The sequence below is a fragment of the Melospiza georgiana genome, chromosome 16 (genome assembly GCF_028018845.1).
Source record: "Melospiza georgiana isolate bMelGeo1 chromosome 16, bMelGeo1.pri, whole genome shotgun sequence".
Classification (NCBI taxonomy): Eukaryota; Metazoa; Chordata; class Aves; order Passeriformes; family Passerellidae; genus Melospiza; species Melospiza georgiana.
Window position 1 is genome coordinate 7,135,465 of NC_080445.1, and position 223,376 is coordinate 7,358,840.

Sequence of the window (223,376 nt, forward strand, 5' to 3'; positions counted from 1 at the left end):
AATTCCTTTTTTTGGCCCTGCAGCATGACACAGAACAATCCTTGTCCTTGAGGTCAGGTCTCCAAGAACTAAAAATGACACAGATAAACTGTGAGCAGTGAGTGTGCAAATGAGACAGAGTTTAGGGTTATTCATGCTTACAGTTCTTTCTTTCTGGTGCCTTTTATATCCACTGCTATGTCAGCAAAAATTGCATTAACTGATTGCAAAAGCCTGAGTTCAAACAGGCACTTGGAAGAGGGGAAAAGACAAATATTTTAGATTGAATAGAATGAAAGTTCAGTTAAAAAAAAAAAAAAAAAAAAAAAAAAAAACACCAAAAAAACCAGAGAATTCCAACAAACTCCTTGTGAGTGGGGATTTCAGGAAAGGAAGTTTGTCATCAGGTGGTGTCCTGTCTGCTGCCACCCTGCCTTCCTTCCCAGCAGTGACTGCCAGGACACTCCCAGGCACCCTCAGAGATTTATTGTCCCTGCTGACAAAAGCACTGAGTTTGTGATGCTATTTGAGAGCCCTCCCTCTCCAAAACCTCTCAGAAAATGCCACAACCCACTGGGCTGGCACAAGAGGACATGTGCAAGTGACAGTGACACACAGGAGAGGGCACTGGCAGCAGGGACAGCTCCCACACCAGCTGCTGGGTTATAGCAGTGTTACACACAGAAACACAGGGACAGGTATTTTTAATCAGTTTATTACAGGGTCTCACAAGAATTCAAAATACCCAAGTGCCAGCAGTAAGCAGAAATATCCAGAAATACCCCAAAATACCCAGCTGGATCTCTGGGTAAAACAGAAGGTGGTTGATGTATGTCACTGTTAGCCTAGAGTGTTTTACAAACAGAACAATTCTGTAATTTTTGTATTTAGGAAGTGGGGAGTAAATCAAATACCTTATTTTGAGAAGTTTTCCTCTTCACCAAAATTGTAACTTTGCAGCTTATCAGTATCAAATCACTGGGGGAAAAACACTGTAGGTTTTCATACAATTTGTATATTCTATTTATGCCAAAATAAGCTATTTTGTATTTATTTATTATATCTATCACTCTTAAAAGTTCTTCAGGATTTCCACAAATGGTGCCAGTGAGTAATAGACTAGAATATATAATCACTTTTTAATAATTGTCTTATTTCTGTAATAAATGTGCATTTCTGTTTCAAGTGTTGACCATGCTATGTGATGAACCCCTGATTTTAATTTCTGGCTTTGATCTCATGTGCTATTTGTCTGGTTTTTGTCTTGCTCTGCACAGCCAGAGAAGCTGTTCAGCTGGGATGTGAGTCACAGCTGTGACAGGAGGCAGTGGGCTTCTTCCCATTCCATCTGTTCTCACACAAACCAACCACACGAGCTTTGGTCCTTTTTTAGGTCCCAGCTCTGCTGAAGTCCATAAGCTTGTCTGCAAGTCTGGAGCAAAACAAACACTAAATCTTTCTAAGGAAATCAGGGGCCACATCACAGATTGTAGCTTTGGGTTTTATTCATGTGAAAAATGACTGGACAATGGAAGGCAGCAAAACTAGTAATAGCAAATGGGCTTATGTCATGGTTAAACCTTTATAGCCTTTTTCTTGCTATTTTAAGGCTCCTTCCTGTGAAATGCTTGATGTCAACCTGGAAGTTGAGGGGCACTTGCAGCTTCCATGTCTGTGTGTTTCAGCAATGCCTCACCTCAGGGCACGATGTGATGCCTAGAAAAGGCTCATTCCCATATTTCTGCTGAGGGAGTTAAAGGGGATAAAAAACTGAAGAGAAAAACACAGAGAGAGGTCTCAGGTCCTTGTTTATAAATATATAATGATGCTTCTATTCCAAATGCTCCCAGGCACATACAGGGATCACTGTGTGTAGTCCCATGGCCTTCCACAACAGTGGAAGCACTGTCTGTTCCTGCTTGCTGAACCTGAGGGCAGACATCACTGAATGCAGAGCCTGATGTGGTTTTTGTAACTGAAATTCTTGACAGAAGAGAGATTGATCAGAACTACCTAAAGAAAATTTCTGTTTTATTCATGTATCAGAGAAATCATCTATGCTAGAATCATATGAATGGGATGCATTTCTTTTACAATGCTTTATTAATAATGTAAAGATTTACATACTAACTTTTGATTTTTATGCTCCTTTAATCTGTTCTCTCTGATGCAGCAAATGCTGACATTTAAAAGCTGTGGTTCCTTTTTTATTGCTGGCTTTGGTTCCTCTAGAGCAGACTGACTGCTATATTTGAACAGTGTACATATCACATGCAAGTACAGGATTTTTTCAACACTCAGGAAGTTAATAATGCCAGAACTGTTTGCTTGGAATATCTATCCATTACTTGTGGATTAGAATATTTTCTAACATTCATTTTCTGTCACGGTACTTCCCCAAGTTCAGTGAAGATCTCTGAATTTCCTCTACAGCAATAGTGTCACTTTCCCCAATTAAAAATATGTGGTCCATTACCTTGCAAAGAGATGTCAACTAAAGAATTCAAAGATCATTAAGCAAAAAACTTGGAATCTCAGGCAACTGTTAGGTGAGAAGTGATAGCTACTGTCCAAACAGCTGGAATAAAATCCACTATCTGGATTTAAAAACAGGAGGGCAGAGGGGCTCAGAGAGTGACAGGCCAGAAAGGTGAAAAACACCACAGGTGGAACTTGAGTCCAGAAAGGAATTTTGGATGCTCACTGCTGTTTAACATTGACTTCTTTCTGACAATTACTCTGTACCTAATACCACATCATTAAATACCTGACTTTTGCCACCAACTCAAATTAGGGTCAAGCCTTAATTACAATTCTTACAGACAATTATGTCAGCTATTTTAAGATGTAAAAGCATCTGGAAACCCCATTTTCTCCAGTAAGTTTTCTCTGTTTTTGTGAGGTTTGGGGGGGTTTGCTTCTGGTTTTAATAGAAATTATCAAAAGAAAGAAGAGTGCAATATGCTGAAAACTTTATTCCACCCTCTGACCCTTCACACCTTTGCTTCACATAAAATTGGCTTTTGCACTTTAGTCCAACCCCTGGTTTTCCAGTGACTGTGAATTCCAGTTACAGCTTTTCACCCTGAACCAGTTTTTCCATGATTGTTAAGAACAGAAGGTTACTTTTGCCCTCAGAATTGTACATGTTGTGTCCTGCAGGCAGCTGAACAGAACTCCTGTCAGCTGGAGGTGTCATGTGTGAGTAAGGGAGCACACCTATGAATCACTGCCAGGTGTTCTGCTTGTTTCCCTGTACAGAGTGTACACTGGCTCTTCCCTGCTTCTCTGTGGCTTCATTCATGAGCTGTCAGTGGCAGAGCACAGTAATAATTGGGGATGAAAGATCCTACAAAAGGGGCAATAATTATTGTCTCTGTAATGTTGATAGTCTGTGTCATGGTGAGTAGAACTTTCTGGTATTGCATCAGCGTGATTACCCTGCCACTCCCCATCCACAAAGGAGAATAATCCTCCCTCAGTGCAGCACACACACAATACACACATTCAGGCAGTTTCCCAAACAATCTTAAATAATGATATCTTCTTGTTGTCTAAGAAAAAGGCTTTCAACAGCAATTGTAATGATGAGAGAAGACAAGGTGATAGAGCATGGAATAATATTAAGACTGATCTAAGCCTCAGCTGTATGATTCATGATTTTATCAGAGGTATGGAAAGATTTATAATGGGTTATTTTCACTGCCATTTATTATTTTCTTCCATCCTGCTCTGTGAGGTGCATTTGTAACTATTCTGTATACAACTCAGCACTGCAGTACTATGTATCAAACTGAGAATTGTTCTAATAAGTTGTCTGTTATTAACTTCATTCCTTTGCCCTGTGTTTCACCATAAGTTTGTTTTGTTGAACTAATGTTTCAGAATATTCCGTGTTGCTCTCTTCTCCCTCTCAGGGGAGAATCCATACCTGCAAAGTGTTGAGTATTTGTAGCATGATGTAAGTTATCTTTTTCTCTTTAAAAACAAACATACTGCATACTAGGTAAACCAAAAAAGATGCAAGAATGAAATAAAATGTAGCTGGAATATAGTAATGTTTCACAATAGAATAATATTCATGTATTTTAAGGAGCATATACACAATTGTCTGCCAGGACAAATAAAGCTACTGTAAGAGAGATATCAGCTATGATTTCAAATGCAAAATTTTCAAAAATTCCAAAGGCTTTTTTAATAACATTTGAGGAAATAAATATTTACAAATGTGTGGAGGAAAATTGTCTAAATATGTTGCCATTATCATCATCTACTCAAACCGTAATATTATTTTTAATGACTAACAGTAAGTATTTCTGTTGGTATTTTCTAATGTTGTCAATTATACACCAAATTCAGTATAAAATTCTCAATTTAAAACCTATTTAAACCATGCCCTATGTTTTAATTTAAGTAATTTTTGACAGTGCAAAACAATTGATCCCAAAACAATAGGGTGGATGAGCACTGAGAAGAACATATGTAAAAAGATAAGTCTTGTCTCATGTCAGGATCATAAAACAATTAGTGCTGAAGTGTTTTGTCTGCTACAGCCTTCATCCTTGTCTTTGTTGCTATTTTGTAATTATATTGTAAATGCTGCTGTGCCTCTTTTTCATAAAAAAAGGTCTAATCGTCCCTGTGTTATACACTGGATAAAAAAAGAACCGGTGAAGGAAGAGATAGGTGGTGGAAAATCAGAAGCAGTTTCACGTATCCCTGGAATCTTGCCATGTCCTGGGTGTGACATCAGTCAGACACTGGTGGTGCTGCCCTGTTCCTGTGCGGGATCTCGGAGGTCCCGGAGGCTCCAGCAGCAGCAGCAGCAGCCGGGAGCGCCGTGACCCTGCCCGCACCTTCCGTGGTGACCCTGCCCGCATCTCCCGGGGCTGATCCTGCTCCTGCCCGCACCTCCGCAATCCTGCCCGCACCTCCTCAATCCTGCCCGCACCTCCCGCAATCCAGCTCCTGCCCGCACCTCCGCAATCCTGCCCGCACCTCCGCAATCCTGCTCCTGCCCGCACCTCCGCAATCCTGCTCCTGCCCGCACCTCCGCAATCCTGCCCGCACCTCCGCAATCCAGCTCCTGCCCGCACCTCCCGCAATCCAGCTCCTGCCCGCACCTCCCGCAATCCTGCTCCTGCCCGCACCTCCGCAATCCTGCCCGCACCTCCCGCAATCCTGCCCGCACCTCCCGCAATCCTGCCCGCACCTCCCCTCGCAGCTCCCTCCTGCGGGCACACAGCGGTGCCATTGGCAGCGGCACAGCCTTGGCTTTAACGATACTGAACTTACGTGACAACTCATTTCAGGTTCCGTCTGTGTGAGGGAACACACACATACAAGTGTTGCAAAAATAGCCTTTAGGTTCATAGTGGTAGTTAGGATTTCCTCTCTGATGGGAAATATCTGAGAATTATTTCTGCTCAATGAAAGAAAAATTAAAGGGAGTAACGGTCTTGGAATGCTCTGTCCACTGATGAAGTTGCATTGTGTGGTATCAAAATAACTTAGAAATGTTCTGAAATTAAGAGGTGATCAAATCACTGGAAAACCACCCCTGCTGGTGGTTTCATTCCTCCTCACGTTGCAGGAGCAGTGTGCATGGGTCCTCTCCCCACACTTCCTACCAGGAACAGATGGCAACGCAAACAGAGGGAACAGTGCTCCTGTGCATCAGCCCAACCAGGACATGCTCTGGCAAGTGGAGCTATGGCAAGAACTAAGTGTAGAAATTAAGACTCTTGGGATCATCAGACCTGCTCTGCTTGACTTCTGCTTCACTATTTCGTGGAAATAACTGGTTTGCTTGAGTGAAAAAGGAAACCCAAAGCTCTGTAAGACCTGGCAGTCCCTGAGTTCTCCCATCTTGAGAAGGCTGGATGTGCACTGATCTGATCCAAAACTTGCCAGTACAATTAACGTCACACACAGGATAACGAGAGGAGGCAGGATGGCGCGAAGATCCAAGGATGAAGGAAAACAATCTGGCTCTGCAGTGGTGGCACAGTGAGAGATGGTCCCATGGCAGGTGCCTGGCAGGGGAAAGTGGGCACCTGCCACAGGAGCAGAGGGGGAACGTTGGGGTGAGCTGAGCTACACGTGCTCAGTACGTCTGCAAACACATTACCGTGCTTCAAGAGACGCCGAGAATTAGGGTGCTGCATGATGGGTGCCAGGCGGGACAGACGGGATACATGGTGGTGTGAAAGGCAGCTCTGTGTTCGAGAGCGACTTGTTACACGCCACGGGGCTCCTGTGGGACGATGCCCAGCCCGCTGTCCCTGACCGGGTTGCGGGCTTGTGCCACCAGTGCCAGCGCTGACATTCCCGCTCAGAACGGCTCCGCCTGAACGCACCACGCACGGATCAAGAGCCGGGCCGTGCTACTGACCCAGTCCAGGAGCGGGGCTCCGGCGCTCCGGCCGCTCCCGCCCCAGCCCAGGCACCGCCCGTGAGGCGGCCCCGGCGCGGCCCGGCCGGATGTGAGCGCGGCGCCGCTTCCTGCGCCCGCAGTCCGCCCTCCCCCTCCCCGCCTTGGGTGGTGCCGCTGCCTCGTCCCTGCTCCAGGCTCAGGGCGGAGGCGGCCGCCGCTCCCTGCTCCGCTCAGCAGCAGCCCCGATGCAGGCCATCAAGTGTGTGGTGGTGGGCGACGGGTAAGTCCGAGGGGCCCTCAGCCGGGCCCGGCCCTCAGCCGCTCCGCCGGCCCTGGGGGTGTCGGGCCGCGGGGCCCCGCGCCCGGGCCCCGCCGCGGGGTGTGGGCGATCCCGGCGCGGGGCGCGGGCGCGGCCCGGCCCGGCTGTTCTGAGGGAGCGGGGCTGGCTGGGGCCGGAGCCGAGCCGGGGCCGGTGCCGAGCCGGGGCCGGGGCCGGGGCCGTGGCGGGCGGGCTGGCGGCCGGGGGCGGGTGGGTGGCGGCCGCGGCTTCCTGCTGCTGCTGCTGCTGCTGCTGCTGCCGGGTGGGGAGGGGAGCGCGGCGCGGCGGGGCCGGGGTGTGCGGGGTCCGCGGGCCGGGCGCGTCTCCGGGCCGAGCCCGCATCGCCCTGGGGCCGGTGCTCCGGGCCGGGCCGTGCTGGTGGCCGAGGGTTTCGCCTTGGGGCGGGCAGGAGCGGCCGCCGTGGATGAACAGGGTGTGCTGGGCAGGCCGGGCCGCGTCCCTGCACTGCCACTGCTTGCTGGGCTTCTTTCATCACCGAAGTAGTCCAAGTGTATTAAAATAATTACTGTGGTTTTAATTATATGCGAAAATGAATATTGATTTGAAATACTTTTTTGTGAAAGTAACAAACTTTCTGCCTTTTAAGATCTTGATTTTTGACGTCTGACTTTTGCAGTAAAACTGAGTGAAATGGGCTCAACTCTGTGCAGATCATAAATGCTTTTGGGCAGACACTGATTTTTTGCCTGCAGACATCTGGTCTTGTAAGGCTCCTGTCTAAAGGAGAATGATAGGCCCTTGAAATACAAATAGTTAATGATATACTTGTCTGTAAAGAGTGGTTACACCTTCAGTATCTTAATATGGTGTTACTTATATGTGAAACAAGTTGGGGATGCTTTTTAGAATTAACTCATAAGTTTAGCAATTGGATTTCACTGTGAGGAGTGCTGGAATTGAGAAAAGAGTTTGTATTTGGTATTTTTGAATATTCTCCACAATTCTGTTCTGCTCAGCTCAGAGGGATTCTCTCTCTTCCTGCATGTCAGAGCTCAGGGGAACATCCCAGTCCAGCTGGAAAACAAGACTTGTCTTATGCAGTTTGAGTTGGTTTTTTTTCTTTTAGGAGAAACAAAAATCCTAGTGTAGACTGAGCATAATTGGTATCACAGCAAACTTCTGTAGATTACAGAGGAGTGAAGTGTAGCTAAATGGACTCAGTACAGTGGTCTGTAATTTCACGTGGTGCCTTATTGTTGAAGTTGTCTGTGTTTTGGGGGGTTGTTGATTTGTTTTTAAGGATGTAGAATCCCTAAAAAGGCAGCAGAGTATGGCTGAAAGATAAACCTTACAGTGTGCCCAATTTGTTCTGTGTCACTCTGTATGATTTGGAGCTATATGAACATGAAAGTGGCATCTCAATAAATCATTGTCATAGTAGTGTAATTCTTTGATGCCAGATAGGATAACTGTGGACTGCTCTTTTGCTGATATTGAATTTAAACCCAACAAAATTGCTTTTCTAATATACATATATATATATACATATATGTGTTTGGTTTTTTAAAAATTCATCTGAACTCTGTATTCACAATGCTGTAAATAAATAAATAAATGTGATGCATCATGTTTGGGTGGGGATAAGGTTCAGTCTACTTCCTCCTCTAGAAGTGAGAACTCAGCACAAACCAGCTGTAGAATGTTCAGTAATTCATTCAACAGAACAGTTCTTTGGGTCATTTCCTTTATAAACCATCCTTCTTCCCAGCACTTCTGTTTTCTCTGTCTTGGAAATGTGGGTGGTGTGGTTCTACCTGACTTTTGTACTTATGTGTGAACAAAATACAGTAGTTTAATTTATTGTCCTTCCTCTTTAGTTAGAAACAAATCTTTCTTAAGGTTCTTTTCAGGTACTGTAGCTCATTTTTGGTCATTCCCTGTTCACTGTTTTTAAAACACATTTAACTATTTGTCTTTCTGTGGTGTTGCTGCTTAAGAGCTCCAGCATTGCAGGTATTCTAGGAAACGTCTTGTTTGGCTTAGATAAGGCCAAAGTTTTAGTGTTCCTGTAAAACAATGCAGGTTAAAGATTTGCTTATGTCATGTAAAACTTGGGTATTGTTTTACCTACCCTCCACAAAAATCTGCTAGGAACAAAAATAAACAAAGCTTTGGAAGTACCTGTAGTTATTTTTCTAATTTGTTAATGGGTAGGCTGTTTCTCATATGTAAGTCACTTTTTGTTCTTAGAGATTTGACTCGTGCATGTTTGGACAACTAACTTGACTAGGAAAGTGTGGCATGTGTGCTAGTTTGGGCTATCACATTTCCCCCTGTTTCTTTTCATTTTGCTGTGGGGATTGTTTGGGGGAAATCAATGCCAACTGTTGCTTTGAGCTGTCGTGTAGAGGGCAGGAGGAATGTGCAGGACAGATGAGGAGCAGCCCCTGGAGGAACTGCAGGAGTTGCAGTTGATTGACACTGGAGAAAAAGCATTGGTGGAAGTTATTTTTAGCAGCTTTTGTTTTCACTCCAGAGAGGCAGCTGTTCAGTGGTACAGAACCTCCAGTGATGTTGTGTAACGTTGGGAGAAGTTCTGTGTTTGGAGAAATTACCAATTGCTCAGTGCCACAGAAGTTGTCACACTTCGTGCTCTTTGGTTGCAGGCATTTTTTAATTGTGGAAATGCTGTAAGAGCAGTAATTTAGGAGTTCTTGTTTGGAGTTCTGCTTGATCTGAGGCCTTTGTCTGTGTCAAGGGAGATGCAAGTTAGAATTAAGAAGGAAGTATTTTACAGAAGGAGTGGTCAGATACTGGAATCATCTACTCAGTGAAGTGGTGGAGTCATCATCCCTCGAAGAGTTCAGAAAAAGACTGGATGCTGCACTTGCTGCCATGATCTAGTTGAATTGTTAGAACATTCTAACAATGGGTTAGACTTGATGATGGGTTGGACTTGATGATCTTACAGGTCTCTTCCAGCCTTGAATTTCTGTGATTCTGTGATTCTGTAAAGCTGTGCTTTTTTGGTGTGTATTTGTTTTGATGGCTGGAGAGAAGGGGAGGGACGTGTACAGTAGTTGGCTTCTCACTGAGTTCAGTGCAGTGTTTGTGTGAGACACTGAGCACCTCAGATCCCTCCCGTGCCATCTGGAGAAAGTGCAGTGACTTGAAATTTGGTAACTTGTGTTACTGAAAAAGTTCTTTCAAAAGCAGTTTTCTGAGTACTGAAGAGCGTATTTGGGAGAGGGTGTGGCACGTTGAGTAATGGAGCTTATCTGGGAGCCGTGTGGAGCTGAACCTCCGGCAGCAGAGCCCTGAACTCTTGATCCCGGGGTGGTACTCGGGAAATCTCAGCTGCTCCTCGGCGTCTGAGCACAGACTGGGCATCCTGTCTGCCGCAGGGGCAGGTCACGTCTTCAGAGACAGAAATGGCACAAGCAAAGCCTTTCATGAAGGTTACCCCCTGTGTGCAGGTAAAACATGGCTCCAGGGAGCTCTGCTGCAGCGGGGGAATTTCGTAAAACTTGTTAGCTTAAATAAAGAGAAGATATGTATTAATTCCCAAGAACAAAACATATGTGGTTATATGGGGTTAAACATATGTGCTAATGCATTGATTCCTGGGTGCTACTCAGAATCAGAAAGGGACTCAGTGCTGTCTTTTGTTAAGATAGTTTTGTTAAGCATTTAAAGCTGGATTTCTGCAGGCCATGTTTTTAATGACAGTCAAGTTTTGCTAGTTTCATTTATGTAATAGTGGGTGGACAGAGCTGTGATTAAGTAGTTGCTAGAAATCTTATGACTAATCTTGGTGTTATTTTAGATTCTTAGTCTCAGCCTTTATGTGTAAGGATTTAAACTTTGCCAAACAGTTGGAATTCTCTTTAGGGGAGTGCTTTATTACAGAAATTAGTAGTCTAAAAAAGTTGATAAAGCACTTAGAGGATGTACTTTATAAAGGTAGGCATTAGTGTTTATTTTTAAGACTGGTGACCATAATGATGTGATTCGTGTGGCAGTGAGCCAGAAGGCAAGGAAGGCAGGAAACCTGGTTGGAGTACATCTGAAATGGGGCTGTTGAACGTGTTTTTTCTTGTTTCAATGGCTCTGGCTGATTGGTGCTGCAGAAACACACTACAGGCACCTCTGAACTTGGAATGAAATCTCTCTCCACCTTCCTGTGCTGTTCTGATTAGCCAGGGCAGACCGGGGAGTTCCAGTGCAAGGCAGGCACAGGAGCCTGGATGCACAGAACAGTTCTTGATCTGCTGCTGAACACGTTGAGTTCACCATTAATTTGTTGGAAGCTCAAATTACCTGTGATGACCTTACTGGGAGCTGCAGTGTCAGCCCAGACAGGTTCCAGAGGCGTGAGGAGGTGTTGTCTCTGTGCCCTGAGAGGTTTCCCAGAGCATTGGCTGCTCTCAGCTCGGGATCCCGAGGCTTTTCCCACCTGTCCTTGTGAGCTGGCCCAGCACAGCCGCCTGTGGTGTGAGAGCAGCTCAGCAGCACATCCCAACTGATCAGCTCATCAGCAGGCAGCTAAAATAGCAAGTTGTCCTTATGGGGGAGGAATAACTTTGCTTAACTCCCTGTTCTGGCTTGTTAGAGTTGGTTCAGGAGCTAAGATGGGATCTCCTCTCTGACAGCTGTTAAACAGGTATCTGTGTGGTGAACTCTCCTTCATGGTTTCCCACACAACTTTTTTTTAATGGCAAATCCATCTACTTTTGAGCACAAGTGTATCTCAGACCTTTTACAATGAGAGAATGTTCAGAGATTGTACTTAATGAGAGCAGAATTAAATGCCTCCCTTCATGATGCCATTATAGCTTGGTAAAGAGAGTGTGTGTTGAAAGGAAAAAACCCTCAGACTGTGGGAGCTGGTGTCTTAGAAGCAGATGAGAAAACCAAGGTGGAAAGCTGCCTGGAATGATCAGAGTTGCAGCAGATGGGGTGTTAGGGCAGGTATTAACTAAGAAACATACGGCAAATTACAATTAAAAATGAGTGTGTGGAACAAAATCCCAAATAATTTTGCATGCTGAAGTCTCTTCAGTAGCTCAGGCATTTCAGGTGATGTCAGAGGCTGCTGTCAAATACCTTCTTGGGCTGGTGCTGTGAGGAGCTGCTTCAAGCTGAATGGAGAGACTTTAGAGGTTGAGCCGTGACTTATGGATATGACAAACTCAAATTGACTGGTGAAGGATTTAGTTCAGGAGGCTCATGAGTCAAACCTCATCCCAATGACACAATTACGTGTAGGTGCAGCAAGGTTTCAGAGTTGCTGCTGAGTGGCTTTGAGCAGATCGCTGTGGTGATAAAACATCTACAAGACAATGCAGTTTTCCCTGGCCAGAGCAGGAAGGGGGATCGGGATGTCTGGCAGCATCCCTGGAATCCCTCACAGGGTCAAAGGATTGTGCACTGCAAGGGAACCAGTCTGCAGAGTCACACTCTTTGCAGATACTATTTTAAAAAGAGAAATAAGGCCCAGTTTGAAGTTTTCCAACAATAATTGAAACTGTAACAAAAATTGAATGCTGTCATTAATCAAATGTTTGACTCCAGATAAGATGTGGGGGGAGGGTAGAGAGGGCAGGAGCTGGCTGCCAGAGTTTTGAAGGAATCCTGGAACAGAGCCTTGTCCTGCCCCCATTTGAGGCTCTGGTGAATTAGATCAGTAGGAAGAGGTTTGCTGTTCCAAGTTTTCCAATCCTGGAATGTAATTTATCTATAAATCAGTTTATGAAATGTTTGAGTAGTGGGTGAAAACATGTGGGGAGTCACTTTGTAATAGTAGTAAATAATATGAGAGTTATCATTTGTATTCATTCCTTAAATATTCCAAAGTAATGATGTGTTGAGAAATAATACTTTTCAAGCTTTCTTTAACTTCACTTATGCAAGTATACAATTTTCTGGAAAAGATAAGAGTTTTGGAATTGTATAAGAGTATCTGGAAGTACTTCTCAGTTTCTTTATAATTTCAGAGGGTTGGAAGAAGGCCATTTTTCTGAGTATTCAGTCAGATGACTAGGAGATATTAGTGGTCTAATTAATTCATGTGGGTTTTTTGGGGGTTTTTGTGATTAAAAATAAACAAAATTTGATAATTTATCACTTCACAAAATGGATGTTTATACTAGGTGTGTTTTCATTGCCAGTAATTTTAAAGCTGCAGTCTGTCAGCTGTTTTCCTGCACAGTAGTGACTGGAGATGTTCAGTTGTCCTTGGGTGTCTGGATGTAATTAGTCTTCTTCCCCCTCCAGGAATATTATTTCTTGTTATTCAAGATGAATATGTTTTACATGTGAACTTTCTTTCTTTGCAGTGCTGTAGGTAAAACATGCCTACTCATCAGTTACACAACCAATGCATTTCCTGGAGAGTACATACCCACGGTGTAAGTACTTGTGAAATCCAAAGAACTCATTCCTGTCAGCTTCTCAGTGCCTGCTGCATTCCAGATTCCTTAAGTGAATTGTTTGGTTTGGCTGCCAGCACCCCTCAGGTGTGTGAGGAGCCCTCTGAGCTGTTTCTGTGGCACAGTCACACCCGTGCCTGCTGATGGTCCCTCAGCCTTGGCTCTCTGTGCCCTCTGGGCCTGGCTGATTCAGGATTAACATTTGCTAACGTTTTACCAGAGGTTGTTCTCTTCCAAAATAATGTGTTTCTGTCTCTAATGTCATTCGTAATAAGCAGTCCCAAGGCTGAACAGCTTGTAAAACATTCTATCATAGTCAGAAATAGTTGTCTTACATGGCTGGTGATTTTTTGTTTAATTGTTCCTTCCACTTTTTGTGCTACTGCCAATCCTGTGCCAAGGCAGCCACGGCTTTTTGGCTCCTCAGGCCAGACTGTGGAGACTCATTTATTCTGGTGCTTCCCTTTTTCATTCACATAAGGATTTGTCAGTATCAGTATTAGTGCAGTTCTCTTTTCCAGGGCCTGTTGAGTGTGCTTTATACACGTACAGCTTCTTTGCCCTTTTCAGATGTCTCTGTGTTTTGGCTGTGCTGCTCTCTGAAGTATTGATGAGTTTTTTCAGACAACACAATACATTCTAATGAGGTTTATAAATTACTTTTGTTACCTGTCCAAGGCCTTGTTGCCTTAGTTACTGCTGTTTCCTCTTTTTTGGTCTTAAATTCGAGTTTTTGCATTACAGTGTCTTGTGTTCTCAGTGAATTGAAAACCTTTGCACCCATAGCAGTGATGAGATAAAAATGATGCCTCCACTGGCCCCTGGTTATGAGCTTTGATATTTCACTGGAAGGGGTTTTGATTAGCAGGATTAATTAGCTTTTTTCTTACCTACTGTTGTCATGAAGGATTTCTTGGTTGTTGCTCCTGTATCTTCTGTTCTGAATCTCCCACCATGAGACAGATTAACTTGCTGAATGTCCCACTAAGACTGGAAAGTGCTTGCTAAGTACATCACCTGCTTTCTGTACTCACTGGGATTAACACTTCTTTGGAAGAACCATGACAGATCACTTCTGCTCAGACTGGACCAAGTCTGTTGTGTGGAACTTTTTATTCCATTACTCAATGTCACGCTGGTTATTTAAAGAACAACTTTACAGTCTCTGGGGAGCTGATGGATGCAATGAAAATGTTCCCCAGTTTTCCCTCTGTGAGGGAAAAATCCTTGGGTGCCTTATTTTCCTGCAAGCTAATGCAGCTAACTCTCTCTTTGTTTTTATTTTTAGTTTTGACAACTACTCTGCCAATGTAATGGTTGATGGAAAACCAGTCAACCTGGGTTTGTGGGACACAGCTGGACAGGAGGACTATGACAGACTACGTCCACTCTCCTACCCGCAAACAGTAAGAGCTGCAGGCTGACACCAGAGCACTCAGCCTGGTCGAACATAAAAGCATTTTTCTGTTTGAACAAGGCCAACATTGTCACACCTGGAGTTGTGTTTATTAGTAAGGTTGACCCTCTTTCATTTCTTGTGCTGAAGGTGTCATTTATAATCTCTGGGGTGTGTGCAGTTGTAAAAAAGTTAAAATTTGCATGCCCTGTGTATTTGTGTGCACTGGTACTTGCTGGGTTTTGTGTAGTTGCAGCCACAGAATTGTCTAGAAGGCTTGATTTAAAATAAAAAAAAACCACAATGAAACCAGCTCAAAAACCTCGGTGTATAGTCCCCTCAGCTAGTCCGTTGATTTTCAGGTTAGCATGCCTGCCAGAGGCAGGGTTTGTTTTTGGTTTTAGGCCATGTTTGGCTGCAACCTGACACTGTCACTGCTAAGCACTTGATATTGTTTAGTCTGTGTGAAGATGTTCTACATGTGAAAGAGGCAGCACTGAATGAAGAGATTATTGCTATTGACAGAGGCTGTGGTGTCCCAGCTTTGCAGTGTACTCGAGCCCGTGGTTGTTTCACTGCTCGCTGTAGCTGTGCCGTGACATCGATACAAATGTGCCTCTGTCCTCCCTGTGTCAAACTGGGAAAGTCCTGCCTGCATCCTGCATCTCTCCCTGGGCAAGGAAAACACTGAAGTGATCTGCTTTCTCTTTCCAGTGTGACTTCAGCTACAGCTAATCTTTGTAAAGGTGGTTTTGTAATCTCTTTACAGCAGTGCCTTTTACCTGGTGGAGCTGTGCTAGAACTAAAGAAAGGGTAATTTGCAGGGTTTTTTGGGCACTGATTACTCTTGGTGTTGACTGTCAAATATATGTGAAATGCTAGTAATGTAAAATGCAAAATTGTTTCACTCCACAGCATAACTGCTCTTGAATAATGTGAATCTTATTTAAGGAACTCTGGTGCTATTTTCAGTAATCTTTCCTTAATTCACTGCTCACTAACTTAGTCATTAGGCTTCCCCATCAGTTATGATACACAAAATTGATATGAATTTGCCAGTGGTGGGCAACTATAATAGAAATGTCAGAAATATCTGTCTGTTTTAGGAGAGACAATGGAAAACTGGTTTTCTCTAATACTTAGATATTGATAGGACACTTAAAACTTCAGTTTTGCTTAACATAATAAAAATATTTTCTAAAAATTAGAAGAAGGTATATTGAAAGATCTTTAGTAGGAACAGAATGTCTGTGACAAAGGGACAGAATGCACATAAATGTCTTCAGCCTGCCAAGGTAACTGTGGCTTTCTGTAGACTGCAAAATAATTCCTTGTCTAAGCATCCTAGGGAGAAGGTGTTGTCTGGGCAAGGATGTATAACTGCTCACTACAGTTATATTTGGATTACTTTCAGTTATTTGGATGGGTTTTTTGCAGCAGAAAATGAAATGAGGCTGTAAGTCTTCAAGTTCTTGTGAAGATTCAGATTTCAGACTTGTGCAGTATCAAAGATTCATCACCCCCACACAACTAAGAAAAAGCACAGAGGAAGAGAACAGTGGTGCTGACGAAACCTGGCTTTTTTTAGGATCTGTGTTCAGCCTCTCTTTTCCTTCAGTGTGCTATTTAAAACTCAGCCCTTGCATGTTCTCATGGCCCTCCTTTCCCTGTTTGTGCCCCTGAAGGATGTTTTGGGCAAGGTGAGAGCAGCAGGTGTTGGTTCCTTGGGCAGTGTGTGCTGAGATCAGTGACCCAGCTGGTAACTTCACAGTGAGGCATTAATTTTATCTTTTTCTCCTTATTAATATTTTTATTTTATTCGTTAAAATATACAGGAATTTAATATCTTCTCCTTAATGCACGTGAAATCTACTACTATTTCCAAATATTTGGGGAAAGAAAAAGTTGGGACAGAAAATGTGGTCATGTCTGTTTCCTCAGGAGACCAAAGCAAAGAGAAATTGTTAGTTGGGTGCTTTTTGGGAGAGGTTGGATCTTGCAGGTTTCCCCTGACAGTGCAGAACTGGTTTCTGGGGAAGGCTGGTGTCTGCTCTGGGTGCAGCTGGTTGTGCTGAATTACAGGGCAGCGTCTCTCTTAAGAAGAAAATCCTCCTTGAGAATATCTGTGAGCAGAAATTGCTGACTGAAAACATTTTCCCTTAAGTCCATTTGAGGAGTAACTTTATCTCCTGCTGTTATTAGGTTGGAGGAAGCAATGGTAAGAATATATCTTCCAGTCTGACAGATCAACCTATTGCCGTATGTAAAACTTTAAATAAACTTCAGTTCCAAGTTCTGTCATCTTGTCTTGCCTATGATAGTGATAAATTGGCCCCTATTTTTTGAACAAATACTTTCTTGGAACTATCAAATTGCTAGATCTGAGAACTCTGTTACCAAATTTGTATGAGTTGCTAAGATTAAATATTTTCTTGAAAACAAATAGCGTTTCCTACTAGTGTGCAAGACACCTGAGATCTTCCAGTAATTCCTTGTGGTTACCCCAAATCTCTTTGGAGCTCTCTGGAGCTTGTGGAGGAGAAAATCTCCTCAAGTGCAGCCCTTGAGTCCCCACAAAGCAGCAGAATTGGAAAACAGAAGTAGTGGCCATAGTATCACATGATTTGATGTTGTTTCTTTCTTCTTCTGGGACGCTGCTACGGAAACTTGGGGTGATGCATGAACAACTGGGTTGCAAGTGCTTAGCAGTGAGATGTCAGCTGCTGACCTAACAAATGCCTTGAAATGCAGCACAATCAACTAACACTGCACTGCCTGATTCTGTAGCACGTTTGGTACTGCAATAAGTACGGATGCAGAGGTAGGTTGGGGAGAATTGGCCTTGTTTGGGAGACACCTGCTGAGTTTTGGGTCATACAGCAAGTTTACATCAACACAGATGGAGGAAATTGGGGTTATTCTGAATGCCTGCAGACCTGGAAGGTGTCATCTGTGAAACCTGAATTGTCTCCTGTGGTTACTATCAACACGTGCTCTGAAATGGTTTTACCTGCTCTTACTTAGAATCCTTTTGCCTTCAGTTGAAAAGCAAGATCCCTAAAAATACCCTTTTTTTTTCCTGCTTTCTCATTATATAGAAAGGGAAGAACTTGGAGATTTTTAATGCCCTTTTCAATCCTAATTTGGTTATAGAAAAGTTCTAAATCTTTTTTTTCACTGGCATTCAGTAGGAGTGAGGTTCTATAAGAAGTTCAACAAGTTGCTTTAGATTTGGGTATGGAAGCAGTAATTGTGGAAATTCTTGTGTAAATTTTTTTTTTTAGTTTCACACCGTTGAAATTGGCCTTTGCAATTTAAGACTGCTTTAGAGTTGTGTATTTGCAACATCCTATGCTGATGAGGTCTATAGAGAAGAAATGACATTTAGAGGGAAAACCCTAGAAAGGCATTATTAGTGTCCTAGTTGCTGGCTACTGCAATAGCTGATTATAAATTTGACTGCAATCTATTTGTTATTTTCCCCCTTTCTCTCTGGCTGCTTGTAGCTGCCTGGGAATGGATTTCCCACTGGGAAAGCTGCCTCTGATTATTGTGTGCAACTGTATTGCTGACCTTGCCTTTTGCAAGTGTGGTAGAGCTGGCACATCATGGAGATAGTGATGATATTGGCCTGTTCATGGCACTCTACAGTGGCTTCTCTGTTGGGCTGACTCTATCACCTTGTTTTGTAGGATGTCTTCTTAATCTGCTTTTCCCTCGTGAGCCCAGCTTCCTTTGAAAATGTCCGTGCTAAGGTAAGGACGAGCTGGTACTGTTCCATCTCTGAATGTTCTTCAGACTGTTCACATTACAGCAGAGCTTGGAAAATATTAGGTGCTTCTTTTTAATTGTTTTTCCCACAGGCCCCATGAAATGCAGTTTGGAAAAGCAGAAATCCATTTGTCTAACTTGTGAGTCATGGAAGTTGAGGCACATGAACACTTCAGTACGAATTGTTCCTTGATGCATTGATAACAGTAATTTAAGTGTTCAGCCAGCAAGGTGCTGAGATCACAAACAGGATCTCAGTTCCTTTTAGTACAGTTTGAAAAAAAAGAGTTTTAAAACAAATGTATGTAAAAATTAGGTTGATAGCACTTGTTCCTTGCATCAGCCATCCTTCTGCACGTGCTCTGTGACTGGGACTGTTCCATGTCCTCAGACAACTCAGCTGCACAAGGAGGTGTCTCCGTGGGCAAGGGCAGGTCAGGGCATTTCTGGTGTGTGAGGGAAACACAGCCCTTAATGGGCAACACTTTAGAGTACATGGGAATAGCTGTTGGCTTCACTAACAGGGCTGTGCCCTTTTCTGATCCTGCCCTGATGGCATCTGGTGCTCCCTCTGCTCTGACCCACAGTGAAGGCCTGGGAGCTCTCAGCCATGATGTTCCAGGGCCTCCGGGGAACTCAGCCCCCACACGAGACCCCATTGTTGGTTTTGTTTTTCAGTGGTACCCTGAGGTGCGGCACCACTGTCCCAACACCCCCATCATCCTCGTGGGCACCAAGCTGGACCTGCGGGATGACAAGGACACCATTGAGAAGCTGAAGGAGAAGAAGCTGACGCCCATCACGTACCCACAGGGCCTTGCCATGGCAAAAGAGATCGGTATGGCACCGGGGGGGATTGGTGGCTGACCTGGGCTGTGTTTGTGAAGAGCTTGTACCTCAGTTAAATGGCATGCCTGGCTTTGGTTGTGCAGCCAGCTGGGAGCAGTGCAGGGCTGCTCTGTAACTGCGTGTGCTTCCCCCAGGCGCAGTGAAATATCTCGAGTGCTCGGCGCTTACGCAGCGAGGCCTCAAGACAGTGTTTGATGAAGCCATCCGAGCAGTGCTGTGCCCCCCTCCTGTAAAGAAGAGGAAGAGAAAATGTCTGCTGCTGTAAACTCACCCTCCCCCAGCCCATCGACCCTGTGCTTTGCTCGAACAATGGAGCATTCACATGCCAATTTTTTCTGTTATAAATTAGTTCTCTTCCATCAATTCTTCAACCAATTGACAATTTCATGGTTTCATTTGTTTAAAGTATGACCCTTACCTTGCATCCTTCTAAGAGCAAACTCTTGAAAAGATACACCTATGTAAAGCCTTATTTTTAAAATCCTCTTCTTGCTCAATTAAATGTTGCCAAATTATCTGCTGAACTAAATTGCGTTGTTGTGCTACAAACACTAAGGACTAAACTGTTTTTTAAAGATTCTTCTTGAAAATGACTCTAATTTCTGGTAGGAAATGCAAAATCTCTTTCTAGTTTTTCACAGTAAGTAACAGTTCCGGGGAATTAGCAGAACATTGTGCTCTAATGTGTTTTATTCTGAACTGTTTTCCCAGCACAGCCGTTGCCTGTGGTGCATCCAGCACCCATCTCTGGCAATGACTGCCACGCCTGAGTCACAGTGTAAATGCTTTACCATTGGTAAGGGCTTGGTTGCAATCTAGTTCTTGCTGCTGTGATTGGAAAATTAACTATTCTTACTGAAGTGTATCTAGTCCTTTTGACAGCATTGTATTGTGATGAATGAATGGAGTATTGGGTTGGATCAGGAGCTAGTGCCAGACAGTATTTTGACACTGTACAGCTGACTTACACTACACTGCCAGAGTAGCTCAGCAACCATTTTCCCAGAGGTGCAGTAGTGGAGAGAGGTTGATGTTCCTGGGTAAATTCCTTTGAATTTCAAGTAGGGCATTCATGGTAGGTACAATTCTGAATCAGTCATTCCCACTTTTATGTAGTAAATGCTTTTCTTGTAGAATCTCTTCTTATTGAGCAATATAACTTGTATTTTAAAACCTTCTGATAGAAATTTGCTTTTTTTTTCTCTTTTTTTTTTAGAGTAGAATGTTCAAGCATATCCTCATTTTCCTCTTATTTCTGACCGAGTAAGTTATGCTTTCTGAGGAGCTTTTAGTCTATTAACTAGGTGTAAAAATCATGTGAAGCAGCTTTACACATTTTAGTAATTTTTATATTTGAAACCTCTGTAACTGACAAACCTTTCAGCCATCACTGTTTGCAAGGCCCCCAGTGTAACATGACTAATGCAGCCAAGTGTTCTTTCTGTCACTCCGTGTGCAGCAGCGATCGCGTACCGGTAACAGTGAGGTTCTGTACTTAGTGCTCATGTTCTGTACCTTCCAAAGTGGCAGGAATAGGATGTTGACCTACACCCTTTCAACCACTAAAGCAAAATTTAAAAATTAAAGTTGCAAAATTGTGAAGTTTTTACATTGATCTTTTGCTAATGCAATTGGCAGTATGTTTTGCATGTATTACTTAATAAATCCTTGAATCATAAGTGTGGTGCTGTTTGAGTTTCTGGGCCAGGGTCTCATTCTGTGCCACTCTGAGCACACATTGCTGTTCCGTGCCAGCAGCCCTGTGTGCACGTGTCTGCTCAGGGCCAGTGTGCAAAGCCCAGGCTGGCAGAGCTCCCCTGGGAACCCAAACTGAACCCAGCACTTGGCAGCAGCTCTGCAGAGCCCTTGCCCCTCTCAGTGCAGTTGTTTCAGCTCCTGCTGCTGCTCCAGCAGTGCCCTAAAGCTGCTGGCAGTGGGGGGCAGGGTCTGTTCCACTGCCCTCTATGCAAACAGAAATCCTTTTCCTCTGAACCAGTCACAGTTTGTGCTTCAATGGCCCAGATTCCAGGCTTTCATTGACAGCCCGGCTCTGTGTGTTGCCTCCCTTCCTCCAGAGTGGCTGCACCCAAGGCTGGGGCTCTGGGACCCCACAGGCCCCAAAAGCAGCTGGGTCCCTCCTGGTGCTGCCTGCCCTCACTGCTCTGACAGCCAGCACTGTACCTGTCATTGCACAGGAGCCAAGGTTTTATTTAATTTTGTCTCCATATCAAGTATCACAGCAGGAACATCCACACAGTTAATTCTCAACCACATCATAATTTACTGACATCAATTTCTTTTAAATAAATGCTGCTGAGCCTTAAAAAGGAAAAAAAAAACTAAAATAGTTACACACTAGAAACAAGGAATCCACTTTTTAAAAATCATTACAACTGGTTACACGTTCTTGGCAGAATCAGAGTGGTGCTCAGTAGCTGGAGCTAGAGCAGGTGACCAAAATGATGCCAGGGCCTCAATGTTGTTGTTTTTTTTTTTCCTTCTAATTAAGTAGTTTTAGTTTAAAATCAATAAAAGCAATGATGTAGATCAACACATACAAAAGACAGGTAAAGAATATTGCACATGTATATCCAAGCAGCATTTAACCACAACAAGCCCTCCCCTGCAACCCTGGGATCCCAACACAATCTGTAAGAAAAAAATAGTGCAATCACTGAGCCTGCCTGGCTGGGCTCACTCACCCTGCAGCCGAGCTGCAGCCCCTGGCAGGGACAGGGAGCAGCAGTGGAGCTGCAGGTGCTGGAGGAGCTCTGGCAAGGCTCTGCTCTGCCCCATGGTTCTCACACATTCACCTTGGTCAGCGTTCAGCTGCTGTGCCCACACAGGCTGGGCTGGAGCTCCTCATCCTGATCCCTTCTGGGCAAGCCCAGCCTTCAGCACAGAGCCACAGTCTGTGCTTTCACCAGCACAACATTCCCCGAGTGCTGCAGAGGCAAGGGCACTAAGACCCTTGTTCATTTTATGCAATGTGAGAAAAGTACTGAAATCCACTTAAGCATGAAAGTGGAATGTGTCCTGAATACCTGAAACCTGCAAAGAAGCCCCCAGGTCCTGCTGGAGCTGTGCTTACACTGCACTGGGGTTGTATTCTCGTGTTTGACAAGACAGACACGATCCATGTTCCTGAGACAAACTGTTCAGAGCTTTGAGCACAACATCTGGCATGTGGTCTGTGATCATCTTGGGACTTATTAAAATGCTGCTGAAGACGGTTTCGTTTGACCATCGTGCCGTGTATTTAATATCTGAAGAACACAACCTGGGGAAAAAACACATCAGAAATAAAATGGCTCTGTCAGAACTGGAACAGACAACCTGGAGGCTCTGGACAGGGCTGAGGGAGGAACTGGAACTCTCTCAGAGCAGCAGGTGGGATCCCAGAGAGCTCCAGCTCTGCCCTTCAGCAAACAGCAAAACTGCTGCCATCAAGTGTCCCTGAGGGCAGAACTGCAGCACATTCCCTGTGCTTTAACAGGGAAAGAAGCCACCATAAATCAAGTAATTCTGCTCCCAAAAACACAGAATGGAGCCTGAGCAAAGAGGGGGAGGGCATTGAACACTGCACATTCACGTGGTTAATGTCAAATTCAGGGATTAAATCCCAGTGGTATCAATAGGATACCAGGCAATACATTTAATGCTGCACACAGGATGCACCAGTCCGTAAAATTAAATCCCAAATTCATGATGGGGGCTCTGGTGTGCTAGGCCTACTTAGAAAAACTCCCATTAGTAACTGCTGTGCTGTGGAGTAAAAGAAATGAAAATAAATTAGCTCAATAAAGAAGAAGAGCAGCCAGTGGAAAACCTGCCCAGATCAGAGGTGTTCAAGTATCTAACTTGTACAACCAGTATTAAAATTGTTAGAAATTAAAGATGTGAAGCTTAAACAAAACATTGATTTACTGAATGGGAGGAAAGAAGTGAATTTCTTCTCCAATCCTTTTTTTTCCTCTCTGTAAGGGGCAATTTCTCTTTTCTTCTGTAAGATAGTCCTTGTGCAAGTTAAAAATGCTCTGATTTCTGTTTCAGAACATGAGGGCCTGCCTGGCTTATGGGCTGTTTCAGGCTGCTTTGTCTAAAAAAACCCAACATCAACAAAAACCACAAAAAAAACCCTGAACACAACACTGCCCCAACAAAGCCACAGTCCTCACCCTTCCAGCAGTTTCAGCTTTCTGCTGTCTTTGTCTCAGTTTCCTGCATCCACAGAAAAGCAGCAAGTGACAGGAAAATCTACAGACAGTGTGGGCACACACTGGGCACCACTGCACCTCCTTCTCATCCCCAGCACTCAGGACTGCTCAGGAATGAGGAATTGTCACCACTCCACCCCTACCAGGACACTGCAGATCTGCAGTCTCGGGCAGAAACTGCCACCTGGCAAAGCTGAACTTGCCAAGTTTGGGTTTAAAGTCCTCACTTCAGCAGCTGCAATAAATGGGCAGGATAAGGCATAAAGAGAACAGGGTCCAGGGCTTGAAGTGAAACAGACAGAAGTTGTGAGACAGAATAGAAACTGAAAACTGGGTAATGTGCAATAACCAAACTGGGTACTGGAGATGCACAGAGCTGGAAATGTGCACTTTGAAAGGAGCTTTAGGGAGACAGGAGAGTGGTATTCATCATTCCACTTACCTTTTAGAGCTGCATTCTTCAACAACATGGATAATCTTTCCAGGCAGATACAGATGAGGGTACTGAGGGGGTGAATTCAAGCGTGGCTCCTCCTCGAGGGCGTTGTAGGAAGGTGATCGATGAACCATCAAACTCTCCTCGGCCAGGAGGGGCTGGGTCAGGGCATCCTGGTTCCTCCCATCCAGCTCTGTGGGGAAATCATCAGGGTCTCCTCCAAACACCTCGTACCAACACCCCCGCAGCAAAATCTGGTACTGAAATCAGAGACAACAGCCCAGGTCAGCTTTGGGATTTCTTCAAGTTACTTATTCTAGTTGTGTGCTTGCACACACTTCCTCTGGAAATACAATTAAAAGATTAAAAATTACTTTATGCACATGCTCCCCAAATTTTGTTTGGTAACAAGCTCCTTCCCAGATTTTCCCCCCAGTAACATTAATTTCAGCAGTATGGATCCTTAGCCTCCAGTACCACTACAGAAAACATGACCAACTTCAGCAGTTGAATTACTCCATGTGGATTCTTGCTCTGCAGGTTTAACTTTTCTTGCACCTGTAACTTCTACCTGTCCATTATCTTATTCTGGATTTATGAGGTCACACAGACCTCTGCTCATCCCAAGGACTACATGGAAATCTTGGGCCATGGCAGACTCAAGTTCAGATGCTCAAAAATGGCAGTTCTGAATCTTTGAGCCACACCTCTGCTCCTCCAGTACCACCCTGCCTGACAGCACCTGATCCAGCACATCCAAAACTGTTTCCCACCAACAGTAAAAAGAGGAAAAGATTTAACAGTGTAACAGACAAATATTTGCTTTCCAAATGAATTCTGACAGTAAAATATAAGTAAAATCAACAATTTGCTTACCTACTGGTACTAGTTATTACACTATTAAAGTAAGTAATCTTACTAACTTTTTGTCATTTTAGCTGTTTGGGGTTTTTTTTCCCATTTTTGTTTTTTAACAGTTTCCTTTTATCAGCCAAACTAGCAAAGAGATAATTTCAGGCCTTTGATGTTGTAAGCCAGTACACTGGGAGTCTTACTGAATCCTATTGTCCAACAACACAATGTTACAGGATAGGAGAGAAACACAAATGTCACTGAATTAAATGCAAACAATTTTGTTCTGAAACACAACTGTAACTCTCAGTTTTGAGATCAAAAATACACACACCAGCAGTCACTGCATTAAATTTGGGGCTTAACCCAGGTAACAATTCCACAATTTTAACCAGAAACTGCATTTGGTTACCTTGGGCCTGTTGCAGTTTGCCACAATTCTCACTATTCTTCTCTTTAAATCCTCCATGTTGGGCATACTTAACCTGTTTAAACACACAGAACAAAGTAAAGCAAAGCCTCCTATTGTCTACTATCAAACACATCTCCAAATACCAATTCAAAAGTATTTTCATCTCACCTTGCAACAAGGTCTTTTCCAACAATGACTGAAATAATGAAATTCTTAGTGTAATCTGCAAGTGATTTGCTTAAAAAAAAAGAAAAAAAAAAAAAAAAAAGCAGTTTAGATACACTAAGGAGATAAGCACACTTTAGTTTTAGGATGATCATAATAATTCAGTAGAAATACAAACATGTGGCAGCACCATTTGCAGTCAGGGGCTCAGTGGGTGTTCAGAACTTCCTGCTGAAGGTGACAGAGAAACTTCAGAGCTGACTCTAAGGGTGTGTGCATGTCCAACAGGCCAAGGCAGACAAGTCAGGGGAGTATTCTTCTGGAACAGTTACTTTAAATTCTAATCGTACTGCCTGGCAGAATTCCCCAGATGTGTTTCATTCTGTAACACTCCACCAAGAACTCAACTCCAGATGGAGCAAATGAATTTGAGTGGAGAGTGGAGAAGATACAAACTCTTCCCACAGTCAGCCCAGCTAACACAGCTGGCAGCTGCCTTGACTTTCACAGCTTAGACACAGAACCAGCAGCAGAGCCTCTCACCTTAGGAGCCCTCCTGGGGGAGAGAAGGCAAAACACCTCAGGGTGGGGAAGGAGTTCCTGAGCATGATGGCCAAGATGGATGCTGTCCCACCACCCAAACTGTGACCAACTATCACCAGTCTATATTCCTGCAGATAAAAAGACAATCTTAGATGGACACAGAAAAAGCTATGAGTAATTTTTAAATCAAATTATTTGGAAGGTAACTTACTGGGGCAATTGTGAAAGCCTGGTTTAAAATTCCATCATTTATCAGCTTTCCATAGATGTAATTTGCAGCCTGAGTTATTCCCTGCAAGAGAGCAGTGCAGGTTAGAAGGGAGTCTCTACTCTGAGCTGTGATACAGGTGTAGCTCAAACACAACACCATCACAGAAAAACAACTTTGTGCAAAGCTGGTCTTGTCTCTGACATCCTCCTGACAGAGGTCTGGTTAGAACCAAGAGGTCTCTATGTATTGTATGTGTGGGTTAAAAGGTTTGGGGATATTTCATAAGGACATTAAGTCTGACAAGAGTCAGACTTAAAATTCTACCCTGCAGTGCCAGAGGCAGCATTTGATGCACCAAACACTGAAATAATTCATGCAATCCATCTGACAAGAACATTCTTCTGTTGAACTAAGGATCCCAGGTGTTTCTAGCTTGCTACTGCTGAGCTGGCCTACAGAGAGCCACAGGCTGCACACAAGACAGACAGACAGACAGACAGACACAGACACAGACACAGACACACACACACACACACACCCCCACCTTGTGCACAAACCCATTCTCCAGGACCTCCTCCAGTGTCAGGTCTTCACAGTCTGCTGACAGATCAGTGAGAATGTCCTGTGAACAAAGCCTTGGTCAGAGTCCCAGCAGGGCTGGGAGGCTCCTGGTGCTGTGCTGCTCACCCTGTCACAGCTGGCTGCAGCTGTGTGAGCAGCACAGCACATCCCACCACACACCCCAACCCCAGCAAGCACAGCTCCAAGCCTGGCAACTACTTCCAGCTGCAGAGACCCCATTATGGATGCACCTCCACTCACAGTCACTTGGAATTACCCCTGCCTGTCCCTCTCTCTCCAGTAGCACAGGGAATATCACCCATCCAAGGGCAGGGGTTTACAACTGAAACCTGGGAGATTCATACCTGTGAGTGAGTTATTTTAACATGTGCCAGCCTAACACAATTTCCTCTGGGTACTGGGAGTTCCCTCATTTCCATAAAGCAAATTATTGATAGCAGATGGATGATACCTCAAAGGACAAGGTTCCTCTCACAGCGACCACAATAGCTTCTTTTTTGTGATCCAAAGCAACAAAAAATGGAATCTCATAGATCTGGAAGAGAAAAATGTAATCAGTAAAGATACCAAAATCTTGCAAGGGTAAGCATTTAAAAGGGCAAGCTCTTATTGAGCTCCATACTGTACTATGGAAAGAAGCTGAATTGGTCTCTGATTTGGTTACTCTAAGTGCTTTTTTTCAGTACTGAGACAGATTTATATCAATGGTTTGGTGGCTGTTCTGTTAAATTAGAAAAAAAATCCACACTGAATGTTTTCATTTGGGTTTGCATTTTACACTTCATAAATGCTGAAGGCAAACTAGACCCTTCAGGCCTTGCTTTCCCTGAATTCACCACTACAGCTTGCCCAAAGCCTGTCCAGATTGTTTACCTTGTTATGAAAGCTGATATGAATGAAGTCTCTGTACTGCAGCCCTGTTATTTTTAGGATGGATCCAAAGTGAAAGTTGTGACGATCACTGCCCATTATTTCAGAATCTGTCGGTCTGTTTCTGCAACTAACAGACACAGAGGAGAAAAACTTTCATGTTCCAATTTGTCAGGTTTCCTTTCAAGGAATCAAACTCAGTTAAATTTGCAGAGGGCCTTCTGCCAGGAATCAGAAGTGCTTTCTGTTTGCAACAGCACCAGTAAACATTCTGATGCAAGATGTTACCTCTGCCTTGAAACAGGAGCATTGGCAAACAGTGCAGTAAGAAAAGAATTCTTAACATTACAAACCACTGAGAGAAAATACAAACAAGGAAAAAGGAAATTCAAACAAAAATTTGCACAGCAATCTGATCTCATGTTATATCCACAGTATTCTCCAAGTGACTTATATTATTTCAGTAATATAAGTCACTTGGAGAAAATAATTCTCCATATTTCATAATAGTAATTACAAAAAATCATTCTTCCAGTCACAAATACCAGTGGTCATATACAGTAATCCTATCTGGCAATATGCAAAATTACTTACTGACCATAAACATGTCTGAGTAGGGGTCAAAAGGAACTAAGAGGAGGCTGGAGGGACAGGGAACTTCTGCTAATTCCTTAGGACAGAGAAAACTACTGATACATTTTTGTTTCTGTATGTAAATCCGTGCCCAAAAGAAACCTCTAAAAAGCCTCATTTTAAAACATATTTAATTTAATTTTAACTCTTCCGTTGTCATTTTGCTAAATGAATTTTTTATCACAATCACAAACCCATGGAAAAAACTCAATCTGTCTGAGGGTGGAAAGGCACTGGAATTTTGTTTCTCTGAATTTCTGAAAGATAACTCCAGCAATCAAGCTAAGGTACACCCAAGAGTGATATAATTTAATGCAACAAAAACACTGCTATTGTAACTATTTTATTTCTGCTAAGACTAGTTAAACAGAAGGCAGCTGTGTGTTTTTAAGCTCTGAGGTCAAACCTACCAGTCACCATTGAGCTTACAGAGTGCAGTATATGGGTTGGTGTACACATAGTAGGGCCAGCCATAGGCAGCTGCAGCAAAGAGCATGTAGTGAGCAGCATTCTCCAGCTCAACATCCAAATCATCAGTCTGGAGGCACACAGGGAAAGAAAAGGGAACAGAAAGGGAGGAAGTTGTGTTAGGCAGCCTCAGAACAAAACTGAAAACAGGCTAGTGAAAATCAAAGCATTATGAAATACACACTAGCCAAAAGGAAAACCTCAAGACCTAAGAGGAACTAAAAATAGCCACTTGTATTTCAGGAAAAAGTCTGTGTTTATTTATGTAGCTACACAGCTCAAGGATCTTGAAAAGCTCTCACTGAATCAGTTTCTTCCAATGCTGATACATTGACAAGCTCAATGCTGACAACACTCACTGCAATTATGCCACCTAAGGATGTCCAAGGGAAGGCTGCAGAGTCTGCAGCAGAGCTCTCTGGTCCAGACTCTTAAAGCACAGCCCCATCCCACTGGCTGCACTCCACAGGAACTTGACAGAGTTCCTTTTAAAGTAAAGGAACCAGGAACTCCAGAGCTCCTGGTTACAGTAAAACTACATACACCTATGAAACACAGACTAAAAGGAGGGGGAAAATTTACAAAGGCACTTTTTCACTAACAACCAGCAAAAATCAGTTAGGAAACTAACCCATCACCTGCAAGCATTTAAAAGATGCTATTTTTGCTCCTTAGCTTGTCTGGGTATTTGCAGCAGACAAACAGCCCACAATACAGACTAGATTACCTTCTCAGTTGTATGCAAACAGTATCAAATATTCATTCTCCCTCTGTTCCCCTTCTCTCCCAACTGCTCCTCAATGATCAAATGTCCTAACTTGTTCCTGTTTTTGCACTTTATTCCCCATTCAAAGTTCTACTCATGCAAAAGCAGAAAAATGTTTTTGACAACAAAAACATTTCACCACATGATTTCATTTCACACAGAATGTTTTCGCTACATTTATTAATAATGAGGAATGAATTATAATAATTGTTATTAATTTTATTGCAATGTTTAATTTTATTAAAAGAATAAATAAAATAAAACCAAAAACCCCTCTCCAGAAAGAAGTGCATTTCAATTTGACCTGGCACCATTTCCCAGAACAACGACACCAGAGGCTGCACCAAGCTCATCTTACCACGAGAGATGATGGAGAATGACACAGGACTTCTTCAGGCTCTTTGGGGCAACTTTCCATTTTATCTTGCTCTTGATGGAGCAGAATCAGACCAGCAGCTATGTCACTTGGCACCAGGTCAGTGTCCTGCACAAGACACAGAAGGCTCTGTAAAACCCCCCCCAGCTCCAGGGCCAAGAGCAGCACGAGCGAGGCCCTTACGGAGAAGTAGGAGCGGAAGAGCTCGGCGATGCTGGTGAAGGCCACGCGGTGATCGTCGTCCTGCACGATGCAGCAGCACAGCAGCCGGATCCGCTTCTCCCACACCCTGGTGGCAGAGCTCTTCACGTTGTACAGCAGCTGCCCCGAGTGGCTGCTCTCCAGGTTGCGGCTCACGCCCTCGGGCAGGTAGAACGTCTTCTTCCCCCCGAGGGGGTCAAAGACAATGACCACTCCAATGATGGTGAAGATGATGATAATCCAGCTGGGGACAGGAGGGAGTGGGACAGCAGACTGTGACACCACACGCTTCTGACAATGCGCGAGAAATCCCAACTACGCTTCTTGGCGGCCCGAAACCGAGGCTGGGGATGGAATTCTGTATGGAGACCTGCTGCTGTGCTTGCAATACTCTGGGAACCAGAACAAGGCACCAAAGCAGGAACCACAGCCCAGAGCTTTGCAAGCAGCAGCACAGAGGAGCAGCAGCTCCATTTTTCAGTACCAGCTAAGTGATCAGGTTACTGCACTTCATACTTATCCACTTTTCTACACACCCATTGCCCCTCTTATCCTTTCTGACCTTCACCTCCTTTCCTTCACTGCAGCACACACTTTCTCTCCCAAGGCAAAAAGCCCTTTAGGGAAGGATACCAACCCATTTTCCCTTTCCCATACACAGTCAAGCTTAGATTTGTGGGGAGGCACCTTTACCTTGCAATAACTGTCCCAATGACACCATTCACCACAGTCTTCTCACACTGCACGCTGTTGTCTGACACCCACACAGCTCCTACAACTGCCCAGATGAACTCAGGGAAATAGAGAAGCAGGCGAGTGTAAAGGATTTTGGGAAGTGATTTTCTTGGGCCTGGATTGGAAATTGTTCCTGAAATTAGAGAGAGAATTTAAAACAAGAATTGTTCACAATGCACCTGAAGTACATAAAATCCTACCTGGAAATATGAACTTTCTGGGCTTCACAGAAAGTAGGAAGCTTACGTGAAACTATCAAGTTCTTTCATAGTAATGGAAATCTATCATTGAAGCTGAGAAAAACAATGGATGTAGAGCTGTGATTCTTACAATCTACTCCACTAAAACCCAAAACAACTCTAGCCAGAGATAGTTCTGCACTGAACTTGAGGCAGCAGTGCTGTGCCCCACATAAGTTAAAGCTGCATCCAGGAGCACTGGCTCACCTACAGTTCCTTGTGACTCCTGGGGCCTGCTTTTATTATTCTATTTAGCTTTTAGCTGGTTAGTATTTCCTTTTCTGATCCTATTTTGCTGGGCTACAATGAACTTTTTTTACTGGAGTTACCAAATAATAATAGGAGAACAAAAGTAGGACCATTACCAGGACAAATACTTCTCAGGCTCTTTTCTCCATTGTTAATTTACTAATAACCTCTTAGTTTCAGCACTCTAAGGCAATAAAAAAGGGAGTAACTTTCTGGCCAGCTCATCTCTTAAAGCAGTCTGCTGATCCCAGGGTAATGGGTAGTGGGGTGGGAGTGCTCAGGTGTAGACAAGTGATTTGTCAAGGCTGCAGAACAAAAACAGCTTTGGGAACTGTTCCAATAACAAAGCTGTGGTTCACACCCACTGATGAAGCTGTTTCAAAAGCCCTTTTCCCACTCCAGGCTGCAGCCTGTCCTGCAGCACTGTGGGTGCTTGCACAGACACAATCACATGGAACTGTGCTTCCTCTAAACCACTTTCCTTTCTCACTCCAGCCCAGGGTGTGAGGGCTGCAGGCAGGTTCCCTGCTGGCATCACTGACCCCCAGGACAGCACAAGGGCTGGGGCAAGACAGAGCACACCCAAACCCACACATTCCAACACACCTCACCCTTTGTTTTCCTGGAAATTCAGCCTCAGAATTGCTCCATTTCTCAGCTACAATGGCCTCACAGCTGTACTTTCACACTGAACAAGGTTCTTTCATCACTGCTATTTACAGTAACATCCCTCACCTCTGCAGCTTTGGTTAGAGCCTGGTGCTGGCAACACCAAGGATGGGGGTTTGACCCCTCTGTGGTCATTCCCTTAAGAGCTGGACTCAGTGATGCTCGTGGGTCCCTTCCAACCCAGGATATTCTGTGACACTTGGATATAAACATCACAGTCTGGCTGGTCTTACTTGCCCTCCTCTGGAAACTCTAGGAAAACCAGTGGTCAGATTCAAGGCCAGGATTATCATCCACACCTCTGCTCTGCCATTTCTCCTCATGCACTCTTAAAATTGCTTAAATGGAAAGAAGTATAAATGCTTATTTACAGAAGCATAAATACTTATTTTCACTGAGTCATGAGAACCAAGATATTGGAATCTGTGGAGTCTCATCTGTTACTCCAGAGACCACACACATATTTCAAATTAATCTTCTTAACATTACTTCTATGATCAGGTGCCTCACCAGAAAAAAAAGCTTTCCTAGCAATTTTAACCCAAAATGAACCATTTCTACAAATAATTAGAAGTTGCACTGTGGTCCTTGCTTCTGTTCAGCCATTCATTTCAAGTTGTGGCCCTGCTCTATTTAATAGTACTCAATGTCAGTTTTATTAAGACATTTATACAATTCACTTTTCTGTGTTTTTCCCCAGGCAGCCCACTGCAGCTGAGGGACTTTCACAAGATATGACTAAACCTGCCTATGTAGGGCAGAACTAACAGGATAATGATTCTAAATGATTCTGGACACACTTCCCTAAATCCCTGTCAGAGAGGTGGAGCAGTGTTACATCAGAGGTCACACACAGAGAGTTTTCAGGCTGCTCTGACAGCAATGAACCATTAGCTGAACTAAGCTGTTGTATCTATTCATTATGTTAGATTACAGACTAACAAAGATAATACTATTAAAGCAAATATGCTAATGCTGTTGGAGTTTTTCAAGTCTGACTACCATTAAAACATTTCAATTTTTTACAGGTTTTATGTCAGCTCCGGATTAAAAACAGACATCTATTACAATCCTACTCGATAAAGACAAAACATCATTATTATTTACCTTGCATACTGACGTACACAAGAGCACATAACGCACATATTATGGAAGCCAGGAGAATGATGAGGCCGAGCAGGTAGCTGTGCAGCAATCCTCCCCCGGGACAGTTAAACTGCCCCTTGTGAACGGTGTAAAGGACAAAAATCCCAATCCACCTGCGGGCAGGGAGATAACAACAGTTACAGCAGGAAGGGAGAAGCGCCTGCTGCGAAGCGATCGCTGATCGATAGTGGTCGCCTCAATGAAAGCACTGCACAGAGATAAACAAGGGACCTGTTACATAAGGGAAGTGTCGGGATGAAACCACTACACGAGCACTCAGCAGGAATTACAATTCCGCCGAGAGCACACGGAGCCAAGGCTCCAGCCCGGTGCTATCGCTGCCCCCCTCGGCTCCCGGAGCAGCGCGGACACAAAGCAGCCACCGCGTTCATTACGAAACACCCGAGCGCTCCTCGCGGATTAAACCCGGCGGGGGAGGGCGGCCCGGAGCGCAGCGGCAGCGCGGGCACCGCACCGTGAACCGGGCACCGAACCCGAGCTGTGCCGGGGACCCACAGCACCCGGGCCGGGGCACCGCACCGTGCACTGAACCCGAGCTGTGCCGGGGACCCACAGCACCCGGGCCGGGGGCACCGCACTGTGCACCGACCCCGAGCTGCGCCAGGGGCCCACAGCGCCCGGGCCGCGGGTACCGCTCCTCCCGCCGGTGAGCGGCCGGGCCGGCGGGCAGCGGCCCCGGGGCGCGCCTTACCACACCAGCCGGACGAACAGCTCGAAAGCCCCCGGGAGCACGAAGTCGTCGCTGCCGATGGCCCAGCGGCGGCCGAACAGCACGAGCCCCGGCATCCTGCGGGTCCCGCCGCCGCCGCTCCCTCAGGGCCCGGTCCCTCACGCCCCCCCCCCGCCTCAGGCCTCACCGCCCGCCGGGGCGGGCACGACCTCGCGGGGCAGTGACGTCACGCGCGCCCACTCCGCCCTGCGGACATCGCCCCGCCCCGGTCGGGCGGTGCCGCGCACGCGCCTGGCGGGAGCCCCGCCCCGTCCCGGGGCGCGCGCGCAGAGGCGGCGGAAAGGGCGGTGGCGCCCAGGGCGCGTGCGCAGTGCGGCCCCCAGTGGGCGGGGCATGCCGGAGCAGTGACGTCACTGTGCCGTGAAGTCACACATCCGGAACAAGGATCCAATAGGGCCGCTGAATGACGTCACAGCGCGCGGCTGGGCCCAGCAATGAGAGCCAGCGCTCACTGTGCAGAGAACGATGGCAAATTAACCTGCAGATAAAACCAAACACACACAAGCACAGAACCCTCCTCTGCGCCAGGCTGAAGACTTGAGCTCTCACTAAACAAACCAGAACTCAGCCTTCACTGCTTATCAGTGATAATGCCCCTCAGAGCCTTAAAAACTTCTTATTTCAGTACAGCAATGATATTAGGCAGCTTATCCTCACCACAACTTTTCATCCAGTGCCAGGCAAACAGAAAACTTTCACATTCAAGAACGAAAAAAATGAAAAAACCCCAAAATGTTTTCACCATTTCATAAAGTGTTTATTGAGGATGGTAACACAGGATAAATCATGCAACAGCTCAGTAAAAAAAGGGAATCATTTAAAGGATGAAGAATGGTAACTGGTGCTGCTGATTCTGAAAAGTTTATAAAAAAAATATTAATTGTCCAAAAGTGACATCGAAAACCACTTGAAGCTGAACATGGAAGTTGCTTATAAAGCATTCATTAATAAGAAAATGTAGATATTGTTTAAAATGATCACCCACAGATTTCTGTAATCAACAACTTACATGTCTCCCTTTCCCACAGCTGTGATGGTGGAGCAGGGCTGGACATCCAAGATATTTAACCTTCTCTTCCTGAACAAACAGTCACAAACACTTCCCATTAATTAACACAATCTCATCTCTTACCCCTCACAACCTGGGCTGCCAAGTGCTTTCATTTTTGGGATTACCTTCCCAGACATCATGGCAGAACAGAAAGAGCCCATCCTTGTGGCCTCAAGTGATTTCCTCATTGCCCTCTTGCCATCAGTCTGTTTTAGAAGGGGAACAACTTCAAAATGTGACTGTTCCCCTTCTAGCACCAGCATTTATTTTTGAATAAGGAACTCCATGTCAGCAGATGGCACAAAGACTGGGCACCAGCACATCACATCAAACATCGGTGGCTTCAGATTTAGAGTTGACATATATTCGCCTTTTGGAAAAAAATAAATATAGTGGAATGAAAACTGAATCAAAGGGAAAGAACAGATGACTACCATCCATCAAGGATGCACATATTTGTGCACTGAAAAAAACAAAAGAAAAAAAATCAGTCATTTCAAAGAAAATCTTGAAAATTAAAAAAAACGTTTGCACTTGTTCCTGGTCATAAACAATCTCACAAAAATCTCACTTTTGGAACTATTCCAATTGAAACCATACACTGAATTTATTAATACAGTATAAGTTTCTTCATGTAAAAAATCTTTATACATAGTAATAAAAAAGATAAAGGCAAGATGCATCAAACAGAAATCTGCTGGTTGTTTTTCCTCCGTTCTTACAGAGCCGCTGATGACTACCTGCACTATAAAGAGCTGTGTTTCTGACTTTCTGTCTCAAGCATCTTCACCTTTGCTTGTGATAAGGATTGTTCTGTCCAAGCATCCAACAGGACAGATGCTGGTGATGTTTTGGCACTTACGCTGGCAAACTGAGCTTCTTTCCCTTGAGAACTGCAAGGAGGAGTGGGAAAGAAAACAGTCAGCAAAACAAAGTTGTGATGCAGGAGAAGCACACACTGCTAAAATGTCCCAGGGACCAAAACCTTCCACACCAAACTTTCCACTGCAGACAGCTCTCCTAGGCTGCCTCTCTTCAATACACACTGGTAAAATAAGAATTAACAATTCTAACCTTGCCCTCTTGTGGCACCCTGGAGTTCCCCCTTTTCATTCTCAAAGGACATACTAACTCCCCACCACAGCCTCTTAAGAATTATGACTAAAATAACACAGCTTTGTGGTTACATAATGGAAACTTTCAACTCTTGGTGGTATTTAAACCACTGAGAAAGGTGTCTGTAAGCACAGGATCTGTATGTAACAGTGTGCATGATCAGGGGAAGCAGGAGGATCATGCTTATCCATGGAAGGCAACAGCAATATGTATTTAGCCATACTTAAGTTTTTCCAAAAGTTCATCAGATCGTTTATATATTTATATTCTACCCACACTCCAAAAAAATCCTCAGAAATGCCTCACACTAGCAGAAAGTGTACTCAATAAATTAAGGCTACTTCAGAACTAATTTGCACACAGAATTAACGAGCTCATAACGCTGATGTAGCAGACCCCATGAACCTGTTAACTGTGCTACATTCCACAACCTGAAGCTGGAAGTTCTGTATTCCTTACCTTTTGTAACATACAAATAGAAGAAGTCACAGTACAGAACGGTCTGGACCACACCAGCAACAACAGCGATGAGGTCAAAAAATCCCTCAAAGTAGTAGCGCCAAATCCAGTTGACTAAGTACAAGGCACGGTACAGACCCAGGAAGAAAAGATAGTGAGTAGTGATGGTCTCTGCTTCCCCAGTTTTGCTGATCATAAAAAGTTGAGGGAGAATAGCAACCGATTCAAGATAGATGGAGAAGGTCCACAGTATCTGAAAGGAGAAAACCACAGGTAAATCACTGATAACAGCAGGACAGAAAATATTTGACTTGGCTCGACTTTTCACTCTCTAACAATGTTATGGATGGATGAATACCTATTCATACAAGTCCAGTATTTTGGCAAATTTTCCCTGGTACAGGAAAAACTAAGTGAAAGCTTCATAATCAGCCAGAGGATGGGAGGAGGAACTCTCCTGGCAGACAGCAGACTCTCCAATCCAAACCAGCTCTCTGCTGAGCTGCCACACACAGGTTTACTTGTGAGTCAATTTGTGTGCATCCAGTTCACATTATCATGAACTGCAGCTTACAGATTCCATGCTGAGAAAGCTGCAGGGAAGATGAAGTCCCTTCCCCTGCTTAATGTTCTTCCATTTTTTATCTATTTGTTTAAAGAACGAGTTAACATAGAACAAAATTTAAAATATGTCTCAAAGCGTTGCAATTCAAATTCCCTTACTCTGTAATAAATTCATTTAACCCCAATATAAAAATGCAGCTCAGTCCATGGAAAACAAGCATGTAAAATTACTCTCTATTTTGTAGGAAAAAATTACCTGCTTGAACTCTCTGTAATGACATTTAAAATATAATTTTTCTGCAATTAAACACATAGCTGCATTTTAAATATAATGCAGATCTTTTTTATAGTCTAGATCATTTGCAATTCTATAGAATTTAAGTAGTAGTATAATTCCTTTTGTTTTCACCAGGTGGCACCAACTATTCACAAACTGCATTCCTGGGGATTTCTTTAACAAACAGAACAAAAGGAATTCTGAATTAATACAGCCATCATAGTGTACTGGGAAAAACACAGTCTTCTGCTGAATAAAATAATCTATGCTGATAACAGTGCTGCTCTCCTGAGGTGCCTTAAATTTGCACAGATATCTGCACCACACAGATTCACTGAGGAAAGGATTAGCCTGAACCTACTAAACAGAGACACCCTACAACCATTCACTTGTCAGGCCAAAAATGCTCATCCTCACGTTCTAAATATCATCTCCTGCCCACAATCAACTCACCTCCAGTGGAGAGAAGTCATGATTGACAAGGAAAGAGAGCCCACCAACAGGAACTATCAGGAACTCCACTCGGAAGGTGTCGTGGTTCCCATCATAGGTGGCCTTGAACTTCATGTAGATCAGGTACACGGTGGCGTACGAGCAAGCGATGTAGATGAGCTGAGGGCAAGGACAGAAACAACCCCAAAACAATCCACACAGGTTCCAGGATTAAATCACACTCCCTGAATAGGCACTGAGTAAGAGTGGTCTTTTTTAATTCTTTGCGTTGTTTATGCGGTTTTGCAGGCTGTTTGTAGTGTTTAACTTTTGTCAGCAGAGTTATAAATCAAAATGAGCCATTCTGGGCCCTGCTGGTTTTGTTGCTTTAAAGGCATCACATGGGCATGGTTGAAGTGATTGCCCAAAGGTGAAGACACTTTCCAGAACTAAGGAAGTGACTGGAGAAGGAATACATGTTCTGCAACTGCACTGCCCCAAACATTTAGGTTAAAATGTGCAGGTGCATACACACAATAATAATGGAAGGGGTCTTTCTACATTCAAAAAACTCAGCATGGTGTGGCTGATGTGGCAATAAATAAATATTCAATAATCCCCATTGAGACAACCATTTAACAGATCACGAGTTAGCTGATTTGCTTTGGACCTTTGAACATCTCTAAAATCTGAAGAGTGGCAACTGGGCACTGTTCTTCACCAACCAAGAGGCCAAAACCTATGAGACTGAGAGCAGCAATGAACCAGAATTCAATCTGAGCTGATGCCTAACCATTTTGAAGGGTTATGGCACAGTAGACTTTATATCTATTCCCTGTGGAATAAGCAAAAAGCTTCATTTTACAGGTGAGAATACAGAACTAGAGAGACTCTAAGACTTTCTAAAGGTCAATCTGCCATCATCAGGACAGAGCTCATTGTCCTGGAGTCAACACAGTACAGCAGACTAGACAAATATTTTAGCTTCTGCCACTTTCAGCACAAAGACTGAATGTTCCAAACCATTTATTACATTAAAAAAGGATTCTTTGCAACACAGAAGTAACAGATTAAAAATCCCACTGTTTGCAGATGCTATTAATCACTAAATGCTCTGCTCACAGACAAAATCCTACAAATACTGTATTAAGGAGCTCAAAATCCAAAGGCTCTGCTACACGAGCAGCCCAGCTGAGTGGAGATAAAGAACCACAAGACAGGATCCAGGGAACCTTCACTATGGGTGTAAACAAATCACAGCAGGTATGGTCACAGAAGACACTGAGAAAGTGTGAATGAATCCAAATTTCTTACATTACAAACTTCATCTCAAGAATCTCAACTCTCGACTTCTCAGCTAAACTTCTCTCAAGTTCTCAATAACTGTGTAACATTATATCCTCCTGCACATAAATAAATATAACACAAAATTGTGTTGGGACACTCAAGCAGCTTCATCTTGACACTACAATAATGGGCTGAAAAGACAATTATATCCATCAGTTTCTAAGCAGTAACATTTGAAACTGAAATAGAGGCTACCATTTTGAAAGTTGATATTTCCACATTCCTTCCTTTTCTGGTTGGGAGGGCTGCAGAACAAAGATGTGCTCATGGCCCTGAATCACACCCAATAAACAAATAAATGGCAAAAAACCCCTACCTTCTCCTTTAGTGCACCTATGGCAACTTCCAATCAGAAATTACATATGGAAAAATCTTCTGTTTCAAGAATATTTTATTTAATCCACAGCTCTTCATCTATACTGTTAATATTAAAACTTAAGCATCCACATTTCACTTGTTGAGTGAAATGTGTGAGTTTAAGACACATTATTTTATTTTACAGTATTAGTTCCCTAATTTATCCATCCATTTTGTGTTATTGATTATTTTAGTCCTTCCTCTTGGCAAAGTTATACTACCCTCTAAATTAAAGCTGAAAAGCATCTAGAAAAATCCAAAAATAAAGGAATTGGATAAAAAAAAAGAAACATACTGCTCTTTCCCAGATCACTGCTTTATTTTCTTGTGCTCAGCACCAGAAACTGCAGGAATGAGCAAGTAAAAAATTCAAATTTAGGCTCACTGGCATTCAGTGGGCAAGTGACAGGGGTATAACTCACAGAAGCTACATTCCTTACAGCTTACTCATGTCAACTTTTCATCAGCCTCTGACCAGACAGTAGCTGCAATTCTGGCAGTGCACTCTGAATACTAATTTACCTTGTAGTGAATAAAAGGAGATTTACTTGAGCTTTAATGTCTCAAATGAGAAATACAGTTTATTTGAACCGTTTTTTCCAAAAGCTTGTACTTTCAATAACCAAAATGTCATTTGTTCTAAATGTCACAGTCCTGATATAAACAGTTTTTTTAAAATTGCATGTAGAGTGCAGAAAAGAAGGAGGATTTTGAGTCCATCTTCCACATTCTTTATCCAAAACCCATTGAGAGCTTTGGTGCAGTGAGCCATTAAAAATGGCTTTTACTAATGGCATTATGCACTCTGCATGCAACCTCACTAGCTTTTCTAACTCTTCAGCATACTCTACCTTCATAGATGTGTTATACAATGAAATGAATGAAGTGAAGAGGTCCAGGTAACGGGTAGTGAAGACCAGTGCAAACAGAAGCTGGCTTTTCCCAGAAATACCTAAAGTGATAAAGGAAATAATTAATCATTCAGAAAGTGATGAAGTGCTTTGAAACATTTCATGACGAGGATGAGAAAGGATATATCCTTTATTTTTAAGCAAGTTGATCACAAAATTAGGACAAAATCCAAGTAGCCAAGCTGTACAAACAGAATTCTAAGCCCATGTAGCTCAGTAGTGTGAACAGAAGTTACCCTGTACTGGAAGAGGTGCTGGCACTACACAAGGTTTAGAAGTTACTCACAGCAGGTAGTCATCTCCAAAAATATCACCTGCAAGCTATCTGTTCTGTATTATCACTGGGCAAGGCTGCATTAGCTTTCAGTTCTCAGGGTGCTGTCACATGCCTCAGCACAATCTTTAGATGCTGAATAGCTGGAAAAGTACAAGGGCAATACAGAACAGACCCAGCGACAAGCAGAAGGTGAGATGGCACCAATAATGGGATTTTAGAGGAATACATAGATTTTAAAACATAAGGCAATTCAATTCACAGACTCAATTGGCCACATGGTGAGAAAAACATCAAACAATCAAACCCACATGTTATTAGGTACTAAAACAAAATTTTAAAAAGGAAGAGAAGTGAGATAAAATGTCAGACATCTACACTGCATCTTCAAAGCAACTTTCGATTCTAGGTCAAAGCCCCAATGTCAAAATGTTTGTTTGTACTTAACTTCAGGCACTAGAGCACAGTTAGAAGCATAAAAGCTTTGCACAGTCAGTCACTAAAAGCTTCTGAAAGCTGAGGTGCAGCATTGCTCCATAATACTGATGTGGTGGTGTGTCACAGCAGGGGGACAAAACAACCTACTCTGTGCCTCTGTCTTGTTATTCCAATTATTCTTGTTTTCAGTCATCCAGGGCGAAAATAATTGAATCTGTTCAGCTAAGCATGCAAGTCTTCTTCAAAAAACAAGAGGGAAAAATACTCTGTAGGAGAGGCTGAAAATCCTTGTCCCTTTATACAGAGATATTTCTAGAAAGGCTTTTATTAACAGCACCATAAAGCAATTAGGAGAAGGCAATCTGCTATGGCTATTGAAGTCCTTTCTCACTCCAGCTTAAGGAACAGGAAATAAACTGCTCCAGATGAAGGAATTTAACCTATGAAGTACAAGAATGGCTGAAAAAATTAGAAAGGGGTTTACAGATTTCATATGTGAAATGTCTGCAAGGTGAGCCTGACTGGCCACCTACAGAACAGCCCAGGTACAGTGCAGGGAACATAAACCATCCCAAAACCTGCAGGCTGTAGAGCTGTAAAAAACAAGCTGCAAGTATCACACACAAAACACACCACCTCTCCAAAAAAAAACCCAAAACAAAAATAAAACCAATCCCCCCCAAACAACCTCCCTCCAAAAGTTAAGGAAAAAAAATACATTTGACATTTCTTGAACTACAACCACATTGCACAGACAGCTGCAGCAGCGCTCTGGGCTCATCCCAGGTGTGCCTGTGGGCATCACAACTTGCCAATAAAACCTCCCAGCAAGCAAAGCTGTCCTAAGGTCAGAACCCACAGGACAAAGAAACCCACCTGGACAAATTACAGAATAGAGTGATACTACACTATATAATTAGCCTAAATTATTTAGGATGCTATTTACTTTGAGCAAATAACTGGGAACAGAAAAAAAAAAATAACAAAACCAAAAACCAACCAGCATATAAGAGACATTAATTATTGATAATAGCTATAAATTTGGATCTGGATATACTGTCATAAATACATATAATATACTTGACAAATTCTTACAAGCCATTGCCAATCTTATCTCCTCAACCCCAAAGCTGCAATTTTTATTGAGGCTTTCAATACTCTCACTGATTTTTGAATCTTTAGAATAGTTGTGAAATCCTGAAACCCACCCTAGAGCCAAGATTAAACTAATTTTCAAGTAAAGTAGGCTAGACTAGACTAGGCAAGGTTTAAATTGTAAACCAAAGGCCTATGAAGGGATGGGAGAAACATCTAAACAACAAACAGAAACAGGGCAAGGGGACAGGTAAACACAACAGCTGTACCACTTTGTGCATTTTGAGACTTTAGGAAATGTATCAATGCATGTGTCACAGCACTGACCCGGGCTCACCGCTGGCACCTGCAATGCACTGAGGCTACAATGATGCTATTCTCATCCTTCTCCCTTTCCTTTTCCTCCCACACACGTTACTTAGTTCCTGAACTAAATAAAAAATGGTTTTATTTCTTCTTCCAAAGCTTTGGGCTCAAATTTGGAAGAACCAAACCTCTCCGTTTTGTTTCCTGCTCACACATGGAAAAACTCCTTCAAGTTCTGCAATCCAGCTTGGCTGAAAGCCATAGCATGAAACTTTAATTCAGGTGATTTTCAGAGCCAGGCAGGAGGGCAGAGCTGAAATTGTAGTACTTTCTTATCAACTTCATTTTGCTGAGGTGAGTCAGGTAAGGAATAACAGGCAGGAGCAGAGGCACTGAGCTGGGCAGTGTGTACAGCACCTACCAACTATGAACTGCACATCACAGCCATAAAACCTACCAACAAAAATTATTCTAAGGAAGGTCAGCCCATACTTTGCCATGGAAACTTCACAGACTTTTAAAAATAAAGTAGTTCAGCTCTGTACCAAGTGCACATCACCCACAGAAACACAACTCCTTTGGTTCTGCTAATAGGTACCAGCATTGACTCCTGTGCTTCCTATTTAAAAATCCAACCTAATTTTAAAGACAAATTTTCTAACTGAGAAAGAGAATACTTTCCTTCAAAGAGAGAGAGAAAAAATTCAAAGCTACCTAAAGCAGCAGTTTTTGTGAAAATACAGACAAATTAGCAGCAGCCTATGGCAAAGTACTGTCAGAAGTCTTCATCTTAGCATATTATCTGGTCCACAATAGACACATAAAATTGAGATACAGCTACATTACCTAGCAAAAGTACTACACATTTACTATCTATACTACTTTTTTGGAGTATACAGCTTATAATTGGACAGCACTGCAACCGCAGGTCACCTTTAACACTTGATAAACGGCACAGAGAAAGGCAAATCAATTTTCAGGCAGTAATTTGCACGGCAAACAACCTAATTTGACTTGAAATGGGTTAGAAAATACAGTCTGAACAGGACAATGTTTGAAAGCACAGGATTCCTCAAGTCTCATGAATTTCCTAATTATGACATGATGTCAATAATGGAGTTACCTATTACATTCTCCATGGCTCTTCCTAATGATTTTTGAACTGTTATTTTGAGTGGCAAACATTCTTCCAAATTCTAAATTTGGAAACACAACCAGACATACAAAAAATTGTTTCCTTGCCAGCTCTAAAATTCTGAAGTCAAGATGTGATTTGCTTTCCCCTTTTTATCTTTTCAACCTATTGACTAAATAAGAAAAAAAAATAAGTTTCTCAAACACAGAAAAGACAGACTGGTTCAAAGTGCAGATGAGCCTAGCCTTACCCATCTTCTTCAATTAGAGGAGTCACTTCTTAAGAAAGAAAATGGGGACTACAAGTCTTCAAAAGCAGCAGGTTGCAGCAGAGGTGCACAGGCTGTCTCCCTCATTTCCAGCTGCTTTTACAGGGCTCTCCTGGAACAAAGGGCTCAGACACACACAGATGCAACCAGAAGAGAGGAGTCGGCACCATGTGGTTTGCCAGCTCTCCATGGATCACAGCCTGCAGTTCAGCCAGCAGCCAGAAACCCTCCTTTATTTTCAAAGCCTGCTCCAAAAGTGCCTGGTTAAAGTAGCAGCTGGTTTGCCCGTGTTTCCTTAGTCACCAATAACCACGAGGTATAAGTTTATTTGATTTATTAATGGTTCAAATAACCATACAATGTAAAGAAATGGCAGAAGGCCCTCTAATAAGTGGCTCTCTGTAGCTGCTTAACATTAATTGGTAACTACTTAGGGGTTATTGTCATGCATGACTTTACAAACATATGCAAATGCATATTTACATCAGTTTCATCAACAGAAACCTCAACTGACAACAATGAACCACTAGGAGGAACAGAATAGAGCCCCAAAAATAAAACTCTTTGCTCGTGGTCCTTTGAGGTATTTATGTTCTTCTCATTCTAGACAAACTTGCTAGGCCTCAGACATCAATCTCACAGCAGCAACACAAACCTGGATTTACTCCTGAGGACTACTCAGGCAGAACTAGAAGACACCAAAGAAGCAACCCTGACAAACACATTTCTGCTTTCTTTTTTTTTCTTTTTTCCCTCAGGAAAATGAATTAAGCAAATATTTTTACTGAAAGAGCTCATGCATGTGTGCTTGTGTGCAGGGACACTGGCTAATTTGGGAAAGGGGAGAGCTGTATCCTCTATGTGATACAGGCCCATTCACTTTTCTGTCCTGGAGAAAGCTGGAGAAAGCTGTACCAATGATTGGTGTGAGGCTGCTTTCTTATCAATAAACCCCTACTAGGAGAGATTCTCAATCAAAATTGGCTTAAGGAAAGCAACATCAGACCACTCTTTAAGCAGAAAGATGGGACCAGGTCACATCGTACTATACTGTGTAAATAACCTCACATCCAAAGGTCACTCAAGAATCTCTTGGCTCAAACCCTATCTGAATTTCAGTCTTGCAACAGAATTTCACATTTTCTTTCTTCAGTCATTAAATGACATTCAGCTTTTAGATCATTAACCCTCCTGCTGTTCGTAATCTCAACTGCATTTCTCCAACACAGGACAAAGCTCTGCTCAAGAGCTGGAGGAGGCAAGGCCCTGTCCTGCCAGAGCCAGGCAGGATTCCTGTGATGCACTAGAGCCTGAGCCAGGTAAGTTCAGCAGGAAGGTGCTCTTGTGCTCCATGACCTCAGGAACAATAGTTCTGCAATATCGCTGCATGTGGGCCGTGGGGTCACTTGCTTGACCTCTTTTGTAAAGTTAAGAACAGTTTTTACTTTAAGTCTGTTTAAAGCCAAAGCTATTAGTTTACTTTTTAAAAAACAAAACTATTCATTTACTCTTTTTTTTTTTTTGTGCTACCAAGTGATTAGCTGGTGATTTGACATGACAACACACAGAACCTGTACTTCCTCCTACCTGTAGCGTAAATCTCTTTCATTTCCCCAAAATGAATTATTTCAAGTTACAACTTAAACTAATTCTTCATGCTTTTAACTGAAAACTTTACAGATACATCTGTTCAACAGTGCTAACCCAGTATTTGAATAGTGTCATCAAAACGTGGCAAACTGATTTCAAGAACAACCGCCCCCACTAAAGAAGGAGAAGCTCACTGGAGAGAAGGCAAAGCCAAGCTCACAGTCAAACTCCCGTGCACAACAAAACCCATCCACGTAACACACATCGCAAGGAAATGCCCATTTTGAATGACAACAGCTCCCAGCTTTCTGAAAGAAATCAGCTACGCTGCAGTTATGGGAACTGCCTGCAATTCCCTGCAACCACCACACCGTACAGCGAAGGGGGAGAGCGAAGCACGGCCCAAGGAATTGGAGCACGCCCGCTGCGGACGGGGGGAAGCGGCAGCGGGGGGCGGCGGAGCGGGGCTCGCCCGGGTCCCGGCGCGGCTCCCGCTGCCACGTCACACACACAGCCCGCGGCTCCCGCCGGGAATCTCCTCCTGGCGCTTCCCACTGCGGGCCGACAGCGAGCCCGCCACCGGCCCCGACAGCGGCACCAAGCACGGCTCAATGCCTGCACAAAAGCCGAGGAGAGGGGGAGCGTGAGGCCGCCGCGGAGGGAAGGGGAGAGCGGGGAAACTTCAGAGGCTGCGAACCGCGAGTCAGCGGCGGCCGGCGCTGCACCAAACCGCGGACACCGGCCGCCCGGGGCCGGGCGCGGCCAGGGCAAGCGAGGGAAGGGATGGAGGGACGGAGGGATGAAGGCAGGGCGGCTGCTCGCCCCGCGGGGAACGAGGCGCTCCCCCCCGCCTGTCCTCCAAACCGGCCTCCCCATTCATTCGCCTGCCGCCGGGCAGTTACGTAAGGAAGGAGCGACCCTCCCGGACACAGCCGGAGCGCCGGGGCACAGGGATTAAAGTACAAATAATAGCAACCACAACACCTTACAGGGAAATGCAGCTGCCGCCGGCGCACCCCCACCCCGGAGCGGGGATGCGCCTCCTCCTTCCCCCTCTCCCGGCCGCTCACCCGCTCCGCCAGCGCTGCATTTGGAGGGGGCCGAGTCGCGGGGAGGTCAGAAGGAGGGCAGAGCCCCCTCCCCTGCGCGAACGGGAGCGACCGTCGCTTTTCACCTGCCCGGGCCGTGTTCTGCCCACCCGCCCCGGGGCCCTCGGGGGCGCCCCAGCGGGGTCAATGCCCTCCCCGCCTTTCCCCGCTTCACCGGGGCCGCCTCCCGGGCCAGTGAGACAGGCGGGTCCCCCCCGCCGCTCCGGCTCGCTGGGCTCTCCCCGGGGCGCGGCCCTTCGGGGGCGATCGCAGCAGCCCGCGGGGAGTCCGGGGCTACGCCGCCCGGCCCCGGCGGGGCTCCCGCGGGCTCTGCGGCCCGGAGCCACCCGGCCGGTCCCGCCCCGCGGCCTCCGCACGCACCCGCGCAGGAGCGGCTCTTCCAGATCTTGAGCAGCAGGATGATGATGGCCGCCAGGTGGGACAGGTCCCCGGTGAGGCGGAAGATGTTCATGGCGGCGGCAGAGGCGGCGGCGCAGCCGGAGCCGGGGAGCGAAGATGGCGCAAGCTCAGCGGGCACCGAGCGACGTGGCCCGGGGACGTGGCCAGGCAGCCCCGCGCCGGTGCACGCCGGGAAGCGGGGGGAGCGCCCGCCCCGCCCCGCGCCGCCCTCACGGCGGGGCCGCCCCGGCAGCCGCGGGCCGGGCCAGCGGAGGGGAGCGGCCGCGGGACACAGCCCTTGGGGCGGCCGAGAAGCTGATCTGTAAATATATACAACAGCGAATATAATATATATTATAGTATATATATATATATATATATTATTATGTTTTGGAGGCCAACAGTGTGAAAAGCTACACCAGCCACTAGAGAGAGTCCAGCGGAGGCCATAAAGGTGATGAGTGTCTCTCTTAGGAGGGACTGCGAGGGCTGGGCCTTGTTAGTCTGGAGAAAAGAAGACTGAGAGGAGATTTCCTCGATACATATAAATACCTCAAAGGTGGGTGCCCAGAGGGTCACAGAACCTGGAATCACAGAATGGTTTGGGTGAGGAGGGTACTCGGGGATCATCTCGTTCTGTCCCCTGCCATGGGCACGGATGCCACTCACTGGAGCAGGGTACTCAGGACCCCATCCAGCCTGGCCTGGAACACTTCAGGGATGGAGCAGCCACAGCTTCTCTGAGCAGCCTGTGCCAGGATGGTGCCAAATGCTTTTCTGTGGTGCCCAGTGACAGGACAAGGAACAATGGCCATTAACTGGAACAGAAGAAGTTTCACCTCAATGCAAGGAAGAATTTTTTTACATTGAGGGCTGCAGAACACTGGGACAGGACTGGGCAGTCAGGGATTCTCCCTCCCTGGAGACATTCCAAACCCACCTGGACATGTTCCTGTGTCACTGCTCCAGGTGACTCTGCCTTGGCAGCAGGGTTGGACTGGGTGATCTCCAGATGTCCCTTCCAACACTAACAATTCCATGATTCTGTGTAAACTTCCAAGAAAAAGAAAAAAAAAGCAATTATTTCTTCAATAACCATGCCTTGAGAGGCAGCACACTGCCTCTTCAGAGTCCTCAATCCCTAAAACAGGACATGACCAGCAAAGTTCAGTGGGCAGCTCAAAAGAGGCATCTCCTCTTAATAACTCTCCAATGTTCTCTGTAAAAAAAACAAAACCCCATCAATCCAAACAAGAGCAAAGAAAAATAGGAATAGCTGCCCAGGAACAGGATTTCCAATGGTTGCAGAAAATGGGTAACAGCTTATTCCAGGTAAACAGTGGTGCTTTGCTCATTTCTTTAAAAATCTCTTGGTTTACATTGTTTCACAGCCTGTTTGAGGAAATAGCATAAGGACTTTATGTTACAGAATTATACACTGAAAAGTTCCCACAGCAGAAGGTTATCGACTCTTTGAAATTTAAGAAAAGGATCCTAACTACAATCTTTTGATTTTTCTGTTTAAAATGTGGCTCAAACATTGAAATCTTTAGAGAGTTTACATAATCCAGAGAAGGGAGAACTGATTAGTACCTGCTATTGAGTTTATCTTTTTTTAGGAAGTACCCACTGTGTGACAAAAGAAAATTTACTTATTTTCAGAGATTAGGAATCAAAGCCTGTCCTCTTACAACACTGTGTTTACAAGTACAGCAGTACAACTACTTGACAAACTCCTTAGTGTCTCTTACTACTTCCTAAGAAAAGAGGTTGGATGTAAGGGTGAATACTGAAGTAAAAGTAGCTAATAAAACCACTGACAGATGCATATCTGGAGTCTATTTAATAGATACATTAAAGGCAGAGAGCTGACATCCATCCTCTCAACCCCTGCTCAGTTCATGCAGTTCATATTCAGAACTTGCTTGTGATCTAAGTTGTTTTCTGACATCTGATTAAATGTTGAAACGTGTCAGGCCCCAATTAAACATGACCTAGGGCAGTTTCAGCTTGTGCATCAAACCAATGTGATTTTAACTATAGCAATGGCTATTCTTTGATAAATCAATACAGTTCACTTCCACATACAATAGTTAAAAATTATCAAGAAAGCAGAACCAAAAAGTATCTGTTGTATCTGTGACAGATTAGTGTTTTCCACTGTTTTCATATTTCTCCTACAGGAATTTACTTTTGTCTTCTCTCCTTTTCTCTTTGTCCCTCAAAGAGAAGTTTACAGATATTGAGATGTTAAATATTTGTAAGGCTAATTATACCAGCTAAAACATTAGAAAATAAATGTTATACTGTTGCCAGCAAAGAAGAAATCCATCAATCACAATTCCTCCAGTTAATATTTCAAGGTTCAGTCACTTGGACTCTGAGCTCTGAACATGCCTGGGTTCCTGCATCATCAGGGCAAGAAAATCCTCTCATTAATCCGGATTGGAGAAGCAGAATGATGCTGAACAGGAAGGGGCAGATGGACATTGGTTGTTTTCTACTCATTGCAGAAAAAATGTAATACATTTTATGGCTATTTTTGGGTACAAATAAAGAACCAGCTGTGAACTTTGATAAAAATATCCTATGGTGCAAAACTCCTGCATGTCCTGATGCCAGGCAAGGTCTGGTGGGGTCTCTGAGGCAGTCCCATCATTTCTGTCTAAGGACTAGGTAGAAAGATATGGAAAGAGGGTTTGATAATGGATCACAGTCTTAACTAAAATATGAAATTATGGATACCTGGATAGCACACAGATCTGTTTTACTTTATGAGAGGTTTGTTATTTATCTGCACTTTCCAACAGTATTGTGTGTAACAATACATAAAATGCTCTTTCTGAGGACCAATTCCAAATGTTCTGGGGTACCAATAAAAGAAATTTAACTTACAGTGGAGTTTTGTTTATTCTTTGCAGACCTGTCTTTTCTATCCAGTTTCCCTCCTGCCTTACTAGAAAAGGAAGTCAGATCCCTCCCTTGCAACAGCACTGGAGTAAACAGTCCTTAAAGCTGCCCCACATCATATGGCAGGGATGAGAATATTTTCCTAATCAGGACTATAAGGTTCTTAGCTCTCCTCATCACATGCCTACAGATCCTGTTAAAAAAAAAAAAAAAAAAAAACCAACAAAACAACAACCCAAAACACACACCAAAAAACCCCACAAACTTACCAAATCATGTAAACATGTTCACTGAAATAAAGAGACACCATTGCTTAAATTTGTGTACCAGCCTGGATATCAACATTTTTAGAGAAAAGAAAAAAAAAAAAAAAGGAAGAGATTATTTGAAATTTGATTTTTACTTCTAAGGAGAACAGAGTTTGACAGGGGAATGAGGTACTGCAGTTTGCTGGCTGTTCCTAGACTGCCCTGGGGGAACTGGCAGTGTCCCACTGGGCAGCAGAGTGTGGTGTCTGTAACCACAACACAGCAGGAGCCAGAACACAACGGTGCCCCATGGCCAGGTACCTGCTCCAGTGACACATTCCAGGGGACTGCTGAGTCCTTGCTGCTTTCTGGTGTCACTGGAGTGAGTCAGGGCTCTCCTTTAGCCCCAGATGTGTGTGGCTGGCACACCCTGAGCAATGTCTCACATCTGCTCCAAGGGGGGGCAGCCAGTGGGGCTCTGACAAGGTCCCAGCCCAACATGATGGGGCTGCAATTTGTGTTACTGGAAAGTAAAGGAGGGGGTGATGATCCCCAGGCACAGCAGTGAGGTGAGAAGCTAAACCTGCCATAATGCAGTATGTAATTACCTCTGGAATATTTGAGCAGATTATACAGAGGCATAAAGGGCTTCTTCAAATTAAGGAAGGAAGGAAGGAAGGATGCCTTTTTTTTAAACAGTATCTTTAGAGCCTCAGACTGAGGAGCTGGTGAGCTCTGATGTGACAGATTGAGATCACTGGGAGTCAAACATTCCATGCACTGTACAAAACCTGACAACAGCCAGAATGCCAGCTTTAACAGGGACACTTCTCAGACACTGTGGATGGGCAGTTGTTTTCTTCCTTTTGGGGATTTACAGATACCACAGATGTGCCACTTACCTCAGTACCAGGTCACAGGGATATTTTCTCTCCAGCTGATCCAGAATCAGTGGCCCTTTTCTCATTTCTAAATACAATTCTGAACATAAAGGTAGCAGGCACTGAAATAATAAACCAACAATAGTATTTCTTCCCATTTGTTAACTCCTGGAGGATGCTACATTTAATCACAGGAATGAAATGGCTCCTCTCACATTCTGCTGGACAGGGCTCAAAGCACTCAGAGGAGCCAGGCCTACACCAGAGTTGTGACTGTCAGCAGCTGGATGGTTGGATGTGCATCCCACAGGATGTGTGGCACTGCCCAGCAACCATCAGAAGGGTCACAAGTGGAGAGGAGAGCTGCAGTTCTCACAATAAGCAGATACAATTATTATCATGGTCTATATTCAACAGCAGATTTATGCACAAATCTGATTTTTTTTCTCCTCAAAGATCTACAAGAACTAAAAAGGATGTAGGAGAAATTAAGCTTGGTTTAAACAAATGTTACCCACATCTACAAAGAGCAAAATTTCTTTAAGAATCAAATCTTTGTACCTCATTTCTCTGTAGTATATTCTTCCCTAAAATCCTGATCAGGCAAAAAGAGAGGGGGTGTGAGACATTTTTCCCATGAATGCATTCCAGTGAAAGTGCTCACGTGCATGCTGTTTGCAATACACATCTGCAGAGGGGACAGATGCCTGCACTGAGGGGCTCTGTGCTTTGTTCCATGGAAGTAAAGTGTACACATTTCAGTTTCCCCTGGCAGTGTGCAGGGTTGTGAATGGATGGCAGGTCACACACAGATTACATACCATGCATATTTGTGCTCTCTATGCCTTTCTCCCCTTTCCATCTATTCTTCCCACAGAAATTCAGTTTCAACAGTTTTGATGGAAGTGTCTAATGAATCCCAGATTTTGTAGAAGGGCTTTTCCATCAGTGACCTTTACAAGAGGGACATTGGCAGGAGTAAAATTGCTTTTCTACAATACTTGCCATCCAAAATGATCACACCATCTCATGAACCAAACAGGATTTGCAATCTCACAGTGAAATCAGTAGAACATTAAGTCAGGGCTCCACATTTACCCCTCCTACACTACTCTTGTAAGAAATAGATAAGCCCTTGACCAAACATAAATGCAATGCCAAAGTTCTTAATGTAATTATTAATTTAATAAAATATATAAATAATCATGCAGTTCAGCTATTTAAAAGAATTTGTGCTTGAAAGAAATTACAGCACAGATGGCACAAAACAAAGAACTCACTCCTGCTCCAATTAAAAGCTAAACTCTGACTCACATAATTGCAAACAGAATCACTCCCAGGTATATTGACAGAAGAAGATCACTTTCAGCTCTCATAGATTTTTGAAGGGCTTGGTAGAGCTAAGTCACATATCTGACCTAAGCAGCTGAACTGGAAATGCTGACTGTCTTCTTGACATGAAAACACTCTCCTGCATCTTTGGAAGTGCACACACAATTGAAGTCAGGCAATTTCTAGAAATCAAAAAACCTTTTAGTACTTTCACATCTGAGTGAGGCAGAACTTTCTAACGTGAAAACACAGATAAATCTTTATAATGCATTTTGGTTTTAGTGGACATTTGCATGTATTTGCTAGAATTAATAAAACAAACTTCTTTCTATTTAAATATATGTCTCAGTCTCCTGTTCCCATGCAGAAAAGGAAACACAGCTGGAGAAGCTAGAATCTTACCATGAGGATTAGAGAAAAAAGTGCCAGTTTGCAGCAATAATTCTTTGCTTATAAAATGCAGAACTAAAGCATGTAGTATTATCTATAACATCATGTCACACTTGCCAGGGTTAGTGATAGGCAAAGGCAGTTCCCAAAGCAGCAGATTGCTGAAGGGGGAAGAGGGAAAGGAGGGGTGAGAAATGGCTCTCACTGCCTACTTTGCCAATAACAATGCCCTGAGAATCAAGTGAGCCCCTGCTAACATTACAGAATACATGGGGCTGTTACTCCCAACTGCAGCAGGAGCTCACATTCACCTGCCCCAGCAGCAGCTGGGCTCTTCCCTCCAGCTCTCCCTCCCTCACAATCTATTGCTTCCCCACCTGAGAAAAATTTCAATTCTACTGTCAGGGCTGAGAAGCCAGATGTAATGTTTGCCATAAAGAAATACAATTTACAGTATGAAGGGCATTTGCTACAGTACAGCCCTGAAAGAAAAAGCTAAACTTTTTGGTCCATGCATTGCCTTTTTTAGTCTAGAAAACATAAGACTTTTGCAATGGCAAAATGGAAAAATGTGCCATGTGTTTGTGGTCTAAAATCATGTTGAACAACATCAAAATGTATGTTCACATGAAGAGGGTTTTAATATATCTTTTTTCCCCCCGTTGTTTAAAATATTGAGAAGCTAATTATTGAGAAATATTGAGGCATAAGAAGCTAATATTAGACACTTAAATCATATGCTGATAAAACACAGGAAAATATCTATGGTTTATAATTATGAGAAATTCCTTTTTCTAGATCTTGTGGAAAATATTGGATTGACAGTCCTAGTAGTACATAGGCCCAGTGAACAGTTTCCCCTCACTATTCCCACTTCAACCCCACCTGGAGTGAAAGCACTGTCTCTTGATGAACATAAGCAGGTTTCCATGGTCATTTTGTCACATGAAATACTCAGAGTATTGCCAATGCCCCCAGTGTCAACAGTTCTGTATTGAATACAAACAGCCATGGGGAAACTACCTTTTGTAGAGGTGCTTAAATTCTAAGAGCCTGTTATCACTTCTTGTCTGAGCAGGATTTAAACCAGCAGCTCTGAGATGAAGCTATTTTATTGCAACAGCAGTAACTTTTAGTGCAGCTTCTACTACACCACACAGAAGGACAGCCCCTCTCCAGGGAATGTACACTTGAAGTAAAAGAAAACCCAACAAAAGGACAGAAGAGTGTGACCAAATTGCCCATGTAAAAAGCACTGGGTATCAGACATCAGCCTCCAAATAACAGTCCTCTGCTACTTCTCCTCCCGATAATTTAATTCCTACCTACACACAATCCTGTATTTCAGTGATCTTCTCATGAGACAAATAAGCCATTTCCAGTTTTTAAACTCCAAGAATTTGCAGGGATACTGTGATACTTGTTAATGGCAAAGCTATGGAAAGGAGATAGTTCTCATAATGATGGCAGAAGAGAGGGTCTTGCTTGTAAGAATTTAACCACTCTGCACTCAGAATTCTCAGAGCCTCTTGATTCTACTGTTCAAGCTGAGCTGACACTCTTTCATCTCTAGCATCTCTGTTGTAAGCTCCAGGACACTGAAAATCAAAGCAAAGAAAAACACTAAGTCTTTTGACAGGCCTTGTTTTGCAATCTTAAAGACTAAGTAGAATACTTAAGCATTTACTTTGCCTAACTGGAGTCTAAACTTCAAGTCCACCAGTGCTCTTATTAAATATTAGCCTGTCAAAATGTTAAAATCCAGTGAACGTTAATGGCAGTACTCTACCAAATAGAATTGTTTGTGGATAAAATCTTATAAATAGCCTGGAACAGGCAAAACACAGAGTAAAACCAAGAACATGTTCCAAGTAACAATGCAGTAATTGATTGGTGTTACACGGAGTTTTAAATATACCTTTGTTATGTTTGGCTTTACAATGAAGATAAGATAAAGTGTTTTCCCCTTGATTAGATTCAGAGATAGTCTAGCCAAGGTACAAGACACCTTTTAATACAGAAAAATTATTCAAGAATTGTTATCTTTGTATTCAAAGCAGGAAGGGGATCCCACAGTCCTTCTTCCCTGCTACAGGTGATCTGTGCTTCTGTTATAAAGTTACCTCTAACTGAAAATATAACTTACCTCTGAGGGTTCAGAAAGGCAGGTGCAGTGTAAACACAGCACACAGCCAGATGCCAAAGCCTCTCAAACAGGGAGCACCTGGAAAGCAGAAGGTTTTATTGCTCAGTGTCACGCTACAGCTCAGGACTAGAAGTCTTATCTACACCACCCCAAAGAGGTGCAGAAAATTGCAACAATTGAATCCTAATTACATTCAGCTCTCCAGAGATGTCACTTCCAATTTAACACACAGAGCTCCAAAGAGAAGCATTTCATAGGGAGACAGGAACAATGGACAAGAAGCTCAACTACTCAGGTGATCTTTACCCGGAAACCTCCTCCCTTTGGCAGATCTCCAGAAGGAACAGGTCATATGTGAGAGGGAGCTGGGCTAAGAGCACTCCCCAGGTGCTTCTGGGAAGGCCTACTCTAATTCCAGCAAGGGCATCATAGCAATTTAGCTCCCTTTACTCCTATTTCAGCACTTCAGATTCCCTCTCTCTCCTCCAACAGCTTGTGTCTTGCTGATGTCACTGCAAACAACAATATTTGCTACTGATAGGGATAAACTCTCAACATTGTCTTGACTGTGTGCAAACTCTCTCACTGTAACACATCCACTGACACTGCCCAGTATAAACTGAAATGTGAAGAAGTAAAAGATTAAAACACTAAAGCAGAGGTACTAATAGGCTTTATTTCCAAATAGGATGGGAATGGCAGGAAAAACTATTCAATGGCCCTAAAGTCTGGATAAAGATACTAATCCACCTCAGTACTACCTCCTTTCCCACTTGCAGCTCTGCAAACAACATTCTGCTGCACATAAAGGCTCTGACCTGAAGGTCCAGAGATGGAGACCCTTGCCTTACATTCAGGCAAAGAATATGGGAAAGAAGGAGAGGGAAAAGCTCACTGTTTCACACTACCTTTTACACAAGCTAGTGCTTAGCACAGTACAATGCTACTAGACAGCTGCTAATGCCATCTGACAGTCTTCCTCCATTACCTCTTGCTGTGGGTAAATCCAACATCCTCCTGGCTGTTTGTCTTGGGCAGGGATGTGATTTGAGGCATGATTTTAGAAGCTGATTAGTAAATTCACTGTAACCCACCTCAGAATAGAGGCCTGACCCTGGTGTGTGCTGTGAGACCTCACACCCAGCTGGTGTGTGTCCCTCCCTAGGCAGGAGCAGGGAGGACCCCACTGGTGTGTGTCCCTTCCTAGGCAGGAGCAGGGAGGACTCCACTGGTGTGTGTCCCTTCCTAGGCAGGAGCAGGGAGGAGCCCACTGGTGTGTGTCCCTGCTAGGCAGGAGCAGGGAGGACTCCACTGGTGTGTGTCCCTTCCTAGGCAGGAGCAGGGAGGAGCCCACTGGTGTGTGTCCCTGCTAGGAAGGAGCAGGGAGGACTCCACTGGTGTGTGTCTCTCCCTAGGCAGGAGCAGGGAGGACCCCACTGGTGTGTGTCCCTTCCTAGGCAGGAGCAGGGAGGACTCCATTGGTGTGTGTCCCTGCTAGGCAGGAGCAGGGAGGACTCCACTGGTGTGTGTCCCTGCTAGGCAGGAGCAGGGAGGACCCCACTGGTGTGTGTCCCTGCTAGGCAGGAGCAGGGAGGACCCCACTCACCGCTGGGAGCTGGGCTTTGTCCCTCCTGGGGAGCTCCTGCCGTGCTCTGTGTCCCTGGGCTGCTGCTCCTGGCTCCCTCCAGTGCCAGCCCCAGGCTCTGGAGCTGTGCTGCATCCAGGTGCTCCCGCTGCCATCCTGTCACCACGGCGGCGTTCTCGGGGCCCAGGTTTGCTATTTGCTCTGGGGACAATGCCTGAGAGGAACAAAAGACAGAAAAATTGCTTTAGGCTGTCAATTATAGAAGGCAGGTAAGGAATCAGAAGTCAGCACTGCCTTGCATTTGGAATGAGGGACATTAGCCTTCAACATTGTGTTGCTATAAAAGAGCTCAATAGAGCTTAAAAGAATCCTCTGTATTCATTTGCTTCCCTGACCACTCATCTATCTGTCACCTTTCTCTTTGATGTTGGAAGCTGACAGCTTGAGAAGCTTTCTATGCCAGCACTGTATTGTACACTTCTTCAATACATTGTTGGAGTTTAATTTTCCAGCCATTTCTTTTCTGATTTGTTCAACCTCTTGTGTTTTCATTTATTTCCTCTTATTTCTGCTCCCAAGAAACCTCACTTGAACTTACATTTGACCTTTGATTATAGTTAGCAGTAGAGCAATGAGATGAAAAGACCCCATGCTTTAATCTTATTATTCAATTTTCTCTTTTAGATTGAAAATCTTCCCAGTTTGTTCATATTAAATTTAAAAATTAAACATGGCAATCATAATCTTACAGTAATTATCTTATATCATACAGCAATTAAGCAGTTTGTAAAGCCTGCATTATTGAGCAGGCTGGTTTGCTTTAGTTCTAGTTAACATTCTGCAGTCACAAGCATTTTAACCCTCCTACACAACAAGCCTTTTTTCTTGCAACAATTCTGCATCCAGGTTCTACTTTGGAAAGACAAAATTCCCTTTGCAAGTAGGTCAGATGATGGAGCAAACCCTTGCCCATTTTTCATTATCTACCAAATGGTGTGCTGGTTTAAACTCAGCAAACTCATGGAAATGCCTACAGGTTCAGACATTCTGAACTGAACATCTTCTTAACTCACTTGAAGTACATAATACAATGTAATTTTTCATAAATCAAAATCTGAATAATTTATACAGCTGCAAAATGAGGCCATAAAAAACCTGTGTAAAACCAAAGTCTTCTTTGAATCTTTCAAATACAGAAAACTCTTCCAAAGAGGTACCCTGCTTTTTGTTAATCACTTTTTGTAGTATCATTACTACTCTTGCTAACAAAAATGTTGTTTGTTAGGAATTCTACAAGATGATATAGAGCTGTTTTGCAAACAAATAGTTTCTGTAATGAGATTTTAGGCTTATCTGAACTCTCAGTGGTACTGTGCACAGTTAGTGCTCAAGGAATTTTTCCTTTTTATGGGAGCTGACACAGTTAACTCTGTTTAGCTCAATGTCCATAAGTACATTGCTTGCCTGAGCATCTGAAAGAGACCAGCCCAGGCAGAGTTTTAACCTTGTCACTAAGTCAAAGAAAGTCAGGGGCAATGATCTCAGGATCCCTGTTCTAATTTCTGGTCCACATTGAGTGCTGCTGTAATTAGATGTAATTCCTTTCTGATCTGTATCTGCCTGCACAATCTGTTTTTCAGCGCTAACTTGGGAGAATGGTGCCAGATTTTAGGTTAATAAAACAGCTCTTGCACACTCAACAGAGAAATCTGTAGCTATTACAGCATCCTCTCAAATGTTAATAAACAGAGACAAAAATCCAGATCTGAATCAAATGTTGAAAGATACAGTGTCTATTCCCTGTTTTGTGATACTTGCTATTTCTTTGGGATGCATTCTGAAGGATGAATAAAGCTTGTCTAACATGTTTCATGGGCATCACAAATACAGATGACACAGCTGAGAGTTAATGTTCCAGATCCTTGATGGTCTCTCACTTGACAGACCACAGAAATTTTTTTCCAAAATCTATAAATCAGTGCTGCAGTTTATTTATACCAGAGTAAAAACAATAGAAATTTAGTAACTTCTTCAATAATCAAGCTCTTACTTGGAAAATTTCAGGAGGTATATGTCTTACTGCTGCTGGCTGGATATATGGCATCAAGCTTTTATCAATGGCTTTTAATTCATCCTCATTCAAACCACCTAAAAACCCACAGAATAGAAAAAAAACTCAATTAATGTTATTTTTATTAAATTTATTTTTAAGGTAATATAAACTTAAAGCACTTGTCTAATAAATGGTTTATTCCAGGTTGTTATATAGAGAGATGCTGGTTCTTTCTGTTTTGATTCTTTCATTATATTTCAGCATTACAAATTCTCTAACCTTAGCCATTGACATGGAATGTACTCTACCTGAATTACTTTATCTTGGAAAAGTAAATTATAAAAGCCTATAAAATCATAAGCAATGTTATCAAGGAATGCTCATTCACAGTCTCTTCTGATCCATGTTAGGGAAAATAATCATGCAGTAGGAGTGACTTCCTCAGGTGGGGAATCATTGCCACAGGCATTGGGGATGCTAAAAATTCTGAGAGCTCAATGTGCAGTTAAATGGTAAGAGGGAAACAAATCCAGGAACAAAACTGGGAGTGACCTCTGGCTCAGGAGGTCTCAGAGGCTGCAAGAGCCCTCTGGAGAAGTATCTGGAGAAGCATCACTCCAGGCCAGCCCTGCCCTTGAGCTCCTTCCTGGGCAGCCCATTCTTTCCAGGCAGGATCTCTGGGCAGCCAGAGCCAGCTCCTCCCAGGACAGCCTGGCTCACAAAGAGTGACTGGGGCTGGAATCCTGAGAGGTTTTGCCCTCCTTGATTTACCCTTTCCAAATTACAGGACCCAAGTAACTTCAGGCTGTGCTTCCCAAGGTCAGTTTGAGCAGCTTTACAGAACCTTACAGAGAATCCCATGACTTCTCCTCAGTGCTTTTGAAATTGCTGGATGCCTGTCCCTGCAGGTGATTCCCCTCTGGAAGGAATGTCTTTTGCCAGTCTGCAAAAATCCCCAGTTAGGTGAACCCATCTCTTAATAGCAATGCTTCACAAACATCACCATCTGGAGCTGTAGCTTTGTTACCTGCTATAGTACCAATTTCCTGTAAAACAGAGCCATTCCAGCTGGGAGCAGCCCCAAACACAGATTCTGTCATCTTCTTAAACTGCCTCAGAACAGGGGTGCTACAGAACAACAGCCCAATTCTTGCAATTGCAGCACTGCAAAAGGCAACAAGGGCATCATTACAAGCTGCATTTACATGGGGTACTAAATAGGCCTGGAATATACTTAAGCCTGCTGTAAGAAGACTGCAAAACCCATTTTCAATTTAAAATATATGTGCACAAATTGCATACAAATATTTCAGGTTTTAAGCAAAAACCCGTATTTCTTGATGCAATACTTAAATGGTGGGATACAAATGGTAGAGGAAAACTATAAAAGAACACACTTTAAACAACTGCTGCATGCCTTCTGCTTTTCTAAAAGCATTTAAAATGTAAAAAGGTGTCCTTTAGGCTCTGAAAATCTTGATTGAACAAAAATGGCACAACATATTTTATCAATAGAGCTACTGATAAATATTTCATTAGATATAAAATGCAGTACCTGAATTCAGCAGTCCTTATGGATGTGATTTCTGTGGAGTTCAAAGTACAGAGAACAGCTCCTAATCCAACTAAATCAAAACTTTTTAATGTGCTGATGGTCTGGCCAGAGTCATCTAGAAAACCTTGCAAAATAGCTCTTGCCTACAAAAGCAGTAAGATATTATGCATGAACACGGTAAATATAATTGAAAGGTTTGTTACTAGATGATTAAAATCTTACCAAAAGTGATGGAGCATAAATAAATATCCTGAGCCTCCCCAGTGTATGGTCATGGCCTTCAGGAGGAGCACTGTCACCACCTACATGTGACACTAAACCAGGGCACTGTTACCCAACCACCTGCTAAATGCAAATGGTGTGAAAAACACTCTGTACTTCTGGCAGGTCACAGGGAAAGTCTTCACCACAAGAAATGGTGCTGGATTGCCTCACAGGATCACTTACATTGCTACAAGAAAACATTAAATACCTAAGGGGATCAATATGTAATTTTGTTATTTTAATACTCAGGAAGACTTGCCTTATTTAAGTGCCATAGATGAGTGGTGACCTCTGTCAAGGATTAATTTTCAGATATGAATGGGATATTGGTACCAAAGTGCCTTTGCAAACCAAAGTAATTTAGGATGGTGCTTATTTCAAACTAATCCTTTAAAAACTGAGCCCATCTCAAGCATGTCACCAAGGCATCCTCCAAAGCCAGTGAAAGAAATAATCATCTTCCAAGATTTCCTAATGTATCCACAATGCTGAGCTTCAAATAACTAGCTTAACTAGCTGCCACAGTTTTAAGACAACTGAAATTCAGCAGGATGAATCCCTATTAACTAACTACTCTTACTGACAGCAGGAAACCTCAAAAGCAAACTGGTTCTGTATAAAATCCTCCCAAGTGCCTCCTTCTTATGGTGCCCTTCAGAACATGAATTTATTAAACAGATCTGTGATATTCTGCCAGAACTGCCACCATGCCAGCAGCTGTGCAGTCACAGAGCCCTGAAAGGCCACAGAGTCAGAAATATGCTGCTAATTCCATATATAAATAAAAGTTTTAAACTCTTATTATGAAAGTCCCATTGACATAACTAGAAGTTATTCAAGGAAAGGAACATGAGAGGAGTGTATCTGCTAATAAAGGGCTTCTATGGAAGCTGGGGTTGGGGACACTGCCTAGTCTGTGATTGTCCTTAGGAAGGACCAGTACCCCCACCAGTAGTGTCTATTCCAGTGTCTATTCCAGTGTGAGAGGAGCTGCTCACCTGCTTCCACTGCTTAGTGGACAAGTGCTAAAGAACACACTCATCCCCACCCCAATTAATGATTGATGCTGCCTTGGCCACGTCCCCAGGGAAGCCCCAGCCAGGCACACACCAGTGCTGACCTTGTGGCCACTTTCACTGGGGTCAGAGTGCAGAAAAGCAGCAGAGACTAGTGTGGGTCTCTGGATCTATTTTCTAGGCAGTTCCAGGACCTGAGTCCCAAAGGGCATGAGTGCAGAGCCTTTCACCAGGAGTACATTCAGGAGCTCCCTCTCACTCACCTGGGTAAGAGTCCACCCTGTTTGCTGGGTAAGAGCAGACACGGTGTCGATGGAGCTCAGGTCCAGCTCTGGGATCTCCTGGGCACTGAGTGCCAGAGCAATGCGGCCCAGGGAGATGATCTGGTAACTCCTCCAGTCTGGCAGCAACCCCCAAACCTTTAGATGAGAGCCATTAATATCTGTCAGGTCATTATGACTCCCTCTCTATACATCATTCTCAAATCCTTTGGTTCAAGTGTCCTAAAGTCTGAATATTCCTCTTTGCACACAAAAAGCAGAGCTTAGGTATTGTGAAAGTGTTTGAGGTTCTACACCAATAATGATTAGTTCATCTAAAATACTGCAATTTTTACAGCTTGGACTTGTTGATGAGTCAGAATATGAACTGCTGGAAGTGTGGCTGTAGGAGCAAAATCACTAAGAACAATAAAAATGGGAATCTGTGCCTAGATCCACACTGTTATACTGCCAAGAAAGCAGCACCTGCACAACCCAGGCTTCTTCCCAGCTGCAATTGCTCCAGGGGACTGACTTTAAGTTGCTTTTGTGACAAGTCACCCTGGTTCAGTCACTGACAAGGAAAGACAAAGTAGAGAATCAAGTAATACAGACAAAGAACCAGTTCCAAAAGTCCTGATTTCTAGATTGTGTTCATACAATGTTAAAATAAAAAATAAATTCAAAGCATTTGTACAGATACAGTTAAATTTGTAAAGCTTTGTAAAAAACCCAAGGAAATAAGCAGGGGCTCTTCTAAACCAGTACCAATGTATTTAAACTGACAACTTCCCCTGCTTTTAACTTTATTTGTTGCAGTGATTGAAAAGCTGTCACTGAACAGCCTGAAGGAAATTTTGATATAAGGAAAAGTTCTGCCTGAGTAAAGAATAATAAAAGTCCATCAAGAGCTGAATTTTCAGAGACCAGAACTATCAATTACATTTCCTTGACAACAGCAGAAGACTGTAGACAGTGGTCAGTACTTCCCCAGACGTGGCCAATTGCCTTTACAGAAAAAGACACTGGGTTTTGGCTGGAGGAAGAGACTTGAACAAGCCAGGCACACATTTTAAAAAAATGCTCACTTTAAAGCTCTCATGTACTTCAGCAACTCTGCTTTGTGTCAGTGAATACATGACAGGTTTCTAGTATAACATCATGCTGCTAACAGCACCTGGAAAATTAAAACTAAAAGCTCAGGGCTGGACTACCATCTGAGTCAGGAAAATATTTACTCCATTTTTGAGATAGCTACAATTTCAGTTTTGTTCAAAAAGTTAGAAAGGACAAAACTATTAGGGACTTGCTGAAGAGCATCTCTGCAGTTGCCTACTAAATAGTGTTTGCACCATCAGATAGACATGGAGCTGCACAACCTCCAGAAAATATCAAAGTAGAGCTCAGGAATCTGGATGTGTGAAATTAGGTACTCCTTACACAGAGCTGCAGGCTCTCTGCTGTGCACATCCAGCACAGAGCAGCCTCAGCTGCCAGGATGCTTTTCCCACCTATGACCCTCAGGTTAAGGATTTGTTTAAGAGATGCATTGCTGGATTTGTACCTCCCAACTGAGTTTCCACCAGATCTTTTATGTTGGTTTTACAATGTCATAAAGGGTCTAAGTCTGGGAAATGTCAATCTTTTCCAAAGCAAATAGATAGTAAAAAGTCTTAGCCCAATTTTAAAGCTTTTAATTCTCTAGCTTAAGAGATCCATGAAACACATGCAGGCAAAAATGCCAAGTGTCTGTTTCCTGATCTAGGCCATAAAGTACAGAATTTGAAGTACTTCATAAATAGTATTATCTGACAGGGGTGGGTGAAATCTCAGGCAGAAGGATATAAATAACACAACACATGAAACTGAAACACTCCTTTGTCCTCATTCACCTAGAACTACAGATCCATACAGCTGTCACTGCTGCAGAGCTGGGAGACCTTCCACTTACAAGTGAGCTAAGCTTCTTATTTTCATTAAGATACAATCTGATAACTAGACTTTTTGAATTAGTTTGGAACAATGAGTAGTTGAGGCTTAATGAAACCTTTAATCAAAGATGTTAATAACATAACAGCATCTATGCATAACATTAGAAAGAGCTTTGCCTGTCCTGTCTCATTTCTCGTGCTTCATGCTCAGTGTAACACCACAATGCATTTTGAAATTAATATATAGGAAGTCTGTCTAGGAGAAATCTGCACAAACACTCACAGACAATATACTGCCATTCAGTGCACTACAGACCTGTGAGTCTTCGAATATAGCCAGAGATGTGAGTGTACCAACCTTGTTTGCAATTTCCTACAACTGATATCACTCTGTAAGTACACCAATATATTGCACTGCTGTAAAGAATAGCAGTTTTCACTATGGCAGGGGAGCACTGTTTTTATTTTCTTCTAGGATTACATTTTCCCCCCTTTTCCTACCCACCTGTGTCCATGCTGACAGAGGGAAGCTGACTTGGGAAGAATACATTTACTGCAGTTGTCCTGCTGCAACAAGGCAGCAGAGACACAACTGCAGAGGCACCATCTGCTTTCAGAAATCTGTGCAGAGCCACTTCTCTTCAAGCACCTGCAGTTCCACTGCTTTGAAAGCTGAGCTTCACTGCTAAAAATTAAACAGTTGGCCTTATTTACCCCAAATCCATGGTCAGCTCCACTACAGCTGCAGCTGCTGGTTTCAGGAGATGCTGCCCAGCCCATGTGGCCCCTGCTCCTGCTTTCCTCCAGAGGTCACAGCCCTCATGTCTCCAAGCCTCCTGCACTCTCTCCTGCTTGCTGCCAACTGCAACTTGTAGATGCTTTCCAACCTCATTCTGTCAGAATGATCTGATGGAACCTAAAAAGGACTTTTACATGTTGGATCATTTTGACAGAAGGGGATTACAGAGTGGCCATGCAGAGATGGAAGCAGAGAACAGATAACCTCCAGCAGATGCTGCTGACAGGAAGCTGAAGCCAGGCTGGGGCAGCACCCTCTTCACCTCTGAGTTTTCTGCAACCAGAACAATTTGTCTTGCTGCACCCTAAGGCCTTTTCTTGCTGAACTAAAAGTATGTTTGGGAATTTGCCCATTCTCTGGCAGTGCAGGCAACCACAAAGCAGCAAGAGGAGGTCACCCCAGGGAAAAGAGCAATAGCAACAACAGGCATGGAGCACTGTCTGATTTCTCTGCCAGCCCACTGTGTCTCAGGCAGGGCTGCCCAGAGCTCTGTTGGTGCCCCAGACCCAGGCACAGCACAGCCCTCTGTCCAACTGTGCTCCTGGTAAAGACAAAATGTAGGTGGGATTTTTCCTCCCTCAAATTTCCCACTGATGGGTCTGTCCCTGCCTGTGAGAAGGTGGAAAAAGCAGCTTTATTCAGCCAATAGCTGCCTTTCAGTCAGTTTGGGTTTACCCCACTGGAAGCTATATTTAGCATCCACGTAGACAGTTTAACATGCCAAGCTTAATTCTCAGCAGGGCAATCAACAGCCCCTAGCACTGCTTGCTGATTTTTCATTTGTGAAAGGAAAGTGAGAAGCAAGCAGAAAAGTAATTCAAAAGTAAAACCACTTCACTTTTCCAGCTGCCAATAGCTCAGAACTACTTGCCTGTTGACTCTAAAGCAAGGGCAGTAGTCTTCTATCACCACCTCACATTATTTTTCCAATAAACCATAGATATTCTTGTGGCAGTAGTGACATTGACATAGCACAGTTATTTTAGAACTGCATAGTTCAATAACACCTAATCAAATTACAGATTTAATTTTCCTTCACAGACAGGATAGTTACCTGCTTGGCTTTTTCCTTCAAGACAGTCAGCTGGGAGCTGTTAAAACCTGTGACACCTCCAAGAAGTTCCACATTTTTGTCAAAAGTCTCTGGATCCATGCATTTCAGTTCCTGAACTGACCAAAAGACATTTGCTTCTCCTAATTTAATGATTTCATTTGAAGAAGGAGCTCTGGTTCTCAGGCAATCTGAAAAAGGTCAAATAGTAAGAGTTTTCATCAAAGAGACAACAAAATAAATCAAAGCAATATTGATATTTAAGAGAGCAACCGACTATGAAAATTTACTGCTGCTGATGTGATATTGATAAATTAATTATTTTGTAATTGAAGAATTTAAAAAATAGTTCTATTATTAATGTTCTGGATATAAACTACCAGTATCTTGCAAGTTTCTTTGAAGTCTAATTCTCTAAAGGCACCAAAACCCAGGCAAGGGCTTGTTCTGAGTTTAAGCCACCATTTTCTGGGAGCCTTCATTCAACAGGAGTGAAATGCAAACGTTTGGGATGACCCTGGTGGAAATTCACCAAAAAGAGCTTCAGCTGAATAAACATCACATTCAAACATGGATCCAACTCAACAAGAATGTAACAGACAAGAGAGGTCCTTGCACTCTGCAATGCCTGATAGAGATACATGTCTTGTAAGACCTGCCTGACATTTAAACAAGGGGAAGACAAGCTGGATGTGTCAGAGAAGCACAGTGCTTGTTGGTTATGTCAAGTCTGTTGTTAAAATGTCAGGATCTAGAGAGGGCTGTACACTCATCACAGCACTGTTTGGACAGACAAACTGCCTTTAAAAATCTAATTTACAGTCAGGTTCCAGGCCTATGCATTATCAAACCAGACAGTTTCCATTGTGTGTTTTAACAAATCCTAGTCTTTGTTGACATAATCTACCTCTAATGTTGATGGAAAGCAGAAATCAGAATCCTAATGTGGTTGTTTACTGCTCCCTCTCCTGTCACTAATTTAGGAAAACCTTATTAAATAATTATCTAACCAAATAATCCCTACATGTCTTCGGACACAGTCATTACCAGTAAAAAGCATGAATTTCACAGATGCTGAGCCTCAGCTAAGCTCCCCCAGATAAATAAATTAAAGAGAGGATGTACAAAGTAGATTTGTACTTTGAAAGGAGGCAGAGGAGGGATTTATTTGCATCAAAGGAAGCTGCAGTAGTGGGTAGAACACTGAAAAGATTGAATCTGTTGAGCAAATGAAAATGCTGCTCAGCTTCCACCGTACCAGCTGATCTTCTGCTCTCCCTTTACCTCCCTCTTGTGAAGCTGCATTGTTTCCCTTTCCCCTGCTGCACAAGGTCAGCTTTTCTCATGTAAATACTGCCCATGCAGACAGGCACAGCTCCCTTCCCCAAGTCATGCAAACCTAAGACTAGGTGCCCTTGAAAGAAACCCATTGATTTTATAATTTTTAACACACCAGATACACTGATGCAATTAAAGAGGGAAACACTAATTAGATTTTTGACCTGATGCCACTTTGCTGTTCCTTTTGCTACAGATTTAATTTGATGAAAAACACACACACACATACATACATATATATATATATATATACACACATGTTATAACATTTCAGTGCTTGTGGTCACCTGAATTCTTTCTCCAGCACTGCCACTGCCCTCTGGTAGCATTTAGACACACAGCTCCCTAGTTTTTCTTTTCATGTTCCATCTTACCTTAAGCACCTTAAAACCTGTGCTTTTAATGTTGATATAGAGATAGATGCAAGAACTCTGTCACTGGTAATTGCTATTGTTACTTACATTAGCTCACAACAGGTCTGTGAGAAATGCAAATTATTATTGGTGGCATGAAAAGCTTCAATGCTATTCTGGAGTAATTTTCATAACATCCAATTTTTTAGTGATTTACAAATCAGTAATTAAACTTCATTCCTTACTGAAACCACTGTGTGAGTTGTGTGGAGCTGATTAGATTGTTTGGTAATGGAAGTTCAATACCATGTTTGGGCTGCAGAAGCATTTATGGAGTAGCACAAACAATCCTTCAACTTCTCATCTCCCAGATTCCCCCCAGCTGAGCTCATGCACCCCAAGGGAAGACTGAGGAGCCTCCTTGGCCTTGGAACCAAGTTATCCTCTGACAAAGACCCTCAGCTTTGCTGGCACTGCTCCTGCAATGCAGATGAGAGATCTCTGGACATGAGCTGGGCTGATTAGAGAAGTCTTTGGGATTCATGTAGATCCAGAGGCTTAAAAAAAGAACACTTAAGGACACAGGCATATTGAAATACCTGCTGCTGAACCTTCAGTCCTGTGGCCCATGTCTAAAGAAATATGGCTTGTGATCTGCTGATTTACTTGTTGAAGGAAGGGTGAATTTCATGCATACAGGTGAACTAACCCCCTGCTATTTCACCAGCTCAGTCCTGCTTTTTTTAGAGCCTGTGATGACTCCTCTGATCAACTGAGGTCATGTTTTGTTTCAGACTATGAAAAAACACAACCCTCAGAACTCCCTTCACTTCTCTCTGCCTATGAATACAGCACTGCAAGAGGAAAATTCATTTCCAGAGACACACAGTCATCATTCAGAGTTCCTGCCATACAAGCAGATGGATTTCCAGGGTGGCTCAGGGCTTGCTGAGAGCTTGAACCTCTATTCTGCTAGGCAGAGAACCAAGGGGGAGATTTTCAAAGACAAAGGCAGACAAGATCAAACTCCTGGAATATCTTTGGGTCTAAATTCCCATTGGTGTTTTTCAAAAGCTTCCCCCACAGCAGGATTATTTTCCATGGCACAGCTTACAAATTTTGCCTGGATAAATTTCAGATAAGAGAAGAATAGTTGTTATTATGATAATAGAATATAGTCAGAGTGTCTATCTGATATAAAGAAAATGATCTATTTGTCACCAGAGATTCTAATAGATTAGTTTGGTTGCTAATTAAAATACCTTTTAGGTGATTACAAACTTGTCCATTTGGACAGAAAAAAACAGTGCCACCATTGTGAGATTTAAGAACAGATCAGTCACCATATGCTCATGTCTGGCAAAGGATTAACTATGTGCAATCTTTTGGCACAATGGTAACTTGTCACCTTCACAGGTTTTTAATTCGAGGGGTTTCAATTAGATTATGAAGTAAAAATAAAATAATTAAAAATAAACAAATCCATCTAATTCAAATCATTCATCTTTTTCATTTGTGTACTTAGAAAGATTCCAGGAAATGCTTAATTATGCAATCCTGTAATGAAGGTTTCAGCAATTAGTGCATTATACAACTCTGATGAGCAGCAGAATGAAGACTCTCACTGTTTTATCCTGAAAATCTATAAGTGACTCAATACTTCCCTTTCATCATTGGGCCTCTCAGAATCATTTGATGACAAAGTGAGACAAAGTCTGTTTGAATTGCACCATCTCAGCCCCAAATGGCAGCAAAGGCCCCCAGTGCAATACTGACCAGCTCTGCTGAGGGACAGGAGAACTCTGCCAGTGCCATTGGAGACTGACTCAAACACAGCTGACAGGAGCTCTTCAGCTGAAGAAACTGGTCCAATTGTCTTTGCTATTTGTAAAATGATCTCTGGGAACTTCAAAAGGAAAGAAAGAATAAATAAGGCTTCTCTCCCTTTTAAAACAAATCAATTTGTAGAGAAAGTCTTGTGCAGACCTTAGCAAAGCAAAGGGGTTAGTGACAGTTCAGTCTTGTCCCATTGTGCAGATGTTTCAGAAAAGAGTAATTGGCTGCTACTGAAAGGTCATTGGAACACATTTGAGGGGGAAAAAATTAGGAACAAAGGAAATTCTGAGTGATTCTCCATCCTGTGTGCCCTCCCAGCTTCTGGCAACACCTGAGCACTGGCTGATTGGTGTCTGTGTCCAGCCCCTCCTGGAGCAGTGACTGCCACCATTTTAATTCAGGTTTCATTTCACTTGTCTTAAATTTGCCAGATAAGTACATGAATTGAGGATAGGGACCCAATTAAATGATGAGAAATAACTTTGACCTGTTTGCCTTCTTTAGGCTTTTCTGACCTTTCTCCTCCACCCTGCTAGACACCTTCCTCTCCTTTGAAGAGTTCTATTCTATCTTGTCAATTATAAGCATTATCTCCAGTGGAAAAGCTGCTGACTGTGCTCACATATTCTACTGAAGAATGAATCCCTCATTCCAGTATAGTTTACTCCTATGCATAAAAAATATAAGATTATATGAACTAAAGAGGGCAAGGAAATGACAAAGTGCAATGCTGAGGCCATCAGATATTGTTACTTGTGCTATGCTGACCCCAGGGCAAAGGGCACCATGAGTAAATGCTAATTTGATCAGTATGATCCCATTAATAACAGGATAAGAAACACAACTTTTATGGTTGGGAGGCAGAAGGATGGAGTAAAGAGCACTGCAAGGTGTAAAGTACTAAAAATGAGTCTGCATCACTCTAAATGCCCCTTTTTTCCCCTATGTGACAATGTACAATTGTCATTGTACACATGCAAGTAATTGTTTATAGCAACATTACTCTCAAGAAATCTCTTTGATGGAGCCAAGAATATGTGAAACATTAACACAGGGTTCCTTGACAAAAGAATTATTCACCTAGTTCAGCATTCAGGTGACATAATTTAGACTGTATTATGACATTCATAATTCCAAGTTCTAAAATTTATGTTAAAAATTAAATTTTTTTAATAAAAGCATACCTTTTCAACAAGGACATTTAATTCCTCTTTTGACAGCAGAACTATGAATGGTCCAACATCCAATGTTGCTTCTGCTGTCCAGTTGTTTGAGGGGCTGAAAAATATTTTGAAAAATTCTACTAATAAAGAACATTACAATAAAAATAATACTAAAACTTCAGTGGGTTTATGATACTTTATCATACAAGAAACAATTCTATGCCAATGTGATGATTCATTGTTACAAGCATCAGATTGCATTTTCTCATCTCTCTGGGCATAGGGCATTAGTGCAACTCACAATATAATCAGAAAAACCCTTCAAACATGGTGGTGATGGAGCTCTCCCTCAATAGTCAAGTGTTCTTAGCATTACAGTGTTTGAACAAGGGGAAATAATTCTTTCTTTGAAAGAAAATTTATCATTTTCTGTCAGTTCATATTGCAATAGTAGCCTGCAAAATGGTTATCAAAAGAGAAATAGAAACATCATCCAAATCTGACAAATGTCAGTCAACCCATTTGGTGGGTGACTTAATAAAGCACTTAGATAAGTTATTTTCAGCCTGACAGAGCCTACAGAAGAGTGTAGTGACAAATATGTTACTAGCTCATGTTTCCCACAAAGTATTTTAATTGCTTTGTTGCTCCACTATGAGGATGTTTAAATATCTTCAAAATTAAATAATATAAAATAACATAAAATCTTATTTAGCACAGTGTGCCACGATTCAATAAAACTGATTTGTATCAAGATCAATGCAGGGATGGGATCTGCTGGAAAATACAGCTATCAGCTATCCTAGCACAGAAAAATGCTGACTAGCAGGAAGCTGAACAGCATCTGATGTGATCAGGTGGGTCAAGTGACCCATTTTGGGTGAAGGGGTGGTTAGAAACTGTGCCACCAGTCTCCCTCTCCAAATGCATGACATTTCCAAGGGACAATGCAAGACAGAAACAGTATATTCTTGCCAGATAGAGGATGGCTTTGTTCTTGGCATGGTTGATACCAGTGAGGTTCCATTCACCCTCCTAATCTGAGTCCTTAGTGACATCCAACACTGCCCACTCTGCTGCTGCAGATGCTTGAACTTCACATCCCTCTGCTGCTTCTCTGCTCTCTCCTATTGCCACAGGTGCTTGCAGTCTTCTTTACTTGGCTTCTCTCACCAGCACAGCAAGCACCCCACTTCCATTTTCCCATTCTTTGTGTTTCTGCACCATTCTCTGCTTGTAACCCCTTTCTCCTGCCAGGCCAGTGAGTCTATTTGCCTGCCCCCATAAACATTACACTTTCTCTCCTTTTCCTCTGGGACTTAAGTCATGCAGGGTGTCCCCGGGGTTGTATTTTGTTCCACAGTTATCACATTACACACAAGAACAGAAATGTCATTCTAGTGGACAAGACTCTGAACTTGGGCAGTGACAGAAGCTGCTTTGTGCTGGTTTCACTGCAGTTCATCTGGGCAAAGCAAATGTTTGGTGTTTGCATGGCCTAAGCATCAGCATGACCACAGTGGTGTATCCAATACCTTACCCATATAACTGGAGGAGTTTGTATTTAATTTCAATCTTCTGCTCGTGGCTGAGCTGTTGGCAAAGTTTGAATTGATGCAGGGCTGCTGCCATTGCCTTCAGGGACATTCTGCCATGTAGAAAGGCTGGAGGTAAGTGGCAGATTAGATTTCCAAGGAGGTCAACATCATATTCATCAGCAATGGAGCTGTTCTGAAACAAGAAGCATTTGCCCTGTTGGCAGACCTGACTGGGCTCTTGCCCTGTACCACTCAGCTGCATCAAAACTCACTTGAGATGTAAGGAACAAAGACACAACAGTGTGCACTGGCAACTTAATCCACATTTTCTGCTGAGACTGCCTTGCATTTTTTGTTTTACCAACCCAACTGGTGATATTTCATAAGCACTTCTCAGAGCTTTCAGAATTCTTTATTCCATCCTGAATCACACATTAAGAATGTGACCACCCAGCACCTGCAGAGCTGGTGCAGCTCTGTCTGGCAGCACAGCCCTCATGTGGCCCCTTGCAGCAGAGGGGCCCCAAGCTCTTGCTGTTAGAGCTGAGCTCTAAGGGGTTTCTCAAGCAGCTGCCAAAACACTGGGGATTATTCAGCTGGTACTGTGTGCAAGGACAAAAATAGCCACAGCTACATCAAAGAACTAGTTTCCCCTAAAAACTGGTGAGTGCTGCAGCTCCCAGACAGCAGAAGTCACAAAATCCTCCTGGTACCAGCACCTCTCCCATGGAGCTCCCTGTGCCACAACAGCTCTGCTTGGGCTGGCACTGCTTGGAGCCAGGGGAACACTCCAGGTGCAAACTGGTCAGCTTCAGGCTGTCCTGGCCAGCAGTGACATTTCATGAGAACACTTTGGAACATCCATGCAGTCAAGGAAAATTGCTAAGCAAGCTATAAAAAGGTTTGCTTAAGGAGCAAACAATAAAATTAAAACAGTACATAAATCCCCCCAAAAATACAGATGGATGGGTGAAGAACTCATGTAGGTGGTGACTCTCTCCTCCTCCATGGTGTCTCCTCCTCTGCTGACCCCTCTCAGCCATACCCACCAGGCACTCCTGTACTTTTTGCAGGACAGCATCCCTCTTGTGAAGGCTTGGGTTCAGAAGGTCCATTCCAGTCTTGCCCACACGTTCAAGGAAAGGGACACACAAGGGGCCTGTAACGTACTCCAGGTACTCAGAACTGCAGAAAGAATTCAGGTGTCAGAATGCAAACCTGACCTTCATACACCCACAGCCACAGCCATGAAATCTGTGATGACAGAGATACTTAGAGACAAGGCTGGACTTCAAAATCATAAACCAGACAGGCCAAAAAAATAGTAATTAACCCTCAGCTTACTTCAATATCTGTCTTCTTCCAGTCCATCAGGACATGAAAAATGGCTAAGAATTATAAATAGCTGCAAGTGCATGAAAGTGCTCTGAGATGCTTTAACACCATATGAAACAACAGTTTACAGGTCAGAAGCTTTTCCCCTTTGCCCATTTTATTAGGAATTCTCTGATGAATGAAGATGGGGTGGGTGGCCAGAGTACCACAAATAGTTTTAGAGTAGGTTTTCTTTTTATCAAAATCCAAAAATCCTGCCAAATTAAAAAAAATAATGCTCTTCTCCACACAGAGTGCCAGACAACCTTTGCAAATAAAGCCACAGCCCACATCTGCCCAGGCCCAGTCTTGCCAGGGTCTGAAGGCAACAGCACCAGTGACTTCTGAGGGCCCTGAACAGCCAACATGCAATTGCTGCCAAATAACTGAGTGCTGCACTTTATGGGAAGCCTTGCATTGAAGTCTATTATTACTTTACAGTTGTTAAATAGAACAGGGCCTTTTGAAACTGAATACTTTTCTTATTTTTCAATTAAAAAATATTCCACCAAAAGAAGTGTTCTCAGTCCCTTTTATCCCCTTAGGCACATAGAAAGAAAGAGAGAAAGGGTAGAAGAGACAGAAAGAGAAAGTGAGAAAGGCACAAAGAAAGAAAGGAAGGAAGCAATTAACAAATTTTACAATTCAGGAGTTCTCATACATACACAAGTTTTTTTGGTTTTTTTTTTTTCAAAGGAAAAAAGCTGTCACTGAGAAGTTTTGCTAACTTACACAAATGTCTTGAAACACACTGGAATGTTTCCAACCATACAGAGCAATATGCTTCAGCAGTATCCAGTGGTTTTGTCTTATATATCCACTCTCAAAAAGACCCCAAAACAAATAAGCAAACCTAAACCAAATAAGCCTACCTAGGGAAAAAAGAATCCACCAAAACATACCATACTACAAGACACAAAGTATTACCAACTTTAACTTGAGACAGATTTTGCCTACAGTCAGTGACCATTTTTGATAAATCACCATTTATTTGAATCATCAGTTTCTTAGGACTGAAGGGATTCTTTGAAAAGTGCTCAGAAGTTAAGAAGGACTAAGATGTAACTCACGGAAGCGCCAGTAAGAGGAAGGGAGGAATGGATGCATTGGAGACTCTCCAAAATTTCCAAGCCAAACAATTAACCTAAAGGCAACAAAAATTTAGGCTCTTAAACCTCTAGCAGTTTTGAAGAAGAATAAAAAATATGGCTTGTTTATTGCAGCATATATAAAAATTAGCATATATAAGACTGTGCATATCATCTTCAGAGAGCATTTTTATCTGGCTTGTTTTAGTTTTCTTTCTGTAGACATCAGAGATGAAACATTATATATTTGGGAAAGTGAGAACATTTGTATGTTTCTGAAACTTCTATGTATTTCCAAACAGATTACTCATGAATTAACAAGTCAGAAGGGCTGTAGGAATTTCTTGCAATTTGTAAGTGGCAAATGAAATTGTCAAAATGAAGTATGATAACAGACAAATTCACACATAAGAGATTTAAATAAAATATGCTAACAGACAAGTTGAGACATGCAGGATCTTGAAAAAAATCCCAAAAAATCCAAAGACAAAATAGAATAAACCAAATTTTAATCTACCTAATTTGGATATTGGGTAGCATGTTTACGTACATAAAGTCTTTATTGTTTCTTTACCTGATATGGAGAAAGCAGATGAAGATTCATTTCAAAGAATTTAAAATTGTCTAAAAATATGTCTGTGTCCATACTTTCAAAGAGTTGACAAGTTACTCCTTTCACAAGCTGTCCTGTGCTGATAGGAAAGGAAAATTTCAATCTTATGAATATTTAAGGAGGATCTACTCCTTACTCCCCACAATCCCATCCTAAGACACAGTTTCTTCACCTCTCCCATTTCCTGTAATTAAAAGTAAAAATTCAAACAAATTGAAAAATATCAACAAAGCCTTAAAACACCCAAACCTCTGCAATGCTTTGAGCCTCATTTTGGTTTTGAAGACTCCTTTTGATAAGGAAGGTGAATTATCCTGTGGTATCCAGGAATGACTAAGCATAAGTTGCTCTCATCACAAAACTAGTCTTAAACCCCATTTCAAAAGAGATACAGTCCATACCTTAGAAGGTCAATAGGATGGTTTTCCTTGGACAGTAATTCATACAGATACAAAGCCTGAAAATAAAACCACCATAATTAAAGGTAACTTTAGTTAATCCAGTTGTAAGAGACAACAACTACTGCAAGGTTTTTGTACTCTGAGCTCTCTTATGTACGCTAAAGATACTTCTGTGGTCCACCTTGAGCAAACAAAAGGTTTGGCATCCAGTTTAGACGAATTTTTTCTTCACAAGACAAGCCATCACTGACTGGCATTATGGGATGATGCTAAACCTGCACATGGCCCACAGCTACTGAAAAACTTAGGGCTGAAGGGAGCTCTGGAGATCATCTGATCCAACCTTTCATCTCTCTGGACATTACATGCAAATGTATAATATGCAGTAGTGGAAAGAGACAATTTACATGGCAGAAACCTGGGGGCTTAAACTCAGCATATCAATGCTTCTTTTTCCATAGCAATGTCTCATTGTGCTGCCTGGGCTCTAAATGCCCTTTGGTGTTTATGTTGAGATAAAATTGGGGCAGTTCCTTCCTTTTACCTGTGTTCCTCGAACACAAATATATTACACCACTTTTCCAATTCTCCCATCACACTACATTGCAGTGGAATGGGAACTGCATAACAATTTTTACCTGGCTGCTTCTCAGTTCTTTTTCATTCAGCATTGCAGAATTATATCCAGTTTGCTTCCATAAACCAGAAAGAGAGACTTCTTTAAAGAAAGCTCCTTGTATATCTTTGACTGATGAAGAAAAATCTCCAGATGAAGCAATCTAAAAAGAGGAACATAAAAATACATGGCATTTCTGAACTGATGCTTAGATTTACAGGATTTGCCCTTCTTTCTATTCTGTGTAATATTTCTCTAAGAGGATAAAGGAAAAACAAGACAGTATTAAAACCACAATGAAATAAGCAAGAGAGAGCCTTCAAAATACACTTGGTGTTCAGAAAAATGGCAGTAGAACCATTAACCATTGAGTTAAAGGACATATCTTGGTTTAATTCATGCTGTACAGTTCTGGTCATGGTGCTCTTGGGCAGAGAGAACCTGGAGTTAATAATCAATCACCTTCCTGAGGATGCCCTGTTGCTGAGCAGGAGATAAGTCAGACAGGTACTGGGACGTTGTGCCTCGGATCATCTGAGCCAGCTCCCTGGGGCTCATGCTGTGCAGGGACCAGGTGCCAATCCCTGTCACCAAGGCACCCATTTGGCTCACGTTGTAAAAGGATAAAACCTGCAGGGAGAACAGCACAAGCAAACTGGAAGTTTTATTGAGACCAGCAGATGTATTTAAAAGCAAAAGTCAATGAAGTAAAACTGCTTAATAAATACTTAATATATTTATTTCCTGGGATACATTTTCTGTGTCTGTCCCATTGAACAAATGCCTGAAGTTTCTCAAAAGTTTTTTTTTTTTTCTGAAACTTCAACCAGGACCTGATTCCTTGCATTGCAGTATATTTCAATATACAGCCTGGGATTTCTGATCATACAAATTCTGCTTAGGGCAGTGACACAGACAAAATACAAATCTGCCAAATCCAAATATTCATTCTTTCTGTTACTAGAGAGCTACTTTGGGATGTACAATCTTGGATGCTTTTATTTGATTTAAACACATTTTTCAGGCCACCAACTAAATAGAATTCTTGCACTAAACTTTTCAAAATCTACAGTTATTGTTGAGAAGAAGCCATTTCACTTTTAAAAACAGAAGGTAGGAAAGCTGTTATCAGAGATACCTTTTCATAAGAGAGATATTTACTGGATAAAATCATAACTTGGCTCTTTGCCCACCCAGAGACTTGGTTTAATGTTGCAACAGCATTATGCACTGCTTCAGGTGACAGAGATTCCAGCTGACTTGAAGTTAGTCCAACCACAGCATCTGACAGAGTTCCAACGGTATCATTCAATGTCTGGTTTTGCATGGCAATGTTCAGGAGTTGAGATTTGAGCTAAATCAAACAAAAAGAGCAGATCAGAAATAAAAATCTGCCAAGAACCAATTTCCATTACTACCCAAAACATTAACTGGAATCTCTGGAATACGCATTGGCAAATATTACACACTTCATAAAATTTCAAAAATAGAAGCACAGTTGTGAAAGGTATATGAACAGGAATATGAAACAGAATGAGAAAAGGATAAGCACCCAAAATGGGTTTCTATTCTTTGCATTCTCAATAATTATTTTCCCTTATTTCTTAAGCCCCAGTAATTTTTCTCTCATTTCTTTCCTTATTTAAGAAGAACATCTTTCCTCCTCTGTTTACAGGGTTATGTTAGGCAAGAAGAACAAGTGTTGTACACACCTCATGAACCTTGGCCTGGAAACCTCTCAGCTGATTGCATTTAATCATTTGATGAAGTAGAGCCCGGGCCACAGCTGCATCCATCTGTTCCAGGTCATCATAAAAACAAACCAACAAACCCAGCCTATAGAGCAGAAACACATTAGCTCCCTTCTGACATAAAAGGTGTCACTGTTGGGCAATGGAAACACAGCTTGGTACCCTCTCCTGGTGATCACAGCTTGAGCCATTTCTGTTTGTCATGAGTGCCTCAACCTGCACTGGCCTTTGTACTCAGCTGAATCCTGCCTGGATTGTTTGTGCTTGAGGATTTACCTGTCCTGCTTCCATTTGTTCATGGCTGGATTGTCCCACTTCTGACTCCACTTCCCTCAACAGGATAATTTTGAAAATGATAGAGGGCTATGAATAAGTCTCTAGAAGGGGCTTGCTGAGTTCTTGTCTGGTTTGGTTGGATGTTTTGAACTCTAACTAATGCTTGGATTCCACATGCAACACAACCCATTTGTGTTTCAGAGCAGCAGCTGGGGCATGACATGGCCTCTTTATCATTTCAGGATTAAACAAAATCTGCTGTAATTCACATTAAACACAGGGCTGGCTGATGGATGGAGACCTGTCCAGTTCACCACTGCTCAGGAGAAAGCACACTGAGGCTCACTACCCACTGGTGCCAGCACAGCAGTCTGCAAGGCAGGGCTTTGAGCTGAGCTCATTTTCCTTCACGGTTCCCATGCCATAATATTTAAGTCAACATTTCCATTAACCTCTGTAAAGTGCAACCACAGCCATAGTTTTTGGAGAGGAGGAGTCACACCACCATGGGGAAGTGCCTGTTGCAGGTGTCCTTCTAGCTTAGACCTTGTGCTTATTTACTGCCTTTACCTGCAGCCCTGCCAAGAAAGAGCTCTGAATTGTGCATCACTATGTCTGGATTTTGAACTTGACAGTGATGAGGATGAACTGGTTTGTAGGAAGCCTGAGTCAATTCCTTTTCCCTGTAAAATCTCAGCCTTTGTTTTTATAATTTACAAAGAACAAGAACCTCAAAGATATGGCCAAAGCCCAGCTTTCCTGCTGCAGTCCCTGGTTTTTCACAGTTCAGTGAGACAGGCACAGGCAAAGTCTGGGCAGTAATGTCCAGATGTGAATCAAATCATCAGTGGACAATGCTGCAGCATGACCAGAAACTCAGTCAAATTCTGCAGCACAGAAAGGCTTTTAGTTCCTCCAGTCCCTCAACAACAACGTGCCAGCAATATAACAAAACACTGCTTCAGCAGCACATCTGAATTCATGGGAGATCATCAAACCAACACACAAATCAAAGAAACATCTATAAGAGCATTTTTATAACAAATAATTACATTCTGATGCATTATTGCATAGCCACCAAAAGCTCTTCATCTCCTTTGGGATTAGCAGAAATGAATAACACTACTACTTAAAAGTAAAAGTGCATTTAAATCAACAGTATGGTTAAAATGAGTAACATAAACTAAGTGTGTCGTAAAAATGGAATATATTAAGGATTATGGAGCATGACATTTCTCTCATCCATGAGAATGTGGCAGCTCTTGTGAGTGACAAAATAATTTTTAAGATTTCTGACATTGAAATTTAGAGCGTGGGCATAACTCTTCTCTCGCTTACTCCTCCGACAAGAGCAATGCTTCACGGAAGTCAGCGAGCTGCACTGCAGTAATGACAGCAGCTCTGAAGCCATAAAGCATATTCTCCATTAGTTTAAAACTCCAAGGTATCCCCCAAGGAGGCTACAAATAATTTCAGACAGCATTGTCTTGGGACTAAATACATCCATTGATATGACAATGTAAATGTAAATGTGGAGCACAGAGCTCTCTCGTGCTCGCTGCGTATTTATGAGTAACAGCAGTTTATTTTGGTTTTTTATTAGTGGTAAAGTTAGTTCAGTGCAGATTTGACAGCCCTGAAAATTCAGTTTCCTGCTTACACACCTAAAATCCAAACATATTTAAGCATGGCTCATCTCCACCCTGCAGGACAAAGAGGACAGCAGGGCAGGCTTTACACTGCTTCACTTTGTGGCTTCTCTGGTGACACCCACGTCAGCTTAAACCCACTTGCAGTCCTGATGGCAGGAGTTGAGATTTCCTCCTTCAATCCTAACTGTAAAATGATTTCCCCCAAACACCTCCATGTTCTGTGATTCCAGCAGCAAGGCAACTCATGTCCTGCTGTCCCAGTTTATTTTATTGCTCTGTGATGTGGTGGAGCTCTGCCTAGGTCCCCCAGATACTGCTGCAGCCTTCCTACAAATGCTACAGGCACCTCCTCACTGTGGAGCAGGAGACAAAGCATTAGCTAATTAGGCACACCTCCAAAAATTCATAAAGTAGCAATTCTTCACTGTTGCTAAACAGAGCTGGACTTCAGCCTAGATTTTTCCTCTGGAATGAAAAAGCTGTGCCACGCTATCAATTTCCATTTTCTCCTTAGTTAGTTGTTCCATCCACACACAGCCATAAAAGAAAAAGCAAAGCAGCCTTGCCTGTAGATAGTTGAAGTGTTCCTCATATCAAACCCTGAGGAGTTTATCCTTTCCAGGAGGGCCTGTGCAAGCCCTGGTGTGATATCATACACCGTGTCCAGCTGCTTTGTTGCGTTGTCGTAGCTGATGAACAGCCTGATCTGAGCAGCACAAACAAAATCATGCATCAGCACTGGGAGACAATGAACCCTGAAAAGTTTCTGTCTGACACCCAAAATTAATTGAGCCTGTTCATGTTATAGAGAAAGCAAGAAGATTTGGATAAACCAGTATTTCTGAAGGCAAAGTTGAGTGAGTGATTTGAGTGATTCTTTGCCAAAATGTCACAAAATTTGAGGGTCTTTTATCATTGGTCTCTTTCAATGGAAGTCATGGAAGTCTGATACAGATAAATAATTACATATTAATGACAAGCACTTTAAAATTAAAAAGATAAAAGAATTTTGTAAAGAATACATTTATATTTCCCCTCTGTAGTTTCTCTTTATAATTAATTAATAAGATATATTAAGTTATTTTTCATGTTTAAGTTTGCTTTTGTGTTCATATTGTTTATAGCAATAATAAACCCAACCACACTTTGTTACTTACTTCATTGAGACTAATTTTCAGAATTTCTTCTAATGGGAGATGGACCATGTATCTTCCCAAAATCCATAAGCTTTCTGCACCGACCCAAGAAGTTGATTCATTGAACTCTGTTTTGTACAAATAAATACTCACTACAATGTTCAGAAAGTAATTACTTTTCAAATATATTTTACCCAGTATATTGTTATTGTTAAATAATAAAAAAATCCACAAATCAGAAAAATCCTTAGCAGAGAGAGTCAGATTCCCTCCATTTGCTACATTTTAGCACCACGCTTTTATGAGTCCATACATTTTTAAATGAAAATGAAATAGTGTTTCAAGTGTCTCAGATTTTCTCATACAAAAACAATTAATGTTTTATGTTGTCAGAAAAGAGAATGGATTAAGTGTGGGACAGGAAAAAAAATTACCCAAAAGTATTAAACATGGAGTTGTGCTTTTAAATTTCACTTTTCCTAATCAATTGCATTATTTAAGAACATCAGGAAGGCCTGATACGTTATATATCTTATATATTATTATTGATGATGCTACTTATTTCAGCAATATGCAGTAGCAATAATGGAGAAAATGAAAAACTGTTCAAATACCTACATGGAAATAGGCTGACAAAACCACAAAACACTGCATAGCAGTTAAAAAATGGCATTCATTTAGTAACATTCTCCCAAGGATTGAAAATGAAATCAAGATCCAAATATCCCTGAGAAAAAACATATTTATGGACTCCATGGGTACCCTGAGCCACAAAGACTGTTTCCTCCAGGGTGCTGTCATTTGGATGGCTCTGTGTGGGACACCTCTGAACACATTCCTCAGCAGTGCTGATACTCACAACTCTGCTAAAATAAAATCATCCATGCACTTTGAAGAGTTTGCAGTGCTGGGAAAAAAAAAACAGCCTGCATCTATCAGAAGCTGAAGGACTCCATTAAGTGATTTTTTTGAAAACACAGATCTAAGCTCCTTAACTGAGACAAGATGATGATCCCAGCAGACCTGTCAGGCCTGCGTTTTTTAAAGTGATATTACCTCCCATTACCCAGAATATTATGAGAGTTGAAAGACATGACAAGAGAACTAAAGAAAAACCAGCAGCATTTAAGGATGTTGACTGTGGCCTTTAGCAGAACATATTTGCAATTACCAGCCATGGCAGCTGTGATCCCCAAAATCTGATCCCTATCCCAGGTGGTCCCAGTGCTACCCACACACAAAGTGAATAAATCACCCCCTGCAGGAGTGTTCCTGCACTCTGCTGTAGCCTGGGAGTGCAGATAAACAGGAGGGAGCTTTAGATTTCCAGTCCAAGTGTGCCTGCCCAGGGCTGATGGTTCACACTGCCACAACCAGCTGGGAATCAGCCCACATTTGATGCCCTGGGTGTGGATTCACCACATCTGTGCAGCCTTTGGCAGGTGAAGCAGCAACCAGGGAGGAAAAAGAGGCACAGCAACTCCCAGTCCCTCCTAAGCTGTGTGATCTTCCAAAAATTGAGGGTTCACCAATGCTTCAGACAAAACCCAAGATGATGCTGAAGGATTTTCCCAGGACTGCTGAGGAGCACTAGGCAAATTCTGTATCTCTGCTTCCCCAGCAATACACTGCCTCTAACATCACCTCACAGCAGCAGCATGAGCCTCCTCTTCACTCTCACTGGTTTACTCTGATATTTTGAAATGGCAGGAGACCCAAGAGCTAAATTTAGCTCCACTGAAGCAAGTGGGCATTTAACATTTGATTTCTAGGGAAGGAGGAAGAACACACACACCTGTAAGTCTAAAATGCTCCCAGGACAGCTGTGCTGGGATGCTCAGTGAAAGCCAGGCTCTGATGTTCAGTGCCCTGCACAGCCCCCTTGTGGAGCCCATCCTGCCTGTCCCAGCTATGGAACAGCTGTTTCAGGCATGCTAACCATGCAAACAGGTGTGGAAAAATGCATTCAATCAGGATTAATTAACTTTGGTTTTATCATGTCCCTTTGCTGATCGAGTTGGTGCCATGTGTTTTCACAACATCCTGCATTTCTTTTGTGTTTTTAAACAGGGCAGTGGATAAGGTATCCTGAGCCAGAGCTGTTTTTCTCATCTGCACAGGAGTTCAGAAGAGAACAAGTCTTGGCAGAGCACCTGGCCACTGTATCTTATTTCAGACTTAGTACAGAGAGAAAAGACTGGAGTACAAGAAAAAGACTTTGTGTATAGCTCTGTGCAGAGCAGAAGAAGAGTCCATTGGTTGCACTTGATCCTGGAAGTCTTTTCCAGCCTTAACAATAGCATGATTCTACTCTATAAGTTCAAGCATCTTTGGAGAACTATTTGTTCATGAGTAACAAACACATTATATTTACTGTGTTCTGCAGAAAAGGTGTTCCAGACAGCTCTCTAACCTGTGCTAACTGGGAAAACAATTCAGTACAATGGGCAGGCCTTTTGCTGAGTGCTTTTCTCTTATCATGAACAAGAATAAAACACTTTGTAACATACCACTCATGTTGTAAGATTTCTGTAGAATCTGCTTCATCCAGCCATAGAGAGCTCTCTGAGTGCTTGCTGAGGTTCTGTCATAGAGGTCCTTGAACAATGATGATCTAAGTGATAAACAGGTTTGTTAGCTCACTAATGACTTAACTATTCATTTTTTTTTAATGACACATGGACAAATGATTTTAGAAACAGCATTCTTTACACATAAGCAGAAAGCTGTATCTGGAAAACAGACTGAGAGCATATAGCAACCTCATTTTCAATAGCCAGCAAATCCAATATAGTATAAATTGTGTCTGAAAAATAAATGGCTTACAAGTTTCTGAAAGCATCCTCCAGCAGAAGGTTTGGGAGACTCCCAACGACATCAGGCTGGAGATAGTTCACTGCTGACACCCTCAGAACCTGACTCAGGATATCCACACAGTCCAGGGCACTCAGGGCCAGGAAGCATTTATCCAGTGTTACAAGGAACAAGGTCCTGTTTACTCCTGGGCTTTGGAAAATTCTCTCTCTAATCTTGCCCCAGTCAAGAATAATATTTCCTATTTCCTGCAAGCAACAAAGTGTTAAATCAACATCTCTGATTAATTCAATATATGGTTCATTTTGAGGCCTGACAGAGAGCACTGTACAAAGAATATCATCCTGTTCTCATGAAAAACAGCTGCAAACTACTGGTTGTTGGCTTTACTTCAGATAATTTCTTTCTGGCATTGGGTAGGGACCAGCTTGAATTTTTTTACAAAACCAAAATGAAAGCCAGAAAGATATTTCAAATGGCTGATTAACAAAATGACTAATTTCACCTTCTTTAGCCATCTTGGCTTTCTTTCCAGCCACCAAAAAGATGCTCCCTGAGAGTAACTGGCCCTACCTACCTTAGGTGTTACTGCAGGAGGGAGAACTCTACTGCAGGAGGGAGAACTCAACAGAGTTTCTCTCTATTGATTACAGTGAAAATCCAAATGACTGACTTGGACTTGCAGCAACTTTTTTAGACAATAAGAGTTAAATAAACTGAGTCTAACCTAAGAGGAGAGGAATCCAATCCAAGCCAGGTAAGTAACAGCAAAGCCTGCACTGTGAGCCCCCCAGTCTGTCCCTCTCCATTTATCTAAACACTGACAGCAGCTTTTCCTTTTCACATGTGGAAATTCACTTACAAGATGCTCCTTTTTGCTGTTGAAGAGGTACTTCATTGCAGTTTGGAACTGCTGCTGATCAAGCTGCTGCAATTCTGACAGTAGCTGCCTGGGCTGGTATAAAAGGTTCTTCAGGTAACTTTCTATGGACATCTGAAGTGTAGAAAAATATGTGTAATATACATAAAACTCATACTATTGTACTTTTACTCCCTTAAAATCTGTGCTCAAGGAGAACTAAGTGCTTAGCTCTGTATTGTCTGTGCTGCCAATGATCAAAATAACTATTCCCCACACAAACTGAAAACAAAAAATAATCTAAATGCATTCTGAAAGACAGCAATTTTCAAATCCTATTCTTGGCTTCATGAACCAGTCCTCTCAAGGGAGCTTTTTAACAAAGATGCCTCAGTTTCTCACTTCATAAAACAAGAGTAATAAAGCTTTTCTGCTTCACACAGCAGAGCTGTGAAAATGAAACTTCTGAAGAGCTAAAAAAAAGCCTAAAAATATCAGGTATCATGTGCATATTACTTAAAAAAGGGAAGGAAATGTGCAATTAGATGGGAGGAAAAGTCTCTACCAGGTCATAAGCCAAAAATATTCTCTCTTGCATCAAGCTGCATTACCAGTTAACAACCTCATGCCTGTTTTGAAAAATTGAAGGGGAATCTTAACACTGGAACAGAAATAAATTTTAGGCTCGTTAGCAGCAGACTGGAGTAAAACCCCTTCTATTTCCTGACAGAATTATTTCAGAATTGGTTTGGAATTTGAATTGCAATTGTTCTTTGCTGCCTTTGCTTAACTTGCACTGCCACCACCAAATATTAACAGGGCTCTTTATGCCTCGGGGTTCAGTCTGCTGAGAACATCAGGCTGCCAATAAACCTGACAAAGGGAAGGGACAGTGGCAGCAAAATGTAGGTGAGGATGAGCTGTGGGAGTGACAGAGCCTGGGACAGGTTTCAAGCACTGTGGAGCTCCTGGGAATGCCTGAGGCTCAGGGATGGCACAGCTGACACTTTCCTGTCCCTGTGTGTGCAGGGACCAGGGAGGGGCTCAGGTGGAGGCATTTTGTAGGATGCTCTGGACATAAGGAGCAGTGTGAACTACAGCCAGCCAAAATCTGGGAGGAACCTGTCATTTTCTGGGGAAACAGCATTTATATATGGTCAATTCAGAAACAATTAGCATGAAAAATCCTAATTCCTACTTTCCATCAGAGGAAAAGCAAAAAAAAAGTCGTTATTATTTCTGCCTTGCATACTCCTGCAATCTTTGGGGAAAAAGACAACCTATTCCTATTTCTTATTTTCCTCTATCATTGACCACTAGCTTTGGCTACAGAGATAGATTAAGTTTTTAAATTCCTTTTCAAATAAAAATGTTCATGCACCTTAAATGTCACAAACCTGTAGGCTGCTAAGAGTAAACATAACTTCCTGGGCATGAAAATATGCCATGACTTTTGTAAGCAGATCTGCTGTCCAGACATTAGAGCTGTAACAGAAAACAGGATCAAAAATGCCAGTAGAATAATGTAATAAGTAAAATAATGTAACAGGTTAAATAGCAGATTACAAGAGTAAAACAGAAAAAGGGAAACAAAGAGTGATGCTAACACCATAATGACAAAAGTATTCAGTTTTTTGCCTAGCCAGAGTAATAGCTGATCTGTTTACTGCAATGAAAATACATGGTTCAATGGGGAATGGAATTAATTAGGTTTTTTTCCATCTAATTCCACAACCACCCACAATAAACTCAATTTTCCAAGGTGCTGCCATTAGCACCATCTCCAAGGCATGTGCTTCCTGGCACCCCATTATGCCTGCTCTGATCTGCTTGCAGAAAGCACAGGGAGGAACTGCTGCCTTTCCCTCAGCAGTCATTAATTTCACTGAGCTTTCCTTACACAGACACTGATTTTCTCAAAATATGTAGGAGTGGAATGGCCTTTGAGGCTTATCCTGCTCTTTCAGATTTGGGCAAAATTAGCAAACAATTCAAAAGCCACCAGGAGCTGGAGGATGGGGATGGAGTGAGAATGAAAGGAGGAGGACAGACAGCTGGAACTGCACTTAATTCCTTAAGAAGTCATTTGGACACATGTGAGCAAAGTTAATTATCAAAACTTCTGAAAACTGTAGCAAGTATTTATTTTCAGCCTCATTCTCTAATTTTTTTTCTTTTTCATGACAAACAGGTTTTTCCCTGTTAACAGGAAATACTCCTCCCAGGAGACCTAAATCCAAGTAATCATATGTGCCAACTTCATTCTATCCATAATGTTCCAGTTTCTGTGGATATGAAACAGATCATATCTGAAGTGCAAGATAATATTGAAAAATCAAGATGGGGAGAGTAATACATTACCTTTGAAAATAAAGCATATCTAGGAGGGCTGCACATGAAAAATGGAACACAAAAAGTTATGGTGAGATACTGAGTCTGAATTCATTTTAGAAGCATAAGTGGGAACAACTGTGAACATTACCATTCAGATATTTCCCAGCTATTACTTCCTCCTAAGGAAAAAATACAAATATATGTAATAAATTACTATTTTTAGATTATAATATAAAATGTTGTAATGTTAAAATGTAGAGAGATCAAATAAAAATACTAACCACAGCTTTGTGTAACAATGGAGGCAAATCTGTAAAAGATTATCCAATTATTAGAAGTTAATTTAATGTTTTATCAGTCAATTGTGTTACACAAAAATACATTTATTGTATGCAGTGATTATATACACATATATAATTTATTTGCAAAGATTTAATGCAGTTTTAATTACATTTATTTACAGAAAAAGAGTGGAGGGGGGGGAAGGCTATTCAATAATAAATTGGTGAAATTCTTTGCTGGCATAGCTCCATGAAGCCAAGAGAACAGAGACCATGGTCCCAGTCACTAAAGAGCACCTAATTTATTAACCACAGCTTTTTCTGTGCCTCAAACACACCCCTCAGACAGGAGTTCTGCTCTTACCTTCAGAGTTCTGACTGTGAGTAATCTTGGCATGATTCATTGATATCAACAAGAAACACATCTTCAAAAGTCTGGACATTTCTTCTGGTGTTTTTAGAATAAAAAGATATTTGGATTGAAGAGGAAAATAGGAAGAACAGAGTCAAAATGCAATATTCACCCCAAATTTCATAGCTATAAATCAGAGACAGCCTACACTATGGAGTACAGATAGAGATCAGAACAATCCAAAGCTGCTTGCTCCCAAGTTTTTAATTTAGATCTTTTTCTAGGATAGAGATACACTTCATGCAAACACAAGTCCATGAAGAGTGTGTGTGCAGTCAGATTTATCTCCCTATGGCAAGTGGCTCATTTAATTCTCTTCCTTGTAGCACCATTTATTTACCAAGTTACACTGCACCTAAGTATGACTTCAATGCAGTTTTGTTAAAACAGGCAAACAAATCCTTTTAAAATCAGATAAAACAGAAGAAGAACTGAATGAAAAGGAAATTATAAAGAAGCTTTGAACAAACCCAAAGCTCTTCCCAGCTGGTTAAGCTGCAGTGTCACTGCAGACCTGCTCTGGGACCCTCCATTTGCAGATCTCTGAACTCAGGGCTGGGACAGCCTGGCCCTGGTCCCCTGTCCCTGCAGGGTGCTCCAGGCAGGGAGGGGATGGAGCACTCCCCTTCCCTGCTGCCACTTTTGGCAAATAGGGACTAAACATCCTTATGCTCTTCTGAAGCAAAGCCCCACATTTGGGAAAGTGACCGTGTCACTTCACCTGGATGGATCAAAGCTGTGGTCTGTGTACTCACAAGAAGTGTCTCATCAAACTCTCACCACCACCACAGCCACAGTTTGTGTGGAAAGAGATGTTTTGGTAGCTCTTGCTGTCCCTGCTGCCCTGTGCTATGCAGCATAAAAATCACTGAAATATAAATTCTCTGGAAGGGCAGGAACAGGGTACCCAGAGTTTTTCACTGGGTTGTCACTGATTGTCACCAGAAAAATTTGAGTTTCACAGTTGACCAAAACAAAATGAACATGTTGCTTTTGGTCTGTATCTTGAAGGACAAGGATACACCAGCACTAATGCAATGGGGTGGGAAGGAAGGAAAGACTGGGCAGGGTTCACTCTCACAGGAGTTTCTGCAGCCACATCCCCTCCTCAGCTCTGAGGGCCATCAGCTGCTTCAATCCCACTGCAGAGGGGATTTTCTGCCTGGCCCTCTGCTCAGCCTGAGAGCCACCACCCCCACAGGTAAAACAACAAATTAATCTGAGATATTAGATCATGCCTTGACCCACAGATGGCAACTCCTTACACTGGGATTTGTCCCTGATTTAACAAATGACACACAGGGTCCCATTGGCCCACTTGGCTCTGACCATAAGGACACTTTGTTAGGTTTTGTCTCCCTTTCCCTCATTTCAAAGGTTTATTTGCAAGACACTGAATTTCTGCATTTCTTTTTGTTGCTGAATTCTGTGCTCTCTCTTCTTTCCCCCTAAAGTTCTCTGCCACAGCTCGAGTTACAGATCTGAATATTTGATAAATGACACCTTTTTTGGACTGTTTAATCTCATGTACCAAGGTACTCTTTTATAAAAATATCTTTCAACAAGCCTCCAGCAATACCTCAGTCTATTGCAAATACTTAACTCCAGTCTTGTAACAGGAGTGATTCAAACTGACAGATGATGAAAAATTTAAACTTTAGACTTCAAGAAGCTATCACCTCTGTCCTGTTCTTACACACCTGAAACCCCTTTCAGCCACTCTTTTGGGAGCACCACAGTAAATGTCTCTCATTCAGATGTATCTGGTTTCCTAGACAATGAACTTACTTGTGTTTGTTTCTGCCTGTGCCCTAATAATTTTCCAGTAAAGTTTGATTACTCTGCATAGGTTAAATCATGCTTCCAATGTCACTCCCGATTTGTTTATTCCAATTCAGTCACTTTGATCAGGGAGTGTATTTTAATTAAAGCATTTAATTAAGGAGATTAAATGCTAAGGAAAGTGCTTTTTTATCCTGACTACCTCAAGGGGACAATCAGCAGGGCACAAAAAGGGCTGTGGAAAGCCCTGCCTGGCAAGACAACCTGTAGGATGAAATAGTTCATTTTTTGAGTGAAATAGGACAGTTTGCAGCTCACAGCAACCTCCAGAGAGTCCCAAATCCCGCTCTGGGGATCTCCTGCAGATCCCACCCAGCATTTCCCCAGAGATCATCCCTTGCACTTGCTGTGATTTCTGAGCCTGCAAGACTCCCCGCTAAAGAGAAACTCCCAGATTGCCTTCTCCTCTCACTTCAGAACAGCCACCCTTCCATGGACAGAAATCCTAGACATTTTATCACTCACCCCATGCAGTCGCTGCCTTATCTGAAGCTCGATAACCAGAAACTGACCTTACAATCACAACTCGCGCTGATAAGCCCTTACACTGCCCATGCCCACCTTCCCCTGGCACCCGGGCTCTGAGGGAAAGCACCACATTCAAAGGCTGCGGGCAGGAAAGGGAGAGCGGGCAGGAGAAGAGAAGGAGGGCCAGGACCCCAGAGAGCTTTACCTGCCTCCGCCGTGGGCGCCTCCTCCCCGGCTCTGCAGGAGCTGGGCGGCTCCAGCGGGACCCTGAGAGCGGGGCCGGGCCCAGCACCGCCCTGCGGCCTCAGGCGCCGGCCCAGCGCCCCGGCCCTCAGGGCGGGCGGGAGCGGCACCTCCGCAGGGGCTCGGCACTCCCGGGGCCGGCAGGAGGGGACGCTTCTGTCCCCAGGTGAAGAGAGCTCACCAAGCTGTGCAGGGAAACACAGTGCTGGTGATGCCCTGCTGTCCCATCTACCCAGCCAAAGCAGGGGAAGGTGGCCCTGGGTCCCTCAGAGCGTGAACTGATTGTACCTGGGATCACCCGGCAAAAGGGGGCTGTGGTTTTGAGGGATGAAGCTGTTCCAACTTCGAAAGCTTCTGGCTAAATCATGTGGCACAGCATCGTTTTCCTGCAGTGCAACACATCCAGCCCACCGTGAGAGAATAGAACAGAATAGTTCAGCCACTTTCCAGAGCAAAACCCTGCACATTGAGAGCACTGCAGTGCAGCTTGGATGGACACTGGCACCCACAGCAGGACGCGGCAGGATTCCCAAACCCAGGAGTAATGAATTTGGACATTGGAACTGCAACATTTGTTCCTTCAAATTTGGGGCAATTTAATGAACTATTGGACTCACGAGTTTCTTTCTGTGGGCTGTGAGCAGCATTGACTGCACACAAATGCTCTCAGTGCCTGTAGGAAGGAAGAAGTCCCTTCCCTCCCAAGGAACTCTGGCTGTAGAAATGCAGGTGTAGGCACAGAAATACTGTACCTGCAGGTGTAGGTACAGTCCTGGGGGTTATTCTGTTTATTCAACAGGTCTAAGCAGGTGTTCGACCCTGATGAATTTAGGCTTTGTGGAAAGATTTTCTTCATCATTGGTCATCTTTTAATTCCTCATCTCAAGTGTAAGAATACTTGGTTAAATAGAGTGAACAAAGTAGAAAATCATAAAAAAGGATAAAAAACCCCTATTGTTTACATTGCACCTTCTGTTCCCAAACTTCTCAAAGCCATTACAAACTGAAATCCTCAGTGACAGGACTAAAAGATGAGAGACATGAAATACAGTCTCTTATGTGATTTAGTGGGATTAAAGCACTTAAGTACCTTTGAAGAAGTTTGTCTTACTTCCTATTTGCTACCTTAACCTAAATTAATGACACATTAAAAAACATCTTCCCACTACTAGATGAGTATAAAATGAAGGTAGCAGAAGATAAATTAATGGATTCAGTCCAGAGCATACCCAGCTCATTTTCCCAACAGACAAATCTGATTGCACTATGTGCCAAAATGCAACAGCACATCCTGAAATGAGAATAACACTGAGTCTAAATTACTGTTGAGAAGTAATTTGAAATTTCAGCATCCCTTGCCCTATACTACAGAATACTATTCCACAAAGATGACTGACAACAAAAAGCTAATAAATTGGCAGGAGAAATCATTAACCATCAGCTTGAGGTAAACCTAAAATGACATTGTTAAGCATCCTACCTGGCATAAAATCACCATTAATTACAAAAATCACAAAAAACCCACAACAGACAACTTTTTTAGACTTCAAAAGCAACAGAAGTCAGTTCTTACTTTACTTACCTGAGGCTTCTCTGCTCTCTCACACTTGCAATCCAAGCACTACATGACATACACCTGCCAGGTCTACTTATGGTGTCTCTTGTTTTAAAGAGAAGTTATATCCCAACTGCCAGAAATTATCCACTTAAACAGTTTTTAAAAGAAGACATGATAAAATAAATAGCATTAATTTAGTGCTTTTGAAGAAAGGAAAATGTCTCAAGCTAGCTAAAATGAAAATGATCAAGCCCCTACAGCCTGATCCTCAGAGACAGTTTGACTCAGAAAATTTAAAAGAAACCACCTGCAACTTTTTAAAGCTGAAAACATTTGGCAACAACTTGCTTAGAGGGTTTGTTTTTAAAGCCATCAGCTTAAAATGCAGTTTTGACAAGTTCTACCATAACCCCTTGGTTATGGAAAATGGCAAATGCAAAAGCAATGAGGATTTATGAGGCTTTAACAGGGAAGAACATGAAGGAAACCCAACTAAAAGTGATACATTTTTTGTGCACTGTTATCCCATTAAACAATAATTAAATGCTGTTGAAATAAATGCAAGGTCGTGTTGCTACTGAAAGCTTGATTCTCAACAAACAGCAGTTGCTGCAGGCAAGCATGGCTATGGTTACAAAAATGAACACAGAAGTTAATGCAAAAGTCATCTCAAAAAAGTTTATTAGCATGATTAAAAACGTGAAGAATGACAGTAAGAGAGAAAGTAACTTAGCATGGAAGATTATCCATTTCAACAGTTTTATTCAACAAGGCTTGAAGTGAATGGATAACTTTATTGCCAGATTTTGCTTGATTTCTTTCACAACAGTTCACACTGTCAGTTTCACCATTATAAAGACTATTGCTTTTGTTTGGATATGATCCCTGTTGCAGGTAATTATAAAAAAATATTCCCCATTGCTGCTGGATTGCAGATTGCAATGTTGGTTTAAGAGCTGGTAAAAAAGAAATACTCAGCTGAAGAGTCCATTTAAAAAACAACCTTTTCTTCCCCCCCACCCCTAATCACACTACAAAGAAATACATTATTATTTTGGCCTTTAAATTTCTTACATGGTATTTATTTAGCATGGCAATCCCAAAATTCCCTCCCTTTAAGTAACCATAAATCAAAATCCTCTTTCAGAGGCTGCTTCTTGGGTTAGATTGTGGAGCTTTACTTCACCCAGGCTTACACTGGCTTGAGGACAAAGACAGCATCATCCAGCACGTAGTAGTCATTGTACATGTCACCTTCACAGAGGTAGGGCAGTCTGGTGAAAGCCTCGATGGCAAAACCAGCTTTACTGAAAACTTCTGGCAGGCTGTTCACCTGCTCTTCCCAAGTGTGCCCTTTGATTTCCAAAACTTCTGAGGGCTTTTCCCACTTGCCACCTACTGAGAAAACAGAACAGCTTTGTTTCAATTATAAAGAAAACTTTATTGTGTGCTGCATTTTCCTACAGAAAGCATAATTACACTAATTATGTTTCATTCCACTCCACACAGGAGGTTGCCACACCACTCAGACCTGTTGCAAGATCAGTTCCAGTTTATCCCTGCTGTTCAAAAGCAGCTTCTTCAAGGTTATCTTTTGTTACATATTTAAACTAGAAGTGCCAGGAGTGGCTAAAAGGTAACTGCCCTTAGTGAGTTTGGTGTCCAGCAGACAGGCACAGAGGTAATTACAGTAATTAGAGCCAGCAAGTTGAAAACTATGATTTGCTGTGAAGCTTTCACCAGCAGATCACCCCCATTACAGTGGATGGCTACTTTGTGCCTTCAGGGGCCACCTACCAGCTGATCTGCTAAAGGCTGCTCAGGGTCATACACAATTAAGAAGCTGATTAAGTAGCATGCTGGAAAATGTCTTGTTATTTGTAATATCCAATGAAATAATCTGAAGGATTATAGGTACAACTCTCAGGAATTCAAAATTTAAAGTTCTTCACTCATTTTCCAAGTAATGTCATCCACAATAAACAAAAGCTTTCTGTTTGGGCTGTACCTTTAACCAGTTTGCTAGACGCAGTAGTAAACACCCTTATAAACAGGAAGTTCTACATCTTGTGATTAAGACAGTTCTGCAAATCCAAACATTTCCTAAGTTCCTCTTCCTTCAAGAAGATTCATTTCCACAGAGATACAAGAAATGGCATCTTTCAACAAATTTAAAAACGTGCTAATGCTGGCGTTTGACTGGATCCTGTATGGTGCTGGTAAGACTTTCCAAAAATTTCTTACATTTTCTCACTTAACAGCAGTTAAACAAGACTGAGAATTTTGTGGTTATGGTTTGCAGCACAGCTACAAAAGAAAAGCAGTGAAAAGTTTTGCTGAAAATCAGGGTAATTTCTGCTATTGTCATATAACTTCCAAAGTACACAACTGCTAGCAAATGCTTTTTTCTTCCCTGAAAAAGAGAAGAAAAAGTCTGAAACGCTGCTGTAGCCTGTAATTTCTGGGTCAAATCCTGCTGCACTTCCCTGCTTGGAACACTCCAGCAGCAGCCTGGTTTCAGAGCACTGTGTTTGTTTGGGTGGAGGGTTTGGGAAGTCCAGCAGGCAGCACCTGTGACCTGAGGCCATGGAGTTCTGCTCTGCAAGGACACCAGAGCCCCTGGATAAGGTGGAAATGAGAAGGGATCAGCTGCAGAAGCACAGGCTACTGCCTTTCATCACACAGGGTACAAGTACACCCACAACTCACAATCTTCAGCTTGCTGTAGGCTGCTGTGGAATGGCTCTGCTAGGGACCTGACACAGAATCAGTTTCACTTTATTCCTGTAGAAGTCACAGCCACTGAATCTGATTTGATTTAGTGAGAAAAATGATAAAGGGACAATGCTAATTGTTCATCATGGACAGGTTTACAAATTGTGTCTCAGCAGTACACTAAGAGATGTCAGTTTATTTATCTTCCAGTCTGTTATTTTCTGGCAAGCAGAAAAGGATGCTACTTAGATACTACCTTTATTCTCACTGCAATAAGCTCAATACCATAGTTTAAATAACTACACTATTTATTTGAATAAAATTAAATATATTAACACAGAATTCACATGGATGTCAATAAAAAATTTTTAAAAAATCTTCCAGACTAGACATACTAAACCACACATTTTAGTTCCTTAATTAGAATGCTCTTCTCCGATTAACCTTCTTGTTTTCTCTGCACACATTTTTAAATGTCAGGACTAACAAGCACTATTATTCTTAGAAACCTAGAGTCAATATATGTGATGAAGTGGAAGAATATCTAGGAACTATTGTGAATTCTAATCAATGTTATGAAGTTGCTAAATTATAAATATCTTGATTTATGACATTTCCACTGCCTGCCCTCAGCTTGTCTGGTTTGACTCAGACCAGGAACAGTGGAGGAGAGAGGGAAAGCCCTGCAGAACTGCTCCCCTGAGCAATTGCACGTATGTCCCACAACACCCACCCCCACTGGCCAGTACCCCCACAAACAGGCTGCACTACATCTCAGGATAGAAACTGCACAAAGTATTCTTCTGGTCTTCTCAGTGCCAAAGGAAACATTCACATTGCTTTAGATCTATCAATCTTCCCTATTTTGTCAAAAAATAGAAAGCCAAGCATATCACCCTGTAGATAAAAGTGTTAAATGAGCACATGTGCACGCTATAGGAACTATTAAAAACAAACAACCTTAATCATGTCAAGTTTAAACACAGTTGTTTTCTTCCTTCCCTCCCACCTTTCCTTGAATGAACCAAAAGCAATTGTTTTTTCTTTCCAGACTGTACCTGGTTTTCTAGCTGTCCCTCCCATCACCAACTGTTCCTTCCCAGCAGGTGTTGCAGGTCACTGCCAAGTCACTGTGGCCCAGCCCAGGTTTCAGCAGGCTGACTCCTCCAAGAACGTGTCCCTACCCTGCTCCTTCTCTGCCTCTGGATGCTCCTCACCCCAACCTGAAGTTCTGTGGTTTCGCTTTTTAACTAGTACACATCAGGGTTTGTGTACTCCTGGCTGCACAGATCATCAGAAGTACAAAGTACATTCAGCAGGAAATAGCATCTCACTTCAGATAAAAGATCTGACTGAAGATGACAGCGCTGTTTATATCTGTGGAATAGCATTTTCAGACTCGTCACCCCTTTCTAAACAAACAGGAGATGGAACAGTACTAACAGTAACAGGTCAGTTGATTATTCCTTCTTAATGAAGCATCTTAGAAGAAATAAATGATCTCTTCTAAATACTCTCTTTATACTTTCAAGAATGACATTTAAGATGGAAATACCAACAAACCCATTAGGAATAGTATGGCTATATAAAGATGTTATTAGTAAAACCAGAGGGATTCCACAAATAAGCATCTCAACCTCGTTTGCTAATTAGGCTGTTCTGTCATATGATAAAGATGACTCTAGAGTTCTACAAAAGAAAGAAGTTTTGCACTTATTGCTGTCTAACCACACTCTGCATCCTCTTACAGAAAGACTTTTGTGGCTGTCAGAAAGAAGTATCTACTAGAAAATGGGAAGTAGAGAAACCAACATTTAGTAGAAGTTGCCAAGAGAGTGCAGGGCCTCAGACCTGGGGATTCACACTGGCAGCCTGAGAAAAATGCTCCAAACCTTTGTATCACTTGCCTCTAGTTAAGAAAGTGATGAAACTTTAGTAACATTTCAGTTTTACATGCCTATAACAGAAAAAGAAAAAAAATCCAGAAACAGTTGGATTATTGCTTTCTTTATATTTCTTCCTTTCTCTAATTCCATTTCTGAACAGAAGTCTATGAGCTTTATTCAGATATACCTTTACAGGAACAGAACACTGGATGCCATTCTCTTTCTACCCCTATAGGAAAGGTTTGTAATCAAAACTAACAGGTCTCCATTGCCCTTGCAAACATATGAATGAACAAAAGGAAAATGATCTCATTTAGGAATTTAGACTGAAAATTACCCAGAAAAATATTGCTGGTAGATGGTTTTTTAATTCCTCAGAGAAAGGGGGTTGCAATGCAGAGTCTTAAAAAAATTAAGTGAATCAGAACTGCCCTTTATTCTAACACTCTTTTTTAATAAAGGATCAGGAAAGCAGCTCAGCCATGGAAAACTCATCTCCATGATCATTGCTTCAACCTTACTGTTCCTGTACAGCTCTGCTGTGCTCATTTCCTTTGTGGTCTACAAGGTAGGCTCAGAGTGATTTTCTGGTTTTGTTCATTTGTAAATCAATACAGTTTTAACATCTCCATAAGGGGAATAAAAACACATTTCTAGTTTTCTTAACTATTATGGTCAAGTTTTAAAGAGGAGGTTGGTTGAAGTCCATGTGCTGCACACACACATCTGTGAACTCCTGTGTGGCACATACCTGGACTCTCAACAGGAACCACATTTACTTTCTTCAGTAAAGTGTCTAAAATAAAAGGTATTCTGAAATTATAATTATCCTGAGAGTATAAACTTCCAGTAAAAGTATAATAATTTAAATTCATGTAAAAGTATTTATGAGCTTCAGTAAAGTTACTGCAGACTGACCTCGCTTGTCTACTGATTCTCTTCATAGATGTACAGAAAGGAAACCTTAGTAAAATTTAAAAATATCAGAGACTTGGAAAAATTTTTATGCTTACAGAAACAAACCCATTAAAATGCACATGGTTGACAGTTATGTAATTGTCGGGGTTTTTTTAAATCTAGAACAAACTTTGTGTTTAGATAAAAACAGAGCTACAACAGGAATCTTTACAAGATAATGAGACTTTGACAGGAGAATCAGGACTTCACAGTCCTTACTGGTATGATATGGTAAAATGATTCTTTCCTGTAGTGATTACTGTCTCAGCATGAAGACAGGAATGGCTTTTTCATTTTTGTTTTTCTTTAGAAGTGAAGGTACAGAGTGAAAAATACAGTGGGAAAAATTAAACAAGCCTTCTTCAGGGGAAAAACTGGATCTGTGATGCCATTGGTTTATTTTTGAGAATTAAGTAGTGTTTCAAGCAGGTCCCACCGTGCTCAAAGCAAAAACACTTGCAGTATCTACTACCAGAAACTGAAAAAGGCTTCACACGTGAAAATCTGATTTTTCCAATGGTATAAGCTGACCTAGTGAACACTTACCTACAAACTGGCACTGCAAAAGGGCAACAATTTTAACTACTCTGCTAACTTCTCATCTTGTATTTTAATTGTTTTTTCGTTTATTTTCCCTCCCTCCAGCTAAAACCAAAGCTGCAAAAGAAAAGTGGGAAAGACCAAACAACAGAGAACTGTGTATGTTATCATGTTATTTGCTTTGTCTGTGAGTCACAGCTTCTTGTCTTTTTGAAGTATATTTGGCATCAAATTTGTGATTAATTGATTACTCAATTAAAGAGACATCTGAGCTGCTAAGGCTTCGCTTTATATTTGTACAAAATTAGTTATCAATTTATATTTAACTAATTTTAACAAATCAGGTAATTTATTTTTAACACATTGGATGCATGGTAAGGTAATCTCTGTAAAGGCCATCTCTAACACACTGTTTCCTTCAGGTTTTAAGTAAATTTTGTTCAAACCTATGACAATAACAGGTTTTGCTATCAATCAACAACCTCCACCACTACATATCCTTGTATGAAAATCAGAATCCATACATTTAAAGAGCCATTAAAGAAGGTGTATATGTTAAGTAATGCAATAATAATGTAATTTAATAACCTTCTGCTTGCCAAACTGCATGTTTTTAAAATGCTACTAAGTAACAATCCCAAAGACATATCCAGGTAAAAAACCTAATTTAGAAAAGGTAGAAAAAGATGTTTGCTCCAACTCAAAATGTTGCACTGAATCAAAATACTTTAAATTATTTGCAGAAAATAAATAGCGGCCGAAAAATTTTTCAAGCAATTGCTCAAGAGCTTCAAAAGCAGAGATATGCTCAACACCAACAACAGCCTGTGAGTATCCACCCACCAATACCTAAATTTATGGGGGAAAAGGGAAACCAGAAGGATTTAGGAGTTTACTGTATCTCTTTCCTTTAAAGTTGATAGAGATGTAAAAAAGGTATTCTGAGTGACAGTCAAGGACATTATAAAGCATTCTAAATGGCCAGATGCATACAATTACATATATTTATACATGTATGTGTGTGTGTACACACACACACCCCTTTTTAAATGTATGCTTGTACATTTAAAATTAGAACTGCCATAAATTTGCATTTTGCCAAGAAGAGGTCTGGTTCTGTGCTGTTTGGTAAAATGCCTGGAGCTGTCAGGAGGTTATGTTGGCAAAGCACTGAAGCTTTTTCAGCTCCTCTTGCTCCACTAACCCAGAGCAGGGGACAGAAACATAACAAAACTATTACAAAAGCTCTGTGATATATTTAAAGGTATTTCCCTTCCTCCAACACACAGAGCCTAAACTAAGTATTCAATATCACTGGGTAAAGCCACACAACTTATTACAGCATTCTAAATTTAGGCCATTAAGTCTTATATGACAATAATTTTACATGTCATGTAAATTATTAAAAAAAACCCCAACAAACAAAACCAAACTACACAACTTTAGAAATGACACATATTTGCATGCAAAGAAAATTGCTTCTCTTGAGAAACAATGTTAATTCTTTCCTATTCTGAGCACAGAGATCATTCAGAGATGCAAGGAGGAGCCAAATGACACACAGACCAAAGTCAAGCACTTCTCCTATGTACATTTCACTTCATTTATTTCCATACAGCTCCAATCACTTTCCTGTGTAATTACCCCTTTAAAGCCTTCCAGTCCTTGCTGACATGACCTGGTCCTTGGTTTGACCATCAGATATGGAAATATGGGCTGTGTTTTACTGCCCCTGTGCCCCCTGGAGATTAGGAAAAGGCAACAGGATAGGAAACATGTTCTGAAGACTGTAGATACCACATGGACAAAAACAACTGCATAAGAGGGGAGAAAGGATTTTACTGAAACACTAAAGGGATGGAATTTGCCTCAAAAAAGAAATTCTGCCTTTACTTAAAAAAAAAAAAATCACCTCAATAACAAAACACTTCTGTCCCTAGGAGGATTTGGAAGATGACACTGTTTATCAGAACAGATGAGCACATGCAGCACTTGAGATTTTTTCAACAGTTCTCCTGCATGCAAAGGAGCAGGTGAGGAAGTTAAGCTTCTTCACAGACTTCTTTGCTTTGAAGGAAGAGGAGAAAACCTTGCAGGGCAGTGTTCTTCAGGAGTATTTCTAAACAGATCACCAGAACCAAGGGCATTGTACCTTACATCTGTGTTACAAATTCAATTTTCCATTTCCAAGAACCCTGGGAAAAGACTTCATCTTTGTAAGATAACTGCTGATGCTTTATTTTTAGTTTAGATTTAATTCTCTTTTTTCTTCTCTTTACATAAACTTTTATGTATTCCTGTTACATAAAATAGGATGTGAAAGATGTTTGACAATTGACAGCAACAGAAAATAAACTCATTTCATGGGTGAAATTCTGGATCTGCTCATGTTAATGGGGTAGTTATTGATGTAACATTTATAGATCAACAATAAATGAGCCTTAGAAGAGTTTAAACAAAGCAAAACCTGTGTGTTAGGCAAGCAGAAAGCACTGACAATCTAAACACACACACTATCCTGGAAAAGCTCATTTGGGATGGGAGCATCTTCCAAACCTATTTAGGAAAGCAACTGTCATTGTGAAAACATTTGTCCTCCAAGACTAAAATTCACCTGCTAGGCTGACAACCCCCATCTCCCAGTCCCAGCATCCCAAGTCAGGAACACCTGGAGCACCACGTTTTGCCTTTACAGACCTGTTCAACATGGACACAAGCACAAAAAAGAACCACACTATCCAGTATACTTTTTAAGTACCTTTTTCAGCAGTTACTACCCTAGCCAATCTGCAAAGTCAGCACTTTTATAGGGTACCTGCTGGTATCAGGCATTTTCCCTTCTAAAGAACAGCTGCAGCTTTTATCATAATTTAAATAAAGCAAGGCTTTGTTAAACAAATGAAGTGACATTTCTCATTTCTGCAAGATGAGAATGGACAACTGAGACAAAGCAAGGGTCCATCTCACACACTACTGTGTTTCCAGCTCAATTAATGGTATTTCAGGAGGACAGAATACACACCTGTGCCTTCTCATCCCTGTCACTCCATTACAAGGACATTAACATGTTCAACAAGGAAATGTCACACTCCCAGGCTCCCAGTGTTCACAACTTCTGAAGTATGGCATGACATTTTTATTTTAGAGAAACTTACACCAGTCCACTCATGTATTACCCAACAATGACTTTTTCTGTCTATATTAGGAAATACAGAGGATTCTTATATGACTCTGGGAGACACCTATTAAAAATGAAGTTGTGGTAGTACTTGTTCTTAGTGACTGGTCTAATACCTGATGATTCATCAGGCTCTCTTGCCAGATTTAGACACCTGCAGTAACTGCATTTCTGGTTGTCCTGCATGTTGAAATAAAACTGGAAAGCCCCAGAGAGAATTTATGACTGAGCTCCTCTGGACTCTAGGTGTCACTGTCATTCCACAAACAGTGAGCACAGATCTGTATTTTAATTTCTTCTCCACCTTGCTTTGTTCTCTTAGAGCAGGATTTATGTTATTCACATAGCTTCCACCACTACCATCCCACTATACTGCATGTAATAACCCATATATCTCATTTTGATTAGAATAATTTCTCCACTTCAATCTATGGAATTATCACTGGATCAAACACCTTACCTGCCCCAACACTTTTCCATTTGTTCTCCCTCTACAAAATTAAAAAGTTTCACTACATGGGTCCAAGCTGGTTTTAATGAGCTGCTACAAGAAGTTACTTGAGCTGAGGAATGTTCTCCTCTTTGAATGTTCCAAGTATAATTTTGTTATATATAAAACATATGTACATATCTATTTTTAAAGTGCATCATGTAGAACAGCTGAATGAAAATACTGAAATTCTAAAATGGTTTTTGCATCATGAAGACAGTCTGGCAACTAACTGTCTGTTTCTTTAGCCCACAGTTAAACTAATCTTTAGTGGGAAAGGTGTAACTTTTGTGTGTGCTAACCTGCACTGTTAACAGTTTATATGGGCCCATATCCATAATTGTGGCAAATAGTGGCAAAGGATTTCTACAAGGAGAAGCCATATTGTTCAATATTATAGGAACAATAAGTTGTAACCAAATATGCTTGAAATACTTTAGAGATGCCTAAGTAAAACACCAAATCTAATTTAGGTCACATTACTTTTCAAAACAGTTACAAAATTACAAGCTCAAATACTATATTACAAGCAATTCTTCACCTAATGGCATTACTTCTTATGCTTATTTTTTTCCTTTTTCCCATCAAAATACCCCTAGCATGCAAAAAGAGAAAACCAGATTCAGTTTGATGCATCGTGATTGCCAGAACATGATTAGTTCTGTATTTTGTGGGCATCCATGCCTCCCCACAGACAAGTCTTAACACCCAAGGAGAACCAGAACAATGACTGATGAACATCAGCCTCCTGGAATTCAAGCCACCTTCAGGGTGCTTCAACCTGAATCCACAATCACAGGCATGTAAAGAGGTTCCTAGTCTCTTTAAAAGTTTAGTCATAAGGACAGATTCATCTGAAAATCTCATATATTTCTTTAAATTCCAAGTAGGGTAAATAATTTTGGCACTGAATTTTACTTTTTTATTCCTGTTACTAGTACAATGTAAATTCATACAATATTAATAGTGGTTAATACTTTGGATTTGTAGGAGTCCATATTCTACTTTGAGACCTCATGCTGGAAAGTGAAAGTTATCTTTCTATGGATTTTTAGGTGGGATTCATCTGGAACACTTGCAACAGCTTGACCTGAATGGCTCTACTCAGCATTAGACAGTTCTGGGGGTTTTGCTCAACTGGTCACTAGAGACAACTGGGGTAAAGGGCCCTAATCAGAGACCAGTTTTCCCAAGTTGCTCCAACAAACTGAAATGTGGTAAACTTGCAAAACAGGATCTGTGACTTCAATATCTGAGCTTTTTGTTGGTGTCAACAATGTATTCTGTGAAGTTTGAAGTTAACAAAACAGCTTACATCATGTGGCCTATTTACCTATGATTTCATACTTCTGAACATGCCCTCTACTCGTTATTAGTAAAAAATCAAATACAAACATGTCTTTTATGAAACACTTAATTTGGGAAACTAGATCCTACAAATGTTTTCTTTACCTGCCTAAAGAGCTGTTAATCTGTGCACTTACCATTTTCCACATAGGGGTGAAAAGGCAGAACCAGTGCTAGGATGACTCTGCCTCTGGTTGGCTCCAGTACACTCCTAATGTCCTTTAATACAGTCAGTGGTTGATCACAGCGATCCAGCAAATTCAAGCAGCTGATAACATCATACTGAAATCCTGTGTTCTGCCATTCATTCACACCAAGCACCCTGTGAAAGGAAAAAGAGATACAATCTGTTAAATAAAAACAAGCTGATTTCAGACACAACTACTGAAGAGAAAAATTCCCTGTGGATGTGTTGATAGTGCAGGTAAGGTCAACCATTTAGAGAAGAGACAGACCTGATCCCTTCTGGTCTTTTGGAAAAGGAAACTAAATCAATGATCAGCATGGCTGCATGTCCAGCCCTATGAACCTTTACACTGTCTGATAAACATCAGGTAATAAAGGAGACAAAAACCAACACTGGTAAGAGGGATCATCATATGTGTTTGGTTTTCTGCTTTTGTACAGGCTAACCTTTTCCACAACAATCAAACAATAAAGGAATTGACTGAAAATACTGAACATTCATTAAATTACAAATAGATTGCTTGTTGTAATTTCTGATATAAAGGATGTAGGAATTATTCAGTCAATACCTGTATTTCTTCTTCTGAAGCTGCCATATCATTGTTTCAGACAATTCAGTGGCATAGATTTCTTCAAAGTGAGGACTCATAACTTTAGTGACTTCTCCATCTCCAGCCCCTAAATCAAGAAGTCTGTGGGATTTCCATTCAGGATTTATTTTAAGCAGTCTTTGAAATTGTTCTGGGGAAAACACAAACATCGAGCCTCTTCCCAGCAGCCTAAAATGTAAAACAAGAAATGATCAATTTTGTACAAACTTAAATGGACAGGCAGTGAAAAAATTTAGAATGTGCTTTGGCAGGAACCAGTCATACATAATAGTAGACAAGGTCACTGCTCAGATAAATTTTAAATCCAGTTCAACTTGCCTTGCATTTGTAAGAGATCAAACACAGAGCCACATGCAGTTCCAGTGGTTAAGACTCCAGAAGGAATTTGATTAGGTAAGGAAGAGCTCATGGGGTGCAGCTCAAGAAAATGATTGCATTAAAAAAAAAAAGGGAGAAGAGAAAGAGTAGGGAAAGATAAAGACTGAACCTTATTTGTCACATTTGCAGATTTGAATCTCTGCTACCTGCCTTGAAACAAACCAACAGGATGAAATAACAGAGGAAATAAAATGGCTGCAGACACAGAAGTATGCACAATGAATGAGGAATAGGATGTGGAATGAGGAGGGAAGACAGAAAACAGATTTAAAGAAAGCATGGGGGTAACGCTGCTGGAGGGGCAAAAGAGATTTTTAAAATTCTGTGTTACAATGGCTTTTGCTGCTGTCTGCAGATCCTGCATTCAACATGAAAAGCTGTGGAACAGAAAATAGACAACTCATTAAGGAATTGGGTAGAGGTGACAGTTGGATTCCTTATGGATCAAGTCAATGCCATACCCGCCCATAACTGTTTGAAGACTACACAGTGACACGTTCCAGCTGTCACAGCAGAATTCAATGATGAAACAGTTAGAAGAACAGGCAGAGGAAGAAGAACTGGTCACTAATAGACTGCAGGTAGATAAATACTATTCTTTAAACTCCTGTTGGATAGCAGGTTAAACTTAAAGACAATGAACAGGGAAAAAAAAGCAAACAGGAAAAAAGGTAAACAGAGACAAAAAGACTCAAAGAATAAAAAATGTGAAAAGGAGCTGGCCTAGGAAAGGCTGACTGCTAAAACCCAAAGAAACAAAAAGGACAGAGTATACAAAGTCATAGAGAAGAAACTAAGCAGGATATCAAATGTATAAAAATAAACACACTACATCCAATTTAAGTAGAGCCCCCTTGCAGCACACATGTGTCAGTCCACCCTGTATAATTGGCTCATAGCTATTATTCCTAACAGCATTATGAGGTGTTATTCAAAGCCCTGAAGAGCCTTTGAAAAAAAATGGAAGAGAAAGGAAGAAGAGACCAAAGGAACCTTTATATAAAGCTAGACATAACTAAGAACACCACAGGGAAGCTCATAAAGTCATCTGAGTAGAAAATAAGGAAAAAGACTATTTTTCTACCCCCACTAGACAGCTCCTATCTTGTATCAGACTGTGCAGAAGTATGTAGCAGGTGCAGAGGTGGGGATACTGGAGAAATTGGTTAAATGTAACAAAATGCATTTTTCATAAGGTCAAAGCTGATAAGCTGTTAAATGTGTCTGAATGGGGTGAGGTGAGCAAAAAAGAGCCCTGCCTTGTTTGAAAAAAAAACACTAAAGCATCCATGAACAGCCAAACTCTCCTGGAACCAGTGCAATAAGAACAGAAGAATACTGTTTTATCAGCTTATGTTTTCCTGCTTTGCTGATGGTTCATGAGCCAAACATGCTCCATCAGAAGTCATCTGTTCCAGGGCAGCTTACACACAAATTGGGGTGGAATTGTTTCAGGGAATAAGAGAAAGGACAATATTCCACATTTGTGTTACCAGGCACAGCACTTGGCCAGCTTTGCAGTGTTTAGATTTGATTTGCCATGGACAGGCAAACACTCTCCAGCAGGAAGAGTTTCAGGTACAATAATACAGAACAGTCTGGATACAGCCACCAGCACAATCACAACAGCAACTGATAAAAATGTGGCAGCAGGGAAAGGGCAAGCTGGGAGGGGGAAGAAAGCTGAGGGAAGAGACACAAAGAACACTCTCTTAGGAGAAAATTAACACAAGTAATTGTTATAAAATGCAATTAGAATCCTCTGACTGCCTTGTATTAATTGCAATTACCTCCTATGTCCCCCCATACTGGAAATGGTGTTCACCACTAAGAGGGCTGGGAATGATGAACACAGGAGGGTGTTTCACATCTGACAGAGCAGCAAAGGGAAATTTCACATTTTGAAAAGCTGGCCAATCAAGAGGTAGGGCTGAACACTTGAAAACTCTAAATCCAAACTGTATTTAGCTTACCCAAGATTGACTTTTCACTTACCCATTGATAGATGTTCTAGACATAAAAAGGCTAAAAATAGAGGACACAAAAGAGTGGTAGAGCTGGATAAACAGCCAGCCTGACTTCTCAATGCTGTTGTTTAAGAAGATCTGTGTTCCTTGGTCAAGGTAACTCTGGACAAAAATAGGCTGAAGGGATTCAGACAACTGTTCAGTGTTGCAGACATACCACTAGAGAAAGAGATAAAGGATCATTTTAAAAGTTCAGCAATGTAAGCCCAGAAGTAGTCAAAATTAATACATACAAAATTATTGCCAATTTTCATAAATGCAAAAATTCAGCTTTTCCTACAGTCTTTCCAACAAACTTCAGGGTTAAATTAACTTAGAATTGTAACAAATTGAGGACTGATTACTTGCTAAGAAACAGTGGTTTTAATTTTGTCTTAATTATTACCCTGTACTTGGAAGAGATCTACAAGGTAAATTCCCTAGAAAGCCAACACAGCCAAAAGTTGTATTAAAAAAATTCAAATTTCTTTCTAATGAAGAATATCACTATTATTTTTCACTCTCCTATTTTTACATGGAGTTGGTGCCAGTCCTTCTCATAAAAAGCCATTGTGTCTACATTCTACCATTAAGAATTATTCTCTACAGCCAACACCCTCTCATCTCTCTCTTAAATCTTCCTTAATGTTCATTAATCTGGCTGCATGCGCTCATTGTGCAGATAGGAAGCTTTAAGTATCCTAAAGTGAGATGCAGAGTTTTAGCAGAACCTTGTAAAAAATGCACATGGAAGGACAGAAACTGTCAGCTGGGGTAACTCCCCAAAGATTTAACACACATGTGCTCAAACCCTGACCCCATCACATTTGTTTGCCTTGTTGGGAGTGGAACATTCACTCAAGGCAGGTTTACACAGCATTGACACAGTGGAACTTGGAATCATCACTGGAATGGGACAGGATTGTCACTGCAGAGGGGAGCACACAGTGCCCCAGGGCCCCCGTGCCACATTCATGACAGGGGCTCCATCAAACACTGGCCCAAAGCAGAGAGGGGAGACCCCAAGACCCCTCAGCTGAGCAGCAAACGTGCCTGCTGAGGTTTGCAAATCTCCTGCACAATGATGCATTTCTGGCAGAATCAGGCTCTGGACTGCACTTTCAAACACACTGCTGGGTGGAACGAGTGAGTGATCCTTTCCCCTGAAACCCAGACTCTGAGCCAGGCACAGGGATCCCCACAACAGCTGATTCACCAGTTCAGGTCTCTTCTCACTGAGCTCAGCACTTGCTAAATAAACCAGCACAGGCCAGTGATTCCCAAAAGGAATCCTAAGTGGTTCCTGAAAAACCACCAAAGCAGCAGCTTGTGCACTTTGTCCATTCCTTCAGAAGCCAATTCCAAGAGTGTGGCAGAGGCAAATGATCCCAAGGAGCTGAGGAGCAGGCTGGGATGGGTCAGCTCCATTCTCAAGGCTGCTGCCTCACTCCACTGAACAGGTTTGGAGTGGCTCAGGTGATTTGCCTTTTGCAATGTGTTGCCAGGTTCAACCCAGAAGAAAACCTTCACAAAGCCTTGGGAAACAGAGGCTTTGTTCCATAAGCAGCATGACCACACCTGAGCTCATCCACCTCAGGGCTCTGCACTGAACTCTCACCTGCAGTTCCACTGAAAAACAACAGTCCTACAATTCTTGTCTTTCAGACTTCTAAATATTGACACAACCACTGGCAGAAGGATGATGGTGACAACTAACAGAAGCTTGTTTCCAAAAACTGGGTGTTGTTCACAGATCTCCAATTTCTTTTTCCCAATATGGTTTAGTGGGTATGGTGGTATTTGGTCAAAGGTTGGACTTGATGATCTTAGAACTCTTTTTCAACCGTAATGATTCAATAATTCCATAATCTCTCATGGTTAATCTTGCCAATAAGGTTATTGACAACTACCTATATAACACTGGTGAATAACAGAAATTCTGACACATTATAAGAGAGAAAAAAAAAACTCCCAAAAACCCCTATCTAAATTTCAAATTAAAAAAAAAAGGTGAAAAGCAGCTTAATTCCAGAACTTTTTCCTCAGAACAGAAACTGCTTTTGTTTTTCTACACATACAATCTAAGAAAGGCCACTAGTTACGTGACAAAGTGTGTGTCAATCTCTTACACATTTTCAGATTGTTGTACTAAGACCTTTGTTATAGCAAAAATTACAAACATTGCAATTCTTGCCTAATATTACTAAAAGGATGAAAAAGTCTTTTAAATAATTTACATAAACTAGTTAAGTCAGTAAAACCACAAAGTACCAGCAGTCTGAACATCCAACCCTTGCTTACCCCACAAACTCAGTAACCATAAATCTTACTGAATGTACTAAATAATCAATACCTATATTTAAAATCTAGATCAAATAAAACAGAGATGAAGATTATCCACTGAAGACCATCCACCTGTGAATGACACAGGCACCTCCACAATTTCCCTGACTTGTCTTTTAACAACACAAAAGACTTTCAGATTTTCTTTGTTCACCAGAAGGAAGTTCTTCCTGTAAACCTGAATTCTGCTTCTCTTTGTACTTATGTCCTGAACAATCCCAAGAGCAGACCACAAGCACTAAACTGCAGGGATGCATCCACCCAACAAGGTTCTGGATGTCAGAGCCCACCCAAAGCAGTAAGAAAGCTGCAGAAATGGATCAGCAGGAAGAATTATGGTCTCCCTTTGTACAGCAGTCCTCAAGCGTTTATACTACATCTTCGTTAGCTTGGTTCTGCATATTTAACCTAGATTAAGCTGCCAGCTTCCTTCTGCACTAAGACTTTTTATTAGCCCTTCTAACTCCTGTCAGATTTTCAGCAGCATTTCGCCAGAACACAGTGCGGATCTGAAGGTATTCCAAATGAAATCTATCACATAAACATTGCGCCGCAAGGGCACGGCCCCTAACTTCTCCACAAGGTACCGACCCATGAGGCCACACCGCCCAAACACGGCACTAACCTTTTATCGCAGTCGGATCACATTGCAACAACTCATTCCCAGTCTGCCACCCCCTACTGCTCCAAGGCCTCTGTGGGAGTCTCAGCTTCCCACTTTTTTTTGTTTTCCTCTAGATGCACCGGTACTAATTACAAACACCTCTGTGATTACAAACCCACCCCCGTCACCAGCACCTGCAAACTTCCCTGGAGCGCTCTCACAAGGCTCACCGGACAAAGATCTGTGTGTGCATTGAGAAAACCGGGGTGCACATCCAGAACCCGGGGTGCCCATCCAGAACCCGGGGTGCCCATCCAGAACCAGGGGCGCAGGTCAAGAACCCGCGGTGCCGCTCTCCCGGGAGCAGCTCCGGCCCCGACCCGCCCGCTCCGGGTGCCGGGACAGGCGCCGCTCCCCCGCCGGGCTCTCCGCGCCTCCCCCGCGGCGCCCCCCGAGCCCGCAGCGCCGGGAGCGCTCGGCGGCGCGTTCCGCAGGGAGGGCGCACGGCAACTTTCTCACCGCAGGACAGAGCAGTTCCCTCTCTTTGTCTGCGCTGCCCGGCCCGCTGCCCCCTCAGCCCGCAGCGGGCTCCCCGCTCCTCCCGCCGATCCCCCCCGCCGGACCCCCCGCCCCTGCCCGGCGGAGCTCCCCGGGGATCGGGGGTCCCTGAGCCGCCCCCGCCGCCCAGCCCGGCACGATGAGGGAAGGGAAGGGAGGGGCGGGCAGCGCGGCTGTACCTGGTGGTTCTCCCTGGCGTCCGGGGCTGGCTGGCGGTGGCTGCCCATCATATTCACGTAGAGGGACCTGGATAAAGGGCTCCGCAGGTACCGGGCCGGGCCAGCCCACATCGTCCTCCTGAGCACCCACAGGAGCAGGGTGTAGCAGCCCAGCCAGCACAGCCACAGTCTCATGGGGAAGGGGCGCGATCAGCCCCGCGCGCCGCCGCCGCCCCCCCGCTCCATGGCAGCGGCGGCTCCGTTCGGGGCCCGCGCTCACGCTCCGGGCGGAACGCGCCGCCGCGGCAGCGGGGCCCGCCCGGACGCCTTGGCTGCGACACGCCGGGGCCTGGCGCGCACTCCCTCCCTCTCCCTCGCCAATGGCCGGGCGGGGCCGCGCTGCGTTCGAACCGGAGCGGGCCCAGACAGGGCGGGCTGGCGGCAGCTCGGTCGGGCCCCTCAGCCGGGCTCCTCCTTCGTCCCCGCCCCGAGCCGGCGGGAGGGCGGAGCCCGCCTCGGCGGCCTTGGCGCACGTGCTCGGCACCGCCCTGTCAGCCGCGCATGCGCAGAGCGGCGCAGAGCCTCGCTCGTGAGGGGCCCTCAGAGAGCGGGGCCGGGCCCTGAGAGCGGGTTTGATGGCTGAGCCCCAACATTGCTGCTGAGGAGCCCTCAGAGAGCGGGGCCCAGCCCTCAGAGCGGGTTTGATGGCGGGTCCAGCCCCTTCGTGTCATGAGCAGGGTGGCACTGGCAGCCAGACCCCTCTGGGATCCTGGGTTTTACCTGGAACCTCGTCTGATCAAGCTCTGATCACATCCAACCTTGCCTGTCCTGGGAAATCAGCAAAACCAGAGCAACGACAGAACATTGCCAGAGGATGTTTGTGTGCAGTTCATTTTCACTGATGTTTAACCCCCTTGAGGAAGGTTTTTGTCTTGAGAGCTTTAGACAGTTTTCCACTGAAGACTGTTTGGTTTTTTTGATTTTTTTTTTTTTCTCTCTCCAATAGCTAGATGGGCTAGAATGCCTTTTTGGTCTATTTTTATTTGGCTTGGGATTAAGACTCTCCTTTCCATGCCTGTTCTTATTTGTATAGACAGACTAGTTTATTTTTTCCCTCCAGGAATAAAACAACTTTGTAATCAAAATCCAAATCGACAAAAGATAAATTTGCTGCTTTTTAAACAGATATCTGCTCACAATATTATAAACCAGTAAACAAAACTACTTCAGCTTAGTTACGTGTTGTTCACAGGGAAACTTATCTTCACATTAAAAATACCGATAATTGATTGCATACCAAATAAATCAAGAAATTTGCTAGTTTTGTCTTTGCATCATTAGCATACAACCTGGGTGTGTTTTAATGGAATTTTTCAAAATTCCTACCCCGTGTTACATTTGTCATTAATATTCTGATGCAGTAGTTGTATACTCAGCATATTTTTCTCTTGACAAGCCATAAAGAACTCACTATTCATGCATATTTAGGTAATAATTTTGATCTATAGTCATTTGCATATAAGCTGCTGGAGTTGTAACCAACTGCTGGACAACCTCAGCAAACCCTTTGTGGGGTAAGCCAGCTTTGTCATTCAGTTAGTGTGCTGGGAAAATATAAACAATGGAATCACTTTTTCTGCTTTCTGCAACACTATTTGGAGAGCGTTTTTTCTTTGTCTTGGTGGAAAATTTCCATAATCAATTGAATCCCTGGAGTAGAAAAGGTCCCAGTCCCAAAGGCTGAGCCCAGCCGTTGTTGCTGTGTGCTGCCCCTCAGGGGCAGGGCTGGCTGCACAGCCTCGTGTAGTCTTTGATGTGAATCCTCAATTTTCCCAATAAAATGTGATGCCTCAGGTTTTAGCTTTTATATTTTTAAGATTCTGTACTGCTTTAGTGGGTGGGTCTGGGCTTCATATTAGGGGATGGTGAGCTCTCTTCACAGAGTGGGTAAACAAACAATTCCTTCTCTAGCTGGAGACCAAGGACAAATTATCCAAATCTCAGGCCCAGGAGCACAAACAACGTGGACTGAAGAGAGAAAAACAAGAAGGATGGGACTTCATAAGCTAAAGCTGTAACTGGACAATTAGCTCCAATATGCAAATGAACCAGAACTTATAAAATAGAGAGACCCCATGACTGGTTGTGCACTTTGTGACCATTTTGGGTTCACCTGGGGTGAACCAGAGCTCTCCCTGGCTGAGCTCTTGTGCTGCCCAAGGTGGATTTACTGAGGCCTCCTAATAAATCCCTACTTTATTCTTTAACTCCATCTAGTCTCTGTTCTGGGTCAGCCTTCACAAGGCATCAAATGCAGTGATAAAACAACTTTCCCTTCTATTATTGAAACATTAGCAAGAAAGGGATTACCAGAAGAGGTCTTTAAGGTAAACACAGATATGTGAAATCCTCTCCCCCACAGGTAACCCAGGAATCCCAGCTGTGGGGTCTCCCCAGACCTTCAGGACGACTCCCCCAGTCTCAGTTTTATGTTCCTTTACCAAACCAGCTGAATGTTTTGCCTGCCTGTACTACTGAGCCTTTCCCCCCCCAGGCTGGCTCAGTTATGGCAGGAAGTGCCTGGAAGTACTTGTGGAGATGTGCCTTATCTGAAGTGTTCCTTCCCCTTCCTGCTTGTCTTCCTGACAGCACCCATTAGGCTGTGAGCTGGATCCAAATGTAAACATTCCTACCAGCCATGTCAACACAGAACATCCATGAATTACTGAGCAGTTCCAAATTCAGGGCAGCAGGAGACTGGGAATGTCTTTTGGTACAACACCAAACCAGAAGTGAGCATGCAAGCTCCACCAAACATCATTTTTCCTCACTTAAAATTAAATATGCTTTGCTGTCATTTATTCAATGTTTTCACTCTATCACTGAGCATATATTATATTACCACTATATTAGACTAACATCCTTTAGTGTCTATTGGACAACATCCTTTTAGTCTAGCAGACATTTCTGCTTATTGATTTTCAATAAATAAAATTCATTCAGTGTATTAAGTTCCATATTCTCAGAATTTATAGAGAAACTCTAAGAATGGGATTCAAGCATCACATTTCTCCTCCTCTGAGCTTACCACAGCATTTCATATTTTATACTATACACACACTTTTAGCCTCTTTATCAGTTATGAGACTATTTTAGACACTCTTAAATTATCCAGATTAAATTGAGACATTTTTCCAGCAGTGGGAGTTCAAGCTCAGATACTGCTGGCTAATAAGGAGAGAAAGCAGGGAAACCAGCTGTTGTAAGACACTGAACTTTTGCCTTTGATCATCCTTTCCTTGATTCACAGCCCAATCATGTAGGTTTAGCAGAAGATAACAAAGTTTAGTGGGTGCCAGAGAAATGGAGAATAAGCAATGTCACTCACAGCACAGTGCCAACCTTCTATTCCCAGAGGGAGACCACCACCCAAATTTAAAGCACCCTTCCAGTCCTCTTTGGGATTGACTGTTGATGCTCTAGAAGACATTTCTCCAGCCCTTATAGCAAGGGAAATAGGACAGACAAATAGGAGAATAGTGCATAATAAATATGGGAAATTATTAATATTTCACATATTAAATAATTTGAATTGTATTTCTCAGATTTTTTTCTAAACTGGTTTGTTCTACAGTTAATGTCTTCTGTCTTTAGGCTGTCTTGCTTAGAAACCTTTGATTATGTACATTTCCTGTAGGAATTCTAGAGATGCAGCAGATTGTAGAGCCTATTCCAACAGTGCATTGAGTCATATCACTCCTTACTCCTTTCTTATTTCAGCAAATTAATGGAAACTTTACCAGACATTTTCCAGAAAAAAATAATTCTGATGATTCCAATGAATTCTTGATGTAATTTTGACTCTTAAAACCACTTATTAGATTTCCTGTTGTATAGCATGGTACTCTTCCAGTTGTATACTATTTTCTAATAAGATTAGAAATAACTAACACAGTCACCTAACAAACCTTATTTGTGGTACAATAATGTTATTTTATTGTATATTTTAAAATATATATTCTATGAAGATAGGATGATAAGCATGGGAAATTTAGGAAATACAGAAACAATAAAGAAAAAAGAGACTAATGTTATTACCATTTTAAAGGAACTGTCAGGGAGAAGATTGTTTCATATAATGAATCAAAGATTACATTAACTTAAATTCCTTTGACTTCTACTCCTGCTTTTCAGATATGAAATAAATACATCCAATGCAGGAAATCTTTTCAAATTCAAACCCCAAACACCCAGGCTGTATCTGCTCTGCTATTTGTACTTACCCATCCCCAGAGCACACAAGTGATGCTCTCTGTGCACATAATGCTGTCAGTGTGCACAATGCAAATGGACAACAGTGTCTCTGACAAGACAGATAAAAACCAGATAGGGCAAGTTCAAACTTCACCACAGTTCTGGCTTCTTACATTTTCACATAAATCTTCATATTTCTATCAAAGGATTCATTTGGATTTCTAAATATTTAATGATGATCTCCCTCTTTTTCATTCATCGCCTCGAAAGCACTTCACACTTCAAAAAAGGCAAGGAAATGATGTTATTTCTGCTCTGCAAATGTAAAAGCCAAGGCACAAATGAATGTTTTTTCAACTCTGGTATTTCGAATCTCAAACTTCATTAAATTATGCTGGTGTCCACCAAAATGCAAAGCCATTTCTTACACTCCTTTCTGTTCCAAGTTACCTGTCACAGTAAGTGCAGAGCCTTGAAAATCAGCTTGCTCAGCCTTTTAAAACTGGGATCCACAGTGCTCTTGTATTTTCAAGTGACACTCCCTAAGAAAGTGCTACTAAAACTGTGTTTGCCCAGGCAAAACAAAATACAAAAATGCAGTGACTGTATTATGCTAAAGGTTTATCACTGCACTATTACACTGTGGCTATATTGGAGGAAGAATAATATTGATTAAATGGGAGTACTGTAAACATGCTAATGTGTCTTATCATTGCAATGTGTGAAATGAAGAGAGGACTCAACGTTTCTAAATTTTGGTCCAAAACCCTTTATTTTATAAAAATCAAAGGATTCATTGAAAAAATCAGAAATTAACTAATTTCAACTTGATGATTCAGAAATTAACTTAAATAGTCACACACCAAATGAGTTAGCCAACATAACACCATTGAACAGGGAGAGCTTGGTTTAGGACCTGTGTGTGCCTCCATTTGTCCAAGAGCTGAACCCTAGACCCACAGACTGAGGCTGTCCTTGCCACAATGACATTCTCTATAAGGCACTATCTATAGCACACCTTCAAAATTATTTTCCCATTTAAAGCCAGAAAACTGCACTGACCTTCCACCAACCAGAGGCTCTGAAAGCCAGTGAGGACTTCCTGAGCTTTTTCCATACTGAACAACACTGAACAGCATCTGGATCCTTTTCTCCTGCAGCCTTACACAGACTTTCACAGGGCAGTGAATTCTCTTGGCTCTTCCCATGATAGCTGTCAGATTTGTCTTGACACTGGCCAGCTAGACACCATCTAAATTTTATCTCCCTGCCATCCATGAGGGATGGATTCACTGAGATCTTCCAGATTAACTTCAGAGATCTGCCATTTTATCAGCATGGCAAAATGAATCCACCAGTAGGCTTCAGAAAAGACAGTTCCCTGGAATTCCAGGTGCTGGGTTGGGATCCCTTTCCCTGATCTGCCACATCCTTTCTTCAAATGAGTTAACAGGAATCATTATATACCAGAAATTACTTTAAATAAAGTAATTAAGGATAAAACCCATTAACAGAAAGCAACTGAACTAGGAAAAACTTGTGTAGGCTCAGCATTAAGGCTGAATGTGAGTCACAGTCTGTAGAGACTGAATGAAACAGCTCAAACTGTGTTTCATCTTGCAATTTTGCTTTCTCACATGGAAAACTCACTGAATTCTCTTGTGGTTCAGCAGGAGAAGCACTGACCACTGTTCCATATTTACTGTGGAGCTGCCAGGTGGCTGCTCTGGATGGAAAAGGGAGTCCAGGTCAGGATCTGTAGGAATGCAATGCAGAAGGGAACCAGACAGACCAGGTAGAACATGGCATCATGGAGATCCAAAAACGACCTGCTGGAACAAATGAGAACACAGCTTTCAATATGAAGATTAACTTCCATGGTCACTAAACAAGTTATTTTTACATCATTCCCATTATAAACAAAGACATGCTACTGTACTGTCAATTCTAAGTAAAGGAAATAGAAAAATCTTGTGTATTTTCAAATTCTACATACAGATATGTATTATATATAGTTTTCTCTAAGGGGGAGGAATTCAGACAATTAGCATAGAAAGAGTTAATTTTAATACAACCTAAGAAATCCTGTTCACTACTTTCCTGATTATGTAATATAGAAATCAATTTAAGCAAATTTCATCCAATTATAGAAAAGAGCATCCAAAAAGCTTTAATAAGATTGAAAAATTTGGAAGAGAAAGAAAAGTAGAAAATGGAAGCAAACATTTGAACATGAAATTAATTTATTTGAGTTGAAATCTGTGCTCTAACTATCCACAGTGTGATATTTTAGATGCTGAATGCTAGATAGAAATAATGATAATTGCACAAAATTCAGGTGTGGTTTCAAGGGCAATTTGAAATATCATGCCTTAGTTAATTTGGTTTTAAAATAAATGATTACAAGATAATATAAGCCATAGAAAGAATAAATGTGAAATTAACACTAGTTTTCTTTTTTTGTAATGAATGCATGGCATTTCCTCATTTAAATCTTCTCTAATGAAAAATAAATAAAAGCATCAGCAAATATGAATGAGGCAAGAAAATACAGGAATTAAATGAGCTCCCTTTTATGAGCAGCATGGTTTCTGACAGCTCAAAGCATGCATTTTGGCATTCATCTAGTATGAACCATTATCTGCTTGCATTCTGTTAATTATGGGATTCTAATTACTTAAATATCAGGAAAGTCAACTCAAGCTGAGAAACAGCCCCTAAGTGAACTTTCTCTCCATGAGGCAGTTTATGTTCCTTTCTAATTTTTCCTTAGTATTCAGGGATGAGATAAGAGACTCACAGCTATGGATATGGTCCAAAAACCTGAAATCTGTGAAAAATCCCCCAAACCTTGAGCAGGTTTTAGAATAAAACCTAAGAGCTCCTCTGAATCATGAAAGAATCAACTCAAGTCTCGCTCAGTTTAACAGAAAAAATGTTTGCAACCTCCAACAAAGCCCAGATTCTGTCCTTAGTACCGAGCCAGGCTCAGAAATGAGCCCTCAGTTTATCTCAAACCATGTCCGTGCCAATGCTCCAGGAGCAAACAAAAGCCCCAGGCTCAGGAGTGAATCACTCAATCACTCGGGCAATTGCATTTGTGGCTGGAAATGTTCACTGGCAGCCACTGGGCCACGGCCAATGTTTATTGGCAGGGACAATCATTTCCCACGTGGAGCTGTTCACTGGCCTGGATCCAAGTGCATTTCCAGTGCACCTCCAGGGGCAGGAGCCCACACCATGCACAGCCCTGGCACAGCTGCCCCAGGGACTGCAGGAGCAGTGCCACAGGGAGCCCACAGACACATGATTTAACCATCTAGTGATGAGAACAGCACTCAGACACAGTCAACAGGATGTTGGGGCTTGCATTGGGCCTGCTCTGCACACTAAAGAGGATTGCAGTTTTCAATGCTAACATTATTCCACCTTGACACAAAGAACATCTGCAAAATCACTCTCACTGTGCAGGCCTGATTTGGTTTCACTAGAACAACGCTGATTTAAGAAAGTAATATTACCTGTTGTACTCTAAAACCTTAAGTTATTGCAGGAATTATGAAAAATTATAATACACTAAACAAGGAATGGGAAAATATTTCATTAAGGGACTGGGATAAATCCAGAGCAGATCTTGGATTTTATCACAATTACAGTTGAACTAGTAACTCCAGAAATTTTCACAACTACCTTTTTTTGCACACACAGGAATAAAACATACATTGTTTCCCTAAACAGCCCTAAAATCACTCTGAACAGAATGTCAGGTAGTTCAGTAATTCAATATGAAAGCATTGACAGTTTAAAGTGCCTTCAATAAATAATGAAGAATTGCTGCCAAATATCTTCATTCAGAAGAACGAATTTGAAAAGCACTCTCAAGAGAAGCTGGTGGTAGTTGCAGTGGCTCTCCAGAAGAGGGAGGTTTTAAACTAGGCATCTTTTTCATAGCAAAGTAAAAAAAAATCAAGCCAAACTGAAAAAAAAAAAAAAAAAAACAAACAAAAAAACCCCAAACCCAAACAAGAAACATCTGAAGCCATACAGGGCACATACTGCTTTTGCTATGATGATGGAAGAAAGGAAAAATCAGGACATTCCATTCTGCAAAGTATTGCTCAAATTTTAAAGACATTAAAAACCACTTTCCATGACAAAATGCTTAACTTCTGTGCAGTGCCCACACTTCCTAAGGATGTGGCACAGTGTGTGAGCAGAGGGGAAGGATCACCTTTGCCCTGCTGCAGGACTTTGTCTAATTCCAGCCCATTTCCCCAGCCTGCCAAGATCCCCCCAATGGCACTGTGACCCTCTGTGCTCGTGCCACAGCCCCAGCTTTGTGTCATCCCCAAACTCTCAGATCAAGAAAAAGTAATAATTATTAGTAAAATCAATTATTAAAAATAATTCAGAATGCAGTAAATAGTGTATAGACTGCATACTCTGCCTTGTCCCAGTAAACAACATTGTTGGAAACTCTTCAGACATATTTATTCAGGGCCCAAACATTTTGTTAATGCAGAATAAGGGTCCTCTGTACTATCTTCACAATTCACTGCCACTACACCTAATAAAGCAAATGCTTTCCAAAGCACTCAATAGATATTGCCAGCTTTGGAGCAGGAGGAAGGACAGAGCTGAGATTGTATTGTTATGGGTCATAACACTTCATTTTCTACAATGCACATGTGTGAAAAGCTTTTTTTCCCCCCAAAACAGTTTGGGTGTATTTTAAACAATCTCTTTTATTTAATTTTTGTTTGTTCTCAAACAATTTGGTCCTGGGGCAAGTGTATTTTAACTGTCTGCCTATGGCTGAAATAGGAGACCAGCCAATAGGTTTTATATATATATATATATATATATATAAATAAAAAAAAGTAGTTTTAGCTCAGTCAATGGTCTGAGAACAGTGCCAAGGGCAAAGTGACTCCCTAGAAACAACTTTGAGCTTTCTGGTCTTCATGAACTGTGTATCAACCCTGTACTCCATTTGCAAGCAAAGGAAACCCATTCACACACCAAATGTACAGGAAACACAGGCAAACTGCTTCATATTTAAGAAATTACTTTTGAAAGGATGGGCAAGAGAAATATATATTTCAGGTGCTCTGATTCCCTAATCTCGGCTTTGTATGTTTTAGGCTGTTCCTGGCCTGAGTGAAATAAATAAAATTTCAGCATGACTCAAGTGAAAACACAGGATTTATAGACTAAGCATTCCAAGTATTTCAGCCTCTAAATAATAATTTATTGTTGCTATAGTCCAGGGGCTATTTACCAGGCAAAAAAGATTTATGACTACTGTGATTTAAAATCCATCCACAAAGGGATCATTTCTCTGATTGAAAGGGATCAGAACTGCAGTTTTTATGTTTCAAATCTGAATTTCTCTGAATCATCAAGATGAATATATTCAGCCCTCTCATATCCCCATCCAGTTCAACCTACAAGTCTTCTGCAAAAATCACTCATCTTATTTGACATTATAATGAGGTTCATGTCCTCGTCTCATCATCTCACTGGCTATCTACAGAAAGCATTAAAATAAGCTGTTCTCACACATAGCCTCAAACTTAAGCTGCCTTTGCTTCTGTCTGGATGCATTTCTGAAGACCACCTGTTGTTCTTTTATGTCATGCTTGTCCTCATAAATTTTTTTTTTAAATTCCTCAAATATGGAATGTTCTCCTAACCTTAGGTGTCTCATAACCAGACTTCTCTCCCTCAGGAGCAATCTCCACAAAAGTTCATATAAAATTGTGTTTACCTGTTCCATTTAGGTTTTTACTAAAGGTTTAGGAGAGCTGTGTAGCTCTCAGGATATTCATATTGTTCCTTCAAGTAAATCCTAATCAGGACTGAATTTTCCATTTAGCCCTGACTTCTGTTGTTCTTTCTGTTGCCACTTCCTCCTGATGGTCATAAATACAGCCTGTGACCCTTTCAGTGTGGTTATTCCCTGTTAATTTATTTTTATAAAAGCCCACACATGTCCAACTAACCAGCAACCAGAGCTTTATGCTGTATTAAGGTCTCCAGGGACTGCAATGAAATCATTAGCATTAGAATGGTAAGGACTATTGGAGCCAAAATGCTCCATTCCTACTCCAGGCAAAGTCTCTCCCTCCAGTGATTACACTGCTTTCTCTCAAAAATAAACCAAAAACCAACAACAACAAAAATCTGATTAACTTTTTATATTATATATTTAAGGAAGTAGCTTTATGAGGCAAACAAAATGCAGATACCAGGACAACATGTATCTTAATAAGAGCTATTAAGTGAGCTCAAACATTTTCTTCTTTTATTGCAAAAAGCCAGGGGATGAAAGGTATCCTTTGCTTTTCAAAATAGGTAGATATCCTAATGTATATTGTTTAATAAATTATTTACTCTTTAAAAAACATTTGTACTTCTACACGGACAAAAACAACTAATAAGTATTTTTTAAATGTTTATGTTTTTGAAGTGCAGTTGATGCAAAGTAATTGCTGATCAATTTTACTTTTAGATTACAGGACTATTTAATGTTATTTTCTACGATTTAAAGTATCTTTTTTGAACTCACCTTATATCAGGACGACCAGGTACATTATTCAGGTTATAATATCCATAATGATTCAGTATTGTAAGCACAACCATTGGAGCCAAAGATTGGGCAGGCTTGGTAAACAAAGCATTGGTACCAAAAACCATAGAGGAAAGTGGTAATCTAAAATATTTTGGGAAAAAAAACAAATTATTGCACAACATAAACTTATTAGTGTACTGATTACAATTGTGATTTTAAAAACCTTGAAATCTTGTTAATGTGCAAATGCTAAATATCATGATCTTTGGATCATGATATTTGTGTGTACTTCATATAGTACACACATTATAGCAGATCTACTCTCATAATGAAATTTCAATTTATTTGGAAATTATAGCTTACAAACCTCTATGGGGTGTGTGTATGAGTATATATGTATTTATTTATATAAATATATATACACAGATATATACATAGACACAGCTTGGCCCTAATTCTGAAGTCACTCGTACTTAAATTCAACTTTGTGCACTTTGATTAATTATTGAAGTTAAATCAGAATGAGCAGTTCATGGAGAATTAATTACAACTGAAGATTTTGCATACATAGGCCAGAAAATGAGGTAATTTTTTCCTCATGAAAGCAACAGATTTGAGGGGCAAGTTCTTCAACAGGAGTGAATCTACACTTACATAAGAACTGATTGAACCAACAGGAAGTTCTGTGCACTTTGATAAAAATCCAAAAGATCAATGAGTTGCAATATGCTATTCTGCAGCAGGTTTTATCACTTTTATTTCAGGAGATAAAGGAACCAGTTAGACTTTGAAATCTTCATTTTACATAGCATAGGCAAAGCTTTCTTAACACCTTTTCCATCTTGGAAAGGCCTCATTCATTCAGAAAATTCTGTACATGATTACAGATGTACCTAGTTACAAAGTAATTAAATTGAAGCTAGCAAAAATAAAGCTACAAAAATTGGTAGGACTTGGCTTATATTATAGTATAAGAAAAAAGAGAAATGATCTAATAATCTGTTTAAATTCTCTGAAGGAACCGCAGGAAACTTTACTCAAGTTCTGATCTTCACTTGTGCTAAGCTGCTCTCACAAAAAGTACTGGTGTATCAGGGATCCCAGATCATTTACTATCTTTACTTTAACATAATTTATTACCAAAGAGTAACAAGGCAAACAGCATGTTTAAAAAAACTGTAATGACTGACTTACCTCCTCTTGTGCTTTATTAAATCTGCATCAACAATATCTGCCAAAGGCAAATTGAACAAGCTAAATGAAGCTTGCACAATTACCCTAAAGAAAGACAAAATATTTCAGATGTTCATAGTTCTTATATTTACTTTATAATGAAATTGTAACTGACATTCAAACACAAACACACCAACACAAATATTCTGCAAACACACAAAGCTGAGATGTTCCTTAAAACATGGTGATCTATCTGAAAGCATTACCAGATCTGTTCTTAGTTGAGAATTAGAAGCCAATATGCAAACCTAAAAGTGGGGAGGTTTTCTTCTTTTTTTTTGCTGGACATTGGTGTAAAAGGTCATGGACTCTTTGACAATAAATTTACACTAACAGTAAATGTCATTTTAAATGATCAGGAGAAAAGAAACACCACAGAAAAAGGGGAAACTGAAAATTTGCTCTTGAAATCTGGAAAAGACACGACCATGTGCAAGATAAACTTCAAGGTGGAAGAATTAGAACAGAAACAGAAGGAATAGTTTACATGCATTCCTAGATCTGAATTTATGGTGTATATAGATGTATATAGATTTGCAACACACACATAGAAACACACACATACAAAGCTGATTGTTAACAAATAACCAAATGAAACAATAAATTAAAATACTACAATTTCTGTGTCATTAAATTTTGGGTGTGATGAGCTTTTACTATCAAGGTACTTTGAACAACTAGCTCTTTAAACATACAGTCTTAGGTACCTCAGAATTTTTTCTTGGAGAAATCAAAACACATCTTCATTTAAAACATGCAGATAACGAAATTCAATTTATTGTTCACACAATTCAGTGTTAGAGTAGGCCACGACTGCAATACTGAAAATAAGAAAGAAAATGGGGTGGGGAGGGAAAGATGAAGAAAAAGAGGGCAGGAAAGAACATGGAGAAAGACAACAATGAAAGAGAACATGAAGAAATAAAACCAAACTGCTGTAACAGTATTCTGATACTAACAGCTCTTTATCTTGAAATAAGGTTTTCCATGTATCATTATGTACTTATGTGAAATTACTGCAACTTGGCATCTTACACTGAGCCAGAGGAATGGGCTCAGTGCTGGGTACCCAGCCTGAGTTACCCAGACCTGCTGCAGTGCAGCACAAAAGGGCTCCTGGAACACAGGGTGAGGGCTGAGCTTTCCTAGCAAACTCCTTGGGGAGAGAGGCTGATTCCTCTGCTGAGCTCTTCAGGAGATTCTCCTTCCCTTGCATCTCAGGTTAAAGTACTGGAGGTATGTGCCTGCAAGCTGTAATTGCTGTTTGCATTTAAGGTATTTTTTATTTAAAGCAGAAAATAAAAGCTAAAACAAAATAAAATTAAAAAAAAAGTTGTAACTGGAGTTTCAACTTTTCTGGTAAGTGAAACAGAATGAAAACCATGAAAGCAGAGGCAGAATCTTCATGGTAAATAAAAGCAAGTGTCTGATCTGTTAGAAGTATTTCAGCTGCGTCTATGAACAGGGGAGTGGATTTACTTACATGTTTGTTGTGACATAAAATGCCAGCAGATAATGGTGTTCTTGCCCTAGAAGACACATGACAGCAGCAGCTACTCCTTCATAGTAAAAGGAAAATAAGATGATTCTGTAATAACCAAACTTCTTCAACCAAGCATGACTAAGAAGAACAAGGCACTGAAAAGATAATATATACACATATAAGATGAAAAGGTACAGTACAGTGTCTCAGCATTAGGAGAGCTATAAAACACAGACCTGACATAATTAATACCCTTTAAAGAAAAGAAAAAGCAAACAGTGACCCTTTCTAAGAAGTTCAACAAAATAAAAAAACAGAAATTGAACAAAGGCAACTCTCTACTGGCTCATTCTATGCCACTTCTACTAGGTACAGTCCCCTTTCACTGAAAAACCAGCCTGAGAACTGCTGTATCCTGAGGGAAACAGTTCCCCACAATGCCTAACTATTATTTAATGCTCATGATCTTTACTTTTGTTATTTCTTAAAGTATTAGCTCTGCAGTATGGTAACTGTAAATCAAGCATCTTGCCACGTAACTGCTGAAAAGATGTATTTTCAGTCATTGCTTTTTCATTGATATTACTATTTTCACTGACATTTACAGAAATCAAGCATGATTTTTAAGCTGTCAAAGCAAGCTCACCAGGACAGCTTTAACAAAGCAAGGTAGAGGCTTTGCTAGCAAGCACAGAAAGGCAGAGCCCAGTGCTTGTGCATGGCTGAGTGTTAATTTTGCCAATCTTGGCAAGGAGCAGATTCTGAGACTCTAATGACTGGCTAACTCATGAAAATTATATTAAGTGCTGACTAGAGTATGAACAAAATTTAAGTTTACATTCTCCTCACTTTTCAGTTTCAATAGGACATTCTGTAATGAATTATGTTCTTTTCATTATATGGGCTTTTGTCACCATCTACATGTCCTCATCTCTGTCACAAATACACAAAAAAAAATCTGTGGATCTGTATAAAGATCCACATTTTCTCCTTTCTTCTGTGTTACAGAGATGAACTGTGTAATACTCAGATGAAGAACAGGGAAGAATTTTCCTTGTACAATTGTTCTCACACTCACTGCTTTACCATAACAAATAAAGCCAGGATGCTATGGTCAGACAAGGATTACCATGGCAAGTGCTATTGTATAAAAAGCTTGATCAGGGAGGTAAAACAAATCTGGAAAGGTGGTATAAGAAAAATATCTTGTTATAAGAAATTTAAAACATATTTCTCCCCCTGGCTGTTTTCAGGGATTCTGCTGAAAAGTGCCTCCTCTAGAAACACTAAGGGATCATGTAATGCCTGCTATTGTAAACACCATGTTACTGTCTCCCTGTAATTGCAAAATAACCCTGTCTCAGGAAGTACTTATGACTTAGAAAATTCCTCACTACTTGCATGTCTTTAAGACTGTGTGTTTGTAAGGAAAATACAAACAATGATGCAAATTCAGAGTTATTTGTCTATGCTACAGCAGCATTTTCCTTGTGGGCAGGTTGTGTTCCTCACATCCACTACCAGAAAGAACCTAAGTCAGAAGCTGAATTCTAGCAGAGGCCACTGAAGCAGAGTTCATAAAAAGGAGCTTTATTTTACAAGGGTTGGGTGTTTTTCCAGTAAGTGAGGTTCAGGACATTGCCATCAGAGAATTCTCTTATTGTATCTTGAGCTCTAAGGGACAAAACCTGAGAAAAATAAGGTCACAACAAACCCTCCACGGTTCAGTGACCTCCTAGACAAAGAGTCTCTGGGGAGCAGAAAGGGATGGATTTTCTGAAAGATTGTTCTTTTCACACTGTCACACTGATTTTATCAATAAAAGTGATGGTTATATATTAAGTGTAAAATTATTTAAGCTTTCCTAACTTCTGTAGCTTCTGATTTGTTTCCAAAGTTCATTACCTAACTGCCTGAGGTACAGGGGAAAACTCCAAAACTATTAAAGCTGTGATAAGGACAAAAGTTGAAATTATAGATAGTTAGGAGTTATGGAACAGAAGTTATGTTCAGGATCTCTATGTTTTATATGCAAAAGCCCAAATGGGAACTGAAATTGAGCTGTGAATTCCAGCTGCATTTTCATCTATCTTCTTATACATATTACTTATCAAAACCCATTACAATTTAATGAATACAACAGCCTGATTTTAAAAAATTCTCAACACTATCAGCACCTATAATGAATGTCAGGATACTCATATTTTGAGTATCCTAACTTTCAGCATCCAACAATAAAAACAGAGAAAGTTTTTGAAGATTTAGAGAAAGAAGTTAGAAGGCAATGAACAGAGGAATTTTTAATTTACTGCTGAGAAGTATGGTCAAATTCTGTGGGATATACTTTTGCTGCTTGTTTTCACACATTACTCTTTTGGGTTCTCTTTCTCTTTTCAGTTCATTATTCCTCCCCTCATCCCTGACTGGGCTCTTAAAAGGATGTCTCTCTTCCCCATAAATACTGCTGACCAACAGACCAATCCAGAAAATAAATGGGAATGTATTTTTCTCCAAAAGCAGCTATTTAGAGTTTTGTTTGGTTTCCATGACTGAGATACCACATATTTTAACAATGCTTTTCATACTTTAAAATTTTTTCTGGTATTTTGAGCATTTTATTTCAGAAATTTCCTGAAGAAGAGCCCAGTCTTTCATTTATAATACACAGCATTGGAAAACAAATCAAAACAAAAAGGAATTCAGAATTCTGTAGATTTTGCTTTAGAAGCATTTGATCTTGGCCATGTTTTTCATTCCTTTATGCTTAGGTATTATAAGTGCTGAGGATACAAAACATTCATCCCTTGCCTACTCAAGTCTCATGTTGTTTTAAACACATGTTCCACCAGCCTGTCTGTCTGCTCCCTCTACCTCTTACACTTGATAAGCCTGCACTGAGATATTTTCTTCTTCTAGAGCACTGGGGAGTGAGATTTAGCACTCATTTTGTAAATGCCTTATGCCAAATACAGCATTTTTTCAAACATTAAATGAATACTGTGAACTACTAAAACAACAGGTTTTCATATTCCTAAATAAAGCATAACTACCTACCTGAGGACAAATAAAACCTGCTCCATACATGACACTTCTTACTGAGGAAGAAAGGACATCCTTAGGAATGAGATTATCCGCGAAGATCATCATGAAATTGTTGTAGAAGGCTAGGTGGAAGACTTGGAAGAAGTTCATTGTTACAAAACACAGAAAGTTCTTCTCTGTCATGATCTGTTTGGTCAATGAAACCACTGAGGCCAAGGAGAAAGCTCCATTACCATTTTCCAGATTAGCATCCTCCATGTGACCTTCCCTCTGCTCGTACTGACTCGTGCTGTATTTACCTGTGCAACACATACAAGCTGTGGCTAGCGCTGCGATCAAAACAACGAAAACCTGAAAATACCCAAAGTTTTCCATGTTATCAGATATGAGCCCACAGAAGAGCACGCTGGTGGAGCCCAGCAGCGTGGCCACCTGGCTGTACTTGATGAGCCTGAGCCTGCTGTCGTGCCGGGGACAGCTCTCGGTGAAGAGCGCGCACTGCGCCAGCAGCACGAAGGTCAGCAGCCCGTCAAAGGCACACAGGGCCACGATGAGGTGCAGGCTGCAGAGCCAGTCACCCTCCCCATAGAGCCTCCAGGGGAACCAGGGCAGCAGGAAGGCCAGGCCGTACAGGGGGGCTCCGTACAGGATGGAGAACTGGCGCCGCGCGCAGCACTTCAGCCGGGAGTTGTCCTGAATGTACCTGGGGAAAGTGAGGATTTTCTCATTGGTTTTTCACAATAGTCAAATGAATATTGTGTGTGTTGTGTAAGAAAGTAATACTGTATTAATTCCTGTCACCCTGATTTTTTAAGGTTTTCTAAGCCTTCTGATGTTTACATTCTTGCAGCAAACTTTCTCACACATTTTCTGTAAATAACTTATTGTTTTGCGTTCTTTTATGGAGGAGGAGAAATTTGACAGACTGCTAGTTTGTCCAGTGTCACTGGAGAGGTGGCACTGTCACCCTCCAATCCACTGTCACTTTTGGAAAACTATAAATGCTGGAGTCAGAAAATAAACTTCCCTTTTTCTTCACCTTGAGAGCAGCGGTGTGTGTGCTCGTGTTGTTTCAAGTCCTACAGCGACATATTCTCTTAAATAGTGTGTTAAATATAGTTCTAGGTTATAACAAAATGTTAAACTAGAAACTATGCTATGTAGGGTACTTTCTTTCTAAAAGAAAGGACTTGCAGCGAGATAGCAGCCACAGGACACCTACATCTTCCAGAGAAGGTGTAGTGGTGTTTGCAGGGGTCCCAGGATGAGGGAAGAGATGAGAATCTTGACTCCATGTTTCAGAAGGCTGATTTATTATTTTATGATATTATATTAAAAGAAAATTATATATTAGTTATTATTTTAGTTAGTTAGAACATTAGTTGTTATTATTATAGAAAATTATATATTAATTATTAATGATATATTATAAATTATACACTAAAGAATAGAAGAAAGGATTTCATCAGAAGGCTTGAAGGGAATGATAATAAAATCTTGTGACTGCTCACAGCCTCGACACAGGTGGCTGTCATTGGTCATCAAGTAAAAACAATTTCACATGCTGGCTAAACAATTCTCCAAATCACATTCCAAAGCAGCAAAACACAGAGAAGATTAAGCTTCTCAGCTTCTCAGGAAAAAAGATCCTAACAAAAGGATTTTTCACAAAATACTTCCATGACAAGAAGGAATTTATTGCCCTGTTATGAGGAGAAACACACTTCTTCCCACCTCGCTCGGGCAGGATGACACTGTTAGGATTATGAGGAAGAAGTTGATGATGACCAGCCAGAATCCTGTGTTTGAATGGAATTTATGCATCGTGTATGAGATGTATGAATATGGAACAGGCTATTGGTTTTAAGGGTTAATCCTCTGTTAATGTGTGTCCTTTTTCAGGCTCATGCTGCCCAGAAAAAGGTACCCAGACTGTCCTTTAGTCTTTGTTTCTATTGTCTCATATTGTCCTAATTCAAATTGTCCAAATTATTATTGCTCTAATTGTATTACTATTTCTATAACCATTTTATTACTGTTAAACTTCTAAAATTTTAAAAACAAGTGATTGGCATTTTTCACATACCCAAAAAGGGGATCATTGACGGCGTTCCAGACCATAAACACGACCTGCCACAAACAAGGGAATTTGTCACTACTGTCATTCCTCTACAGAGATTATGCAAACACAGCATATTTATTTAAAAGAAACTTCTATTCAGACAATAAATAAATATATAGAAAAGCTACTCAGAGTAGAACAGGTCTTAGAGTCTTAGTACAGCTACTTAGGTCTTAGTAACAGCTACTTAGAGTCAAAACAGACTCTAAAATTCTTATGGGTATTCATAGGTTTATAGAAATTTTGAAAAAATAAGATTGAGTAAGTAGGTAGGTGACCAACTACATGTGAAATAAACTGTCTCTGAGACTATTCTTTCAAAACCTTATATATCTGGGCTTTCATCCTGCACAGCTCAGATATTACTCTCACAGTAAGTTAATTCAAAACATGAGCTGGCCCATTACTTTCAGGAGACCATTTACAATGTGAGTTACTCACATGGATAATGACTTGCAGGATAAATGCAGTATTTAAGTACTTAAACAGTTCATAGGAAAGCACTAATGTCAAACTTATCTATGGAGCTGAGGTGCAAAATCAGTTTAGAAAATTACTTTAAGCTCTCAAACATAAAAATCTTTTCAGCAATTAAGTCTGGAGATTTTTACTCTACAGACTGTAAATGATGCGCTTTATGTCTAAGTTCCCTTGTTTATGGATTAACTAAAGTCAAAGATAATTTACTGTTAATTAATTGCAATGATTCCAAAATTAATCTGTCATTAAAAGGATCATTTTGTGGTAATAACACTGACACATAGCACAATATGGCAATCAAAATATTCCATTGTACAGTACCTGTGCCACATGAAATCCTGTTTCTGAAATTTTGTATCGGTTTAGGAAAAGCTTAACGTAGTAGAAATTAAAAATGCTGTTCATCATTCCAGCACCTAAGGTAGTCATAGAATATGCCAGTGCATTAGCATGAATTCCCCAGAGAATCTTCATCTTCCAGGAGTACAGCTCTCTTCTTCCTCAAGTTACAAAAGAGAATTACAACAATTAGTAGAATAATTTTCCAAATTGAAATAACATGGGGGATTTGCTTGTTTCAGAGCTGCAGAAAGGAACTATTGGAGGAAAATGTTCCCATTCTTCCTTTTTTGTTAAATCAGAAACACATTTCACAGAGTGATAAGAAATTGAGCCCAAAATAATAAGTTATTAGATGGCATTTCTAAGTATAATCAGTATTTAGAAGTCAATGGAACACGTAGACAAAAATTTGAAAGAAACCCTTCTTAACTGATGTATAGACTCCACTTAAAAATTTCCTATTGCAAACACTCATCTTGGTGTAGAGTTCAAAGTAATTGCATACATTTTAGATCTTTCTTGCTAGTTATATACTCTTAAAATTATGGACTATGTTGGAATGAAGTGACTCAACTCCTTATGTATTTCAATGCTATGAATGTCAAATGCAGCGTGCACGTAGATGAATATTTCTTTCAAAACAAATACCAAGTTTTGCCCTCCTATTTTAAAATACTAATTGCTAAGAAGTCATGGAAGCAATATTTTCACCTAACAAACCATGAAAAAATTAAAACAAAACACCTTTAAATTTACAATTTCATGGTATGGAAGGGTGCATGTAAATAAAACATAACAAGTAGCACTCACACCATTTTATGTATGCCCACATAGCAGAGATTCAGCCCAAGAATACAGATTTCTTTAATCTACCATTCAGATATTCAGCCAACAAATTTTTAAGATGCTGATCTTTTCCATCAATTATCTTAGCATGTTTGGTGTGAACTATGCCATGAAAGGAGCCAGCTCCAGGGAACCTCTACCTTTTAAAGCTGTTTAACAGCAACTTAAAAGTAGCCCTTGACTATACGTGATTATACTTGATTCTATAAGCCCAATACATAATTACTCACAGGTATCTATTTTTTAACTGAAGCTTTATTCATTTTTACATCTGTTAAAGGAAGCTGTCTGCTATTAATTTTGATACCTCAAGCTGAAATTTCAGCCTTACTATGCAGAGCTTTACAAGCTGCTTTATGCCAATAGTTCACACTTTGCTCCTCTGCATATCAACTATTTTACTGTAAATGCAATTTTCACATTTCCATCAAAACACCTGCTTTGAATATCTGCTTGATCAGCAGCTCTGGAAGCAGCTCCTCATAAAAACAACCATGGAAGAAACAGGAAATGAAAGCCAAGGCTCCTTCCAGCCTTCCTGTGGTTTGCAAGGCGGCTGAAGAGAGGCTGCTGTGCAGGAAGGGAGGAACTTCCGAATCGCTGGCAAGGACCACACAAAAGCCACAGATCAGGTGGGACTGGGGATATGGAACAGGCAGTTTTTCCATCCCCCCACCATGGGAAATGAATGCTTGAAGAGCAAATAAAGTGTGGATGCACTTTTGCATATATATAAGATGCTGTGATATGAAACATGTTGCAGAGAGTAGGTGAGTTCATTTTATAGCTAAGAAAAAGGTCAAGCTGACAAACAACTGGAACCCTAGGATTCGTTTCATTAAAGCCAATTTATTTCTGAGAATATGACTGATTTTTAAAAATATTTGAGAATGACCATGATGTAGATCTTCAAACTTATTTTTCTACACCTGTAAAGACAATACCATTTTCAGGCACAAAATTTTGCATTTTTGTAGCAAGTTTGGTTTCACAATCTTTTACTGAGAAACCTAAAATGAAGGAAAAGGTTATTGAAAAGATGTAAAATTGAAATTATTATTTTATGATTAATATCAAAGTCATTACAATTAGTATGTTATTGGCAAGTGTCACATTTGCTCTTTCAAACCTTCACAAATATACTTAATGAAATTATTTATATAGTGGATATTAGGGCTTTTGGAAAGGTAGACATTTCATGTCTATTTCCACCTGGAGCACCCTGCACAGGTTTTCAAAATGGAAAATTAGGAAACTTTACTTTCCTTCCAATTCCACAACCACCAGGAATAAAAGTGCTTCACACTAACATTACCAGCAGTCATTTCTAAATTGTTTGACTTGATTCCTTCTGACACAAATAAAAAATAGTCCCCATAGAAAATCTGAAAGACATTTGAAATTCCTTCAACAAAAATCTTCTAACAAATGCACAAACATGGTCTCTAGCACCATGACTAATGGTAATAAGCAGGATCTGACACAACTTTACCCTAATTGATACATCTAGTCTTGCACCTTGTTTATGAAATAGGTTCAATTAGAAGTTGAGGTACCACACTTCCTTCCCCAGATGTTCCCTTTAATAGCACTACAATGAAATCATGCATGAGCATCCCCTCCCTCTTCTTAATAGTCAGCCTTTATATTGAGCAGGTTAAAGCCCTGGTGAACATTTTGTGACTCACAGAAGGCAAATCGGTTTCAGAAATTTCTAGTGGTTACAACTGCGTTAATACTCAGAGGCTGAAAGAACAGGCTGTTGAAGCCAGTGAGATGCACTGTGACATTACCTGCGTTTCTCCCACAGCAGGATGACAACTGCTAAAAAAAATTAGAACAAGAGTCTAAAGAAGAAAAGTGGATTCCGAGAGATAATAGCAAACGTTGCCTGAGGCGCCCTAGCCGACATCCTGCCCTGCCGTTCCGGGTCCCAAACCGCTGTGCAATGCTCACAGCCCTGACAGACTGGTTGGACACACGGGTCTTCCTCATCCTTCTGATGACGTGACTGCACCACATCGGGACGGAAACCAGAATAAACGCGCTGCTGGTCCCGAGGGGCAGCACTGAGGGGAGGCTCTCGGGGGTGCTCACAGAGGGAGTCGGGCTGCGGCACCGGCCGGTGCCCGCTCTGCCCGGCTCGGGGCGCTCACAGGACTGCACCTTCGGTGTGTTATAACAATGGGGAAGTTACGCTCGTTTCTCTCAGCAGGTCCCTGGACAGGAAACACGGCTCCCTCCGCTTTGTGCGGTAAAAAGGCGAGAGCGAGCGGCGGCCGCTGGAGCGAGGTGCGGGGATGGAGCCAGCCCTTTGCAGACTGCAGGCTCCCCGTCCCGCCCTCCCCTCCCACACGCCGGCGGAGAGGCGGCCCGCACCTGGACGCCACGCCGGGTCCTTCCTCACGGGCTCTTCCCTCAGCGCTCCCAGCGCGGGGCAACAATGAGCCCCGGCTTTTCCTAAGCCAAGTCGCACTGTCCCATCCCGGCCTATGCCAGCTCTGCTCCGCCACAAGCGGCAGCCGACATCCCTCAGCAGCCGCGCCCCGCCATCAGCAGCCCTGAGCGCCGGCGACCACCGCCCCTTCCAGCGGCACCGACCCACCTCTTGTGACGGGAGGCTGCGCACCGCGGGGCGGGGCGGGGCGCGGCTGCCCCGGGCCCGCCCTCTCTTCTCTTTCATTGGCTGTTTGACATAAATTCGCCTTATGATTGGTGTAGCCTCCTTTCGATCTGTGCGGCGGGCGGCTCCCCATTGGCTGCCCGCCGGCGAGGCGAGGCGAGGGTGCTGTGTTTGAATCGCGGGAGGCGGGGGGGCGGGTGGCGGCGGCAGCTGCCACGTTGCCGCCGGCGCAGCCCGGCCAGAAGGGGGAGAGGTTCGGCAAAGTCCGGAACCGCTCGGCAATGGCCGGAGGCGGCTGCTGAGGCGGGGAGCGGCTGCCGGCTCGCTCTGCCCCGTTCGGTGCAAGGGGCATCGTGGGGTGGGCGCCGCCGGCTCAGCCGCCAGTGAGGAGAAGGGGCGCGATGCTGGCCGACAGCCTGGTGGAGGAGTTCGAAATCCGCGAGGATGAGCCCTGGTACGACCAGCAGGACCTGCAGCAAGGTGAGCCGGGGCGGCGGCGGGGGGTGTGTGAGGAAGGGTGTGGAGCGAGCCGGGGGTGTGAGGGAAGGGGCCGCGTTGAGCGGGGCGGGTGAGGCAGGGGGCTGCGGGCGCCGCCGGGGTGTGCGAGGGCAGGGGCTGGGCGAGGAGGGCGGCGTGCGAGGGAAGGGGCCGCGGCGGTGCGGGGCGCCGGGCGGGGCGGCGGGAAGGGCGCTCGGGGGCCGGGGGCGGCGGCGGGCGCGTCGGTCGTGCGGGCGAGGCGCGTCGGAGCCCGAGATCCCCGCACGGCCGCGCTTCCCGCCGGCGCCGAATCGCTGTCACCGGTGAGGACTGCGGCCGTCTTTGTCTGAGGGAAGGAGGTGCGGCAGCCGAGCTGCTGGTGCCGGGTCCCTCTCCCGGGAGGGAGGGAAGCGGCTCTCCGGAAAGTTGCACCTTGCACGGAATGTGCAGCTGCCCTGTTCGGGCTGGTGCTGGAAGCACCGGGTCGGATGCGCTATTGCGCCCTGTTGAGCTCTTTGTAAGGGCTTCCAGTCGATGAAGTTGTCGTAGCAATGCTCGATTAGTTGCAGGTTCCTTAGAAACTCTTTAGGTTTTCTTTTTAAAATAACAAAGAACTCCGCTACAGCTCGGATACATACATGTACAGCTTCTGTCATTCCATCAGTGGGTCTTAAAACACTACATGCAAGAGGTAAATGCTGTTCATTTCACAAATGAGAAAGGAGCCGTAGGAATACAAGTATAATTGCACTGAAATCTTTTAACAAGCACGATACGGAAAGAATGTGCCATTTCCTTAAGAGCTTAGTGGCATTTATGACTGGTATTTTCTTAAGTTACTTAGTTCTACTTTTTGTTCTTAATCCCGACTTTGTTTTGAAAGGCGAGTTCAAAGCTGTGGCTTCCTGCAAACCTGCTCCAGTCTTACACGTTTTGCTTTTATGTTGAAATACATTAATTCTTGGGATTGGTGGGTGCTGCTGTACTGTAAAGCATAGAGAAAGCTAAGCAGTATTCCCACTGAGATCAGGTATCTGACCACAGAAACTCTTTTTGAGACGGGCCAGGTCTCTCTAATTGTATGCTATAAAAAATAGCTGACTGAAAGCTGTATTTAGGTACTCCTCACCCAAAATTGATGTTTTCCTGGCTCTAGGATACAAACAAATCAGTTGAAGTAAGATCCTGAAACTGCAGTATGCTGTCACAGGGAAGAGAGTGAAAAGTTTGAAGACATGATTCAGTAATGTTTTTACTATGTCAGTGTTTATGGAGTTGAAGAACCTACAAAGAGACTTCACAATGTATAACTGACTTCTTACCTTCTTGATGTTTCTCTACTTTCATCTTTTAATTAAAATGAGTGAAATAATCATCAGTTGACTCTGCTGTCATCTTTTAAGAAACAGTATTCCATTCTAGAGGATTAGTGCATTTGGGGGGTTAGGTTATGTCCCCTCAACATGTGGACACAATCTTTCTGGGGATTCTCTCTTTTTCCTAAATGGAGGCAACCAATAGCCTTGCCAAAAGGAAAGGGAGGAAAAGAAAGTGATGGGCAAGTTGAAATGTAAAGAAGAAGTTCTTTACAGGAATGGTTTTTAAATGTTGTGCTGTACATGATTTCTGGACTCTGAAGGATCCTCCTGCTGCTGCCCAGGCTAAGACACACGGGTGTGTGTGTGTAAACAGGGTAGTAAGTGCTTATCAAGGACTCGTGAAACTCCTCACAACCCAAACAATCAGTGCATGTTTGAAAACTGATCAGTATGGTTATGAGAACCTAGGTTGTAAAACATTAGAAAGCACCATGAAACAAGCTTGAAGTCCTTGTCAGTCGGTCTTTGAGACTTTAATTTAGGGTAGGGGTTTTGGAAAACCTTGACAGTCTTCCTGTGTCCCAAAGATTTTTGCCTTGACAATGGAGATGGGCTTTTCTGGCATATTGCTCATGCATAAAGTGCTCATGGAATTCCTGTAAGGTTGGGAACAGACATCCTTCTGCAATGTTTTGCTGAAGTATGCTGACCTTTAAAGAAGAATTTTTGTGTATGGACTGCTCTTTTTCATCTTGCTGTCACTCACTTTTACAGAATAGGGGGTATTCCAAATACAGAGCAGAAATAGGAAACTAAGTAGAAAAAAAATTTGTTTTACAATTAAGTAAACGTACACTAACCTTACTTCTACCTCTTCCACAATTAGTGCCTGTTGCTGTTTAAAAGAATAGGCTAATTTTAGATTGAAAATCCTCTGAATAATTCTGTTAGGTGGGTTATGAAAAAGTAGCAGAGAAGGATTTTGGTACTGTTTTTATCTTTTTTTCAACGATGGTTATGCAGTCAGAAGAGATTGTGAAGCACAGGTAAGTGAGGGCTGTTCAGTATCACAGAAGACATCCTTGAAGTCTTGTTTTGGAGATTTCTGATGGAGCTGTTAAACACCAGTACAACTAATCAGATCTACTAAAACCAAGATCTTTAGATCTGCACATACGCATTTTGCATTATTAAAAACCTCTCTGCTTCCATCTCTATGGTGAAAAGGAGAAAGGCATGTCTGTCAGAATTTAGCTTTGCTTTACATAAATTTACAACGGAAAATGCAGTTTTGCTTCTAGTGTTCTACCATAACTCTCTCCAGAGGAATGTAAATTAATACTTTCCATTTTGTAGCTGGAAAACATACATGACACATTTCTCTTGTAAAATTTGCTCTTTACAGGGCTTCCAGGTACTTGACAATGTAGAAAAACGGATGCAAAAAAATTCTGAATTTTAGAAGAGATGAAATTATTTCAGTACTTGCTTCCTCTAGAGTTGAGGTTTTATTGTATGTTCCTGAGTGCTCCCACTGTATTTCCCCCCTCAGAAACAAATTACCTTAATTATAAAAGTGTTTCTGCCATAGTAACCCATTTGTGCCTCTGCCAGTCTAACAAACAGAGTGAGTGTGAGGTATGACATGAATGCCATTATTCACCTTGTACTCCAAACACTGTGTGCTCTTTGATTAGCAGGTGAGGGGGCATTTAAGAATGAAGCTATAAACTCCTAAATATACTTAAACATGAAAACAAACTTTCACTTTGGGAAGGGAAATGATAGTAATTCCATTATGCATTATGCCTTTAACATAATCCTAAATCCTCTCTAAAGCTCTTTTTCCACTCTATTAAAATAAAAGAATAGACTGGTCTTTGCTTTGAATGATATTGTTTTAAAGGTGGTGGCTCCTAGTGAAGATTTGTGCAGTACAAGAACTTGTGAAGCAGGACTCCATTTTCTATAGGATAATGAATTCATTGAATTTGAAGACTACAGTATTCTGTAATGAGATAGAACAAACAGCTTGGTGTTTGACTGGGAGTTATTCTGGCCATGGTAAACAATGTGCAATCTGTTTACCAAATGGGAAAAATTTAAGCAGGATGCCTTAAGGTTTCCTTATCCAAATACTTTAAATCCTGCTTTGTAATGAGTAATGCTACAGTGAAAAAGTGATGTGAGGATAAACTCCTAAGTACAGACTAATATGCCTTGTGCCTTCTAATTGTACATCTTTTAAAACTGAAGAACTCCCATGCAGTGAGATTTCTTTTAAATAATTTTATGGCATTTAAGCTAAGAATCTGACCTTAAGGTAGGAAACAATGCATTGTGCTCTAAAGAATGTGTAAAGAATAGCACAGCTGTTGTTTTGCCAGAATTGGACTTCTGCAACTTCATAGACAAATGTTTGTACTGACTTGTCCTTGTAAGTCTGGATTTGGGCTTTGGCAAATGTGTGGAGATGGAGAAATCATTTTGGACAGGCTGCCAGCTGAAGGTTAGCACAAAACAATCTTGGAGCAGTATTGGATGTGTTACAGTTCCCAGCTGATAAGATAACAGAGGGAGCAGGAAAGAGGGAGCATAAATGTTAAAAAAGGGCATTGCAATCAAATGAAAATGGAATTAATGTGTTTGCTTCTCTGGCTGTAACCACTGATGATGCAATACATGTCTCCTGTTTATTCATTTAAAGCTTCTTGATGTGACTCAAAGTTTTTCTGGACTTTTCTTCTCTTGACTAATGATACAAGTTCTGTGTGAGAACTAACAAGGTGGTATTGCATGCATGCAGGTCATGGGAAGGAGGTGGAAAATAAGATATTTCTAGAAATCTCTTGGATCCTTGACATGTAGTACCCTCCACAGAGTAACTGCAATTTTAGCATTAATACCAAGATTTATTACTTTGTCACATTATGTTAGCTTTTAAATTACACGTGTCTTTCAACATAATAATACAGAATATCTAGCATTTTGATGCTGTTGAGCAAATATCAAACTTCCCTCTAGAACAGAGCTGAGTGTTCAGATGACTTATTTCTTAATTTGCAACAGCTACAGTCACTGCACCCTGGAGGTGATTGAAGATGACTGAAGTGAAATTGAGATTAAATGCCTGAGAACAAATGACATTTAAAGTGATGTTTTGAAGCACATGAAACAGTTCTTGTCACCTGAGTTTATGAGCTTGAAAAGCAGAATAGCTGCAAGTCTCCATCAATTTTATGTCTTTTGATAATATTGTTTCACCATGGAAAGCATCTGAAACCTTCATTTAGCACTGTGATCCTGAGTGACCTGAGCTCTGCTAGAGGGGTGATGGGGAGGAACAGCCAAGTCAATGAGGAGTTCATCAGCTTTGGCCTGGCTCTGGGCTATGAGCAGTTATGGGGTCTGCTGTGCTTGTTGCTCTGAGTGCTGTGGAGAGGGGGGAGCCCAAGAGACCTGGAGCAGAGCTGGTGCAGCCTGGGCACATGGCTGGGAGGGGAACATGGCTGGGTGTGTCTGAAGGGCCACGGGGAACTGAGGAACCCTCATGACATAAAAGTGTCCCTGGGTGTCAGGGCTGACTTAGCATAAACCTGAGAAGAACATCACTAATGCAAATCTAACTTCATGTTGGGTACTGGAGATAACTCACAGCAGTTGTAACAGCAATGAGAAAATACCTCAAGTGTTTGATAGCAGGGTTCAGAATGAGATTACATCCTTGTTTCTCTCACTCACATGCAAACATGATTTCTTTGTTTAGATCTTCACCTTGCTGCTGAGCTTGGCAAGACACTACTGGACCGTAACACTGAACTAGAAGAATCCTTGCAGCAAATGTATGCAACAAATCAAGAGCAGCTGCAGGAGATAGAGGTAAAATATCTAAAGGATCCTTGTGTGAAAACATCCAGACCTGCATCATACAGTGTATAAGTTAAGCTCTGAATTTCTTGAGATCCATTGGAAAATACTGAACAATCTTTCACCACTTCTGCTATTTTGAGAATTTGAGAACTGGTAAAGGTGGCTCATACTTAGAACTGTTTGTGTGATTACCAGAAGCTTTGTGCCACTAAACATTGGATTTGCTTTAATGAGAAATGCCTGGTATTTTTTAGTTTTGTACAGAGAAGATACTTCAGTTATTTTTATTGCTAAACTTTCTGATCTTGCCAGGTAAAATAACATCAAATTATATGATGACAAAGACATTAATAATTTAAACTATTACATGAGAATTAATGATTGCAGCATTGTAATTTAAAAGCTGATAAGTGCAGAAGTGAGATTTAAGTAAAATCTGAAGATATTTACTTCCAGTAAACTGATCTGTGATAAAGGGAGCTAAAGTCTATTTCAATGTAAAAGAAACCCTGTAATGACAAAAAAAAAAAAAAAACAACCCAAAACAAAACAAAAAAAAAGAAAAAAAAACAACAGAAAAAAACCCCATTTAAGTAGTATCTAAATATAGGATATAGTGGATATATTGCTCCATATTTTCCAGGGAAAAAACCCAAAAACATAACCATCCTTTCAAAACCAGTCATCTTTAGATAACAGAGAGGAAGAACCTGGCTATTTTTGGCAATTTCTCTTTTTTTTAATACTGCCTGTGTTCTTGCAGACCTAGCATTTGTCAGCATAATGAGATTTTTTTTCAGCTATTAGAGGGCAATGCATGGTCTCTAATAATTAAATTATTAAATATTCAGGACTTTGCTGACTGACAACATATTGAAAATGTAGTCAGCATTTCCATTTGGTTCTGGTGTGAATCACAGGGAACAGGCTTTGACTGGTATGTACCAGTTTTTACAAAATCTGAGTTCCTTTGTGCTAGCAGTACTGCAATTAGAGATGTGCATTTTGTACAGTTGGAATTTCAGACTGAAAATGCTCACTATTGTAGTGGCAACAGGTAACTGAAAGAATCCTAACCTTAATAATTACAGAATTATTGGTGTCTTTAAAGTAGTCAACACAAATGCAGCATTTTTAGTAAGTGAGGAGGAATTTCTGAGTGCAGGTTTGATTTGTGGGTGTGTTTTTAGAGGTTACTTTTGTTTTTGTACCTCATCTATTAGCTCTTTCTTCTGTTATGTGCTAACTGTAATCTTTGTTATCCTGTTCATTCTGAGATACACAGGTTGGAATGGCTGATGTTTATATTACTGCTACAGCATTAGAAGATGTATTTACTTCTGCAGAGACTGAAATACCTCATTGCCATGAATAGCTTTTATAAAAAGATCAGTTCTTAAGGTGTAGAGAAGACAAACACTTCCAAGGTGCTGTACAAATACTGTACACAAGGTACTTGTATGAACAGCCATATTTAAGAAAGTGTTTAGCAGAGTTACAACATACCTTTGAAATAACACACCAGAACTTTGTGACAGGCAGCTAACCTGGCTGATGGAGTGGAGCTACTTAATTAGCAGCATTTTAACACTGTCTAGAAATGTGGAAAATATTGTTTGACTGCACTGATTTACAGAAACAGTGCAGTGCTGGTAAAAATGCAATATCCTATTGGTGTAAGCCAGTTTACTTGTTTAGCTGTTCTGGTGGTTCAGTGTTTGGAGAGGACATGAGAGAGCTGCAGCTCCAGAAGTGTCACCAGTGTCCTTGCAGCAGTGATCTGTAGCTGGTGTGCTGCAGGGCCAAGTACACTACAGTCACACAAACTCAGACACAACACAAGATTAATTTTTTTCTCTCAATGTCTTGCTCTACCAAGATTTTGGCAATGCTACCTTTTGAAGGCTTTATCTGATAGCTCTTCAATCTCTTTCCTCCTCTCTCTCAAGGAGAGTAGATGTGTGTTGGATTGTCCTATTAGCTCCCTCCAAGAGGAGAGGGAGAGTGGGAGGAACAGTTTTTGTGATTCTTCTGGTATATAAATAGTGCCTGCACCTTTTCTTTGCCCAGCTTGTTGAGCCAAAGGCTGGATTTGTATCTGCTGTAGTAACAAGCTGTCTTCCCAATCCTATCTCCTGTCTCAGTCTTTTCTCTTTCCCCAGTGCCATTTTAAAGTGTAATAGCAGCACAAAGAAGTTTCTCTTGCACCTGGATTTCTGTCAGGAAAGGGAAAATGAACCCCTCGTTCAAATACCCAGAGACCCTCCAATTGAGGAACTGAATATATTGGCTTACTGGCACAAGGAATTGTTACAGGAATTCACTGAAACAAATGGGAATAAAGTTTGCAATGTATAAAGTAATGTATAAAAATATGCAAGGTGTAAAGCAGTTCAGTCTCTTATTTTCATACCAGCATTTCTGGCCCTTGTGGGATCACAGGATACCCCATTGCACAGGATTCATGTGCAAGTTGCATATTCAGTCTCTATGCTTGATTTTTCCCAATTTTCAAGTGCTTGTCTCTGTAACCTACCTGTGATCATTCAGCTGTTCCTGTAGCTACAACACTGAATTTCTGAACTAGCTTATTCAGTGCAGTATATCCATGTAAATCTTTGGGACTCTCCCTATTAATTTGGATCTTATGGGCAGCAAAGTCTAGAGCTGGCTGAGAAATCATTCTGAAATACAACATTGCCTTTGCTGGAGGAGAAGGGTCAAAGGCTGTGGTGTGCTTAAGATTACATCTCATCTATTAAATACTAACACATTGAACATTTTACAGCTTTGGATCATTATATCTGACCTTTGTGCTGACACGTGTGCCACTAACTAATCACTGTGGATGTAATAAAGGCTGCATGGAAACAGCAGCTTTATTCCTGCCTGAATCTGTTCTGAGCACTCAGACCTTGGAAATCCTGACACTCTCCAGTTTCCATGTGCTAGAATGAAAGGTGCTGCTTCATGATAGGTGCTCCATTGTAGGGGACATAGATTAAACATGAGCTTCTAAAGTATTTATTACATCATCTTTGGTGGTCTGGTTGTACCAGGCCAACTGGACACCAGCCCTGAAGATGCTGGAGATGGAAGGTGGAGGAAGTTGTGCTTCCCCCCTTCCATTCATCTCAAAGGTCTGCAAAAGCCCATTGTAAAAAGTACCAGCATCTCTTGAGGCACCAAACCTTGGCTCCTGTGCTTAACCACTCCTGTATTGCAGAAGAAAGTCTGAGGATCTCCAGCTCCTTCCTTCAGCTATAACCAATAGGGAAAGTTAATCTGAAATGGGTCACATTGAGATTCTACTGCTAATCTACCTTCTATTTCTGTGTAAATCCTCTGTCATGTGTGCACAGGCTACAAAAGGATCTAGCCAACAGCTATCATGTTGATCTTCTGGAAGTCTGTATGGAGCAGTTACTAGTCCTAGATTAACTTATTATCTGTTCTTAAATTGCCTAAAATGTAAACCCAACAATCTTCTAATGAGGTAAAAGGTTAAGTAGAATAGTAGAAGTTTTGAGTATGTAACAGGCCTATGTAAAGAGAAGTAATTCTGCCTAGGAGTTTGCTGGATGTTCCTGCTTGAAGCTTAGTTTTAAGAAGGTAACATGTAGTAATACAGAATATATTGTAAAATACAAACTCTAGATAAGAACAAAATATTTCACATTTAGGGGGTTAGACTCAAACAGAAAAGAACTATCTCATGTAAATGCTCATGTCCTGGGTGGGAGAATATAAGACACTTTTTTAAAGAGCTTTAGGTGATTGTGAACTGCTTAGACTAAGAATTCCAAGCTTTCTGACGTTATTCAGGAAACTAAACCGTGTGTGTAGTTAATTGTAAAACTCAAGAGGATTACATTGAGAATACTTCATGTGAGGTTTTATTTTTTTAAAAAGGCCATGAGACCTTTGTTTGGGAATTACAGTAACTGGAATAGTTCCCTGTGAGAAATTAAAGATTTGAATTCAATAAGTTATACTGCCTAACACATACTAGCCACATACTGTCTTAAGAATGACCACAACCTAAATTCTGCCATGCTGAACCTAATGCTGCTTCAGACTGGAATAACTTGGGTCAGCTGAAAATATGTTTAATTATGGATGGTGCTACCCAATATTTCAGTTTTAATGTTGAGAAAATTGTTGGGTCAAGCAGATAAGAAATTTCTGTTGGAGCAGACTGCAACCTTTAGCACACAGGGGACAGGTAAGGGCTGTGTTGGAGCCTGAAGGCTCTATCAGTGCTGACTGCAGCACAGCCCCATGCAGAAGGCTTGGGCACAGATAAAGACAGCTGGCACCATCCACAGCTGGCCCCATCCAACCCACTCCTCCAGGGAAGGGCTGCTGCATCATCCTGGGGTGGCCTCCATAACAAAGGCAAGCTGCCTAGGTACTGATAGTGTCTCCTCAGCTTACCAAAGCAAACACAGGAATTTACATTTGGAAAACTCAGGAGTTTCTCTCTGAATGTGAGCAGAAATGCAGCACAGGAGCTGTGCCTTGTGTTTCGAGGGCAAACAGTAACAGCAGAACTGTCTTGCAGTACCTCACAAAGCAAGTGGAGCTCCTGCGGCAGATGAACGACCAGCATGCCAAAGTCTATGAACAGCTGGATGTGACAGCAAGAGAACTGGAAGACACTAATCAAAAACTGGTAGCAGAGAGTAGAGCTTCACAACAAAAGATAATAAGGTAACAGATTTTTAGAGATTCCCTCCCCCCAGCTGTTAATATCAGTAAGAGCAGTCCAGGTGTATTTGTGCAGTTACTGAGTGTCTGTCTGTGCCTAGTGGATTTCTACAATGCTGGCAAATTGAAAGGTTAGGTTTATTTAAAGGTCTTTTCACCTTTTAGCTTGACAGAGACGATTGAAAGCCTGCAAACACACATAGATGACCTGCAGCGACAAGTGGAAGAACTGAAGAAGCCCGGCCGAGGCCGGATGAGCCAGGAGAGATCTGAGCAGCCCAGATCAATGCACAGCTTCTCATGCTTGAAGGAGCTCTACGACCTCCGCCAGTAAGAGTTTTTACCTTACAGAGCAAAGAACACTAAACTATTTTAAGCAAAACTTTAAAACCTAAGACACAAGCTGGAAAAAAAACTACCTGACATTCACAACTAGCAAAGCATCTCTGCTGTATGGTACTGTGATTACTTCTGGTCTGCTTCTAGACCACACCAGTATTGGTGCTCCACTTTGTCCCCAGAGCCAGCCATGTCAAATGATAGCCTAGAAAGCTTACAACAGTTTGCCCCCCAGTATTTTCAGTCAGATAAAAGCAAACACACAGATAATCTGAAAAACAAACTCACTAAATGCAAAATATTTCCTGTAACTTACGATTTCCTTGAATGTCCATGGATATTTCCTTAGCTTTTGCGAGCTGAAGCTGGGGAAGAGGACACCTAAACTGGGAAAATGGTGGCTGGGCTGCTGGGCTGCCCTTTTAAATGTAGAGCCATTTGAGCCAGCTGAACTGCATTAATGGGGCCATCGGGACAATCACCTGGTAAAAGCTCAAACTAACTGCAAGCCTAAAGGGCAATTTTGTAAAGAAAGCATCTCCACAGACAGAACAGGCTCTTGTGTCAATATGGAGGTACTCTAGAATAAATCATAAATCTGAAAAGAAGTTATTTCTTGACAATTCAAAAGATAACTGAATCCTTCAAGCTGCCAAAGGCTTGTGAAAATACCAGCCTCCAGCATTGCTTTGTCAATTATGAAGCATGTTTGTATATCAATAATGACAAAAGTTGCAACAGTGGAGTGCTGTAGAAAAAAATAGTGTCAGAAAGTAGTGTGGTAAAGGGAGGCAATGTGTATTTAAACTTAAATTATAATTTAAACTTACATTATTCAGTCAGCTTGTCTGTAACATGAAACTGTTAACAAGCTGCCATTCTGCCTAAGCTGTGAGCTTGGTTCAATGGCATGTAAGTCCTTACAAACCCTGCTCTGATTACTAAACTGACTGATTGGTTAGTGCAATGGCCCCTGTTAGTGCTCTGAAGTGTGTTAGCACACAGTTTAAATATGCCATTAGTTACCCAGGACAGGAAAGCTTTAGGTGTGGTCAGCTGTACTTCCTATCTTTGATAATCCTTATTTTGTTCTGCAGGTATTTCGTTTATGATCACGTCTTTGCAGAGAAGATTACATCTATGGATAGTCAGCTAAGTCCTCTAGAAGAAGAGAATGAGAAGTTGAAGAAGGCAGTGACAGTTCTGCAAGCTCAGCTGAATGTAGAGAAAGAGAAGAGGGTGACCATGGAAGAGGAGTACAGTCTGATGGTGAAAGAGAACTGTGAGCTGGAGCGGAGGCTGGTGGACACAGACCTGTATCGGGCTCGGGCGGAGGAGCTGGAAGCAGAAGTAGCTGAGATGCGACAGATCCTTCAGTCTGAAAACAGCCTCCATAATGCAGAGAAATTGGTGCCAGAATCCTTTTTCATTTCATTCAAGGAATCTCTGGACAGGGAGCTTGGTCAGAGCCTGGCAGATGATGGACTGGTGACAGTATCGGAGCTTGAGAAGAAGGCACTGAAGCGGAGCTGCAGCGAGAGCCTCCTGAGCAGCGCGGCCGGGGCAGACATCCTCAGGGGCCACGAGGAAACCTGCATCAGGAGAGCTGAAGCTGTGAAGCAGCGAGGGATCTCTGTACTCAATGAAGTTGATGCTCAGTACAATGCTCTGAAAGTGAAGTATGAGGAGCTTTTGAAGAAGTGTCAAGTGGATGAAGATTCTTTGAAACACAAGGCTGTACAAACACTGAAGCAGTATTCCAAAGACCTAAACGTGGGGAACACCCAGTATGATCTTTCAGCTAGCAATCAAGAATTCACAATTGCTGAGCTAAGTGACTCTTCCACAAATGCTCCCCCTGAATACAAAGCACTATTCAAGGAGATTTTTAGCTGTATCAGAAAAACAAAAGAAGAAATAGATGAACACAGAGCAAAGTACAAGACTCTCTCCTCTCAGCCATAACCTTATCTATTAGTCAAGAAAACACTTCATATGAATGTCAGAAGACCCTTAAACTGATGTGTTTCTTAAGCACTCAAAATGAATGTTTTGGATAGGCTGGTAGCCCTGTAGTTAACAAGCTAGTTAGTTATCAGCTAGATTCCCTGTTCCTGTGTAGCAGTAGATTTAATGTTTAGCACTGTCACACAAACCAGTGGTTGTAAAGCAAACAAACATCATAGCTTTATGCTACACTACTACTTCAAATTACACTTCAGCTCTGGCCAGAGCAGTGACTGGCACTTGTTTCCTTAGTCCACTTCAGAAATAACAGAGCTGAGAACTCTGAATCTCTCACAAGAACCAGACTCAAGCTCTCCTTTGGTTCACAGGGATGGTCTAGCCCTGTGACTACACTGATGGAGAAAATGAACAAAAGCAAAGCCCCGACCAGTCCCAGGGGCAGCAACTCCTCAGCTCCAGGAGGGGAGCAGTCCAGCTGATCTTGCTTTGGCAGGGTGGTGGAAAGCTGTGCTTGCTTTAAGCTAATACCATGTTTTCACAATCACTAAGTTCTCTCCCAGATTAGTATAAATGTCTTTCTACTAAGAAAGGATTTGATGTAAAGTTTGTGTGGCTTTTTAGATACGGTTTCCTTTGTAGGGCACTTTGTCTTAAGGCAAGATACTGTGAATTGACTCTGTGTGTTACTTGGGACCTACGGTTCTCTGGTGGAATGTCTGCAAAGTTCATTTTTATGTGTATTTGGTGAGTTAGAGAGTTGTTATTTAGCTATTTAACTTTAGAAGTAGCATTGACATAGTGGAGTAGCTTTTAATGTTGTATACCACAAACTCTAAGTGCTTGAGGAGACAGGCCAGGTAAAACCTTACATTGTTTTGTCTCTTGCTTCCAGTGTTGGCCTCTCTTAATCTATTCCATGCTGCCTGGGGGCTGCCAGCACAAATCCTACAGAAAATGGGACCATACTCTTGTTCTCCCTCTCCTTTTCCATTCCCTAATAGTAATTGATACAATAATTTCTGAAAAACAATGAACATGGAGAAGGTTGTTCTTCAGAACAGAGAGAAATTAGGAGGAAGGAAGAAAGGCACAATGAAAGGTGACATCCTTCTCCTTGTAAAGGGTCTCATAGCTTAATGTGGCCAGCAGTTTTTGGGAAGCAGCTTCCTGCTGGCTTGCTGCAAGGTACCAAACCCTTGACCCAGAATGTTGACAGTTTCTCACCTTTAGTCCAGCTGCTGCTGCTGCAGCTCTGCTGCCTTACACTGTTCTCTGTTCTGCTCATCCTTCAGGTGCAGTATTAACACTTCACGTTGTGGGAGTTTCTCTAAAACATGTATTGCAGTCTGAAAATTATTTAAAAATGGGAATTGAATCTTCTGAATATTTTTCTAAGCAAATAAATAATCCAGTCAAGCTGCATGTGTAAGTAGTAATTATATCCATCTGTGCCAATCAGGAAACTGAACTTGGTTCAGCTGGCACCTGCATTATCTAGTCCTGCAGAGCTCAGATAGAGTTCCCACAAAATTTGTATTTTAGAAGAGTTATGCTACGTGGAAAAGAACAGACCTGTCTAGGACAGAAATCCCGATGAAAGTAAGTAGTTATTCCTCATTGTTCTGGTTTTTGTCAGTGCTGTTCAAAAAAAAGCCAAGGGTGGGGAAAGCAGAAAAGCTGCTGTGCCTGAGGTTTCTGTCCTGTCACTGTGTCCCTGCCACCTGCACCCGTCTCACCCCAGTTCAGAGACTGGAAAGCAGCACCCTGAGAAAGACAAAGTGGTTCCCTGCCAGTGTTCCTCACCACTGCAGGGATGGGCAAACCACACCTGCTGGCCAGCAGCAGTTCCAGTGTGAGGAGTGTGCAAGGGTGAGAGTGTGCCTGAGTGTGCCTGTGAACTGCTGTAAGTATGGGGACAATATTCTTAGCCAATCTTATCTGGATTAACTATTTTAATCTTCTTATTTTGGTCAACAACTCAACTCAGCCTTTTCTGAGCATAAGTCGATGAAATCAATGGAATCCCCTTTAGCCAATCTGTGCTGGTAGCTGCAGCAGAGAGTAGGAGCAGCAGTGCCCAGGCTGTGCTGTGCCCACAGCAGATCCTCCTGCTGGCACTGCAGGTGGGGCCAGGTCAGGATGAGCCACCCAGCCTGAACAGGGTCCCCAGGGACTGCACTCACTTGGCTCTCTGCCTCCATCCTTCCTCCCCAGGCCTTCAGGATGTAAAAGGAGCAGGTGCAGCTTCTATTTCTTCTTGGACAAATACAAGGCGGGGTAGAATTGACCTTTGAGATAAAATTTTATTTAAAAATTACACAAAATAGAGGTTTTACATGGTTGCCGTGTGGTAACTACAGCTGGATGCCTTCCAGAGGGTGCCCTCAGTTACTTACCTTGCTCTGTCACATACAGTAATGCACAAGGTCCCTCAAACCATCCCCACACCAGCAGAAGAAATCCAGAAGCTGTTCCCCATGTCTCAGATGTAGGTGCTTCTCCAAATAACTCATTTCACAGACAACAGGTGAGAACAATGGTTATGCAGTACAGAGTTCACAGACAGTGATTTTGTTCCCCCCTCCCAGGCCTGACATTCCCATGAACACGACTATCTGCTCTCTATGAAGAGGGCTGCAAGGGCTATGACAATGCTCACACTAAAGTATGAGCATCCAGGGATTTAACAAAAACTGGGATGTTTGTAAACAAATTTAATTTATTGGCATTACTTACAAAATAAAGTTTTAGACCATGATTTTCCATCATGTCTGTGTCACTATATGGTTTTATTTTGTCATAACGAAACAGAAGGAGAATTGCAATACATTAGAAATCCCAGATTAATCAAGCTGCAGACAGGGTCCCACGGTGCCTTGGCGGCGGCTCTGCGCCTCGAGGCCATGCAAACTCTGAGTCTGGGCTGGCAGGGGCTGCCACGGCCCCAGGGCAGCTCAGATCCCGCCCTGGCTGCGGAGCCGCGGCATTGCTCCGCCTGTGCCACCCGCTGGGGCTCCTCCCGCGTCCCCGAGGTCACCCGGCACCTCTGCCCCGCTGTCAGGACTGCACCGTCCCCTTTAGATACCACATCCCGCCGTAGCTCACGCAGCAGTCCTGCCGAGAGGGAAAGGAACGCTCTGTTAGCTCTGTCAGGCTGCTCGGCCCTGGGAGGCGCCATCCCCGGAGGTGTGTGAGGGGTGTGTGCATGGGGCTGGCTGATGGCTCCTGGTCACTGTGCTACTGCTGCATCGATGGCTGCACTGCATGGGCTCAAAGGTCTCTCCCAGCCTTGAAGCCTCTATGATTCTAAAGTCCATAAAGCCTTGGGAATGACTGGCTGGCTCTGGGACAATAATCATCATCAGTGACAAGCCCTTCTCCAGGGCACAGAGGGAGTGTGACCCCAGGGCACAGGGTGTCCCCATCCCAAAGGACAGAGCCACAGAGGGACAATGATGCCCAGGCAGTGAGGAACAGCAGAGGCTCCTGGGGGAGAACCTGGGGCTCATGGGAAGCCAGCTGAGGGAGGGAAGGATGTGTGAGGGCTGGAGGAGCAGGGCAGAGAGGGGAAAGAGGGGAAAAGACTGAGAGGAGCAGCAGGACAGAGCAGGAGAGTGAGGGCAGTCACTGGATATGAAGCTTTTTAAGAAACCCTTTCTATGATAATGAAGTGTCAAACCTCAGCCCTGCTGTGACCACACGTGTGCCTCAGCAAAGCAGCACAGGAATTGGGCTGTCCTGGGGCTCATTTCCTTGTTTCTATTAGCTGAGCACAAAGTCCCTGGAGTTCTGAGCTAACAGCTTCCCTTTCTTTTGCTCCAACCTCCCTCTTAGGTAATTCAACACAGGCTCAAGCAGTACTGCAGAACTGAGGCTGTGGAGCCCAAATGTATCTTTGTTTCTGAAGTCTTGGGGCTCATCTTTAACAAAAACAAACCCAGAGGTTAGAAAGAGGGTTTGCAAAGTGATCTATAAATGCAAAAATACAAACCCTGTCAGTCTGTTCCTCTGTGTATAAAAATGAGCACAGGCAGATGGGGAAATAGGAGTCAACAAAACCAATTTCACTTCAAGTGGAATCCAATCTCTTGTGGCTTAAAGAAGCCAGAGAATCTTCCCATTTCATTAAATCATATGATTTTCTATTCTAAATTTTATTTCAGAAACAAAGGTAATTTTCTCTAGTCCTGTGACAAATGTATTCAAGGCAGTAAAACCTGCCACAACACAAGGCTGGTCACCCACTGACTTATATAAAAACAGTGCCTGAAGACTTAGGGGAAAGTATTTTTTCTAGAAATAGGTTATCTGTAGCAACAGCATCATGAAAAACTAATGCCAGTACATTGTCTAGATTTCCAGGAGGGCTGATACTTGAGCTCATGCAGTCACTGACAAATCCCCCAGCACAGGGAGCCAAAGGAAATATTGTCTAGCAGGCAGAAATGTCTGAGCTTATTTCACTGCTAAGACGATCAGGTTCTTTCAAGCAAGACCAGTTTGTTTATTATCACAGCAACAGATCTGTAGTTCTTCAAAGATGCTATTATTCATTTGCAGATCACAATGTAATAAAGTACTTAAGCACTTGTCTTATTGAAGTGGGTGACAGTGAGCAAAGGCCCAGCCACAATGATTAAAGTATTACATTAGTTGGCAACTTTCTGCTGGGCCATCCTGCATCTCTTTTAAAGTCGTGGCCTGTGTGGTCTGTACTTTATACCTTAAATTTCTCGAGCAAGTAAATGGTGCATCTTCAAAGGGAGATGAAAGGATTTAAATAAACATTTACAATGAGATGTGTTAACTACTACTCTGGCTGCTGGTTTTGGCCAGGGTTTTGCTCTGTGCAAAGCTGCACATCCTGCTAGAGAGTAAAATCCACTTCCTTCTGAACATGTGGCACTCGTGCTCTTCAGCACTAACCAGCAGCAGTTGGTAACTCAGAGCACTGGGCAGAGCCCTCCCACCTCCTCGATGTTTAATTCTGCATTATTTAAAAAGAACTCAAGTATCACATTTACTACCCTCTATTCTCTGCTGCTTTGAGATGACAGAGAGATTTGTTGCAATAATACAAAATAATGTGTGAGCCACTGCTCCTTGGAGGGAAAGAAGACAGAGTGAGACAAGTGCATTTTTAAGAAAACAAGGTGAAACACAGGATTTGTGCATATTCCAACAACAACTGTTCTACCATCCTTATCATTTGTCAGTTCAAGGTAAAATATAATCCTTTGCTCAAATCAAGCATTAAAACTGATGTTAGTTGGCTCAAACCCAAAGTGAACAGAAGCTCACCTTTAACACTCTATCCACCTCCTGCTTGTTGAGATCCTCCCCACACTCCTGGCTCAGCTGGCTCTGGATGACATTCCTGCGCACTCGGTAGTTCTTCGAAAAGATTTCAAGCAAAACTTGGCGATGCTTTAAAAGAAAATGCACAGTAAGTCCACAGAGAACAATTATTCCTGCCTTTCCATCAAAACTGCACATGCCTCAGTCTGTACAAAACATTCCCTGAACTACATCAGAGGATTCTTGCTTCATAATCCTGAAAACATCCCCTATGTTCCTGCTCTCCAGCAGTGCCTTATCCTCCAAGGGGTCCCTGCAGACCCTGTGGCCACTCCTGCTCCTGTTCTGTGACCTGGGGCACTCCAAAGGTACAACAACACACTGAGGAAGGCATTGCAAGGCCTTCCTCTCCAATGCTTGCATGGGAGTGCACATCACTCCAGGCAAAGGTTGGCTAGTTCTTGCCTCGGTCCTATAAAAATGTACTCAGTTCATGGAGCTGGGAATTGCACTGCCCACCCACAGGTCATCAGGCACCTGCCTTTCACCTCAATTACTCTGTCAGAGTTGGAACTCAGCAGATGCTCACATATGCTGCAATCACTTCCTACTCTTAAGTATAAACAGATACAACAGATACACCTGGTAATCTCTGGTTAATGTTGCATTACCATCAAAAGGAAAAAACCTTGCACTGGATCCTGGTCTGAGGCCTGCACTGGAGAATCCTTTCTTCTCACAGGTTCAGAAACAGCCACTGAGATACTGACATGATTACCAACATGTTATGAACTTCCTTTCAGCTAGAAACAGGTTGGTGTTGAAAATACCAATAAGAGAAAGAGAAAAACTATCTGGTGTACCAGTTCCAGAAACATGGATGCAAACAATGCCAAACACTCAATAAAAATATAGTGGGGGAACGTCATTTATTTTCTCTTTACCTGATCATAAGTGTCACCAGCTTCCCAAAGTGCATAGACCTTTAGTTCATCTGGTGAGGCAGCAGTCTGTGGAGGAAACTGAGAACAAGAGGCTGTTAAAAATAACCAGCTATTTAATGAGTTCTGCTTAATGATTCCATGATACTGTATCCCTGGACACCCATTACTGAATCAAAACCCTGGCTGCCATGGAAAAATAACTGCTGAAAAAACCCAATTGCTGTCCCACCCCACACTGGAAGGGGTGCCTTGGCTCTGGCTGCCCTGTGCCTGCTCAGCACCTTCTCACAGCCCCAGTGCCAGAGCAGAATCATGGTCTGTGTCACAGCTGTGACCCAGGGGATGGCACCCTGAGGTGTCTCAACGTGCCCAGGTCTGACTGATGGCTCTGCCCAGGGTGGGGCACCCTGCACAGGGCACTGGTGCCACATCTGTCACACACCAACCACAGCTGGGCTTTCAAGGGAACAGCTGGACATACTGGAATCCCATGAACTGTGCATGGGGACAGCTTCCCACTCTTCCCATGGTGGAGTTGACCACTATGTACCAGAACAATCCCAGGGCTTGGACCTTGATGGTATCCCCATGGCAAGATATCTGCAGACTTTTCCTGTCAGCAGTTTTTGCTTCCAGACCATCCAGAGCAGCTGAGAGCACCAAGTGCACTGCAGGGTCCTTCAGACAGTTTTTACCTTTACAGTGTCAGGTTTTACAGATTCACTCCATCCTGCACTTATCTGCTTCACCAATCCCAAATGAGCATTACTGACAAGCTTCTGCTGTATTGCCATCTCTGTTCTGGAGCAGACTACAGCACTCAGAAGACTGAGCACTGAGGGACACTGAACCAGCTATTGGCTCATTCCAGGCTCCAGAAGTGACAGTGGTTTTGTATGTTTTGTTTTCCCCCCATGTGCCAAGCTAGAGAAACACCTTCATTTTTTCTGAGGCAGAAGCCTCACACCCCTGCAGACAGGAAGGAGCACAACTGCCTCTCCCCCTAAAAAAAATAAAACACCATCCATTTGTCTTAACATTTCCCCTTGGAGCAGTGACTAATGAGCACTGCTGGAATATGTCTGACATGTCTCTTCCTGTCTGTCACTAACAATTTATTCCTTGCTAACCACCCAGATGACCTAAATCAATCATCTGTGAAAAGCTAACAAGCCGGTCCCAATTGTTCCAGCATCCCTCAGTCCTGGCTGCTGCTACAAACCAAACCTTTCTTCCCAGCCTCCCTCACCAGCCAGAAGACTTGTGCATCACAGAGTGAAAGGATCAGCATTCCTTTCATGCTCTGCCTCTGATCTTATTGCAAAGGGGAAGGGTTTTGTCCAGTGGGAGCTGCCTAGTGGGATTAGCAGCTTTGACTTGCAGGTTAGTCCAAATGGCTGGGATATAACAAGGTTTTACACTTGGTTTAGAGCCAGGATTCAGGCTGACTAGGCTCACAGCACCTGACATAATTCTCCTCCCACAAGGACACTTGCTTTTGAGGAATAATCTCTCTTGTAGGTTTTCAGCAGAGATAAAATCACATACTCGGCTTCCTTCCACACACCACAGCAGGGATGGCAAAGGGCAGCAGGGCACTGGGAGCACCCAGGCACAACCTGCTGGGCTCCACAAGTGAGCCAGCACAGCCTGGAGTGCAAACCCCTGGTGCCTCAGCCACAGCTGTGTTTATCCAGCCATTCTGGGAGGAAACGGCTCCAAACAAACACAGTACTTGGGAAGAAAAAACTCACAGAATCTCCTCCTCCCAGCCAGCCTCCCTCTGCAAACTGCTGCAAGCCAACACTCCCTGCCTGCTTGCTCCTGTCACACAGCCTGGGAGTGGGAAATGCCACAGGGATTCCTCAGAGAGACACAGCACAGACAGTTCACTGCCTTGCCATCTGCTGTCCCTTTGCTGGTTTATGTCACCTTGATCTCTCCAGCCTCACCTTGATACAGTTCTCTGCTACCTTAAAATCCTTTTAAAAATATTTGCCCTGTGTCCCTTCCTGCTCTGAGCTCCTGGAGCAAGTGCAGGCTCTTGGGAGATGAACTCCACGCTGCCCCAGGTGCCAGGGCTGCCACGTTCAAGTGGAACCTCTCAGGGAGGAGCCCTGGGCTCTGGGAAGTTCTCACTCAGCCCTGAGCCACTGCCAGGCAGCCTCAGTTAGAGCTACACCAGATGGAGGGGGCTGAGAGTGCCAGAAAAAACCTTATCAGCTGGAGAAATCCTGAAGGTAAACTGTTGATCTCACCTCTGAGGGAGCCTGGCACTGGCACAGCCTGCAGGGCTCTCTGTGAGTGCAGGCCGCACTCCCCTCCCTCAGCCCAGCCAGGCAGGACACACACAACACACACAGTTACATCATTTCCTGAGGCCTCAAAAATATCCTCAATATCCCTGGGCAGAACCTTGCCACTGCAGGGGCCACGGGAAGGGAGCTGTGGCAGCAGCAGCCACCCCCAGGCTGCAGGAAATGGGTGTGGGGGCCCAGGAGCCAGAGCCCTGCACAGACACAACATGGGGAGGGAGAGTCCTGCCTGCCCAGGGCTCCTCTCCTCTGCCCCCTCTCCTCACCCTCTCCCACAGCAGCACCAGCTCAGGATTTGCTCTCTCCTGACCTGTGCTTTTCCCCCACACCTGATGAGGGACAGCAAGCACAGCACCCTGCAGGCATCCCCACGGCCTCAGCTGCAGCTGAGTGGCCTCTCTGGCTCCCCACAAATGCTGTTTACCTCACACCCTGTTGGTGTGAGTTTATCTGTTGGTCAGCTCTGTATCAGATCCTGCATTCCCCTGGTAAGGTCTCAATTGCCATTTTCAGCCACACATTTTCTATAATAGGTAAGCAGTCAAGCCAAGAGTGTCTTCACCCACCAAAGAACATCATTTTAATTACCTCAGATCATTGATTTTTATCACCAAAGCACTTCCAATTACAGAAAACTAATGAGTAACTATGAAATCCCACACTGAGCAACCCTCCAGGGCTTCCCCTGAGCTCAGGCCCTTATTGGGTTCTGACAAAATTGTCCAGGGGAACAATCAAGAAACACCAAAGTGTCTGAGCCCATGCAAAGAGGAAACCCAGCCCCAGCACCTCTGCCATGTGCACAGAGCATCAGGGCAGGCTCAGGGCAGTGATTTACATTGCTGCCAGCACTTCAGGCTCACACACAAGAGCTGCAGCAAATTCTGAGTCAGCAGAACTTAAACTTGCAAGAGTCTCCTCGAGAGACATTCCAGGGACCACTTCTGCACCTCTGCAGGTCTCCTGTGACAGGGTTTTCCACACAGAAGGAAGCTCCTGGCCACCTCTCTTCAGCAGGATTTTATTTTGCTTTTTGAAAAGAGAAACGATCTCACTTTCACTTCTCGTGTGGATTTCTAAAATCCTCAAATTTCCAAAGCAAACAAGCCCCAGCCCCAAGGAGCAGAGCAGGGATGACCCCAGCTGTTCACCCTCAGCATGGCAGAGGCACACATCACACCAGGTGCAGGGGACAGCCTGGCCAGCACCGAGACAGCTCCAGGCACCACCCCAGCACCTGGAGACTGCCAGGAGAGGAAGCAGCAGCCCCACAGTTGGTGCTCTCTCTCCCTGTGACATTTCCAGGCTGTTGCCTGGCTCCCAGGTGCCACAACATGTACTTTGCACACGACTGAACACGTTCCTGCTGCCCCCAGCAGCTCCCATGCTCCAGGCTCTCCCAGCCCTCCTGCTTCCTGCTCCTTTGAGCAGTTCACATGTTCCTTCTCCTCTCTCCCCAAAGGCAGCTGCTCCCAAGCTCCTTCTGCGTGTAACCCAATCAGCAGTGCCAGATGTCTTGTAAAATTAATTTCCTTTTAGGCTCTTTCCCATGATGCCAGACTGCCTTTGCTCTCCTCAGCAATGCAGTCTCCCAGCCCTGCTCTGTCTCACGCAATCACCCACATTGTTTCCATGCAGACAAAGACACAGACACCTCTGCACAGCCCAGAGGAAGCAGAGAGGCCAAGGGAACCCGCTGCACATGGGCTCTGTTGCTTCCCAGAGGCTCTGCTGGGTGTGCCCTGCTGCTCCCAGGCAGTCAATGTCACCTTTCCCCTCCCAGCTGGGTCCCTGTCCCCGAGGGAAGGAGCTTGTGCAATTCCAGGAGAGCTGATGGGAATCTGGGACTGCCCATGTTAACAGGAGCAAGCTAGGACAGCAAATCACACCCAACACCTTGGATGAGGAAATGGAGTCCCAAGGACAACAGGGCAGAATGCAGAGCCTGCCAGAAGCAGGAGCCCAGACAGAATTCCAGCAGCTCCAACACATCCAAGCACATCTGTCCTTCTGGTCCATCAGCACAGGACACAAATATTTCACATCTCACATGTTTAACTGCCCCCCTGCTCCAATCCCTCCCCCAAAGCATACCAAAGGATAACCATACTTACAGGCACCAAAATCTGTTTGCAGCCAGTGTCCAACACCATGTCCTGTAACATTTTGTCTGAAATGCCACTGAACAAGGTATGTCCTGGAGGCAGGCTGGCTAAGTGGAGGTTAAATAACCGTTTAAGCTCACTCAGGGTGAGCACAAACTGTTTCTTAAACGTGGAGGACACAAAGGCCTTCAGTTCCTGTGCGACCCTGTCGATGCAGCCCCCGGGCAGGTGGCCATTGACAGGGTCCAGGGGGCCCTGGGCTGGGTGCAGGCCGTTCACCAGGCCATTGTTCAGCCCCTCGTGGGCTGAGGTGTCCATGGGCTCCTCCAGGCTCACAGGCTCCTCCTTGATGCGGATGTTGGCAACGTCCGGCTTGGCCGAGCTCTCGCTGGATTTCATCTCTGCCTTCTGCCTCTGGAGCTCCTTCTCCAGCTGCCCAAAGTTCTGCTTGACTTTTGCTTTAGCCATGTTGACCCTTTGCTCCCCAGAAACCAGCAAGGGATGAGCTGGTAAGAAACAAAAGGTACCATAAATCTCAGCAGGGCTCATAGTGAAATGAAACCAGGAAACATCTTATGAAATCTAAGGCATAAACCCAGTCTGTTGATTAGATTTTACATTTTGAGGGAGTTTGCTGTATTTTTGAGGGCAGTGTGTGTTTTCCTAAAGCCAAGTGTTTGGGAAGGGTGTTCCAGTCAAGGAATCCAAAGCAAAGTGTGTTTGTTCAATCACCAGGGCCTTGTCCACAACTCAGGAAACCAGGATACAAACTGCTTACACATCTCTGCTTGTGACCCAAATACTTCTGTCCAACAACTCTTCTTTTTGTCTTTTAGATTCCCCAGTGGCTGGTGGGGGCTGGTGCAGCCCCTGGCAGAGGCAGGACCAGAGGCTCAGACCCTGTGCTCAGTGTTAGCACGCAGTAATGGGGTGAAGGGACAGGAATGAGCTCTCTCCCATGGAATCCTGCCCTTCCTCCCCTCCACACCCAGCCATCCAAAGGGGAAAGGAAGGGCTGTGTTGGCAGCAGAGGAGCCCAGTCCCTGCCAAAGCAAGGAGTGCAGTGTCTGAGGCAAAGGCATGCCCAGCACACATGCTGTTACCTTCTCTGCTGTCAGGCTCACTAATCCTCTCCAACAACCCAGCACCTAATCCTTCTGAGCATATCAGACACAGGGTATTGAAATGGATTCATATGCTCCTTTGTCACTTCTGCTCACACTCCTCAATTGCTCCAGTGTCTGGCACCAAGCCAAATGTCCAGTTAAACTCTGGAATCTCAAGTTTTTACAATCTTTTAGGATTTTGGAGCAGCTACTTTAATAGTCTCACTGGCAAACATAGTGGAGAAGGATGTCAAAATCAGACAGCTTCACACCTCCTTACAGCCTCCTGCCATTACATTCTCCAGTAATTGCTTGGCCCTCAACCACACCAGAGAGCCTCCTGCAAATCAGGGAGGTAAAAAATCACCTCACTCACATTAAGTTGCATTAGCATTAAATTGAGAGGTGAGAATTATTTGTGCACTGGCTCTGTCTGCCCTCCCTTCAGGAGCTGGTTACACCCCACAAGCTGCCTTAAATGAGCAAGTGGGTAAGAGAACCAGCTGATTTTACAGTGTCAAACAGCGAGTCCCCAGGGCCACAGACTCCTCCTGGCTCTGCTACAAGGATGGCACAGATGTCACCCCAACCTCAGTGACATTAGTACAGACCAAGATCTGTCTTAAATATTCCAGAGGAAAACACTAAGAAAGAAAATACATTAAACAAAACCAGTCTCCACCACATTCAAAATCAGAGAGGAACTCCAAAACACCACTCAGGAATATGGATGGGCAGATGAATACATGCAAGTGCTTCAGCATGATCCAAGCACAATTCCATTTACCTGATTGTGCCTCTTGTTTCTTTGGTGTCAAGTGTTCCTTTAAGAGATTATAGACCTTTTCTAATCTGAAAGACAAAGACATAATATTCCAAGAGCGTTTCAGTTGTTATGTCTGCATGCAGCCATACCAGCTTTAGCCATTAGCTAGAACATTCCATCTCTCCAGGAAGCAGGAATGACTTGAGGGATGCAGTAACACCTCCCACCACACCACTGAGCACTGTGAGGGACAGACTTGGAGGCACTACAGATCACATTATCTATCAGTACCCACAGAACCCTTGTACTAAACAGTTCTTTGCTTTTAGCTTTTTCCCCAAAATACAGTAAAATATTTACTTGGCCTGAATGCCCATCCACAGCATCTGTTGCCTCTGAACTATATCTGGATGCTTCTTAACAAAATCTTCATCGTAAGGAAGCATGAACTCCCAACCTTTGTTTATTCTTGCCACAGACATGTGCTCTAGGAAGTCTTTCACATCTTCTGGGCAAAGCTGAAAGAAAAAGCAAAAGCATAAATAGCATGGAAGTCAGTTTAGCCAGGACAGATGCAGCAGTGAGCACTGTGCATGGGGCAGGAGAGCTGGGCTGATCTGGTGTGCATGGAGCAGCTCCCTGGGCACACACCCAGCTCAGTCAGAGATGCTCATCCTGCTCTGCAGCACAACACTTTCACACACTGTTAAAAGCCCAGGACTTCAGAGAGCCGTGGTGATTAATCACCCCAGAGTCAAATAGCTCATGGATTGTTTTGCAAAGAAAAGGGAGTTTCCAAACTGAGATGAAAAGGCTCTATGGGGAAGAGAAGCCTATTCTACAATGTTAATCTTATTTTAGAGCTGCAGGCCAGACATGCTGCACCTACACATGCCCAGCTTTTATGCAGCACTGGTTCTAACATTCCAAAAATAGATGGTCCATGCATAAACTCATGTTTCATCATTTTAGTGCATTTAAAGAATTTGGGGTTTGTCCTTTTGACTTAATGTTTCTCATTCATTTGCTACTTTTAAGAGAATGTTGAGGTGCCTGAGTTGCTTTAAAGTTTTTACTCAATATTGTAACTGGCAAATGCCAACAGAAGAGTTGCTCTTAAGACACCCAAAGCAGAGCAGCCTCTGTGGGCTGTGTGAGCACCTTCAGTCAGCTCAATTCAAACTGTGCCCAGCTTTCCACTGAAGCACAGCAGAGGACAGGATGCATTCCAGTCCCTCAGCTACAAGGCCAGTGTGGAGTTGTGGAAGCTCGTGGGAGCTGCTCAGAATGTTTTTCTCTAGAAAGAGTATTATCTGTACCTGTTCCAGATGGAGAGCAAAGCAGGCACTGTGAGAGGGAAGGCTCACAGCAGCACTCTCTATCTACACCCACACAATGCCCAGCAACATTTGGCCAGCTTATCACCACCTTTGGATTTGGGAAGAAAAGGAATCCACTCACTTTTGTAACTGCTGCTACTTCCTTTCTCACCACCCAGCGGTCCTGTGTGAACTTCCACATCTAGGAGGGAACAAAAGAGGAAAACCTAACAACTGCATGTAGCAGTAGCTTCACTGAAGTTGTAGCAATGACCCTGTTCAACGATGTTACCACAAAATAGAACCCCCCATCCCTTCAAGAATGCAGAAGTAAGTGATTCTCAGCCAGAGGAAAAACATCTTCTGGCTCATTCTGTCCTCCAAGGGCCATGAACACAGGCCCAAAAGCTTTGAGAGTCCATGGTGTGCCTTGGCAAACCTATGACTACAAAAGCTACAAGGAATCTCTTGAACTCAAACTCCATTCAGTTTCAAAACAAAAAAAAAAAAATAACAAAACAAAACAAAAAAACACCCAAAAAAACCCCAAACAAAAAACCAACCAACCAACCAAACAAACAAAAACCAACAAAAGCACTGCAGTGATGCTGGGACCCCAGAAGTCACTTCTCACACACCTCATCATCAGCCTAGAGACTCTCTCCATGCACTCTTACACAGGGACCTGTGCAGGCTGATGGCTGCTGCCCTTCAGCAGCACAGAGCCCCTCCAAAGTGCCTGTGCCCTTCTTCCACCCCCATCACAGTGAGAGTCATGCCAAGATGTCCTGTCACTCACACACCTGTCCCCAGGTAGGGCACAGCCAGGTGCTCTGCACAGCAGGCTGACAGGACTTGGGCAGAACACTGAACATGACCTTTCATTTCTTCCTGTCTCCATGAAATAAGGCACAGCCTCTTTTAGTCTGTGTGTATTAATAATGTTGTTAAGAATCCAAAATCTCATTACTGACAATTTCTTCCTGGCCTACAACATCATCCATGCCTCTGTCTCTCCCATTCAGCTTCTCTCTGCCCACAAACACACAAACCCAATCCACTCACTTGAGGGCACAGGGCATTTCTGTTTTAAAGCACAAGAAGTCCATAAATGTTTTTTAAACTTACTAATAACTTTGCAGAAATATAGGGAAATAAAGTTCACTTTATAAGCTAGAACACATTTTCTCCACAGATGCCATACAGCATTCAATACTATTTCTGAGTCTTAAAACCACACATTTCTCTTTGTCTGAAAGCCAGAAATATTGATCCTTTCTATTTTCTAACATTTGAACTTTTTCCTTCTTGTAGTATTAATCAGCAAATTATTTGCCTTTAAGATCAACACAGATTCATTTCTCATGGAAAGTATATTTGACATAATCCAAATGAAAATAATGTATCTTTTCATCCTAAATATTAAAACAGTATCCCTTACTTAACTGATCACAATAATTCTGGTCCCTGAACTTTACACAAGATGTGTCACCTAATCTGCTGTGTCCTGAACACTTATGTCACTGGGTCACACCTGAATCCAGGTCTCCATCTGGCAGAGTCTTGGGCAGACATCAAGAGACAAGGAAAAGTCAGCTTCAATCACCATCAGTTTGATCTTACAGTAGTACTGTAATACCCTTGAAGTCTCTTGCAGAGCGTTCTCCTGTTCAGAGCTAAACCTCATGAACAAACTCTGCAGAAACACTCAGGTCTAAGTGAAACAAATGAGAGCTGTGCACTCAGAGCTGCTCTGGTGGGGCGGAAGCCATAAACTGATTATGAACTTAGGAACCACTTAGGACCTTAATTCTTTCCATGGTTAGTGAAAATAAACACAATGCAGAGGTTGTTCTTTTTTGCTGTGGTTATGTGTGTGTTTACAAGACCCATATTCATTTCAACTTCCATGTGCAGCTACTGCTCACAAAAGGTGCCTGGGAACAAAGTCCTTTCACTGATTAGCAGCCCTAGGGAATAAAGTCCTTTTTAAAGATCAACAGTGCATGCTCAGGGAGCACAAGGCTTACCCACACTGCCCTCCTGAGCCCTCAGTCCTGAGCCCTCAGAGCTGGAGAAACAAGCACTTCATTATCCAGTCCTGGCTGTTCTGCAAGCCCCACACTGAATGGTGGGGGCAATGTGATAGTGCTCTGCAGCATGTGCTAGAAAGGATGAATGCTGCTAATGACAGATGATCTGAACCTGCCAGGCAGACACAAAGTGAGCCTACACCAACATTCCCACAGCAGACTTGTAACAACACCTTCAGGATTAAAGCACAAACAACTTCCTTGGAGGAAACACCTCCCTGCAGAACTGCAGAAGAGTTTTGCAATGCTGTGGCCTCCCAGGCAAGCTTCACCTGTGTTTTCATTAAAAGCAACAAACACTTTTATACTTACAACAAAATCTCTCCCTCTACAGAGCACTTCTGCAGGAACTCCACTATGGGGACTAGAAGTATCTTTTGGGTAGAGAACATCACTGTTAATTAAAAAGGAAGAGAAATTAGTTACTAGGTACTCCAGAAAAAAAGGCATTAGTGAAGACTAACATAACAAACAGGCCCTCCCTGTTCTGCAGTTAAATTACACCTTTATGCAAAGCGTGGTTTTCATTAAAGGCATTAACATTGGTGTAATTACACCACTGCAATTACCCCAGTGCAGAAAGGCTTAGACCAGCAAAGCACAGCCTTGTGGCAAGCAGGTGTGTGCAACACAGCTACAAGCTCTGCTTTGTTCTTGCAAAGCCTACCCTCCCTTGGATCCATGTAAACAAGACCAGAATGATCCTAAGAAGTGCTTAGGCTAACTTGGTATGCAGCCTTGAAGGCAGCATTTAGCCAAATGCTGATGTACAGGCAAGACAATTTTTTATTTCCTTCCCAGCAATCAAGGGTTTAACAGAACAATATTACAGAATGTTATACTTGAATCAACAGCCCCGAGACCACATTACTCTGTGTCTGTGTCCTTGTCTGCTTGCAGGGCCAGCTGATGTTACCAGGCTTTCCAAAGCCCCACAGCAACTCAGGTTCATAATCTTGATCCTACCCAGGCCAAAGAAATGGGTCCCCACTATTTTCAAAGCTCTGATGTGTGCTGCTCAAACACTCCATCCACTACAGATCCTCACATCCTCCTCAGACTAGCAGCAAAGAATCAGCTATAACCTAAGAACAATCTCAATGCTAACATATTGTCTTTTAAGCTGCTCCCAGCTTCCTCCTGTACCAGCTGGAGGGACAGCAGGACTGCTGTAGAAGCTGGTCACATTGCTAATACAGGCCTGCACCACAATAGCTGAAACACCCTGCTGGCATACTTGGACTGGCAGCTGATGCCATTCATCTCAACACAGCTATTCCAGAGACTGTAAACCTCTGCATGCAGGGTCCACCCAGGTAAAAAAAAAAAATCATACTGCATTTTAGATTTCAGTTCCCAATAGGATGCTCTATCCTAATAAACAGGATGACACAGACTCCAATTCATGTGGTACACTCAGTACCACCATGCCTGATTTACTGAGGGTAGTTTTCAGCTGACAAGAGCAGCAACAGGACTGCACAGAGATCCCTACAGGACTGAATTTTGCTAAGAAATATTATAGCTGACATTGGTTTAATTTTCTGTGTTTCTATTTGATGCTAATCTCTGGAAGAACTCAGAACAGCTCTCTCACAAAAGAACATGAGTGCAGAAATCAGAAACCTGTCACAACTCCGATGCAAACACAGATTACATCACTGCTCAGCCACAATCCCACTTGGGGACTGGTACTAAGGCATTATCCTTTCACATTATCCTTTCACAGCAACCCTTCGGATACGGAGCAGCTGCACTGAGACGCTGACAACGAGAAACCAAAGGTTCCAACCGCGAGTTGGGAGTGTGGGTGGGGGACACAAAGCCGGGGGGCCTGGAGGGGCGCTGGGGCAATGCCGGGGTGCTCTCGGGGCGATGCCAGAGCGGTCCCGGGGGATGCCGGGGCAGAACCGGGGCGGTCCCGGCGCGATGCCGGGGCGATGCTGGGGCGATGCCGGGGCAGAACCGGGGCGATGCCGGGGCGATGCCGGGACAAAGGCGGGCCGGGCCGGGCCGTACCTCTTCACCACCCAGTTTCCCTGGACCAGCAGCGCCACCTGCTGCACGCAGCGCAGCACGGCCGTGGGGTCGGTGCCCGAGCCCAGCAGACCCAGCAGGTTGGCGAACGGCATCACCTTCACTGCAAGGCAAACACAGAGTCACCAACAGCACCCACACAGCCAGCAACGGGGATTCAGCGTGTGCACGGGCAAAGATTTATCTTGGGGAAAGAAGTAAAGCCTTAGTTTTACCCCCCTGTGCTGTAGGTATCGTATATTCTTAAAGTAGCTGCTAGTGTTACAGCCGAGTTGACTGGCTGAACTGGCTCACAAATTAACATATTAATAAAACAATAATTTAAAAAAACCCCAACCTGTATCTTTGGCAATATCTGTGAGCAGAGATACCTGACAAAGCAGGCCATTCCTGAGGCAAAACCCTCAGGATTTGCTCTCATCAGACAGTAATCCTAAAGAGACATTAAAATTCCTAGGTGACACTCATGAAGTGTGTATCATTGAAAACTCCCCAGAAAATGCCAAAGTGCAGACCCCCGCATTCCAGGAGATACTTGCTGAATGTGTATCCAGAAAGCTATTTTAAATTAGAAATTTTTCTAAGAGTAAATTGATGGCAAGTGTATGAACAGTCTGATCAGCTGTCTCTGCTCTTTTTAGGGAAAGGCTTAGGACTTACATTCTTCAGAGAATCAGAGAGCCAGACAGTCTGTCTGATGGGGTGACAGAACTGGTAATACTGGGGAAAGCACCTTATCTGAGGCAACTACAAGTCACAAAGTGAAGTGCAAATGTGTTACAAAAGCTACAAACCATTCTTCATCAGGATCTTGATCTGATCAGCAAGGGGTAAAGTCCTCAGCTGGGCCATAGAAAGCACATTGCTTGGAGCCATTGGTTTCTCACTGCAGATAAACAGATTTGCAGCCCATGAAAAGGAGAATCCAGCCAATGTGGACTTTGAACACTATGTACAAACACTTACTTCTCTTCCTCTATGCTTGGAGGCATCAGCATCATTAAATATTCACTAGAAGAAAAGGAAACACATTCTTTAAAATGCTCATCTTGAGACTTACCAGGTTTAAGTACAATAATTTCTCACTTAGAGTAAACCTGCTTGTGTGAATCTACAAAACAAACATCAGCCTGAAAAGAACTCTCCCTTCCACTTCTACCTCCTCAGAACTAGTAGAAGTTACTGACATTCCTCTGCCCTAAGTGAGAGTATGAAGTGTGAGTCAGAATTTCAGCTCTTTTGTACAGCAGAGGTGTCCAAACAGAGGATCTGCACAAGGAAATGTATTAAACACAGCTGCTCTGACAGCCATCAGCAGGGTCATGTGAAACCCCACAGACAGAATCAGCCCAGCAAAAAGCAAAATTTCTGTCCCACCCATGCAATTACCAGTGTCTGTGAGAAAGAATCAGATCCAAAAGACTTCAGAAGAGCTACCACTGACTTACTGATTTACAAGACAAACATGCCAACACCATTACCAGGGCCAGACTCTGCCACTTCACTATTACTTGGGCCATGGCTGTCCCAGGTGACAGAGAAGCACTGACTGCATTATGGAAGGCTCCTGTAGAGCTGCAGTCACCAAGAAACAGACACAAACACCTTTCAAGCAGTTTCAGTTGTCCCCACAAATCACAAAGGGAAGTTTTATAAGATTTGATAACAATGGGAGTTATTGGCTTTGGAGAATTAATTTATATTATCCAGAAGAAGCTTTTGTTTTAATTTTCCTTTGCAGTATTCACAGTTCAAATAATGTAGGGCTGTGATAACATACAAGAACCCATACAAGAACCCTAAGTAAAAACAAGAGGTTTTGCTCTCAAGGGTATAGGGAAACAAAGAAAGCAACCTCAGTAAGATGAAAGCTAGTTTGTTACTGTGTGTTTTAAAACAATTCAACTTTTACCATGAATAGGATTTTCAAAGAGCAGATTTTTAAAGAATATACCTGCTCATTACTCTGAAAACAATCCCAACTAATTAATGCCATTTCTGTAGGAAACCACCAAACTATTACCTGGGAGATTTAATTAATTCTGTGTTTTCAGCAAGGCCATGACCTTGGCTAAATAAATACTGGCGCTCGTGCTCAGAACGGCTATCCTGGAAACAGGGAAAAAACAAGAGTCATTATCACATACTGAAAATACACAGAATGCCAGAGAGCTGATTCTCATTCCAAACTATGCCCACCCTGTCATCATTCCACCACTCAAATGTTCCACCTCACTACCTGATGTTCTGCTTTCACTTCCTTGTATGATGCTCATGTGATGTGGGAACATTTCACTTGCTGTGCCTTTGAAACCTCCTGACAGACATGCCCAAGTCAGCCAAATACGATTTCTTACACCTCACTGAATGGGTTTCCCAAGTCTTTCACAAAGACCAGTTTATAATCCAAGACCCAAGTGATTCTTACACTCAGACACCCCCTTTATATTTGTCCAGCTCTGTTTTGAAATGTGGAGACTCCAAAGCATAATCCAGCAGGTGATACAGAGCCCTTCAGGGTCTGTTCCAGCCTACCGAGCTCCTCTTCATTCTTCTGATGATTCCCTGATTCCCACTGGCTCAGATTTAAAACAGTTCTGGACTTGGCTGAGCCTTCAGGCCCAGGCAGCCTCCTCAGAGCCAGCACACACCTACCTTCAAGCCATAATAATGCAGGTGAACCCAGTGCTCTTCTGCCTGTCTCTTCTGCAGGAACTCGTAGGACTGAACACGTCGCTGCCGAGCTTGTTCGGTCTCAGGGCGGGAGAATCGGACCTAGGAGATTTGGGCATCATTGAAAACAGCTCTAAAACCCTTGGAAAAAAACCCAAAACCCATCTGCCATATTGATCTGGTGTATCAGCATCAAGCTAAGGGCTCCAGCTCCAATGAATCACCCCTTGCTCTCAGTGCCATCTTTATGCTTGTGCAACAAGGGTGAGCCCACCTGGCCTCCCCCACCCCAGCCCAGGTCAGCAGCACCAGCTGAGGTTTGCTGTCCTTTCATTTCACTCTGAACTGTCAAACTGTCACTCTGAACTGTTACCTGAACCAGCATAAAAAGGAAAATGTGGACATACAGTAATTTGCTTAACATCATCTTCAGCTTCATCCTGGGATGAATCACCACCTGCCAGAAAACATAAAAATGAACACACCACTGCAGTGCAAGAGCCAAAGCTGGTCTGGGGGCCCATGCAGGAAGAAAGCACACTGAGAACTCCACAAGCATGGGTTCAATCCCAGCCTGCCAAACTGTGCCATGTATGACAGCACCACACTGCTCCTGTGATAGGACATCCTGCTGCCATGGCCTTCCCAGTGGCAGTGAGGACACTGTCCCCACCACCACCCTTTGTCACTCCCCAGCACCTCCCATCCCTCTGCCAATCCCTCACACTCTGCCCATAAAAGCATTTAGGTAAAAAAACCAAAAACAATGAAACAACCTAAGAAATGGAATAATAATGTTAGAATAAACACCTTCAGAACAGAATGACTCTTATCAGCCACATTATAGAGAACTTGCATCTCACCTTCCCTCAGAAAACTCAATTGTGGAGAATTTACCTTCATTAGCAGCTTCTCTTTCTCGGTGTTTTGCATCAGCCTTGTCCAAGTAGGTGAAGCTTGGCCTAAGCTGAAGAATTCCATGTAGTGGAGTCAAGTGAAGTTCACCTGAAAAAGAGAATTAATATTGGTTAAAATTTATTTTTTCCACTGCACAAGGACACAACTTTTCATTATCTCCCTGTCTCTGTAAAGCCGCAGCTTCAATTGAGCATAAATATTTAATACAGCAAAACGTAAAAAAGGATTGAAGTGAAAAATTCATCCAGTGCTCAGGATTTCAAGGGAATATGAAAGATCAAGACTTGTTTCTGTAGTTTTGCCTTTTGTGTTGAAACCAGATGTTGTAGAGCCACGTTCTGGCACAGGCCTGACCCATAGTCCAAAAGACCCCTAGTAAAATAGTAATCACTGAAAATAATCTACATATTGTCATCTCAAATGACCACCAGACCAAAACTCTGTGATGGGCTGGGCAGTCAAGAGAGGGACAAAAAGTGCAGAACAGGAACATGAGACAGACATATTTAGATTAAGAAAGCAATATAAATAATAATGATAATTTCATGCTATAAGTGCATATTATTTCAGACCACCATGAACTGTTAAGATTCTGGAGGCATCTACAAACCCAGGGTGTTCTTACATGATATTTACAATTTCGCTAGACCTACTCAAGGACTCTTGGGACATTGATAAGGGAAAACTTTCCTTTCTTTAAAGACCCATCAGCCAATTAAAACTAGGCCAAAAAAAAAAAGATAAACAGGTCTTATCTTAACACTGAAATGAATATGTTTCCCTGATGGGAGGGTCAAGCAAAAGAAACTCACCTTTTTTATAAACAGCAGCTGCATAGCGGGAAACATTACTGGCAGCTTGGGAAGAGCAGAAAGTTTGCTTGTCCATCAGCTTCCTGCAGACAGAGGAGGGCAGTGAGATGGCATTCCACAGGCAATGTGGCATGCAGGTGCCAAAAGTCTGAAGCACCAATTCCCAAAATGGACTCTCAACAACCACAACAGACAAATATCCATCACTTCTATCTGCAAATCTGAATTCATGATGCACCCCAAAAATGTAGGTTACTCTCAAGAATACTTGCTACAGAAGAGTGTACAAAGCAGCCACTGGTGGACACACAGATGTCTGTGCTCAGCCCAGAAAGGAAAGGAAGGCAAAGAGGACACCTACGAGGAATAGGTGCTGGTTTCATCTGTACAGGTGCCATCCACGTTGAGAGCGATCTGCTCCCCCTTGCTGCGACAATAGTTCGGATTCAAAGTATCGATGGCCATTTCCAGTTCAACCTAAAGAATACCAGGGAAAGACAGCTAATTACCATGGCACAACCCCAAACAGATCAATTAAAACCCAACCCCACACTTTCTAACATTTTCAGAGGTTTACAGCAAATTTAAGTACATAAACAGCATCATTCAAATCCACAGGGCCAATCTCACACAGAGCTGAACAGCACATAGATGGGTTTGGTACAGTGAGGTCATTTAAACAACAAGCTGGAGATACAAAAACTTCCATGTACACATATGGGATCAGAAAAAGCAGAGTTCTTTAGGCAGCCCTGAAATACACATTCACTTTGCTGGATTCCTTCCATGACACTATCAGTCTAATTTACTTATCAGTACAGATCAGGTGCACAAGCAAGTTCATTCAAGCCTCCCTATCACCAAGGAGCCATTCAGAATCCCTCATAAGATAGATCTCCTTCTAGTCTGGTACCAAGAATACAACTCTGTCCTCTTCAGAGGCAAAGGCCTCCATTCTGCTAATTTGAGACTGCAGCACTCAGCACTGACCTCAGTTACTCCTGATTTTCACTTGTCAGAGCACTGTAACAAGCTCCAAACCTTTAGTTATAAGAAGAACTATTCCCTCCCACTTCAACCTTAAATTTCAGACCAATGTCCAAAAATAAGCATCCTGCTGCATAATAATTCTATTTATATACTATGACAATACAGAGCATATTCTTCAGGGCGTGTCAAAGCCCTTATAAATTTGTGTATCACAGCTACCATCTTATTTTTTCTTTCCTTTCATGTTATTCATAAACTGAACTAGTTTCAAGTCCCTGGATGAGACAGCATATTTACAAAGGTTTGTACAGGGCTTACAGTGCAAATGTTTGCTGAATTAAATAAAAGACTTCATGAACAAAACACGCATTCTAACTCCTAAGTTCACCAAAGCACTTCCCTTAACCATTTCCCAGAACCAAATTCAAGTAACACAGACATCTACTGCTGCAGTTTTAAAATAAGATATTGTAAAATAATCTGGGATACATTTGCAAGCAAGTGCAATGATTGTGGCTTTGGCTATACTTTACCTGTACTGCCCCAGTGATTTCAAAAGGACTCCTGATGATTTCACTGCCAGGCAAGAGAGAAATCAAGACTTGCACTGACACTGAAACAGAGGATGGCTCCAAGGCCCAATCCTTCTTCAACCCTTCTCTGAATACTGCACAGACCTTTTGATTCAAGCTCTTTTCACACAAGCATCCACGGACTGAATTACCATTAGTAACTATGTTTCCCTGAGTGATTCTGTTTTCTGTTAAAATAGTGGCTTTCTCACCATGATTTATAAACTTTTATTCTGAACTCTACCTTACAAACACAGTAAAAGTCTTCATAGCTTCGAGTACAGAGATCTGGTCCTGCAAGTAGCTGCATGGTTAGAACAACTCAACAGCATAATGTGCTTTTCCTAAGTACATTCTGCACATCATAAAAAAACTTTTACAGACTGGGCTCAAATGATGACCAACCTTTTGCTGCTTTGGTTTTATCTTCGCTGACAAATGTGTAACATCATCGTAGGTCATGGAAGCTGGGCGAATGGGATACTGCAAAACAGATCATTTCATACACCCCTCTTCTCTTAAAGATCAAAGAATTTCACAGAAATCAACTCAAATTCCCCTCTCCCCCCACATGCAGATCCACTTGCCACATCTCAGAGAAAAGACACCCAGAAAAAACATTAATTGACTGATTTGTGAGTCATCAGGGGATTTGGGAACACGACCTAGAAAGTCTGTTGTTTTCCTCCCAGCCCTCTGCTTTTGTCCCTTCACAGCCCCCTTCCTGCCCCTCACACACCACAATAACCAGTAACACATTAGTCCAGCAGAAAAAGAAAACCTTATCACTCAGCATCAACTCTCTGTAGAGTTAATAGAAGTAAAATATCTGTGGGTATACAAGTAAATGTTAGTTTAGAAAGTACAGGCCACATGTTGCTGATCAGGAGAGCAGAGCCAGGTTTAGCCACATGGGAATGCTGAGAGGACAGTGTGGATCCCAGGGAAATCTCCCATCCTGCCAAAGCTGCCAGGTCTCCACACCCACAGACCCCACCACAACCAGCCTCACTCCTGCCTCCAAAATGACACCCAAACAGGTTCTCTATATCCCAGACCTTGGCAGAATAAAGCATTAAGTTATGCTCTTTGCATTTATTTTAAACAAACTATCACTGCATAAAAGTTAACAGAAATACCTGAAATAGATAGAGCTTCTCCAGTAGACTTCTGGCCAGGAACACGTCAATCTAAAAAGCAAAACAAATAACTTTCATCAGATGCCAGCTGTAATAAAAGTAGAACCCTTAGAGCTCAAATACTGACAGCATTAACTTTTCATATGAACTCTAACATAAAATAGATTCGTGACTCTCCTGTCAGAAGTTTCCTCTCTGCTGACTTTGACACGAAATTCTACATTTGGCCTTTTTAAAAACCAAACCTAAAATCCCACTACAAAGAGGCAGCAGACAGTGGCTCTAGCTGTGTTTCCTCTCTAAGGAAACTTGGCAAACAAATGTGAAAGAGGAATTTTTATCCTCCAAGGATATGAAGCAAATCTGTTATGACAATTATAGAAAGAGGAGGAAGTTCTCAGTTTGGCAGCACAACTGAAAGGTAAAAGTTCCTTACTGGTATTTTATAAAATCTTTCTAAATTAGACAAGAGACACCCACATCCTCAAGCTGGTTCAATACTTGCACTTGGCCATCAGAACTGAAAATGCACAGATGTTTCATGAATAAGACATATGGAAGCTGCCATTTCAGATACACTCCTGACAATTGCCACTCCTTTTCTCATGGCTTTTCACCTTCTATGGATTTGCCCTTCCTTGTGCTTCTGGTGTGTAAAATCACATATCAAATGACAAGACACTGTGGCTATTTCTTGGGACACAGCAGTCCTTTAAAAAGTCCATACCCAGAACACAACTCCTTACTTCAGCAGAAGGCATGAACACTGTAGATTCATGTTTAACAGATCATCAAAGTCATTCCAATTTTTTCAGCTCCCAGACACATGCAATGGAGTTCACTGGAAGCACACAATGGTAGAAGCAAATTCCCCACCTTCTCTTCTGCCATGGACAGATTACAAATGGTGAAAACCTGAGCTGCATCTGCCAACATGGACAAGATATTCTGACAAAACAGATACCATGGTCCACACAACATAACTCTTTGTACAGCCCCAGCCATTGGTTATAAGACAATCACTGACGTTGATGACACATTGTTTCAGCAGTGTAAGAATACTGGGAACGGTAGTAATAAAAATAATAACAAATTCTCATGTACAATCACTGTTACCACAATGCACTTTTACCTCTTGTATAATTGGATCATCTTCTTCATTTGCCATGCTAGGATAAAACAAAGCTTTTTCTTGGCTTATTCCTTGGCACAACCTGAAAGAAAAGAGGAATGTCATATGAATCATTTCATCTGTGTCACATACCACATGCAGCCCAAAGTATTGTTCAAGTTAACTTGGTTCCTTTCAGTGATAATCTGTTTATTCTGTATTTTGAAGGAATGCATGTGTTTGCATGAACAGGTCCCTGATACTCAACAATAGGTGAACTGCTATAACTTCTGTGAAAGCTGCAGTTACTAAGAAAGCCCTGAACTAGAGCCCTAAGGAGGGAAAGACAGCCCTTTGCAGTTGCATAAAGTGTATCTTTATGTACACATAAAGTGTGTAACAGTAACACACAGGTAGCAGCTGTTTTCCAGCCACAGCTGGCCCTTCAGGGTCCCTATCTCAGATATTCCAGTCTGGGAATGCCCTGACTTTGATTTCATCTCCCTGGCAAGCTGCAGCCTTGTCTCCTGACCTGCCACCCTTCAGACTGCCCTGCTCAACGAGAGCTCCAGAACACACTGCTCAGCCTTTCCTGGAGTCCTCCAAAACCAGCAGAACAGATTTTTCTTCATAACTACACCAACCCCAATGAAAATAAGATTCTGATATTAACTGAGGACTGGATACGCTGGAACAAAAGTTCATTATGTTCAATCCAGTGCTGGAGTCAGTGCTGTGCCTGGTTCAGACCTCTGAATAAAAAATGATCTCTCAGCTAAATCAACAATAGTTTTTCCCTGCTGAAATCAAACAAAAGGATTTACAAATTATTCAGGATGTCACTGCAACAATGTTATGTTAATCAGCCAGTACTGGTCAAGATAGGCATAACAAAATAAGACCTCTCACAAACTGACCAAGGAAAGTTTTAGCAACAAAGATGATCAGGCAAAGAAACAATCTCTGTGTTCAAGAACTCTCCCTTATTGTCCTCACTCCTTGAGGACAGCTTACTTCTTTCTGGATCTCCTATGGAGGAAGAGGAGGAGAAACAAGCAGCATCCAGGATCAGCTGGGAAAGAAGGAACCCAGCATCCATTTTACATCTGGAAAAATGGCATTTTTTTCAAATACTCAAGCCACCACACAATTTAGGCAGCTCATTATATTTCAGCTGACATACAGGCTTCTCAAATATCACACTAATGTACACAGAGGTATCTAAGAAACCTTTCAGAGAGGCTAGACATTCTGGATACAAGTGTTAATAATATCCATTCAGGCTTATAGTGTTTCTGCCATTCCACCTAGAAATATAATTCCCTATTTTTCAGCTACAGAATCTCTGCTACTAAAAAAATGCCCCTCCCAGTACTGAGCTGGCATTCTCCATTTCTTTGTGCACCAGCATGTCCCAGAGTCCTTGCATCATACATTTGTATTTGAAAATTTATGCCTCAGTATTTCAGATTCCTATCTGAAATTATTTTGTAGAAATGCAGAACATCTTCACAGCAAAAAGCCAGTACCTTAACCACAGGCTGGGCTGTGAGCAAAACCCTGAGTATGTGATATCTGACTGGTATCAGTGTTTTCTGTGATCAGGCATCCAGTTCCTCCCAGAAACACACACTGATATGTTTTAAAGCAATGAAGTTTGTCAGTTCCATTTCTGCTTTCCCTGCTCATGTCCCCAGGTGTCCCAACACCTGACAGCTCTGCAGACATGGAACAACTGCAGTCTGCACCCAGCACAGAGCTGATGGTGGGAGGATGCCCAAGGTGTGTGAGGACATGTGGAAACACCCAAAGGTGGGACACCTGAGTCCAAACCTTCCTTCCTCACACCCCTGAGAGATCCGGGAACCACCCTTCCCTTCCTGACAGCCTGCATGCCAAACATCTGCTAGGCTCCTTCTCCCTCTCCTGAGAAAGTTATTGCACTTTTGAGAGGAGAAATCAAGATTCCCTGGGCTAAGGAGGGACAGAGAAACAGCCTGAAGGATCTGGTCTCTGGCCCCACACTGAACACTGCCTGTGCAATTATACACAAAATCTTTTTGTGACTCCACCTGTCACTACTCAGGGGAAATGCTGTGTTACAGAAACTACATTTTTCTCTTAGTCCTGTAAAGACAAAGCATGACTACAGATCCTTTTACTGGAAAGTGAGACTGACACATCTATAAATAGGAAGCAGTGTGTCCCAGCACAACTTATAATACTCATGCAACTGGAAGAAATCCTCTGAATCACAAGGAAGGCATGCAGACACAATCCTATGTCTGATATATGCATACATAGTGCTAATTTCCACGCTTCTCATATACATATATTTATGATACCACAGGAGTTACAGAATGGAATCAAACATTAAGAGAAAGCAAATATGGTCAGCAGGTTCAAACTTCTTTTGGTAGAACCTTTTTGTTTTAAGGACTTTCCTTTAAGGTGCAACTCAAAGTATAATGTGAATTATCAGCTCACAGGAGGGCAAGAGATATAAATCTTCTCATTTCTCCTGCAAAGTGACCAATGCAAGGACCAATCCATGAAACTGCTCATTAGCTGCCCATAACACCATCAACACAGAACCAATGAAGAAAAATGTTGTGGCTAAAGAACTGTAAAAATCAGTGATGAAGCAACTGAATCCTGCATCTCACTCTGAGCTTAGAAAGGCATTTGAGTATTATAGATTTAATTTTATTTTACTGCCAAAATATCTGCAAGAAGGTAAATTGCAAATTTGCACATCATTTGACACACAGACTTTTAGTCAGGCCTGTAAGAAATGCTCCAATATTTCATTTTTACCTAAATTTGTCAGTAATAATGGACCCCAAAGTGCTAACACTAAAACCCGAAATACACTTCATATAATCATGCAATGTGAAAGAAAGGCCAAGAATTCCTGCTGGATCAGTGCCTGAAAGTATAAATGCTGAAACGGCAGCATGGAAAAAGTGCCATCTCCTGAATCACTACCACATTACCTCTGGCACCCGGGCACCTCTAGAAGGGGCTCAGAGCAGCCCTGTAGCTCAGGGTGGCCCATGGCATACAGTAAAATGGAACCTGCCAGAAGAAGCTAAAGCACCTTCCATACATTTATGGCAATTACCATTTTGACCCAATTACTTGCTTCATTTTCTCCTCGCCTGCAAGCAGCTTTGCACAGTCATCCCCTGGCAGTGAAGCCAAGAGGGCTCCTCTGCAGCAGGACCTCTCTCTGGAGGTGATGTCACCGCAGCACACCTTTGGGGTTTTACCAGGTTATGTATCAAGCACGAACCTTTCTTTACCACCTCCCGCCGTGTGCGGCAGTGCCAGGCCGTGCTGCCAGGGCAGGGGTCACTGTGTGACACCACCGGGGCAGGTCGCGGTGCCCGTCCCGTGCTCCCCGCGGCCAGCGCTCCCGCCGGACGCGGCTCCGCGCCCCTGGCGCCCGCCCTGCCCCGACCCAGCAGCGCTGGGCTGGGGGAAAGGCCCCGGAGAGGCCAGAGCGAGCCGCCCGAGCCGCCCCGACCGCGGGGACGAGGCGAATCCCCCCGGGCGGGACGGCTGGGCTGGGCTGCGGCCCCGCAGAGCCGGTGCCACGCAGGGGCAGCCGCTACACTCCGGGGCGGGTGCGCCGAGCCCTCCCCGGGGGGAAGGCGCGGGGCTGCGGGCCCCGGTGGCACCGGCGGGGCCGCCGCTCACAGCCCCCGGAGGAGCGGCCGGCATCCCCCGGGGCTGCTGCGGGAGCCGAGGGGCCGCGGCTGCGGCCGGACCCGGCCCGGCCTGTACGCACCCCGGCCCGTGCCGGGTCCTGTCAGGGCGCTGCGGCCCCGCGCCCCCGCTGCCCCCGCCGTGCCGAGTCCTCGCAGTCTCGGCTCCGCCGTCCCCGCGGGACGGGCAGAGCCCACCCCAGCCCAGGCCGCGCTCCTCCCCCGCCACCGCCCGCAGGGTCCCTTGCGCCGGGGCGCCCCGGGAGGCGCAAAAACAGCGCGGCCCGGCGTACCTGTGTGCGGGCCGGGCGGGCGGCGGCGGCGCCGCTCCCCCGCTCCCCGTGTCGGTGGCGGCGGGGCAGCGGTCAGGCAGCCGCCATGTTGGTGGCCCCCGGGCCGGCACGTGGGGACGCGGCGCCTCCTCCTACCCACAATGCTCTCCCGACCGCCGCCGCCGCTAGGGGGCGGCGGCGCGGGGCTGCGGCGCAAAAAAAGCGCTATTGGCAGCGGTGGGATTCGAACCCACGCCCCCGAAGAGACTGGAGCCTTAATCCAGCGCCTTAGACCGCTCGGCCACGCTACCGCCGTGATGCCCTGGTTTTCTGGCAACACATTTAATCTATACGGGTTTTTCTCCTGTCTCCTTCACACTTCTCCATCCCCAGCAGCCGCTCTGCCCACACACCCTTTCTACACGAAAAATAAAATGCGGGGGATCCTTTTCAGCCCGTTCCCAAGCGGCGGCACCTGGAGCTGCACGATGCACCCAGGAACGGACGGGCAGGAGCAGCTGTGCCCGAGCCCTCCGCGCCGCGCCCGCTGCCACGTGGATGCCACGGAGCAGCACAGCCCCTGCGCGGTACGTGTGGCACCGCCCGGCCACCCCCTCTGAAAGCCTAACAAAAGTTCTGAATTCTAATTTTCTGTTGCAAAGTCGCAGCTCACTGAATTTGCAAAGTCAAAAGTCAGCAGTTTATGGCTGGGGGGCTGTTCTTTTGCCTCTAGCACAGGGACCAGCACGGCAGTACTCGGTACACTTGTGCACACAGGTGGTAGCACACCTCAGCTGCTGGTACTCCATGAAACTGCTTCCTGGAGTCTCTGGCTGCATTTTGCCTGAAAGTCTGGTGAGTTTTCTTAAAGAATTAATGTTATTTTCACCACTAAACTACAACTGAAAGGTTGTATTTTGAGAAAAATTCTAGCTTCTCTAGTGTAAGGTCACATAGCCTTAATGCAGCTTGATTTAATTCTGTCCTTGTGGCAGTTCATGTAAATAGGATAAAGAAAATAAACCTGCTGGAGTCCTGCTGACAGCATCATTCAACCCTTTCCCTTGGCACCTCCCACAGCAAGTCCCTGCAGCACCCGGTAGTGCCAGCTCTCTTTCCAGGGAGCTGCTTGAAATGGAACCAAGGAATGATTTGGTTGGGGTTGGAAGTGTCCAAAAAAGGTCTGATAGTCGGACCCCCTGCGACATCTTCAACCAGATCAGGTAGCTGAGAGCCCTTTCCAACCTGACCTTGAATGTTTACAGGGATAAGGCATCCACTACCTCTCAGGGCAACCTCTGCCAGCATTCCAGTTCTCTCATTGTGAGAGGCTGCAGCACTGCACAGTCTTGCTAAAAATTTCATTCACTGCCTACAAGTACTGAGGAATAACAGCACACACATGTAAACATGAATAAATTCCTTTACAGTGCTGCTACAGTTTCACACCCTCAGCTCAGTGCCTTTTCAGGATGTGGGGATTTTTAAGAACAGAGGGAGCTGACTGCAGAGCAGCAGGAGAGACTCAGGGAGGAGAGAAGGAAGGCAGACCTGAATTGGCTTCACACAGCAAATCACCTGTAACCTGCTCAGGCAGAAAAGTCAGCTTTAACAGTCTCCAAGCATATGTTTGTGTGTGTGTGTTTGTGCAGGAGGCTGCATGCAACACTCATTACAAACTGTTCCTCACTGAGTGGGCTGCTCAGTCCCACAGGTCCTTTTGTCCAGGCAGTGCAAGGTACCAACTCCCTCCTGAAAATTGCTTTTCAGCCCTGTCAGAGCTGAGCTCATGCTCTCTCCCTGAAATGTTTGTGTTCCTGGCCACAGAGACATTTCTCCTGAGCACCAAAGGAAGCCTGTGTACCTGAGATTATTCACCTCAGCCATGTGTGACACAGACAGGGGACAAGAGCACAGGCTGTCCCTCGGGGGTGGCAGTTGGGTCACCAGTTTTTTAATTTAATCTGTGCAACATCAGTTACAATGGCAGGACCGTCTCCAAATTAAAAAAGAATTAACATAGAGGAGAACTCCAACATAACACAAGCTACCAGACATATTAAATTGTTTTCCTTGCACAAGATTCCCAGAGAATAGCAAGGACCCAACAAACACTCCCACTCTAAGGGCCAGGCCCAATGGCTACAAAGCCATGAGCTGTCCCCACACAGGAGTTAGGTCCATCAGCAGGAGCAACTGAGAGATATCCCTGAACTTCAACCTGAAAATACCCTGACTCACCCCTGGCAGCACTGCCCTGCATCCATCCTGAGAGGTTCAAATGAAAGTCTGCCTGTCCAAATTCAGATGAGAAGTCCTGACTTGACCCATGGTAACTACACTGGCTCTGTCAGCACTCATTCTGCTCTGAGTGAAATTACATCTGTGGGGAAGAGAATGAGATTCAAATCAGTCCCACAGACCAGTAATTAAGAAACAGGCAATATACTTATTTACACTTTATAAGCTATGAGTTTGCTGTCTCCATGGTTTCTGAAGAAGGCTATTCTTACTTTGTTCCACTGGCAAACACTCCATCTCTGTGACAGCAGCTATATCTAAACCCTCCAAAGGCTATAAAGCTAGAGCAGAGCCAAATTTCACCATTTTTCACCTTAGTGATTCTACAGTGCAGAGGCCCACATGGTGCTTTTTTGTTAGGAAATTCTGCTATTTCACAGTGCCCTTGCTAGAGGATAATTTCACATTGTTCAAACTACACAGGTATAAGAAGTTCCACCTGTCTGAATAAAGCAATAAAAAGGCAACATTAAAAGCTCCCTTTTGAACAGTTTGAAAGGGCCTGTATCAAACAGATTATTCTGGCACAAAAAGGGAAATAAATCATAACAAAATGACAGTGTAGCATTAGATTTGAGGTGGGATACAACATCTAATGATACACTGTCATTTTGCTATGATTTATTTACCACCTCAAATCACAGAGCCCGGGAATTTCCAGCCCATTCTCAGGACTAAACAAATGCTAAAGGCACAGAGAGGCCTCTGTAGCACCCTGCAAATGAGCCTTCCTGTCCTTACATTTTATCCTCCATTACAGACACTACATATGTAATCAAATGCAAAATCAGAGAACACATCAACCATTTTGTTTTCTGGAGGAAAACAGATTTTGTTGTTGCACATCTAATAATTTCCTCCCAGTTAGTTACTTCTGACTGTTGAAAGGGAATGAAATTGGGAATGGAATAATGCAAACAACAAAGAGGATTTCTGGAAGCTTGCAATAATAGGGTTGAATTTTGGCAATTTATAAAGAAAAAACCAAACAAATGAAAGCAAATGCTCACAAGCAATGAGTAAAACTCTACTGCGAAAAGTGACAAAAAGAACAATTTTATTTACTAGCCAGAATGAACCCAGAAAAGTGAATGAGAGGACTAAGTGATGCAGGCAAGCAGTATTTGCTGGTCTGACATACAAAGTCTTCCATCTCACTATCCTTACTCAAGAAATATTCCCACTGACATCTGGAAACACTGAACCCAGGTAAATTCTGGCAGGCTGAGCCTCAGATTTATTTTCACATTTTTAAAAAATACAGATTTTTATTTATTCATTGTGAATAGATTAAAAATACAGCATAAAGTAATATCATTGCAAAAGTCTTTAAAATATACAGTTTTTCCCTTCAAAAGAATGTCACAGAATAAGGTGTGAATATTTCTGTAAACAATTTCCATTTTCATATTATTGACAGTCCCATTTATTGTATGCTAAATCATCTGATACACCTTAGGACACAAGGTAGTCTTCATCACCAAAATTAATATTTGCAAATAAAAAATTAATTAATTTTGCACTGCATTGTGTGCACATTTATATACCAGATCTACACAGAGATGTCAGCAACTTTAGCATCTACTGAATTTAGCAAATTAAACTACACCAAAAAGTGTCAATAATTACACACTACATCCTTTGCATGCACATTTTGGACACTTTCAATCTCCTCCCTACACGGTTAGTGGTGTTGTCACACATGCTTCCTCCTCAAGGAAAATCTCAAAGATTTGGCATCACCACCTTATGAGGGAAACAAATACTTGTGTCTGATTTATATTTCCCACACTATATAGGTTCTGCACAAAACAGACCATGCAACTGTCTTCAGAGGTGAGGGGCTTCACCTTTCATTGACAGCTGACACCTTTATGCTATGAACTGAAATAGCAAAAAAGGCCACATCCCAGAGAGGCTTTAGGCATCTGAGGCAGAACTTTGGATAGGCACTGAAAACATTCATCTGAATTGCAGTTCTCTGGTTGTATTTCAGCATGTACAAAAAATATTAGATCCAAAAATCTGGTCATTTTAGTACCTCATTACCTAAGACCAGATGAGATCTAGAAATGAGAAACTCCTCCATTAATGAGTGAAGAACTTTGCCCTCACTCTCAAAACAAAAGAAAAAGGCCATGGGCACTGCTTTCCCACAACCTCTGCAATCTACAGCAAGAAGGTGCTGCCATGTGTTGCAAGGCTGCTCACAGTTACAGCTGCCTGGTGGTTACAGCACCAGCCAGAAGCACAATAACCAAGGGTCACTTTCCCTTCCCTCCTAGAAAGGATTCAAATTCTCCCTTAACCACCAGGAGCTCACCTCTTTCAGACAGTGGCAGTTGTTATTGACATCACCCTTGGATAATGTCTAAACAGCAATTCAAGATCCACTTGCCATGAAAAAGAGAAAATGGGAGCATAATTTGATTCCAGTGACAGGCACTTGCACAGGAAAGGAAGAACTGATTTCTGTTCCCTGAACAGCTTCTGCATTTTACAAGAAATTAATATTCTGCATGAGAGAAATCCTAATCAATTCTGCATCATCTCATGGCCTGCTTAGCTTTACACCTGCCTGGCTGAAGTGGTGAGCATCACAGGTCATTCAGCACTTCACAGGAGCTGCCCCTTGTGCACATCAATTTACACCTCAGGAGACTGCCAGGCCAAGGAGGCAGAAGCCTCCATCTTAAATCTCCTGCAAAATGACTGTCAACCACAACCAAGGAACAGGAACAGCTTCTGTACTATCCACACAGATGGCACAGCAGCTTGGGAATAAAAGACTGGATTTGAAGAAACTTATCTCTATGCAATGATAATTCAACCTCCACCAGGTATTTGTCCTCCCCTCACTGATTAGGATTAGGCAGAGAACACAAATTCAAGTGTTTTGGGGTAATACTGTTTTCCCTTTCTAACCAAAAACTCTTCTCTAAATAGTATTTGCAGATAAAATACCATTTAAAATATACTTAAACCATATAAATTGTTTTCTGTACATAGAAATAGGTGAATCAACATCTCCTAACCTCTTCAAACATCCATCTGGAAATGGTGGAAAACGTGTTCTCATTTTAAGTGAGATGATCTAGCTTCACTGAGATTTGAGATGCCCCTATAAAACTAACTTCAAATTACCCATATATTACAAATCTTGCTACTGTACATTATTGGAGAGATATAAGATCAGTAGACTTTTATACAAATAAAATTTTATATGGTGCAAAATGTGAAAATGAGAGAGGTAGCTGGATGCCTCACCTCATCAGGAACATGAATGATTTTCTAATGGTGTAATATGCAATGCTGGTAATGAATAAAACATTCCACCCTGAAAATCCTCACTGCCAATCTGAATCATCTCTCCTACCCTTCCCCAAACCAAGGATTCCACCTGAAATTCATTTGAGAATAAGTGTCCAACAATGTCAGCAAAATAGAATGGGACTACTTATTAACATCAGTAGCTGCATCCACAAACAGAAAATTTACGTTCATGTGCAAATTTGGTGAGATACACCAAAAATGATCAAGAAATGCTGACAATTTAGGAAAATGTTTTTCTGTATGTGGGGAGGACAAGAAAAATGTAAACAAATGGATCGTTTGCTGTGTAAAAAACAGGACATGTAAAACCTAAACAATAAGGCCTCGTTTTCTTTTGTCAAAAAACTAGGCCACTCAGTTCTAACAGTAAAAAAAAGTATAAAAGGTTCAAGTGTATTACAACTTTAAAACACAAACAGAAGTATGCTATGGCACCCTACATACTACTTACATTTAGATTTCTACCCTCAAAAAAATTATAAAACTAAAATATGAAAAAAAACCAACCTGGTAACATCACATAAAAATACATTTTGTAGCTGCAAATGCAGCAAGTCTATAACAAATTTATATACAAGAAGTGCTGAATTTCAGTGTCATTCTTCCATCATTGCCCAAGCCTCTTCTGCTTTTTGGTAGTACTGATTTGCCAGTCTGCCCTTCATGGCTTCCATGGCTGCTTCTGCTGCTTCTGTGTAAAGCTCACCTAGAGAGGAAACAGCATCAGTTATGTTGACAGAGTAAAGAAGGAATATGGCTTTAGCCTGAAGTAAATAAAGGACAAAAGGAGAAATGGAGGTCAAACTGCAGGGCCAGATGTAGGGGTGTGTTTTAACAGTGTCAGAGTTACAGCAGCTGGGAACCTGGCCTCTGCTCTTCAAGTTATACAGCTGGCTGCTGGTGGCTCCCCAGTCTATCTGGAAGGACTGCAAACAGGACCAGCCTGTAGGAGCCCCCCAGGACTCCTACAGGTTACACAGCAACTAAGAGAATGTTGTGTAGGGCCTGGGAATCATGGGTGTAGCTCAAACTACAAGCAGCAACCTGCAGCTCAGGGGAGTGACCAGAAGAGCAACCTCAGAGGGAGTGAAGGTGCCTGGCAGTGACTCAGTGTGCCACAGATTGGACCTGGCACCACCCACTACCCCATTGCTGCCAAGATCTCTTCTTTCACTGTTATCATCCTTGAGCACAATCAAATCTGAAGGTATTGACCCTCTCTATGTTTTGTAACAGCCGAAGCAAGAAATCTATTTTTGGGGCACATGCTGAGGGAGAAGGGAAGGAAAAGCAAGACTACAGATAACAGAAACAAGGCCTCACCTGATCTCTGGGGATCCTTATCCAGCTTGAACCCTCCCATCATTAACATCTCTGCCTCCCTGGCCAGGAGCAGGTACCGGGGCTCATCCTGGGTGCCATCATATTCACCTCCCTCGTCGTAGTCGGTCATGTTCAGCGCGGCGCTGTACCAGTGAAGTGCCTCCTTCCAATCCTGGGCCCTGAAGGCAAAAATAATTTCTGATGATGGCTCCCTTAAGAAACAAATGTACTTGGCATTGGAGATTCAGCATCCAATTTTGTACTGGCTTTTCAGGGCCTTAATGCTCTCCAAGAAAGTTAATGTTCTCATGGAGACTCACTAACTGCACTATGACATTAGGTGACCACAGCAAAATGAAGCTGGGGTCACTTTATGCAGGAATTACAGGAGAAAGTATCAGACTGAAGTGTTTTCCTGAACTCCAGAGTCTGAGCTTCATTATCAGCTGTATGGTTTTGGCATTTACATTTGTGAGAGCAACCAATTTAGAAAAAACCTCAAGTTGCAGAGTCTTGTTTCATAAATACTTTAAAATCAGTTATTTTGCACACTGAGAATTCTCAGTGAAGTTCAATTAGAAGTTTAATGTTATTTGACAGTGGGAAATTTAAAGAGTATCACTGTTGTGCAAAACAGAAAACTCACATAAATAACAAAGACATGCTAAAATACAAAAGCAGAAAAATCATTGCCCCAGCCTTGCCTCAGTGAAGTACCACCAAGTTAATCTACTTAGCCATGCACAGTACCTGTCTGCACCAAGATTTACACCTGTGTCATAGGCTCTTGCTACCAGAATCATGGAAGGCCGATCTCCAGCTTCTGCTGCTCTCAGCAAGTAATTAAATCCTTTATTTCTGTTCTCCTTTGTATCCTAGTAAAAAAAACAAAACCTTTAAAATGCATGCTTCTAAAACCATCCCTTTACCATTAAATGCAGTTTCTCAAAGTCAGCAAGTATTTAGTATGTCTGAGAAATTGGCACAGCCACAAGAAACAAAGCAGCTGAACAGTAGAGGTGGCTTCAAAAGCTTCCCAAAGGCATGCAGTAATTTGCTGGCAAAACCAGAAAAAGGCAGCATTTTTTTTTTTTGCTGCTTTGTCCAAATCCTTAATTACAAAGTAACCTATTTTCTCTGAAGAGGCTACAGAACACCTAACTATGGTTTTTGTGTCATCTCCATTTCCCGCTATTCTTTGTGATATTTTTACAATGGACCACAATTCTGCTTTTTGGCATCTCCCATACCTCGAGAGTGACCTCAGACAGAATGTGATGTGGCAGCTGTGAGCACATGAGGCCCAACCCAACGATGGCTTCCAGCTCCCCACAGTCTGCAGCGTGCTCCAGGTGGAATAGGGCTGACTCCCGATCCCACTCCTGCTCCTTCTCACAGAAGCGCCCGCCTTCATGGTAGCGAACCATGGCCAGGTGCACCTGCACACAATGGCACAGGAGAGACAGCATGAGGGATCTGAGCCTTCAAATCTGACACAGCATGAGGGACCTGACCCTTCAAATCTGACACAGCATGAGGGATCTGAGCCTTCAAATCCGACACAGCATGAGGGATCTGACCCTTCAAATCTGACACAGCATGAGGGATCTGACCCTTCAAATCTGACACAGCATGAGGGATCTGACTCTTCAAATCTGACACAGCATGAGGGATCTGACTCTTCAAATCTGACACAGCATGAGGTGGGAATCTGACCCTTCAAATCTGACACAGCATGAGGTAGGGATCTGAGCCTTCAAATCTGACACAGCATGAGGGATCTGACCCTTCAAATCTGACACAGCATGAGGGATTTGACCCTTCAAATCTGACACTGCATGAGGTGGCGATCTGACCCTTCAAATCTGACACAGCATGAGGGATCTGAGCCTTCAAATCTGACACAGCATGAGGTAGGGATCTGAGCCTTCAAATCTGACACAGCATGAGGTGGGAATCTGACCCTTCAAATCTGACACAGCATGAGGTGGGAATCTGACCCTTCAAAAGCCCTCTGCTCATACTTTACCAGGTTTTAGAGCTAAGTCCTGGAGTAAGAGGAGGCTCAGGGGAAACCTTAGGACTCTCTACAATTATCTGAAAGGAGATGGGGATCCATTCCAGCAAGATGGGGATCAGCAACTTCTCCCAAGCAGCTGGTGACAGGATGAGAGGACATAGCCTCGAGCTGCACCAGGGGAGGTTCAGGTTGGACATCAAGAAGATTCCTCCATAGGAAGGGCTGTTAAACATTGGAATGGACTGCCCAGGGAAGTGGTGGAATCACAGCTCCAGAATGTTTCTTTCCATTTCCAAGACAGAACTAGTCAGAGCACTTAGTGTTATGGTCTGGCTGACAAGGTGGTCATTGGACAGAGGCTGAACTTGATCATATTAGAGGTCTTTTCCAACCTAAAAGATTCTGTGAAAAACAAGTTTCTTCCAACATCAAAAGGTTTGAGAAAATGTAAGGCTTCCAGGATATTAACTAAGATTTACATCCTGTTTTAGGAGTGGGTTTAAGGCCATACATAACCCTAAACTTAATTCACATTTGAATTATCTGGAACAGTCTGGAGTAAAAAGAGTCAGTCCGTGCTCCCCATTTTCAGGAGCTCAGCTTTGCCTATGTGCAAGGTATGTGGGTTAGGCACAGCACACCCATCCCACTGTGTCCTTCCTGTGTGATGCCTCTGGAAATGCAGATGAACAACAGCAGGGTTCTTCCCAAAGGAACCCAGATGTTGCAAGGCCAAAAGCAGATGGAATTAATGGGTTCCTGAACTCTGATGCCCCTTATAAAACATGGGTAGGTGACAGAAAGGTATAGATGTGTTTTTTTTTAACTGCACAAATACATGCAAGCAGGGCAACACCTCTATGTAAGTAATAAATACAAGATATTCCTTGTTGGATAAAACAGTATCAGCAGACCCATCCCACCTTTCCAAGGACTGACTTCCCAATTTTCTTTTCAAGTTCCAGTGCATTGAGCCTCTGAATTTCTTGGGCAACACAGGACGGTCTGTGGATGTGGACTCTGGAAGAGTTGTAAAGATTCCACTTCTCCACACTGACCTGAAATACAAAATACACGATTATTTATATTCAAAATTAAAATTCCCATCCATATGAATTACCATCCAGGAATCAAAGCCTCTATTAATACTGTTACTTAGTAGTAAATACTGTATTTCAAAACACAGCTTTCAAAAGTCATGTTAGTAGCTGAATAATTGGTTATTACTCCTCATTAAAGAAATGGAGTAAACCCCTCTATTTCTAATCTGAACATCATCACTTTGAAGTATCATCTCAAAGTTCTGAATCAGAAGTTAGTTACACAAATAAGCAACTGAACAGTCACACTACAAGCACTGAAGTTATCCATGCACAAAAAAGGAGAAACCCATATTTTTCTGCCCAGAAATTCAGTTCCCAACACTTTAAATGCAGCTTGCATTCTAGAACTCTAGAAAAATGATATGTAACCATGCAGAAGATTACAGGCAGATACATGCACTGGCATTTCTCATGAAGAGCAAGCCAAATGAAGAAATTTTCGAACATAACGGATCGGTGGGAAACAGTAGCTGAAAACAATCCTATCACAATTAAGGCCTTTGCAGGTACACAGAGAAAACAAAACATGAAAGGCTGCTGGCACAGAACTTCAGTCTGTTAAAGCTGCTTCAATTTTCTGAAATAGGAATATATAATAATTAAAAGGAAATTCTGAAAATTGTATCTAAATAAATTATTAATTGTTGTCAAAGCTCTGTTTTTTCTTTCCTTTCACAGTAGTTATTTGTTTAAGCTTATAACCAAGACAAATTATCACAGAAGTTGTATTTTCTAAAAGCATACAAGGTCTGGTCTTTCCTAACTCAGGTGACAGCAGCTCTCTTCACTGTGTATCTGTTTCAAACACTGCATGTTTTTAAGAAATCATACAGGATATGATTTCAACTACAGAACAACTACATACAGGAGAGAATTCCAAAACTAAAGTGCAGAAAGGAAATATAATTTAGCTAGGTAGAAAATAAATTCACAGAGCTGTAAGTTTTTTTAAAGTGAAAAACCCATGCATAATCCTGAATTTATGACAGAGGTCAGCTACAGAGGTGACAATTTGTTTCACAGTACCTCTTTCACAAGAAAACAAAGACAAAACATAAAAGGAAGTAACAGAGTGGTAAGTTGATATTAATAAATTTCTGTAGCTGAAAAGGAAGGGGAACCAACATCTGGTTCAGTGATGTGGTTAGGTGGCAGGTAAGTGGAACAAAGGACAAGCAGAGCAGTAAACTCAGTCTGTGAACATTTCTGCTTTATTTACCCTTGCAGAGCTTCCCAAACTGTCTTCATCAGACTCCTGCCTCCGGTTGTTGTTTGAATGGCCCTACGTTGATGTAGAGATTTGCATCATTCAATTTGCAGCAACTGATGTGTGCCAGTCATGCCTCTAGACTACTCCTACTTCCACAATGAATAGTGACAGTGAATTTATAAAGACCAAAACTGTTTCCACTGGATCCATTTCTATCAGTGATATCACAATATATTAAGACATACCAAAATGATAAAGAACTTGGCACACACGGGCTTTAATCCCATAAGCAGGAGATGCCATGACAAATACCTTGCCAAAGGAGGTGACATAAGGAGGGCTATCTCCAGAAGCAGTATTCTCTTTCCTGTCTTCTAATTAAATATCTTGTAAAGATCTCCAGTTCAAAAACCATTTATTTAAAAATTTTAGAGGAGTAAGCAACTAACCCCCAGGAATTCTGAAATTCCATAGGTTCCTGACAACAACATTAAGTTCTGTAATATTTCAATCCATACAAAGTAGAGAAAGTAAATGAGTCTGAAAGCAGATATTTATGTATTCCACATGGCAAGAAGATGGCTATACATCCTAAATGCAATATGTAATACTTAAAAAACCCACACAACAACATCTAATCAAACACAATATTTTAAATTAAGCTAATTATTACAAATCATCTTTTTCCTGTAAGAGTGTCATTCCCAATATGAATAAGTAATTTTGCAACGTGGGGGAATTTCTTTGTTTCCTCTGTTTTCAGAGTCTAGATCAGGATTAGATCTAGATCAGGAAGGATAAAAAAGAAGATTCTCCTACAAAAGCAGTTTAAGTAAGAATAGGCTATACCAACTCTGCTATACCAGTCAGGTTCTTACCCTCTCTCTATGATCCAGATCTTCTGTCTCACTTCTCTTTTCACTGGGATACCCACTGTCTCCACCATTTTCAAAATCCTACAGGAGTCAAGAAAAGATCAGCATTAGCATTGTACTTTCTAAGGACCTCAGCTTGACATTTCTCACAGGGCAAATGGTTTGCTCTTTAAATGAAAAATACTGAATGGTTAGACTGGATGAAAATACTCCTCCTACCTCTGTTAGAAGGAGCAGGACTTAATGATACATAAAGTAGTCTAAGACTGTCTTCTCCCTTACATACATTAAAACAAATCAAGGACTTTCATATTTTATCAAATCAAGAATCCACTAAATATAGTTTTCAGCTTCAGTGATAAACCAGTAAGTGACAGCCCCTGGCACCAAGGCCCAGCACTGGAAAATGCCCATTGCAAACTTCCTGCACCTCCTCAGGCAAGGTTCTCTAACATTCCATGGTACCAATATCCAGAGACCTAATCCATAGGGATTCTTTAGCTTTAATACCATAGCAGCTGGGACAAGCACCCAAGACACAATATGCAGGCAGGGGAACAGGCACATGCTTTAAGTATCCATTAAAATGCACCAGATGCAAATGAATTTCTGGTGGCAAAATAATGAATACTAAAATATTAAGATAAAATGTTCTTCCTTTACTAGAAACAGCAAATACAGAGGTAACATGATCTGCAACAAGAGAAATAGGCAGGTACCTTTATGTGCTTTTACTGAACAAAACCTTTGAGAAGTTCTATAAAGAGACATTTTATTTGGCCACTGCAGCCTCATTTTCTGTTGGAAAGACACTCACCCTTTTGTTGTCAAGCTGATCCAAGTTATCTACTTCACTGAACACAGGCCAATCTAGGAGAAAAAAAAATACTTGCTGTTCTTACAAGGATAACATGCTTGAGAAAAAGCTCTAGGTATCCTCATTTTATTGCTGTTTTTTTCACAGAAGCATCTGTGCATTAATTATCTACATGGAAATATGTTCGGTTTTATTTCTGCTCAAAGAGGAGAGCTAGAAACTGTTCTGGACTAAATCAATGCTGTTGTGCTTAAAAACAAAGACAAAACCAAGGTAAGACAAGTGCAATGTTCAGGAACCCGCAGAGGTGATGTATGAGAGGCTCACTCACTAAGCATTTCCACCTTGTGGCTGTGAGGGGTTGCAGAGGAGGGCGAGCAGGGCAGGGAGTCAAAGGCCACATCACTCAGGCTCTCATCCCCGGAGGTTTCCGACAGGCGGAAGAGCAGCGGGGGGCGGCTCCCGGACACCGTCCGCACCCGGCGGCTGCCGCACCTCTCCTCTGTGCCACGGAGAATGGTCTGAGCAGACTCCTTGGGAAACAACGGGAAAGTCCTGTCAGTAATCCTTCGGTGAACTCTAAGCATGCTATACAAGCCAGTGTGAATGTTTATTAGCAGTCCTCTATAAATATACACAGGTATCCAGGAGTATTTGCTTTGAAAAGTTCTACACTGCAGCAAAATATCAAATCCTGACATTTTTACTTATTTAGGACTGAGTTTCATTCCAAGTGTTACATCAAGTCCCACTGCCATGAAAATCCACTGAAACTGAGATCAGTTTGCAACAAGCATCAAATCAGGTTTGTGAGATCCAAAATTTATAAATTATTTCAGCATTCTAAGATCTACTTGGTCCCAAATATGCACTGATTTCAAGGTTCCCTGTTAATTAAAATTTTTAATCAAACACTTACAAGCAATTTTTTATTATAATCCAAGGCATCTTTCTCTTTGGATGAAAGATCAAATGGTGCAAGCCCCATGCTTTTGCAGATGTTGTTGCAGAAATGAGAATGAAAGAACAAGGCCATACCTCGAACACCTAAGGCATTAAAAAAAGTTAAGGAAGGGTTTAGTCAAATTTTATATTACAATTTACTTACTAAAGCTGAAAGTCCCAAAGCTTTTCCTAAAAAACCAAGAGAGAGTGCTTCGTAGCCACCTAACCCACTCCCATTTCAACACCTGTAGGAACTTTTTACTCTTTCTGCACGAGAGAGTGAAAGAAGTGAGAAAAATCTTGGAAAGCTACATATGAACAAGATATAACAAAAACCTAATCCATCACTGAGAAATGTGCCTAAATTTAATCCTGCTTAAAAATCTCGTAGTGTCCTACGAACAACTTCACATATAGCAACTTGGAACTTCAAAAATACACAGTGCCTATCTCTGCATTCAGCTGTATCCACTCCTGCAATGTGGCAAGGAAATCAAAGGCTCTAATTATTGTTCTCACAATGTAAAAACTACATTACTTGTTTAGGAGCAGGCCAGGAGACAAGAGCCAAGATCAGCTCTCATTTTAAAACTGCCCTTATATGACAGCTGACCTGTACAGGACTCCTTACAACAGGACTTCCCCAGCTGACACCCCCAGAAATGTGTCAGCTCACCCAGTGCAGTGGTTACTCAGCAGAGCTGGGAAGAAAAGAGAAGCACCCCTTAGTGAAACAGAACCATTGATTTTTACCTAGGTTGCCATCTCCAAAATCTGTACCACTCTCTGTATGGATCTGAGGGTCTGTGTAAAGATCTCCAACTCCCTGGATGTCAACAACAATGAGCTGGTGTCCCGAGCGCTCAAAGGTGAAGTGACTGAAGGCCTGGAAAGAATTATACAAGATAACTGAGAACACTCTCCCTTCATCTACTGGAAACAGCAACACATATTACAACACTCTGATAAATGGGAAAAGATGTCTGATAACCCTATCAGTGAAATATAACTGGTATAAATATCATTATGGAAGCAGCAAGAGACCAAAAGCATGTATTATCCTGTCTCTCCAACCTGCTCCAACTTGCAGAGGATAAAAAGGCAAAGTGAAAAGCAGCAGTGGGCACAGGCAGGGGAAAGGAGATTCCTTAATTCCTCATTTTTGTACTAGAGATTGTTTTCCACTATAGTCTTCACCTTAGGTAGTGGGGAGCTGGCTGGCAGAGAGAAAAACAGTGGGCTCTGAATCCAGTGCAGAATAACTTCTGTATAAACATCCTGGCTGTGCCTGTGAATGTGCAAGCTCTGCATCTCTGGGACACTGCTTCCTTCTGCCAACAAGCATTAGCTTTGCCACCGTTTGGAGAAAGAGCCCATAAATAAATGTGAGCATCCAGACAAATTCTTCTTTCCCTTTGAGTGATCCCCCTGTATCTACATTTGTGTATCAGATAATGAAATGTACATTTGTGCTCTTGAAAAAACACATTTCAAGAATCAGCTACAAAAAGCCCTTCTCTTTAGAATAAAGCTGAGATATTAGGAATCTTCTGGGAAGGCCTCCAAAAAAGTGTTGCCAGGTCTGGAGGAGGTGACTGGTGGTGATAGACAAACATTTTAACTGCAGCAAATACCAGGGAACATTTTGTTCCCAACCTGTGAAAGCACAGCACTGATTCAGTGCACAAATGACAGCCCAGAACACAAATTCTCTGCTTACATTAAGCCTCATGACAAATACCTTAAAAACAGTGGGAAAAAATGTAAAGAACAAAGCTCCCAAGGCCCAGTAAAATACCTCTTTTTTATGTTGACCACTTTACATTTTTCAATAATATTTAAAATTTATTTTACAAGATCCAAGAATCACTTGAAATCTGTCCTTGTATTGCTATATGCAATCTCAGATTCAGCTATTCAGAGGCTGCAGCTAGAAAAACTGACATTTATATTTGCAAATGGACTAGATTTATTTACATGAGTTGGATACCAGCCACCTCTTGGGTATTACGTGAGGAACCAAAGGACTACACAGTACATAGCACATGAGAGATCTCTTCACTGCCTCAATATGAAGAAAGTTTGAAACATTCTGATGCCTGCAGTTATAATCAGAGTTAAAGGGCTTAAGGTTTCCAAATATTAACCCTGTTCAACTCAACTGTAATCAAATGAAATCCAATAAAGAAACACCCAGAACCTGAAAGAGCAGGCCCCAAGTAAGGGGCAGACAAACTGCAAATAGAGAAATTAATCTGGCATTGTACTGCAGAGCCTGCAGTTTCCTTTCTTGGCAGTAATGCAAGACCTCTGGAGAGAGCCCAGAAATTCTCTGCAGCAGACTCCATGGAAAGCATTAAACAAAGCCTCACTTGTGGAGTTAGACGAATGTTGTCATCTCGCACAAATCCAGAATTTGAGTTGTATTTGATGTATTTGCCCTCAATGTAATGTTCCAGATGAAAGAGAGGCTTTCCAGGCCTGTTCTTCATTTCTATAATACAGGTCTGCACTATATCCACCTGGGGAGGGAAAGAAGATAAACAGTCACTAACAGCATTCTGTCCTCAGATCAAAGTGTGTGTGAATCCTCCAGCTGTGAAAACTTTCCCAATGCAAGAATCTGAACAATTGCAAAGATCCTTCTGTTTAAAAAAGAGGTGAGATAAGAGTCATGTGCTTCTCGAGTTATTGGAGGAATTCCATAAATTAAAAGCAGTCACTTCAAAACAGCTCACATCTGCAACAAACCCCTCTGAAAAAATTCTTAGCAAGTGCTGGCTTTCTTTCTATTTTATCTTGTGGGTACCTTAAGAGTACTCTGCTAAGAGTTTGCACCCAGAGAGGAAAACATACAATCACTACTGCACAACTCAAAGAAATGCGTTTTCAGAGAAGGGCTGAGGGTATCTACTGTTCAGCTATCTCTGTATCCTGCCTCACCTTCTCCTGTGCCACACACATTCCTAAAGCAGAAACCATCACGACTCTCACTCTACTTATATACTTTCTCCAAAATGACATTTAAAACTTCTAGATTTGTAAATTCCTCTCTGTGTGCTTCACTGTAGACCTCACCTTGCCGTTAGGAGACAGGTAGTAACAGCATAGTAGTAACAGCTCCTCATAGGGGAGGTATTGCAAATATCCCCCATATCAAAATCACTAATTTTGGCCATTAAAATTGCTAAGGCTTCCAGCAGGCTTCCAGCTCTTTTCAAAAATCATTGCTAGTTACATGTTTGGGTGGGTGTAGAAGATTTAAGCATCTACCCTGGAGCATTAACAGTTAAGTGCTTGCTGAGACTGCTGCTGGCAAAAAAACCTATAACATCTCTGGTTATCACAAAAGCAGCTGGGCACACATCAAAGAGAGCAATACAAAGATAATTTTATTTTGGATTTCAGTCAACAGCTAAGGACAGTCAGACATTGACAAACACACAGCCCCTAGTCTTGGAAATATAAAGCAATTTCTGTATTTACTCCACTCAAAATCAGCTATAGTTTAACAGAAAACATAGAAGGGCAAAAGAATCTATCCAAGCATTTAAATGTGATGGAATGTGAACAAATAATTCCCTCTAAATTATGTCTGAAAACTAACCCAACAGAAGAACAACACTGCATTTTTGCTTAGCAAGATCTTTGAATGCACCTGTTTCGGTGGCTTGTGCCGGTTGTACTCTTCTCCCCAGAGTTTTGCTTCCATCTGCAGTCGGACATCCTCAAAATAAACATCCCTGCTCACACTCTCTATGTATTGCTTGGCAACATAATTATAGGCACCTTTCCAGTTCTGAGTGTGTAAGAAGTTGGACAGCTTTTTTCTGAAAGACAAATCAATTGTTGGTGAAAGGAACCCCAAGGATTTTAATTCAATTTTTCCCATTTCCTTGTCTGCATGGACAGAGCCAGGCTCCAAGATGAGCATCACCCTCACTCATTTACCAGGTATTTCACCTGAAATGTGAAGCACAGGAAAGGGAGAAGGGAAAAGGAAACATCCCATGGGAATGGCTGGGACGTGCCAAACTGTTTGGTTTAGCTGCAGCTACTTGTGCTCTGAACTTTCTCCTTTTTTCAATCCCTTTCCCTTCCTGTTCCTCTCCAACCTGGAGTATGAAGGGTTGGTGCCTTGTCAATAACCTGTTCTAATGTCAACAATTATTTTATGCAGAAATTACCAGGGAGTGGCCTTTCAAACATGAACTGAGAAACCTCTCCTTGGACAAAAGCAATCTGCTGCTTCTCAACACACAGCAGTGACTGCTCAGTAACCCACATACTCCCAGAAGGAAAACTGCACCTGACAGTTGTCATGATGCAGCTTTTCCCTTTTGTTGATATGCAAATCTTTAATCCACGGATCCCTCCAAAGCAGGGGGGCTGAGGCAGGGGGTGTGGCAGCGTGTAGCACAGGAAAACTTTGATAAGAAAGGATCTGCTGGCTGCCAACAAATGCATTAGGCAGGTGCTTTAATTAGTAGCAGCACCCAAACACTCAACCCTTCCCCCTTGTTCTTCTTCCTCTCCCTGCCAAGAACTTGAAGCAGAGGTCCTGGTAGAGGGGACACTCTACAGGCAAAGCAAATTCATGCTGCCTGTCCTCCCACAGGGATGGGCACACAGTCACAGCAACAGAGGCCTTGGAAAGAATCAACAAGGAAATGAGGTAAGAATTCCAGCCAGATCCCAAATCTTCCCAGTTCTTCAAGGAACTCACTCCTCTCCACAAAACAAGCCAGCTCATGTTTTTCTAAAGCCAATATCCTCACAGTGGTTCATTAGGCCATGGGCAGCTGTCTTAACTAAAAACTTGCAGAGTAAAAATCTAGGAGAGAGCTCCAGATGGGAAATATCCCTGTACCACTGACACACATGGGAAACCCAGCAGTAGGAAGCTGACATTCAAGTTATGCTTTTTTAGTACCAGAGGTTAAGGCAAAACTGCTAACAAATTTCTGTTTATGGCATTACTCAAAATATTGTGTAATGGGGAGTTTGGTTAATAACAAGAACTGAAAGCAATGTCAGCAGGCTGAGATTTGTTATTTCCTAGGCTTCATTCACCACTGTATCCAGCTGGGTTTGCAGGAACAGAGCCACCAGCATGAACTGATACTGAAATGCCAAAGCCAAACTGGAGCAGTGTGGAGTTACTTTTCTTCTTTTTTGCTCAAGTTCAAAACATTGTATTTCCTTCTTTCAGGAGTTTCTATCTTTCTAGAGCTGAAACCACACGTGAAGTGCAGTTTCTCTGGATTCCACATGTGGGAAGAAGGGGGAATGTTTTTAAACACACACTCCCTGACATTTTCCAGGAAACATTTATTTCCAGAGCATGGAAGAGGTGGGGTAATCTCTTAGCACACACCAATTTATAGCTGGATGCTGATCCCCACAATAACATTTGATAACACTCTCCAAGGAAGGAAAAGTTCCTCCTCAGTCTCCCCCCACACTTTATCTTTCTGGGAAGCACAACTGTTAGTGTTCAAGTTCTGCCTTCAGAACATGAACATGTATATGTGATGCAAAGCAAGCTTAGGAGGATAACCTTCTTTACCAATGGAGGCTTTTCCAGTTGAGACTGCACCAACCAGACATTCATTCTTTTTTCTGTGCCTAACTATAGGCCTCAAGTTGGTCTCCAGGCTGCACACACCTATGACGTCACATCAAATTTTAAGATATTTTAGCACACAAGGAACACAGAAATTAAGTGGCTGTTACTATACTTTCATGAATATTTTCCCTCCCAGGGATGGCTGAACTACAACATTCAGAGGACATTCTCCTTTCTGAACCCCACTCCCTGCAGGTGGAGTCACACAAACTGGGATAAACCCCTCAGCAAAGCCTTTTAGAAAGGACTAGAGCTTTACACAATTTCCACTACATTTAAGTGAAATTCCAGCCACCACAGAAAAAAATACTGCAAGGAGGCCAACAAAGATGAAGTGGGCAGATACTCACGTTCTGAAACACTCTCGCATTGCTCCACGGCCAAAAGGCTGGGGAAAAGAAAAGAACAAAAACCCAGCATTGCCATTTCCACAAAGTTCATTTCTACCCAGTAAGAGACACAACCATGACTTTCCCTTTATACCATGCAGAAAGCAGTTTTCAAACAGGCTCTACAGAAATATTTCCTCAAGGAAAAGTGAAAACCATTGGTAGGGTAAGCAGGTGTCTAGGGAAAAGGCATTTGGATAAACTCTCCCTACCAATATCCCATAGAGAAGAAATGCTATGTCTTTTAAATAAACTATTTAAATTCTCTCCCCAGCTGGGATTCAGCTCTATGTGACTGCCTAAAGAAGCTTCACAGACCTCAAGCTCTCTGCATTTAGACTTTTGTAGATGTGCCAACAAGAGCATCATCTCCCCAGATGCCAGACAGCCAGCAACACAGAGCAAGGCAACCCCAACACACAACCCACCCCAGGACTTAACTGGGAAAGGACAGTGCCTGCTACCCTCACATACAGAAAATTCAGTTGGTTTTCATTCTAACAACAGAAATTATTTGGGAGCACACAAAATAGCAGGACTGCTGCCAGGCAGGGAAATTATGCCAGAAGGAAATGGGAGGGGTGACATGGAAGGGAAATCACTGGGAATGGAACAAATGCCTCATGTTGCTGACAGGGAAGGTCTGACTCCATTTTCTACTCTATTCTGGAGAGAAGGATACAAAGAAAAAGAGGTTGGTGAAAAGAATTACACTGAGACTCCAAAATTTCTATAAGGAAAACATGTTGCTGCCACTACTAAGGAACAGAAAGGAAATGACAAACTTGCTGTTAGTAAACATGAAGGACAGCGTGATCTTACTTGAGAAGCCATCTTGATAAGGACTTCATCTTCAACCCAGTCCCCAGTAACAGCATTGTACCTGCAAAATCAGGAGATATCTCAGAAGAATGCAAAGGGAACCCAAATCCTCTCATTTCCAGCACCAATACTTCCTTATCTGTAACTGACTCTGGAAAGTGCTGCTGCCACTCCCACACAAAAGCTTCCAGTCTTGCCACTACACTCTGGCCCTCCTCATTTTGGGCAGGCAAGGAGAAACACATTTAGCTCTTTGAAGAGACACTGAACACTGCTGTCAATGAACAGACTCTAAAGCAGAACCTGAACTTCTGTTACACTACAGATCAGGCTGTATCTGCTTTGAAGTTAAACCCCCTCTGTGATGCCTGGGCAGCACACTGGGGGCACAAAGGGCCTCACCAAGCTCTACACACTGGACAGGTTGTCTCTCCCAACCCTGAGCTTGCATAAGCCTGGTTCTGGCTGGATATTTGCCTTGGGGCTGTGAAGAATGCGAGCAGCACCAGCTGTGAGACACAGTGGGGCCAGGAACTGCCCAACACTGCACTGAGGGAGGAGCAAGTCCCTGCACAACCCTGTGACAATACAAAGAGTACAACTGTGGCTCTTCCCCACCCCCTGAACAGTGAAAGCCACACTGGGAACCACAGCAGCTGAGTCATCAACACATGATTGTTTCCAGCCTGGTTCCCCCAACCTGCACAGAGGAATTCATGCATGCAGACGCCCCATATTCTCACTTAGACATTATCTGTATATACACCCCAGTTTGCAGCAAAGAAAGAGGTAAAAACAAGAGTATCAGAGGTATCTCTTTTTAACAGGACATTGAGTAGCCCTAAACTAAATTATCACTAATTTGTATTTTAAAATATGCAAACTATTTCAGGACTGTGTGGCTGACCAAGGACAGATGCAGTCTATGGGGAAGAGCAGCACTGCATGACTGGTATGGGGTTGGAAGGGGAGGCTCCCCAAACACTGATGCTAAGTGGTGATTAAGTGGCCTCTAACCCCTAACCCTTCCTCCCAGAAACCTGTGTCAGTACAGTAAATATTTTGGCAAAGCTCATGTTAAAGCACTGAATCCAGTTCCAGGGCCAAACTCCCTTTTAGCACACAGACCACACTGAGCTATTCTGGGCTTTATAAGGATTGAAATTCCAGCCACATTTGTGGCAACAATACTGCCTGGAGTAGCAAAATTGAAACTGCTATTTTGGGAAAGTTGTGGGGGGCTATTTTGCATACTTATTTTAAATAGTTTGGGAAAGAAAGCTTCCTCTTAGTTGGGACTAATTTCCTTATTAGATTACATTTATGGCATTAACAAATCAACCAGAAAATACTTTTCAGCCTTGTTTCCTGTCTACACAGTGGAAGTCCTAGATACTCCTTAAATGGAAGAGAAAGTGTGACAATGGTTTGCTGAAAGGTTTATTTTTGATGATGTGCAGTATTTATGTATTCCTGGGAGATTGAGTTAAGACCCACTCACTTTGGGCATCATGAAAGCTCTGCAGCCAGATATTCTGTCTGAATTTCTTCAGTCAGATATTTACAGACTCAGCCCTTGCACAAACCAGCAGTCCTACTGAACATCAGCACCCAGAGCAGGAGACCCACAGACCTGTAACGAGTGGCGTGCTCCGTCTCAACGTCCTCCAGATGAAATTCTGCCCAGGGATCAGGCATGTGCTTGGCTTTCTCAATAGCATGCTTCCAGGTTTCCTGAAGAAGGTACAGATTGGCACTTTATTTATAATCAGCAGCAGCTCACAAAACCAGCACTTTCTAGAGCACATCAGGATCTCAATGCAATGGAGATGTGCAACCACACAAGCCCCCAAAGCACTGCTCAGAGCAGGGACCAAGTAGTAGCAAAGACAACTCTGACATTTTAATAATTTAAATTATAATGAAACTCAGTTCAGATATATCAAGCATAGATTTCAGTTCAATTTGCATCACTGAAAAGTTACTGAGAACAGAGCTGGCACTGTCTATACCAGATACAATTTACAAAACCTGTGGTAATTTGCAGATATCTCTAACATGCTCTGCAAATGGCAGCAAGGCACACCCAGATGATATTAATTCACTTTTTCTGTTTTGATTTTTAGCTTTTCATATGTAGCAGCATATGCTGGTTTTGCATGCATAAGAGTAAGTATAAAAAAGTGCATTGAAGATAAAATCAGTATGGATAAAGTAAGAAGTTATGTGAACCCCAGGGTCCCAGACTGTGCTCAGTATGAGAAAGAAGAAATTAGAAGGTTGTAAAAATTGATTATTATAACAATTCCAGACAAGTAGCTATTTCAATGTTCACCAAGTCAAGAGGAAAATATCAAAGAGTACAGTCTCTCTCTACCAGCCAATTTGGATGCTTTATTCTTAACATTTTGTTCTCCCTCTCTTATATTGTATACTTCCAAGAAAACTGGAGATATGATCCTGTGATGTGCCAAATGCCTTCTGCAAAGTGAGCAGGAGAAAAAGCACTCTGCACCCTGCCAATAAAGAAGTATTGAGCTCTGAGATGTTATTACTGCCTCTCTGACTGAACTCCAAGTGTGCAGAAACAGTAACTTTTAAAATTTTGTGATTATTTTGTTTTTTATCTTCAGGAATTAAAATTAGTCCTTTTTATTAAAAAATAGATTTAAAATTTGCATCAGCAATGGCATCAAGGAAGGTTTTGAAGCAGCTAAGCTTTAAATGTTCATGTTTATTCTGAATTTCAGCTTTAACCATGCATACCTTGCAAACAATTTAAATGCACCCCTTTCTGACAATAACACAGAATGAAAACAATACTACATTAAAGAAAATTACTTTAAAGGACTTGTTGAGAAAGATTTTTTACATGTTTCATAAGAAAATGAAGTTGCCTCAGGTCATGCAATGACAGCTCATATGGACCTGAGAATTTGCATACTTAAATACCTATGAGAGAAATAAGGAGAGACAGCAACAAGAACTGCTTGGTTGATCAGCTGTATCAAAATGTTCTTGGGCAGATTCCCTCTCCAAGAGGTGATTTGTGTTCATGTTAGATGATAATTTAAATAAGTTAATTACTTGTGCTTGATCTCTTGAGGTGTTTTGTACAAAACACCTCATCTAATATCCTAATCTTCAAACAAACACCAGTTGGATTTCATGGAAATGGTGCTAACAGTGCAGTTTTTCTCCTGCTGGAGGCATATGGCTGCCACACAGTGAAATTTCAGGGTAGAGAACACAGGATGGGTATTATTCCATTTAACAGGTACCTCTTCTAGTTTTGACTTGATGACTCTTATGGGCTGAGGCAGTCAGTCCTCCCAAACAATAAAATAATGAACAAAAAAAAAAATCAAAGGAAATAAAAAAAAAAAAAACAGCAAAACCAAACCAAAAAATCAAAATGCATCTATTAGATATGGTGTTGACATTTTCTTTTGAACCTACCCGACCATGGTCAACCACAGAGCCATGCTTAGAACGATGTTGTGTGTCATTCTAAAGGATCCATGAGAGACATGAAAGCAGGAAAATACATGTGATAAGACAAATGATTGACAAAGAGTCTTGGTTCTCTTTGTTAGTAAAAAAACCCCAAAAAATTCCAGTTAAAAGCCACTCTTCCATTTATATTCCCAACTGAAGTTCCTTCTTAGAACACCTGTGAAGAAACCTATTGAGGTAAGTTGGTAATTTTTTTATTTGGAAAGTATTGCTTATTAACTAGCTAATTACACATTGCTGAGTCCTGTTAAAGCAGAGAGTTAATTTAAAAAATAGAGTTTAAAACATAGAGTTAACTCTCTATCTGGCTCTGCCTTTCATTATCAGTGGCCCACAATCCCTTTAGCTTTGAGGTCTGGCAGGCAGACTCTGCTAGGCCAGGCTGTGGTTCAGGATGCCATCAGCCCATCAGCCCTGCCTGCTTCACTGTGCTGGAAATCACCAGCCCTGCAGCTTCAACAGGACATGGACACTGGCTTGCTCCACATCTCAACACAAAGCATTTTATCTGTAATAGGAGCTACAGTTCCAAACTAGACATTGTAGAGACCAAAACATGGGTACAAACATTCTGCAGAAGCAAAATGACAGCTGAGGAAGGAGGAATTAACTGCAATTTCTGAAGTCCTTATCAGTTTTATCTCAGACTGCATGAGTCAGAAATTGCACTGCAGACCCAGAGGCAAGTGTTGAGTACATGTTAAAATGTACACACAAATGAAGACTAAGCTCCCTACCAAGTCTTAACTTGCTCAGTTTAGCATACACCAACATCTGTTCCATCTCTATACTAAGCTTTTGCTCCTCATCTTAGGCATATGTACCTTTTAATGTTTCTATTAACTAGCTTTGGCAAAAATGTTCCTGCAGACGAGCCAGCTTCACTTCCAAAGTGTTACTCACTATGTTATCTGACTGAAATAATCCCCAGTATTTTTTCACAATTAAAGCATGCATTAGGCATAACTGAGATTTTAGAGTATCTATGAAATAAATGTTAATATCTAAAATAAGAAATGTGTTAATAAAAGACATTAAATATAGGAAAATCTAAGAGACATGCCAGTTTAGCATGTAAACACAAATAACAAAACACAAACTGTGTTTATTTAGGAAATGTAAGTTACAGAGTGGATGTCACTTGAGGCTCCATTGCCTGGCCTGATCTGTGTGAAGGGAGCTGAGTGAAAAAGGAACACTGCCAAGGAAGCACCAGTACAGCCCCTCTGACCTCCCTGCAATGCTGCAGCTGCTGCTCATCCCAAAAAGGTCAGACACTGCTTGTGCACACTGTCAGGAGCTACTGCCAGGGTGATGCCTCAGGCCCAAGCATGAAAGTGTCAACATGTCAAAAGCTCCCTAAGAAGGAGCTATAACATAAAAACTTACCATTACAATTTTATAATTTACAATTTTATTTGTCCAACTAAAAATATCACAGACTAGCAAAATTCATAATAAGTTATCTTCTGACAGGCCCCAATTTTTCTTACACCATCTTGTGTGCATCTTGTAATACATCTTGTATTATCTTTTGAATCTCCCAGTCAACATACTGCATTGCAAATGGTTTGATCCTAATGGCAGTGAATTTTCTCCTGGACTGAGTGGAGGAAGATCCCCCACTAAACTGAAAGGGACAGTAAGCAATTCCATGGCAGTGTCAGACTATTGGCTTAATGGAATTAACTGCAGGTCTGGAAAAAAAAGATGAGTATCTTAATTGAAAAGTGTTAGTTACAAGAGATGAAGCAGTTAGAAAATGTCTCATGCCAAGTAAGTAAAACAAAACCTTAATGAAGGCTGGAGCCAATACTCACCTTAAAGCTAAAGCTTCTGGGAGAAGAGCTTGAGCTGTACTGCTCAGTTTTTGCTAAGCTGCTGTAATAATTATCTACTTTGGTATTGGCAGACTTGTTAGAAACTGGATCATCAGTTATTGGGCAGATAAAATAATTGTCTTCATCATCACTATCAGCACCAAGATAATTCCCAGAGTCCACTGCAGTTGGTCTGGCATTGTCAATGCCTTCCATACGAAAAATCAGGTCCTCGTCTGCCATGTCTGCAGGAGGTTGGCTCAGCTCCTGCCAGGACTGGAACACACACCACTCCAATGCACATACAAACAGGGGCAAAAAGCTGGGTGAGAGGAGAAAAGGAGAAAGTTGTTATTAAAAGAACAAATAATGCATGACACTGATGCCAGCACACTGGCAGAAAAGAAATATATTTGCATCTGGCCATGTAAAAGTAATCCTCAAGTACCTACATGTAGTTTTGACACCTCTGCTGGAGCTGCTGAGAAGCAACATTCTGGCTTTAAACTGCTACAGGACAGAGAAGATCCTAAGAAGGAACCTGGTATCCTTGGTTATCTCCTCCTCCAAATGTCTTTATTCTTCCTTACATGAAATGCTGAGTTTCACAAGAATAGTTTTAGAAACTTGAGAGAGTTTTACCTCAATCACCACAGTCAAATTTTCAAATCTTTTCAGGACAAGTCTTCTCAAGGATATTGTGCACAAATTATCAGTCAAATGAATTAGACAGTAAAGAACAACACAGAAAAAATTTCCACCATCCACAAGACTTAGGTTGGCTTTTAGCTTACATACAGCCAATGGCCCACAGGTTGCTGAAAATGTAACACACTGCAGAAAAATGAGGTGGAGGAATGAATAAAGCCCTTGGAAGAGGTGGAAGTTTACACAGATACTCTGGAAATACTGGCATGTACAAAATAAAGGATTAGTCAGAATACTCAAAATTTGGCCTTGATGCTTGCTGAGCAACAGGATTTAATTTAAAACAGACACTTCTAAGTGTCACATTGTTTAGTTCTTTACCCACCCAGCAAAATTAGGGATTTTCATACAGCTAGTTTAATAAAACAACCACACACCAAGGTTTTCAGTTTTGCTTTACAGTTATTCCTCAGCCCTTTGCATTTTCAGTTTTCTTTCTGCATGAAACAGGAAGATGAATAGACTCCTACAGAAGTATTCATAGCTGCTGACCTCACTCCCCAGTTACTGAGAAAGTGGTCACCACAGAAACAGTGCCTTAACAAGAGGCAGACTTCACCAGCAGCATTATTTTGCTGGTTACTGCTCTTCTGATGGGGGCAGCATTCCCACACTTCAGGCAGCAACTCCAGCACTCCATCAGGCAGCAGCTGCTCTGGAACACCACTGCTGCAGGAGGGGTCAGCCAGCTCCCCTCACTGCACTGGAGCAGCTCTGGAGGGCTCACCTGCTCCTCCAGCAAAGAGCACGGGGAGCTGCCAGCTCTGGGAAGGGGCAGCAGCACACACCTGGCAGGGAAAGGTGTCACTGTACTCACACACACCTGGAGGGGGGAAGGTGTCACTGCACACACACCTGGGAGGAAAAGGTGTCACTGCACACACACACACCTGGCAGGGGGGAAGGTGTCACTGCACACACACCTGGGAGGAAAAGGTGTCACTGCACACACACCTGGCAGGCAGGAAGGTGTCACTGCACACACACCTGGAAGGTGTCACTGCACACACACCTGGAAGGGGAAGGCATCCTCAGCTGCCTCTGCCGTTTCACTGTGATGGTCTCTCCAGTGTGCTCTGAGTGCTGGAGAGCCCCCAGAGCCTGTCACACACACAGCCAGCAGCTGGCACATGATGGCTCAAGGACGTGACTAATCCAGGACATGCCAGAGCACTGGACAGCCCCATTACACCCTGGGCTGTCCTGCACTCCCTTCTGCTGTCACACATCAGCAGATCCATGGGGCTCAGGACAGCCTGAGAGGCAGCAGCAATGTGGGTTTGTGCAGCAGGGACTGCAAACATTCTGATTTCTGTGACTTGTGTAAATGAAATATCACCACACAGTTTCTATTTAAAATCAGTTTCTATTTAAAGCTAATGGTGTTTATGAAAGTCTCTTGGTTTTTCTTGGAATCATAGTTCTTGTAAAGTACTTGTGATGTTTAATTTGGGAGTGTATGTACCAATAATCATCCTCACATAAAATGCTCTTTAAAACAGAATTCAATAACCACATTTTGAATTATACAAACACTGCTCTAAACCTCACAGTTTGCTTGACAAAAACCCTTATAAAAAGCCTGAGCTTCATCCCAAGAGTTATATTCTGTGCTTTTGCATTATAGCACAGATGTTGTACTACATAGGAATTTCTATTACTACTGCTGTTGTTTTGATAATTTAATCTTTAATATCCATTACAGAAGCATTCCTAAGGCTAAACAACAAGGAGAGTGAGACTGCACTAAACCAAGCCTGCCAGCCTGCATTATCACACACAACCTGTAATTTTAACTACCCACTCCAACCCACTTTGAAAATTTATTCCATTTTTTATCAACCTTGTACTACGTGATTCAAAATGCAGATAATTTAAAATACAGTTCTTAATCTGCTCTACTCTGTATTTATTTTTGTTTTTCCTTCTCTTGGCTTTATTTCCAAGAGGCACACGGTCAGGAGGGGCAGGTGAGTGGCAAGGACAACATGCAAATATGTGAACACAGATAAACAGCAGGGAAAATTCACATCACAGGGCTGCTAAAGCATGACTTGTTTCTTGTGGGTGTCTGTTGCTACAAAGCACTGCTGGGTTTAGTGAGACTCTTGGCCAGGGTTCTACAGTGGCCTCAGCATCTAAACCTGCCTTAATTCATCCCAAAGGGCTGAGTGATAGAAACACTACAGTCAGCAAAAGAGGGGACAACTGGAGCATCTCCATTTCCTTCTAATTCACTGTTTCAGCTCAGATACAGCCCCCTGCAACTCCTTAGGACAGGACAGGGAGGCAGGAACTGCCCTGCAACAGAATCCCAGCTTGTCTTGTGGAGAAGCATTAAAGCAACCATGACCCAGCTCTCCCTGGTATAATACTAAATCCCTTTTGGTTTAATACCATATCAGTTAAAGCCATTTAACAGGATACCTGTAAGAGTAACAAATAGGTTTTTTTCTTAAAAGAGAGAAGTCACCTTTCAGATTAACATTCTTTTAAACTCCAGATACAAAATTTAAGTTAAGCAACTATACAGACTATGCACCCTAAAAAGTATTATCACCCTTATGAGATACAGACCCAAAGCTACATAAACTTGTCCAGAACAATCCCACTAGCTATGTAATATCCTGTAGCATATTGCAGAATTATGTGCTTTCCAAACACCCTACTGACCCCTGCAAAGTAAATGTCTAGTCTCATCTGCACCACACACTGCAAGAAAACAGGTTTGGTGAGTCCAGGTAAGAGCTGTGATAAAAAAACAAGATAAAAAACCCCAGAGATATCTCAACTTGCTGTCCATCTTTGAAAACCTTGTCTTACCAAAGACAGATTTCTAATGAGAAGCCTTTAACACAGGTCCCTTCCAGCGTATCATTATTGCAAACACCACGGCACAAATCCCATTCAGCTTGCCTGCAAGCACAGCTGGGATAATTATTTTATTAGCCTGAGTGTTAGAGAGCAACAATGCAAAATTCATGAAGCAAAGGCTGAGTTCAACTGCACCAGCTCGGAATACGAAGCATTTGAGACAAAACCCTGTGCAAGGAAACACAGCACGGCTGCAAACACACCAATGGCTTTTAGAGCTGCAGGCAGCGAGGCGCAAGAACAGCCCTTCCCACTGAAATCCATCCAAACAGCAAATAAACACTACGGTAAGAGCATCCAAAACACGGGGCTTGAAAAGGACACAAAAGGAACTTCCAAGATAACTTTAAAATATCCTTCCATTGCCATTAATAGACCTTTCATTTCAACTGGCTTTAAATACTCTACACAATTAGCTACCGCTGACTTTTTGCAGGTATTTGCTCAGTTCCCCACGTTGTTAATTAACTCCATGCTTTATGCGCATTGAGGTATTTGAAGTATTCTCTGAACGCGAACCGTCCTGGAGCCGTCCCAAGCTGTCAGGGCGGACTCAGCCCCACACACAGCAGCTGTTCCACGGTCACACACAGCACTTAGCACTTTTAAACTGCCTAAGCACCAAATTATGCGCACTGTCGTGGAAACATAAATGGACGAAAAGCCAACCTTCAGGTGTGAGCACAGCACTGCTGCCCAATGCCACACACCAGGTTATTTTTGGGCCCGTGCAGAAGCTTGCCCGCCGGCCTTTCGCAGGCTCTGACCACTCCAGCGATCGTCATTTTCCGCAATTAAAAACGCCCTTCCCGCGCTTCCCGCCGCGGGCGGCGCTCAGGCAGCTCCCACCGCCGCCGGGCCAGGCCCCGCACCGCGACGGCACCTACCGGCTTAGGAGAGCCCAGATCCGCCGTGCAACCCGGTACGGAGCAATCCCACAGACCCCGCACCGCGCTCCAGCTGCCGCCCTGCTAAGGGAAGGCAGGCGGTGGGAGGAGAAGCCGACTCGCTGAGGGGAGGGAGGAGGCGGGAGCCGGGCAGCGGGGCCGCCCCTCACCGCCCGCCGTCCTGCCAAGGCACCGCCCCCGCTCCCTCAGCGGGCGCCTGGCGCGCCGCCTCACAGCGCTACGGCGCTGGGACCCTGCCATGTGCTTTATTCCAGTGAGAAAACCGACAAAAATCGGAGCAGAACCTCCAGCTAACACCGTTAGGTATTAGCGATGGGGAATCCCGGGGACGGGAAGGAGAGCGGGTGTGCAGGTCTCACAGGATGGGTCTCACGGGTGGCCGCCGCTCACACGACAGCCACCCAAATTTGCTGTCATTTCTGTTCGTGTTGGGCACGGAGCTGAAAGGAGGGGTGTCCTGGGCAGGACATGGGAAGCACCCCCTGCACGGCAGCTGCCGAAGGTGCCAGCCCTGAGGGAAGGCACAGGGAGCAGCGACCACGGGGCCTGCCTGCGCTTCAGGTTGGTCTTTGGAGCTAAATTAAATTGCGATATTGCACATTTCCCCATAAGAAATGGCAGTATTATGCACCAGATTTCACGTTCCAAAGTCCGTGTTTCCTCAAAGCGGCCACATTTGAATTTGTCCCAAAACACTGGCTTTCTGGGTTGAAAATGCCCATGTTTAAGCTTTTCCTCAAGCTAGAATTTGTGGAAAATTTAAACAAAACTCCTTATCCTTTCACGAGTTACATGGAAATTAATGTAAATAGGTTTTGGCTTAATTGTATTACTTGGCAGCCTGCAAAGAATCTGCCTTTTTTACTGCTGCTCAATCCCTTACTCATGTAAATAATCCTCATTAGTGCTTTTTACCACGAGCAGAGGTTACAGAACCAAGACTGGAAGATGTGAGTACATCCTTTGTGACAGATGGATGGTTTCTTGCAGCACCACTGACAGAAAAAATGCACAATCCCTGTGCTCTCCAAAGAGAGCAGAAAAACACTGCTGCTGAGATAATCTTCAGGAGGAAGATTACCAATATTTAATTAAAAACACACAGAGCAGATGCTCTGAGTCTCTGCCAGGAAAACCCACCATTAGTTACATAAATTAAACTGTGTCTCAGCATGGGGACTGGAGGGAGCAGCACACATGCTGGAACACCACCTGCCATTTGACAGTACCTGTAATTTTGTCACCAATTTCCAGCACCATGCTGAGGCTGCAAGCCCTGGTTTGAAAATGTCAAGCAGACACTTGACTGAGCCCCTCTTTAATGCTGCTTCCTAAGGGCACATTTTTTCTCAAATTCATGCAGTGTTTAAAGAGAAACACATTTGCAATGTTAGTGATTGTGCAGAAAAACTCTTGAGGTCTTATTAATCTCTCAGCTGCAAATCAGTGTGGTAAACATTAGCAGTTATCAATAACTGAGCACTTTTGCCTCATGAGCACCAGAACCTGCATTTATTTCTTCATTTTGCACTCTGCTGTCAGCCCAGCTGAGCGCCCTGAGGAGAGCAGCACCCAGCAGGGCTGATGTTGGGATGCTTCATGGCAGGGCCTGGGAAGAGCACAGACTCATCAAATGAATTCTGAAAGCCTAGAAGAAGCCAGATGTGTGGTTCCCACTGTGTGAAATTGTGTTGATAATGGTTAAAAAATCACCACCTGCCATGGTAGGCTGCTGATAAAGGTGGAATACTGTAACTGGTGTGATCCATGAGCACAGCTGAACAGTCACGAGAGCAGCTTGCTTTAAACTCAGGCAAATCATGGAATCATTAGGGTTGCAAAAGACCTCCAAGGTCAAGACCAACCTTTTACTGAATCCCACCACACCCACATGACCATATCACAAAGTGCCACGTCTACTTGTTTTTTGAACACTTCCAGGGATGGTGACTCCACCACTTCCCTGGGCAGCCTGTTCCAATGCTTAACCCACTCTTTCAATGGAAAAAATTTTCCTGATATCCAACCTGAACCCCCCACCCCCAATGTAGCTTGGGGCCATTTCCTTTTGGCTTGTTTCTTGGGAGGAGACACTGGTCCTTGTGTTGCCACAACCTCCTTTCAGGGAGTTGCAGAGAGCCTGAACACCCTCAGCTGCTCCTTGTAGGATTTACCCTCTAGACCCTTCACCAGCTCCGTTGCCCTTCTCTGGACACAAAATACTTTGCATTATTTTGAATTAAAAGCTGCCTTCTGCCATAAAATCCTCATGGTGAATGTTCTGCTCTATCAGGAACACAGGTGATGCCTTGTCAAGCTACACATTTCTCATGTTTTCAAATAAGCCAGCTCTGCTACCCTGGTGCAAGGGAGTACTTATTCCCAGGTTTAAGCCTGGGGCTTCTCTTCTATTCTCTGTAACATTTTCTTAAAAGAACAATCAGTGATGATGAAAAACTAAAGACATGTTGAAATCAGGCATTGGCCCAGACATGCTGTATGTTCTAGTTTTAGTTTTCTATTTATACAATATGTGTTTTATCCTTTACACTTAAAGAGCTTGAGTCACTATTTTTGTTGCTTGAAAATACTAAAAATTAAATTTCCAATGGCAACCTAGGGAATCAGTGACCTGCAAATCTAGTATGGTATTCTTCCATTGAGTATGTTCAGCACTGCATGAATTTTTTTCCAAGAGCACTATAGCTTGTAAAGTTTCAGTATGCTCATTTTAAATAAGGTTTCCTTTAGAATCATTGTTCTATGTAACTGTGGTTTTTGAAAGGAAAAAGGAAAGGACACCCATTACGATACTAACTTGCAGAGCAATTTTATTCTGCATTTGTTTAAATGTGCAGATTTTAAATTGCCTTTAAATCAATCAATTTCCTGACAATTTTTACCCTCATACTCCTATGACAATCTGGTCTTACAAGGTGAATCAAGCTGGTCATAAACCTCACTCCAGTCTCATGGGAGGTGCATGTAACACACACCTAAAACTTCCTGCAGCACCAGTGCAAGACTTTCTATGGGAAGAAGGGCAATGGTGGACATAATTTCTCCATGTTGTTTTAATTGCATTGCATTTGGTCTTGCTATTTTTACCTCTGTCCACAAAGTAATTATACAAATTTCTCCTGCAGGCCTCCCAGAACATGAGAATTCATCTTCTACTCACCAGTGACCGAATCAGGCTCTGGTTGCCAAAGCCAGCTCTCTGATTGAGGCGGACAGGGAAAGAAAGCACCAACCACGCGGTCCGGAGCCCAGCCGCAGGTAAGGGCAGCGACAGGCGGGACAGCGAAGTGTGTGCGGGCAGCCCGACCCCAGCTGCCAGCGAGATAAAGGCGGCGGGGTGTCCCGTGTGGGGTGGGAATGGTTCAGCTGAGGACACAGTGCCGTGCCAAGGGAGCAGCTGCCAGGGAAGGTCACCGGCCTCGCAGCGAGCTGGCAGCTCCTGGGCAGCACGTGTGCCCTGCTGGGCCAGAGGCACCTGCAGCGGGCAGGGGAGGCAGTGGGTGCTGATACGGGGCAGGACGGACCCTCTTTCCGGCCGGAGTGTGTGCACACCTGCTACCGCGGCTGCCAAGGGTTGCCCTCTACTCTGCGGGACCAGCGCACGGGCCAAGCCCTCCCGAGGACCAGCTGGAGCTGATCCACCACAGCCGCGGCTGCTGTGGGGCACGGACCGCGCGGCAGCGCCTTTGCCGAGGTACCCGCCTGGGCCTGCCACGGACAAAACGCCCCCGAGGCGCGGCCTGACGGCCCCAAAGCCCCTGGGGAGGAAGGGGCCGAGGCTCAAGGCCCGGCCGAACCCGGGAGAAGGAGCAGGAGTCCCGCTGCGAGCTCCGGCCGGCGGCCGCTCCTCCGGCCGAGCGCGGGGCCACGTGCGCAGGCGGCGCCGGGCACGGGGCGGCGGCGCCACCTACCGGGCGGGGGCGGGGACTGCGCTGGGTCGGCCTGGCGGCGCCGCCGCAGCCGCTGGCACGGAGAGCGCGGGGCCGGGACCGGCGGCGGCAGCGGCGTTCACGGGGCGCGGCGGGCGCTGCGGGCGGGGGGGTGCCGCGGACACGGGTAGGCCATGTGCGTGGATGGAGGGAAAGAACGACGGCTTGCTCCGTCAAAGAGGCCTGGCGGGAGAGTGAGCACTCAGGCGGTAGCGTGGCCGAGTGGTCTAAGGCGCTGGATTTAGGCTCCAGTCATTTCGATGGCGTGGGTTCGAATCCCACCGCTGCCAAGTTGTTTTTGTCCCCGCCGCGGCGGCTCCTTTTCGCTCCCGCACAGCAGAAACGGGAAGCTGCCGGCGGGGGCGGCCCGGGGCCCGCGCGGTGCTGCCCGGGCCGGGCACGGTGCGCCCAGGGTGCTGCGGTTGTCGGTCACAGTCGGTACAATCAATATTATACAGAGTTGTGATATGAACTAACTACAGAAAAGGGATTATCCACTGAGCGAGTCTCTTGCTTTAAGAATAAAACAAGAAACGCTGTTATTTTCAGGGGTTCTGCCTTTCCGTGCTGCTTTTGCGTTACAGCAGCCCGACCCTGGGCTTTGAGGCCTGCCCTGGACTCCCCTGGAGGGGAGGTGCCAGTGTCCACACCCTCTCCACAATTCTCAAACCCATCCGTAATTACTCCCCTCCAGACCATGATTTCTCAAGCTCTCATCCCTAGTCCTTTCCCAAGCTCTCTGCTGTTTGCATCTTGCCCTTGGTTTTTCTCTCTCCGTGTTACAGGTTGGAAGGATGCACGTGAGGAAGAGATTTCTCTGATAAATTCCCATTGTGATGGGATGGTGGATGGGAAGGAGCTGGACTGTTCTTTAGGTCCATTTTAGCTGAACAGTAATGTGAAAAACACATTGTTCACTTCAGCTGCTGCAGGAATTTGCTCAGTACAGCTGCTGTACTTCAGAAATTTGGTGCCAAAACAGACTTGGGCCTTAAGTTCAGCTGAGGAGCAACTGAACTGTGTTAGTTGTTGCCCTTAACTACAGGAGGTGAAGAAAGCTGTAAAAGATCTGTGCAAGCCATAGCAGCAGATTCCTCTACTGTGTCATAAATATACCTAACTAATGTAACTTACTTAGTAACTTCCAATTTAACTAAAATAGCCTGTGAAAACCCCTACCAGCAGGTCCCCACAGCTCTGTGACAGGGGCAGGGCAGGGGGCAGTTCTGGGGAATTGTGCAGAGGCACAGCACAGACTTCAGCAATGTTTCAAGTACACTTTTATTTTCCTTCAGATGTGGTGCTAGAGCTAATTCATGAAATCACACAGTGAGAAGTCTCTGTAGGCCTGGTGTGTGTTATTTGCAGTAATCTGTTCTGTCTGTGCCTTTGTTCCTCTGTTCCACAAGGTAGTGAGCCATGACAGAAGCTGTGGTCAGTCTTTCTTCTTATTTCAGCCATTTTTCTTCACTGGTGAAGCACTGCAGGCTGTCTGCAGCTCTTGTTTTTCCTGCAAGTTCTCATTTACTTCAGCAATCAATTTGGAAAATTGTTGTTTTGATTTGAAATAGAGGCAACAATCATAACTCTGGTTGTGTTTCAGTGATTTGGCAATTATTGTTTACTGTATTTTAATTTCTCAGGTCCAGCCACTTGTTTGTGATATTATTTGTAAATTCAACAGCAGCTGTCTCTCTGTTGCAGTGTGCCAGTAACTATAATGGGAGTTGAATGCTCTGGGTAGCAATGCTGTGACCATGCAGTTTGTGCAGGTCAGTGTTTCCTTCCTTTAAAAAACCGCAAAATTGAGAGGCCACCAAGTTGTGTAAAAATAAAAGCCAAAATTAAAGTAACAAATAAAGCAAGGAAAATATTGAGGAAGAGCTTATAATATGAGCGTGGTCTGGATTCAAGGTAGTGGTTCACAGAATCAGCAAAGTCAAACTTCTGAGGGCGGTACCCCAGCTGAGCTCGTGCCTTGTCTATTCGAAAGGTGTGAGTTACAGAAATGTTCTGTACCTGCAGGACAAAAGAGTCAGCAAACACAGGTATGACTACACAGGCAACTGGAACAAACTGTGAATGGCAGCAGAGACACAGTTAAAGGAAATGTAAAATACAAAAAACCCCCACAACATTATATCAATGTCCTATCAGTATTGCACACATTATTCTTAAAATTGTCCCCTCAAAAGGAGATTCTTGAAAGCACAAAGAGACATTAAAAGACGCAAAGTAGAATCTGTAAATGTCACAAAAAAATGTTCTGCAAGTATTCTCTTGCTTAAGTACTCAAAGAGTCAGATCAAAGCCATCAGGTAGGTTCCTAAAGGCCCACCCAAGGCATGCAGGACACTGACCCTTGGAAGAGAGGAGCTCTCCCAGATTGCAAGCATAAACTCTTTCCAAAAATCATGGCAACCAAGCACAATATATTGCCTAAATTGTACACAAGGCATGTATTTGCCCTGGAAACTGGAGGCTGAAGCAGCACAGGGTGGGTGTTACTTTCCACTGACTGAGTCTCCTTCAGATGAACATGCATGGATCCCGTGGGAATTAAGGAAAGTTTACAGACACAGATTTTACCTCATTTCTGGTCAGCAGCGGGGGCAGGTCAACAACTGGTCTCAGAAGTGCATGAAGGTGTTCCATGAATGTGGCTGCATAACAAAAGATTTTCACTTGAGGTAAGAACAGCGAATTGCTTTGCCATTGTGATTGGGACATCTCACACTGGAAATGCTAAAAAGGATAATCACAGACCTGAGAGCTCAGGGCACCATTACTAACACCATCTCACTACTTGCTCTCAAGGGGCTGGAATTTAATCTAATTTAATTTAATCTTAATTATTGTGCTTGTGGAATAAGGTTTTGGAAAAGGGAAAAAGCTGGGCACAGATCTAGTGAAAAGGTCATGAGGCTTCATAAAAAATATGGCAACAGAGAACTTCTTTTAGTGGGACTTGAATAAGAGATCATTCTGGTTTCAGCTGCACAGAGGTGAGTTTTACACTGCTGAACACTAGGTGAGCAGACAGCATTTTTATACATGAAAATGAAAATTGTGGGCAAGTAAAACAATATTATATTACAGTTAGGAATGAGGGGAGCATGAACTAGAAAGAGAAATGTTGATAAAATATTTTACCTGATGCATAGACTACACAAGTAGGAATACGTATCCATGGCTTACTGCAACCTAATCCTTCAAACTGAAAAAGATTTAAAAAACAATGAAAACCCCCAGAAACTTTAAACAAATTTTAAAGTTTCAATATAGAAGACATTTATGGAAATATTTACTGGCTCTTAGTATTTACTATTTTTCATTTTTAAGGAGATGCCAGTTAAATGTTACCCACAGACACTGTGTCATTTTTGTATCTTAAAAGAATGAGAGAAATTACAATAATTAATCAAGATGTCATAGTGTGCTGATACCTAATTTAACATCATGACATGTTTATGGTTTTGAGCCTATCATTAGCAACAACATGGTATTTTGAAAAGAATGAACAGATGAAAACTTAAGATTTCTATTTTTTTCCCACCCAAAATGCCCATTATTCCCATCTGCATGCCCCATAAATGAAGACAGTAACAGCTCAGGACAGGGTGCTGCTGTAGAGGGTCCTTTGGTCTCAGGGAAGACATTCGCTTTAGTGTAGTATTTTGGGTGGGCTTTGTTACAGTGCTAATCACACTGAAATTCAAGCAGGAATGAAGGCCACATTCAGAGAGTTCCATGTGGAACTCTCACACCCAAAGCAAACATACAAATGTAGCATGCACACAAAAGCTGCAGTTGCATACAGTTAAAGAAATTAGTGTACTTGGAGATCAGTATTGCACGTACCAGGGGAGTCAGCCATTCAAAAAGGTTGGATTTTTCTCCATCATGAATGAAATACACCTGGCCACTCTGTTAAAGAGGTAGAGAAGAGACAAGTCAGTAAAAATAGTACAGCATATATATTGACTTCTTTTTCTTTATCTCACCACTTACAAACTGCTTGAAAATAATCCAGCAATATCAAATATGAGTGGTGCACACCTGACTCACAAACTCTGCTTGTGTTTCATTCAGTGGCACTGTTGGGTGCAACAGAATTGGTGAGCAGGTGGCTTGTGTGGTTAACCTGCCTTGGAATAAATGGTTTATTACAGATGTGCCTGTTCAGAGTGGCTGTGCTGCTGTGCAGAGACACCACTGAGCTGGAGCTGGGTCTCAGTGGTGCTGCTGGCACATCCACCAAAGGGGGGCAATATTCTGCTCTGGGGCTGGTTAAGGCTCACTGGAACCCAGAACACTCCTGTGTAGCCAAGCTCTGTGTTCCTGCTTTCCTTTTGCTTTCAGGGTTTTAGAAAAAGTAGTTTAAGAACTTAAGAAAAAAAAAATTAGGAATTTTCTTTAAGAAAAGAAAATCTACTTTGAACCCCTTTCTAATATACTCTCAGAGCAATGCTTCTAGGTGATTAAAAACCTGTATTTACAAGGAAGGAAACAGCTGTGACTGTTTTTGAAAGCAATGAACCCAAATGAAATGTGCCTCTGTTGGGAAGAACTGACCATCACAGTTCAGAACATTAAATCTGGACCTGTACAGGGAACAGGATCAATCTGCCTGAACTTCCACTTACATTTCCAACAAAGCAAACATTCTTTGCTCATTTTCCAGAAATTATAAATATTGCATTTTAAAAATGCAGAGATGGAGACATTGTTATAGAATGGAATATTCCATCTCTTAACCAACACTAACAGCCAGCACTGTGCCCATCCCACATTGCTCATAGCACACTGACCAGCTGCAAACACAGACAGCAATGAGAGCTGAAGGACAATAACTCTAATTACTGCAGTGGTTACTGTAGCACAGGATGCAGTGCAGGATCCACTGTCAAGTGAGATCTGTGGTGGTTTTGCTGTGTACTTACAGCTATGTAGTTCTTCTGAGGGGTGAGAGCTTGAGCAGCTAGAATATGAGCTTGTACAAAATTCTCTACATGTATCCAGTTCATTTGAACACTTGGGTCCCCAAACTTGAAGCTAAGTAGCCTTCTCTCAATAATCTTCTGTAGATAAAAACAAACATGAAACCATAACAAAATGAGTTTTACAATGAGGTAAAGTGTACTTTTTTTGTCCAGCTAAATGTAAGTTTAGCTCTGTTTTAAAAAGAAAGGAAATACATTAATCAATTAAAAATATTCAAGGGAACTGCTCATGAGAAAATGTCAAAAGATGTATTGCAATATGTCCTGAATTGACAAAAAGTACAAGCCTGCTCTATTGTATGGAAAGCTAAGTTACAGTTCTGAGTGGATCAAAAGTATTCACTAAATTGGATCAAATTTATCAAATAGCTTTGGCTAGGAAAACCTGGAAGATTCACTTTAAGCTGGAAGGAAAGCATCCCAGTTTTCATTGAACAGGTACATTTTAGAAACTGCAAAACATGATGCCTTAAATTTGGCTCAAAACAATAAAGCTCAAAATCAAATAGAAATTTTTAAATATTATATTTTTAAAGGGGCTAAAATAAAATCTCAGATTTAACTAAAATGATATTTTGCATTCTTAAAATTATATACAAGTAGATAATATATAATTTGGCTGACTGCAATATAATTTCCTACCTCAGCCACAAATAAAAAAATATCTATTATGTGGTCAACTTGAATCTATTATTTCCTGAAAACTGTGTATAACTTAATATTACACTATTTCTTTTAAAATAACTGCTCACAGAATTCTACAGGGACCATGCTCTAAACATCATCTGTTGGCCCTGCAATTTAAAAGCAAGTGAAAAAGAGTAAAATGTGAACACCTCAGCTGCTGCCCTCAGTAACCTGTGGTACCAGAGGGTGCTTCCAACTTTGGAACCTGTTTCATTGGACAGGGAAAGCTGTTAATAGTTGAGAGTGGAAATAAGATATTTTCTGTATCTCTTCTCATTAATATTTAAAACAATTTGGTGTAAGTTGCATGTAAACAGACATTTAAAATATCATGGATTGGCCTGAATCTTACGGTAATCATTAAATTATAAAGCTAGATTTTCATGTGTTTGTATTTGACTTTAAAAAAAAAGACTTTTAAAATCTACACTTTACAGATATAATGCTTGTTATAAAAGTTATAATATCCTCAGCAAATGACTGAATTGTTGAATTGCTACCCAATAAGATCAGTCAATTTGTAATACAAATAAGTGATGTTGCTTTCAGTTTTTTACCCATATCATAGAAAACCCTGCTGGCTAAAGGATTTGGATGACATACTGCAAGCCTTGGCAAGTGTCTCTGCTCCTCTGGTCCGTAGATTCCTGGTGGGCGGAGAACGCACGTGTGGAGTATTCCCCCTCCTAGAACATGGGATAAGATTCTTAAGAGACCTTCACATCACTGCACTGCATCTTTGTTTGTATGAACCAAAGGCTGAGGCAGCAGGATTTACTCTAAATTAATTTCACTACCTTAAAAAACAATACATACCAAAAGATGCTGCATTAGGAGTTGGATAATAAGATGGGAGAATTACAGCATAAAAAACAGCAAGAAAATATTTAGAGAAGTCCTGCAATCATAGTTGTGTTCCTAGAAAACACCAGATATTCAAAAAATCGCTTTCTAATTAGTGTCTTGTCCCTGTGCCAGAGCAGTGAATGAATGTGTTGGCTGTGGTCATGAGTTCACTGAAGTGAGCAGGTTGTTCAAAAAATATATCAGATAGTGGAATGAAACCAACTAATCCCCACAAAATCATTGATGGGAAGCAGTGACCTGCTAGCAGTACAAGGCAGAGCTGAAAGATTCACTCAACAGCAGGTGCAGCTCCCACTGGAGTGAGGGAGAAGCTCTTGACAATTTCAGTGGGATCATAAAAATCAAATCTTCCCACGTACATCAGCTGGCTGTTTCATCATCTGCTAATAACTGTTCTTGTAAACATATAAAATATAAGTCCTGCTATGGCACAGAATAAAAATGGGATGTTTGGTTCTATTTCACTGACTAATACAGAACTGTGTATTGTTCCTGTAATTAGGAGAGACTTTGATGAGAAGAGCTGCTAAGGAAATAAAGGGGGAAAAATACCTTTTCTTATTTTGAACAAAATAATTTTGTTGGGATGGAGTTCCCATCATGGACTTTCTATCTGTTATAGCCTCTGCAAGTATCAAGTGAAGAGTCTTTTCTCTAAGTTGTCCACAGCTAAATTTAGCTCAGTATCACTTGGTCACACAGAATCATGTTGCACTTTACATTAATTTGTTTTGCACTGGCAGTTATAGTATCTCACAGGTAAGCTTAAGTTTTCAAGTGTATAACTGGCTTCCTCAACATGGAAAACTTTGGGAAGCACTAATAAATAATTCCAAGCCTTAGGCTCAGATACCTACTTCAGATTTTAATTTATAACTTGAGGGAGTGTGTTGATGTACCAATTTAATCAGCATCTGTGTTTTACTTATGCTGCATGAGATAGAGACATTAAACACTTGTTTTTGTTTAATTTATAGCGCTCTTATTATTTTTCATTAACATACTGAACTTACTGCTACCATGCTAAAACCTTTTACAGACATTGTGGGAACTTAAAACCGATTTAAAGTAATTTATAAATGAAAAGACTCTAATTTGTGAGAGGGAGTTGGTAACTTAATTTCAGAACTTCTGGGCAGTCTTGTCCACTAAGGATTGATAGAGGACACAGGATTTGGGGGAGGAACAAGAAGAGGAGTAAATTTTACTATGAATTCATGCTCAGACAAAAGTACCTTCTAGTGAAATTCCATCAGCTGCTAGTACCATTTGTTCTGCAATGGATTTGGTCCTGGAATAGTGGTCAACAAGCTACAGAGAAAAAGCAAATACATTTGTATCTGTTCCTGAAATGGTGGGACAGAGAGGCTCCTCTTCTTCACTAGATTTCACTCAGCAGAGGCAACAAATACCTCAAAATACAGAAGTTGTGGGATATTAGGTTCAGAGTACAACACATGAATATTTCTAGGGTAAGGAAGTATTTTTGTATATGCAAATCTGGTTAATTAATTTCAGCACATTTGAGAAGCAATAAATATATGTATGTTTTGGACGCTGCCAGGAATGTAATTGATCACTACTTTGTAATCTGGATTTCTTCTTCGGGTAACGGAAAAGTCAAAAGCCAAGTTTTGAAGTCATTACACTTGGTCTGAAGTATCCTGCTCACTTCTGTGTGGCATTCTCCCAGAGAAAGTGTTACTTAAAATGTTATTAAAAATATTCATATTTTATCTCCATATTTACTTCTTGAAAGACCGTGAAGTATTTGATGGAGAGAGGAGGGACACCAAAAACAACTGTGTATGCAAAGCAGCCAGAAGTACATTCTCTTTTTTAATTAAATGAAATAAAACCATATAAAAATAGGCTGCTTTTCCAGATCAGCTCTACCTTGAATATATGACATCCTCTAAGGGAAAACCAGAAAAATCATGTGGATAATAAATAGCTGAAGAGGCACCAAGCCATATCTCAGAATCCTCATGAGCAGGTGGAATACCCTGATGCTAATGCAGCATTGTGGGAGTTATTTCCCAAATCAAGGCCTTAATAGGAAAACAAAGAAATATAAATATTGATGTACATGAAACTGATGTGCCAAGCATCTTCAAAGAGTATAAAGAGTTTCCTTTTTTCTTTCATAGAATGACAGAATGGTTTGGGTTGAAGGGGACTTCAGTGATCATCTTTTTACAACCCCCTCTTCCATGGGAAGGGGCACCTCCCACTAGACCAGGCTGCTCAAACTCTCATCCTGTTGTGATCTTATCACAGGGGTTCCACACTGTTGTCTCCTTATCACAAAAGTTCCATACCTTCTGGTGTTTCTCATGGCCAGCTCCTCAGAACACTGACTCTTTTTCACAAAGCAGCCACTGACTCCAGTTCCCTTCTCACCCAGCCACCCCACTCTTTTATAGCATTCTGCTTCTCATTGCTTACAGCTGTGTCCTGTTAAAGTCAGGCCTTATCCTGATCTTTGATAATTGGCCCAGCTGCAACTCCTTAGGGATGAGATTACTTTCTACACTATCTTTATTTTCTTATATTCTATCCCCCTTCATCATCCCACCTGGCCTTTCTTGTGCCTGGATGTTTGCATCAGGCAAAACTCTGTCAGAAAAACTCCATGCTTTTTCAGAAACATGGAAATAAACAGAGAAATTGGAGAATCAATCCAATGAAATACCTTGTCAATTGGGAAATATGCCAAGGATTCCTCATCCCCATCTTCAATGGGAAGCCCTCCAAACACCACATTCACTGAGCTGGTGTACACCAGACGAGGCACATTTTTTTTCCTGCAGGCTGCAATGAATAATTAATTACTTTAGTGGAAAATTATTTAGGAAAAAGTTTGTGTGCCATTTTTTCTAAGAAACTGTCAAATCTTCAAAGAGAAAATCCTTCTGTTTTGTGACTGAGTTGAAATGCAGAGCATATTTAAAGGGAAGACATCAGTGTAGAAACAAGAGCTTTAGTTGCCTCAGGAGAGCTCCTCCAGCCTGCTGGGCAGAGGTCAGAAGTCCTTCTGCTTGAAGGGCTGCTCACTGCCTGTACAAGTTGTTAGCAAGCAGGTTTACTACTACAAAATACACAGGGAATTGGTGAACTCGTTATATAGAGATTCCCACATCAGTCAAACAAGGTGTTGAGAAGCTGAAGTAGCTGAACTGCAGTGCTGGCTCTCGTGTCACACCTCGTAGCAGAACTGAGCATAGCACCCCACCCCCCAATTACATGTTTCCTCATTTTCTGCCAACAATGTCAAGCACTTGGTGACAGACAGAGTGTGCCAAAAAGGCCAAGTGGCTTTCTCTAAATGGGATGTGATGTTTGACATGCTGTACTAACACCCAATGGCACAGTTAAATACATACCATTAAGGATGAGTCTTGTTCCACTAATGTTGACACTTTCAATCTCTTTTTTATGCAACTAGGAAAAGAAAAAAATGGTGCATTTTATAGTAATAATACATATTCAATTCAATAGGGGGATGTTAGAAATGTCCCCAGATAAACATAATTTAGTGCTTTGATTGTTAAAAATGCCATTTAGACTGCTGTTTCAGACTTGAAGAAGTCTAATCATTATTTTTAAACTATTTGTGTATTTTTATAGACTAGTCTGCTTGAAGCAAAGAAAATTGTAGTGCTTCTGAAAATATATGTCCAGTTATTACATATCTTGCAGCAGTTTGTTAAATACATGTGTTTCAGTAGCACTTTAGTGACCAGTTGCCTCTAACCACAGCAATTCAAATTATGCATTGCTCAGTGCAAAGAACTTCGAGTGAGCTGTTCTATCCAGACAGGGTAACTACTGAAGTTCCTCTTATTAAATAAAATAAGAAAGAGGTGTGTTTGTGTGTGGATGTGTGTGTGTGCTTGTAACTCTAATTATAAAATTGTGACTCAGAGTCCTACACCAAGAGCATCTGTAGAGCTTTTTACCCAATGGTGAACAATTAAAGACTTCAAATATTGTTATTGTTACAATTCAGATAGATGAAATAATTTATAATTTAGTTAAGTTTTATTCCTCCTAGTGACCTTAACACCTAGGAGATCCATGTGAAGGTTTAGGGAAGAATCAGGGTTTTGGAGGGAACCAGCCTCCCTTGTCTTTCATTTTGTCTTCACAGTATTTCAGAACTTTTCAATGCCATTTCCATCTCCAACACCCTCCCAGGGTGCTGGTGGAACCTCTAATGAGAGGAAATCACTGCAAGCAGCCTGCTTGAGGTGGCACTCCAGTTTGCACAGCACAATTTACCAAAAGTCCAGGGCAATATGAAGAGATGAAATCTGTCCTGCAGTGTTACAGCATCAAAGGCTCTCACCTTCTGTGTGGGCAGTCAGACAGAAAAAACCAAAACTATGTGGACTCACCTGCTCTGTTCCTGACATTCCATAGGAAGCTACGTGAAACACACAGTCAGCCCCTTCACAGACTGCCAGTACAGCACTGTAATCCCTGATATCTGTCTGTAATACACAACAGAAGATATTTGGACACGAGATCAAAGCTGCAGGTGAGCATTTGTCACACAGTGGGTTAGCACAGAGGGAATCCATATAGAAGGAACTGTACTTGCTGTACAAATATCCTGGGACTCAAAACTGGGCACACCTCCCTACTTGCTGATAACTATACTTTTCTTCCATAGAACCCAAAGAACTTTAAAGACATTCATTAAGGTTCACAATACTCCTGTGTTTATTCTACAGGTGGTTTAGCTAAGGCCTAGGTGAAGGCAGGAACCTGAGGAGTCAGGAGTGAAACTGCTCCATGCATTACAGGTTTTGCTGGTTTCATTATTTCAGATATACTAAAATCCATTCACCAAAATTCATGAGGGATGTCCACAAAGTTAAAAAGGTCACAGAAATTTGAAATAATTGGCGATAGGTATTTGGAGTCAGTGAAAACTAGGAAGATATTATGGAAAATACAAATGAACTAACTTTGACTGTTGGCAAGATATTATTTATCATACCTGGATCCAAGCCACTCCACTGGGAATCACCCACAAAGGCTTGTGTATGTCACACAGCACAACAGAAGCTCCTATGTTGGCAAGAGCACATCCCAGCTTGTATCCACAATAGCCAGCACCTCCTGTCACCACGGCTTTCATATTGATTTTATTGAGTATTCCAGCACGTTTGCTCTTATTGCAGTCAGAGTTTCGGCGGATGGGTGTTGCTGCTCCACTCATTTTTGATTTTGTGTCAATGAAATACTGCCCAGCACTACCAGATACATGTAAAAATTCCTTCTACATGGTGAAAGTGGCTCTATAGCACTCCTGGATGCAGACAATTTCTGGGAGTTTCATGTTGACAAGATCTAGTCACAGCAGCAAAATGTGGCTTTAATGCAGCCTGCCTAAGAGAGATAAAGACAAAAGCAACCCAGAATTTACAGTCCCCAGTTTACTGCCAAGACAGACATCTGAGAGAAGTGGTATTTCCAGATTCTTTCTAAGTACCAGCAGCTAAACATAAATTAAGAACACAGTGAGTTGTTATCATTGGCAGCGCTGGAGTTGAGATAGATGAGGCTGTCAGGAGGGAAGAGGGATGCCTGATCCTTATAACTTTAGAAGGTGTATCAGAGAACAAGGCTATCAAATCTCTTGCTTTCGAGGGGAACTCGAATAAAATAGCTGCTATACTATAGAAAAGGTTAATAACTGCATTAAGAAAAAAAGTACTCGTGAATTCCTCATTTTCTGAACAAGGAGGTTCTTGCCCTTCTAGGGGCCCCTCACCGGCAGCCAGGACATTTCAGAGGCTGTGGCTCCCGACTCCCTCCGACACGCAGTCCCTGCCCCGGCCGCAATGAAACATTCAAAGCCACCCGAGCCCCGCCGGGGCTCTGTGCATCTCACTTGCAGAGCGGCGGGGCGGCAGCGCAGGGCGCCGTGCTCGGCCCGGGCCCCGGCCCACCCCGGCCTCGGGCGCTCCCGCGGGCGGCGCCGTTGGGGCCGTTGGGGCCGGGCTCGGGCAGGGCCCGCAACAGCCCCCGCAGCATCCCCCAGCCTCTCCTCCCGCAGCATCCCCAGGCTCCACAGAACCCCTGCGTCCCACTCATCTGGGATCGCACGGCTTTCCTGGCACTCTGCTCCTCACACGGCGTCCGTGCAGCCCACAGCATCCCCGGGGTCCTACAGCATGTCACGGTATTCCTGGCTGTCACAGCATCCCTGGGATCCCAGAGCATCCTACGGTGGATCTTACCTCCGCGTGTCTTCGCACAGCTGTGACTGCTGCACTAAAGCATCCTGGCAGTAGTGAGGGCTCCGGTCACACTGAGGTACCTGTTGAACAGGTTGTTCAGGAAGAAAACACCACCTCCTGCCCGCTGGTTGGACAGTCGGTGGCAGGACATGGCTCATAGAGATGCAGAACTTGTGAGACACCTGCAAAACAGCAGGAGTTCCCAAAGAGGCACAAATAAACAAACAGGCATTAAGGTCCCTTTCCACCTGAGCCTCCCTGTGGTCATTTGAGCCTGGGAGGGTGTGAAAAGGGTCAGGAGCTGCAGAATTTCAGTTACCCATTCCAGGCAAAAGTTAAGCTTTGAACACGTTTACCTCTTTTGTTACAGCTGTGCCATGTCTGAACGTTCATATTAAATTTTAATCACTTAAAGACACATTGCAGTTATGTTAGAGTAGGAGTAACTCAAACAAGAGCCAGCTTAAAGTGAGACTCAGTAAAGACCCACAGAAATAAGAGAGCTGACTACTCCCAGCTGGTACTGAGCATTGTTTTAAAATCTCAAATACTGCATCTGTAAGAAAGATAAACAAATGTACTGAAGGCAATTATTGTTTATCAGTCCTGTTATAACAGTGATGTAAAAAGCATCCTACTTAAAATAGCAAACCACAGGTTTGGTGTTACAGGACTGAAATGATGGGACTCCATGGGGACTTGCAAGCACAAAGCCAGGGAGTTCCTTGGTTAGTCCTTCCTGAGGAGCATCCAAGCAAGGTCAGAGCCTGCACTCCTGTGAAGACTGTTGGTGTAATCCAGGATGCATCCTGAGCTATTAGTCCAATAAAAGTGATCTGAAAGATTTATAAATAACTAATTTAGAACCAAATTGAATGTTTACATGCAGCTAAAATGCTCTCACTGGGAAGTAACTTTACACTTGTGGTTTTCTATTCTGGATTTTTAGGGAGTAAAGGCTTACATGGTACTGCCTGCCTGCAGCACTTGCTGGCTCAGCTGCAGCTCTGTAGTGATAAATTGTGAATTTAACTGGTTTTACTCAAACCTGGATAAGGGTCTCACATATACAGAGCTTCTTTAAGCTTCCTGTCAGTTGCCAGGGATAGGAGACAGAGCTGAGCAG

General features: G+C 42.6%; 10 protein-coding genes, 2 non-coding genes and 1 pseudogene across 16 annotated transcripts; 4 read left to right on the forward strand and 9 right to left on the reverse strand.

Moving 5' to 3' along the window:
• The first annotated feature begins 6,480 nt into the window (after window positions 1-6,480).
• Window positions 6,481-20,761, forward strand: RAC1 (Rac family small GTPase 1). Its single transcript, XM_058035904.1, has 6 exons — window positions 6,481-6,635; window positions 12,974-13,045; window positions 14,355-14,472; window positions 18,155-18,217; window positions 18,912-19,071; window positions 19,217-20,761. Exons 1-6 carry the CDS (start codon window positions 6,601-6,603, stop codon window positions 19,345-19,347), a joined length of 579 nt encoding a protein of 192 aa, XP_057891887.1. The 5' UTR covers window positions 6,481-6,600; the 3' UTR covers window positions 19,348-20,761.
• A 497-nt stretch (window positions 20,762-21,258) lies between these two features.
• On the reverse strand, window positions 21,259-33,746 carry DAGLB (diacylglycerol lipase beta). The gene is made up of 15 exons (XM_058035903.1): window positions 33,565-33,746; window positions 32,814-32,965; window positions 30,508-30,682; window positions 29,797-30,058; window positions 29,596-29,721; window positions 28,414-28,541; window positions 27,374-27,500; window positions 26,952-27,035; window positions 26,463-26,540; window positions 25,919-25,999; window positions 25,708-25,835; window positions 25,168-25,236; window positions 25,000-25,072; window positions 23,742-23,995; window positions 21,259-22,362 (listed from the first exon to the last, which is right to left on the reverse strand). Exons 1-15 carry the CDS (start codon window positions 33,657-33,659, stop codon window positions 22,170-22,172), a joined length of 2,025 nt encoding a protein of 674 aa, XP_057891886.1. The 5' UTR covers window positions 33,660-33,746; the 3' UTR covers window positions 21,259-22,169.
• A 590-nt stretch (window positions 33,747-34,336) lies between these two features.
• On the reverse strand, window positions 34,337-46,886 carry KDELR2 (KDEL endoplasmic reticulum protein retention receptor 2). The gene is made up of 5 exons (XM_058035576.1): window positions 46,693-46,886; window positions 40,058-40,158; window positions 37,524-37,682; window positions 36,230-36,482; window positions 34,337-35,547 (listed from the first exon to the last, which is right to left on the reverse strand). Exons 1-5 carry the CDS (start codon window positions 46,781-46,783, stop codon window positions 35,513-35,515), a joined length of 639 nt encoding a protein of 212 aa, XP_057891559.1. The 5' UTR covers window positions 46,784-46,886; the 3' UTR covers window positions 34,337-35,512.
• Window positions 46,887-54,615: 7,729 nt separating this feature from the next.
• OTOA (otoancorin) lies at window positions 54,616-86,997 on the reverse strand. 2 transcript variants are annotated; one of them, XM_058035695.1, is made up of 28 exons: window positions 86,919-86,997; window positions 86,555-86,583; window positions 86,422-86,452; window positions 86,301-86,328; window positions 85,337-85,424; window positions 83,943-84,074; window positions 83,093-83,328; window positions 82,777-82,880; window positions 80,288-80,394; window positions 79,697-79,836; window positions 77,164-77,287; window positions 76,590-76,805; window positions 75,914-76,081; window positions 75,474-75,614; window positions 74,836-74,891; window positions 74,396-74,513; window positions 73,804-73,877; window positions 72,409-72,544; window positions 71,362-71,552; window positions 69,843-69,936; window positions 68,599-68,728; window positions 65,135-65,322; window positions 61,354-61,509; window positions 59,811-59,953; window positions 59,283-59,419; window positions 58,253-58,350; window positions 56,224-56,416; window positions 54,616-54,695 (listed from the first exon to the last, which is right to left on the reverse strand). In XM_058035695.1, the coding sequence occupies exons 1-28, from the start codon at window positions 86,995-86,997 to the stop codon at window positions 54,628-54,630; spliced, it is 3,405 nt and encodes a 1,134-aa protein (XP_057891678.1). In that variant the 3' UTR covers window positions 54,616-54,627. The 2 variants fall into 2 exon arrangements, with proteins under 2 accessions (XP_057891678.1, XP_057891679.1); XM_058035696.1 differs by lacking the exon at window positions 54,616-54,695 and adding an exon at window positions 55,200-55,236 and having other exon boundaries at window positions 56,220-56,416.
• Window positions 86,998-91,741: 4,744 nt separating this feature from the next.
• On the reverse strand, window positions 91,742-109,295 carry METTL9 (methyltransferase 9, His-X-His N1(pi)-histidine). Of its 2 annotated transcripts, none has more exons than XM_058035530.1 (5): window positions 109,056-109,295; window positions 105,361-105,551; window positions 102,946-103,155; window positions 102,328-102,512; window positions 91,742-92,472 (listed from the first exon to the last, which is right to left on the reverse strand). In XM_058035530.1, the coding sequence occupies exons 1-5, from the start codon at window positions 109,227-109,229 to the stop codon at window positions 92,270-92,272; spliced, it is 963 nt and encodes a 320-aa protein (XP_057891513.1). In that variant the 5' UTR covers window positions 109,230-109,295; the 3' UTR covers window positions 91,742-92,269. The 2 variants fall into 2 exon arrangements, with proteins under 2 accessions (XP_057891513.1, XP_057891512.1); XM_058035529.1 differs by having other exon boundaries at window positions 91,742-92,475.
• IGSF6 (immunoglobulin superfamily member 6) lies at window positions 93,230-99,391 on the forward strand. The gene is made up of 6 exons (XM_058035533.1): window positions 93,230-93,296; window positions 94,899-95,243; window positions 96,140-96,246; window positions 97,281-97,334; window positions 97,919-98,002; window positions 99,116-99,391. Exons 1-6 carry the CDS (start codon window positions 93,230-93,232, stop codon window positions 99,152-99,154), a joined length of 696 nt encoding a protein of 231 aa, XP_057891516.1. The 3' UTR covers window positions 99,155-99,391.
• Window positions 109,296-114,987: 5,692 nt separating the features above from the next.
• LOC131090487 (transmembrane protein 180-like) lies at window positions 114,988-128,696 on the reverse strand. Its single transcript, XM_058035898.1, has 7 exons — window positions 128,544-128,696; window positions 127,707-127,750; window positions 125,633-126,323; window positions 122,579-122,733; window positions 121,057-121,140; window positions 119,860-120,003; window positions 114,988-115,120 (listed from the first exon to the last, which is right to left on the reverse strand). The coding sequence occupies exons 1-7, from the start codon at window positions 128,694-128,696 to the stop codon at window positions 114,988-114,990; spliced, it is 1,404 nt and encodes a 467-aa protein (XP_057891881.1).
• A 3,738-nt stretch (window positions 128,697-132,434) lies between these two features.
• On the forward strand, window positions 132,435-146,129 carry CDR2 (cerebellar degeneration related protein 2). Its single transcript, XM_058035603.1, has 5 exons — window positions 132,435-132,513; window positions 137,596-137,708; window positions 142,264-142,412; window positions 142,575-142,739; window positions 143,846-146,129. The coding sequence occupies exons 1-5, from the start codon at window positions 132,435-132,437 to the stop codon at window positions 144,711-144,713; spliced, it is 1,374 nt and encodes a 457-aa protein (XP_057891586.1). The 3' UTR covers window positions 144,714-146,129.
• An 870-nt stretch (window positions 146,130-146,999) lies between these two features.
• On the reverse strand, window positions 147,000-175,013 carry POLR3E (RNA polymerase III subunit E). The gene is made up of 21 exons (XM_058035708.1): window positions 174,918-175,013; window positions 170,936-171,017; window positions 169,804-169,854; window positions 169,070-169,147; window positions 167,464-167,579; window positions 167,103-167,185; window positions 166,270-166,377; window positions 165,780-165,829; window positions 165,355-165,474; window positions 164,723-164,808; window positions 163,666-163,710; window positions 163,494-163,585; window positions 162,682-162,802; window positions 160,975-161,056; window positions 158,712-158,771; window positions 157,611-157,768; window positions 157,272-157,336; window positions 155,388-155,884; window positions 150,959-151,036; window positions 150,018-150,143; window positions 147,000-147,830 (listed from the first exon to the last, which is right to left on the reverse strand). Exons 2-21 carry the CDS (start codon window positions 170,969-170,971, stop codon window positions 147,774-147,776), a joined length of 2,109 nt encoding a protein of 702 aa, XP_057891691.1. The 5' UTR covers window positions 170,972-171,017; window positions 174,918-175,013; the 3' UTR covers window positions 147,000-147,773.
• A 112-nt stretch (window positions 175,014-175,125) lies between these two features.
• On the reverse strand, window positions 175,126-175,207 carry TRNAL-AAG (transfer RNA leucine (anticodon AAG)). Its single transcript has one exon. It is a non-coding gene; the product is annotated as a tRNA-Leu (tRNA).
• Window positions 175,208-178,231: 3,024 nt separating this feature from the next.
• On the reverse strand, window positions 178,232-205,552 carry EEF2K (eukaryotic elongation factor 2 kinase). 3 transcript variants are annotated; one of them, XM_058035439.1, is made up of 19 exons: window positions 205,469-205,552; window positions 201,000-201,321; window positions 199,123-199,173; window positions 197,297-197,397; window positions 195,664-195,724; window positions 194,803-194,840; window positions 192,482-192,653; window positions 191,196-191,345; window positions 189,577-189,709; window positions 188,798-188,925; window positions 188,210-188,411; window positions 187,879-187,931; window positions 187,065-187,142; window positions 186,196-186,258; window positions 184,797-184,931; window positions 183,104-183,292; window positions 182,604-182,728; window positions 181,854-182,032; window positions 178,232-181,236 (listed from the first exon to the last, which is right to left on the reverse strand). In XM_058035439.1, the coding sequence occupies exons 2-19, from the start codon at window positions 201,240-201,242 to the stop codon at window positions 181,127-181,129; spliced, it is 2,211 nt and encodes a 736-aa protein (XP_057891422.1). In that variant the 5' UTR covers window positions 201,243-201,321; window positions 205,469-205,552; the 3' UTR covers window positions 178,232-181,126. The 3 variants fall into 3 exon arrangements, with proteins under 3 accessions (XP_057891422.1, XP_057891423.1, XP_057891424.1); XM_058035440.1 differs by lacking the exon at window positions 199,123-199,173; XM_058035441.1 differs by lacking the exon at window positions 186,196-186,258.
• A 4,095-nt stretch (window positions 205,553-209,647) lies between these two features.
• TRNAL-UAG (transfer RNA leucine (anticodon UAG)) lies at window positions 209,648-209,729 on the forward strand. Its single transcript has one exon. It is a non-coding gene; the product is annotated as a tRNA-Leu (tRNA).
• LOC131090442 (putative short-chain dehydrogenase/reductase family 42E member 2) lies at window positions 209,667-221,346 on the reverse strand (annotated as a pseudogene).
• Window positions 221,347-223,376: the final 2,030 nt, after the last annotated feature.

Excerpts from the sequence above, each read along its gene's own strand:
- POLR3E (XM_058035708.1), bottom strand. The coding sequence starts at position 170,971 with ATGGCAAATGAAGAAGATGATCCAATTATACAAGAG. Across the intron at positions 169,855-170,935 it reads ATGATCCAATTATACAAGAG|ATTGACGTGTTCCTGGCCAG; the intron begins GTAAAAGTGCAT and ends TTTGCTTTTTAG. Across the intron at positions 167,186-167,463 it reads GAAACCAGCACCTATTCCTC|GAAGCTGATGGACAAGCAAA; the intron begins GTAGGTGTCCTC and ends CTCTGTCTGCAG.
- KDELR2 (XM_058035576.1), bottom strand. The coding sequence starts at position 46,783 with ATGAACATCTTCCGCCTCACCGGGGACCTGTCCCACCTGGCGGCCATC. Across the intron at positions 40,159-46,692 it reads GAAGAGCCGCTCCTGCGCGG|GTATTTCTGGGAAAAGCCAG; the intron begins GTGCGTGCGGAG and ends TTATCACTTTAG. Across the intron at positions 37,683-40,057 it reads TGTATAACACATCTATGAAG|CTCATCTACATCGCTTGCTC; the intron begins GTAGAGTATGCT and ends CCTTGCCCTCAG.
- OTOA (XM_058035695.1), bottom strand. The coding sequence starts at position 86,997 with ATGTCCAGACTTTTGAAGATGTGTTTCTTGTTGATATCAATGAATCAT. Across the intron at positions 73,878-74,395 it reads ATCTGCTTTCTCCATATCAG|GTTAATTGTTTGGCTTGGAA; the intron begins GTAAAGAAACAA and ends TGTTGCCTTTAG. Across the intron at positions 61,510-65,134 it reads TGAAGGAAAAAGCCAAGCAG|GTTTGGGGGTTGCTGCCAGA; the intron begins GTAACTATCCTG and ends TCTCATCTAAAG.
- DAGLB (XM_058035903.1), bottom strand. The coding sequence starts at position 33,659 with ATGCCGGGGCTCGTGCTGTTCGGCCGCCGCTGGGCCATCGGCAGCGAC. Across the intron at positions 32,966-33,564 it reads CTGTTCGTCCGGCTGGTGTG|GTGGATTGGGATTTTTGTCC; the intron begins GTAAGGCGCGCC and ends CCCTGCCCGCAG. Across the intron at positions 22,363-23,741 it reads GAAGAATGCAGCTCTAAAAG|GTTGTGTTCTTCAGATATTA; the intron begins GTAAGTGGAATG and ends TTTTTTCCCCAG.
- LOC131090487 (XM_058035898.1), bottom strand. The coding sequence starts at position 128,696 with ATGAAGATTCTCTGGGGAATTCATGCTAATGCACTGGCATATTCTATG. Across the intron at positions 127,751-128,543 it reads CAGGATTTCATGTGGCACAG|GTCGTGTTTATGGTCTGGAA; the intron begins GTACTGTACAAT and ends TGTTTGTGGCAG. Across the intron at positions 126,324-127,706 it reads GTCAATGATCCCCTTTTTGG|GTACATTCAGGACAACTCCC; the intron begins GTATGTGAAAAA and ends CACTTTCCCCAG.
- CDR2 (XM_058035603.1), top strand. The coding sequence starts at position 132,435 with ATGCTGGCCGACAGCCTGGTGGAGGAGTTCGAAATCCGCGAGGATGAG. Across the intron at positions 142,413-142,574 it reads TCACAACAAAAGATAATAAG|CTTGACAGAGACGATTGAAA; the intron begins GTAACAGATTTT and ends TTCACCTTTTAG. Across the intron at positions 142,740-143,845 it reads GAGCTCTACGACCTCCGCCA|GTATTTCGTTTATGATCACG; the intron begins GTAAGAGTTTTT and ends TTTGTTCTGCAG.
- IGSF6 (XM_058035533.1), top strand. The coding sequence starts at position 93,230 with ATGGCATCTTTCAACAAATTTAAAAACGTGCTAATGCTGGCGTTTGAC. Across the intron at positions 93,297-94,898 it reads CTGGATCCTGTATGGTGCTG|GTGTTGCAGGTCACTGCCAA; the intron begins GTAAGACTTTCC and ends CCTTCCCAGCAG. Across the intron at positions 98,003-99,115 it reads CTCAACACCAACAACAGCCT|GAGGATTTGGAAGATGACAC; the intron begins GTGAGTATCCAC and ends TTCTGTCCCTAG.
- METTL9 (XM_058035529.1), bottom strand. The coding sequence starts at position 109,229 with ATGAGACTGTGGCTGTGCTGGCTGGGCTGCTACACCCTGCTCCTGTGG. Across the intron at positions 102,513-102,945 it reads CTTCAGAAGAAGAAATACAG|GGTGCTTGGTGTGAATGAAT; the intron begins GTATTGACTGAA and ends TTCCTTTCACAG. Across the intron at positions 92,476-102,327 it reads TCACCCCTATGTGGAAAATG|TAGGTGGCAAGTGGGAAAAG; the intron begins GTAAGTGCACAG and ends CTGTTTTCTCAG.
- RAC1 (XM_058035904.1), top strand. The coding sequence starts at position 6,601 with ATGCAGGCCATCAAGTGTGTGGTGGTGGGCGACGG. Across the intron at positions 18,218-18,911 it reads TTGAAAATGTCCGTGCTAAG|TGGTACCCTGAGGTGCGGCA; the intron begins GTAAGGACGAGC and ends TTTGTTTTTCAG. Across the intron at positions 19,072-19,216 it reads TGCCATGGCAAAAGAGATCG|GCGCAGTGAAATATCTCGAG; the intron begins GTATGGCACCGG and ends TGCTTCCCCCAG.
- EEF2K (XM_058035439.1), bottom strand. The coding sequence starts at position 201,242 with ATGGCAGACGAGGACCTGATTTTTCGTATGGAAGGCATTGACAATGCC. Across the intron at positions 191,346-192,481 it reads GGCACAAGCCACCGAAACAG|GTGGATATAGTGCAGACCTG; the intron begins GTGCATTCAAAG and ends TTCCCTCCCCAG. Across the intron at positions 188,412-188,797 it reads ATTATAATAAAAAATTGCTT|GAGTCTGCTCAGACCATTCT; the intron begins GTAAGTGTTTGA and ends TTGTTTCCCAAG.